We start from the raw sequence: 243,147 nt of genomic DNA on the forward strand, positions 1-243,147 counted from the left end.
TGTGAGACAAAACCGAATATTTTTTCATCAATTTACCGAAATTCATAGGGTATCATGAACGAAGCTGAACAGTGAAACAGTTACATGGCTACGATGCGGTGACTTATCCAGCACGGAATAGTTTATCGATTCCAAGAGAAGTACCCAAATTTAAAGACATTAAATATAACAGTGAATGCAAGCGCCTCTTTTACGAGACGGTTAGGATAGAATTTACATATTTATTCCCAGTGGAGAGGAAACTCGATAAGACGGATTATCCATATGGCGAACCACGGCCTCTCGTCCGGTTACCATTCCAAGTCGGGTATGGGATTAGTTAGTTATTTGTTTTCGGATGCATGGACTTGATGGTCGAGGAAGCCGGAACCGACCAGGGGTTGCGTGAACCACGGCGGCGAGGAGTCCGGCAATCCTCTCGCACATAACTGGGACATGGGATTCGAACCTGCGAACGGACGCAGAGTAATCAAAGGCGCGGGGACGAGCGTACTCCTAACGCTCAGCACGATGAGTCACACCGCGCGAGTATGGGCAACCATATTGGCAAACCAGCACCGCGCAAAAAAAAACTGAAACAAAACAACGTCACCAATGAATTCCTTTGAAAGAAATAACTACCGTACTACCGAAGCATTCGGGAGTTTCATCAAATAGCCGCAATTTTCGACACATGACGTGTTAGAGGCTTCTGTTTTGTGAGACAGATAAACCAGTACACGGATTTTCAAAGTCCTGTGACGATTCCGTTTCAACGTGAATTCGAATACCAACTGATTCAATTTACTGTGGTATCATAACAGCACAGTCTACAATTATATTGAGACCAAGCGAAGAAGTACTCACTGCAGTAGTTTACCTTTAGCATTACCGGTAACCTTAAAAAGCTTCCTAGTTTCGAGTAGCAAGAATTTGTAGAATTACCCGTCACGCTTGGCGTTTTAAAAACCGAGATCCCATATTTAAAAAGTAATACAGCGCAATTCTGGATGAAATATTAGATCTCATAAGATTCATAGAAAATTGAGGAATAAATAAAAGTAATAGCCTTCTGGAAAATAAATCAATCTTCACCGACTGAAAATTTCAAAGCAATTGGTTCAGTATTCCTAGAGGAAAGCGAAAAACAACAAGAACAAGAGAGCTATGCTAAATTTATAGGTACGTTTGAAAAACATAAAAGTGATAGCCTGCTAATGAAAAATTTTATCTTTACCCACTTAAAATTTCAGAGCAATTGGTCCAGTAATCAAAGAGAAAAGCGACTTTTTAAAAACGTGTTAATTAAAGAACAAAAACATGAATAAGAGTGCCAGCATAAAATGCAAAACGATCGTTATGTCCACTGACGTGTCATACATTATAATATTGAAACGATCGTTATTTCCACTAACGTGTTCAACAATGAAAAAAATATTTCAGCGGTAATAACGGTGTTTGATTGTTGTTTCGTGCGGGGCATCTAGGCTCCCGACCCTGTATAATGAGCTCATCATGACATAATATAGTACCAAAGGTGAATGCAAATGAGATCAAATAAAATATAAAAAAGATAAAAAAAAACGAGTAAATGCTCTAATATGCATTAGGGCTTCATTATTGAGGAAGTTGCTATTTACCATACTTCCGCGGCGTCACGATGAAAATGCTAGTGCGTCGAAAATTTATTGCAGGTTTAGAGCAAAATTATACTTCCCGAATGCAATCTAGCTTCCAGGCGGTTTTAAACTGACGATTCGTGTAAATTATAATAGATATATGACTGCGTTTCGAGCTGTTCCCGCTGTCGTAGTCTTCTAGTGTAGTCTGGTGGTGATGCGATTCAAATAGGGTATCTATGGATACTTTTAGCCCGTGAAAAAATATTTGGTAATCGGCATATGTAAGTGATAACTAAGAATAATGGTGATGCTGAACAATAAAATCAAAAACTTGATAACAATTAACGATAATTTTCAGTCTAGCAATCCACAAGATATTACTGAGGCTGAGTAATATTCATTGCATGAATTCTATTGGCTAAGAAAAGCAGGAAATATTTAAGAAATGTGTTCGATAAATGAGCTAAGCAAATCTGGATTTGAATAAAAATATTTAAAACTATGGCAATATAAAATGTGATATTTCCAATATTTGAGATTCTATTTCGAGAAGCGAGGCAAATATTGCAAAAATCATTGTAAATATTTTTTTTTTTTTGTTCATATTATGATAGCTATAATGAAAATGTAATGATTTTACGAAATGTTCTCGACATTCTCTCTGAATAAGGCTACAGAGAGGAAGATATACCCGTATTCATGTTGCGAGCTACCATAATTTGGACGCTTGTCTGCGGGACACCCTAAGTTATTCTCTATTTTTTAACAGATTGTGTCATTATTTATCAGTCAAAAATCGCGATTCGCTGCTGAAATCTAGATTTTATCACAAAAAAAAACGGAATCAAGTATGAACTGCTCAGTGAACAATTCCAACATCTTCGTTGAATCTTTCGAGGATTTACTCAACGGGGAATTTTACGTGGATATAGCTGTCGCAATAATCTTGATTTACATTACGTTCTGTCAGATCTACGTTCTCATTTCAAAAAGATTGTTCAAGCTTCGACTTGATAAATGTACGGACCTTTTGTTGACGTCGAATCTTCGGTCTGTAATGAATTTTACACTTGTTTTCACCGGTATCCTTGCTTTAGCCATGATGGTGGTTAGCTTCATGTTTTATCTAAATTTGAACAGTGCTATCTTCGTAGCTGACGTGATTTTAACACAGTGGGTGTTTACATCGGAGTATCTCATACTGTGGCTCCGTCAGACAATGTTTCACAGCGAACCATCACTGAAGCACCTCTCGTCGAAAGCGTTGCATAATTTCAGTCGGTTTCAAGGATTTTTCATGTTATTCTTCAATGTGTTTCTGAGTACTGCGATTGCATATGAAAGCATTCGGAATAATGTAATTAGATTGACTTGCTTTTCGAAATGGATTACGACTTGTTTCCTTCTTTACCAAATAGAGACTCAAATTTCAACCCTTGCATTATTTATAATTCCGTTACTACGTCACAGAAAAACGTTGGACAAATCTTTTAACGGTCAAAGTTTACAACAGAATTCCATCAAGTTATTAAAAAGATCGACGATAATTACTCCTATAACAATTTTAAGTGACATTGTCGCATTCGTTGTATTATCTATCTCTGGATTATCGGCGATTTACAATGTTAATATAGCTTTTAACTTGTTGTGTCTGCTTTTTTGCTTCGAAGACTGGCAGACGAGAATGCTGCCTTGTTTTTCTTTTTGCAAATGCTTTGGCAAAAGACAACAAGAAATGGATTTAAATTCAAGCAATGCCACTGAATGCAAAACTGCTGAAGAAATCGTTTAGATTTGTCATCTTAACTCTCGTTTTGGCATAAGTTTGTAAAAAAATTTTGCTTTCTCCTTTGCCCTACAAGCTATAAAATGTTGATGAATTGATAAAATGTTCAATTTACTCTGTATATATAATATGCGTGTAATATATGTATGTGAAATATATTTGAAATAAAATATTATACTCGAAACTGAGCTTTACTCATTGATATGTTGATACTTTATTCATTTCATGATCTCCTCGGTAAATATGGGGTATCGTTCGCAATTTGACGAAGCTTATCGCTCAGCAAAGCATATTACGGCGCACCATATGCACCAGAATGGATGTTTGTCGCGTAGTCTCATTTATAGTTTACTGTTTACTCATTAATGCTGAAGATACAACTTTTTCACAATTATTTCTAAAAGTACGTATTCCTTCGTAATACATACGTATTGTATAACAAACTTGTCTTTTAAACTTTCTGACGCTGCCCGACCAAGACCGCGATGAGTTTCCTGCCGGTTTATTATATTTTGGCGTCTAAAATTCTTGCTCCAACACCATCAGGTATGTGGTTCACTATCATCTGGCTGATTTCCAGGTCATATCGACTTGAACTCCATGCCTCGCTTCCACAAATACAATAACCAATAAAATTTACTAGAAAATAAAATTTGAACTTCACAATTTTTGTTGAGACTCAGCTTAGAGTCGCGACACAGAAGGTGGGAAACACTGCTCTAGCACGCAATGTAGCGAAGCCGCAAGTTTTCAGTAGCTCATGGTAGTAGCTAAAACGACTGTAAAACTATGAAGACAATGGAACTGAGAAAGTGGAAACATGACTACTCAACTTGCATATGCTTATAGTGGGAGATCCAGAATGAGTGTGCTAAAGGAAACAAATTCCCCAAAGAATCAAAAGATTCTCAAGGTCGAAACGTGTTGGTCAAACGCAGGAGTAGTCATGAGATTTATGACGTAATAAATACATCACACTAGGCTGTTAATATTGCTAGCAAGCTTATACATTACTGTTGTAATTCCAACTGAAAACAATGTAAACATTACCAACCAACAAACCCTTGTAGCCCATTCAATTCCCACCGTTAGGAATTGTGTCTGGCGATTCGATCGCTGAGTCGTTTCTCATGACATCAAATATTAAGTCAATATAGGTTGACATGAAGGAAACAAGTTAATCATGATATAAGCTGGACCTTCGCTTTGTTCTTATGGAACGAAATGGATGATTTCAATAATGATCGTCTCTATAATGATTGGAGAAACTATTGAGTAATGAATATATATTACTATAGTATAGTAATTTGTATACTCTAATTTCAGATATGAACAATTTTTCAACTTTCTTGGCCAAAAATATTCTTAGTTTGAGTCATCTGGAAGCATTTGCGAATGCGAACTGCAAAAAAAGTGCATTATAGGCTTTGTATCATCTTTGGCAGAAGACCAATGCTTTCCTTGTCCCAATCCAAGCCAGACTAAGTATTTATTTCCAAGTTGCCATATCTCTCAGATGATTAATATTTATGTTTGTAGTCGGTATCTCAGAATGAGCTTAATCCCATCTGTGATTTATTTTCCATCCCACAATGCTTTGTTTCAAACTAACATGAAAGAGAGACTTTAATAGACAATAAATCGATGCTTGAATATATGAGCACGTGTAACCTAGCGAGGTTCGAAGGCGATCGACAGTGTAGAAAAGATCGTCTTACTCGCTAAACGAATATCGAACTGTCTTTGGAATACCGGCGAAATACTCAGCTAATAATATAATGAATAAAGTAACAAATGAAATACGAGACGATGATGTACAAACTCGCAACGTAATGGTATCATACGACACAACGAGAGAACTAACGTATACGCATTAGTAACCAACGTAAGATATACGTATTACGTTACACACGAAGACCAAAGCGAAGTACCGGTACCATCAAAAACCTTTCAACCTTCACCTAGCAAGAGCGTAGCAGAATTTATTTCAACCGGGCTAATAATGAGATCTTAATCGCCTGTCAAATTGGACCAATCGTTTCATTTTTAAAGCTGAGGAACTCTAAGCACATGCTTATTTTGCTCAATGGTTAAATCATCTCTGACTACAACATCGTTGCATTATTATACGCCCAAAGATTCTTCAGTATAATAGAGCATAAGAAAATAGAGTTAGTCTCGCGTTGCAACCCAAGCTAATACCTTCAGTGAAATCGAATATTATATTAACAGTATTAAAGTTACGGTGAAATGTTATTTAAACGTTTGGCGGCTGAAGTGTTTTAACAGTATTACTGTTAAAAAGCGTCGGTCAATAAATGTGTTACGTAGCATTTCATTGTAACTCCAATAAGGTGACTGTGAAATGCTACTTAAAATTCGTTAAATGTTGAAAATTGCATTTTACCGTAACTTCAATACAGTAAAAAAGCGCCAGTCGACACTAAATCCTATATTTGTTTCATACATACAGTATTTAGAATTGTAGTAGTGTACCGTTACTTATTGACGTTCAATATTCCTAATGGATAAATTCCGATATACCGATACCAGGATATCTGTATTGTAGCCGTACCCCACTCAGCCACGCTATGCAGAACAGTGTAGCTGCTTACTAACTCACAAACTGTACTCATAGTCCGGCAGATTAATCGCTTTTTGGCCCAAGTTTGATTTCAGACATAAAGTTTTTTTTATTTGTGATCATTCATCTTGGGGTCATTGCCCATCATTTATACATGGGTGTGGAGTTTGCAGCCTTGAGCAATTTTTTTTTCGGCTCGATATTTGTATTAGTGTTTTTCGTCAAACCTGTGCATCATGATGACGCACAACATGAACCATAACCTGTTACAATACTATGTTCAGGTTGTGCGCAATCTTGCTGCACAAACTACGCAAGCACCAAATTTACTAGGAAATAAAATCATTAACGTTTAGGTATTTGTTGAGCCCAGCTTCGGGTCGCGACCCATATACAGTATATGGAAATACTGTCGAAAGATACGCGTAAAATAAAGAGTACTATTTCAACCCGCTTTTGTTACAACTAACAATTCAAGCCTGCTAATGCAGTCGCCAGTGGTTCAAGTGGATATACACCCGGTGGAGAACAGTTAATTATTTGTTAGCGAGAATTGTTATGCAGCGGGATGATCACGATGCTACATTTTATAGTATATCCCTGGAAAAGAATGTAGTTCATTCTTATGTTCCAAGCCAATGCTTTTCGAACTACCAAAGACTCTCAACACTTTTGCTTCTTCTCTTCTATAAAAATACCTTGTTATTCAATATTCGCATTTCCATCTGTTTGTTCGTGCTCCCAGATGACCGATCAGCGGCCTCCCAAGGTCGGGGTCCCCTTTTAATAAACCCTGTCATAAACTAAAAGATTTTATTAATATTCTCAACAATGAATGATATACGGGTGGTAAAATGCCAAGTTATTCCAACAACGTGATCATGTTTTGCAATTTACAGCCAATATTTTGTATGTAACTTTGTTTGACAGAGCCCCAAGAGCTCTAACTATAAATATCAAAAATGTGAGGCCAAAATAGTCACACTACAACATTGTCAAATGTGCTGTATTTACGATAGATAACAGGTTTACTAAAAAGAATTACACGGAAAATGGTAAAATAAAGATCAATTCAGCAATATTCACTTGGTGACATGCATATGTTGATGATTTTATCTGTTTGTTTCGGAAGTTTAATAACAGAATTAATTTTGGTTGTTGGGGATGTTTTAAAAAAAGGTTGCATGGAAAAACGTTTTCACAAAATGTCAAGGTTTGATGGTATTAGAGAAGTAGAAAAAATACTCCCATGTTTTTTTTTCATTTGATAACCACGCCACATAACTTCCCCGATAAGTATACGCAGAAATTGCGAGAGGCAGAAACGCCAAGATGGGATTTCATCGCATTGCAAACCAATATTAGCAATCAGTGGCGGCGCGTCAATAAGGCCAACCGGGGCAAAGCCCCGGTTGTTTTTTCGGTATAATAAAAAATATTCGAAAAATACCTCAATATCGGTTGCACAGACTGTCTACACTAGCCATATTCTCCCGACATGGTTCATTTTTCGCTCGCAAAGCCTTCGCCGAACGTCGACGGGGCGACGCCGATTTTGCCCCGGTTGCTCATTGTATATCGTATTCTCTCTTTTATCTTCCACTCGCCGCGTTTGAGCTCCTCACTTCTTTCCGGCTTCGCATTTCTTAGCCTTAGACCTCATAATGAATAAGGTTGATGCACTACTTCGCACTCCGTTTTCGCAGCTGCCGCTGGAACAAAAATTAGAGGTGCAACGTCTTGGGCCTTATCAACCAAAAAATTGTTCACTGGAACAATCCCATGACGGAGGAGAGCGTCGGCGTACATTCTGCGCAGAAACTTGGTATAAAAAACACGAATGGTTGTGTTACAGCGAGGACAAAAATGCACTTTTTTGTTTTTATTGCCTACTTTTTGCTACCGCCCGTGACTCACGTTGGTGTAAATTTGGTTTTAGAGATCCTAAACATCTTTCCGAGCGTGCCAGGGATCATCAATCTTCTATGGAGCATCTGAACAATGCAGTAAAATACCGAACATTCGGAAATGTTAATATTGCAGCACAGTTGGATGAAGGACGCGCGGTTTCTATTCGTCGGCACAACCAAAACGTCGAGAAAAACCGCCATGTTCTCGGTCGATTGATAGATGAAGTTCATGAAGTTTTGAAGTTCATTGGTTGTCACGAGCTGTCCCTCCGTGGGCACGATGAACGGGCTGGCTCTTCTAATAGAGGGGTATTTTTGGATATGGTGGAATACACCGCATCCCTAGATACAGTATTGAGAGATCATCTTGATGCCGCAACTGTTTCGGAAGGGACATCTAAGGATATCCAAAATGATTTGCTCGACACAATGTATAAAATTTATTTACAACATTTGGCTCTGGAAATTGAGAATTGCCAGTTCCTTTCGATTCAGTCTGACGAGACAACTGACATCACGTGCGTTTCCCAACTGGCTGTGATTTTTCGGTTTGTGAAAGATGGTAAACCTACCGAGAGATTTCACAGCTTTGTACCAATCGTTGATCGCACGGCTTGCGGGATATCGGCTGTACTGAAAGAAGTGTTACAGCCTTACAACGCGAAGTCAAAATTGATAGCTCAAACTTATGACGGCGCGGCAGTCATGAGTGGGTCGAAACATGGTGTTCAAGTTTATATAAACGAAGATTTTCCTCATGCGCATTTTTTACATTGTTATGCACACCAATTTAACCTCGTTATTAAAAATATTTGTCTTGATACCCCTCTCGTCCGTATATTTTTTGCAAATGTTTCGGGGTTTTCTTCATTTTTTTCCGTTTCGCCGAAGCGCTCTGACCTCCTTCGCCAGATATGTAGCCGCCGTCTCCCAGCTTGTGCACCAACATGTTGGAACTTCCAATCACGCGTGGTGCAGGGCGTGTCCGAAATTAGGTCTGAGCTCATTGAGTGTTTCAATGGCATTCAGAGCTCTCCGGTTTGGGACGAACGCTCTGTGAGGGAGGCGGCAGGTCTAAAGCGTCTGCTAGAAGATGGTGAGTTTTTATTTTTTCTCCACAATATTCTATCACGTGGATGTATTATACGGCGCATTGCAGTCAAGGCTAATGGATGGAGCGTCTGTGCAGTCGTGTATTTCAGACTTCTGCGATGCTGTATCTCGTATCCAGGAAACAATAAAATACGATGACACATGGAGTGCTTCTTTACGCCGCGGGCAAACAACGCAGCGTTTGATTTTATCTGCAAAGGAATGCTGTGACATTCTGGTTAATCAAATAGGCGATCGTCTGCGCACTGAACACCTTGCCGCGTTCTCTTTGATGAACCCCAAAAATTTTTCAAAATTTGCACGTCAATTTCCCATCCATTTGTTGGCTACTGTCTCCAAATTTTACCCCATGATAAACGTGGGTAAATTGGAAAATGAATTGCGATGTATATACACCAATCAAACATTTTTGAACATCACATCAACTTGCGCGCTCTATGGGTACCTCATAGATAACACTCTAGTAACTACCTTTGCGGCGTCTGCAAAATTTCTGGACATCATTTTGACGACGCCTATTTCTTCCGCCGACGCAGAGCGAACATTCAGCACGCTGAAGCGTATTAAAACGTATCTCAGAAACACAATGAAGCAAGATAGATTAAATTCCTTGGCTGTTTTATCCATTCACAGAGACGTTATTTCTGGGATGCATGACTTTAATCAGCGCGTTATTGAGCATTTTGCTTCCAAGAAACCGCGGCGTGTTGCATATATGTTCAAGCAGTAGAAGTCTAGCAGCATATATATCTATGAGTGAGCGACGCATGTCCTTATCTTTGCATAACTTTCCTTTCTTCATAGTAACGTTTTAAACCTTATTTTAGGTTTTGTCTGCTTTCCCGAAGTTTCTGTTAATATGTCATTGTATTTATCTGGGTAAATATTGCCTTTCCTTTTGAAAGAGGTTTCAAAATAAACTATGTCTATATTTATTAATCCCTTGACTTGGACCGGTTTTAAAGACACTTTCTTATCGTTAAAAATTGTCGCTTTTGCCGATTGGTTGTTACCGATGGAATGGTTTTTATACTCATAAAATGATGGGAGAACTTACAGCGCTCATCCTGTGTCCCCGTAGATGGGGGTGACTTGGTCCCGCAGTAGCTTGCCCCGGTTGTCAAAATGACCACGCGCCGCCACTGTTAGCAATTCTTATATATATTCGCGCATTCCCATCTGAACAGCGTGGAAAAGATTATACCCATCTACACACTTTAAGAACTATGTCAGACATATAAGGCGGAACTTTCAGTGGTATGCAATCAAATAATCTTATTGTAGAATATATATTTAAAAACATTTCGTCACGCCAAATGCAGTCCGAAACTTTTTGTCTCTGGCTGAGCTTAGATACCAATTGGCACTCATGTAAACTGGTAAGACTGTAATAGGCACGCGATGGAGCAGATACTAAGAGTATCCATCCCCCAGCTGTCATTTGAGTGGGTCCTGCTGTTTTTATTGCAGATGTTACTGATATTTTTGTATTAAAGATTTACTGGCATCACCGATTAAAGGATGTTGGAAACCAACACGCAATATTACAAAACTTACTTTCAACACGCTGTTTGAATGAATAAAAACGCTGAAACTAGTATTCTTCAGAACAGCATACAAATTCTATGGAATGAAATCATACACAAAAGCTCGTCAAAAACCTATAGCTCAATAATCAAGTGGAATTTGATGCATGTGCGCAAAAATGTGCGCGTTACTACGTACAACCGAAGCACGCAGGAAAATGTGTGTGATGTACTAGTATTCAAAACGTTAGACTCAACCATGGCATAACAGGTGCACATCTCGGTTTCGCATACGCATACCTTCTATCTCCACAAGGATATATTAATTTTTCCAAAGTCAATGCAGCACTGAAAGGTAGCGGTTCTTCTAAAAGAAAACACCTTACACATCTTTAGATACCAGTGAATGGTTTTACATGGCCTTGTTCGGAGTGAAAGACGAGGTCAAATATTCCTATCCAATTCAACTAATAAAATATTTCCCAAGTCCCTAAGCTTAAACTAGGAAAACGAAATACGCGTGGCAACGCAAATGTAGTTTGAAGAGCACAATAGAAAGTGGCTAGATGCTGTCGATGGATCTTGGCTTGTATTAATGAAATAAACTACCCTTTATTCTACAAAAATTGAATTTCTGACATTGTAAGGAGATTCAGTGTTACTATGTATGCAAAACTAAACCATGTAGTTATGAAATAATTGTTTTTAACAAAAAGACGCTCCTGAAGTATTCGTACCAAGATGGCGCACAACCTGAACATCGTATGTTTACCAGGATAGGGTTCAGGATGTGCGTCATCTTGGACCGAATACTTTGAATCCACTTAAAAAAAATTGTTTCCACACCCACATGGGTATCATTATATATGTCATATACAGTATATCTAAACAGTAAAAAAAACTTTATGTCCCAAAACAATGTTAAGGCCCGATTCTGCCGGACTTATTAGTTATCATCTATGTTCCCACTTCAATAATGTTATGAACTTATCAGTATCCATACTAGTATGGTGAAGGTTCCTATAATTCAAAGGTTCAGGGCTGGAGAATACCTTTTACAGTTGTAGAGGTTCTAAGTAGGGGAAAGTGGGGAAGGTTGGGACACTTTTTTTCTCTATGCACATTCATTCCACTTAGTGGGACTAATGCAGTAACAGCCGTTTTTCGTGACCTGGACAACAACGACTGCACACTAGATATTTATTAACAGTTCAATAACGCGGCCTTTCAAGCCCCAAGTTTGTATCCTCAATCCAGAAAATCACACAACTCGAAGTATACAGTTGACACGGTTATCTTAATACAAACGTAAAAACAAATCAATACAAAATACTTGCAATGAATAAATAATCGCACACAATTCGGCCTTTAAAAAGCCTACTCAAATTTATGAACACAATTATCAAACATAGTTAATTAACAATTCGAACCAAATTACTATTAAATAACTTGCAGCCTTCAAATCAGAAAGAATTACAAAGTATAACATACCGAATTTGTCTGCTATCCCAGGCTTAAATTATCATAAGTGGAACAAGAAATCATTCGTCGATGAAATCCGAACAAATCAATTAAATAAACTATAACTGTAAAAACAATCACAAAGGCAATCTAATGCTCATAAAATATCCTTAAACTAGGCTTATGTGGGGCAGCCATAATCTACATTATTTAAGCGTCCAACTGTCAAAACAGAAAGTCAAGGTCGCTAAACAATTTTAACTTATTTCCAAATTACAACAAAACGAGTGCCAAAGTAAAGCGCTATCCAAGGCAAATTATAGAAACTATCCCTGTCTAAGCGAGACATGTCTGGGCAAGCAATTGTCACGAAGACTCTCACAATTGTTTCGTAACAAAGTGTGTGGAAGGAAGCACACTGTCAATCAAGGGAAATTACGGCGTCAACAATAACAAATAAATTACTACACAAGTTAAACGAACGCAATGTTCAAGTCAATACAAAAATCAAGTGAATGCGATTTTCGATGTAACAAATGCAGAGAGGAGTAAATGTAGTTTTGCGACTAAGAAATTTCCTTGCGACACACATCTTACTACCAAAATGCTTCGAAAAACGTCTGTCAAGTGTACCAACTGGTTCGTTTACATTCGAACCCACGTACATTTGAACCCATGACAATTGCACCTGTATGCTATTGCACCTATGGAATTTTTTTGTTTTTCGGATAGTTGAACTCATACTAACCCTAACCCATGGGTTTTAGCACCCGCATATAGATTGAACCCGTGGATATACACATGGGTTCAAATGTACGGTCACCGTACCAACTGTACCCCACTTGTGGGGCACATTCGGACAGACCCTGGGGCATAATGGGTCATGGTGACAAAATTTAACGAAGTATGCCCTTAAAAATAGGCAATTAATCAGCATAATCGTCTAAAGAACAGGGAGGCTTCAAATTTGAAGATTTAATATTTTTAAAATCAATGTTCAACTGAAATAGTTCAGAAATTTTGATAACAAATTTCGCAAACAAATTTGAATATTTCCTTCTCGAATCTAGATCTGGAAATATGATTGATTCTCGAATATATTCCATATTTGGCCATGGGTCGAAAGAAACCATGATATTACACAAAATATAACGCATCTCTAGGTCTCTAAGTACTTATTGTATCAAACACTGTCAAATTGTGCCCTGTGGGGCATGCCCCACTGAACCCCGGTCCATTGTTCCCCATAGGAAACAAATATTTCCAGATCATCCCACGGCGAAATTCGGAGGGCACATCCACTCGCTAACGTTATGAATATTTTAAAGTGGGCTAAAGCTGAAAAATATCAGACGGTGGTTTGTCATGTTGGAAAGTCTAAAGTAGAAAAAGGAAAAAAATGGAAGGGTGAAATTTTAGTTTCAACCTCTCAAAATCAATTTCACCTCATAGCTTGCGCCACTCTACCCGTCCGCTGTCCGTTCGCGGGGACTTTGTAACTCACCGAAGGGCGGATTAAAACATCGAACCGCGGACAGGATTGCGGATATAATATCAGTGTGAGAACTGATTTTCCACTGTGCCCCATGTCCCAACGTGCCCCACCTTTCCCTACTTGAGAACTTGATGCCCTATGTATAAGAAGTAATAATATTAGTATACAAGTATAATAATGAAACTAGTGTTCCATGCTAACTGAAATTAAATGTTCAGTTTCAGAATTCATTTTGATCAATTAAAAATTTGACTTAATTTTCTAGAGAAAGAGAGAGAGATTTATTGCCACAAAAACAAAATCAATACTAATAAAAACATATTATGATAAAGAAAATATTTTTGGAGTAATAACAGTGATTATTGTTTCGTGCGGGTGGATGTGCAAGACCGATTAAGGTCATCTAGGTTCGCGACCCTTGTGTATATGCTGTATACGAGCTCATCATGGCAAAATATAGTACCATAGGTGAATGCAAATGAGATCTAATGAAATATAAAAAAAATGAGTGAATGCTCAAATATGCTTTGGGGCTTCATTATTGAGGAAGTTGCTATTTCTGGCTATACTTTCGCAACGTCACGATGAAAAATATGCAGTTCCAGGGTTCATTACTGCTTGGATGCCAAATTATGATCTATTGATAATTCGACTAAATTTTCACTGATATGCTTTAGGGTTCATTATTGAGGAAGTTGCTATTTGTGACTATACTTCCGCGACGTCACGATGAAAATGCTAATGCGTCTAAAGTTAATAGCAGTTTTAGAGCAAAATTGTACTTCATGAATGCAATCTGGCTTCCCAAAAGTTTTGAACCGACGATTCAGATATATTATACGAGATATAGACTATGCCTTCGTTTACGGCTGTTCCTGCTGTTGTAGTCTTCTAGTGTAGTCTGATGGTGATGCGATTCAGATAGGGTATCTGTGGATACTTTTAGCCTGTTAAAAATATTTGGTAATCTGCATATGGCAATAATAACAAAAAATAACGACGATTCTAAATAATATAATCAAAAACTTAGTTAATAACAATTGACGATAATTTTCAGTCTAGCAATCCACACAATGTAAGGTATTACTGAGGCTGACTAATGTACAGTGCATGAATTCTATCGGCTAAGAAAAGCAGAAATAATTTGAAAAGACAATTTAGACTCAAACTTTATGTGGTTGTTTTGACAGAACTTGTATCGAATCGACAGATTGTATCATTTATTATCAGTCAAAATTGCAATTTGCAGCTGAAATCTAAATTTTATCACAAAAAAACGGAATCAAGTATGAACTGCTCAGTGAACAATTCCAACAGTTACTCTACCTCCTTTGAAGATGTACTCAATGAGAAATACTACGTGGACATTGTTGTTACAATAATTTTAATTTACATAACGTTCTGTCAGATCTACGTTCTTATTTCGAAGAGATTGTTCAAGCTTCGACTTGGAAAATGCACGGACCTTTTGCTGGCTTCGAATCTTCGATCTGTAATGAGTTTGACATTTGTTTTCACTGGCCTAGTTGCCTTATCTAAAATGGTCGCGGTGTTTATGTTTCATCGAAATATCAACAGCTCAACTTATATAGCTGATGTGCTTCTATCACAGTGGGCATTCACGACGGAGTATCTCATATTGTGGCTTCGTCAGACAATGTTTCACAGCGAACCATTTTTGAGGCATCTTTCATCAAAACCGTTGCATAATTTCAGTCGGTTTCAAGGATTTTTCATGTTATTTATTAATTTATTTCTGAGTATTGCGGTGGGATATGAAGGCATACGCAGTAACGTAATAAGACTGACTTGTTTACCAACATGGATATCATTTTGTTTTCTTCTTTATCAAATTGAAACACAAATTTGTACTCTTGCATTGTTTATAATTCCATTATTTCGTCACAGAAAAACGTTGAAAAATTCACTCAAGGGTCAAAGTTTGCAACAGAAGTCTATTACCTTATTAAAAAGATCGATGATAATTACTCCTATAACAATTTTAAGCGACATTCTCGCATTTGTTGTGTTATCTCAATTCGGATTATCAGTGGTCTATAATGTGAATGTAGCTTTTAACTTGTGGTGTCTGCTTTTTTGCTTCGAAGACTGGCAGACAAGAATGTTGCCATGTTTTGCTTTTTGCAAATGTTGTCGCGTAAGACAACAAGAAAGTGATTTAAATACAAGCACTGCGACTAAATGTAAAACTGCTGAAGAAGTTGTTTAAATTTATCATTTAAACTTACGTTTTGGCTTGAGTTTGTAAAACAACTCGAATTTGGCTGTTAGATAGTTTACCAAATTTCATGCGAATTTTCCATATTTCGAAAGCCTAAAGCAGATAAAATGTTTATTTACTATCAATTTTGGTTCAATTTACTCTGTATAATATATGTGTAATATATTGCAAATAAAATATTTTGATTTTAAACTGAGTGTTACTATTTGATTTTTTCATACCTCATTCATTTCATGATTTACCCATTCAAGTGTGAGACAGACGTGTCCAACTTTCCATCGCCAGAAAGGTTGTGGTTTAGCAAAGCACGTTACTGTGCACCATGTACTGTCACCGCACAAAATATAATATGTTTGACGCGTAGTCTCATTTGTAAGTTACTCATTCATGCTGAAGATACAGCTTCCTTAATTTAATCAAATCGGATTTTAAATTATCGTTAAATTAGATTTGTAATACACAAGTTTTATAACGATGTTTGCTCCTGAAGTTGCCACCGTTGAAGATTACCTTAGGCGACGAAATTCGATCGCTTTGTTATTGCTTATGACATCACATAGATAACTAACAAGGTAAACATGACCTAATAACGTGCCCATTTTCGTCCCAGGCGATGGTAGCCTTGCGTACACGAAACTGTAAAGTTATTTATCCGAAATTATTAAATATATCATGTAGAAAATACAAAAGATGAATGCTGGAAAGAACCTATGTTCACGATTGTGCCATTTCAGATTTACGAGAGCGCTTTCAGTAAAGGTAAAGTGTTGAATGCGGTAGACTTGTCGCAGCACAGCGGTCTTTGGTAAACAACATGGCGAGGCAAAGAGTTGAAATTTCGGCTGTTACTAGCTCGAAAGGTGAGTTTGATACTTTCGCCATTCATTGGTGTTTATGTTAATATTAATCTGCGAAAAACCACCAGTAGTGGTTTGCGAGCAGAGGGTCCCGTGATTAAGTCTAACAGTACCTAGGAGAAGAGTACAACAGCCCGAAAGTTCAATAGTCTGCTATCGTGTATTTCGTTTGTTAAGTTTGCCCAAACGTCATTTAATTGGGCTTGTGTTTTTGTGTGCGTGCTGGTGGGCAGGCACATAAGATACTTCTCTTGTTTAAAACTTTTTTATAGGTTTTGCTTGCCCTCCAGAATTCTTCATTTTTAATTTATGTTTGTTGTGGAGTTTTCGAAATAAACTATCTATCTATCTATCTATCTAAGAAAAAAAAAGGGACTGAGACAGACCCGGTTAAGTTTAACCTTCGCATAAATCTGATATCCGTCACGTGGAATTAATTATTGCCGCACCACGTTTGTCGAAAATATAGCGGTATGGTTTGACGGAATACCACGTGACGCCGCACTAATAACAAAATTTAGGGTGAAATATCAAGCTTCATAGGTCTCAGAAATAATTAAGTCAAAATAAAAGTAATAGCTTTATATTGCCATCATCCGTTTATGAGTTAAGTTTTGAAATCGACTGTAGTAGCGGAAAAGGTGATTTATCACAATAGTAATTTGGGAGGGTTCCCGTACATTTGAACCCACGACAATTGCACCTGCATACCATTACACCTATGAATTTTTTTTTATTTTGCGGATATCTGAAACCATACTAAACCTAACCCATGAGTTTTAGAACCCGCATATAGATTCAACCCGCGGATATACACGTGGGTTCAAATGTACGATCACCATTTAGGAGATGTAGGCCCATATTTCAGGTCCAATCATTGATGACCTAACAGTGACAGTTGACACGGCATTCAAAAAATCGTTTCCATCTGTCCAATGTATTAAATCAATGCATAATTTTTTATCTTAATTTCCACCACAAGGCTGTGTTGTTAAGGTATCAATGGTCCAATACATGAGCAATCAAAAATACAATGGAAGATATATATGGGCTTGTAGTTCCGAGTAAATATTAAAAATTAAAGGCAAAAATAAATTTCACTCAATTTTAAATTAAGCCCACGCTGTATTGTATAAATCATTTTTGACGGTATTACCTGGACTCCGGGATTAAATTCCATTCAAAGGTTAGTCTACCCACTCTACTGCGTCTAGTGTTCGCTTACGTTTTAATTAGTAGTCCGAAAGTTTCGAATTAGAAATTAATGTTTGTATGTGTGGAAGTCTCGTATATTAAAGCCATTCTCACATTCACCAAGTATTTTAAATGCCAACGTAACTTGGTATCCATCTGATGCTTGATGTAATCGTTACATGTAACTAATTTTAGATTTTAGTTGACAGAAAGGCGAGTTAATAAATTTATTTCTTCAAAGCTCTCAAATTAAATTGTCTTTGATATTAGTTAACTGTCCTTTGGCTTCCTTAGGGCCATTCAGAATATTTAACCTCTTCCATCATACAAAATGTCATACCATGATGCACACACGTTGAACGTTTTTGGTCAGATTCGACATCATTTGCCGTACTGACAACGTAAACAGGACTGTGGGATCAAGTTTGGCAAGCTTTCACCGGAGCTGTATTTTCAATTTCCACTAATCGAAGTTGTGACCTCGTCGTTGTCGTAATTTCAGACTTCATAATGAGAAAAAGTCCAAACATCCCTGAAAAACATAGAGGGTGGTTACTTTAGTAAGTTCAATACAGTGGTGGGATTCAAATTTTTTGTCAGGCGGTTCCCTCACAAAAGTTCTCTTTTTTATCCGGTTCTATTACAAACAGAACATTGACAGTAACCATTGAGGTGTAGTAACCAGTAATGCTAACCGGTTCCCTGTTCTCAAAAAACAGTAAAATTTCATGAGACGGTTCTATAGAACCGGTGCGAATCGGCTGAATCCCACCACTGGTTCAATATCTTATTATTATTAAACAAGACATACAGCAAAGTTTTTTTTTCATCAGGAAATGTGCGGAAAATGTCAAATGGGTTAAAATGGATGATTTCAATTGTGATTGTCTGTATAATGGTTGGAGCAACTGTTGCGGTAATATATTATGTATCAGGTAAGAAGATATTGCTATAGTTATTTTTAATCTAGGGGAAGCAATTTATTTTTATTATCATTCATAAAATATTTATATTTGTAAATTGTAATAGTAATTGGACATGTTTAGTGGACATAACGATCTTTTCAATATTATGTTGTTATTGTTATTATTCGTCTCCATCATTTTTAAAAAATCGCTTTTCTCTTCGAATACTGGACCAATTGCTTTGAAATTTTCAGTGGTTAAAGATAAATTTTTTTTCTAGAAGGCTATTACTTTTTGTTGTTGCTATGACGTCATCAAAATTATTGCCATTGGGTGGCGCTACGTGTGCATATATTTGAGCATAGCTCCCTTGTTTTATTGTATGGTACTAATGCAAAATGACGTGCAACCTTCGACTTGGTACAACGAGCCAGCTATCTTTAGAATTAAGATTGACAGAATAACAAAGGAATGATACATGCTTAAAATTTTAATAGATGAAAAAGTATTGCTACTAAGTATGTGAAGACATATTCAGTATATTCCACAATTGTAAATTTGGTGTAATACCCATTGTTGCAACATTAATGAATTATCCTTCATATGTCACCATCCTTCATGTGAAAATCATTTATTCCTACAAATAACATTTTCGCCTTGTGGTATTTACATTTCTCAAGTAGTAACATGTCACACAAAGAATTGAATAAAATAATTAGTAACTTTTAATTTTTAAATATCAAAATCATAATTGACCTACTTATTAACAATTTACCAAGGCCACCTGATGATCATCTTTGGCTGTTTTTATAATTAGAGAATTTGTTCTAGATGACGGAATAAAAAGAAATTTTCATCAATATATATTCAATGAGTGTGATAAACAAAAAATAAACAAAGTTAAGATGAATAGTCATTTGATAGGTTTTCTATTTTTACAGTTTTTAGAAATAAAATGAAGGTCATTTTAGTTATACTATGACGCTTTAAAGTTTAAATGCTCTAAATCAGGGATGTGCAACATTTTTTGTTGGTGGACCGTATAACCAACTCCAGACGTCTAGCTTGGCCACACAAATAATTTGTTTATCCATGCTTGGAAGGCAAGAAGAAAAGACATTGCGTATTTTGCTAAAGCTTGCAGCAAAAAGTACGCTGGAAAAAACGGCGAAATATTTAACACAGCGACAAGAACAAAAAACATATGTATTTTTACCCACATGAGCAACTTTTGAAACATAAACTGTCGGATGTTAGCAAGGGCCACACTAGATGGCTTGGCAGGCCGGGTTGTGGCCCGCCTGCCGTCTGTTGCACACCCCTGCTCTAAATAATAATGTTCCAATTAAAACATCCCAAATTGGTCCCAAAATCAAAAAGTTACTATATCGTATATGTAACTGAGTTCAAATCGAATCAATTTCAATTCGGATACAAATGATTCAAATTATTTTCACTCAAAAATCAGAAGATATTTAATTTACCGCAGGCTAGTTTTTTCATGGACTGTGTTTCTGATTAGTTGTACTGATGTCATGAATTTTTCTTACCTCCTATTCTTATTAAAGAATTGTATACTATAATCCATCTTTAAAATCCCAGGTACAGAAGATCCATGTACAAAAATATTGAAGTCGATGAGTGAACGAAAGATAATTCAAGGAGTAGACATGAACCCAATGGCAATGGCAGCTTGTAGATGTACGTAACCAAATAATACGTAATAAAAATAATACAAGGGTGAATTAATTTAATTTGAGAATTCAATGAACAGATGAGCTAAGAATGCAATTTCACCCTGATGAAAATAAAGTAGGCCTACTCGATTTATCCAATTATTTTTTACTACAGGATACTGGGTGTCCAAAAAATTTCGCCTAATTTTTTTGTGGTAACAATTAAAAATTTCTTCGTCTTTGTTTATTAATAGTTCTTTATGTGCTTGTAATTTTCATTTATCATACAATAAAATTTTTTTTTTAACTTACAATTGTTATTACTATAAAATTTGGCGAAATCCCTAATTGTTATTGTTGTGGGGTCAGGACCAATTTTTTTGGGAGCTCTGTATAATGTGTGGAAATTAAGATAAATGTAGATAACTTAATATGGCAGGGAGACTTAGAATTGGTGCATTATAGTAAGCATTAGGAATCAGCTTTACACCTTCGAGAACCCTCTGGGAATAACTATGTTTGAAAGGATTGCTGGACTCCTAGCTAATTCTAGAGTAGTTCATTTAACAGCTAATAGTTGCAGCTTCCTCTATCTTGAAGTCTATGCATCGAAAAGGAATAATTGATGAATATGAAAATCTTATCTTGACATGGATTGGTAACTAAACAAGAAGCCGGGGTTCACCATATGATTAATTCGTCTTATCAATTTACCTCTCTTCGAATAAAAATGAAAAATCTATTCTAAAAACCTACCAATGTTACAGTGAAATTTTGTGAAGTTGACTTATCAGAATGTCCGATTTCTTGTCCATTTTCTTATGAAACTGACGATAAAACACAATGTCCGAAAAGCTGCGAGTGTGCTACAAGTGGAATATACCAAGGGGATATAAGATTTGGAGAAGATGAAGTTGATAGAATGATGACAGTGAGAAATTTTGATATGCAACTTAAAGGTTATAACTATTATTGCCAAACATTTTGACATCTATAAGTATTACAATACAGGTGGCCACACAAAACAACCCCTAAGTTTCTGTTTGTATATGTTTTAATACAGTGTTCTCCAATCACAGACTTCCAAGTGGGCCACAGTTCAGTTGGGATGGGATCCTGTGACAAATTGATTTTAATGTGATTTCATTCGAATATTTTTTATTTCAAAATTAAACACCTTCTTCTCAGTAGTTTCATTTTTGAGAAGGTTATTTGAGGTAGCAGGATGTTTTCACTTTCTTGTCCATGAATTGCATATCAAAGTGGTATTTGATTTCTTATCCCTTGGCTTGCGTTTAAATACCATAGAAAGTGATAAATGCATAATAGTCTCGAGTACGTCTATTTTTTTGAACTGGTGAACAGAAGGAACCAAGGGCAAAAGCTTCCATAAGGGAGCCATGAGCCATAAATGATATATATATGATTAAATAGATTGAAAGCTTTTTATTCACAATAATGTGATCAAAATAAGTGAGTATCGTGTATGGTATTTACAGAGATATGGTCATAGAGAAGAAGAAGAATTCTCTCTCTTTTTTGGAACAGCTTTTGAAATCTGGAATCAAACAATTGTGAATGGAAGAATGAAGGTTCCTTATAAGATGAGCCCTAATGTGTGTAAGATAATTTTTACATTTTGTGAAGAAAAGATTAGCATTGGCAATTTAGAATGTGTATGGCCCGACTCTATATTCGACATAACAAACGATAAAATAGTTGATAAAACAAATGAATATGATAAATGATCTTACCTAACACCTTACAAGTGTTGGGTGGCTAAAAGACCCGAAGTGGGATGACTCAGACTCGTCATTTTTTAACCACCAGTGAAAATTAACTCAGTGATTGGCTTGACTCATATGACCTATGAATAACTCAACTCAACATTCTCGGGCAGAGACATTTACCCTACACAACACCTCACAAAACTTTTATTGGAAGTACATTAAAATAAATTATTAAAAAGGTAAATTTTTTCAAAATTTCAGTGTACTCAACACTCGATGCTTGGAATCTTGTGGTGGAAGATTACGGTAAAAAATCATGCATTGATTTGATACATTGGACAGATGAAAACGATTATTTGAATGTCGTGGAAACTGTCAATTGTGCGTAAGTGAACGTGATATTAATTTGTACAGGGTGGCTTGTGTAGTTCTTATTCAGGTGCCATGATGACAGATGTCTGAAATTTTCATAAATTTTTTTGCATGTAAAACTTTGTAAAGCTATTATAGTATCTGGCAAAAATAAAACTACATTTTGGTTCGTGAGAAAAAATAGAAGCTTCCAAAATCTAGATATCAAAATAAATCCTAAAAGTACTCATTGGTACTGAGTTAGGATGACTGGAGTTGATATTTAGAATTTACCACCCTTGTTGTTTTGTAAAGTTATCACAGTTTGTTGCCACAAGGTGGTTCATGTAACAGAAAGTCTGATAAGGCCAGCCTGCTATCTACCATTCCGAATCTAAACATCAAGATTAAGTAAATGATAAAAGGGAGGTGGAATGTGATATTTATTATGTTACTGTGATTTCCACATCATAAGCATTTAATGTAAATTTAAATATTCATTGATCTACAATGTCATATTCATATTGATCCATAAAAAGTATGTCTCATCTCAGTACTGCCTACCTATTACCTAATTTATTTACAAGTTTTGGAAAGTGAACCTGAGATTTTAAACTTTGATGCAACCTTAGTCAAGGTGAACACTAACTATTGACCACTGTACCCACTCAGTCCATAAAAATTCATCCTCCAATCTTATTTGAATATTTTTCATTTTAGATCAGCAGTGGGTCGTGGTTTTGGCAGTCAAATGTTGGAACTTGGAGTTGGATGTGGAATACGTGCAACAATACAGCATGAACTTATGCATGCTTTCGGATTTGATCACGAACAATCAAGACCTGACAGAGATCTTCATGTTACTATACATCCAGAAAATATTGAGCCATGTAAACAACTCTTGTCTAAAATCACATATGGTGCAATAATCTAGCCAAATGGAATATGAATGATAAAATAATAATAAAGTTTGTTTTGACAAATTTGCATCACTTTAATGCGACCCATTTTTATCGCTCGCCACTTATACATTGAGAACCACTGTGACGTATAATAAGTGAGAAGTATTGGGCTTCATGCTTCCCCTTTTATTGAATCTGCACTTCTTCCAACAACAAAAAGTGCTGTAACCACTTAGATTATTGGGAGCCAGAGCTTCGGGAACAAAGAGTCGCATGCGGCCCCGGATGATGCCCCACACCGTCCTATTTTGAAAATAATATAGTTTTATTTACTTGAACTCAAATATTTCTATTTCAGACTATCTTCACAATTTTGATAAACTGGAAGAACGCAAAGTTTTAGATCTTGGAACAGAATATGAAAAACGATCCGGTTTGCATTATGGTAGTGATGATTTTGGCATAAATGGAGCAACTAGTATGACTTTGTAAGTAAAGTATAAAAATCTTCCCGTAGCATATTGAGATGTATTCGATTTTTTAGATGAAAGATGTTGATATAAGAAACAATAGCAAGAATTATCTGTAACGATTCGTAGTTTATATGATTAGTTAGGACTCCTTCAAAAACAGTTAGAATTTTACTTTCAACATTGCAGATTGGTGAGTGCTTTTTGGGGTGTGCAAAAAGTCAAATAAAATCTTATTCGTTAGTTCTGCTTGTGCATGGTTAAAGTTATTTCATCTGAAAGCATACAATTAAATTGACAAGAAACAGAACAACAGTTCATCTCAAATTTCTTCTTCGGGCTCTGTGGTTGGACTGGGTGGTCAAATGCACTTGTATCTTTGATTTCCCTATGTTTGCAGTTTCAAATCCTGTCGAGTATAATCATGTGAAAGAATTGCTATTCCTCGCTTTCACTGATTAAAAATGCAATACCTATTCTGTTTTGGAAATGTATTTTGACTAATGTGCTAAGCTGATCTTAATTTAACGGCCTCTCGTTCGGTATCCATTCAATGTCGGGTATGGAATTACCGGTAGTTAGTTATTTGTTTTCAGAAGAATGTACTTTATAATGCAGGAAGCCGTAACCAACCAGCGGTAACTGGAATCAGCCTGCTGCGGCGATGCGTCCAGCTGTTCCTGCAAGGGATTCGAACCTGAGAACTCACGCAGGGTAATCAGAAGTGCAATGACTATCATATTCTAAACGCTAAGCACAGTCTGCAAACCAACTAGCAGTTTTGCATTACCGCATCATTGCATCAATTACCGGTCATTGTTTGTAATTATGTATTTGTCGTTTATTGTCAGTAAACCTGGAGAAGAAGTGATTATAACCAGAACAGAAGAGCGCTTACTTACTGAGGAGGATTTCAGAGAATTAAATATATTATATAGATGCAAATTAGAAAGTGATGGACCAGTAGTAGGTAGACTTTGAGTTATAAATATACACGGTGTTCTGAAGTCTTGCTTTGAAATATGTGAAATATCCTTGATGTGATTCGAGGACTAATTATGGCATATACTTGTGCATTAAATGAAGCGAGAAGCCCTGCATAAACACTAATTAAAATAAAAACAGTGCTAAGTAACATATTCATCACAGCATTTGAGATTTTTCATCTCACAGGTTCATGGAAACAATGGGCATCATGGTCAGAGTGCTCTGTGTCTTGTCTGATAGGATATTATCTGAAATTAATTTTTGGGGGAAAATGAAATCAATTGGTTGGTAAAGGGTTAATAATCTTTACTGTTTTGTTTTAGATACAATGATAAGTTAACATAAAAAAAAACCAGAGTGCTAAGTAACGTGTATTCATCACAAGATTTTTTTCAAGTCAAGATTTTACAGGTTCATGGAAACAATGGGCGTCATGGTCAGAGTGCTCTGTTTCATGTCTGAAAGGATATCAAACCAGATCTCGGGACTGTTATGATCCGAGTGGTGTGAAAGTTGGCAATTGTGAGGGCGGTACTTTTGAGTACAGAGACTGTGATTCGGGAGAATGTCCTCCACCAGATGGGATTTACGATGAATGGACTGAATGGGGTACTTGTGGGAGAGAGTGTGGTATTGGGGAAAAACGGAGGTGAGAATTGAATTGTTTTGTAATAATAAGTGTCATCAACTTTTATGACGAATAATAGCATGAAGTTTGATTTTTTTTAAGAGATTTTACTTTGAGGTGGTGATTGTCAAATAAATAAAATTTTAAATATTCTTACAATGGTTTTCAACCTTTTTGGTAGGAAAGGAAACATATCAGAGGCTTTAAATAGATATAAACCAAACCCAATACTGACAAAACTAAATGATCTTTAAAGTTCAACAATATCGAAATATTTAAATACATATTATAATTAGCATATTCATATACATATTATAATATAGACTAAATTTCCCAATTTCAGATTTTTTCTTTTAAGATATCGCAGTTGTCCTTTGAAGTACAAAAATGGCTGTAAAGGTGTTTTTGGCATACACCATATTGAAGAACAGAAGACATGCCAGTTGAAAACATGTGATGGGTCTCGTAAGTATTTAATTGTATTTGAGAGATTTTTAAACTTTTTTACTTATAATCATGTTTGCCTTATCATTTTTAGCCATGCAACCGATACCTACAGAATGGGGAAGTGAGTGGATTCGATCAACGTGTGGCGCTACATGTGGGGGATCACGTGAATCACTCCATTTACGGTGTCACTGTGTGAGTAGTGGATTTTGTGCTGATAGGATAGAGGATGGAATTTACATATTTATCCCGGGTAGAGGAAAGCCGATAAGACGGCTTAATCATATGGCGAACCACGGCCTCTCGTCCGGTTACCAGTTCAGGTCAGGTATGGGATTAGTTAGCCAGTTATTTGTTTTCGGAAGCATGGACTTGATGGTGGAGGAAGCTGTAACCGACCAGCGGTTACGTGAATTACCCTACGGCGGCGAGGAGTCCAGCAATCCTCTCGCACATGATCATCCCCGCCTGGGATTCGAAGCTGCGAACCCACGAAGGGTAATCAGAGATGCGGTGGCGGGCGTATTCCTCATTTGCCAAGTCTAGGCTTGGTGGTGTGGCGAATCGTGTTAAATGTTAGGAATACGCTACCCAGCACACCTCTGATTACCCTGCGTGAGTGAGCGTGGTTCGACATATGATTAAGCCGTCTTATCGGCTTTCCACGCCCCAAGGATAAATATGTAAATCCTATCCTGTCCAAGTGCTTGAGTTTTGTTTTATTAAAGTGTGCCACTGTCAACTTCTAAACTGTAATGTCAAACCTGTAACCTGTAATGTTCAACCTATACTCAGTAGCACATAATTTATTTTCACTGACTAAGATGGGATTTTCATATTTATCCTGGAGAAAAGGAGAGCCAATATGACAACTTAATCATATGGCATACCACGACTGTCGTCTGGTTACCCGTCCATATCAAGTATGGGATTAGTTAGCCAGTTATTTGTTTCAAATGCATGGACTTGAGAGTAGAGGAAGTTGTAGCCGACCAACAGTTACATGAACAACCCTGTGGCACTGTGGAGTCCAAAGGATTCAAACCTGTGAGCCCATGCAGGGTAATCAGAGTTGTAATGGCAAGCTTATTCTCAACGCCTTGCCTTGCATTATGCGCCATTGCCAATCTCATGCATCCAAGGGTTTCTAGTCCCGAGAAGAGAGTTTTGCTGATCTCTGAAGGATTTCATGTTACCTTGTTTGTGTAAGTTCCTGTGAGAGGTATGCCCATGGATGATATTGCAATGATGTGTAAATCACAAAAAATGTACAGAATGTTCCATGTTGCAAATCAAATTGGTGAACAAGACTAAATCTATCTTGTTCAGGGTCCTGGCATTTGTCATATTTATAACTGTGATCCAGAATACTCATTCACTGAGACCGCTGAAGATTGGGACCCTATGTCGCTAATGAAGTGGGTGCCATGCGCCACTGAACCATGTGAGGGAGATAATTCAGAGCAAAGTGAGATTTTATTGTTTTGAAACTTTTAAATATATGAAGAGATTCATTTTTGAATGATTTATGTTTTGTGCTGATATCTGAATGAGAATTTTCATACAGTTATATTGCAATAAGAAATATCAACTCATTTGACTCGTATTTTTGACACGTATTCACGTCTACCACTCTGGGCAAGGCCCTGTACTATCAGCCATTGATAACTAATGATATGTGCTCACCACCGCACCTCTAATAACTCTGCATGGGTTCGCAGGTTCGAATCCCATGCAGGGATGGTTATGTGCGAGAGGATTGCTGGACTCGCCGTCGTTGGGTGGTTCACGTAACCGCTGGTCGGATACGGCTTCCTCCACCACCAAGTCCATGCTTCCGAAAACAAACAATATAGCTAATCCCATACCCGACTTGGAATGGTAACCGGACGAGAGGCGGTAGTTCGCCATATGGATAGGCCGTTTTATCGGCTTACCTCTCCATCGGGATAAATATGTAAATCCTATCCTATGTAAGAAACTATCATTATTTTGTAGGACTGGGTATTTGAATATAGCTGAAACTCAGTTGAGGTTCAAAGAGTGGAATGGATGGTTTTTATTTAGTTGCTATGTTTCTTTTGTGAATACATTTCGATTATATGCTCATCAAATTTGTAAAAATTATTTTGGAGTATCTGATATTTGATCTGTTCATTCAGTCAACACTGAAATAATTTAACAGGATTACATATTTATTGTAAGGGAGAGGATCAAAACTATTTTTTCAGTCGGTTACCAATTTAGGTCAAATATTGTACCGATTCATGTTATTTAAATCCAATGATTGACTTTTTTACCTGATTGAAACATTTAATTTCTTTTATTTTCAATTTATATAGATAGGCTTACCATACGTCCCGCTTTAGGCGGGACAGTCCCGCTTTTCAGCGTTTTGTCCCGCCGTCCCGATAAGTCAGTCAAAAGTCCCGCTTTTTCAGCATAATACACAAACATGTTCTCGTTACTGTTGTTTCTGTGTAGCGCAGCGCTAGCCTACTTACTGAAGGTGAATGCGTTCGTTTCCCGCTGATTCCCATTGATGGCAGACGTATCGCATGTAAAACCAATACTAATTAGTCTAAATTCGAATTATTCGTACCGGTATCGTTAACGTCAATTCCTTCCTATTTTTCGAACTGAACCCGATATTTGGACCGAAAATATGCGCATGAAATTTCGATAACAATATGGTCAATAAAGACAGCCGAGCTTTAGATGTAGGAATGTATGTCGTAAAATCGGAAAATGTGAAGTTATAAAATCACAGCTAAGGGGTCGTTGTATTTCGAGGCGTCCCGATTTGAAGTCACAAAAATATGGTAACCCTATATATAGATGTATTGAAAATGTGGCGGGTTAACAATAATTATTTGTGATCTGCATTTCAGTAGTTGCATGAAGCTTAAAGGTAAATTTTTGACTTTGTTATGTAAGGGGCTTTGCTTTTTTGCATTCACAGGACTTTCTTTAAATTTAATTGTATTTGGAAGTTTATACATATAACAGGGTACATATGTATTGGGAAAAAATGCTATTTTCTTATCATAAAACTTTTCCATTCAGCTTCAGTTACAGAAGCACCAGAAGTTATTCAGCCAACTTTATCAACATTATCCCCTGATCAGTATCCAGAGCCGTCATCATCCAGTCCTGAGTCTGTTAGTATGTGGTCTGAATGGGCGCCATGGAGTGCATGCGATAAATCTTGCGGAGACGGCCACCAGTCCAGGTTTGTTTTCTACGTAGTGTCTTGATGTTAAGATAGGATTTACATATTTATCCGAAGGGGAGGGATGTCGATAAGTCGGCTTTATCATATGGCGAACCACGGCCTCTCTTCCGGTTACCAGTCCAGGTCGGGTATGGGATTAGTTAGCCAGTTATTTTTGTTTTCGAAAGCATGAACTTGATGGTGGAGGAAGCCGTAACTGACCAGCGGTTACGTGAACCACCCTACGGCGGCGAGGAGTCCAGCAATCCTCCCGCACATGATCATCCCCGCATGGGATTCGAACCTGCGAACTCACAAAGGGTAAGCAGAGATGCGGTGGCAAGCGTATTTCTAACGCTTAGCACGATGCGCCACACCGCCGATAGGATTTACATATTTATCCGAAGAAGAGGGATGTCGATAAGCCGGCTTAATCATATGGCGAACCACGGCCTCTGGTCCGGTTACCAGTCTATGTCGGGTATTAGAATCAGAGTTATTTTATTTGTCATTTCAATAAAAAAAAACATTCAGCATTAAAGTGTCTGTAATAAGCACGATATTAAAATGACAGATGATGTGAGGGACGGATTGCTTGGTCATCGAATCAACAACACCTTGCAATTAGTTAACCAGTTATTCGTTTCGGAAGCATGGACTTGATATAAAATGTGCCTGTTTGGATATACTACACAAAAGTTTGATTCATTCATGTAAGGCAAACATGCTTTTGTGCCAAAGTGGATAAAATGGGCGCATCAGATTTGAGGTCTTGATCTTAATGGCGCGGCGGTGTGGCCCATCGTGCTATGCGTTAGGTATACACTCCCCACGACACCTCTGATTTCTATGTGTTGTTTCGAATGTTTGAATCCCATGCGGTGATGGTTATGTGCGAGAGAATTACTGAACTCCTCTTTGCCGTAGGGTGGTTAACGTAACGGGTGGTCGGTTACAGCTTCCTCCACCATCAAGTCCATGATTCTGAAAAACAAATAGGTAACTGATCCCATACCAGACATGGAATCGGACGAGACGCCGTGGTTTGCCATATGGATAGGCCATCTTATGGGCTTTCCTCTCCACCGGGATATATATATGTAAATCCCATCCTATCCTTCCAGCACTGATTTCTTAATTCAGATCGCGACAATGCTCAGATTTCAATTGTGACGGACACGGATATGAAATGATGGTTTGCTTCGTAATGTCATGTCCAGGTTCGCCTTTTGGTAGGTTTTAAAATTTGTTTTAAGCCATTTGTTATATTTGAATTCTGGATAATCAATAACCAGTGTTACAGATGTCATTGCTTGATAACCTGTATTGGTTTTTCGCACCTTGAATTATATAACATGGATAAGATAGTAAGACGTGTTTCTATTTTATGAATATGAAAATTTTTATATTTTAACCCTAGTACCTGAAGTGATTCAGCCGACGTCTTCAACTTTGTCCCCAGATCTCGGGACCCAATACCCAGACCCCTGGCCTTCAGTTCCTGGTCCTCAACCACAATTTCCTGACCCTTGGCCTTCAGTTCCTGGTCCTCAACCTCAATTTCCTGACCCTTGGCCTTCAGTTCCTGGTCCTCAACCTCAATTTCCTGACCCTTGGCCTTCAGTTCCTGGTCCTCAACCACAATTTCCTGACCCTTGGCCTTCAGTTCCTGGTCCTCAACCTCAATTTCCTGACCCTTGGCCTTCAGTTCCTGGTCCTCAACCTCAATTTCCTGACCCTTGGCCTTCAGTTCCTGGTCCTCAACCACAATTTCCTGACCCTTGGCCTTCAGTTTCTGGTCCACAACCTCAATTTCCTGATCCATGGTCTTCAGTTCCTGGTCCTCAACCACAATTTCCTGACCCTTGGCCTTCAGTTCCTGGTCCTCAACCTCAATTTCCTGACCCTTGGCCTTCAGTTCCTGGTCCTCAACCTCAATTTCCTGACCCTTGGCCTTCAGTTCCTGGTCCTCAACCACAATTTCCTGACCCTTGGCCTTCAGTTTCTGGTCCTCAACCTCAATTTCCTGACCCTTGGCCTTCAGTTCCTGGTCCTCAACCACAATTTCCTGACCCTTGGCCTTCAGTTTCTGGTCCACAACCTCAATTTCCTGATCCATGGTCTTCAGTTCCTGGTCCACAACCACAATTTCCTGACCCTTGGCCTTCAGTTCCAGGCCCTCAGTCCCAATTTCCAGACCCGTGGCCTCCAGTTCCTGGTCCTCATCCGCAGTTTCCTAACCCTCGGCCCCCAGGTCCTGTTATACACCCACCACACCCCGGATCTTCGCCATTTGCCCCCAATCCTGGTCTTCCAAATCCTACTATTTGGCCTTCTTTAACTGACTCATCATGGCCCGCAGTTACCGTTGAACCAGTTGGCACATGGTCAGATTGGGGGCCATGGGGTCAATGCGACAAAGTGTGTGGAAATGGACATATGATCAGGTTAGTGATCTTTGTAATAATTTGTGGTTTCCATGATGACTTGGGCATGTTACAGTGAAGAAATACGTGGGATAAGATCAGATAATGTATTCATTAATTGTTCAATATGATACATCTCATTGAACCTAGGAAATAGGGATTTTTCCTATTCATCTTGGGGTAGGGAAGCAAGCATGATGATAAAATAATATGGTGAACACGGACTTTTGTCCCGTCTCCAGTACAATATTCATGATAGATATTGAGATGCCTGAAAGCGATATCTTACTAGCATATGAATCCTGTGTTGTAGTCAAGATCATTCATAGGTATCCTCCTAGTCTGGTGCACTTTCCGATCCGACTTCAAGGTGCTAAAGTTGCGCTAGATCGGCATTTTAGCCTACAACATGTATTACAACGTACCGTTATTTTTTTACGAACGGTGTGACTAGATAACTAGGCTCATTGACTAGATGCGAGCATTGAATGGCCAGCTTATCTGCAGACTATTCAAAAGTACAGGGATTTCTAAAGAAATCGTAAAAAAACGTGAGCTTCTAGATTACCCCTAAAAATTGCCAAATCACCCTTTTGGGGGAATCAACCCCAGTTTGGGAACCACTGTAATCTAGTCTCCGTCAATTCACTTTTATAAGTTAATGCCCTCCTTATCAATTTATTGGCTATTGACTGTATTTTTTCATTACCCTGTTCCTCATAAAGAACACGTAACTGCTTGGAATATATATGCACTGGAGTCTATTATGATTTGCTGCCTTGCCTCATAGAGCCGTGTCCAGGACCACCTGCTGGTAAGTTCGAAGCTTGGTTTACCTATTAAAATACAAGGTGTACATATTCATTCGTACCATTCACCTATGGCTCCTAAAAAGTAAAAATAATTGCGATATTGTGTCAAAACAGCTGTTAAACAAAGAACACATATTACGTCACAATGTAAAAGTGTTGATTACTGATGGTTGATCGTGTTGCGCAATCTGTGACGTCAGTCCCTTTTCTTTTTAGCCACACCTCGTACATGAGTATCTTGAAGTATGTACCAGGTTAGGGTTAGACCATAATTTTAGGTACAATACTACGGGAATCACTTGGCTAGTCCCCGAACTCGTAATAGAACTAGAATGAGGAAAATTGAAATAAAATTATGGCCTAACCCTAACCTGGTACACATATTAGGTTCCGGTGTCTCCCATCTTGGTTCACATACTTCAGAAGTACTCACCTTGCACCAAGGAGAGTTATACTGTTCTATGACTTGCAACCTGGAAACGTATTTTTGAAGATTCCCAATGCTCAGTTATCCTTTGGTCTGCTCGAAAAAGACAGTAATGCAATAAATTTCAGAGAAGATGCAGTTCAAAGGCTTGCAAATCCGATATGCCCAGATGCAGATTCCATTTAATCATTATTAATGATATGCTAATGTTTAGAATGTGTTTTACAACTTGTAGCTGTTATTACTTATCGATTTTAATTTGTCTGTATGTTTGTCTGTCTGTTAGATCTCGCGATATCTCACGAAAGCGAGATTGAATCTGCGCTGATTTTGTTCGTGCATTCATCATATCTCGGACCAGAAGCCTATTGATTTTTGGCGAATTATGTCGTATAATTAGCGAGTTATTAATAAATTAGTGATGGGACACAAGGTGTCACTATGGAGTAAGAGCGCTGTTTTGGGGGATCCCCTAACTTTCGATCGATAAGTCTTCGGTCTCTGACCGATATTCTCGTTTAACTTGTACGATATTATCAAAATTTTACAATGAGTTCAAATAGGCTCTGAATTTATACAGTTAGGGTTGCAATTGGGAAAAGCTTCAATGTTGAGATCAACTCAACTAAATTATTTTGATCCTTTTGTCCTCGTATGTATATTGCAATGGTTTTTCATGAATCATATACTTTTTATCATTTATTTTTATCGAAAACGGTATATTTTATCATGTATGATGCAGCGCACTGGTAAATTACAGCAGATCTGTACCATTATGGAACTGTGTCGTATTTATATATGTTCATTTTTTAGATGATTTCTCTGAATATGGAGATTATGTTTCTGACTACTTCGGAGAGGAAGACCCATCTCCCACTCCTCTGCCTAATAAGGACTTATTCAAAACTACATGGTTGAGATTTAAAAACTTTTGTCCGCATGGGAAATTAATGACTGGCTATTTCAATGATGATAAATTTGAAGATTTTCTTTGCTATTACAAAGATGGAAACATGTGAGTATCCTGCTAATGTGAACCATGCTTGATTATTTAATGTCAGAAATTCCCGTTAACTGTGTGGAAGTGCCTAGAGCAGTGGTTTTCAACCGTTTCTGTGGCCTGATTACATTTCCATGCCAGGTTAAAACTACAAGAATTGACACTTTCAAAACTGAATTTAGCAATAACTCTTGCAATTTCCAATAGATTTGTGGCCCACCTGAAATCGTTACTGTGGCCCAACAGTGAGCCATGGCCCACTGGTTGAGAACCTGTGGCCTAGAGCAGGGTTTCCCAAACTGGGGTCCGTGACAACTGCAGATGTCCGCATGTCAGATCGATATTTAATGATTGATTTCAATTAAAGAGAAATTGCACATTTTTGGTTGGGCGTTGCGTACGAATATCCATTGCTCTCAGAAAATTAAAATCCTTTTGCAACAACCTACATTCGTGAGGCAGCATTTCCACTCGTATGAATATGATGACAAAATACAGGTCGACCCTTGCCGTCCGATCTATAGGTTTGCTTGTCACAAATTGCTCCGAGAATCGAAAAATTGTGCAGTGAAAAGCAACCTAATTCATCACATTAATGTCGTTTGTGTTGTAAATGAAACATTATCTTTGCTCTTTGGCACTGAAATTGATACGGCAAAGCGTACGTGAGGGTTCCGTCAAAATTAGGATTCTCAAATAGGGGTCCGCGGCCCAAAAAGTTTGGGAAACAATGGCCTAGAGGTGAAAGCCTCAGAGCTTAGACTCAACTATGCTGGAATTGCAAGTTACACAACTCTGGTTGAAATCCCATGCCCATGTCACCAAGCCTAAAAATCTGTTCTGTCATTGGAATTTCGCTCAAACAGGAATAGTAGCTTCTTACATATTGTTAGATATTCGAAGCTTCTTGTACAGTGCCTTGTTCGCAGCAAAAGACGTGATAAGCATTGTATAAAAAAGACTGTAAGCAACATCTCTTCACCTATCTCTGTGCTATGTGCAATTCACTGATGTTGATGTTTTGTGCACCTTGTGATGTAATAAACTTAGTTTTCAATTATGTTCCTGCACTAATTTTACAATTACATGAATCACTGAACTTTACTCCTAACGAGTGCTGATATTTGTGTTATTTATATATACATCCCAACATACGAAAACGTATTATTCACCGCTTGTGTTATTGAATCTAACTTCTGTTATTTCTTTAGAGGGCTGTATTTTTCATCCAGAAGTGGAGTTTCTGAAAAACTAGACTGGGCAGGTCATACGAGTGCATGTCTTCATTTTGATGATGTATTTGCTCGAGATGTCACAGGTGATGGTATGGATGACTTAATATGCAGGAATACAAATACAAAGTAAGTTACTAGTGATATTTCCTATGACATAGGAAGTTTAGCGAGTTCTTTGACATAGAGAATGTAATAAATTTCTGACATGCTTGATGGCATAGGATTTATGCTGTCAATAGTGTTAGGAACGCGCTACGCTCCATTCAGTTGTTCAGTTTCATTGAGGTGCTTTCTTATTTTATGAAGTTTTTATATATATACTGCTCCAATTTAACGAATTATATGTTCAGTGTTAGTCGAGCCGGGTTGCAATTTAGCAAGCGCTATCACGGTTTGGGCTTAAACAATTGAATCTCATATTCAACCTTGTCTTGTTCATTTAAGAAATATTGAAATTCTAATAAATCATGGAGGATCATTCAGTAACGCTGCTGACTGGAGGGGACAACGACCGATCTGTCAAAAGTTACATGAAGTACTTAACGTAGAAGATTTAAATGGAGATGGAAAAGCTGATCTAGTTTGTGGGGACCATGGAAGTGCTTTACAGCAAGTCATTTTTCATGAGTAGAAACGAACGGAGTTCAAAAAAAGAACAAGATTCATTATAATTATCGGTAGAGGTTGCACGAGACTAACTCCCAATTCTTCCTGAATGCCTTTGCGCTAGTGCAGTGTTTCCCAACCCGAGTCCGCGGTCTCAAATGAGTCAGCGAAGCTTTTGAATGAGTCTGCAACGAGCCAGAAATTCACTGAGGCCGCAAACGTTTTTGCAAAAGTTAATTATCAGTGAAGTGAAATTTGGTATCGGGTGGCGCGACAGGTCAAAACAATTGGATTTCACAACTCACTTGCGAATTTCCGACGAAAACCCGAGCACACGCGTGGTGTTTCTCGCGAGTTCGAACAACGGGGAATCATTTTTTTTCTAGTATGTGTCAATGGTGGCAACCCAAATTTTCTAAATTGAAAAGCGGCAATACATAATACTAAAAATAAAATGGAGAACACCATAACTTTTGTTTTATGATTGTACGCGACCGATTGAAAACGCTTCTTTGAACATTGCAAATCGCAAAATTTCGGGTGATACTGTAGTACAAGGCTACTCAACTGGCGTACGTGGTCCGAATCCGGACCTTCCGGGTATTCGATTCGGACCGCGCATAATTCTTTATTTTGGGTCATTAGCCCCACTTTTGACATTTCCTTTTATACAATCACTTTTATAGTTTTAAAAATATATATGAAAAGAACTATAACGCCATAACAAACAATCTTGATTAGCTAATAATCATTGGTCGGCAGAGGAATTGCATGTTTAAGGATGCCGAAATATAATTTCTGGAAAGTCCGGATCCGAATATCTTTGAAGTTTTGTATGCGGACCTTCGGTAAAAATAGTTGAGTAGCCCTGGTAGTATATGTACCGGGGCATTTTCCCTTAGGCCTCCACAATGGTACGTGCAGTACTGGAGCGCCGTAAGTTTTGTACGAACAGTTCAGATTTGTTGAATTCACAAAAATACGAATCAAAACAAAATATAATCGGGCACTTTACCATGCATTTTGTGTCCACTGATTGTCATGATATTTTCTGATTAGTATTGCTTTTATTTCGTCAACACAGCCGCAGATTAAAATGATAATCATTAAATTAATAATAAAGCAAGGTGGTGAATATGTATTTTTGATTTACAAATATACTTTAAGTATATTTTTAATAAGTACTAAATCAAATCTTGTACTTTCTAGAAATTTATAGCAGATTGTAGGATTTTTCTAACGACGATAACAAAAAATTTGCAAGATCTCTAAAAGTATGTATCAAACCTAAATATAATCGGGCAATATGTTAGCAGATTGCCGTGGCATTTTAAAGAAGTAATGCTATCATCTTGTCGTAAGACGACGCAACCGCGAGTTACCATGAACGCAATTAAAATAGAAAGACAATTTAAATTCTCGTCGTCGTCACTAAAAAGTCAACTGTTTTAACGGACGCGTAATTGCGGCGAAATTCTGATTTTGAAATTCGTTCAAATTCCGTTGTGTTTGATTTTATTGCTTCTTCACACAGAGTACGGTTACAATAAGCGGCTAAGCGCACCTTGAATCCGCAAAGGTTTTCGCTGGTGAGAAATTGGTCCGCGACCAAAAAAGGTTGGGAAACGCTGCGCTAGTGAATCTGTATGCATATGATGCAAGAATGCTGTAGCAGGAATAAAAATACCATACTATGCAGTTCAAGAGTCCTGCTGCACACTAACACAAATTTATTTCTGTAACATACAACAATGACAACTGCTTGTCTGAGAAAGTCTGATTTTGTTCATACGAATTGTTACAGAAATACATTCGTGTTAGTGTGCAGCAGGACTCTTGAATTGCATAGTTCATTATAATTGGCTGAAATGCTTTCTCGCTTGGGCTTGATAACCAGCTTTGGCTCCCCGCGTATTTCCTTCCCAGTAAAACTGTGTGGTAAATTTTATCTCATAATTCTTTTTTCTATCGTTGATTAATCGGGATTTTGTTTCTATGTGTGTTCGTATCTCTACTTTTTTATGATTCAATGTAGTCGGCTAATGTTGATATTCTGCTTCAATGCTTCTATTATCATTACTGTTTATTGGTTTGTCTGTTTATGTCAAGCATTTTTGGAATATATTCAGACTGATATAGTTGGGTTATTTACACGTAACATTTTACGTGTTAGTAAGTTAGTTAGTTAAGCTTTACGTGATACCAACATCAGAATCGCGTAAGTTTTAACGATTTTATGGGCCATTTGTCAAATACCCTGTGTTTCCTTCTTTAATTTTTGCAGTTGCATATCGGAATCACATTCAGTAGTTTGTAGTTTCTCGAGTTCAAATGCATGTATGTGCTTTAGAAAGCGCTAGACACGTACCGGTGTCATTTTCGATTAAATTTTATTAAGAGCAAATATGTTTTACGCAGGTGAGTGGAAGTAGTATGTATTTACGGTGGAAGCGAATGAAATAATACCGTATCTCGTAGAGCGTCATCAGATCCACCTCTGGGCACCACCTCAGCATGATGCGTGATTTTTCATGTACTTTTCACAAAAATCTTAAGCTGTTCAATATCTGCAATAATTAATTTTTAATGTATGAATTATATAAATTCACCATTTCCTGAAATAAATAACGCAACCATTCACCCGGTCCAAATAATTCCGTTCCGTTAATAAGCACAATCGTTTTCGCGGTATTTATTTTTCCCTTCAAACTGCCAGACGTTATTGAAGTTAATGGCCTTGTGCAGATCAAAGTGAATAAAGTCACTTTGGTGCAGATCAACTAGAACAGGGGTCGGCAACCTTTTGTCGCTCGCGGGCCAAAATTAAGGTTGCAAGTCATTGGCGGGCCGCACTTATTTTTAGAAAGTTTAAAAACCTAACGGATGGTACTTCTTAAAATAAAAATCAAGCAGTGATACATCTCTTGAATAGAATATAGTTTTATTTCCTCATTGCATCTCATAAAATTCCATTTCAATAATTTCAGCGCCATTGAACCCTTTGCACTTAGCATCAACTTTTCTGCGTTTTGTTGCCATTTGCCTAATTATAATTAAATTGTGTGCTCATTAAACGAGTAATTGTGAATTATATAATTGTTAGGTTATAATATAATTTAGTCTAAAGAATATATTCGTCAAAGCGGATGTTTTGTTACTATAATTTAGTGAAGCGTCGCGGGCGGGATCCGGCCCGCGGGCCGTAGGTTACCGACCCCTGGCCTAAGTAGTAAAATCGGAAAATGTGAAGTTACAAAATCACAGCTAAGGGGTCGTTGTCTTTAGAGGCGTCCCACTTTGATGTCACAAAAATATGGTAACCCTAATTATAAACGGATGTTTTGTTACTATAATTTAGTGAAGCGTCGCGGGCCGGATTATAGTGCTCCGCGGGCCGGATCCGGCCCGCGGGCCGTAGGTTGCCGACCCCTGAACTAGAAATAGTTTGTTGTTTTATGGACTTTTTTTGTTATGTCTGCGGGTTCGATGTTAGCATCTACCTGTACCAGTCCATGTCGGGTACCGGTATAGGATTAGTTTGTCTGTTAATTGTTGTTTATTTCGGAAGCATGTAGTTCTACTTCTAGTGCAGTAGCGTTGGGTTTACCGGTATATTAGTCGGTGTCTAGGCAGCAGATCATTAATGTCAGAATGTTGAAAGCATTTTGTCAATTGAGGAATTGTAGTTTAAGTATTTTGACTGTGTAATCAGCACCAGAAATGAAGTATTATGAAATTACCGGTACGGCAGTTACCGGTACCGGTATCTAATATCAGAATATATCGGTATATCACAAATAGTGTATCAATTTTGTAATCAGTGGATGTGTCACAGTGTCAGGGTAAAGGCGCGGCGGTGTGGCTCAATGGGCTAAGCGTTAGGCAGTTAGGAATACGCTCGCCACCGCACCTCTAATTATTCTGCGTGGTTCCGCAGGTCAGCAGGTTCAAATCCCATGTAGGGATGGTTATGTGCGAGAGGATTGCTGGACTCCTCGCCGTCGTTGGGTGGTTCACGTAACCGCTGGTCGGTTACGGCTTCCTCCACCACCAAGCCCATGCTTCCGAAAACAAACAATACAGTAGACTAAAACTAATCCCATTTGGTAAGACTTGGAATGGTAACCGGACGGGAGGCCGTGGTTCGCCATATGGCTGTATGGATAAGCCGGCTTTTCTTTCCCCCAGGATAAATATGTAAATTCTATCCCTCCTATCCTACTGTACGGTACCGTATATTAAGAAGGAGCACTCACTCATGGCTTTCGTTTCTTTCGCTAAAATGCAAAAATATGATTGCGGCTGTACAGCGTACAGGAATAGCATGAATGGTTGAATGGATTATACAAAGAACAGAAGAATTAGGCTTCTAACATCTGAACATGGAACATGCTGTACCAGGGCTCTCTACCAACAGACCAATAATAAAAACTATCCAAGACCATTGGGGCATTTTGATCTCCACTATCTGATGATCTGAACAAGTAGCTTATTAGAAATAACTGAAATTAGATTTTTGTTTTCTATTATGTGTTTCCAGTGTTATATATCTCTATGTGAATTACTTTCAAATTGTTATAATAGTTCCAACTTTCTGCCATCGGCAGAAAAATGTCATTTCCAAGAGCACAAGTAAAACGTTTCAATGAACAGCCAGGTAAGTTTCACAATTACCGGTACTCTGATCGATATTTTATAAATACCACTAAACATTGAAGTCCTATTTTAGTTGTCATGAAAAAGTCTAGACAGGCCTGTGGAGTCGTATGCTTCATTTATCCTTCTGTTTATTTATTATGTTGTTTTATAGTAATAAAGCAAATAGCCATATTTATAGCGGATCGACAAAATTTAAACTGCAGTGGGGAACCACTGTTCTACAACACATAATTTTTATCTGTTTAATGTGAGAATTGTTGCCATATATTGTTTTCTTATATTCTTAATTTCCAGGATGTGCACCTCCCCCTGGTCATTATACTGTGCCTGATATAAAAAAGAGTGGTTCTGGTATCTTGTCTTTTGAAACTGGAGGACAGAGATTCAAAACAGAGAATAAATCGGAGAGAGATGCCATTGATGATGTCACAGAACAACTTTCTACCGCATTAATCAATCACAATACACATTCTTCATCAAAAAAGAAATTAGATTTTGCTGTTCCTGCACCAGTTTCAGTGAGTTTTATGTTATATTTTAGTAGTTTCCAACCCTTTTGCAATATTTTCTACCATTTACCCATCTTCATTCGTTCCTGGCTAAAAACTCATTTTTTGTTTGTTGTTCTCATTAGCTAGTGATATGCACAACTTGTATGCGTCTCTGTTCTCTTTTCTCATACATTGAATAATTTATAAAATGTGCGCATAAACGAGTGTGAGATATTACGGAATAGCTAAAACATGTACTACATGCAATAACAAAGTAAAAATTCCCCCAAGGTTGGGAAACCTGGTTATATTCGATGTTTGCCAGCTATTTCACCTCATCTACATCTTTTTGGGGGTATGAATATTTATTTTCAAAAAACAATTCTGCTTTTTATTCAGACTTGGTTGTTGATGATATTCAAATGTGAAAGATTCTATATTCCTTGAAGTGAACATTCCCTAATATGTAAATTATTCTATCAATGTAGTTATTGTGTATTTTATTTATGTGACATCCATAGATGGCTTTAGAAAAATAAAACCTCTTTGTTTATTTATCTTAAAGTGGAATAAACACTTTCTGGTATTGAAGTGTTCCTTAAATTTTTAATTAGATCGTGATCAATAATATTTTTTCGTTCACATAAATAGTTCTGATTTGTTGATTTAGTATTAGAGTCTTTTTTTAAAGAGCAACATATAGAGCAAATAATTTTGAAATAGTATCTTTCAATTTATTTTGATGATGTACAGCAGTGAATTCGATTAATCCTATCAGATATCCCACTTTATTTTTCATTACGTAAAATCTAATGTCACTAAAAATGTCAATTAACAATGACTAAACCTTTTTTACAATATTTACCAGACGAAATCAAAATCCAATTCAAATAAAACGACACCTCATCCATCTCCATCTATGAATGGCAAAGATAAACAACGATATGAAAAAGAAATCCGAAGCCTGGTTCAACAAATTAGCGAACAAGAGAGAAAATTACAACTCAAAATTCAGGTAAATATTTTTGGTCATATAGGACATAGGTTCTCAAAGTGCTCCGTACGGAGCCCCAGGGCTCCGCGAGAGGAACCCAGGGGCTCCGCGAGCTATTCAATTACTTTTCAAAATACTGACTAATTTTGTAACTGTTTAAAGAAGCAATAACAGCTTTGATAAAATCTGACAACAATATGGCCTCGAATTATGGCAAAGAGGCTGAATTAAAAAATGACATTATTTATAAGCAGGAGCGCAGCCAGGATTCTTAAGAGGGGGGTGGTTCAAAATTGGAATCGGAAATTACCGCGCAACATTCTTCGCGATTAAAAAAAACGTATAACGAGATTTCTGTTGTGTGAAATATTCAATCCATGACCAATGCGAGCATTTAACGTGTCTCGTCGTTATAATGTAATTGTGCTCATCGTTACTCACGTTCGATTCGATATTACTATTAGGATTACTAAAATGGAAGAATATTATTCTGAAATAACATAAAATATGTGATAAACTGCCAACTATCAATAAATTGGAGTCGTATTTTTGCGATATTGGGATTTGTCAAACTTGATTTGTTCTTTCGCACTTGAGATTATTTTTAAGCAAGATATCGCCCTTTAAAAAAACACAATGTCTGGGCAAAATACGAACAATTGAAATTTATTTTATTGCATTCGGCTCCGTCGGTAGTTTCAGAATGAAAAAAGGTACATCGCGGATCCCGCGCACAATTGATTGCGTGCGGCTCCGTCGGTAGTTTCAAAATGGGAAAAAAAGGTAAGCCTTGCTCAGGAATATTAATCCGAAAGTAACAATTTTAACATTTATTTTGGGGCTCCGTGAATAATAGTTAACCTTTTCAAGGGCTCCGCAACATCAAAAGTACCCCTGATATAGGACATTTGCTGCAGAAGTTGTCAATGAGGTATTTAATGGCTTCTGCTCCAGAGTCATAGTTTTAATGTACTATGCAGGCAGTGGAACTGGAGCTTTATTTTTCACTTCTGAGTCCTGAACATGGCTGTGGGACAAAAATACATTTGTCTTAAAAATTTAAAATTAAATTTCAATCAATTTATAAAAAAAATTATACTCTAAAAGGGATAGATTCTATTACTTTTATAAAATTATATAAATAGGAAAAACTAATTTGACTGTTTGCTGCTTGAGCTATTAAACTTCCTGGCAGCTGCGACTACAGCTCTATCAATTATGATAAACTTGACTTTAACAAACGCTAGGGGCCGGCTTCCCAGCCATTGTGCAGAAAACCAATTTCCCAAATACTTATTTAAAAACCAAGAAATACTTTTGGCAATAGGCAGAGTTATCAATAAAGATGTAATGCGATGCCGATGGATTTTCGAATTTTTGTCTCAATGAAATCAACCAGCTCTCCATTACTATTGTTCTTGTCTTGTTGTCTAATATACATTATTCTCTGGAAAACCACATACTGAGTCTACATTTTGTTTCTGAACTAATATTCAACTTACAATATCTGACATTTGGACATATTCAGGAAAATGTCAAACTAGAAGGAAGAATCAATCTGTTGTCGAAAGATAAATCAAGCTTACTTGCTCATGTTGCAACTGCTGAGAAGAAATCTGCAGATTTAGAAAGAATAAATTGTGTGCTGCAATCTCAGGTACAGCATTGGTACTCCTGTAGTATGTGTGCCAGGTTAGGGTTAGGCCATAATTATATTGCTGTTGTCCTTATTTTAGTTCTATTGCTAGTTCGGGGACTGTCTTGTGTCAACCAAGTGAATGTACCTCCTGCCCACTCCTTTTACACAACTGGATGTAAAGTAGGCGAACAAAATTAGTTACCTCCATATTGGTACATACACTTCTGGAGCGCCCAGCATTTTATATAATTGGATACAGAAGTGTATTAGGCTTTGCTAAATTACGGTTGTTATGTTGGGAAAAAATTTTTTTTTTGCAACCAATAGACCCATGGATAGCCATGATTTGTAAATAGTGTGTTACAATCTCAGGTAATCTCAAATCTTCTATGCTCTGATGTGAACTGCTTTGCTAAATTGGTATTGTTGGTCGTTGGGAAAAGTTTTTTCCCCATCTGATGAACCAATCGAATTGGGATTTTAGCACCGAACCCTTTTCAACAAATTGCTCAAGAGTTGAGTTCGTTATGAGTTAGTGACCTTCATTTTTTGCAAATTTCATTTGAGAACCGGTATTTACATTCTTACATCATGTGTATTGCCTGTCTGTGGGTCTTTATGCGACATTCTTGAATTAATTCCTCTACTGTTCTTCTACTGTCTTGTAGACTTGTAGTCCTGAGTCTCCTGACACACTATGCTTTATATCTCTCTCATGGCTATATACAGTATATTTTGTAAATTGCCAGAAATCAGTAGAAAATGAAAAACAGAATAAACGGGAATGTTTAGATGAAGAATTGAAGAAAACGAAACAAAAGTTGGAAACAGCAAAAAAGGTTGGCAATAGTTTTACTCAATTTTTTTGAAATTTCTAGGATTCGACAAAATCACTTTAATTTATGGATCAGGTAAAATGACAGTCTGGTACATGTGCATGGCATAAGTTTTTTGGGCATTCAGCTTTACTTTCGGTACATGTTATGGTGATACCTCGGCTTGGCAGTGACATAGAATTATCCAGTTCATGAAAGGGGACTTCCCTTCCAAGCAGTAACCTTCCCCCATCCACCCTCTTTACATCTATTCCCGTATGCCATCGAACCGTTGCTTAAGAGTAAAGGAAATGATACAGAAAATTTTTATTACCGTTACTCGAACAAATCGGTAGTCGAACACCAATCCTAAACGAATTATGTTCGACTACCAAGGTATCACTGTATATTATACCTTGATTTCTTTATGCAACAATCATTTTCAAATTCCAGAAACCATGGATTGCATATCCCTTGTTATGAAACATTGTTAAAAAAGAATAGGTCACATCTTTTCATCTTGAAAACGGATTTGCGTCACAGATTTAATCAGTTTTCAATCAATAAGAAAACTTCTGTTGTACGGTTATTGTTAGATGGAATTTAGGTCCGTGTTTTTATCACTTCAATGTTTGTACGTTTTTTTTAAAAATAATTTTTACCCTGACAGGTCACCAAAAAACCTGATCGGCCACTTCAGTGACCCGTGGATTGATGGTTTGCCCCCCAGGGTATTACTAGATTAAATTTTGTCTTTCATTTTTTATAGTCTCAATGAGTAACCCAATTTTTGCAGGAATTGGACAAATGTCGTTCATTACTGGTTGCATTACAATCTGACCTGGAAAGTTCAAGATCAACAATATCAGCTCTCAAGCAATCGAATAACGTTTTAAGTATGTAATGAATGAAGTTAATTTCAGTATTTCCATTTATATTAGGAAGCAGTGGGTTAGCAGTTAAAGTTGAAGCGATAGACTCCGGTTTCACATCTTTTGACCAAAGCCCATGCCCGTCATCTCACCCAGTGTGTAATGACTTGGGTAGGCTTAATCCAAACTATAGTAGCTCCTCACAATCATTAGATATAAGCGCTTGCTTGTATGTGTCTTGTTCGGAGCAATGGTGCCAGAATAAGAATCGTATGCAAAATTTGTTTTTGAAAAATCGGAGTTTTAAGCACCTGTTCTGACAAAATATGACTCAATGGGAAATATTGGGAACGAAATTATAAGACTTTTCTTTTACAGCTCAACTAAATAAAGAGGTTCAGGAACACAGTGATGATGTTGCAAGTCAAGTTTCAAAACTCCAAGGTAGGTTTCATTCATTTCTCCCTTCAGTCAGGGCTGTGGATTCAGAGTTTGGAGCCCGAATCATATTATTTAACTAGACATAGTATAGTCGGAGACTCACAGTTTAAATTCTAAATTAATCGAGGCTGGAATTTCAGACTTCCAATGAAGATAAAAGAAGTCAAAAAGATGCACAAAAACCTCAAAAACTGTTAAGAATGTATATAATAAAGTTTTTGTTATCAACTTAACTGTTGTCATAGGCAGTATTTTTGTTACAACACAGAATCCACAGAGTCTTAAGTCTGATGCAAATTTTTTTCAAGCAGTTGTCAGAGTCCATTGTGTTTTTATTGATGATTAATAAAATGGTTGTATTCTAATTTCTAATATCTTTCAGGTCTTGCTGATGTTCTAAGAATGGAGAAATTGACAGCTGAAGAACATCTTGCGGCAGCGAATAATAAACTGCAAAATGTAGAAAAGAATTTTGGTCAACTTCTTCAAGAAAAAGTACAAGAAATTGAACAACATTTGAATGACAAACAACAAGTAATTCTTTTATGTTTACAGGAATTTTCATTTGAGTTGGATATCTATAAGTTATTTGTAATTATTGAGATAATATTCAGTCAGTGATTCTCTGGCCTTCACAACGAAGCATCTGTGAAAACTACATTAATTGATGAAGTGATTTATTCAATTCTTTGATTGAAGGTTCTTTTGCTTTCATTTGTTTTTTTATTGGGTGTAAATTGTAAAAATGGCATTTTTCATAGAAAAGCAGAAGGCCACGGGTTAAAGTCTGAGGTTAAATGAATCTGTGATATTTTATCTTTGTTAGACTATATTAGTTTTATATGTTTTAGTTTTGTATGATTTTTAGACAATTCTTGCCAATTTGAAGAAAGCAGAGGAGATTATAGAAGATTTGAATAAAAGAGAAGAAGATTCAAGGAGTTTAATCACCTCTCTCCAGAATGAAAAGTAGTTGTGTCCATTTCCTAGCATATAAATTCTTTCTCGGGGCTATTTCAGACCGGCCTGTGCCAGTGATATTATGTGTTGAATGCATATATTCATATAGAGGTTAGGAGTCCCATATTATCCCGGGTGAGATTTATTTATCCCTCACAGGGTAATCAGAGATGCGATGGCAAGCATAATCCTAATGCTTAGCATGACCCACTGTACCGACGATATTACTACAATGTGACCTGCTTAAAATTAGATTGATAGCTTTCAGTTTTGAGGGCTATAAGTGAGTGTGCTTAGCCTGTTGCTTTGCGATGTTTTGAAGTCACGACTTGTTTGTATACCTACCTCTTCAAAATCATGTTCTTGTAATGTTTGCGTAGAGGCTTGCGCTGTATAGAGACATGAGAACTCAATTGTATAAACTGAAAATCTCCCGACTGCTTTATATAGCTCCGATGATGTCATCATGAATATATTTACAATTACAGAGCAAGTATGATTCAAGAAAATGATCGTCATGGAGCTGAAATTTCAGAATTGGAGAAGAAGCATAAAGAGTGTGAGCATACAATAAGGTATGTATCATTCTTTAGCTTGAGCAGTAGTTGTTAAAGATCATTTCTTTTTTTTCATCTTGTTGCCAACATAACAAACAGCAGCACAGTGGAGAACTGGTAGGATAGTTGTGCTCGCGAAGCACTACGACTGTAAATAGTAGAACCTTGTTCTACCGAACAAAAATTGTCTCTTCCCATGTCATATTTGTATTCAGGATTTTCAATCCTAATTCTCAAGTAATCGTTTAACAACCTCTAAGACTGTTTGACCATTTAAGTCTAGATAATGCTGTTTTCTGCTTATCTGTCTTTTATTATTTACTAGCGACTTTCACGGCCTTTAATAATTTCAATAATTTCTGAGAATATGATAAAAAAAAACTCTTTTTCAATTCGTTTCTGTCGAAATCCCTATTTATTTTGATTTTAATAGCAACCTCAGAAATGAAATCTTGACCTCTAGACAAAATCTTACACTCAATCAAGAAGAGGCTTCGCAATTGAATGAAAAAATCTGTCAGTTGGAGAGTGATATTCAGAGGTACCTAAAACTTTATCGCAATCACTTTCAAGGCCATCTCTGAATGGAAATATATTTTAGTCAAATCTCAAATATCCATGAGATTTTATTTTGTATGTTTCTATGAAATGTTGTGATTTTTGATTGAGATGTAAAGGGTATTTTGAAAGCAATAGCCAATGTTCAGAAGAATAACTCCATGATACATTTATATGTTCTATAAAGTTTTAATAGTATTCTAACAAATCAATCAAATCATTTTGTTGTTGGTTATAAAAACAGTTAAAAGTAAATGGCTTCGTAGTGAGGTAATACAGGGTCTGATTCAAAAAGAAAAGTCAGTTCAAAATTCAGTAAGCTAAGACGTTCCGCACAAAAGCAATGTTTTTTCCAGAATATCCAAACGGCCTGTTCCCGTTTTTTTTGTTTGCTCGATAACCTTACATACCCGCATATAAGCAGAGTTCAAAACTCAAAAAAAGGGTGACTATATACGGAGGGGGGGGGGCTTATACGCAATAGAACTGATCACACTCAACGGAATGACATATGCTAACTTAATTCCAAAAGTTACAACTCTTACGATTTGTGGAATATTTACTCATATACACTAATTTCACACACAGTAAATATATTTTATACCACAAAAATACTACACTTATCGACTATGAGGAGGATTCTTCTCACACAGTCAAATTATCAACCTCTTGTGCTAACTGTACTCAATATATTGTCAAGCTGAGATTCGCAGGCTTTACAATGCTTGTCTGTCAGTCGTTCAGTTATTGATTCATCTGTAATCCTGCAGTGAAAGTATGTATAAATGATGATGATATTGAATTTGTTTGGTAAGAATTTTACGTATGGGTCGATGAGTTACTAGAAGTTTGCTTTTGAAGTTTTAATACAACCACATAGAACATGTTCAAGTTCTAGGTATATCTTGGGACATACAGCTCTCTTGCAGCTGTCTGATTAGAATTTATTTGTGGCCCATGAATTGCAAAATGACCGATGGCATGAAAGCAATGATAGGTATATAAAGTTCATATAAATGATATGAAATCTTAAAAATTTTTGCGAAGGGAAATTATCAATATTATATATGCGCTTGCGGGTGTATTAATTGAAGTAAAAACTCAACCATGCGGTGATTAAAATAAAACAAACTCGGGTATTAAAATATATGAAAAGATATTTCATAACAAGATGAAACTGTAGTGGGACTACATAAAGAGAGTCATGAAATCTATTGATTTCTAACACAGAAGGTTAAAATTAGACATGACTTATATAAAACAACGTATATAAAATGAGTATGGAAAATAAAAGCGCACTTACGGTCCGACTCCACTGTGATTGGATAACTTCACTGAACTTCTTATGAGATGCATCGAAGCAGACAATTCGTCAATCAAAGCTCTGATTTTCACACCTCTTGTTTCTTCAATTAAGTGGATATTTGCCAGTGCAACCTGAAAAACATTTGACAGGATGGACTTGACTGGAACATAGAAAGGAACTTCGTTGATTAATATCATTTGTTTTAGGTAGGATGGGATAGGATTCGCATATTTATCCCAGGGGGAAGGAAAGACGATAAGATGGCTTAATCATATGGAGAACCACGGCTTTTCGTCCGGTTACCGGTCTATGTCAGGTATGGGATTAGTTAGCCAGTTACTGGTTTTCAGATGCATGGATAAGGAAGACTATTACTTGTGGTTACTGTCCTTAGCGACCTTGGTTAAGGATAATGAATCCAATTGATATATTTTTACCAGCAAGTCATTCATCATGAATTTCAGAATATTTTGTAGATGCAGAGGTTTGACAGCAGCTGCTATTTTGCTGTTCTTCGTGTTTTCTCCTATTCTTAACATCTTTCGTAAGCCTTGTTTACTCGGCATTGTAAAAGCGTCCAGTCCTGCAAAGCTATTAGGATATTATTATTAGATGAATGTGGTTCTGAAACTGTGAAGTTATTCTGAATTTGTGTTGGTATAGGTCTGTGAAATGTCACAATCAGATACTACTACTTAACATATTGATTGTGGTGAGACAAATTATTTGTTGTGTCGTGTAGTAATATGTAGTTTACTTACCATTACCAAAGACCTACAAACAGGGCAGTGTGAATGAGGGAGTTGTATCAAAAATGGTAGATTTATAGGCTAAAAATTCACTGTCTACTGGAGATTACTCGCAAAGAAATACTTGCTGTACTTGACAAGTTAAATTAATGATTGTCCTTACAATTTTTCGTTTAATTTATGCTGCAGGGTAGATCATACCGAGGCAGGTTTTAATGATAATTAAGTTTTATTTGATTAAAGAACATACACTGATGTGTTGGGCTTTTGATAGAGCATTGTTTTACTCACTATCCGACCAGAATGATGTTTTCAATCTCCTTTCTTTGGCTCAACTTATCAGCAAACTGGAGCGATTGTCTCAGAAAATTATTTTTATCAGGCAGTGAGGTCAACAGAATCTCAATTTCAACAGATATGTCATTTTCACCTGTATATTATCAAATTGTCTGTTGTGATTCATTTTTTCATAAATATTGCTATTTTGCTTGTCTACAAATAGAAATATTCATGAATATAGTTTACGGCATTACCGGTAGCTGTTTTTTGTTCCAAATTTACTATTTCAGAAAAGTTGGGTTTGTAATGGGAAGTTCGTGGTAAAAGTAGAATCAACCCCATCAAAATCTTTTTCATCAGCCTTCTGTGTTTGTGAGACTTTTGTAAGCAACAGAATGAGGTTGGATAAAAAATTTAGTAAAGAATATTTGATTTGTCATTAAAGATTTTTAGAATACTAGCTGAAATGGTTTCGAAAAATATATGCGCATAATTTTTGACCATTATTATGGCAAGTGAAGATATATTCTTCTACTGTCAATACCTGTATTGTTAAGTAAATCTATCATATTTTTGTATAGTTGAGGATTCGTTAAACCATCACTTGAGTCGTCATATGCATTCTTTAGTACCAGACCTTGTTCTTGATAAAACATATTCAAATCTTTTGTGAAGCACTGCAGAGTCCACTTGCCATCTATTGCTTTCATTTTGCTCGATTTGTTTGGTCCTAGAATTTTCAATTTCCTGGTGTTAGTATTTTGAAATATGAAGAATTTCCAGCTTTATAAAAATGTAGGCTATAGCACCTAGACTTATTTGCGAGTCTATAGTTCACCTCCCTGATAAGTTGACCATGTATTGGGTTTACTCTACCACTTAGTGGATAATATATTATTGAACTATAATAAACAGTGGGAATAGTATCGACAAGAGGCAGAACTTACGAAGGATCATTTTCTCAGCAACATAACTCACAATGTGACACAACAAAACAACCTTAAGTCATGAGAATGCTTCTCAATCTTAACCAGGAGTCAAGTGGGGGTACATAACCCCCTGTGCCAAACTTGGGATTTAAATTTCACTTGTGGTGCGAATAAAAATTTGCATTCAAATGTACAATGTGAAATCAACACAATCAGTTTTAGCGACCTTCATTCACTTTCCATGTTAAAATTTGGGTCCTTTTTGCTTCTTATAGGGTTTGTATAAAATTTGGGTTTACTTTGTTAGTTGGTAAATTAAGAATAAAGGTTGAGAACCGCTGATCTAGATAAAGTTGTGGCCGATACAAATTGAAGATGTATAGTAATTGGTTCATTTTTGTTTGACCATTAAATCAGCCATCAATTTTTAATGATATGTATGTATGTATGCTATATATATCATGTCGGGGATAATCTGCAAAACTGAAACTTAGATGAACATAGGGTGACGTATCGATATTACTTTACCTCCATTCAAAATGTAGTCCATCCGATACATGTCCATACCTAAGCTGATCTCCTGCTCGCCGTTTTCAACTGAGTGAAGAACAATGCCGCTCCTCTGTCTCATTGCAGCGCATGTCTTGTCTCTTAGATACATTGACGTTTGCCAAGGGATTTCATCGTGTGTTTTAAGCGGCTTGCGTGGGATTTTTGTCGTCTTGCTTGGCGAATCTGTCAAGTCAGGTTTCTCTCTTTTCTCTGAATAAGGATCAAATGAACTGCTTCTCCGCCCCCGTTCGATTGTGTTTTGTCGTTTTTGAATCTTTGTGCGGGAGGAACCCTGTAACTAATGGTTATTTTTGTAATCAGTGTTGTATAGAAGTCCCTAAACTCTAAACGAGTCGCAGCTCATCTGAGTCAGAGTCCTGGATTTGAGTCAATTACTGAATTAAATGTCACTAGCTTGTCGTTGGATTACGAGTCAGTTATTTCGTTTGGAGTCTTTTATAATTCATGGGGAGTCGAGTTAACGACACATGCCTCCCCAGTAATGCATGAAGATACATTGGTGTCTCTTTCATTAGGATTCTTTATCTTGTCATAGTGATGAGCATTAGATCATTTTACATAGTTTTATTCTTGGCTGGAAAGAATTTGAGCCGCACGAGGCGTATGCAGGTGGGCCAAATTGAACTACCCAACATGCCGGATTTGGCCCGCGGGCCGTAGTTTGCCCATGTCTTCTCTAGAGCATATGGTGTTACTTTTGTGTGTTTAAGAGCATATGTATATATACAGTATAGTATTTTCACCTTCTTTAGTTCTTGTTTGAGTTTTTGAACATATATATCATCTGTGTAGTTGGATTTCCTCAATCTTTCTGATACAGTAACACCGTCTACTTCAAATGCTTTGGTCAACATAAACTGTGCTGATGCCAGCATCATTGTGTCAACTTGAATCTTTAAGCCTCGTAGTTTCTGACATGCAATGCTAGCCAAACCTTTTACTTCTCTGTAAAGACACAAAAAATAGAGTAAATGTGTGGCCGACTCTGTCAAAAAACGGTTAGCTGGTCACATTAATTGTTAGGTGCATATAGGACTGCACTGAAGTATCTCGGCTCGGCAGTTGGCGCATCGTAATAAACGTTCGGAATATGCTTGCCATCGTACCTCTGATCACCATGTGCGTGTTCGCAGGTTCGAATCCTGTGAAGGAATAATTATGTACGAAAGAATTGCTGGACTCCTCAATAGCGTAGGGTGGTTCGCGTAACCGCTGGTTGATTACGCCTTCTTCCACCATCAAGTCCATGCATCTGAACCAAATTATTGATCAACTGAAATGTACTGAATATATTTAATTTAGTATGTACTCACGTTATTGCATCCTGTATCGCTTCACTTATAATATCTTCGACTCTGAGCACCGATAGCTTGATACCAGCCCTGTGTAGATTTGTAAGTGCTCGCTGGTTTACATAATGGCACGGATGTGCGTATGATATGTTAAAAATCACGGGGCTTCCCCCTCCTAGTTTTCCTCTTAAAGATCGTAGCACTTGAGCGAAGTGATCGGCGCTGATGATGCTTGGACTCTTGTTAGAAATGACCTGTCAGTTGATATTTGTATGAGTTAGGTATGCTGTATATATATAATTGTGCTTATGTTTTCACCATTATTACTTATCGATCTTAAGATCGGTAAGTATGTTGATAGGTATTTGTCTGTTTGTTTGTCTGTTAGATGAACGCGATATATCACGAAGGCGAGGTTGAATCTGCTCCAAATTTTGCATGTGCATTCATCATATCTCAAACCAGGAGCCTATTGATTTTGGCTGAATTATGTCGTATAATTAGTGATGGGACACGCGGTGTCACTATAAGGTCATGAATCGAAACCGCAGTTTCGATCGATAAGTCTACGGTCTCCGACCGATATTCTCGTTTCTGAGTTTGGGGAAATCGCCGCGTTCATCTTGCAATATGAAAAGTGGAAATCCGTCTATGGAATATTGTTTTGTACATTACTTGGCCGTGAGATGGACATCAGGTTTACAGAAAAAAAATTATAAGAATATTATACATCATGTAATACTAAAGCTGTTATGATGAAGATGATATTAAAATTTATTTCAAACTTCGCTACAGTGCAAAATACCGACAATACACAAGACGAACACAAAGTTTAAACGAGGTTTAAAACTTGAGAAATAAATGGGCGATCTCGCCTTATGGTATAGAATAAATGCGAAAAATACGGGGACATAACGCAGGAGTAGTAGTAATACGAGCAATACAGTGATAAATACCAACACATATTAAAATAATATAAACTTTATAAGAATAGCTGAATCGTGATATCGTCCGCAAAAAAAGTTTTTTTTTGACAGTTATATTACCTGCAGTTCACATGGTCCTCGCGGCCAGTACTTGTCGTCAGCTAGCAATACCCTCAGTTCTTTCGCTAACTGTAATTCTGCATTTTCGCCCTTATTCTCGCCACCACGAAACACTTTGCTGAATCTGGCAAGTATATGTGCGTTATTGAAAATAAAATTAAATTTAAAATGTATGTTCTTTTTACCAAAATTGTACGTAGAAAAGAAAAGCAACTTTGTATACAGTGCTGACCATTCCATCGCGTATTGACGCTTATGTTCGGAGTCCTCGGCCATAGACCTCATTTTTCTTAATTAAACCATTGGAATCACTAATGCGATAATTCTGGTTATGACGTCCACTCCTGGCCGTTCCATTTTTTAGTTAACAGTGAAATTCACCGTGCACTTTTTACTTATCTTCTCATCAAACTATTTCAACTTGTATAATAAAATTCGTACCGTAGGATTCCTGCGTGTACCAGATTGCATTTAACGACAAGCTTTCCGCCCGTTGGTGTTGTTGCGTTTGATTGAGTTTGCAAGAAGAAATCTATGTATTCCTTCAAGCTTATACTTGCCTGTTGGCAATCTTCTTCCAAAACCATGACATTGGCTACGAGTGTTTATGCCACTCTATATTGTACTGAGGAAAGAAAACTTCGGCCAAGACTATATATTTCTGCGATTTCTTACAACGATTATCCCTTATTAACTGCAATGTATATCGTACGAATCGTACGGCACTCCAGAAGTGTATGTACCAATATGGAGGTAACTAATTTTGTTCGCCTACTTTACAACATCAAGTTGTGTAATGGGACTGAAACCTATGGGCAGGGGGTATATTCACTTGGCTAACAGAAACAGTCCCCGAACTCGTAATAAAACTAAAATGAGGAAACTCGGAAAAAAATTATAGCCTAACCTGGTACTTACACTACGGAAGTACCCGAATTTCGATATAATATATATATGCAGTAACAAGTTTTGTTTACGTACGAAGTCTGTATAAGAGCAAGAATGTAATTTATACAATTTTCGTTTTATTAAATATTAATGTCATTTTCACATATCACTATAATGAAGAATCTAATAAAATATTCATTCGGTGTGCAATTGCCTCCGCAGTGACTATTATTATACGTAAATTATATTCTTGAATGCATATTCCAGCCATCATACACTTCATTTATGTGTATATACCATGCATGAACTCGCAATATTGTTTTGTATTAGTTTCGGGCACTGCTATGGTCTGGATTATCTTGTTGTTCTGTGTAAAATTCTTATATTCGTGTGTGCTCCGTTGACGCGATAACTTGTAAATTTTTCGTTGTCCCAATGTCCGAACTGAGTTTGTCTCACGTGTACTTCTCCCCTATGATTGAATGATTTAGAATCTCGCGGTATGCAAGACATTTGCTTCTATCCCTCCATGCTGAGATAATTGCGTTGAATGCAACTGCCAGCATTTTTGCATGCTACTTCGAAAAATTAAACTAGAAAGTTCTCTTAATTTAAATATTCAATATGCTTTGTATTTATATGTCGCATTGGGGTCAAATAAAATACAAGCAATGATGAAATGCTATTTCTATTTCATCGGGATTAACATCGAGTCCGCTAACTATCTAAACGAGTTGTTGCTTCCAAAAACTAAGTGTTAGCTACGTTTCGTTTTATTAATGCTCTCCAAATGGGCGTCTACTGCCGAAAACAATGGCTCTGCTTCTGTGACCCCGTAGTTCTTTTTGACTGTCAGTAATACAATATTAAAAATGGTTTTACACCTTATTACTGAATTGCATCAGATTGGGACGTGATTCATTCTGTGGCTTGATGGATGTTGTTTTCATAATCTTTTAAAATGATAATAATATTTTCAATTTCAATAGTTAGAAATTTATGAATTTATTTCAAAATACAATGTCAAAAGCACTGCTACAGTATCCTACACAAAATATTGTATAATAGATAGACCAGCCATTTTTATTTCATTCAGTTTAAACGATGACCACAATATGTGCTATCCCGTTCTTGCACTCCGAATAAACATGTACTAACACGTAACATTTTTGGAGCCGCTCGAAAACGAAAAGTTCATTTACGACCCAAAACTTCTCCGCATTGGCATGTTCTTAATGTAGCTCAAAGCTTGGCATTATTAATCAACCAGTTTTTAAATTCCCAATGATGTGTCAGACCTCGTTCATTTCATCAGCGTAATCGTCAACAAAGTCTTCATTCATCGAGTATTCTCCATTGCTTGTCTTAATTTTAATAGATTTGTTTAGCAGTCCAATTGCCCTCGTTAGTGCTTCTCTATCTACTGAAAGGTTTGCTCCTCGCTCGTAGTCGAGAGAACTAACATACCGAATGTTGTCTTCCAAGTCCTCCAGCATCTCGAATAATATGTCCTATGAAAAGTAATAGTGTGTAATTAAAAGATTTCTTGTCGCGAAGACTACTCGCATCTATTTTAACAAGGTATCCTAGCTCTTATGGGACAGGTTTTGATTATCGCTTCTAAACTGATAAAAATTGAGGAGTCCATGTTCGAGGTAACATAGATTTAAGCCGCATAATAATTTAGGTTTTCGTTGCTTTTGTGTTGAATATTACCTGCGTCACTTACGGTGTCATCGATGTTATGCAATTTTAATGTATGGCACAAATAAAGCGTTATTTGTTACAAATTTTAGTGTATTTCTAGCAAAAGTAATACGAGTTTGCTGCCGCGCTTCTTAATTTCACCAGCACAATTAAATAGCATAGTATATGCACTACCTAAATATATCTCCGAAAATCTGATTGTATCGGGAACACAAGTAATCATTTTTTACCCGCAAGCCTGTTTTCAAAATCAAATGGCGTTTACTTTATTTTTTCCTATTAATTGTGCCCAAAACGTATTGCAATTTATTTTGAAAAATTAGAACTCGTCGTAATTTTGATAAGTAACGGGTATGAAACTACTGACGATTTAATTTTCTTGCGATTACAGTGATTCCAATGCTAGTTCACCAATTGATTCTGACTAAAACAGGGCGCAACATTATCGCTCGAAAAATATCAAAAATACCTGCACATGAAGACATTCTATTCGCATTCCTTTTGGGAAACCAAAACTTGTCGTGGCATAACCGTTCGTATATCCATTCATTATCTTGTGCTCGTCATTGGTATTTTCTTTTGATTGCATCGGCAAAGCAGGTCCCTCTATACTTTGTGCATATCTGATCCGCGTTTCCACTCTAACCTGAGGGATTGGTTTTGTAGGCTGTTAGAAAAAGTAACGTTGTCTGCTTTCTGTGCGAAATTTGAAGGCCAGTTTTGTGCGAGCAAGAGGCTTGATATCGCAAAATTGTACAATTGACGTATATTCAAACTCCTACGAGATACAGAATCGCCTTATTTCATAATCACTAAAAAATCACAACAGCAGAGAAAAAGGAGCTGTATAGCTGGGAGCGTTATTCTAATAATCAGCCATATACTCTTCACGCAATTGAAAGACAAATTGATAGCATCATAGTTATCATTTTTGCTATAACGCATCAAGCATTTCGTATACTTCACAATACCCAGATGCATTTTTGTTGCTAGCAGTTTCAAGTACCTTATATAATTCACCATCTTCGGTTTTATCTCTCAAAAAATTGTGGAGTTGAGTCACTTCTTCAACCCATCCTGTACGACCGGTGTATTCGCTCAGGAAAACATTCACAGAAATCACGATTTGTTCGCATTCAGTCAAATCTCCCATCGATACTTTGGAACCAACCTTGGTGAATAGAAAATATGTCACATAAAAGGAAATTATTTTCACGGGGAGATTTTCGCAAAGCAAGGCCACGCGCACTTAATCATAACTGATTGAAATTTTGAGCGACCACTAAAAAACCACAGCTACTAAGACTGGAAATCGTTATAGTGTACAATTGCAATTAGTGTATACATTCAACTCGTATAACGAATACATACTCGTATGGCATAAATTTTTTGGTAGCCGGAGGTTTTTCTACAGTTGTTATTTGAAACGACTGAACAACTGAACTGCTTTCTTAACGCCATGTTTCAACTTAAACGAAATCCTATATGTACAATGTTCAACTATTTGTTAGAATATAAAATTTTCAAATGTTAACCGACGTTGAATTTTAGCAGTACCTTTTCCCATATTGAATCCAAATCTAGTTTATTTGGTCTCTCTGGTTGCTTCGGCCCTTTGTTGCCTAAAGATAATTTCTCTAAACTTCCAACAACTTTCTCGTACGCTGATTCTTCCTGTAAAAATTTTATATGACATTTACGCGATATTATTAAGAGATCGTTCATATCTAATCTATTGTGGACTCATATTTGGGGCTGTGATTGGAATTCACTATTTTAGTTCACAAAAAATTATAGATTTACACCATAGTGAAGTTCCGATCCATCAGAAAAGTACTGCACTCATCAATAATATCACCAAATTCGATAATCTATTTAATTTCGGCTCGTCGGAAAAATACCCTATCCATCGATTAGATCACAACAGTACTCTATCTAAGAGACCTCCGGTGAAGTCACGTTGTCGATTCAATATCGTCACAAAAATTACGGTAAAACGCGGCCGCTAAGCATCAGAGTATCGTTACAGAATATAATTATGAAGTAACTCAGTATTATGAGTTAAGTCAGACAAAGAATTCACCTTAGTGATTCCCTTCTTAACTTTCGTCGTTCCGACTTTAATTTTAATCCATTCCACATGAGCATTTTGTAGCAGTATATATTCTCTATATGTCTCTAACGAAAATACCTCTGGTAAATCCGACGTGAAAAATTTTTTGTATTGTGGAATATCGATGCATTTTCCTGCAAAAAAATGAACTGTCGTCTCGATTTTGTTCCTAAAATGTAATATTATATTTCATATTGTATCATATAAAGTCGAGCCAAATTTGTTTCATACATTGCAGTATTTATATTTTTTATTTGTCAGTAACTATATAGTACAAAAGTATTACCACTGGATCATAGACTTATAATACAGCCATGTTTAAATATTAGCTATAGTTATATTTACTTCAAGCTAAAATAGAATAGATTCTCTCACTGACCTAAAATTTCAGCGAGTTGTTCTTGTTGGTCCTGTTGATAAAAATCGCTGCGAATAGTGAGGCTTTGTCGTAATTCGGATATAGCACGATTGACATATGGGCGATCAACGATAATTGTTCCTCTGCATGTTTGTAATTCGTCGAATGATTCGATGTTTTCTTGCAAATCCTCAATCATGTTTTGGATTATTTGCGGAAAACTGAAAAAATACAGATTTATTTTAATATCCGAGCCATACTGAGCTCCATATATTTTAGGTTTTAGTAAAAATTGTATGGAGTCAGAAGGTAAACCGCTGATCCGTGGCTCACAAAGTAACCAATCACGCCTCTGCATGTCAGTGCTTAAAAATTTATAATGATGCTGGCATTTAAGATCTACAAAGAAATCTTAATATCTATACCGACCTATGATTATAATGCAGAAAATATGCAACAATATGCAAGTCTCTGTAATAAAAACATTGATTATAACCACATTGTTCTTATGATGAAAATGTAATTTGCGACCCATTCAGTAAAATAGTTATTCATATTAGATGTGGAGATTTCTTCTTTGTTATTATCTAAGTAACGATAATAACAAAGTAGTTATAATTTCCTTGTAATCACTTCAGTTTTATTGGCGTGGTTACTTGAGCATCAAGGTGTGTACGCCAATCACGTTCTCATTCCCCCAATTTTCTGGTATACAAGTTATACAACTACTTTAACAGCCATGTTTTGCAAACAAATGATAAATACATAATTTGAGATTCCAGGTAAACGTTATTTACATTTCAAATTGCATGCGGAATAACATACTATGTAGTTTCGATTTTAGAATACCATATTTGAAACGCTCAAAAGCGGAATAGCGTTTGATTTCAAATCAAAATTTATTTGAATGAAGTTCTTGAGTTTTGATGATATTTAATGAACTCTTTATGGGCTCTATTCTAGGTTATAAGGACGTATGCTAAAACGAAACTGCTTGATTTTATACAAAACAAATAGCCGTAAATCATTGGTCAAGGGATGATTACTATAAACACTCGGAATTCTGTCACCCTTGGATGTGAGGCGTTGCTACAAAATGTACAGTTACCTTACAGGCGACAGTTTTACTCCTCTGCTATGTAAAGTTTCAAGTCCTTCTCGATTGTATTTATTGTCCCAAGTATAGGAATGTGCAAATCTCAGGTGTATTGTAACTCGTATTGACAATTGTCGACAGTGATCCAGAAGTCCCTGTAAATCAACCAGACAGCAATGCTCAAATTAATGTACTCGAAAATCGAATGAATAATGTGATCGCCGCAATTTCGGCTTCAACTTATCTTATTATCATATGTATCGAATGTCATATGAAAGTGTATCCGTGAATTTACCGAATGTAAACCGGTGTATGAAATATGCCCCCCTACCACCCTGAGAAAAAAATATCAGCATTATTTTAACTTTTTCCATATTAAAGAACTAAGGCCTTGAAATTAATTGGTGCGGAGAAGCGATTTTTAGTACAAAGATAATTTTGAAAAACGATCCATTAGCCTACTTTAGTGTCTGATAATTTTGATGGTAAATTATTTTATATATAATATATATACGCTTTCTAATTACTTACAATCAACTCTGCGCTTCCCAAGTTACTCGGACTTCTGCTTGATGTAAGATTTATTGACACAGTGGTGTTCGGTTGCAAAACTCCTTCTTCGTTTTCTGCATTGCTCATTATACTGCTGATATCGGATATACTCGAACCCCTACTCATTCGTCCATCGAGTATATTGGATGCTGTATAAAAATAGCGTTATTTGTAAGTTGTGTTGCAGCAATGAAAAAAATTGGGATGTCCCAAACGCTATATCAGAGTTATCAAAAATCACACAAAATTTGTTTGATGTTCTACTGAAAAAACTTCAAGCAATATGTTGGGATTAATTAAATGTGTGTGATTAATTAAATTTAGTTTCAGCACGAGGCTTATTGTTTTCCACTTCTGCTTTTGTAACACCGTACGTATTTTTCATAAAATGTAACATATTACGTCACACCTACATGTGCCGCCAACTTATTTGGGCAAAATATTTGGCCCGCCACTGTATTAAAGAATGAGTGAATGCGCCCAAGTTTTTGTTATTAAAGTCCGAGTCAAATTTATTACAACCCGGAGTAAAGAGACGTAGCAAATTGTATATTTTTCTCCCACCCTACGGCGTGTTTGCAATGTCGCCAATCTCAATCATATTTCAATGACTAGGCGCTTTAAATGAAAAGCAATAGACCATTGATCGTTCCAAATTTTGTTAAAACATACCTTTCCTTGCTTTTGTCCCCATCATATCTTGAACGAATATCCCGAATATGTTTTTGTTTTTCTGTCCTGTTATTTTTTTACTGTATAATAAATTGTCTGTTCCATCTTTAGTAACCTGGTTTACATTCGCCAGCATTATTCCATGATTTTGTGGAAAATATGTCATTGTTTTATCCGGTGACGGCTGACGACCATCGGAGAAATTTCTTCCGATTGGCGAAGACGGTTTGACTTTTGCATCGTTGTGACTTGGTAATCTTACTCGATTCGCTTTTGCCAACTGAAGGTCGCGATTTAGAAGAAAATGCTGTAGATAGTCTTGAATTGACAATGTTGCTGCCATGCTAGGAAACGTCGCTCAACGTTAATCGTTAAAAATTACAATTCTGAAAGTGTAACCATATAAAGAATCATATAGGATAGTTATCTTCATTATTGCTACAGAATTCTTGCATTAGTTCGCTTGCCCATCCACTGTCGCAAAGGCACAGAGGAAATGTAGGAGGTTGGTTTCGCGTAACTGCTAATTACAATTTAACATATTTTACAACTAATATTATCAAATAACTTGCAGGAAAGAATCAAAATTAACTACCTGAGTTTGATTAGTCGCACTCGGCCCGGTTTTTAGAACTTAATTTTTCACCTCTAAATAATATGTAATTACATTTATTCTACATTTCTACTAGCGATGTCACACTAAAAATTAATAAACCCGCCCTTAGTGCATAACTCCACATCCGCCAAGTTCCACTAATGAGTGTGTTAAAGTACAATCCTGCCTCATAATCATTAACTAACAATAATGGCAAATATATGTGTCTTTTGACGCATATAAACCTCGTATACTCCGCTATGAAAAAAATAACAATAAAATCGGCGCCGAGAATTGACGATTATAAACCATTGTTTTCATAGCTTTCAATTCAGGTCAACAATACTCAACGAGAACATTTTCACAGCTGGATGGTAGACAGTTTGTGAATCAATTTAATAAGAATTTGAAAAAAATATAAAAGGATTTAGTTTAATAATTCACAGTAGACCCAAGAAAAATTAATTACACGGCCTTGCTGGCTTATGACGCAGTTATGCGACAATGTACAACAAATATAAGGACGGCTACGTTATAATAATGAATAATATAGTAAATATAACTAATAATAAAAATAACGAAATATTTAAAGTACAATATATCTTCAGTTGCCGCTTGCGTTATCCCGAAATAAAATATACTACAGAATGCGCCAATCAAGTTTATCACATGTATATCCCCATTCCCTTCTATCATCTATATTCTATTCTATACGCCGGAAACCAATCCCGTTTCAAAAGAGGTCCTTGAAATGAAGCCGACTAGTTCAATGCAAAATCCAATATCAACGTGTCACTAAATCTGAAGAGTGCTGGCCTGACAAAACGAGGAAATAATTTTGCTTTACATATTCTGTTGCGACGTTATCATAACCGGCAGTTAGATTTCAATGTTCTAATTTTATTCTTCGCCTGCTACTCACTATAATATCAATCGGTGGCAGTTAGTTAAGGGTGGCAATATGCAACTTAACTTTTCTTAATAGCCTGCACATATATATATCTTTCATTTACATTGGTATATTTTCAAGTGTATCTTCTTGCAAATTCTTAGTTTAGCTCTTCAATATCGTTGGTCTCGTAAATTAGCGCTTGAGCTTTCGCGTCTGTGATTATTAAATGTGTTTATTCACGGCGTCGTGGTTAGCATTTCCAAACGAACTGGTATTGTCGAATGTTGATTTTGTCGCACTGAGTAAACTAAATCAGAATGAGGTATTCATCATTTCTCGCCTGTCGGTTGAAAATTCATAATATATGATGGTCAGACGGAATTCATACATGTTGAATGTGAAAGATGATTTCAGTTTGGCCTGCGACATCTCGGGTATAAGTTGGTATCCGCGAATTACGGTATATGCTCATACTGGACAAAACTCGTCGGAATTCCAGGCATTAAATTGTAATGAAAGGAGTTGAAATTTTCAGAATTCAAGAGCGTTTATTTTTTATTAACACTAGGGTTATTTACGCCGAAGTTTTTGTCATTCAAATTTGATTTTCCCTGGAGGCGTAGTTGAATTCAAACTTTTATTACAAACCGGAGTCGAAGCAAACTTTATTTTTTCGAATATTTCTAGGGTTATTGCGCACTATTCTATGTCGGTTATGAAATTCATATCGCGCTTGCATGGGGAGAGTTTGCAACCTTAAAATTATACCGAGTACATGTGTGAACCCGGCCAATACGTGAGTGTCACTTGAAGTGCCAATAAGATTCGTTGTCAACCGCGGAATATATAACATTCCGAATCAGTTTCAGAAACTTGCTTACACCTAATCCAACTGTGGTTGAAATGTTTTCCTCTCGCGCATTTTAGGTTGTTTTTAAAAATATAAGTAAATATACTTGCATTGAAATATGAATCTAACTACTTTCCTAATAGTATATATTATGAAAATAGGAGAAAATTGCGCGCCGTTAAATTCAATTTCACATTTTTAAATTAGTCCAACCGATAATGTCATATCCGTCCCGTAAAGTAGAACACTTACCGTAAAATGTTAGCATATTTACTGTGCTTGTCTAAAAGTGTGCACAAATTTTGGTCGAAATATTTAGGTCATAGTAATGAATAGTTTTCATTCAGTATTTAAGTCAATATTTTTACTTTGGAATCCGACGAGCAAACATACGTTTTCCTCCGTGAAACAATTTTGCCGCTGGTCAATGGAAAACATTTATTCATATTAGAGGATATTGGTTTTTGGACTGGGTGCCAAGAATTTTGCCCATCTAGACTGGCGGGCCATATAAGTTTGACGTAAAAGTTACATTTTATGAACAATATTTACAGTTTTACAAAAGCAAAATTGGGAAACAATAAGCCTCGTGACGAAACTAAATTTAATCGCAATCCCAACAAAATTTCTGGGAAATATATTACTCGCAATACACAATATTCTAGTATCGTATTTATATTAAGTTAAGTTTATTCTATCATTGTCTCGGTGACTGGTGCCAATAATGTTCGATTACATCTTTAATTGCCGTTTTATTGCTTTAGTATTATCTTTGGGATTAGCCATCGTAAAAACACTTACCAAAACTTTTGTACAAAAATCACAAAGGGTTCCGTTTGGATTCCGATATTCAGCGCTGGAATGATCGAAAGCAATGACGCACAATTTGTCATCGTCAATCAAAAGGCGCATTCTTTATTTGCAATTTGTCATTTATGTTTGTTGTTTAGAGTTATGCGCCGTTTTAAATCATACTATGCGACTACTTTAAATATATTACACCAATCGGACAATCTTAGATATACATTGACTTTTTCATTTATATTGTCTTGATTACCGATATAAAAGAATTTCTGACTTATGTTGTTGTAAATCACACTTTTGCGTCAACTGAATGCATCACTAGTGAGTGTATTAGGGTGGCAAACAAAATTGGACTAACCTTAAAAACGTCACGGGGAATCCGTTTGGAATTGTGTTACTGACCTGTCAATTCTTCTATATATTATACGGTTTTTTTAAATGCGAAGGAAATTTATCGATACCATATATTGTTTTGGCCCTCACAGATGTAGTAAATGAAGTAAAAATACGTTACTGATTGAAAAACAACAAACCTGGTAAGATATATTAAGAACTGACTTCATAACAAAATTGAAATTGTATACCGACTTTATGGACACCACTATTAAGAACGCTTCAACCACTTTTTTTTTTCAATTTCTCCGAAAGGGAATTAATTCTTTTCGATTATCACCTATGAAAGTATCAAATTGAGACTCTGACTCTGGGAAGTTTGAAAATACCACTGAGGCTCCAACCCCACAGCTCTGCTTACAATATATCTAACATATATATTGATTTTATAGTTTATTGAATTTTACATATTTATTCTGACTCATTTTGCACAAAATTTTTGATCAAAATTGATTTGGAAAAGTTAATTTTGCAATGATTTGGTGAAAACTAAATGCAGTTGCTTCTGTCTGTAGTCCAATATCAATCAATGAGTATTCATATTCATATAATGTAGAATAAGCTCGGTGGCGTGGCACATCGTGCTAAGCATTAGGAATACAATCTGCATCGCACCTCTGATTGCCCTATGTGGGTTCACAGGTGCAAATCCTGTTGGGGATAATTTTGTGCAAGAGAATTGCTGGACTTCTCTTCGCCGTAGGGGGGTTTCCGTAACCGCTGGTCTGTTACGGCTTCTTCCACCATGAAGTCCATGCATCTGAAACAAAAAACTGACTAACTAAACCCATACCCCACATGGACTGGTAACTGGACCAGAGGTCGTGGTTCATCATATGATTAAGTCGTCTTATTGACTTTCCTCTCCCCCAGGATAAACATGTAAATCCTATACTAATATCGTAATAGATTTAAATACTATATTACATCTTAATAATAACACTAAGTTTGATGCTATGTAGCCCATCTCAGTATCAGATTAATATTATGTATACTTTATACAGTCCTGCTATATATTTAGCACTTAGCATGGAACCTCTTTATTCTCTCTGAAAGCATATCTAAAGGTTCCCTACTTTTTGACCACATACTATTTTCTCATCATATTGAAATATTTGGAATAGCTCAGAACACAAATATTATCTAATGAAGTCATGTTATCATAACTCGTGCTCTCATGCCTACTTCACTCCCCACTTGAGTACTCTCCACCACCACAGTAAAGACTAAATATGAACAAATTCTCATTTTTTATGGAATTTGTACTTTCTGAATTTATGATTATGGTTTGAAAAAATGTAAATTTTATTTTTTATTGTTTTTTCAAAGATGCATAGCAAGTCATTATCATTATCTACGAATTTTTCAATCTGATGTATTGTGTTTTAAAATGTGTTTGTTTTTTTCTGGTATTTCGAGTACCTAATACCTCATTGGTGGGAACATACTTACTAGAACGGGTCACAAAAATTGCGATATTTTAATTAACGGACCTTTCCAGGTTTAGAATTTGAACTACTATATAAAAACATACAAAGTGTGTGGAAATGAAATCTCCTTTGCCCAAAAATGAAAACTAAAATTATCCCAGTATCGTTTCAAAATATATGGAAGATAATTACATATAAAGAATTTGAGATTCTATTGGATGTGCAAATGTACCATAGTTGATTTTCAATGTATTTTTATACACAGATTGAATAATAATCATCGTGAAGAAACTGGAGTCCTGAGAGCAAATATCAAGAAATGTTCTCTGGAATATGGTATGTGGAGATATAAATTTGCTAATTGTGTGTAGGTAGCTGATACTCCCTAGTAAAGGAATCATATCTGTAATATGATTAATAAGCCAGATGTACACCAAGATCACGCACAACCTTAATCGTAACCTGGTACACATACTATGTTCAGGTTGTTCATAATTTTCGAGGTATCATGTATGAAGTTTCTATAATAGAAAATTGCCATAGTCAACATTCATTATTATTCACTGTTACTTACTAACTTGTAATTTATTTAATCAACCATTTATTTATTTGCCTCGTGTAGAACAACTTACTTCTCAGAATGAAGAATTACAAAATAATTTGAACAATTTTGAACAAGAAAAAGATGATTTGCACAAACAAATTGAAGGAAAGTTGAAAAGAGAAGAAGAGAAAACTCAGGAAGTCATGGAGGCAGAAGTCAGTGACTGATTTTATTGGCTATTATCTATAGTTTTCAAATATATCAGTTTTTAGTCTAAAATCTGGCTCCTATGAAGACAGCGTATCAAATTTGATGTTTTTTAAGATTTTTTTTCAAAGATTTTTACATCATTGCTTTTGAAATCCTACATATCTAACTCCTTACTTTGGGGAGATTGAAAATACAACTCTCAATTCTATGAAATTATTCTGAAGGCAGGATTCACATCCTGATATACCTATTCCACAATGTCCTATTTTTATGAATTTGCTACAACGTCATTACAGCGTAAAACAATCATTTCTTATTTGATGATAGAAAACACAATTTTAAATACAAAATGATATACTTTGTCGTTTATTATTTATCTTGGCCATTTAAAAGTACTTTTTTGTCTTTAGGCACAAAGAAAGAAAGCTTATCAAGAATTGTCAAAATTAAAGATTGAATTGAAGAAAATTACTGATGAGAGATCGGGAGAAAAATCTGAAATGAATAAATTGTCCACAAGATTTAAAGATTTGGAAAAAGAAAATGAAAAAATGTTGAAGAAGTACAATCATTCTCAACATGAAACTTTTGAGTAAGTTTCTTCTTTGTTATGCAACATTCTGTTTGAGCTAGATTCTGAGATGTTCACTATTATCCTTGTAATTTGATATATTCTGTATGTGGTGATTGTTGAGTTTGTCTTTAAATGAAGCCAACTGATAAGCGAACTCTTTGTGAAGGTTTCAGGTTTAAATTGTGTGATGAATGTCCGGATTTGTCAATGCTTCATGTAACTAAGATTTGATTATCATATTAATCGGAGATGAGAGGAGAGCCGAAGGGTTATTCAAATGGCAGCCTCTCATCCGGTTACAAGTCCATGTATTATGGGAATGGTTGTTCAGTTATTTTTTTAGATAGGTAGGATGGCGCTCCAAAAGTTTATCTACCACTAATGTGGAAGTAACTAATTAAAACAGTCCCAAACTCGTAATAGAACTAAAATAAGGAAAATCGGAATAAAATTATGGTCTAACGCTAACCTGGTACACATACTACAGGAGTACCAGTGGGGTTTATAGTTTAGGAAGCCATAATTGACCAGTGCCAGTGGATATGTAAATCACACTACAACAATGAGGAGTTCAGCATTCCACTCACACATAATTATTCCCTACAGTATTCGAACCTGCGAACTCGTCAATGGTAATCAGAGTTGCCATGGAAAGAAAGCATGTTATAAATGCTTTGCATAATGTGCCGACCTGTGTTATGCATCTTCATGACCCATGGACAACTAATTTTCCCTGTTTCTGTTCAAAATGCGACAGATTGCCACATCAGGTTGTCTCATCGAGTTTCCTCTGTCTGGGATAAATGAATAAAATTCCTGAGTTTCATAGATAAATGTGTTTTACAGGTTAAAAGAGCAGATGATACTACTGGAAGCAAAAGCAGATCATTTGGAAACTCACTTGATGAAAGCCAATCAAAATAATTCAAAAGTTCAAGAAAATGAAGAATTAGCCAATAAGAAGATAGAACAACTGGAACAAACTCTAAAAAATCGGGATTCACAGTATCAAGCAAAACTTACTGAATTTACAAGGTAGCTTTGGAGTAAATTTCTGAATAAAAAACCATAGATGTGCTAATATTTTTAGTCTAATCTGGAGTATTTCTTGTTATCCCGGGGATGAAAAAAGCTTATGAGGTGGCTTACGTATGCTGAACCACGGCCTCTCGTCTGGTTACCAATCCATGTCGACTATGGAAATAATTAACCAGATATTTGTATCAGGCTAGTGGACTTGACGATGGGGAAGCCGTAACTGGGCAGCGGTTATGTGAACCACCCTTAGATGGTGAGGAATCAATCCTTCCGCCATAATTATCTCCCACAAGACCTGAACCTGCGAACTCACACAGTGTGATAAGAGGTGTCATGGCTGATTGTAGTTTATAGCACGATGCACTAACAGCTGAGTCTAGTTTTCTATTAAGCCCATCTATATTGCTTGCTGACTTGAAAAGTTGGACAATTTTAACTTTCTATCAGAGTTCTACGACTCCTTGTATTCAGCATGTGCTTTTATTCAACTTTTTCAGGCGTCTCCTTGAAACTCAGAAGAAACTGAATCACAAACAAGAAGAACTTCATGAAATTATCAGCACAAAAGAATCAAACATCACCGAGATGAAACAAATGAGAAAATTATTAGAAGAAAAGTCCCTCAAACTACATGATGTTGAAAGGTAATACATAGTTTTTTTCAAATTATAAATTTATTTTTGAGGTGGTAAATTATTCTGAAAAATCATCACCAGAAAAGGATCACAGGCACAAAAATATAATTTTCGGCAGATTCTGTTTCTCTGTGACTATTGTTCGTTGTATGTATATGTTAATCCAAGGCCATTCGACTTATGTCTTGATTTGAGGTTTACTGGTGGGTAATGGGTCAGACTTAAGTATGATGGCATTGCAGGTGAAAATCTTTGGTTCCAATCCCATGTCAACCCGAGGAGTAAAATTGGGTAAAAAATGCTGAATCTGGAAAATGTGCAGAACCATATTTCCGAGCGAAGGCAAATCAATATGTCGTATAAAAAACAATTGTATAATTTGTTGTATAGGGAACAAAAAAGTGAAACAAACTTGTTGCCTAGCAATAGAGCGATAAACGACATAATGATTGTAATTTATTTATGAAATGTTATCTAATAATGTCGTTTCCAGGTTGGAAAAAGAAAATCATGCCATGTCTGATAAAATAAACAAATTACAAAAAGATTTGTCCTTCGTTCAAGAAGAGAAGTCCTCAACAGAAGATCTAGAGAAGTAAGAAGAAATATTACAAAATATTCATAGCTTTTTTTGTGTGTTACTGTAACTATTCCCTTAATTATATTCGAACTCCAGTCAAACATTTATGTAATGACTGACCGAATCACCAAGTGTGATGCTAATGAATTTAAAGTAACACAATATCTTATTTTGCAGGTGGAAAAAATTATATGAAGATCTTAGAGAGAAAGTGGAACCATTTCAGGTATTGTTTTGTTGTAACTGCTATAATGGATGCTTCTCTGCCCTTTGACCTGTGAAAAATTCTCCTTTTTCTTGACAATTCATAAGTTTTTGATGCTTATTTAAAGAGTTAGATATGATTTACATATTTATCCTGAAAGCTGATAAGACATTTTAATCATATGACGAACCATGGTATGGGATTAGTTAGCCAGTTATTTGTTTCAGATGCATGGGTTTGATGGTGCATGGTTATTCTGGGATTCGGTGCTTGCAAATTAGTTAACTCATCAAAATCATCATTTTCTTGGATGACATCAAAGAGTACTTACTGCCAATTCTATCCTAACCTTTTCTGAATGATTTTTTGATTACTGCAGCAAAGCTGAAGCTTACCCGAAACCAACATGGCCACTGAATATATGGAAAGAAAGATGAAGGAAAATTGACTTAAAGTTGATTAAATGACTGAAAATTGGGGACAATATAGGAGTTGAAATAAAGTATAACCAAAAAAACAGTATAATATTTATTTAATTTCATTTTTTTTATAATATAATTCTGATTAAACTACCTGCAGGTTCAAATTGATGCATATTCTGCTGAGAAGTCTATGTTGTTGAGTGAAAATTCTGCAGCTCACGCCGAAATGCAAGCATTGGGAAAGAAATATGCGGAATTGTTGGGTCATCAGAATCAAAAACAAAAGATTCGTCATGTCGTCAAAATTAAGGAAGAAAACTTGGGTTTGAAGCAGGTAAATATGGTTAGAATAAGAAACTTCATTGGGAATGTTTCGTTCAATTTTTCGAAAGTCTGTTCTTTTTTATGTACCAGTTTTTAGAGTTTTACTTTTTTTTATCTGATACCTACATTAATTATGTTTCATTCTTTTCAGGTAAAATATGAAATGAATAATCGAGACATTTTGTTTCGTTTCTATTTATTAAAGATTTTTTTTCATATTATTGCGCTAAAATTTTGAGATCATGTTTCCATATCCAGGAGGTGGCGAAACTTCGCATGCAAATGAGTAAGTTACAGAAGCAAGTACTGGCAAACCGGAACCCAAAATTTAATCCTGCGAAAGCTTTTCAACACAAAAAAGAAAACGCAACACCTTTTGGACCCAAAAATTGAAAAGTATTCTTCAACTCACCATTTTGTCATTGGTCTTCGTGTATTATATGCTAAATGAGGAGCGATTTTCGTTCGAATTTTTACAGAATTTCTCCGAATGCGAATATTTTATTTTTCAAAGCTGCTATTTGTTATCATTCCATGAAACCTCAATAAGGTTTTTTATAATGTTCTTGATTTTATTTGACGTTCCTGATTACTCTTGTACAAATACCTTGAACAGGGCAACATATACCGTGTTTCTCCAAAAATAAGACTAGCCTGAATTTTAAAAATGATTTTAATATAACCCCCTAAAATAATATCTAGTCGATAGCAAGAACTTTTTCCTACACCTTTCAATTGATTGGTTATTTTTGAATAATCTGTTTTTTTTTTCAGTTTTTTTTAAATAAAAATGTGTCATTTATAAGTAAATGGATATCGGTTTTCATATTTTGTTTATTTGAAAATCTCGTAATTCTCTCTTTGTAATTTCGTTTTTGATTAGTTAAAATAAAAGACATCCCCAAACATAGGCCCTAGTATTATTTTTCAAAAGAAAATTGAAATAAGTCAGTCTTATTTTCGGGGAAACATGGTCCTACATTTATACTATATTAATGAGATTGGCAATCTCAGCTTTTCCCGAATAAATATATTTTAGTTTTTGCTTTCTGGTTTTTAAATGAAATTTTCATTACCCAAAAAACACCCTCAAATTTTATACATGTTGCTATATGTGTTTTCTTTACTCATAGTGGCGGCCGTAATTTATCACTCATGTCTCTGAGGCAGTGGTTCTCAAACTTCTTAAGCCGGCCCCCCTTTTTAGAATTTGTCAAGTCTCGCGCCCCACCTCAAAAATAACTAGCTAACAATAAGCTACAAATAATAGATAGTGAGGTGCGATGTTTTATTCAAAAAACATGTTGAAAATACGTGTATGGAATGTAAATAAAGAAATAAATGGAAAGTTATGAAAACAAACCAGGCGTGCAAGAACAAATCTAACAAAATTTTCAATGAGTTTCACGCTCCTGCAAAAAATTGTCTATGTGTATTGTATACAAAATTGTCTAATTGTACGTTTGAGAACCACTGCTCTAAGGCATGAGCGACTATTTTGCTAAACAAAACCCATATGCCAGAAATTGACCCACAGGGAGGGATATGGGAGCTTCTAACCTGTCCGCTGGCTAGAGCATGATAATATACCCCTATCATGGTTGGTCATTTTTTTTACTATCCGCTGATAATCATTAAATCTTCGATTTCGGTGTTATCGGGAGTTTTGTCTTATGTCAGTGAAGCCTCATTATTTTAACATTTTAAAATACTTGCCTTTTTGTAATAGATTGTTTGTTAGTCTTGTTTTTATTTCAAGATATCTAATCATTTCTTTAGCTTGGTTCTCTTACCATAGAAATTAATCTTAGCTGGGACTGAAAGGTCGAATGTTGATTATTTCAAAACATGCAATTCACGAATTGTTGAATGGAGAGAATATCAAATATTCTCCTGGAATTTTTGTGCTAAGAAATAGTTTTACGATTTAAAAAAAGATTGATTTGTATGTTTACTATGCCGTTAATTTGTGAGTTAGACCAGGCAGTTATAATAAGTATTTCCATTGGCGATTTTCTGATTTTAAGTGAAAATACGTCCAAAAATCGGTAATTCCTTCCGGAATACTGGAGTCTAGTTCACGTCAGGAGGGTAAAATGCAGAGAAATCGGCCGCCAATAAATAAAAAGGTAAGAGATGTATAAAAGTATATTTTTCATAACGGTATTTCCAAGTTTCGTCACATTGGGTTAAAGCCCTTGATATCCAATCTACCTCTACGATTACCGCATAGCCGTAATGCACGTGGGCAACTGGTTGCATGTTTAAACTTACCTCAAATGCATCCATTCGAGTTACCACTGATCGCGCACGAGAAACTTGCAAGAATGAGAACAATAATATTAAACGTAGATAGTAAATCATGGAGAGAAACTCTTTTACATGGGAAAGCAAGATAAATTGCGCTACTTATGCTTACTTTGAATTTTACGCAATGAAAGTGTCTAGGGTTAGGGTTTGTTTTTTATCAATTCTAAAAAAACATGTTTTAAAATAAGGGCTTTTTTAAATCACAAATTTTCTGTATTTTTTATTGAAATATCCCTTGCATCGCCGCGAAACTACGCCAAAACGTTGCATTCACGCAGCTGGAAATATAATTTCAAAGATATAAGTAAAAAAATTTGTTTTGACTTTTACTTCTATTGCGTACATTTATCTCCACCAAAGTCATAAGATTTTTCCCGGAATGTTTCTACAGGGGTGGTAGCACAAAAGTCATATTGGGGTGTCAAAATAGGGCTGACGAAATGCGGTCGTTGCGTGTCAAATTAGGGGTGACGAAATAGGGTCGACAAGGGCTTGTTTTAAATCAAATTTTTTCCGTATTTTTTATTGAAATACCCCTTGCATCGCCACGAAACTACGCCAAAACGTTACATTCTGGCAGCTGCACATGCAGCCGGAATTATAATTTCAAAAATGTAAGTAAAATTTTTTATTTTGACTTTTACTTCTATTGCGTACATATATCGCCACGTTTGTATCTCCACCAAAGTCATAGGATTCTACCCGAAATGTTCAGCCGAGATATCAGAGAGACGTTTTGAGCAAGAAAAATCATGAAAATTAGCTCACGAGCCTCCTACAAATGCAATTAGATCAAGTGCAGTGCTTCGGCAAAACGAGTGGCCTGCGATAATGAAGAATATGCTTATATCGGCGGTAATCTACTGATATAAACGATGAGAAAACCAAGCCTAGTTTTTGTTAATTATAAAAGTCCTCTAATGCAAAGACGCCACAACTAATCTTTTATGACGCCATAATATGAATTTCGAGTTCATGTATTGACATTTTTTCATAAAATGATGGCAATATTACGGTCATACTGTTCAGTTTATTTATGCTCGGCATACTTTGTTTTCATGGTCGAAGTGATAAAGTTTTTCAAGGGTATACAAATTCATTTATTCGAGCGCATTTCAATTCTCGAACGGTGGTTTCATTGCAGGGTCATTCACATAATGGCTTATCGGTTGCGTCTTACTGCGCCAACCACTGAACTACAGCTTGAGAAGGTGTGCATGAGCCTCTATCGATATTTGTGGCGTTTTGAAAGATTTATTGCAAATAGGAAGCGCTCGGCGAGTTTTTACATCCATTTTTCTTCGACCTATTTAATACAAAAAAATCAAATAGTACAGCCATTTTGAACAAAACAGGCAAAACAAAAACTCGATTTAAAGCAATTGTTTCAAAACAATTCTTTTTGAACAAATCCCTATCTACGGTTGCAAGTTGTTTTTTGTATGTTTCCAGGTTTAGCTTGAATGTTGAGCGATGGAAGTCCAAATATATCGCGTGCAGACTTATAATGTATCTGTAAATTACCGATAATGAAGACAATAGCGTAGCCAGCCCAAATATTTTTTTTGGGAGGAAGAGGGTCAATTTTATTATCCAATTTGATGCTTACTCGCGCATTTCGCTGAGAGCGAGGCCAAGTACAAAAAGCCACTGATATATGACGAATATTTAAGAAGCTTTTATTTGATTTTTATGACTTTTTATGTTGATTTTGAGTGTATATAGAGGTCTTTTTAGATCCCAAATCCGGTATAAAACATTAGCGAAACGTGGAAAGTCTTCTTGATCCGAGGCTACGATCCATACCGACCACTAATTGCAATGCAAATAGACTAAAAACGATTTAAACAACGGCGAGAACACTCAACATCAAACGGGTCAGTGATCTTAATGTTGAATATATTTGAAATGTAATAGGAGGGAATACTTGTGTCGACATGTTATTTGTTTTTGAAAAAATATTACGTGGGTCGCCGGTTCCCACTGTACTTTACTGCAATAAAATCTCTACAGTATTTTCCTGCACTGGGATTAGTCAGTACCTCCGACGGTAGTCGATATCAGATGTTCTTGTACAAATATCGATCGAACAACATATTGGGGAATTACGCTGTCAATTTGGCATTGACCCGAGGTCATAATTATACGTCACTTGTTAACACAGCGGGCGGTGTACAATGTAACAACCCGAATGTTTCTTGTCTACGAATAATATAATACGCGGTCTAGGTGTTAAAAATATGTTCTCTATGTTTTTGAATGTGATAAAAAATGGACCATGCATGTTTACTGCAAACATCAGCAAAATATTTCACCACCTCGCGTGCCAATGTGTTCACCTTCAAATTATTATTGTCTATTCGTTCTATCGGTTCTATTCAATTTGTAAGCTCACAGCATAATCAACCTACCTTTTGGATTCGTAATTTGGAAGGGTTTTACTCAGAGTCTGAACAACCAATGTCACCCAAACATTTTCAGAAGGCGCGGATGAACTTGACGCCATAACTCTCTCAACTATTCAACAACTTTTTGTAAATGGAATCAATTCATACCACCTGCTTGCAAATTAAGACCAGTTCTTCGATAACCAAAATTGTGGTTGTTTTAATAAGCGCATGCTTTACCTAGGATGGAGGATAGAATTTCCATATTTATCCCGCGGGAAAGGAAAGTCGATAAGACGGCTTAATCATATGGCGAACCACTGCCTTTCGTCCGGGTACCATTCCATGTCGGGTATGGGATTAGTTAGTTAATTGTTTTCGGAAGCATGGACTTGATGTTGGAGGAAGCCGTAACCGACCGGCTGTTACGTGAAGCACCCTACGGCGGCGAGGAGTCCAGCAATCCTCTCGTACATAACTATCCTCGCATGGGATTCGAACCTGCGAACCCACGCAGAGTATGCGGTGGCTAGCGTATTCCTAACGCCTAGCCGATGAGTCACGCCGCCGCGCCTACTGTCTACTAGTGACTCTAGTTATTTTCAAAATTCCCCAGGCTAATTTTCGGAACAGCACGTTCTACGCTGAAATAGGGAATTCCCGTCCATCTGTTGGTCTTATAACTCTTCAATTAATATAACCCGTACTATATAATTTTTCATAAGTGGTGTCAGTCATACCGTACTCGCCGTCAAAATCCAATTTTTTGAATTAGATATTAGAACTTCGGGTGTCGATAACCAGCTTTGGTTCCCCGCGAATTACTTTCGCCAGAAAAACTGTGTAATTATCATTTTCTTGTAATTTGTGCTGGTGCGATATTTTTTTACTGGTTGGAAAAAATACACTCGATCTTGGCTAGCTATAACCAGTTTGGCATCAACAACATCAAGCTAAAACTGACTTGACAAACCTTGAATTAAACACAGAAAGAAGAGCTCAAAATAAACAGTTTCTTTGCAACCTTTATTTACAAATCCACACCGCATTCCTTCAACGACAGTAAATTCCACACAAAACGCAGGTTTAATATAAACAAAAATGCAAAAAACTAATTAAGGGTTAACCACTAATTCAAATAAAAAATAATCTTCATTACGATCATCAATTACTCGTGGACATAATTTGAATGCAAAATGCTCTTTGATTCTGTGGTGCAGAATACCGAGCAAGGAGTCTCGGACATTTTTTCATAATATCAGAAACATGAAGAATCTTCTTCTTATTCATTATACAATGATGGGCAGCCGATTGAGCAGTTTCGATTCAATTTTGAACCTGACAAGTATGTTGCCTGTTGTCAGACATGAGCACAAGATAAGTGGATTATGGACCAGTAAGATGAAATACATTAGTACTAAATTATTTTAGTCAGGGTACTTAATTCTTGAGAATCTAGAATTCATTTTGTCATAGGAAATGATCAAGTTAAAACATAATCATAATTTTCAGATTATATCATATTTTCTTACATGATCGTGCACCCAAGAAATTTCAAAATATGAAGGAAGAATATGCCATAAACTAGCCATAAGCAACAATAAGATTCTGGCCTAAATCTACAGTGCAGCGGTTTTCTGTGGTTGAGAGGGATTTTTGAAAAGCAAGTTTTACTTTTGACAAAATGAAAAGAAATGATTAAAAAAAATTGGTTTCAAATTATCTGTGAAGTATTCAAATAATATTGTTGTTGCATCTTGAACATTTTTATTCATATTATGCCAGGGATTGACCAGAAGATTCGGAACAGAGAACACCAAACAATGTATGGGTAAATACAACTTAAGAAGTCTTGACTCATATTATCAGTCACTTTTCCAATTTGTTATTTAATAAGTCCTGAGATTTTGCGGAACAATATTTAAACATGATTTCCTGTTAGTAAAGCAATGACTAGAAATACGAAAACGTTTTTATAGTTGTATATCGCTTTGCCGCAAAAAAATGTCAGGATTGGGACACATCGTGTATTCCCAATGAAATTAGGAATTTCATTTGCTTAAAATTGCAAAATCAGAAACGTTTGAAAAATTTATCGTCTTCAGAAAAATTAGATACGCATAGGTTGTGGCCTGAATTATCAATGTGAAACAACAGTAACCATATGTAAATAATTTTCTCAATTTGTCGGGAAAATTTTTTTTTTGCAAAACTTTGTGTATGCTCGAAATTAAAAGGCAAATTAATATAATAAACAATCAACAAAAATACAGGATTTTAGAAGAATCAGATCAAGAATATCATTGAAACATAATGAAAGATTTAAATCATTATCTCTAGCAAATTATTTGTTACAATTTGCAAGCAAACTGCATTTAGATGATAAATTGACATCTTTATTAAACCATAATCATCATCGCTCATAATATGTGAAAGGGTACAGTGCAAAAGACGAAATATTTTTTGATAACTGAGTAAAAATATTGTAAAGAGAATTTTTTTCCACAGTTTGTAGTTTCCTGGAACTTATCGCATAGAACAAGCATTGAGATTTACCGTGCCACCTACAGAAATCAATAAAAACATAAAACCTCAACAAAATCACCGACAAGCATGTTGTCTATGCTAAGTCAAAAAAGCGATCGCCATATTTTCCTCCGCTGAATCTCCCATGATCGCCTTCGCTGACAAACCGCTTACGACTTTTTGTTGGCACAGACATCATCAGTTTTGCATCAATAATTTGGAGATCATGACATTTCTTCACAAAATTTTGCAGCTGTGGATATGCCTTCGGAACATCGATACTCAGGTCTGATATTTCTCCATAGACTCTCTTAAATCCATGCACGAGCTGGTCTGCAGTAACAACGACAGTATCAGCGAGTCTTTTGAAAAGGTGGACCATCATATTTGCAGAGCGTTCATTGCTTAACTCAATCAACATAATGATAGCCTCGTAAACGACCTCGTGATTAAAATGAGGGACATCGAGGTCTGTTATGCAACGTATTGCTTCCTCGGAATCACCAGATGACAAATATTCTTTCAACAACAGATTAATTTTCTTTTTGAGTAAAATCATGGGTTGGTTTCCACCTCCGACTCCCCAAATGTGACTCAAATTATAATGCGGAATACTCAAGAGCAAACGCGCTTCTTTTGCGCAAGACTTTCCGTATTCGTCATCATTCAGAGAAGCAGCTTCAATAATTCGGCTCAAAATTTTCTCTTCGATTATCTTTTCTGAAATTGCACGAGCCAGAAATCTTCCAAGTACTTTTGCTGCATCAGGAGTATCGAGTACCAGCTCAGGTAAACTATCACAAAGATCTAAGAAAGCATGACTCAAATCTTCGGCGTTTGCATAATATATTATCTTGGAAGCATTTTCCCCGCTGTCATTTTTTGATGACAATGGTGCGACTAATCTTTTCAACAACAGAGATGCCAGCTCTCGGAATTCATTCTTCTTCTCCATAGCGAGTGTTATCAACACCACAATCACCATGTATTTGCGATCGGATACATTAAGACCTTCAACCGATTCATGGACTTCATCCTGCTGTCCATGTTCAAAATATTCTTTGATAATTGGTTGTAAAGTCTTTATAATTTCATCTTCACTCCACACTGGTGTGACAGGCTTGTACATAATATCGTTGTCTTGCTCTTCTGAATCATAATTTGGATCTTTATTATCCATAACACCGTCAGTTAATAATTCCTCGCCGGGTCGGCCCCATGTTCCTTTTCCCCCTCCACCACCTTTCTTTGGCAATCCCCTGCCATAAATTGTGCGGGATTTACGATCACCTATTTTTCCTGCACGTTTTACTGCGCCGTTTGACACTCCATTACCATTTCCAGACTCAGAGTGTCTGCTGTTCTGGCTATTTGATGAATCTTTGCGCGTACGTCTCTTTTCTTTAGCTTTTGCCGCTTCAGCGTCCATTTTTACTTCCACTTTGGCATCACCACTGCCTTCTTTTTTATCGGTATCCATTCTTCCCTTTGTACTTTACTTTACAATACCAAATACCGACCAAACAAACACAGCCAAGCTTTTAAAGTTTTAATTTGTCCTGCAAACTTGTTTTCATGAATCGTTCGATAACCTCCGTTCACTTTGCACAGCAGATCAACAACTTTGCAGACACTCGCGCTTTGCGTGCACACTCCGTCGTAAACAATGGTTGAGAATAGAAAATGGGTATGACATGCGGAAATTGTCATTTTCTATGAATTTATATTTCTGTTCATTTTGAAATTACACATAAAAATATCTGTACAAAGCTGTATCTGAGGTTATAATGGTTTTAGACGCAATAAATTATAATTTTAGTGACAAAAAATACAGACGAAAAAATAAATTCAACTATACTGCCACTGGAATGAATATAAATACAAGTATAAAATTGAAAATTAGTTTTGCGTAACTACAAATGTCTTTATTATTATCCCCAATTCAAGAATATTGATCAATCTGGAAATATTGGCTTTTCCAGTTTTTTTTAATGTGCTTTAGGTTCGCATTTGTCTAGGGAGAGCCGTATAAATAAAATTGCAATGATCGTATTTGCTCAAAATTGCAATCACTGAATAAATCTAGGATACAATAATAAAAGAGATAGAAAGTCCGATTTATTATTGTTTATACAATAATAATACAATCCATCCTGTCCATACCACAGCAATTTTATTTCTGTTACATTTTTTTCACTGTATGTATTTTGGTTGATAAAATAATAAATATATCTCTCTATCTCTCTCTACTATACTCCATCTTATAATGGGGTTCAAATAATTTCCCGGATTTCATCAATTCTGTTTTTTTACGATTCGTAAACACACACGTAGCCACCATGGCGTGATGTGATGTCATAATCAAAATACCAAACCACGTGTTCTGTGACGCCATTCATAAGGAAGTATACAGATTTAGTTTCTGTGGTTTGCGTAGTTTAAAGAGACTAGTTTCCATTATGCCAAGTGACTAACAAAGCTAAAATAGATTGACTTAGTAATGGCGGGAATCGCTCTCGAGGTTTCGCCAGCAAACGCTCCCCAACCTTTAAAGAAAAAGCGATTGCTCCAACATCACAAAAATGGAGTTTTGAGTCAAAACGCATTGGCCGCTGTTCGTCGTTCACTCCCCATATTTTCTGCCAGAGACAGACTTATTCAAGAGTTGAAAAAGTCTCCAACAGTGATTGTGATCGGTGAAACTGCTAGTGGAAAAACTACACAAATTCCTCAATTTTTGTTAAAATCTGGCTTGGGCAAAACAGGCTGCATCGCATGTACCCAACCAAGAAGGGTAGCAGCGATTACTATTGCTCAAAGGTATATACATTTGGCTCATGTTATTTCAGTATATTCAATAGAAAATATTGTCATAACTTCAAATGTAAAATGAATAACTATAAAACCACAGATTTATGTTTTGATTTGCAATTGTATTTGTGCAATTTGACATACAATGAAATCATATATTTTAGATTACTCCATTTTCTACAATTTATTCATCTATATAAATCATTTTTGCGCAATATTTTATTTTAAATAACTAGACTAAAATTCTTTTGAGAATTTGGAATTTTATGGTCAAGACTTCTAACCTTGTAAATAGAATATCAATCTCCATTAATTTACAATGCTCTAATCATATTTGTTGTTCAGTATGACCCAATTTTAACATAAACTCTGTATTCTATATTTGAAAAATGTTATTCCAGAATGTATTCAAAACTGTAATTTCTATTTTTAAAATTTGACACAATTCAGGATTCAAATTAAAATAAATATACCAATATTACCACATAAATTGGGCATTCTTGCTGTTAGTACGCTTGCCCCTTACTTACCTCAAAGCGGTTCTGAATCTGTTCGTGTATTTTGGAACCTTAGTGTTTGTTCTCTGGGTTTGGCAAAATACTAATCACTCTACAGTTTGAATCAATTGGTTTTATTTTTTTTATGTGACATAAGTACTGGTTATGTATGGCACAACTTTGAACAGGGTGTCCATAAAGTTTTGAGATATTTTAAAGGAAATTTATTGATTTGTAATTTTATTTTTAGAGTATCAGCTGAATTGAATGTTAAGTTGGGTGAAGAAGTCGGTTACTGCGTCAGATTTGAAGATTGTACAAATGAGAAAACAAGAATAAAATACATGACAGACGGTATATTCATTTTCAATTTTTATCTTCCCTGTTGAAACGTTGACTTTCCTGAAATGGTGCTTGAACTTTTGACTTTAATTTTTAAAATGATTTCCAAAATAAAAAATTTTTCAACTATTGCTTACACAGGAATGTTGCTGAGAGAGTCACTTGGAGACAGTTTGTTGTCAAGGTATTCATCCATTCTGTTAGATGAAGCTCATGAAAGAACTGTTCATACTGATGTGTTGTTTGGAATCGTAAAAGATGCACAGAAGTCTAGAAAAGAGAAAGGTTTGCCAGGGTAGGTTATTTTATGTTTTTACTAATTTTTGAATAATTTATGTCTCAACACTAATAAATTGCAAATATTTGCCAAAAATTCAGATATTTATTGTTTATATTATATTTTTGACCCCTGTTTATTTACAAGGGGGTTTAGTTTAGTTAAATTAATAATTTGTGACTACTGACTATCATTCTTTTATTTATCTTTCAATCAAGTATATTTCTGCATTATTTCTTGTAAATGGAAAAACTCAAATTTTCAAGATTTTGTTTCATTTATTTCATGGGAATGTTTTTATAATGAATTCTACATTTTGCAGCATTCCTGTAGTGTGTGTACCAGGTTAGGATTAGGCCATAATTTTATTCCAATTTTCCTAATTTTAGTTCTATTACGAGTCGGCGACTGTGTTAGCCAAGTGAATATACCATACCCCCTGCCCATAGGTTTCAGTCCCTTTATACAACTTCATGTAAAGTAGGTGAACAAAATTAGTTACCTTCATATCGGTACACACACTCTGGAGCGCCAATATTTTCAGTGAAGTTTGCTGAGCTAACCTCGGATCTTACTGGTAGTATAGCTGAGCCTTGCTTTCCTGCATTTCATTATATTATAGTATTTTATTTTCCTTATGTAAATACAGCCTCCGTATCATAATCATGTCTGCTACCATGGACGTAGATCATTTTTCAAAATATTTCAACAAATCACCTGTACTCTACCTCGAAGGACGGTTACATAAAATCGATATTTTATACACAGAAGAAAAACAATCGGACTACCTCGGAGCAACATTAGTTACTATATTTCAGGTGATAATTTTGCGTCATTGACTATTGGTAGACTCTTTTAAATTGCAAATGATAATTTGATCATTTATCTTTTGAGTGATCAAAGAATTGAAATCGCTGTATAGTCTGCAAAATCTGAACGGCATGTAGAAATCTGTAGAACCGCAAAGTATTCAGACCAATTTCCCTTTATCAATGGCAACATAGTCAGAGTCAGGGCTGTGCAGTTCTTACTGGAGATATACGATAAGTAAAAGCCGAAGTCATTATTACAGACTACTCGATATCTGGAGTTGGAGACCAGGGTCGTACTCGTAGCCAGGAATTTTCACATGGGATGGTTCTGAAATTCCAGTTGCCAAGTTAGATCGCATCATCTTAAAAATATGGTTTTTTAAGAGTCTTCAAGGGTCTAGAAAGCTACGAAAATTTGCAGAAAAGTTTTTTTTTTTTACATTTTAGAACTGTAACATTGGCCTTTCTATGAAATTTGATTAGGATGATTTGTAACATTTCTAATAACAGATCCATCAAGAATCAAATCCTCAAGAAGACATTCTGGTGTTTTTAACTGGACAAGAAGAAATTGAGTCGATGTGTCGAACAATAAAAGATTTATCGATTTCCCTTCCTTCAAACCTTCCAAAGTTACTCATCTATCCACTCTATGCATCCCTTCCCAAACACCAACAACTGAAAGCATTTCACGCGACGCCTCAAGGTGCAAGAAAAATTGTTCTTGCCACGAATATTGCTGAAACGTCTGTCACTATAAAAGCAAGTTATATTTACAATTTTTTTATTTTTCTTATCCTGAATTGATGATATAATGATTCAGAATTAGATATAATTAATTACTAATTGTAGTTTATTTGTAATATTATATTATTCGCCGATGCAACAACATAGAAGCCCTCCCATCAACCTAAATTATAGTGATGCTATCAGTTTTAAATTGGGAAACATTTGTAGCACCAATTGATTGACTTTTAGTGACTTTTATTAGTGATTTTAGTGACTTTTATTTTTTTAGTGAATCAAACTTTCTTTTTATATTTATTCATATTTGAAGGATATTTTTAAAATCTGTGTTAATTTATATTGATATTTCAATGTCAAACCTTTCAACAATAATCCTCTATATATATATATATATCCATCTCATATATTGTGGACTATAAATGGAACCGCCATGGTACAAATAAACTACAGTATAGAAGACAAACACAAAGGAAAGAAATTCTGGAAAGTCTGGAAAACCTCAAATGAGGTTTAAAACTATATGACATGAAAGTGAAAGTACTTCACAGGCAATCTCACTTGTCTAATATGTGTCAAACGTTCTCATATACTTTAAACAAATACCATTTTCTTCCAGGGTATCAAATATGTGATTGATACTGGAAGAGTGAAAGCAAAGTCTTTTCTTCCGTCAACGGGATTGGATATTCTTGCAGTTCAGAAAATATCCAAAGCACAAGCTTGGCAAAGGGCAGGTCGGGCTGGAAGGTAAATTATGAATTTGACTTTAGAAATAGTCGACTTTTCCTATAGTAATTGATTGTTTTTTGATATAACCTCTTCCATGGAGCAATAGTTCAAATGCAGTGTACTGCTGAAGTTTCTGGTAGCTTTGGGTTGGCTCCAGCTTCATCTGATATGGTAAGCTTCAGCAAAACATCACTGCTCCAAGCTCTGGATCCCCAGCCCTGCCTGTAATCCATACTGCTGAAATACTATCGAAAAAATTTCAAAAGTTGACAGATATATTAATGTGATTTGTATTTTTTGTAAACATGTATATATGAATACTCCATTGATTATATTTGGGGGTACTCCCATAATATGTGTACCAGGTTAGGGTTAGGCCATAGTTTTATTCCGATTTTCCTAATTTTAGTTCTTTTGCGAGTTCGATGACTGTCTCACACAACTTGATGTAAAGTAGACGAACCAAATTAGTTACCTCCATATTGGTGCACATACTTCTGGAGCACCTATTTGGGATGATAAGCAATAAAAAATCAGAACATCCGTCCTATTTTAGTTTTATATACAAATAATACAACATCCATTCATAACAGAGAATGTCCTGGGACAGTATATAGATTATATACAGAAGAAGAATACTCAGAAATGGATGAAATGACCAAACCAGAAATACTTCGTTGCAATTTATCGAGTGTGATTCTTCAACTTATGGCAATCGGAATTACAGATGTACAGACCTTTGATTTTATGGATCCTCCTCCAAAGGTTTGTCCTTCAAATTTTTAACTGTTATTCAGTAGAAGAAAGCAAGAACACCTAGAATTAAGTGCTTCATTAAAAGCTTGGCTGTTATCGCATCGTTTCAATTCTTTTGCAAAATTTTAGCTTTTATGGTTGGGAATTCCCATTTTCACTATTCAAAGATGAAAGTAGTTTCTGGAAGGCTATTTTAAATTTTTTCTCAAGTCTTATTTGGATCGATATTTCACTTGTTTTGAGTATATCCTGTTGAATTGTGTCACCTCCTCTGCCAATCATTCCTTCAAACTCTTTGCATGTAAAGCTCTTTTGAAACTGACCTACTAATTCTCTTTATGGTTTAACATCAGGAGTCTATTGAGGATGCTTTGAATCAACTTCAAATTTTGGGAGCAATCAGTAAAAAATGCGGATATCAACTCACCGATCTTGGATGGAAAATGTCTGTTTTTCCTCTGGATCCCAAATTATCAAGGATTATTTTAGCTTCAACAGCTGCGGATAGAAGGTAAAATAGATACTTTGATTTATTCAAGCATAATTTCATGCAAATGGTTAAATGCATTACATTTTTCTTATTGTTCATAGTGTTTCCCACATTTTTGAATTTTCTGTGCAACAAGTCGACTAAGAATTGTTTATTTCATATCATATTTAATAACAAATACTATACAATGTTAATTAGTTAAATTTAATTTTTTTCAGGTGTACTGAGGAGGCAATCAGTCTTGTTGCGCTACTTTCTGTTGACAGTATTCTATATGTTCCACATGGTAAACGAGAAGAAGCTCATGCGGCAAAACAAAAATTTGTCTCTAGCGAAGGCGATCATATCATGTTACTCAACATTTATAACTCATTCAAAAAATACAAAGGAGACGCTGGGTGGTGCTATGACAATTTTATTATCACTCGTAATTTAAATATGGCGGGAAACATAAGACGTCAGTTACGAGATCTGTGTGTTAAAGCCGGAATTAAAGATATTAATTCAAACAGGACAGACATGGCACAGCTACGAAAAAGCGTGGCATCTGGGATGTTTGTAAATGCCGCGGAACTACAACATGACGGGACTTATAAGGCGCTGTCCACTGGGCAAACAGTTCAAATCCATCCTTCGTCTTGTCTTTTTCGTTGCAAACCAGCTTACGTGATTTATAATGAATTAATTTATACTTCGAAATGTTATATCAGAGATTTATGTGTTATTGATCCAGAATGGTTGTTTGACGCGGCACCGGAGTATTTTCGTAGAAGATTAAAAATAGAATAGGGATGGCCAACTTTTCGCGTTATCTCAAAAATGCTGTGTCACACGCTCGTCCTTTATCTCCATGTTGCATGAGTTAGGATAGATATATATTATGGTGAAAATGGTTGAAGTTAAGTATGTGGAGTGAAATCATGATATGTTCAGGTATGATATGATACTTGGCGAAAGGTCAAAGCAGGGGTGTACAACCTTCAATACCTGAGGGCCTGATACAAATACCTGGGCTTCATCACGGGCCTCATAGGCTTTCTAGTAGTAAAAAGCATTGTAACATCATAGGCATAGATAATGAATTTGTGACGCAAAGGGATTAGAATTACCCACATGTACCAGATTAAAGTAAATTCATTGCGCGGTCTGCGCATTCAAAACTGCCAAGTGGGCAACATGTTGCACGCTCCCCCAATGTAAAGTATTCATTTGAAGTACGATACACAAAATGTGTACATTTTTGAGACACGCATCTTCTTTTATTAATATTTGCGCTCTTGTTTTGAGCTGTACTTGGATTGTGCTTAATGATAATCATATTTCTTGTTTTTCTATGTTTATTAAAGCCAAGTATGTTTGCAAAGGTACACTAACATTCGACATTGAAAAATATTGATCGAAACATGTATTGTATATAAATAATATTTTTGTTGGATTTGTACAGATTATGTATTTACTTCTTTTACTGATCGAAATAATGCCAATCAATTTTTTATTTTTACTTTTTAAAAAACTCACACACACTCAAATAATATGTCAAACCTTTCCTTAGATTTTTAAAATAATTTATAAATCTATTACATCATAATGGCACAAATAAACAAGAGCCCAGATCCGATTCAAGAAGATGATAATGGTTTGGATGAAGATGACTTCGATAATGTAGGTTTATGTCATAGTTTGATACAATATTTTTGGATTTATCCAATTTTTAGCACCGAAATTTTGGTTAGTACTTATAGCACACCAGTTGTGCTTTATTTATTATCAACTGAATTTCCTTTGTTGTCATTTTTTGTACTATGGTGAGGTCCAAAATAAATTGTCTATTTATCAAATGTATTTTATCTAAATTGTGACCATCTTGATTAGAAACAAATGAAAAAGAATCATAAGTTTATTGTTAGTCATGACCACAGAAATTTGAAATTTTTATTTTCTCTTTATTTTTTTATGAAGTACCTAGCAACACATCCAGCATTTATGGACAAGGATCCAACTCCAGAAATGATTGAAAATAGTCCTTTGCTTCAGGTATGATCAATCAATATTGATGTATTAACGTAATTATTGTTATATATAGGCGCTGTGTACCAATATGAAGGTAACTAATTTTGTTCGCTTAGTTTACATCAAGTTGTCAAGGGACTGAAACCTGTGGGCAGGGGCTATATTCACTTGGCTAACACAGACAGTTCCCGAACTCGTAATAGAACTAAAATAGGAAAATCGAAATAAAATTATGGCCTAACCTGGTAAACAAACTACTGGAGTACCGTTATATATACAGGATGACCTTAAAAAACAAAGCCCAAAGGTCTGTTATTTGTAATAAAATGAAGCAAATTTATTCAACACTTAGAACTGCTGTTTGTGTGTGATTGTACCCAAAAGTTTTAATAATCTATGACGCTTTGCACAAAAGTTATGCTACAAATGATACGAGTTTCGTTTTCAAAGTCCTTAAAATTTATGTCTAATCAATTCATTCAATTGAACTTGTGACTCGCAAGTTGTGACAACTGAGAAGGATAGAAAAAAAATTGGGCATTTTGATATATGTATAATCACTTACTATAAAGGTCTTATATCATTAATTACCGATGCAAACTGGTTAAGTAAATATTACCTGTTCTCGGCTGAACCTTGTCAAATTTGTTAGTTCAGAATAAATTGACTATCTTATATATAACTGCTTTTTCCAGTTGTTCATTGAGATATAACTAATGTTTTATTAATTTTTACCAGGGTTTACAGCAACTAAAATACGAAGATGATGATGACACTCCAGAAACTCAGGCTCTTGCTTATAAAGAAGATGGAAATTGGCATTTCAAGAAAAAATTATATGCCCAAGCAGTCAGGTGAGATGGACCATGAGGGCTGTGGTGGCGCAGTTTGGCATATTTTCATTTTGTTATACATGAATGTAACTCTGATTGAATTGAAGTCGAAATTTTTACGGAAACTCAAAAAAGTAGATCAAGTATTCTCAACAGTCAAAAGAGACTTAGAAACACTTGTTACATGAGAATAAATAAATTAAAAGTCAAGCAAGAGTAAAATGTTTGTAATATTATTATTCGAATTATCAAACTAGGCAACAATCTCATCCCTATAAAGTGCTGTCTCTTTGGCCCCCTGTATACACACCTGTTTAACACATATACATTTTACTTACTGAATACTTGCATAGACCATGCTAAAGATGATGTTATGTAGGATTCCCCATGAATTATCTTTTCTTCCAGGGCTTATACCGTGGCTTTAAGAAAGCAATGTTCTGATAACACTCTGAACTCTACTCTCTATTCTAATCGAGCTGCAGCAAATTATTACTTGAAGAACTATCGGTCATCAATTGCTGATTCAATCAAGTAGGTTATTGTTTTCAATCTCTAAACTGATCATACTATAGTAATGGCTCTGTGTCTAGGATTATGGCAGGATACTAATTTGATATTTAACTCGCGGCTTCATTGCAAAAATTGTGAATTCCATTGACAGTAGGAACTAACTTTGCAATCTTCTATGTGACCAACAGCCACATATATCTTCTTGCAAGCAAATTTATCACTGATGCAGTTTCAATTTACTCCCAGTTGGTACCCCTTGTTCCAACCTTTTTTTTTCAATTACAATCTCAAATTTTGTTTTTGACTTGATACTCATGAGAGTTGTTATTACAATTGGACACCAAATTTTTTGCAGAGCGTTAAATATTGAACCAACAAAAATCAAGTCACTTCTGAGAGGTGCTCTGTGTTGCGAAGCGCTGGAAAAACATGATGAGACTATTCGGTGGGCGAAAAAGATTGTTTCGATTGATGAAGACCACAAACAAGCTAAAGAATTGTTAGAAAGTGCACAAAAGAAATTTAAAATTGCTGAAAGGGATCGCAGAAAACGTGAAACGCAAGAAAGAATGAAACAGAAAAAAATGAAAGCCCTCATTGATGCGATAAAAAACCGCAAAATCAAGTTGGATTTGAGCGACTTAAAACCTGAAAAAAATGAACTGCTATCTGAGGAAGATTCGTTAACATTATCAAGCGTCGATACCAGCAATCCTTCACACGCAAAAGTTCATTTTGAAGACGAATCATTAGATTGTTTAGCGGAAAAAGGCAGGCTAATATGGCCTGTATTGTTTTGTTATCCAGAATACCAAGTTTCTGAAATTGTTGAACAATTTCACGAAGATGCAACATTTGATGATCATTTGGATATTATGTTTGATGACCCACCCCCCTGGGATACGCATAATTGTTATAAAGTCGGAAGCCTGGAAATTTATTATGAGAATAATGAAGGGAAATCGATTCGCAGGGTTTCTTCAAACTGCACTTTGGGTGATGTCTTGACTTCTGAAAATATAATAGTAAAAGCTGGTACTCCAGTGTTCATTATATTGTCAAAGACTTCCACATTTAAAGATGTATTTTTGTCAAAATATCGTACAAGATGAATTTTTATGAAGCTTCTTAGTTTTCTACTGCCCATGCATGCGGTGCTCCAGAAGTGTGTGTATCAATATGGTGGTAACTAATTTTGTTCGCCCACTTCACATCAAGTTGTGTAAAGGGACTGGAACCTATTGGCAGTGGATATATTCACTTGGCTAGCACAAACAGCCCCGAACTCGTAATAGAAATATAAAAAATGATAACAAAAATCGGGATAAAATTATGGCCTAACTTGGTACACATACTACAATAGTTAAGTGGTAGACCGCCAATGCTGCTTCGTCTCATAATATTGTTTGATTGATTTATCAATTTAAAAAAATATCACTGACATAAAATCATCTGAAATGTTTTGTGCAATAATGAAACACCTATTTGCCTAAAATTTGGGAAGATATTAATGTGAAAATAAGACATGCTCATGTTTTGGGACTTTGCTCGCAAGTGCTGCCTTATTATACTGTATGACAACTTAAGCTAAATAAATAAAACAAACCTTTTAACAAAAAGTTTCAAATTTATCCAAATCGTGGTGGAACTAAAAATATTTCTGCATATCTGTTTGTGGATTTGATTGGATGCGGCTAGATTGGTTACACTTGACCAGAGGCGGGCAAGCATTGAGTCCCAAATTTGTAGGTTCAATGAAAATTTAAATGACAATTCTGTCAGATTCATGTCGCTCACGCTGACATTTCTATTTGTACATGTACAAGAACGTTAAGATTTTTGTGGCCCACATTAAGAAAAACTGTGTCCTTGAACGGAAATTTTTACCGTAGGGTCCAAGATGATTTTTGAGCTAAAACACAGCACTGGGGATATAGCCTACAGTTTCAAATTCCACTCAAATATTTTGATGGTAAGTGTGTTGCCTACAGCTGCTGCGTTGAACGTTTTATATTATTTGCCGAGACATTAATGGTTAAACTTATTACAAAAAATTTATTGTGTAACATTGACAACAAACCATCGCGGTTATTTAGAAGTCCGAGATTGGAGATTTGCAAAAAGTTAATTCATATGTGCAACCAATAGTTGAGGGTCCAAGGTTGTCGGCTCCGCGGGCCACAATAGTGCCAAGAATAGGTAAACAGTGCAATACAAAACAAACACTTTTATTGTGCAAACATAGCTATCAGGCATAGCCATTCTAGGCTAATAGAATCTGCATTCAATATTTAGTTTTCTCTGATTTCTATATTGTTAGCAAATATTCCCGACCAGTTAGATAGCCGGATAACAATTAAGACTGCCAAGCACATCATTCAAATTGCAATTTCCCTAGCTGCCTTAACACTATTTAATTGAGTGGTATAGTGATGACAGTATGTCAAAAGATTTTTCTGAATAATTTATGACGAAATGCGATTTTTCGATTACTCTCCGAAAGTGACGCGGGCCACAGATAATGAAGCGGCAGGCCACATGTGGCCCGCGGGCCTGGGTTTGGACCACCCTGGTTTATAACATGAAACAGTACTCTGCATTTATTGTGCCAAGAAACACAAAAGCAGTATTCATGGATCTAGATTTGAATCGACCTCATAGACCAAACAAATAAAATTTAGCTGGAATGAATCTTCGAGGAAAAACGTAAACCACAGGAATGTGCAGCAAACTGAAAAAGCAAGCGAATTATGTTCACGAGGCTGTCATCTATTTGAAGTAGCGCTGCTGGGACCTCCAGAAGTATGTGCACCAAGATGGCATACAGTCTGAACATAGTATGTGTACCCGGTTAGGGTTCAGGTTGTGCGCCATCTTGATGCACATACTTCGGAAGCACCCGCTGCTGATGCAAGTATAATGGTAGCCGACAATATCGCCAAGCGCAATAAGTGTTTCGTACCAAACTCCAAGCGTGAATTAATCAGAATGCTATATCAGTGCTCATTAACAAGTACAGCCTTCTGTTATCTTCTGCGGAGTCAAGGTGGCCCACAAGTCAAACAATTGTCCTGTTCTTCGATAGCCTGGACAAAAGAAGCTCGAGAAATTATTAATTCACTTAAAAGTTTCAAATTTGCAAAGTCTCCCTGTTAAAACTTACTTTATCCGTTTAGAAGATGTTCATAGTAAAGTCGCAATATCAGGGAAATACCGGATATATTGGAAAAAAATCCTTGAAATACAAAGGTGTCCAAGTTTGGAGTTTATATGGAGTTTATACCCAACACTTAGTCGTGAATCAACTCAAAATACCTGTTCGATTAGTTTCGAGTGTGTAAAACTATTCACTGAACTTCCAAATTCATCTTCTTATTAGAGTTCAAAAGTTTGACCAGACCATTCCTAGTTCTGGTACGTAAAACCACAGGCAGACGACACAGGTTCAGATTTCTATCTTAGCGCCAGTTTAGGGATCACAAGCCATACTTACATGATGTACAAACCAGAAGTTCTGCATATGACTATTTTGAATAAAACAATCGCCTATTTGCAAATTGAAAAGCTAGCTATTTTACACAAAAAATATCCCAGTTTCTTCTACATTCATCATACAAGTTTACTTCGTAGAATTTACTTCTGAAACTATACATATGAATAACATAATACTAGAATTAAATTGCACAAAAAATAGACAAATCAAACAAAGCATCACAAATCAAAAAAACAATGCATTGGGGTAAGACAGGGGGTCAGCTCATAGAGCGAAACTATTCCTCATTTTGTTTTTTAGATTTCAACATTTGCAAAAGTTTATTCCTCTCGGTTTCCGCTTCTTCCAGTGAAATTTCTGTTGGTTGAGGCCCCAGGGTCGTGTAACCGGGACCCATTTTTGATTCCTGTGACCCAGATGAAGTGGAATCATTTGCTGTTTCATCTGGTTGTGGCCTCATAGTTTCTGGATCAACTTGCATTGCTTCAGTTTCATTCAAGCTTGGATGGTTTTCATCTTGCAACTAAAAGCAAAAAAAAATGATATTAACCAGACTTTCAGTTCCTATCCATAAACTGGGTGTAAAAGTACATTCCAGCCAGAGAGTAAAAGAGTTATTCAATAACATTCATTTTTACTGCTGTTTCACTTTTATGGCTAAATTTACCCTCGGGCTAATGAGACGCCTTTCATGAACGAGGGAATTCAGAAATAATCCTTGGAAGATCAAAACTTGTATACCCATAAAGTTGTCATAGTCCTGTAGTATTTCAATCGAGGAAAAAAACTATCAGTATTCGGAAAGGTTAAACTTATATGACATCCACAGAAACTTTATCATCACTATATTCTGATAGAGAACATACCACCGAAGCACCAGTAATATCATCCTGACTGTCCATTTGTTCCTCAGCATTTGATGCTTCCGAACGACGTTTTTCTATTATTTCAATAGTTCTGACAATACCAGGACCTACAGCATAGTGACCATCAGGTTCCTTACACAATTCAATCTTGTCAGTTATTTGATTATAACGAAAAACATGACCTGTAATGATACCAACGGTAAATAGTAAGCTTGTAAAAAAGACAAAATCACTAAACTTGCAGGCTTTCGATAGTAATAGGAGACTGTATCCATGACAACCAGTAATTTGCATTATATCCTTTTACCAATTGAATGATGTAAATTTTTGGTACTCCCGTAGTACTACCAGGTTAGGGTTAGGCCATAATTTTGTTCCGATTTTTCTTATTTCAATTTTATTACGAGTTAGGGGACTGTCTGTGTTAGTCAAATGAATATACCATAGGTTTCAGTCCCTTTACACAACTTGATGTAAAATAGGCAAACAAAATTACCTCCATATTGGTACACAGTACACACACTTCTGGAACGCCTAATTTTGCATCAATAAAGTTAGCAGGAAGTCTTAAAAAATACCCTGTACCAAACCCATTCAAATTTACTCCAAAACATCAAAGAAACAAGCTAATCTTAGAAAAAATTCCATGTGAAACAATATGACAATAACTGACATTTTAGCTGAGGTGATATATTTTAATCATACCTGGCAAAAGTGGTAGTTTGCAGTGCTTTTCATGGAAGAGCCCGATATCTCGACCAAACTGTTCATAAAACGCTCCACCAAGTTGAAATAATTCAGGATGATTTACAGAATAATCCCATACACTTTCTTTCCCAGTCATTTCCGCCATTTTGGAAACGGCTGAAAGAGCTGTATCAATACTTGCATTTGTCATAGTTGTATATCTGTGAAATAATGTAGTAACCAGTATTTGGACTGGTGTTGCAAATCATATTACAGAACCTTAATGGTAAATTTTTATCCTAATTTTGCATAATAAATTGTCATATATACCATAAATCCAGAACTCCACCAATATCACAAAATTTCTCTTGAAAAACACAGCAATAATTTGCTTGAAAATAATAATAAAAATTCCACTACCTTGGTGATTGTTGATTTTTTGTTGATTGTAGCAAATGAACAAAAGTATGCAAAGTATCTTGATCTTGTGTGTCATCCCTAGCATCAGTTTTAATGGCATCCCTCAATAACCCTCTACGCCTAGGAATGCTAGGCATTTCATTATTGTCCGTTTCAGAAGTTTTATTTTCTCGTTTTATTTCAACGGTAACTCTGTCTCCGTTTCTCAATCCAAGAGGTACTTTACCCTTCACAGGTTCGAGCAGTTTCGGAGGAAATCCAAGTTTTAATATTTGCCTGTTAAAAGAAATTCACTAAATTGATACCTATGTTAGCATCAAATTTACTTTTATATGAATAGCTTTATATAAATAAAGGGACCCACGTAGTATATATACCAGGTCAGGGCTAGGCCGTAGTTTTATTCCAATTTTCCTTATTTTAGTTTTATCACAAGTTCGGGGACTGTCTGTGTTAGCAAAGTGAATAATCCCCTGTCATATTGGCTTCAGTTCCTTTACATAACTTGATGTAAAGTAGGCGAACAAAATTGGTTACCTCCATATTGGTGCACATACTTCTGGAGCGCCTAAATAAGTATTTGCCAGAAATACATGGAAAATAACTATGCAAGCGACACTTTTTAAGGTTGTATCAATATGCAGTGCAAGTATGAATAAACCATGCGATTCAAGTCAGTATCGCTCATTTACTCCATTATCAGTAGGATCACTGTTTGTTTAAAACCTTCAAAACTGGATTTAAAGCAAAACCTTATTTGAAGCAAAGAAGCAATATATACTTTGTGAAAAAATTTCAACCTTCAAAAATCTAAATCTGGCATTATTATAAAAAGACATTTTAGATTCTCGTAGTTGTCATGGATTGAATATTTCACGTGACATACAAGTCACCACATAACAAACTTTTTTGCCCAATTTCATTCATTTTTATCCTAAATAACTCAGCCAGTGCACGATAGTTTTGGTGAAAAGTAGTCAGATTCAGACACAATTATTATTTCACTAACCTTGACAGAGAAACTCCAAAGTATTTTTGCACAGTGTTTTGCAGGTCAGTATAATCCATGTCAGAATCTATTGCTAGAGTTTCTTGTCTTCCATCAGAAGTTGAAATCCGAATTTTAATTGTTCCATCATCTGTGTGACCTGAAATCAACATGCTATCTTTTACATAAGGAAAAAAACTGGCGGTTTGAATATTCGAAGTATTCAAGAGATATATGTATGTACAATCCAATGGCTAGAATACCGTTTTCAATATTTTAAAAGATACACATTCGAATAAAGTATAATTCATAACTATGTCAGTAATTCTGGAGAAATTCTGAGTAAAAGACGTATCAAAATAACATTGAAAGACTTTTTCCTGACCTGTTGTTTTCTGTTGTGAATCAACATCCGCTACTTTTCCAGATTTTGTGTCAGCTTTTATTTTTACAGTTAATGATGGCTCATCCAGGTGGAATATCTTCGGTGAATTCTCACAAAGTTTTGTTGACGTACTACCTAGCTTTGTTTTATTTTGTTGTATTTTTGTTTTGTTACGACTTGTCTTCAAAAAACTTGATGCTTCATTAGAAGAGGATTGATCAGCAGGAAAAATTCCGTCATTCAGTCCATATTGTGAGAGATTTGTTTCTAAAGATTCTAGAATTCCGTTTGTAATAGCATGGAAGTTTGGCTCATCAATGCTACAATACTTCTCAGCAATATCCTTTGCAATTTTTGTTTTATCAGAATTTAGAGAAGAATCAACCTCACCAAAGAACCATGTAACCTGTAAAGACAAGTAAAATAAAATTCAATCATTATCAAAAGAGTTTAGGTTTATAAATTACAATTATAAATAAGATATTGCTAAATTTTAAATAGCAAACGAATTCACACAATTGTTGGTTTAATAGCGCACAATGACACAAATGTATTGCTGTAACATTTTATCTGACCAGAATACAATCGCTATTTTCATTGTAGTTGAATTACTGTACAATTTTGGTCAAAGATAACAACACAGAAATACATTCGTGCCAGTGCGCAACAGACTCTTGATTATTTAGAGTAGCATCCAATGATATATCCTATGGGAGGTGATTCGCATGGGGTTTGAATCTCGAGATGTGTAATCTGTAACGCCAACATTGATATGACTAACGATCCTTAATAATTTTATCAATATTTGTATGAAAACAAAAGTTTAAACCTTTTCTTCAATAGTTTTTTCTTGTATAGTTAAACGCAGCATAAATTGTCTAGGAATATTTTCATATTCCTTTCCTTCCCAAAAATGTTTGAAGCCACAGCATTGTCCTGGTACTTCAGTTGATGTAGGTGTAGGATCCCCATTCTCAAACATTACATTTCCAAGATTATTCACTCGTCTCAATCTCTTGACTCCACACCAACAACAAGGGAATTGATAAGGTACTAAACTAAAATAGGAAATTTGAAAGGTTAGTTTGATGTTTGGGTATTCTAGATGGGTTAGTATAATACTTATTATATGATGTATTGATACTAGGGTTGGGTATGGTTAACCGGTTAACAGATTTTAGATGGTTAACAGTTATGATTTATTTTAACCGTTTATTGACATCTCATGTATAAATCATCATTATGATGTAAAATTTCTTCAAAAATGATTATGTCATCGCAAATTTATCTCCTGTGACGTTTAATTCAAAAGATTATCCTTGGTAAGGACCCAATAAATGTGAAAAACGAGAATATCGGTTGGAAACCGAAACCTTATCGATCGATAGTTAGGGGATCCCCCAAAACAGAAACTGCAGTTTCGATTCATCCGCTCTTGTAAATTGCGCACTGCGCATCGCACACACACACTCGGCGGGTCTCAAAATTCTCTCGCTTTACAAAAATCTAGATCACTATATCAATAATTGATTGATAACTCGCTAATTATACGACATAATTCGCCCAAAATCAATAGGCTTCTGGTCCGAGATAAGATGAATGCACATGCAAAATCTGGAGCAGATTCAATCTCGCTTTCGTGAGATATGGCGTGCATCTAACAGACATACAGACAAATACCTATCAACATACTTATCGATTAAAATCGATAAGTAATAATTGAAATACCAAGATTGCTGATTATGAAAACTTGACAATGATAAATCCAGTTTTCGGGTCAAAATATATTGTTCACGATTTTATTGCAAAATCATATATTCAATGTCACCCAACAAGTGCGCAGTTGATGCTGTTTTTCATTATAATATATTCCTGAGTAGAATTTGCATGCCGAACACTGAAAATTTGTCACATAAATGACATTTAATAACGGATTCAGGTTTTACTAAAATATGTTCCATATGTCTGAAGCACACTGCATATCTCTTGCAGCAGAGCGATCATGAAACTATCTCCATTTGTGAATAATTTTGAACGATACCAGGATAAGACCACCCGAAAATGCTTTGTAACCATTTGTAACCAGCTAATTCGGTATTGCATACCCAATTTACTACATTCTGGGTGAGATGGTGGTCATGAGATTTTAATTCAGGATTTTAACCTGCAATGCCATCATAGTTAGGTATGATGCAAGTAATGGGTATTCAACAATAACGGATGAGCTTATGTAACTGAGCTTATTAAAATTATAAATCACTTACCAGTCTTTTAAAGCATCATATCTACACAATAGTTCAGCCATTGGAAAATTGTAAGTGACATTCTCACGAGGTTTTCCATGAGTACTTCTCATGACTTCAAATAAATATCCACCCGGTTTCAAACCATCATCGTCTACATTACAGAGACTCAACGCATTACACACCTAAATGAATGAAAACACTTATGTAATAATTTGAGATTTGGAACTCAAGTTGAAGCGCATCAAATCACAAATAAAAAATTGTTTGATGAAATCAAAGTGAAAATGAAAAAAATTATTCAATACTTGTACGTACTTCTGTGCGTACCTACTTCTGTACTTTTTGTGCCTTCAATTACAAGAAAGCCTATGGTAAATTGAGGTGAGGCGCGTCGTTTTACCCAGTTATTAGTACCTGGCCCTCCTGTATTAAAGTTTGCACACCCCTGCTCCAGAATATGCTCCAAACAAATGACATGAGTTATTGTTTTTTGGTCAAACTCTACATGCCAACCATTAAATCAGGGATAAAGGATTACATCTTACCAAGCATTGAAAAATTTTATTATTCTGTGATGCATGTTTCGTTCTTTCAATTGCGACATCAGGATGGAGTCCAACAAATCCAACACGTTTGTAAACATAGAAATGCATATCTGATACTAATTTTGCTGTGATAGAATGACTCTCCAGGAATATTTTTTCCATGGCTGACACCAGACGTAGCAAGTAACTAAATAAAACATGTAATAGAAATTAAAAATAAAGAATTTGGGAACATAATTCGAATTTGAGAAAAGATGATTTATCAAAATAATAGGATCTCCTCACTTGTGTATCAGTGAGAGCTTTTTTCGGAGTGAAGCACCATATATTATGAGGGGGAAATGGCCTTGTGGGTTAGTTCAAAATAAAAACACCTACCCAGTTTGTAGAGGTTTCCCTCCTGCTACTGTTAAACTTCCATCTTCATTGAATGTTAGATACCTTGCACCTTGATTTGTATCGATTCCCCAAATATTGGGCAGTAATGATGAAGGAATAGCCGGTAGCGATCTGCCAGCAACACCAACCAATGGAACAAAGTGATTATGGCTAGCTCCACTCCAAGCTACACATAATGGCAGATTTTCTCGACACTGACTTGGTTCGACTAAAGCAGGCACAAATATTGCAGTATAATCTGCAACATTTTTCATCCCCTGGAAAAAGATAGAATGATAAACAAACGTAGGGCAGGAATTTTGTTGCTCTTAGATAGGAAATACAAAAATACTACATTGTTTTCAGAAAAGTTTTACTAATATTGCTCACCTATATAGTAATATAAACTGTAAATTATAATGTGATCAAACTGCGCTAAAGTGCGAGTTGCCCCCATCGTTTGCTAAACACCACTGCCCAAGTATCTAAAACAGGGGTTCTCAAACAGTGGGCGCGCCCCACAAAAGGAGCGTAGATACTTTTTGAGGAAGCGTGGACCTAAATGAATATAATTGTTAGATTTGATCTTGTTCGCCTCATTTTGGATATTTACGTTTCTTTATTTTTGAAATTTACGTCACATCCACGTGTTTTAATGTATCTTTTGAATAAAACATACTTTCGCCTTACTATCTGTTAACTAAAACATTTCCTACGTTTTGTCATAGTCATACATGACAATGAATCAAAAAACAATAAATCATATTAAACTACCAACCTCCAGTGAGTCAAGCAATACAATAGGTCTTTTTAAAACATTAGCAAGAGCAAATATATGAATATTCCCAAGTCCTATGTTGAAACCTTCAGGAGATGTGTGATATGGATCAGCTTCCTCAATGATCATTCGCCAATCATTCTTATCAATGAAATCTTGAAACATAATCTGATAAAATATGATAAAACACAGTCATTTGATAAGTAAGCATAAAAAAGAACTGTTTATAGCTTGGAAAAAGGGATTTACATTGGTGTGTCTTTATGCTGCAGGAGGGAAAAGTGTTGAGCTGCTTGATGGCGAATTGAATATTAAAATGTTCAAATCATTATTTGAATTACGTTTTTTTGCAAACATTATCCGAAAACACAATAAGATCTGTAGCACACTTGCAAGACGTATAAGCGTACGTTGGACAATTTTGACAGGTGTAGTATAGTCGGGAAAAAGTTTACAATGTTCTCTGACAACATATTCAATGATGGAATAAATTTCAATTCAGACTCCAGCTTTGAAATTCTGGCAAAATCAAAATTTTTTAATAAAAACTTTGAAATGTTCAAGCTTTCTTTAATAAACTGTTTGAAACGCTTGGTCAATTTTTTGTGATAACTGTTGAAAATTTACCCACTATTTAATTACGACTAAGATTCCTGACTCAAAATTTAATAAAAACATGTCACACTAGGACAATCAACTAGATCAGATATCTTGCAGTTCACATAAACATAATATATCAAAGTTAATACACAGCACAAGAAAAAACCTACTTGATAAGTTTGCAAGTTTTTTTCTAGATGATGTACAAGATTATCACGCAATGCATGCCAAAATATTTCCCGTCCTGTCGTAGCTCGAGACAATGCATGAACAAGACAATGCCCATCTCCATCAGCATGAACAGGTATGAGACGTTCCTCTCCTTCGTGATATTCTTTGATAATATCTGGTAAAGTGAAGAATATTTTGCTATCCTATAGCTATATGATAATCAAACTATTAATTTAATTTTCATTATGTAACACAGCGGTTTCCAAATGGGGCCGAGTGTGAACTGAGTGATAAGTGTAACCGTTATGACGTTATGTTGACATTGCCTTTATTCTTTAGGCCTACATGTTTACAAACTTTAAACAGCATAAAATAGAGTGGATTTTACATTTTATCAGATTTATTATGGCGAACCACCGCCTCTTGTCCGGTTACCACTTCACCTCTGGTATGGGGTTAGTTAGTTATTTGTTTCAGATGATGGACTTGATGGTGGAGGAAACCGTAACCAACCAGCGGTTACATGAACAACCCTGCGGTGGCGTGGGAACCGCTGATGTAAACATTTAAAATTCCTGATTTACTGACATTTCATAAAGCAGTGAGAATAAAAATAGGAAAAGGGTCCCTAAATCCTGAATCCAAGCCATGAGCCATTCGATTCAGGTCTGAGTCTCAGCAAATTTTAAATTTCTAGCCCAAGTTAAGTCAAGTCTCTGTTCCAAATCACCAGGTAAAGATTTCATCAAAATGTGAGCCGCATATCAATCGCATAAACATGTATATTTCAGCAACGAATGGTATTTTTTTTTTTTTTTCACGATACATCATTTAATAAATAGTGTGATGTGTGATAAATCGTATTCCACTAAGCGGTCTTACTACTTACTGAATACAGCGCGAAACACCGCAAAGAGCGCAAAACAGAGGGAAACAGCGCAAAACAGTGTGGAAACAGCGCAAAACAGCGCGAAAGAGCGCAAAACAGAGGGAAACAGTGTGAAGCAGAAAAAAATTTTGCAATGAGTTCGGGGCACCTTGTTTTGAGTTGGAGTATCACGGCAGCAAATTAAAAACACAAACCAACGTATGTAGCCAGTAATGCTGTAATGGCAGGTCTGCCCCTGCTGGTGACACATTTTGGGTACCATAATTCAGAACATTTTCCATATGGATATGGTTGGCTTTAGGGTTAGGGTTAGGTAAAAAGGGACCTCCAGAAGTATGTGCACCAAGATGGCACACAACCTGAAAATAGTATGTGTGTGTAGCGGATTCAGGTTGTGCAACATATTGCTGCACATACTTCTGGAGCACCAAAAAGGTGGATAAAATTTCGCATGATGACCTATAATCCGGTACATAACCTTGTAAATATGCCGGAAATAGCGCCATAAAACCATAGCGAGAGGCGCCGTGGTTCTTTCGTGGCAGGAGGTGGTAATGACTGCGTCTCCTGTTTTGCGCTGTTTTGCGCTCTTTGCGGTGTTTCGCGCTGTATTCAGTAAGTAGTAAGACCCCATATACATGTATATTTCAGCAACAAATGGTAATTATTTTTTTTTTTTCACGATACATCATTTAATAAATGGTGTGATGTGTGATAAATCGTATTCCACTAAGACAATTCTTCTATTTTGAAGACTAGCACAATTTTTTTCCAAATCTCGCTAACAAATAATCAAGGTAGAGTCGAGCCATCCTATTCCATGTCAGATTTCAAAATTTCTGATTTATAGTCTTTCAAATTTTAAATTCTATTTTACGAAGAAAATAATACAAAGCAAAAGAGCAAAGATACAGCATGTATTTTACAATCTTACCTAACAGACCATTCAAATACTCGACACTGCCAGATTGATCCTTCCCATAACCAGTTATATTGATATGTTCTGGTGAGATAAGAAATGCACGATGGCTCAATAATCTTCCACAATCTGCAGTTTCTCCGTGACCAAGTTCAAGTAACAGCTTAGGGCTGCACAGGAATAATTAAGGTATTTATGATGTTGAAATCAGCGAAAACGATGCAGCTTTTGCAACTGATTGATGAGAATTGGAAAAATTGACTAAATATCTTTTGATATAAATAGAGTAATTAAAAAATTCATACAGAATCGTTACTTAAAATGAATAAGCTATTAATTTTCTTCTTGTGCATGAGGGAAGCTGAAAAAAAAAGCCGGTAGGCGCCCAGTATCACTGCTGATACATGAAGCGGCATGCACTTCAGTCAACCGCGCAAAATTGCATCTATAGCGACAGCGTAGTACAATGTGACAGTGACCAGGATACCAAAACTGCCAGTTTATTTTGAGTGCTGTAGCTGCAACCCTCATAGGTATCATCCTTGAGTGAGTGGTATACTGCGGCTAATAATAAATATTGTATGATAAAATTCCCATGACTTCCCCAGTTCATGGATTATCAATAAAAAAACATATGGGCTGTTTTGGAACCTGACACAAAACAACATACTACAACCAGAAACCCTTGAAAGATATTTGACAATAACAATAATGCATAATACCGTAAATCATGGTGCAATCATTTCAATTTGGCACTCGAGAAACAAACTTGGCTGAACAAGACAAAATCGAAACATACTTTCCAGCTTTATCCATTCCATATCGGGTGAATAGAGGAGACAACAATTTACAGTGATAATTGGATAAACCTTGAACTTTAATAGAATCACTTCCTTTCTTGGGCAATTTTGCATCCCAGACGATCGATTTCAACTGAAGTATAGAAAATTAAATCAGATATGTTCAAAATGAATAAAATATTACACTATTAAGTTGCAAATAAGCTGAGTTTTAAACTAAAAAAAAGTTGCCAAACTAAGGGGCTTATACGCACATAACTCCAATCGCACTCAAACAAAATGACATCATGGTCTTTTAATTCTAATAGCTCCAACTCGAACCATGCTAAGTGCTGACGATAAAAGTCCGCTTATATGTAAATTTTCATAAATAAACAGTTTTAGGGCCGTTTTTTCGGGGTTGGCTTAAATGTGAGATCAGCTTATATGCGAGGATATACAGTAAGATATATTTAAAATAAGTTATATTTCTGAATTGAAAATTGTTGATTTTAGAAATAGGTTATACAGTATATCTTACTTTCCTGAATATTTGAAATTTTTCAATTTTGAATAGATTTTATGAAATGTTAAAAATCAATTCTGAAAAATTAACATCTGATGTGTAGACTGAAAACAAGTTCATTAATAATGACCATAGAAAAACCAATAAAAACAATGTTTATTTTAACTCATGTTTGAAATTTCCGAAAATATTACTACAGAATGTGTTCGATAAGTAATATATTAATCATTTTATTATTTTTGAATTCACCCATTCATTTTGTGCAGTGATTCAACAAAGATGAACCCTTTGTTATGCACACAATTCAATAATTAAATTCAAAAATTAGTATATTTAATGGGATTTCCATGTAATATGTCAATAAAGCTTTTCAATTAGATATTATCAATAAATAGGCTTTGTGTAGGATGAAAATCACTAAATGTGACTAAGTTAATTTATTAAAATATATTCATCAAAATTAATATAGTCGATAAGTCACTATTCAAATTCCACCTAGCCTGACTTGACTCACCACTTCTGTGAATGCTTCTTCCCCATCTGTGACCTCTATAATGTTGTGAAGGTCAACTTGTGAATGACTTTGGCCACAGTTTGAACATTCTATGACTCTCTTGTGAGCAGGAAAATAAAGTTTGCTCTAAAAAGAAATGAAAAATGGATTTTTGAATTCTGAAATCACTATAATGTTGAGTATTCACTTAATTGATATAGAAACCATTGTGAGTGAAATATTCTTAGGACAATAAAAGAGACTTTTATCGAGAAATATGACCTCTCAGCTATAAGCATTTTCGAATTTTAATTGAATGATTTTCAACTAAGTTGAAGCAACAGCTCGGTTACAGGCAGGGATGGCCAAAACCGAATAGTTCACTATTTCGAATACATTTTCGAATATGAAATTTCGAATACTTCGAAAATAAAATCCATTAATTGAAGCTTATCTAAATGTATGTAGGAATTTCCATACAATAAGCAATGGAATAACTGCATCTACAAGTTACAACCTAGCTATATTACCAGGCATTTCATATTCGCAGATAATTGCAGTATATATTTTATATACCATGAGTCATGTTAACAGAATTAAATTAATACGGCAATAGTGGTATCGATGATGGATTTGAATATTTGCGCAACACAAAATCATCCTAGTGAAACGCCCATACTTTCAGATACCAGCCATTATCCAAATTATTTGCTAAAAAGCGGGATAAAGTATGAGTTATTTTTCCGGCTTGTGACAATTTTTTCGTGAGTACAAAAATACGAATCAAAAATTAATTATATTCGGGAACTTTACCACACATTTTAAGTCCGAAGATCGCCGTTGTATGTTTGAGTAATAATACTTTTATTATTTTATAAATATGAAAATAGGAATCAAAAACTATTTATAATCGGGTAGTTTACCACACATTCTAAGTCCACAGATCACCGTTGTATTTTGTAAATACGAAAATAGGAATCAAAAATTAATATTAATCGCGAGTTTGCCACACAATTTATGTCCACATAGTTTAGTTATTTTATAAATACGAATCCGAAATTATAATTGGGCAGTTTACAACGTATTTCATGTCCGCTAATACCCGTGGTATTTGGTATTAATACTTTCATTATTTTATCAATATAAAAATAGGAATAAATATTTGATAAAATCGGTCAGTTTACCACACATTTATGTCCACAGATTGTCGATGCAACCATGAGTTACATTGAACAGAATTAAATTAATGACATTTTAAATGCTGGTACCAGTCATGGATTGAATTATATTGCGCAATACAAAATCATCCTGGTAAAAGATTGATACTTTTAGCTATCGTTATCAGAATTATTCGCCAGAAATTATTTTCTAATAAATCGACTTGTTTTTCCAACTTGTGACAATTTATTGGATATCGTAACAATGACTGCTATAAATACCGTATTTCCCCGGCTAATAAGTCCACATGGCAAATAGGACGATGTCTATTTTTAGCACTCCAAAAAGGGGTTTTTCCATATAGGCCTCCAATAAGACGGGTAGAAAAATTGTGTCCCTGTTGTTCAGTTATGCTGATATTATGCGCTAATAATTTTAAATGTTTAGAACCAGATCATGTTAGTTTGGTAGAATCATACTCACAGTATTTACTATTTTTAACAATTGAGCGGTAAATTTAAGTTGTAAAGCGGCAATCATTTTGGACAACCTATTAACCCGAATGTTGAAATAATTTTGGAATGTGATAAGTAATACACTGTACGTCCAAGGGTTATTTCACAGCTGTGTTTTCCTGTTGTGTTCTGCTGAATCGGCAAAACGAAAGGGTCACAAATCACTTTATCTCGGTGGCCTAGAAAAGCCACTTATTAGCCTGGAAATACGGTAATTGTCAATTTTTCGACGTAATGGAAATGGATTTGTAAATTAGAAGCCTCCTAGACGAATGTCGGCAATGTCCACCCACGCAAACGTGCAAATGTGTCGCAACACTATGCGACGTACGGTCGCACAGAATATAAACAATCAAAGTGCCGATTCTAATTCACCGTCATTACAATACGTGAGACAGCGTAAAAAGTCGTTTGAAGATTCCCGTAAAACGAAACACCACGTTTACGGCGAAAAGTGGCTACTATTCGGAATTATTCGAAAATCAGCCGAAAAAGTATTCGAATACTTTGATATTCGAATACATTCGAATATTCGATTCGTTTTGGACAACCCTGGTTACAGGTAATGAAGATCATGAATGTTTTTATAAAATAACAATTAGATTTGATAACTGATATTCATAATTTTGAAATAATTCTGGATGAAATGTAACAAATCCAAGATTTAAATTAAATGGTAAATACAATATATGGAGATTTCAAGTAAATACAGCAAAAATGAATGTCCATAACAAAATTTTAACAGCTGTTCTATGACTAAAAATTTGAAACTAACCTGACATTTTTCATCTGGACAAAATCCAGAATAAACTTTGTAATCCAACGACATTGTCACATATTGATACTGGATATAATTATATAACAATTTACACTAAAAAACATGATTGAGTGATGATATGCTTTCAAAACATGAACGAATCAAAGACTTAGCAGAGAGTAAAATGGAAATTGGCACCGAGAAGTATAGAGACAAGTAACAAGAGACATTAGTTAAAACTAAAGTTGTAATTCAGTATGCAATAAATCATTACAAAAAAGGTTCTATTGAGTTATAATTATAATGTTCCAAAAAGAATCAAAAGTTGAAGCATTACTAAATAAGCCTGCTGAAAAAAGATACTGTGTAGCTCTTAATAAAACTTCCGTAATGATCAATCAGATTTTATTACAATCAACTAGTAAGACGTGAGTCAATATTCATAATGACTTGAGTCTATCCATTGAAAGGACTCAACTTGACTCAGTTATAGAAACCGATTTGACTGTGCAGTGGTTGAATTGACTTATCAGTTCCATGACTCCCGATCTTAAATTTTGAAATTCATTGACTCAAATACACAACTACGTCAAAAATTATGATTATTATTCACTAAAAACAATATTGAATCTTTAATTTATTTGGTCCCCATAGCTTATATCCATAATTAACTTCATAACATATAGTCTCCATAACTTGTATCATTACTTACAACCACCAAATCATTCATTCATTATTTTATTTCGTTTATCTCATAGTTTTGCTGATATTAGAGTATCCAATCCCAACACAAGTCATTATAACTTTATCACCGCCCATCCTCCCCCCTTTTTCATCATGATCAAACGTTTTTGTTTCAAGTTTAAACATTACTTGGAAAAAATCTCTTATGTGTCTTAGCAATTCTATTGTGTAGTCCGTTAAAGAACCAACCATCAATTTAGAAACATCTTGCTCGCAAAGAACCATGAATAAAGCTGCTAGTCCTTGATTTACAGAGTCCACACATCCTCCGTTGAATATTTCTTCGAGCAAATCGTTTGCAGTTTTTGTGCCTAATTCTTCAGGAATAACAGGTTCACCCTGCCCTTTGGGATTTGATGAATTTTCCACGGCTAAAACAACACCTGTTGTGGTTTCCGCGGTTAGTACGATTCCAAATCCAGGAGATTTCCCAGCAGCATTTCCTTTCAAATGATCAGCATAAATATAAATATCAGGCAAATAAGTATTTAACACAGACCTTGATGATTCTATAACACGATTTGGAATTTGTGGAGAAACATTTGATGCAAAAGCAGTACCACGTATCCGTTTTATTTTTCCTTGGTCGAAAAACTGAAGGGGTCTTAATTTTCTTGGATTTGGACATTGAAAAAACACCTCACCTCCCCCTTCAGGGGCAAATCCTCGCTTAATAACTTTGAGTTCCAGGTCATCAAGCACTCCGAACATTCGCATGACTGGTAAGCTTGTCAATCTATAAAAATCAACTGTCGGATCAGATGAATCATTGGTTACTCCACGAAGCGTCGCTTTAACCCTTTCTTTACAAAATGGTGCAAGGAAGAATATAACCTCTAATAAGTAACTGATGGAACGCTGAGGGTTACAATCATGATCTATCACCCCACCTATTAACAATCCAGGCCTAAAGATTAAAGTAGTTCCAGTGACATTGATTTTCGTTGTGGTTCCATTTGTAATTTTTTCCAGAAATCTAAGAAGATTAGCTTCGTATTCATTCAAACCAGGACTCTCGCTGTTGTCTCTGATCGAGGAAATACGAACAGGTTTTCCACTAAGAATTGACAGAACCAATCGTTGTCGCAAGTAATTTGCTCCGACATATTCTAACATTTTAAACCAGTTTAGTGAACAGATTAGAAATGTAAATTCTGAGAATAAAAAAAGAGAAAGGTACCCTATTAACCAAGAATACAATGCAGAACTGACACTGCCATACAGGAGTTGTCATATTATATTACTAGTTAAAAATATTCTTGTCTATCAAAGCAATATATCGCCGGATGAGAACAGAACAGGCCTAAGTCACAATTTTGAGTTTTGAGAAAAACGCAAAAAACAATTTGGAATTTTTTTATTTTCGACTTTCTAGATATTCACACTTAGTAAAAACCTGAGCTCTGAGTATTTTGATGTAGATGTCAATATCTTTGTAATCAATATTTTTTGGCACTTCAGCTTTAATTCCTTCCTGCTTTTTTAACCCCATAATGGACTTTGGCCCATTCTGTTCTCAACAACTTCTGAATTTTTTTGTATGGGATGCAAGGTAAAACAAGGTGACTTAGGCCTACGTTGCACTGAAGAAATTTTTAGGGATGCAAGTTTCGGACATTTCATTTCTGATGTTCATGCCCATCATATTGGAACTTGGGACTATCTTTTTTCAGTATTTTGGGGTTTTGAGCCATGCTCTACAAGGTGGTGGTCTTGAAATTCTCAATTTTCATAATATTAAAAATTTTAGCTGGACTTAGGTCCATTCTGTTCTTAACTTCTACAGTCCTAAGTCCAGCTAAAACTTTTATTATTGAGAAATTCAGGATTTCAAGACCACCACCTTGTAGAGCATGGCTCAAAACCCCAAAATATTGAAAAAAGTGAATTTTGCAAAAATGTGACTTAGGAGGCCCCTTCTGTTCTCATCCGGCGATATGTTGTACAGTATGATATATATAACAGAGGCTTGCTCTCAAGGTCAAAATTGACTAGGTACGGTATAGCTGCATAGCGAGCAACTGATTCATGCGTAAAAAGAGCTTGAAACAGAAACAGTGCAAACTGGCAGAACAAAACCAATATTCTACCCATTCCAACACTCAGACTAGTCATATACACACACACCATCTTTCAAACGATGTAAACAGCTAAAATAACCATTTCGGTTTCTTCATAATCATAATCACATTCCCCACGAACTAAAATGTTGTAGCATACGAGACCCGACACACTGACAAAGAGGAACATAATATGAAAGCCCTTGAAAGACGCTGTCCACTACCGCCACCAGCGTGGGAATTTTAGCCAGGCATGTGTGAGAAAGCAAAGCTACTGCCATCCAAATCGTTATTCTTGGGAGTATCTGGCACTGTGGTCGAAGGTTCTAAGTTGAAATTGTATTTTATAATAGTTTAGGATTAAAATAAGGACCTCTGGGTCTAGACCGTGCGCGAAGAGTTGCGCTGGCATTCCAAAAAAATGGCTGGAAACTCCCCATGATGGGAATGATTTCGGGAGTAGATTAGGAATTTTGAAATCGGGGATTATATTCAACAATTCGGTGGATAAATACGGAAAAAAGTGACCGAACTTCGTTCGTTTTATGATCCGACTACGTCTTTTTATTTTTACTTCTGTTTTCTCTGGATTTATTTTTTTTGCCCTATTTTTCTTCTTTATTTCGTATTTTCTATCTACTTACGTGTACTGCGTGTATTTTCTATCTACTTACGTGTACTGCGTGTCTGCGCTCTGGCCCGTCTTGGTTCCATTTTTTACTCACCTTCTTCGCCTGTCGATCGCAATGCCTTCTGGACCGCAGCATCGATCGGTCTTTCCATCCCATCCTTCGATGGATTTGATTTGTTCTTGAGGACCAGGTTGTGTACCAGGTAAGGGAGTTCAGGATATGCGCGACTCTTGGTGCGCTATCTTGTTTTAATTCCTTCCTTCTTATTTTGTCTTAATCCTATCTTACCTCTGAATTTTATTTTATTTATTAATTTGTTACCTTCTTTTTTTCCTTTTCCTGCTGCATCGCATCCTGCTTTTTCTTTCTTCTATCCCTCTTTGGGGGTTACTGAAGGAGTTCCGCCTTCTTGTCCGCACTTTCCAATTCTTCATATTTTTCAGCCTCTAGGTTTTCTTCTAATCCCTCACTCTTTCTTTTTTTTTTTTTACACCCTCACATGCTGCCAACCGTTTTTCCCTACAGTTTTTTTCTCTGCTGCTGCCATCACAGTCTTTCTTTTCACCCTCATCACAGTACACCTTTTTTCCTTGCTGAATTTGCTTTTTCCCTCTTGGGTTCTTCTCTCACAGCCCCTTCGCCGTTTCTGCTGCCCATTCGGTTTTCTTCTCATCCTCATGTTGCCCACCGTTTTCCCCTACAGTTTCTCTAAGTATCCCTGCGGCTGCTCATCGGGGCTTTTTTCCCTTTCTTTGGGATCCTTATTCTTATCAGTCTTTTTCTTTTCACCCTCCTTCCTGCCCCATCGTTGCTTTCTTTCCCCTTTCTTCGATCCCTGTTTGTTCATTTTCTTTTCACCCTCATGCTGCCCACCGTTTTTCCCTACAGTTTCTCTTCTTTCCGTTTCCCTTTCTTTTCACCATCATGCTGCCCACCGTTTTCCCTACAGTTTCTCTGCTGCTGCTCATTGGGCTTTTTCTTCGATCCCTTTCTGATCCTTTCTTTTCACCCTCTCCTGCGCCCGGCCTTCTTGGTCTTGCTCACCTTCTTCGCCTGTTCGTCTCGTCTTTTTGTCCGCGGCCCTTCGTTGCTCCCTGCCTGCCCTCCTTTATTTCTATACCTCTCTTACTGCCATCCGTATTTTTCCTTCTGTTTCTGTTTTTATTTTCTATTTTGTCGTAGGGCCCTGTTCACTTTCTCTATTTTGTTTTGATCTACCTCATCTATTTTTATTCATTCTGGCTTGGGGACTTGTACCTCCTGCAGGGTTCGAACCCAGCCTTGGTGCTTTACCGTACCTACACGCTTCCTTTGCGCCACAGCTTCTGACGAAGATGTGAGGGATCAAAACCTTAATTAATTAGCAACGTCACGCTTGGCAACCCTCTGCTATTTACTTCGACAATTAACAGGCTGCGTTGATCAAGACACGTGCATTCATAAACCATGGTTTTAACTTCACGTCTCACTGTTGGCATCGTCATTGGGAAATACGGTGACCGTACATTTGAACCCATACATTTGCGCCCGTATATCCGCGGGATCAATCTATATGAGGGTTATAAAATCCATAGGTTAGGGTTAGTATGGGTTCAAATATCCGCAAAAAAAACATTTCCATAGGTGCAATAGTATGCAGGTGCAATTGTCGTGGGTTCAAATTACGGGTTCAAATGTACGTGGGTTCAAATGTGAGCGAACCGGAAATACACTTATCTAGAGCAGGGGTTCTCAAACTTTTGGTGTTGCGGAGCCCTTGAAAAGGTTAACTATTATTCACGGAGCCCCGAAATAAATGTTAAAATTGTTTCTTTCGGATTAATATTCCTGAGCAAGTTAAAAGTACTTTACTCAATTTAAATGCTGAACCTTTTTTGAAACGGTTAATACAAGTCATAAAAAAATCTAAATTTCAAACATAAATTATATATACTAAAGCTGTAAATTTGACACTTGACAAACATGGTCGAATCTTTTCCCTTTTGACATGTTTGGAAGACTTAAAAGGCCGCTAATAATGTGCGCGATTGCATTTTGTTACAATCGCCGATTTTTCCTCAGCATGGCGTGTTTTTGAACCTTTAAACATCTTCACGCCGGTGTTTATTCTCCCTGATTCAAATTTCTTTCTGCATATACATGTATTGTTACACAATGACGACGTTAATGGCTTTTGTGTTCTCGTGGGGAATTATGAGTTCAATGTGAAAAACATGTTACCATATTATAGTCATCGGCGACGAAATGCTAAAAATAATAATTAATAAAGAGATAAATCTGCAACTCAAATTTCTTGATTAAAAAGCGGCATTCTGAAATATTAAAACTAAAACTTAAAATGGAAGATCACACGTTTGGTTTCAGCAGACTCACCTAGGATTGAAAACGCTTTTATAGACATTGCAAATCACAGAATTTGGTGTTATGTTAGGTTTTCATTGTAGTAACTGCGAAATCGAAACACAAGTCAATTGTGCGCGCGATGTAGGCCTACCTTTTTTTCCCTTTTTGAAACTACCGACGGAGCCGCACGCAATCAATTGTGCGCGCAATCCGCGATGTACCTTTTTTCATTCTGAAACTACCGACGGAGCCGAATGCAATAAAATAAATTTCAATTGTTCGTATTTTGCCCAGACATTGTGTTTTTTTAAAGGGCGATATCTTGCTTAAAAATAATCTCAAGTGCGAAAGAACAAATCAAGTTTGACAAATCCCAATATCGCAAAAATACGACTCCAATTTATTGATAGTTGGCAGTTTATCACATATTTTATGTTATTTCAGAATAATATTCTTCCATTTTAGTAATCCTAATAGTAATCTCGAATCAAACGTGAGTAACGATGAGCACAATTACATTATAACGACGAGACACGTTAAATGCTCGCATTGGTCATGGATTGAATATTTCACACAACAGAAATCTCGTTATACGTTTTTTTTAATCGCGAAGAATGTTGCGCGGTAATTTCCGATTCCAATTTTGAACCACCTCCCTCTTAAGAATCCTGGCTGCGCTCCTGCTTATAAATAATGTCATTTTTTAATTCAGCCTCTTTGCCATATTTCGAGGCCATATTGTTGTCAGATTTTATCAAAGCTGTTATTGCTTCTTTAAACAGTTACAAAATTAGTCAGTATTTTGAAAAGTAATCGAATAGCTCGCGGAGCCCCCGGGTTCCTCTCGCGGAGCCCTGGGGCTCCGTACGGAGCACTTTGAGAACCTATGATCTAGAGCATAGGTTCTCAAAGTGCTCCGTACGGAGCCCCAGGGCTCCGTGAGAAAAACCTAAGGGCTCCGCGGGCTATTCGATTACCTGGCTACTTTTGTAACTGTCCAAAGACGCAATAACGGCATTAATAAAATGTGACAACATTGGCGTCGAAATATCGCAAGGCCGTAATTCAAATATTACATTATCCACAAGCAGGAGCAAGCCAGGATTTTAAAGAGAGGGAGGTGGGTGTTCAAAATTGGAATCGGAAATTCTTGCGCAACATTCTTCGCGATTAGGCCACTCGTTAAAAAAATACCTTTCCAGCAGATAACGAGTTTTCTGTCGCGTAAAATATCAATCTATGGCCGACGCGAGCACGATAATTTGATTGTGTTCATCGCTACTCGTCTTTGCGTCTATATTACTATTACGATTACTAAAATTAAAGAATATTATTCTAAAATAACAGATTTCAGCAATTCAGAGATTTCGACAAATGTGAGCCGTTCCTATAACGCTGACTCCGCCCTATCGCATGTCTGCCACTCAGATTCTTTCAAAGATATATATCACCCTTTTGGAAAATCACAAGATCTGGACAAAATACGGACGATTAAAATTTATTTTAGTGCAATAAAAAAAATTGATTGATATACTTCACAATAATTATCTTATATATCGTCACATATCGAGAAAAAGTCGCATGCGGCTCAGTCGGTAGTTTCAGAATGGATAAAAGTAACCTATATCGCGCGCACAATTGACTATGTTTCGATTTCTGTTACTACCGTATAGTTCCCAAAGAAAACCTAAAATAACACCAAATTTTGTTATTAACATTGTCTTAAAAAGCTTTTTCAATCTGTCACGAGTCTGCTAAAACAAAACTTATGGTGTTAGCTGTTTTAAGTTTCAGTTTTATTATTATATAATGCCGCTTTTCATTCGAGAAATTTGGGTTGCGAATACACCCCTCTATTAAATATTCTTGGCATATCGTCGCCGATGACATATAATATACTAACTTGTTTTTCACACTGAACTTATAATTCCACACAAAACAAAAAGAAATTATCGTCTTCTTCGTGGAACAATTTATGCATATGCCGAAAAAAATTTTGTGATTAAAGGAGAATAAACACCGACGTGCAAATGTTTACTAAAAAACATATCAAACTGACGAAAATAATCGGTGGTTTTATCAAGATGTGATCGCGAACGTTATTATCGATTTTTCAGTTTTCAAAAATATCAGAAGGGAGGTTCGACCTCGAATTTATTAATATGTTTGTCAAGTGTCAAATTTACAGCCATGATATATAATTTATCTGTGAAATTTAGATTTATTCATGGCTTGTATTAACCCTATTAAAAAAGTTTAGCATTGAAATTGAGTAAAGTAATTTTAACTAACTAAGGAATATTAATTGGTAAGTAACAATTTTAAAATTTATTATGGGGATCCGTGAATAATAGTCATCCTGTTCAGGGGCTCCGTAACACCAAAAGTTTGAGAACCCCTGATCTAGAGTCACTTAGATCAGGGGTTCTCAAACTTTTAGTGTTGCGGAGCCCTTGGAAAGGTTAACTATTATTTACGGAGCCCCAAAAGAAATGTTGAAATTGTTACTTTCCCATTAATATTCCTGAGTAAAGGTGAAAGTACTCAATAACCTTTCTCAATGGACCTTTCCCCGACCTTTGACCCCTGAAAAATTTCTCCCATACTTTACCATTGCAAAATTTTCGGGGTTATTTTAAGAGTGCTTTTGCGAGTTGACGCCTGTAAAATGAGGTATATGTTACAAACCATCAATATGATTCATCGCATACAACAATCTGTTTTTTAAAAGTACCGGTAAAGAATTTTAGCCTAGTCTATCACAGCTATTTCTACATTAATTTTTTATTACTGCAATTAAATTAAAACTCCGAGGAAGACAGATTGATCATTGCAATATCTGATTCATATTTAAGTTTCCGAAACACAACAGAAAACTAACGAATAGAGTTCAAAAACGCGAAAACGAGGTAATGTTTACAACCGCGCTTGAAAATCTGTCTGAGTGAGAATAGTGTCTGAGCGGATGCGAAAAGGGAGCATTGTTACGTCACTTTTTGTATCTTGCTGATTAGCCAATGTCACGAAATAAACAAGGAAGTAAATGCTCGGGGAAAGGTCCATAGAGTTAATACAAGTGATAAATAAATCTAAATTTCGAAGATAAATTATGTATACTAAAGCTGTAAATTTGACACTTGACAAACATATTAATAAATTGAGGATCGAATCTTTTCCCTTTTGACATTTTCGGAAGACTCAAAATGACGCTGATAATGTGCGCGAATGTATTTTGTTACAATCGCTGATTGTTTTCGTCAACATGGCATGTTTTTAAACATCTTTGCGGCGGTGTTTATTCTCCCTAAATCAAAAATTTCTGTCGGCACATAGCCTACTTGTATTGTTCCCCAATGACGACGATAATTGCTTTTTTTTTCTCGTGGGGAATTATGAGTTCAATGTGAAAAATATTATAGTCATCGGCGACGAAATGCTAAAAATAATAATTAATAAAGAAAAACCGCAACTCATTTTTTGATTGAAAAACGACATTCTGAAATATTAAAACTTAAAATGGAAGATCACACTATAAGTTTGGTTTCAGCAGTCTCACGTCAGATTAAAAACGCTTTTATAGGCATTGGAAATCACAAAATTCAGTGTTATGTTAGGTTTTCTTTGGTTATTCATCGTAGTAACTGTGAAATCGAAACACATTAAATTGTGCGTGCGATGCACCTTTTTTTCATTCTGAAACTACCGACGGAGCTGCATGCAATAAATTAATTTCAATCGTTCGTATTTTGCCGACACCTTGTGATTTTTTAAACGGCGATATCTTGCTTGAAAATAATCTCGAGTGCGAAAGAACAAATCAAGTTTGACAAATCCCAAGATCGCAAAAATACGACCCAATTTATTTATAGTTGGCATGTTATCAAGTATTTTATGTTATTTTAGAATAGTAAAACCTTTTATTTTAGTAATCTTAATAGTAATCTCGAATGAAACGGGAGTAACGATGAGCACAATTACATTATAACGACGAGACACGTTAAATGCTCGCATCGGTCATGGATTGAATATTTTACGCAACTTAATCCGTTTTTCTTTTTGATCGTGAAGAATGTTGCGCGAAAATTTCCGATTTCATCCCCATCGTCTCTTAAGAAGCCTGGCTGCGCTCCAGCTCATAAATAATGTCATTTTTTAATTCCGCCTCTTTGCCATATTTCGAGGCTATATTGTGTCGAATATTATCAAAGCTGTTATTGCTTCTTTGAACAGTTACAAAATTAGCCAAGTCAGTATTTTGAAAAGAAATCGAATAGCTCGCGGAGCCCCGGGGCTCCGTACGGAGCACTTTGAGAACCTATGACTTGTCTTAGATCATCTTTACAATCTTTTTTTATTTATTTATTTTATCTTTTACATTATTTATCGTTATCTCGCTTGCTTAATTGCCGCGCATTGTTACATTTGGGTGGTGTCGGATTAGGTCGTATTGTTTGGCATCCTTCTTTTAAATCGGGAAAATGTTATCATTTACTTGGGGATAGCGTAGTGGAAGTACAGAGATAAATGCACAGCAAAAGTTGAACACAACAGTAGTAAAACGGAAAGTTAAATCATATATCAAAAAATAAACCAAATAAAAAATATTCCAAAATCAGCATAACCACCGCAAAAATACCTTATTGAAATACCAGGATTTTCATAAATGGTATTCCCTGATCGGGACTAGAAAAATGGGACAAAATTTATGAATCGTGAATTTTTGGGATCCCGACTCCAAATATGGGGAATAGGTAATACTCTTTATCAGCCTCTCTATCTGCCCAAAACTATAGACCTAAATTTTCTGCGAACTTTGAGCGGGTCCCTTCACCGTGAAATGACATTTTATGTGTGTTTCTAGTTTTTGTTTTGTATTTCCAGTATGGCAAAAAAATAAACAATTGACTGCAGATTTGTTGAACCCATCGAACTCAATCGGATCCGTTTAATTTGAGGTAAATAAAAGCCATCAGAATGTCATTCCTTTTTCACAACAAAAAATTTCTTCATTTTCGCCAATATGACGAGAAGGAAATTGTATCATGGGCTGAATCACCCATTAAGCATGTGCTTAGCCTAATGGCATCAAGAGAAAGGGGACACCAAAGAAATTGCCATAGTCGAACTTTGGCGCCTCGGTGTTTAATGAAATAATTCGAATTGATCTGACGACCGTTTCAGTTTTTAACAGTTTTGAAGTTACGCTGAAATGGTACCTGATTCATTTAACGACCGACGCTTTTAACAAAGATACTGTTAAAAACGTTTATTATTAAATGTTTAAATAGCATTTCACCGTAACTGTAATACTGTTAAACATCGTCAGTCGTTATATGTTTGAATATCATTTCACCGTAACTTCAAATACCTTAAAAGAGCACAATTTGATGCAACCAATATGAAAAGGTGGTTGCGCATAACAGTAATAAAGTTAAATAAACAACTTTTTAAAGTGATCATTATTCCACCATAAAAAATAGCCAGAGCTTTACAGCCCTGTTTAAAAACGAGAAAATCTTTCTACTAAATAGATATTTTATTTGATATCAATAAATTCAATACAATTTCACTAAAAATTACAATTAAGAATATAATTTTCAGTAATTCTTCCTTTATTTAAAAAATCTGCCGCAAAATTTAAATTGCATTTTAAATCCTCGTCTATGTTTTCTTTGTTACAGTTCTTGCAAACGGAAAGGACTCATGAAATAACCTAAATAAATAGAGAATTTGATGTAAAAGTGGATTATTTATTATAAAATACCGTTGATAACTGTATTTTTACTATGACATCACAACGGCTGTTTAATCTGACGCAAAAAGCACATTACGACTGTATTAAACCGGAAAGTGAGCAGACAAAAATTGTAAAAGTATTGTTTAATTGTTTTACGTCAATAAAATTTATAATAGGTGCGGATACGCGTAAGAAATATGTATTACCTTTCCCTGCTTTAGAAGGGCAATCGTCTATTTTATAGTAACGAATGTCTTCTAGAGCCTCCCTGAAACTGACTGCCTTTTTGATCTCGTTGTTTCGACCACTGGAAGGTACAAGAGCAAGACAGGACTTTCCAGGAAAAGCATTGTTTGGTTTGATATATTTCGCCATCTTTGTGATTTCAACATCCTTAAAAAAATATATATTCGTTAACAATTGTCGTTATTAATTTATTGCGAAAGATCTAAAGATGTTAAATCGCCGTGACGCGACAGAGTTTACAGTATTGAATTCCGCGTTTGAGGGGCTTTTTGGTGTCTCGTCCAAACATAGCATTAAACCATCGCTAAGCAGTTTTAAACTATCAGTTAATTCGCCGGTTCAACTTCCAATATATATCTGATATTATATTTTATTTCCAAAAATTTCAGCCATCCACCTCCCTTATAATTCTTGACATGATAAACATATGTGTCGCAATTCACGACCGCAGTATATGCAGTCACAATTGTGCTATACAAATAGTTTCAAATAACAAATATAAATTGAAACATACCTCTGCACTTGGTGAGAGTTCATCATCGCTTGGCAATTCATTCTGGAAATCAAAAATAATGTTTTTGTCGAGTATTATTAATAGTAATACTCTACATTCACTGAATTACATTACACTGACAATATCAGAGAATTGCTAGAAATTTATTTGGAATGAAACAAACAAATATAAACTTACAGATGATTTACTTGATTCGTCAGTATCGCTGTCAAAATCATCCTGGGTTGACAAAAAGTATAGTTATTAAGATTTCATAAATTCAGCTTATATAATATAATATATGGCTTTATAAGTTTTTGGACAAGTACGTATTTCCGTTTATGTGACTTCGAAGCGCAGATATACTTTTTTCGCAGTAGTTGCAACGTTTAAATCTGGAGTTAGAATAACTTTGTCGGGGAATCGTTTGTTTTCAATTTCATTTGATTATGCCAACAGCGCTATTTAGACTCCGATAACTTTTGTAACTTCAAATTTTGTACACTGCGACAGGTTGGTAAAGCAAACGTAATGATTCGCCTGGGTATCCCACATCCTACCATATGTTACATAGAATCATATCCTGATTTTTATGAAAGTGTTAATTCAATATTTACTTCGTAATCATCTTCGCAATCTTCATCGCCCAGTTTTTGACTTTCCTCATTGGACTGAAAACAACAATAAAAATATGTTTATGTGAGCATTTAAAAACTGTAAATTTTTACCTGTGCTATCTGTTGGGTTTCTGTGGGACCAACTATTTATCCCTCATGTGGATCCGTGTGCATATAATGCCAGGATGCTGTAGCAAGAATCAAGATAACTATTCTGAGTTTTCAAAAAGTAAGGGGTTAATTTTCGTCAATTGCTCACTTTTCTCGTCAATTTGTTTATAAAACTTAACAAACATATTACCTTTGATTTCTCATCATCTTGATGAGTGTCGTTAATTTTTTTCTCTTCTACTTTCTCATCGTGAGATTCCTAGAATAATCAAAATGCAATACTCGTACTAAGAAATCCTGCTCAGGCAAAATGTGTTGCGTGCAATTTAGGTTTAAAATTGAAATGTCTACCAAGGCTATACAGTGTTCGGAATTACGAAAATAAACATCACAAAAAACTGAATACTAAGTAATGCAAAGTCAGGCAAAACACAATTTGTGAGTGAGTTTATAGCTGCCGCGCTTATGCTTTTTGTAAAAAATCCCAAATCTGCACTAGTTTTAAGTGCTACAGTTGCCAACAGGGCTCAGTCAAAATGCCAAGAACGCAAAGGCAATTTCGTAATATTTTACCAATTGATATTGGCGGCACGTTTACACATATTGTTGCAGATGCATCTCTATCTGAAACAGGCATAAAATTTAAATTATGGCTTTTGTCTATTGTTATTACTCAATCGCTCTCTTTTTAATAAGTCCAGCATTTCGAATACGGAGAAAAACTCACATTTGTAGCACTGGCAAGCTCATCAGTATCGCCAATTGGAGATGCCGATGGCAATGGAGATTTGTTCTCTTCTACCTGAAAGTAATTCATGAACGAGATTATTGAGATTAAATAAATTAAAAATTAAGCGATTTTGGGACGGTAATGGTTCATTATTGAAAACTTGTACAATTTTACCTCTTTTTCCATTTGTGATATTTCCTTGGAAGACATTTCCACATTGAGGTTGTCTTCGACGTTCTAAAAATACGAGTATGGTTTTGCATAAGGATTTATGTATACCATGCAATAACCATTGGATCTAGTTTATTTTACTACCGTACAAGTACTCCCGTAGTGTGTGTAACAGGTTAAGGTTAGGCCATAATTTTATTCCGATTTTCTTTATTTTAGTTCTATTACGATTTCGGGGGCTGTATCTGTTAGCCAAGTGATTATACCCCTGCCCATAGTAATCAGTCCCTTTACACAACTTGATGTAAAATACGCGAACAAAATTAGTTACCTCCATATTGATACACACATTTCTGGAGCGCTACTGCACCTAATCCCATACTCATCCACGACCAATTGCCGTAGGAAAACCGTAGTTAGCTATATTTCAGTCTTCGTCTTACGGGACCAGTAATGGGTCCTAAACCCCGAGTCAGGTCATCTTCGTCTCGAGTCGACTCAATCACTAAGGTAAATCGTGAATGACTTCAGCCTATTCTACATTATATGAATATGAATTGAAATATCGAGAACAAATTTTACGTTAGCTTTGCCAGTCAGCAAAGTATTGTTAGAATCTTCAATTGGAAATGGAGTTTCTATCGGAGCTTTGTCGTCAGTTATCTAGAGGTAAAATACGATCATGAGTGATAGAAACTTTGTCGGATGATTGCACGATTAAATGACTGGAACGTTACCAAGAATGTAAATGTTTCATAACAATGATACTTGTGTAGTATGTGTACCAGGTTAGGGTTAAGCCATATTTTTTTTCCGATCCTCCTTAGTTTAGTTCTATTACGAGTTCGGGACTTTCTGTGTTAGCCAAGTGAGTATACCCCCTGCGAATAGGTTTCAGTTCTTCTACACAACTTAATGTGAAGTAGGCGAACAAAATTAGTTTCATATTGGTACACATACTTCTGGAGCGCCTTGGATAAATATATCATCATAGGTTACATACTGGGGTATACCAACTTTCTATAATCTATCTATACAGTCTACATTTACCAGCAATAAAAGAATTTTAAACGTTGCGGTAAGTCTCAAAGGTTTTGCATTTTGGCTCGGACTATAGAAGAGGATTCATCGTTATTTAATACCTTGTTGTTGGGTAAAGAACGCGAGTTGCCATTGGAAGAAAATTCTGCTTTGTTGACTTCATTTTTCTTTCCCTGTGTGAAATTACAATCACAAGAATTATAAACTCAGCTATGCTTAAGTTATAGTGAAGAATAACCAGATAATTCTCCTGTGTTTAATTTTGGAATTGTCGTATCATGAATATTCCTTACTTTTAGTCAATGAACGTCTGATCTTACTAATTTCCATTCGCAATATTGTTTCTATTGAGTTAAATGCTGTTAAAATTGCGCCTAACGCAACGTTCGTACGAATGTCTACTTATCATGACCGTCAATCAAGAAACGAAAATTCAAAACACTGAATACCATTGTGTATTGTGGGCGCACTTTGCATATCGGTTCATCGTAAAAAGGATCGTATGCTCTTCTTTTAGTTATTGCATAAGTAACTTGATCATTTTCCGGTAGTTTTACCTCGGTCGTGTGAGATACCTGGAAAACATATTTTTAAAAATAAATAGCAATAATTTGAGCTAGAAAACTATCCCGCGAGGCTTGACAAAATAATCAAAACGGAAAAGCAAGTTACACTATTTTCTAATACGAGTTGCATTTTATATGTTCACTCTAACATATTAACACATAATTTGTCACTCGGGATATGACTTCAAAAATAAAACGTTATTGGACACTCGAATGCGAACCATTTCAAACGCAGACTCTGCCTCAAATACTCGATTCGTGGTTTTAAAATGACTGCGACTTCTGACGTCAAGTTGAAAAAATTAACTTCGATCTCCAAAATAACTAAATTTCGACGACGGAAACTTTGGCAAAATAGTGTGCACTTTATTCACAATTGTTAGATTACCTTCGATCATTTGGTACTTCCGTAGTATGTGAACCAAGATGGCGGACACCGGAACGTAGTATGTGTACCAGGTTGGGGTTAGGCCATAATTTTAGGTACAAATACTACGGGAGTCACTTGGCTAGTCCTACTACGTTCCGGTGTCAGCCATCTTGGTTCAGATACTACGGATGTGCCCATCATTTTGCTAAATTTTACAAATATTGACAGTGCCATTCCATATAATAAGCATGTATATATGTCGTTTCGTAACAAAGAAACAAAATTAATATTGCACTTATGGCCTTTTCTATTGTTACTAATCATCCTCGAATTTAGCATTTTGAAAACAGAGAAAAATCGTACGTTTGCATCGCTGGTAAGCTCAGTATTGGAAGCATCGCCAATTGGAGACGTAGCTTGTAAAGGAGATTTGTTCTCTGCTACCTGAAAGCAAAATATGAATGATTAGTTACATACAGATTTGATGATAATCAGTTATTCAATAATCTATTATTAGATCAATATAGGATACAAGGGTAGTGTCGCGTTAAAGGAATATTATTTTATACGTTGCTGGCAATGATATACCAAAGTGTCAATCCCTGAAGCAAATTGGAATTACTGCGGACTGCGGCACCCAGTCTCATACTTTGTCGGCGTCATCCCCTCCTATAAATATGAATTGACATCGATTAAAACATCTTACATTTGCATTGCTAGTCGACAGAGTACTTGTAGCTTCGATATTTCCAGGTACAGTTACCAAATGAGCACTTTCGTCAATTACCTACAAGTAAAATGTAGTCATGTGTGTTAGGAACGAAATTTTACCGCGTGCGCAAATTCTGGCGGATTCGAATGTGACAATAGATTGATTCATAGAGTCGTTACATTATCATTTAAACCGATGTATTAATTTTCATGATTCTATAGCATTCTATGCTTCTAATTTTTGGAAAGAGATCCTACTTCTTAGCTTTAGCTTTTAGAAGTCACATTCACATAATTTGGCGATAAAAAAAAAATGAAAATCACATTTTTAGAAGAAAAATATACTCACACCTACCTTCTCAACATGCATTCCAATATTTGAGGTTTGATTGTTAGCCAGGCTGTGTGTTTTATACAGGGCTTTTAACTTGGAGTCAACAAATAAAAAATTTTGTTTAAAATGTGATTCAATGTTTTTAACTACGTGAAGGATATTAAGTTCGTCGCAAGATATAAAATACGACTCCGATGAGTTTGAAAAAATTGTGACTTTAGTGTCTCATATTCAAAACAATATTTGATTAAGATTATATTAAAATATATTTTTCGATACCTTGGGTTTGACGTCATCTGCTTTCCCCATCGTCTGCAAAAAATGTTAAATATGACATGCTTAATTACATTCTCCGAGCGACGGCCTAGATAACCTGCCACTGATATGTGATAAGATGGTATGCATTGGAAAAACTGAATGAGTATAGTATTTGCTAAGAAAAATGCCAAGTCACATCTCTTCGTAATAATGTAAAGTTAGCTTAATAAAAGACTCTTGGGTTGACCCTGAAATCGTATTAGAACGTCCCAATGGAAGTGGCAATATTACGAAGTGTAATTAATTGTATTGTGTCTCTTTTCCAACGAGTATGAAAGTAACCTACAGCAACCATATTTTACCGTTTAGCATTTTACTAAATTCTGTAGCTTCTGTAGGTAGGTGTAGATGTAGACTCGGCCGTTAGCAAGATCGTAGAAGGATCCATACATACGGTGAGCAAAATCTCATTTAACTGATACACTGTTGTTAGACGTAGAACGTAGAACAATGTCACAAAGTTGTAATTATAGCTAATACACATGACTTACCCATATTTTTGAAGAGGCTACAAATTGTTCCAATCGATTAGCTGTGTTGATGAGTGATTGTAATTGTTGTTCTGTTTCCGCTATGTTGTCAATTTTGAAGTTGCTCAAGGAGTCTCCAGATTGAGAAACTGCAGTATTTTAACGCAAATTAAGACAATTATTTTATATATTAAATGAACTTGCCTCCTGTGGCTACATATAATATCGCATATATAAAAAAAAAGATTTAGAATTTCACATTACCTTTATTGCAAATATTTTCAGATGATGTTGATCTTCCCGACAAAGCAGAATCTTCATTTATGTTCAAATTCATTTGAGACTGTTTTTCTTTTACAAAATCCAAACTTTTTTCGAACCATAATTTTGCCGAAGCAATTGATTCCAAACCACGAATCAATGATTTCTTCTGATCATCTAATTGTTCCATGAATTTTATCTGCAAAATTAGCAATAAATGAGATAAATAATTCACTTTCCAAATGATTTTTTTTTGGTTGTTTTTAAACCAATGCCCTGAACAAGGCTATATACCCAAGCAGCAGGTTGAAGTGTAGATCTATAAGGGTTAAGAATGATTACAAAGATGGTTATTAGAATCGTCATAACAGAGAAACAACCAAGGCTGTGGAATCAAGGAAAATTTATTCCTCCTAGTTAAAGAAATTTTTACTTCGATTCGGACTCCTTCTCCAACTGAGAACACCCGAAGCAATTAAATTTTGATTAAAAACTTTACGAGTATCTGTAGAAAATTTAGACTTCTATTATCGCTATGAAAACATTCCAAACTCCGACTACATGTCACCGAAATAAACCGTTGCATTTTCGTAGTTTTCAGTCAGAAATGCTAATAGAATAAAACTAGTCTTTCTTAGCACTTCAAACGGAATAAATATTTCTCAGATTATTAGTGGTCTGTTTAGGCAACAATTTCAGGGATTTAGTATCTTCCGACGTACCATGTTGTCGTCTATTTTTTTGCTCATTCCTTGACAAGGAACGTTTCTTCCCATATCGACAGACTTGTCACCAGACTGCGGCAATATTCCAGTCAATACAGGTGGAAAAGACATTGATGTCGCATCATGATCTTGATCTTTTGGACTTTTCGAATCTGAAAGTTCTTTGACAACTTTGACTTTGTCTTTGGTAAGACTTCCCTTCTGCGAATCAGCGTTAGAATGAACTTTCGAAGTTTCTCCGTTTCCTCCGCTGGCGACGTTCCTGGCGAAATATTGAGTGTTTTTAACCTTCCTACAAGAGCCTACATTTATCAAATAATATACGATGGAATTACATATGATATGGCCAATTACGTGATAAATATAAACAAATAAATTTTTAAACTCAAAATGATATTTCTGCATGGATTTTGTAGAATAGCGTACAATAGATATTTTTGCATGTCTCTAATGAGTGGAAGATACCTGAAGCTCAATTATTTACGCAAATACATGTAGAAAACAAAATTAAGGTTATTTAGAAGCAATTATTGATGGAGTCAAAAAATAAGAAATACATTTTGGTCAAAATTCTATCTGCATAGCTAATGTATGAAAATGTCAAAACAGACTCGTGACGGATCTGGTTTAAAGAAACTTTTATAACCTTGGCGATTTAGTGCCAGGAATTCCAAGAGGTGGGAGAGCGTTGCCACGTTTTCCGTCATTGTATCGCTCATGATCGATATAAGAAAGTGTTTCTTTATCATTGATTGTACTAATCTTGTCAAATGCCTTTTTCGGGTCCAGTTGGACACTCGAATTCGATTTATTTCTGCAAATAAAATCTGTTCTCTCAGGAAACATTCAAATCTGGAAACTTACTCCATGTTTGCAGTTGATATAAAAAGCACAAAACTACGTTAACTACCAATCGCGTTTTCAAAGATTAATGTCAACAGTGTTAGGTAGAAATCCCCACCACTCGAGTCGATGCCAATGTCGAGTCAGGCAGTCAATTTAAGTATCATTGGTCGTTAGTTGATATCGCGTCCGAGTCATCCCATTTAGATGGTGTCGAGTCAAAGACCTGGGTTTCCTCTAACACTGCCTAACCCTGACATGAATTTGAAGTTTCGTTTTGTGACGTTGAGTTTTTCATTATAAGGTCGCATTAAATAAGTTTAAACTAAAATATCTCCTTCCTCATTCACGACCTAACCACAAGTAAAGTTTACGCTACCCAATTCCAGAATGATGCTTTTCTACCATCGGAGATCCAATATCGTCATGATTTGCAGACTTTGAAGAAGTCTTTGAAGAAATCTATTAATGTTATTCGAGACAGTAAGATGAATAGAAAGTAGGCAGTAATAAGAGGAAAATTATATGGACTACATTTATCCGCAGAAATCCTAAAATGTCAATATTATTTCAAATAATATAATAAAATAACGAGTTTACCTTTCCACCACTATGAACTTCTCTGGAGCTTTCCTCGTCACCGCCGTTTTCAGTCGAAGTTTTACAGCAGTGAGAGAATGTCTAGCAAAAGAAATGATAGTTTTGAAAGTTACTCTTTTAACGCTAAAAGCTATATACAGGAAGTCACTTAGGTAGAAATATATCGTATTCCGGGAAACATAAATCCGTGGAAGTTTTTGCATAATGGATTAGATAAAGGGTCTGTGATTAACAGCATTCAAGGATCAAACCCGTAATCTTATACTACCGTGTTTCCCCGAAAATAAGACGGGGTCTTATTTCAATTTTCCCCCGAAAAATAACATTAGGACTTATTTTCGGGGGATGTCTTAAATTTCCAGTTATCAAAAACAAAATTACAAAGCAGAGAATTACGAGGTTTTCAAATATACAAAATATGAAAACCTATATCTATTTACTTATAAATAACACGTTTTTATTCAAAATAACTGCATAACATAGTATATCAATCATTCGAAACGTGTAGGAGAGATTACTAGGACTGGGTCAAAAAAAAAATCTTGCATTTTTGACTACGTCTTATTAAGGGTACGCTTATATTAAAATCAAAATCACTTTAAAGTTAATGTCATAATTCTTGTCCGATGTAAGCCATTGTAATCAATTTATTTTAAAACAAAATTAAGAAATATCAAACGTCTCACCAAGATTTTGTTCGTCTTCCTTACTCCCCGACCAAACCATGATGCAAACGCATATAGGCATTGTACTGCAGTCAAATAAGATGAAGCCTCATCCTGCTCCTGGAAACAAGATATCAAATTTAGTACAAAAATAAGTATCCTGCCTTCATTTTTAGATACATACATGAACTCATAGAGGCTGGAAACTGCCGGGGTTTGACATGATTCTCGGTTCGATACAGTTTCGTTCAACATAGGTGAGGCGATGTATGCCAACTCAACTAGTAGACAGAAATCTCCATTTTTTTTATATTTGAGATGCTTACATAAGCATCGCTATTTCCGTGTATGGCCTATGATTGACTCAAAGTCTAACTTTAAATAAAAAAAAAATAGTAAATATAAAGCCCGTACACCTCCGTCGCAAACGTACTTGAATCGATTAAGGCGATTTACAGAGCCGGTCATACCTATTGCGGAACTATATGGAACGAGTTACTTGGTGCCCAGCCTCCCAGTACGGATGGAGATATAGATAATAAACATGTCAACATATTATAACACTATTTCCATTTGTTGCATATGCGGACTCGAAAGAAAAATTTTATTTCTATAAAAATATTATAATAAGTCCCGACATATTGAAGCGAAAAATATCGCAAATGCAGTAGATTCAACCGTGCCATAAAGGCGAATATATGCCTACGCTAGTTTGCTATACCTACACAATAGCTTCTTTTGTTGACCATTTCGAACTATTTCAGACATGGTCATGTTAATTAAGGGTTACGAAACAGTTTTTCTCTTCCCTCTGTTTTTGTAATATATCGAAGAGTTATTTGAATATTCGAAGTGCAGGCTGCCATTGTGAGGAATCCCGAGGGCCGGCCCGCCAAGCTATTTAGTGTGACCCTTGTGTCAACACTCAGGTTTTCCATTATCAGACATAGGCTATAATCTTAATCTTATGTTCACATACATAATATTTTTTGACTTTATCGCTGCGTTAAATTCTAAACCTGTCTTTATTCCTGAAGGGATAAGCGGGAGCCGCCTTTCGCATTATTGTGCCGTTGCCGTTGAGGTTGTATATATGGCCCACCCACAAAAAATGTTGTGCTCCCATGTGCTATAGCGATGGGCCAATTAGGTATTCAGGAATCAGGTGCGATGATACCCTCTCGTATTTATATTTTTAGTAACATATAGGACCATGAATAGGATTATTTATAGGTCTTACATATAAAACTCGGTTTTCTTAGGTGGTTTCACATAGTCCAAACAGAATTGAATCAACACTTGATCATGAAATTATATGGCGATAAATCTCAATAATAAATTTCAATGAGTGACTTACCTGGTGAGAAGATTTCCGAAATCTTCTGCCTCGTCGCTTACGGCCACATGATACCCTGTGTCCCTCGCCGTCATGGTCCGTCGTGAAACCGACTTTATTTTGCCTAATATGCATCTTTGATAGTCAAATCAGCGCATATAGAACAAATCTTAATACGCTAAACTCAAATGCTTTTTCGCGCAAAATGGTATTTAATTCAGTAAAACATCTTCTTTGTTACGTCATAATAGCTCAAAATGTAATTGACCGAACACCAAAGATATCTCGTTCATATTCACGAAATGTATGTAATACGAAATTTGTGGAAAATTTTCAGATTACGCCATGTCATCCGTCACTCATGACGTCATAATACAATTAAGAAGTTTATTCGTTTTGAACCGATTTGTAAGCGGTGTTACTTCCGGTGCGTGCCCGGCCTAACCCCAATCTATTGCATTACATCGGAACATACCACCTTCCTTTGGAAAGGGTGTAATTCATGTTTCACAGACTGTAATTAAGGAAATAAAACCGACAAACCGACGCCAATGCGAATATCTCGGCTACTTGTGTAGGTAAATTGTACGCATAAGCCCACCAACCGACTCTCATAAATTGGAATTAAATGACCGTCAAATGAAATAACTTTGGATGCTTCCCAATTTCGGGTGGAAATGTCAAGCAGGTTATTCACTGACTAGTTTAAAAAGCTGGATGTTTCACTTATTTCCATTTTTAGACTCCATAGCACGCACAAAATGTGAGTGTCATCTGGGCATTTTATAGTCGGATCGTCTTACAAGACAAGTTTTTTTTGCCTGACGTCCATTTGATATATTATATCTTAATATTTTAGATGATATGCTGGGATCGAACTCGCTATGATTATTTTTTCCGTCATTCGTGGGAATACAGAAATTTTGCGACAACAGTTGTTAAGTTGTGATCGAGGAGGTAGGGCTCGGCAATCGCTGGGGTGGTAAAGTTGCTCGCGGCTAGCGAGGTTGTGGTAGGCACAAACAACATAAGGCCCCCATTTTTTTTTCTTTTTTCATAGCTACTTAGTTTCCTCTTTTTATCCGCCACCACTCACTTGTATTTCCTCCGCCACTCTCTGTTTTTATGTACCACGCTTTGTTTTTTTTATCCGAAACTTCTCTTCCTATCTCACATCTGCATTACAACACTCCGTGCGCTCTTTTTTTTATCTATTATGTTTGTCTCCTTCTGACAATTTCCCTTCTTTCTAGGGGGTTCGAACTTTTTCATGTACTCTGTCTCCGTCTTTCCTTCCTCTCCTTTTTATTCGCCACCACTCACTTCTTTTTTATCCGGCCCCACTGACTTCATGCATTCCTTCCACCACCCCTTCATTAACACTCCGTGCCTTATTCTCTTTTTTTTCTCGTTCTATTTACTTTGTCTTACTTTCCTCTCCTTTTTATCAATCAACCTTATCTTTTTCTAACTTCCCTCTCCTGCATTGCTTCTACCACCGCCGCATTACCGCACCTCTACGCTTTCCTTGCGCCACAGATACTGACGAAGATTCCTTGGTCAGCAGATTTTTTTATCAACGTCACGCTTGGCAACCCTTTGGGGTAATTACTTCGACAATTCACGGGCTGCGTTAGTTTTAAACTACGTGCATCAATGACTGCTTGGACCTTTCGTGTGCGCTGCTTAAAACTACTGGTCGAATACTAGCCTTTAAAATCGTATCTTGGTGTAAATCGTGGGATATTCCTTTCTCCAGTGATGAAACCTTTAAAATAAAGCAAATCATATGTAAAACATTCTCCCAACTACAAAAACGTTGGTGAGTCAAAAATGGAATCAAAAATACCTTATTGGAATTCCTGGTCTAAATGTTTTTCCATGATCGGGACTAGAAAAATGGAAATTTATGGATCGTTAATTTTTGGGATCCCAGCCCCACTGGAAAGTCAATTTCTCATACGTATTCCGAAAGCCGATAAGACTCTAGTTCGGATGGTCATTTAGGAATAGGTTTTACACTTTATCAGCCTCTCTATCTGCCCAGAACTATAGACCTAAATTTCCTGCGAACTTTGAGCGGGTCCCTTCACCGTTAAACGCCATCTTTTAGTGTGTTTCCTGTTTTTGTTCTCGTCAAGTGTATTTTCAGTTTGGTGAAAAAATGACTGAGTGACAGAATTGTTGGACCCCTCGGACTCGAACGGATCCGGTCAACCAAAGGTAAATAAAAATCCATCAGAATGTCGTTCATTTTTCACAACAACAAAAATTGGTCTATTTTAGCCAATAAGGCGAGAAGTAAATTGTATCCAGGGCTGGGATCAACCATTATGCAAAATAAGCATGTGCTTGGGGCATCACGAGAAAGGAGACACCACAGAAAATTTCCGTAGTCGAATTTTGGCGCCTCAGTGTTTAAGGAGCTTGTAAATGCTTTTCTTGTGGTAGTTGTTGAGTTCGGAGTTGGTAAGATCCATTGCGTATACAGAAGTCCCTCGAAAAAAAAGCTAATTTTTTGTGGTGCTTGTAGCTTCTTCGTGAGACTTCCATGTTTAATGTAATAATTCTGGTACTTCAAACATTTACTGACGCATTTTACCAGTGATACTGTTAAAAAACTTCAGTCAATAAATGTTCGAATAGCTTTTCACCGTAACTTCAAATCTGTCATAAAAAAAACATAATTTGATGCAACCTATATGAAATGGGAGGTTGCGCGCAACAGTAATAAAGTCAAATAAACAACATTTTTCGTCCTTATTCCATCATAAATATTGGCCAGAGCTTGACAGTCCTGTTTAATAATGAAAAAACTTTCTGCTGAATAGATATTTTATTTCAAAATCGATAAATTCAATAAAAAAATATATTGTTTATTTTTATCAACTTTACTGAATAGCACAAAATTATTAATATGATTTTCCCTTAATTCTTTCTTTATAAAGGAATAAGCCATAAATTTAAACTGCATTCCAAATCCTCGTCTATGTTTTCTTTGTTATAGTTCTTGCAAATGGAAAGGACTCATGAAATAACCTAAATAAAAAGAGAATTTGATGTAAAAGTGGATTATTTATTATAAAACAATGTTGATAACTGTATTTCTACTATGACATCACAACGGCTGTTTAATCTGATGTAAATCGAACATTACGACTGTATTAAACCGGAAAGTGAGCAGACAAAAATTGTAAAATTATTGTTTAATTGTTTTCACGTTAATAAAATTTATAATAGGTGTGGATACGCGTAAGGAATATCCATTACCTTTCCCTGCTTTAGAAGGGCAATCGTCTATTTTATAGTAACGAACGTCTTCTAGAGCCTCCCTGAAACTGACTGACTTTTTGTTCTCGTTGTTTCGACCACTGGAAGGTACAAGAGCAAGACAGGACTTTCCAGGAACAGCATTGGTTGGCCTGGTATAATTCGCCATCTTTGTGATATCAATATCCTGAGAAAAATCTATTTGTTAACAATTGTCGTTATTAATTATTAAAGAAAGATCTAAAGGTGTTAAATCGCCGTGACGCGACAGAGTTGACAGTATTGAACTCCGCGTTTGAGGGGCTTTTTAGTGTCTCGTACAAAAATAGCATTAAACCATCGCTGAGTTGTTTTAAACTATCATTTAATTCGCCGGTTCAACTTCCAATATATATCTGATATTATCGTTCATTTCCAAAAATTTCAGCCATCCACTTTTTTTCTGATTTTTAACATGATAAACATAATATATGTGTCGCAATTCAGCCGCAGTATATGCAGTCATAACTGTGCTGTACAAATAGGTTTAAGTTCACAAATATAAATTGAAACATACCTCTGAACTTGGTGAGAGGTCATCATCGCTTGGCAATTCATTCTGGAAATCAGAAATAATGTTTTTGTCGAGTATTATTAATATTAATACTCTACATTGAATTACACTGACATCAATACACTGAATTACATTGCACTGACAATATCAGAGAATTGCTAAAAATTTATTTGGAATGAAACAAACGAAGATAAACTTACAGATGATTTACTTGATTCGTCAGTATCGCTGTCAAAATCATCCTGGGTAGACAAAAAGTATAGTTATTAAGATTTCATAAATTCAGCATATATAATTTAATATATGGCTTTATAAGTTTTCGGACAAGTACGTATTTCCGTTTATGTGACTTCGAAGCGCAGATATACTTTTTTCGCAGTAGTTGCAACGTTTAAATCTGGAGTTAGAATAACTTTGTCGAGGAATCGTTTGTTTTCAATTTCATTTGATTATGCCTGCCAACAGCGCTATTTAGACTACGATAACTTTTGTAACTTCAAATTTTGTACACTGCGACAGGTTGGTAAAGCAAACGTAATGATTCGCCTGGGTATCCCACATCCTACCATATGGTACATAGAATCATATTCTGATTTTTATGAAAGTGTTAATTCAATATTTACTTCGTAATCATCTTCGCAATCTTCATCGCCCAGTTTTTGACTTTCCTCATTGGACTGAAAACAACAATGAAAATATGTTTATGTGAGCATTTAAAAACTGTAAATTTTTACCTGTGCTATCTGTTGGGTTTCTGTGGGACCAACTATTTATCCCTCATGTGGATCCGTTTGTATATAATGCCAGGATGATGTAGCAAGAATCAAGATAACTATTCTGAGTTTTCAAAAAGTAAGGGGTTAATTTTCGTCAATTGATCACTTTTCTCGTCAATTTGTTTATAAAACTCAAACATTTTACCTTTGATGTCTCATCATCTTGATGAGTGTCGTTAATTTTTTTCTCATCTACTTTCTCATCGTGAGATTCCTAGAATAATCAAAATGCAATACTCGTACTAAGAAATCCTGCTCAGGCAAAATGTGTTGCGTGCAATTTCGGTTTAAAATTGGAATGTCTATCAAGGCTATACAGTGTTCGGAATTACGAAAATAAACATCACAAAAAACTGAATACCAAGTAATGCAAAGTCAGGCAAAACACAGTTTGTGAGTGAGTTTATAGCTGCCGCGCTTATGCTTTTTGTAAAAAATCCTAAATCTGCACTAGTTTTTTAAATGCTACAGTTGCCAACAGGGCTTAGTCAAAATGCCAACAACGCGAAGGCAATTTCGTAATATTTTACCAATTGATATTGGCGGCACGTTTACACATATTGTTGCAGATGCATCTCTATCTGAAACAGGCATAAAATTTAAATTATGGCTTTTGTCTATTGTTATTACTCAATCGCTCTCTTTTTAATAAGTCCAGCTCTTCGAATACGGAGAAAAACTCACATTTGTAGCACTGGCAAGCTCATCAGTATCGCCAATTGGAGATGCCGATGGCAATGGAGATTTGTTCTCTTCTACCTGAAAGTAATTCATGAACGAGATTATTGAGATTAAATAAATTCAAAATTAAGCGATTTTGGGACGGTAATGATTCATTATTGAAACTTGTACAATTTTACCTCTTTTTCCACTTGTGATATTTCCTTGGAAGACATTTCCACATTGAGGTTGTCTTCGACGTTCTGAAAATACGGGTATGGTTTTGCATAAGGATTTATGTATACCATGCAATAACCATTGGATCTAGTTTATCTTACTACCGTACAAGTACTCCCGTAGTGTGTGTAACAGGTTAAGGTTAGGCCATAATTTTATTCCGATTTTCCTTATTTTAGTTCTATTACGATTTCGGGGGCTGTATCTGTTAGCCAAGTGATTATACCCCTGCCCATAGTAATCAGTCCCTTTATAGAAGAGGATTCATCGTTATTTAATACCTTGTTGTTGGGTAAAGAACGCGAGTTGCCATTGGAAGAAAATTCTGCTTCGTTGACTTCATTTTTCTTTCCCTGTGTGAAATTACAATCACAAGAATTATAAACTCAGGTTACTCAGCTATGCTTAAGTTATAGTGAAGAATAATCAGGTAATTCTCCTGTGTTTAATTTTGGAATTGTCGTATCATGAATATTCCTTACTTTTAGTCAATGAACATCTGATCTTACTAATTTCCATTCGCAATATTGTGTCTATTGAGTTAAATGCTGTTAAAATTGCGCCTAACGCAAAGTTCGTACCAATGTCTACTTATCATGACCGTCAAACAAGAAACAAAAATTCAAACACTGAATACCATTGTGTATTGTGGGCGCACTTTGCATATCGGTTCATCGTAAAAAGGATCGTATGCTCTTCTTTTAGTTATTGCATAAGTAACCTGATCATTTTTCGGTAGTTTTACCTCGGTCGTGTGAGATACCTGGAAAACATATTTTTAAAAATAAATAGCAATAATTTGAGCTAGAAAACTATCCCGCGAGGCTTGACAAAATAATCAAAACGGAAAAGCAAGTTACACTATTTTATATGTTCACTCTAACATATTAACACATAATTTGTCACTCGGGATATGACTTCAAAAATAAAACGTTATTGGACACTCGAATGCGAACCATTTCAAACGCAGACTCTGCCTCAAATACTCGATTCGTGGTTTTAAAATGACTGCGACTTCTGACGTCAAGTTGAAAAAATTAACTTCGATCTCCAAAATAACTAAATTTTGACGACGGAAACTTTGGCAAAATAGTGTGCACTTTATTCACAATTGTTAGATTACCTTCGATCATTTGCTACTTCCGTAGTATGTGAACCAAGATGGCGGACACCGGAACGTAGTATGTGTACCAGGTTGGGGTTAGGCCATAATTTCAGGTACAAATACTACGGGAGTCACTGGGCTAATCCTACTACGTTCCGGTGTCAGCCATCTTGATTCAGATACTACGGATGTGCCCATCATTTTGCTAAATTTTACAAATATTGACAGTGCCATTCCATATAATAAGCATGTATTTATGTCGTTTCGTAACAAAGAAACAGATTTAATATTGCATTTATGGCCTTTTCTATTGTTACTAATCATCCTCGAATTTAGCATTCTGAAAACAGAGAAAAATCGTACGTTTGCATCGCTGGTAAGCTCAGTATTGAAAGCATCGCCAATTGGAGACGTAGCTTGTAAAGAAGATTTGTTCTCTGCTACCTGAAAGCAAAACATGATTGATTAGTTAAATACAGATTTGATGATAATCAGTTATTTAATAATCTATTATTAGATCAATATAGGATACAAGGGTAGTGTCGCGTTAAAGTAATATTATTTTATACGTTGCAGGCAATGATATACCAAAGTGTCAATCCCTGAAGCAAATTGGAATTACTGCGGACTGCGGCACCCAGTCTCATACTTTGTCGGCGTCATTCCCTCGTATAAATATGAATTGACATCGATTAAAACATCTTACATTTGCATTGCTAGTCGGCAGAGTACTTGCAGCTTCGATATTTCCAGGTACAGTTACCAAATGAGCACTTTCGTCAATTACCTACAAGTAAAATGAAGTCATGTGTGTTAGGAACGAAATTTTACCGCGTGCGCAAATTCTGGCGGATTCGAATGTGACAATAGATTGATTCATAGAGTCGTTACATTATTATTTAAACCGATGTATTAATTTTCATGATTCTATAGCATTCTATGCTTCTAATTTTTGAAAAGATATCCCACTTCTTAGCTTTAGCTTTTAGAAGTCACATTCACATAATTTGGCGATAAAAAAAAAATCAAAATCACATTTTTAGAAGAAAAATATACTCACACCTACCTTCTCAACTTTTTGTTTGCCAACTGTATGATTGTTAGTCTGAGTTGATTTCTGATCAAGTTTCTGAAAAATAAAGTTTAACATGCATTTCAATATTTGAGGTTTGATTGTTAGCCAGGCTGTGTGTTTTATACAGGGCTCTTAACTTAAAGTCAACAAATGAAAATTTTGTTTAAAATGTGATTCAATGTTTTTAACTACGTGAAAGATATTAAGTTCGTCACAAGATATAAAATACGATTCCGATAAGTTTGAAAAAATTGTGACTTCATTGTCTCATATTCAAAACAATATTTTATTAAGATTATATCAAAATATATTTTTCAATACCTTGGGTTTGACGTCATCTGCTTTCCCCATTGTCTGCAAAAAAATGTTATGACATGCTTCATTACATTCTCCGAGCAACGCCCTAGATAAGCTGCCACCGATATGTCATAAGATTGTAAAACTGAATGAGCATGGTTTCTGCTACGAAAAATGCCAAGTCACATATCTTCGTAATAATGCAAAGTCAGATTAATAAAAGACTCTTGGGTTGATCCTGAAATCGTATTAGAACGTCCCAATGAAAGTGGCAATATTACGAAGTGAAATTAATTGTATTGTGTCTCTTTTTCAACGAGTATGAAAGTAACCTACAGCAACCATATTTTACCGTTTAGCATTTTACTAAATTCTGTAGCTTCTGTAGGTAGGTGTAGATGACTCGGCCGTTAGCAAGATTTTAGTATGATTCATACATAATGTGAGCAAAACCTCATTCAACTCATACACTGTTGTCAGACATAGAACGTAGAACAATGTCGAAAAGATATTATACCTAACATATAGTACTTACCCATATTTTTGAAGATGCTACAAATTGTTCCAATCTTTTAGCTGTGTTGATGAGTGAATGTAATTGTTGTTCTGTTTCCGCCATGTTGTCAATTTTGAAGTTGCTCAACGAGTCTCCCGATTGAGAAACTGCAGTATTTTTACGCAAATTAATTAAGACAATTATCTTATATATATAAATATTGAATGAACTTACTAGCTATGTACATATAACATATATCGCATATAAAAAAAAGATTTAGGATTTCATCTTACCTTTATTGCAAATATTTTCAGATGATGTTGATGTTCCCGACAAAGCAGAATCTTCATTTATGTTCAAATTCATTTGAGACTGTTTTTCTTTTACAAAATCCAAACTTTTTTCGAACCATAATTTTGCCGAAGCAATTGATTCCAAACCACGAATCAATGATTTCTTCTGATCATCTAATTGTTCCATGAATTTCATCTGCAAAATTAGAAATAAATTAGATAAATAATTCGCTTTCCAAATGAAATTTTTATTGTTGTTTTAAACCAATGCCCTGAACAAGGCTATATACCCAAGCAGCAGGTTGAAGTATAGATCTATAGAGTTAAAATGATTACAAAAATGGTTATTAGAATCGTCTTATCCGAGGGACAACCAAGGCTGTGGAATCAGGGAAAATTTACGCCTCCTAGGTAAAGATATTTTTACTCCGATTTCGGACTCCTTCTCCAGCTGTGGACACCAGAGCAAATCAAATTTTGAAAAAAAACTTAGGCATATGAAAGCCTTCTTTGATAGTGTTAGCAACGCTCTGTCAACGTAAATAATTTTTTTCCGAGTATCTGTAGAAAATTTTGACTTCTATTACCGCTATGAAAACATTCCAAACTCCGACTACATGTCACCGAAATAAACCTTTGCATTTTCGTAGTTTTCAGTCATAAATGCTAATAGAATAAAACTAGTCTTTCTTAGCACTTTTAACGGAATAAATATTTCTCAGATTATTAGTGGTCTGTTTAGGCAACAATTTCAGGAATTTAGTATCTGCGACGTACCATGTTGTCGTTTATTTCTTTGCTCATTCCTTGACAAGGAACGTTTCTTTCCATATCGACAGACTTGTCACCAGACTGCGGCAATATTCCAGTCAATACAGGTGGAAAAGACATTGATGCCGCATCATAATCTTGATCTTTCGAACATTTCGAATCTGAAAGTTCTTTGACAACTTTGAATTTGTCTTTGGTAAGACTTCCCTTCTGCGAATCAGCGTTAGAATGAACTTTCGAAATTTCTTCGTTTCCTCCGCTGGCGACGTTCCTGGCAAAATATTGAGTGATTTTTAACCTTCCTACAAGAGACTAAATTTATCAAATAATATACGATGGAATTACATATGATATGGCCAATTACGTGATAAATATATACAAATAAATTTTTAAACTCAAAATGATATTTCTGCATGGATTTTGTAGAATAGCGTACAATAGATATTTTTGCATGTCTCTAATGAGTGGAAGATACCTGAAGCTCAATTATTTTCGCAAATACATGTAGAAAACAAAAGTAAGGGTATTTAGAAGCAAATATTGATGGAGTCAAAAAATAAGAAATATATTTTGGTCGAAATTCTATCTGCATAGCTAATGTATGAAAATGTCAAAACAGACTCGTGACGGATCTGGTTTAAAGAAACTTTTATAACCTTGGCGATTTAGTGCCAGGAATTCCAAGAGGTGGGAGAGTGTTGCCACGTTTTCCGTCATTGTATCGCTCATGATCGATATAAGAAAGTGTTTCTTTATCATTGATCGTACTAATCTTGTCAAATGTCTTTTTCGGGTCCAGTTGGACACTCGAATTCGATTTATTTCTGCAAATAAAATCTGTTCTCTCAGGAAACATTCAGATCTGGAAACTTACTCCATGTTGCAGTTGATATAAAAAGCACAAAACTACGTTAACTACCAATCGCGTTTTCAAAGATTATTGTCAACAGTGTTAGGTAGAAATCCCCACCACTCGAGTCGATGCCAATGTCGAGTCAGGCAGTCAATTTAAGTATCATTGGTCGTTAGTTGATATTGCGTCCGAGTCATCCCATTTAGATGGTGTCGAGTCAAAGACCTGGGTTTCCTCTAACACTGCCTAACCCTGACATGAATTTGAAGTTTCGTTTTGTGACGTTGAGTTTTTCATTATAAGGTCGCATTAAATAAGTTTAAACTAAAATATCTCCTTCCTCATTCACGACCTAACCACAAGTAAAGTTTACGCTACCCAATTCCAGAATGATGCTTTTCTACCATCGGAGATCCAATATCGTCATGATTTGCAGACTTTGAAGAAGTCTTTGAAGAAATCTATTAATGTTATTCGAGACAGTAAGATGAATAGAAAGTAGGCAGTAATAAGAGGAAAATTATATGGACTACATTTATCCGCAGAAATCCTAAAATGTCAATATTATTTCAAATAATATAATAAAATAACGAGTTTACCTTTCCACCACTATGAACTTCTCTGGAGCTTTCTTCGTCACCGCCGTTTTCAGTCGAAGTTTTACAGCAGTGAGAGCATGTCTAGCAAAAGAAATGATAGTTTTGAAAGTTACTCTTTTAACGCTAAAAGCTATATACAGGAAGTCACTTAGGTAGAAATATATCGTATTCCGGGAAACACAAATCCGTGGAAATTTTTGCATAATGGATTAGATAACGGGTCTGGGATTAACAGCATTCAAAGATCAAACCCGTAGTCTTATACTACCGTGTTTCCCCGAAAATAAGACAGGGTCTTATTTCAATTTAAGTCTTATTAAGGGTAGGGCTTATATTAAAATCATATATATTTAAAATTCAGGCCATCGATCTTATTTTCAGGGAAACACGATATAGCGGTGTCAATAGTAAATTAGGTTGTCATAATTCTTGTCCGATAGTAGCCATTGTGATCAATTTATCTGAAAAAAATTATGAAATATCAAACGTCTCACCAAGATTTTGTTCGTCTTCCTTACTCCCCGACCAAACCATGATGCAAACGCATATATGCATTGTACTGCAGTCAAATAAGATGAAGCTTCATTCTGCTGCTGGGAACAAGAGATCAAATTTAGTCCAGAAATAATTATCCTGCCTTCATTTTTAGATACATACAGGAGCTCATAAAGGCTGGAAACTGCCGGGGTTTGACGTGATTACCGGTTCGATACACTTTCGTCCAACATAGGTGAGACGATGTATGCCAACTCAACTAGATGACAGAAATCTCCGATTTTTTTTTATCTGTGATGCTCACATATGCATCGCTATTTTCGAGTATGGCCTATGATTGACTCAAAGTCTAACTTGAAATAATAATAAAAACAGTAACAAGTCCGTACACCTCCGTCGCAAATGTACTTAAATCGATCAAGGCGATTTACAGAGCCGGTCATACCTATTGCGGAACTATATGGAACGAGTTACGCGGGGCCCAGACTCCCAGTATGGGTGGAGATATAGATAATAAACATTTAAACAATCAACATATTATACCACTATTTCCGTTTGTTGCATATGCGGACTTTCATTTTCAAAATTTTCATTTCTGTAAAAATATTATTATAATTCCCGACATATTGAAACGAAAAATATCGCAAATGCAGTAGATTGAACTATGTCATAAAGGCGACTATATTCCTACTCTATTTTACTATACCTACACAATAGCTTCTTCCGTTGACCATTTAGAACTTTTTCCGACATGGTCATGTTAATTAAGGGTTACTAAACAGTTTTTCCCTCCCCTCTTATATCGAAGAGTTATTTGAATATTTGAAGTGCATGCTGCCTCAAGAGCATGAGGTCTGCTGTAGTAGGGGTGTGCAACAGGAGTCCCGGAGGCCGGCCCGCCAAGCCATTTAGTGTGACCCTTGTGTCAACAATCAGGTTTTCCATTATCATACATAGGCTATAATCTTAATCTTATGTTCACATAGGTAAAAATACATAATATTTTTTGACTTTATCGCTGCGTTAAATCCTAAACCTGTTTTTATTCCTGAAGAAGCGGTAGCCGTATTCCGCATTCCCCTGTGCTATAGCGATGGGCCAATTAGGTATTCAGGACTCAAGTGCGATGATACCATCTCATATTTATATTTTTAGTAACATATAGGACCATGAATATAGGATTATTCATAGGTCTTAAATATAAAACTGGATTTTCTAAGGTGGTTTCACAGAGTCCAAACAAAATTGAATCAACACTTGATTATGAAGTTATATGGCGATAAATCTCAATAACAAATCTCAATGAGTGACTTACCTGGTGAGAAGATTTCCGAAATCTTCTGCCTCGTCGCTTACGGCCACATGATACCCTGTGTCCCTCGCCGTCATGGTCCGTCGTGAAGCCGACTTTATTTTGCCTAATAGGCATCTTTGATAGTCAAATCAGCGCATATAGAACAAATCTTAATACGCTAAACTCAAATGATATTTCGCGCAAAATGGTATTCAATTCAGTAAAACATCTTCTTTGTTACGTCATAATGGCTCAAAATCTAATTGACCGAGCAGCAAAGATATCTCGTTCATATTCACGAAACGTATGTAATACGAAATTTGGGGGAAATTCTCAGATTACGCCATGTCATCCGTCACTCATGACGTCATAATACAATCAAGAAGTCTATTCGTTTCGAACCGATTTGTAAGCGGTGTTACTTTCGGTGCGTGCCCGGCCAATCTATTGCATTACATCGGAACATACCACCTTCATTTGGGAAGGGTGTAATTCATGTTTCATAGACTGTAAATAAGGAAATAAAACCGACAAACCGACGCCAAGACGAATATCTCGGCTACTTGTGTGGTAAATTGTAGATTTAAACCCACCAACCGACTCTCATGAATTGGAACTAAATTACCGTCGAATGGAATAACTTCGGATGCTTCCTAACTTGGGTTGGAAATATCAAGCAGGATTCACTGACTAGTTTAAAAAGCTGGATGTTTCGCTTTTTTTCATTTTTAGATTCCATAGCACGCACAAAATGTGAGTGTCGCCTGGACATTTTATAGTCGGATCATCATACAAGACAAGTTTTTTTTTTTCCTGACGTCCATTTGATTATTTTCGATGATATGTTGGGATCGAACTCGCTATGATTATTTTTCCGTCATTCGTGGGAATACAGAAATTTTGCGACAACAGTTGTTAAGTTGTGATCGAGGAGGTAGGGCTCGGCAATCGTTGGGGTGGTAAAGTTGCTCGCGGCTAGCGAGGTTGTGGTAGGCACAAACAACATAAGGCCCCCATTTTTTCATAGCTACTTAGTTTCCTCTTTTTATCCGCCACCACTCACTTGTATTTCCTCCGCCACTCTCTGTTTTTATGTACCACTCTTTGTTTCTTTTATCCGAAACTTCTCTTTCTATCTCACATCTGCATTACAACACTCCGTGCACTCTTTTTTTTATCTATTATGTTTGTCTCCTTCTGACAATTTCCTTCATTCTGTGCTTTCTAGGGGGTTCGAACTTTTTCATGTACTCTGTCTCAGTCTTTCCTTCCAATCCTTTTTATTCGCCACCACTCACTTCTTTTTTATCCGGCACCACTGACTTCATGCATTCCTTCCACCACCCCTTCATTAACACTCCGTGCCTTATTCTCTTTTTTTCCCGTTCTATTTACTTTGTCTTACTTTCCTCTCCTTTTTATCAATCAACCTTATCTTTTTCTAACTTCCCTCTCCTGCATTGCTTCTACCACCGCCGCATTACCGCACCTCTACGCTTTCCTTGCGCCACAGCTACTGACGAAGATTCGTTGGTCAGCAGATTTTTTATCAACGTCACGCTTGACAACCCTTTGGGGTAATTACTTCGACAAGTCACGGGCTGCGTTGGTTTTAAACTACGTGCATCAATGCCTGCTTGGACCTTTCGCGTGCGCTGCTTAAAACTACTGGACGAATACTGGCCTTTAAAATCGTATCTTGGTGTAAATCGTGGGATATTCCTTTCTCCAGTGATAAAACCTTTAAAATAAAGCAAATCATATGTAAAACATTCTCTCAACTACAAAAACGTTGGTGAGTCAAAAATGGAATCAAAAATACCTTATTGAAATTCCTGGTCTAAATGTTTTTTCATGATCGGGACTAGAAAAATGGAAATTTATGGATCGCTAATTTTTGGGATCCCAGCCCCACTGGAAAGTCAATTTCTCATACGTATTCCGAAAGCCGATAAGACTCTAGTTCGGATGGTCATTTAGGAATAGGTTTTACACTTTATCAGCCTCTCTATCTGCCCAGAACTATAGACCTAAATTTCCTGCGAACTTTGAACGGGTCCCTTCACCGTTAAACGCCATCTTTTAGTGTGTTTCCTGTTTTTGTTCGCATCAAGTGTAATTTCAGTTTGGTGAAAAAATGACTGAGTGACAGAATTGTTGGACCCCTCGGACTCGAACGGATCCGGTCAACCAAAGGTAAATAAAAATCCATCAGAATGTCGTTCATTTTTCACAACAACAAAAATTGGTCTATTTTAGCCAATAAGGCGAGAAGTAAATTGTATCCAGGGCTGGGATCAACCATTATGCAAAATAAGCATGTGCTTGGGGCATCACGAGAAAGGAGACACCACAGAAAATTTCCGTAGTCGAATTTTGGCGCCTCAGTGTTTAAGGAGCTTGTAAATGCTTTTCTTGTGGTAGTTGTTGAGTTCGGAGTTGGTAAGATCCATTGCGTATACAGAAGTCCCTCGAAAAAAAGCTAATTTTTTGTGGTGCTTGTAGCTTCTTCGTGAGACTTCCATGTTTAATGTAATAATTCTGGTACTTCAAACATTTACTGACGCATTTTACCAGTGATACTGTTAAAAAACTTCAGTCAATAAATGTTTGAATAGCTTTTCACCGTAACTTCAAATCTGTCATAAAAAACATAATTTGATGCAACCTATATGAAATGGGAGGTTGCGCGCAACAGTAATAAAGTCAAATAAACAACATTTTTCGTCCTTATTCCATCATAAATATTGGCCAGAGCTTGACAGTCCTGTTTAAAAATGAAAAAACTTTCTGCTGAATAGATATTTTATTTCAAAATCGATAAATTCAATAAAAAAATATATTGTTTCTTTTTATCAATTTTACTGAATAGCACAAAACTATTAATATGATTTTCCCTTAATTCTTTCTTTATAAAGGAATAAGCCATAAATTTAAACTGCATTCCAAATCCTCGTCTATGTTTTCTTTGTTATAGTTCTTGCAAATGGAAAGGACTCATGAAATAACCTAAATAAAAAGAGAATTTGATGTAAAAGTGGATTATTTATTATAAAATACCGTTGATAACTGTATTTCTACTATTACATCACAACGGCTGTTTAATCTGACGTAAATCGAACATTACGACTGTATTAAACCGGAAAGTGAGCAGAAAAAAATTGTATCAATAATATTTAATTGTATTACGTTAACAAATTTTTTAATAGGTGTGGATACGCGTAAAAAATATATCTTACCTTTCCCTGCTTTAGAAGGGCAATCGTCTATTTTATAGTAACGAACGTCTTCTAGAGCCTCCCTGAAACTGACTGTCTTTTTCTCCTCGTTGTTTCGACCACTGGAAGGTACAAGAGCAAGACAGGACTTTCCAGGAACAGCATTGGTTGTTTTGGTATATTTCGCCATCTTTGTGATTTCAACATCCTTAAAAAAAATATATTTGTTAACAATTGTCGTTATTAATTTATTACGAAAGATCTAAAGATGTTAAATCGCCGTGACGCGACAGAGTTTACAGTATTGAATTCCGCGTTTGAGGGGCTTTTTGGTGTCTCGTCCAAACATAGCATTAAACCATCGCTAAGCAGTTTTAAACTATCAGTTAATTCGCCGGTTCAACTTCCAATATATATCTGATATTATATTTTATTTCCAAAAATTTCAGCCATTCACCTCCCTTATAATTCTTGACATGATAAACATATGTGTCGCAATTCACGACCGCAGTATATGCAGTCACAATTCTGCTGTACAAATAGTTTCAAATAACAAATATAAATTGAAACATACCTCTGAACTTGGTGAGAGTTCATCATCGCTTGGCAATTCATTCTGGAAATGGTAAATAATGTTTTTGTCGAGTATTATTAATAGTAATACTCTGCATTGAATTACACTGACATTATTACACTGAATTACATTACACTGACAATATCAGAGAATTGCTAGAAATTTATTTGGAATGAAACAAACGAATATAAACTTACAGACGATTTACTTGATTCGTCAGTATCACTGTCAAAATCATCCTGGATTGACAAAAAGTATAGTTATAAATATTTCATAATTTAAATTTATATAATATAAAAAATTTTATAACTTGATTGTCTCTGACAAGTATTTCTGTTTTGGGGAAAGCAAAAGTAACGATTCGCCTGGGTATCCCACATCCTACCTTATTTTATATTTTATTTTAGTTTTTTTGAAAATATTAATTCAATATTCACTTCGTAATCATCTTCGCCATCTTTATCGCCCAGTTTTTGACTTTCCTCATTGGACTGAAAACAACAATAAAAATATGTTTATGTGAGCATTTAAAAAAATGTAAATGTTTATCTGTGCTATCTGTTGGGTTTCTGCGGGACCAAAACGAGAATATCGGACGGAGACCGAAGACTTATCGATCGGAGGTTAGGGGATCCCCAAAAACAGCGCTTTTACTCCATAGGGACACCGTGTGTCCCATCACTAATTAAATAATAACTCGCTAATTATACGACATAATTCATCGAAAATCAATAGGCTTCTGTTCCGAACTATCATGAATGCACATGCATAATTTGAAGCAAATTCAACCTCGCTTTCGTGAGATATCGCGTGTATCTAACAGACAAACAAACAGACAAATACCTATCAACATACTTACCGATCTTAAGATCGATAAGTAATAACTAGTCTAAGTGATTTGAGGGCCTTGTTACACACTAACACAAATAATATGCTTATGTGAGCATTTTAAGAAAGTAAGAGTAAATTTTATTCAATCGATCACTTTCCCCGTCGATTTTCTTTATAAAACTCAAACATCTCACCTTTGACTTCTCATCATCTTGACGAGTGGCGTTAATTTTCTTCTCTTCTACTTTCTCATCGTGAGATTCCTATTATAATCAAAATGCAATACTCGTACTATAGGAAATCCTGATCATGCAAAACATGTGGCGTGCAATTCAAGCACGTTTAAAATTCTAATATCTGTCACGGATACTTATAGTATGGAATCACGAAAATAAATAATGCAGAAAATTGAATGCCGGGAAATGCAAAAGCAGGCAAAATACAATTAGAAAGCTATGTTGGAGCTGCCACACTTTATGTTCTCAGTGAGATGGGGTGTCTGATCGTAAATTTGGACTAGTTTTAAATGCTATCACTGCCAACAGGGCTTAGTCACAAGTATAAGAACGCAAAGGCAATTTTGTACTATTTCACCAATCGATATTGACGGCACGTTTATACATATTGTTGCAGATGCATCTCTATCCGTAACAGACATAACGTATAAATTACGGCTTTGTTCTATTGTTATTACTCGATCACTCTCTCTTTAATGGGTTCAGCATTCCGGATACGAAAAATAAAATCTTACATTTGTAGTGCAGGTGAGCACAGCATTGGAAGTATCGCCAATTGGAGAAGCCGATGGCAAAGGAGATTTGTCCTCTGTTACCTGAAAGCAATTTATTGTAAAGATTATTGAGATCAAATAAATAAAAATTAATCGATAGTGAGATGGTAAGGGTATATTATTGAATGCTTGTACAATTTTACCTCTTTTTCCGCTTGTGAGATTTCCTTGAACGACATTTCCCCCTTGATGTTGTCTTTGATGTTCTGAAAATAAGGGTATGGTTTTGCGTAAGGATTTAAGTATACCGTGCAATAATCCACTGGATCTAGTTTATTTTACTACCGTACCGGTACTCCCGTAGAGTGGGTACCAGGTTTGTGTTAGGTCATAATTTTATTCCGATTTTTACTTATTTTAGTTCTATTACGAGTTCGGGGACTGTCTGTGTTAGCCAAGTGATTATACCCCCTGCCCATAGGTTTCAGTTCCTCTACACAACTTATTGTGAAGTAGGCGAACAAAATTAGTTTCCTAATGGGACACATACTTCTGGAGCGCCTTGAATAAATATATCATCATAGGTTACATACTGGGGTCTATACCAACTTCCTATAATCTATACGGTCTACATTTACCAGCAATAAAAGAATTTTAAACGTTGCGGTAAGTCTCAAAGGTTTTGCATTTTGGCTCGGACCATAGAATAGGATTCATCGTTATTTAATACCTTGTTGTTGGGTAAAGAACGCGAGTTGCCATGGGAAGAAAATTCTGCTTCGTTGACTTCATTTTTCTTTCCCTGTGTGAAATTACAATCACAAGTATTCTAAACTCAGCTATGCTTAAGTTATAGTGAAGAATAACCAGGTAATTCTCCTGTGTTTAATTTTGGAATTGTCGTATCATGAATATTCCTTACTTTTAGTCAATGAACGTCTGATCTTACTAATTTCCATTCGCAATATTGTTTCTATTGAGTTAAATGCTGTTAAAATTGCGCCTAACGCAACGTTCGTACGAATGTCTACTTATCATGACCGTCAAACAAGAAACAAAAATTCAAAACACTGAATACCATTGTGTATTGTGGGCGCACTTTGCATATCGGTTCATCGTAAAAAGGATCGTATGCTCTTCTTTTAGTTATTGCATAAGTAACTTGATCATTTTCCGGTAGTTTTACCTCGGTCGTCTGAGATACCTGGAAAACATATTTTTAAAAATAAATAGCAATAATTTGAGCTAGAAAACTATCCCGCGAGGCTTGACAAAATAATCAAAACGGAAAAGCAAGTTACACTATTTTCTAATACGAGTTGCATTTTATATGTTCACTCTAATATATTAACACATAATTTGTCACTCGGGATTTGACTTCAAAAATAAAACGTTATTGGACAATCGAATGCGAACCATTTCAAACGCAGACTCTGCCTCAAATACTCGATTCGTGGTTTTAAAATGACTGCGACTTCTGACGTCAAGTTGAAAAAATTAACTTCGATCTCCAAAATAACTAAATTTCGACGACGGAAACTTTGGCAAAATAGTGTGCACTTTATTCACAATTGTTAGATTACCTTCGATCATTTGGTACTTCCCTAGTATGTGAACCAAGATGGCGGACACCGGAACGTAGTATGTGTACCAGGTTGGGGTTAGGCCATAATTTCAGGTACAAATACTACGGGAGTCACTGGGCTAATCCTACTACGTTCCGGTGTCAGCCATCTTGGTTCAGATACTACGGATGTGCCCATCATTTTGCTAAATTTTACAAATATTGACAGTGCCATTCCTTATAATAAGCATGTATTTATGTCGTTTCGTAACAAAGAAACAGATTTAATATTGCATTTATGGCTTTTTCTATTGTTACTAATCATCCTCGAATTTAGCATTCTGAAAACAGAGAAAAATCGTACGTTTGCATCGCTGGTAAGCTCAGTATTGAAAGCATCGCCAATTGGAGACGTAGCTTGTAAAGGAGATTTGTTCTCTGCTACCTGAAAGCAAAATATGATTGATTAGTTAAATACAGATTTGATGATAATCAGTTATTCAATAATCTATTATTAGATCAATATGGAATACAATGATAGTGTCGCGTTAAAGTAATATTATTTTATACGTTGCAGGCAATGATATACCAAAGTGTCAATCCCTGAAGCAAATTGGAATTACTGCGGACTGCGGCACCCAGTTTCATAGTTTGTCGGCGTCATCCCCTCGTATAAATATGAATTGACATCGATTAAAACATCTTACATTTGCATTGCTAGTAGGCAGAGTACTTGCAGCTTCGATATTTCCAGGTACAGTTACCAAACGAGCACTTTCGTCAATTACCTACAAGTAAAATGTAGTCATGTGTGTTAGGAACCAAATTTTACCGCGTGCGCAAATTCTGGCGGATTCGAATGTGACAATAGACTGATTCATAGAGTCGTTACATTATTATTTAAACCGATGTATTAATTTTCATGATTCTATAGCATTCTATGCTTCTAATTTTTGGAAAGAGATCCCACTTCTTAGCTTTAGCTTTTACAAGTCACATTCACATAATTTGGCGATAAAAAAAATGAAAATCACATTTTTAGAAGAAAAATATACTCACACCTACCTTCTCAACTTTTTGTTTGCCAACTGTATGATTGTTAGTCTGAGTTGATTTCTGATCAAGTTTCTGAAAAATAAAGTTCAACATGCATTCCAATATTTGAGGTTTGATTGTTAGCCAGGCTGTGTGTTTTATACAGGGCTCTTCACTTAAAGTGGACAAATGAAAATTTTGTTTAAAATGTGATTCAATGTTTTTAACTGCGTGAAAGATATTAAGTTCCTCGCGAGATATCAAATACGACTCCGATGAGTTTGAAAGAATTGTGACTTCAGTGTCTTATATTCAAAACAATATTTGATTGACATTATATCAAAATTTATTTTTCGATACCTTGGGTTTGAGGTCATCTGCTTTCCCCATTGTCTGCAAAAAAATGTTATGACATGCTTCATTACACTCTCCGAGCAACGCCCTAGATAAGCTGCCACCGATATGTGATAGGATGGTAAAACTGAATGAGCATGGTATTTGCTACGAAAAATGCCAAGTCACATCTCTTCGTAATAATGCAAAGTTAGGTTAATAAAAGACTCTTGGGTTGACCCTGAAATCGTATTAGAACGTCCTAATGGAAGTGGCAATATTACGAAGTGAAATTAATTGTATTGTGTCTCTTTTTCAACGAGTATGAAAGTAACCTACAACAACCATATTTTAACGTTTAGCATTTTAACAAATTCTGTAGCTTCTGTAGGTAGGTGTAGATGACTCGGTCGTTGGCAAGATCGTAGTAGGATCCATACATACTGTGAGCAAAATCTCATTTAACTGATACACTGTTGTTAGACGTAGAACGTAGAACAATGTCATAAAGTTGTAATTATAGCTAATACACATGACTTACCCATATTTTTGAGGATGCTACAAATTGTTCCAATCTTTTAGCTGTGTTGATGAGTGATTGTAATTGTTGTTCTGTTTCCGCCATGTTGTCAATTTTGAAGTTGCTCAACGAGTCTCCCGATTGAGAAACTGCAGTATTTTAACGCAAATTAAGACAATTATCTTATATATTAAATGAACTTGCTTGCTGTGACTACATATAATATCGCATATAAAAAAAAGATTTAGAATTTCATCTTACCTTTATTGCAAATATTTTCAGATGATGTTGATCTTCCCGACAAAGCAGAATCTTCATTTATGTTCAAATTCATTTGAGACTGTTTTTCGTTTACAAAATCCAAACATTTTTTGAACCATAATTTTGCCGAAGCAATTGATTCCAAACCACGAATCAATGATTTCTTCTGATCATCTAATTGTTCCATGAATTTTATCTGCAAAATTAGCAGTGAATGAGATAAATAATTCACTTTCCAAATGAAATTTTTATTGTTGTTTTAAACCAATGCCCTGAACAAGGCTATATACCCAAGCAGCAGGTTGAAGTATAGATCTATAGAGTTGAGAATGATTACAAAAATGGTTATTAGAATCGTCATAACCGAGGGACAACCAAGGCTGTGGAATCAGGGAAAATTGACGCCTCCTAGTTAAAGAAATTTTTACTCCGATTTTGGACTCCTTCTCCAGCTGTGGACACCAGAGGAAATCAAATTTTGATTAAAAACTTTGGCATATGAAAGCCTTCTTTGATAGTGTTAGCAACGATTTGTCAACGTAAATTTTTTTTTCGAGTATCTGTAGAAAATTTTGACTTCTATTACCGCTATGAAAACATTCCAAACTCCGACTACATGTCACCAAAATAAACCTTTGCATTTTCGTAGTTTTCAGTCAGAAATGCTAATAGAATAAAAGTAGTCTTTCTTAGCAATTTTAACGGAATAAATAATTCTCAGGTTATTCGTGGTCTGTTTAGGCAACAATTTCAGGGATTTAGTATCTTCGACGTACCCTGTTGTCGTCTATTTCTTTGCTCATTCTTTGACAAGGAACGTTTTTTCCCATATCGACAGACTTGTCACCAGACTGCGGCAATATTCCAGTCAATACAGGTGGAAGAGACATTGATGTCGCATCATGATCTTGATCTTTCGAACTTTTCGAATCTGAAAGTTCTTTGACAACTTTGTCTTTGGTAAGACTTCCCTTCTGCGAATCAGCGTTAGAATGAACTTTCGAAATTTCTCCGTTTCCTCCGCTGGCGACGTTCCTGGCGAAATATTGAGTGTTTTTAACCTTACTACAAGAGCCTACATTTATCAAATAATATACGACGGAATTACATATGATACGACTGATGACGGGATGAATATATATACAAATAAATCTTTAAACTCAAAATGATATTTTTGCGTACAATAGACATTTTTGCATGCCTCTAACTAATGAGTGAAAAATACTTGAAGCTCAATTATTTTTGCGAATACATGGTGAAAAAAAAGTAAGGTTATTTAGAAGCAAAAATCGATGAAGTCAGAAAAAAAGAAATACATTTTGGTCGAAATTCTATCTGCATAGCTAATGTATGAAAATGTCAAAACAGACTCGTGACGGATCTGGTTTAAAGAAACTTATATAACCTTGGCGATTTAGTGCCAGGAATTCCAAGAGGTGGGAGAGTGTTGCCACGTTTTCCGTCATTGTATCGCTCATGATCGATATAAGAAAGTGTTTCTTTATCATTAATTGTACTAATCTTGTCAGATGTCTTTTTCGGGTCCAGTTGGGAACTCGAATTCGATTTATTTCTGCAAATAATAACTTTCAATTATTCTCTTCTACGGATCCATTTATTGCTGATGTGGTAAATATCTCAAAATAATTACAACTACCAATCGTGATTTCAAAGAATAATTTTGACAATGCTGGGTTGAAGTTTTTACCATACGAGTATCGAGTCGCGTCCGATATCGAAGAAGCCAGTCTCGGTCAGTCTCACTGGCGGTTATTTGATGAGGCCCCCGTGCCATTCCATTTAGATGGGGTGACTCGAGGCTATCCAACATTGAATAAGAACCTAAAGCTTTGTATTATGGTATTTTCACTTTCGGGATCCCATTGATATATTCTTAAATAAACTTTCTCTCTCATTCACTAGCTAGCCAAGCAGTAAGGTTTACGTTACCCGTTTCCATAATGATGATCCTCGACCATCAGAGATCCAATATCGTCCTGATTTGCAGACTCTGAAGAAGTCTTTGAAGAAATATATGAACGTTATTTAATAAGGTAGAATGAACAGAAAGTAGAATGAGAATCCTCGTGTCAATATTAAGATAAAAATGATATGGACTACATTTAGTCGCAGAAATCCTAAGATTTCAATATTATTTCAAATAATATTATAATAAAATAACGTGTTTACCTTTCCATCACTATGAACTCTGGAGCTTTCTTCGTTACCGCCGTTTTCAGTCGAAGTTTTACAGCAGTGAGAGAATGTCTAGCAAAAGAAATGGATTTTTGAAAGTTACCCTTTAACGCTAAAAAGCTGTATACAGGAAGTCAATTAGGTAGAAAAATATCGTATTCCGGGAAACACAAATCCGTGGAAATTTTTGCATAATGGATTAGATAACGGGTCTGGGATTAACAGCATTCAAGGATCAAATACGTAATCTTATACTATACCGTGTTTCTCCCGACAATAAAACGGGATCTTATTTCAATTTTTTCCCGAAAAATAACACTAGGTCTTATTTTCGGGGGATGTTCTAAATTTTCAGTTATCAAAAACAAAATTACATAGCAGAGAATTACGAGATTTTCAAATATATATACAAAATATGAAAACCTATATCTATTTGCTTATAAATAACACGTTTTTATTCAAAATAACTGCATAACATAGTTTATCAATCATTCAAACCGTGTAGGAGAGATTTCTTGCTATCGACTGGGACTAGGTCAAAAAAAAATTTTTGCATTTTCGACTACGTCTTATTAAGGGTAGGGCTTATATTGAAATCATATTAAGGTTGAAGTCATATTTCTTGTCTAATGGAAGCCATTGTAATCAATTTATTTAAAAAAAAATTAAGAAATATCAAACATCTCACCAAGATTTTGTTCGTCTTCCTTACTCCCCGACCAAACCATGATGCAAACGCATATATGCATTGTACTGCAGTCAAATAAGATGAAGCTTCATCCTGCTGCTGGAAACAAGAGATCAAATTTAGTCCAGAAATAAATATCCTGCCTTCATTTTTAGATACATACACGAGCTCATAGAGGTTGGAAACTGCTGGGGTTTGACATGATTCTCGGTTCGATACAGTTTCTTCCAACATAGGTGAGGCGATGTATGCCAACTTAACTAGTGGACAGAACTCTCCATTTCTTTTAATCTAAGATGCTTAAACATAAGCATCGCTATTTCCAAGTATGATCTATGATTAACTCAAAGTCTAACTTTAATTTAAAAAAAACAGTAACAAAACCGTACACCTCCGTCGCGAATGTACTTGAATCGATTAATAAGGCGATTTACAGAGCCGGTCATACTTATTGCGGAATTATATATATGGAACGAGTTACGCGGGGCCCAGTCTCCCGGTAGGGCGGGGAACCTACACAATAGTTTCTTCGGTTGACCATTTAGAACTATTTCAGACATGGTTATGTTAATTAAGGGTTACTAAACAGTTTTCCTTTCCCCTCTGTTTTTGTAATAAATCGAAGAGTTTTTTGGATATTTCAAATGGATGCTGCCATTGTGCATACCTCAAGAGCATGAGGTCTGCTGTAGTAGGGGTGTGCAACAGGAGTCCCGGAGGCCGGCCCGCCAAGCCATTTAGTGTGACCCTTGTGTCAACACTCAGGTTTTCCATTATCATACATAGGCTACAATCTTAATCTTATGTTCACATAGGTAAAAATACATAATATTTTTTGACTTTATCGCTGCGTTAAATCCTAAACCTGTTTTTATTCCCGAAGAAGCGGTAGCCGTATTCCGCATTCTCCTGCGCTATAGCGATGGGCCAATTAGGTATTCAGGACTCAGGTGCGATGATACCATCTCATATTTATATTTTTAGTAACATATAGGACCATGAATATAGGATTATTCATAGGTCTTACATATAAAACTGGATTTTCTAAGGTGTTTCCACAGAGTCCAAACAAAATTGAATCAACACTTGATTATGAAATTATATGGCGATAAATCTCAATAATGAGTGACTTACCTGGTGAGAAGATTTCCGAAATCTTCTGCCTCGTCGCTTACGGCCACATGATACCCTGTGTCCCTCGTCGTCATGGTCCGTCGTGAAGCCGACTTTATTTTGCCTAATAGGCATCTTTGATAGTCAAATCAGCGCATATAGAACAAATCTTAATACGCTAAACTCAAAAGATATTTCGCGCAAAATGGTATTTAAATTCAGTAAAACATCTTCTTTGTTACGTCATAATGGCTCAAAATCTAATTGACCGAGCAGCAAAGATATCTCGTTCATATTCACGAAATGTATGTAATACGAAATTTGGGGGAAATTTTCAGATTACGCCATGTCATCCGTCACTCATGACGTCATAATACAATTAAGAAGTCTATTCGTTTCGAACCGTTTTGTAAGCGGTGTTACTTTCGGTGCGTGCCCGGCCTATCTATTGCATTACATCGGAACATACCACCTTCATTTGGAAATGGTGTGATTCATGTTTTATAGACTGTGAATAAGGAAATAAAACCGACAAACCGACGCCAAGACGAATATCTCGGCTACTTGTGTGGTAAATTGTAGATTTAAACCCACCAACCGACTCTCATAAATTGGAACTAAATTACCGTCGAATGGAATAACTTCGGATGCTTCCTAACTTGGGTTGGAAATATCAAGCAGGTTATTCACTGACTACTTTAAAAAGCTGGATGTTTCACTTATTTCCATTTTTAGATTCCATAGCAAGCACAAAATGTGAGTGTCGCCTGGACATTTTATAGTCAGTGTTTAAGGAGCTTGTAGATGCTTTTCTTGTAGTAGTTGTTGAGTTCGGAGTTGGTAAGATCCATTGCGTATACAGAAGTCCATCGGAAAGAAGCCAATTTTTTGTGGTGCTTGTAGCTTCTTCGTGAGACTTCAGTGTTTAAATAATAATTCTGGTACTTCAAACATTTAACGACTGACGCATTTTATCAGTTATACTGTTGAAAAACTTCAGTCAATAAATGTTCGAGTAGCTTTTCACCGTCTTCAAATCTGTCATAAGAAACATACTTTGATGCAACCTATATGAAATGGGAGGTTGCGCGCAACAGTAATAAAGTCAAATAAACAACATTTTTCGTCCTTATTTCATCATAAATATTGGCCAGAGCTTGACAGTCCTGTTTAAAAATGAAAAAAAATTTCTGCTGAATAGATATTTTATTTCAAAATCGATAAATTCAAAAAAAAATATAGATATTGTTTATTTTTATCAATTTTACTGACTAACACAAAATTAATAATATGATTTTCCCGTAATTCTTCCTTTAAAAAGGAATAAGCCATAAATTTAAACTGCATTCCAAATCCTCGTCTATGTTTTCTTTGTTATAGTTCTTGCAAATGGAAAGGACTCATGAAATAACCTAAATAAATAGAGAATTTGATGTAAAAGTGGATTATTTATTATAAAACAATGTTGATAACTGTATTTCTACTATTACATCACAACGGCTGTTTAATCTGATGCAAATCGCACATTACGACTGTATTAAATCGGAAAGTGAGCAGACAAAAATTGTAAAATTATTGTTCAATTGTTTTACGTAAATAAATTTTATAATAGGTGTGGATAAGCGTAAGAAATATATCTTACCTTTCTCTGCTTTAGAAGGGCAATCGTCTATTTTATAGTAACGAACGTCTTCTAGAGCCTCCCTGAAACTGACTGCCTTTTTCTCCTCGTTGTTTCGACCACTGGAAGGTACAAGAGCAAGACAGGACTTTCCAGGACTTTTCTTGGTATAATTCGCCATCTTTGCAATTTCAACATCCTGAGAATAAATCGATTTTTTGAATGAGGTTGTTAATATATTAGGAGATTTCAATGGATGCTAAATTTCCGAAATCCGACACAGTTTACAGCACGGGTGTGTATAATTTTTAACAAGATAAACATATGTGTCGCAATTCACGACCGCAGTATATGCAGTCATGATTGTGTTATAGTTTCAAATAACAAATATAAATTGAAACATACTTCTGAACTTGGTGAGAGGTCATCATCGCCTGGCAATTCATTCTGGAAATCAAAAATAATGTTTTTGTCGAGTATTATTAATGGTAATACTCTGCATTGAATTACACTGACATTAATACACTGAATTACATTACACTGACAATATCAGAGAATTGCTAGAAATTTATTTGGAATGAAACAAACGAATATAAACTTACAGATGATTTACTTGATTCGTCAGTATCGCTGTCAAAATCATCCTGGGTAGACAAAAAGTATAGTTATTAAGATTTCATAAATTCAGCTTATATAATATAATATATGGCTTTATAAGTTTTTGGACAAGTACGTATTTCCGTTTATGTGACTTCAAAGCGCAGATATACTTTTTTCGCAGTAGTTGCAACGTTTAAATCTGGAGTTAGAATAACTTTGTCGGGTAATCGTTTGTTTTTAATTTCATTTGATTATGCCAACAGCGCTATTTAGACTCCGATAACTTTTGTAACTTCAAATTTTGTACACTGCGACAGGTTGGTAAAGCAAACGTAATGATTCGCCTGGGTATCCCACATCCTACCATATGTTACATAGAATCATATCCTGATTTTTATGAAAGTGTTAATTCAACATTTACTTCGTAATCATCTTTGCAATCTTCATCGCCCAGTTTTTGACTTTCCTCATTGGACTGAAAACAACAATAAAAATATGTTTATGTGAGCATTTAAAAACTGTAAATGTTTACCTGTGCTATCTGTTGGGTTTCTGTGGGACCAACTATTTATCCCTCATGTGGATCCGTGTGCATATAATGCCAGGATGCTGTAGCAAGAATCAAGATAACTATTCTGAGTTTTCAAAAAGTAAGGGGTTAATTTTCGTCAATTGATCCCTTTTCTCGTCAATTTGTTTATAAAACTCAAACATTTTACCTTTGATGTCTCATCCTCTTGATGAGTGTCGTTAATTTTTTTCCCTTCTACTTTCTCATCGTGAGATTCCTAGAATAATCAAAATGCAATACTCGTACTAAGAAATCCTGCTCAGGCAAAATGTGTTGCGTGCAATTTCGGTTTAAAATCGAAATGTCTACCAAGGCTATACTGTGTTCGGAATTACGAAAATAAACATCACAAACAATTGAATACCAAGTAATGCAAAGTCAGGCAAAACACAATTTGTGAGTGAGTTTATAGCTGCCGCGCTTATGCTTTTTGTAAAAAATCCTAAATCTGCACTAGTTTTAAATGCTACAGTTGCCAACAGGGCTTAGTCAAAATGCCAAGAACGCAAAGGCAATTTCGTAATATTTTACCAATTGATATTGGCGGCACGTTTACACATATTGTTGCAGATGCATCTCTATCTGAAACAGGCATAAAATTTAAATTATGGCTTTTGTCTATTGTTATTACTCAACAATCGCTCTCTTTTTAATAAGTCCAGCATTTCGAATACGGAGAAAAACTCACATTTGTAGCACTGGCAAGCTCATCAGTATCGCCAATTGGAGATGCCGATGGCAATGGAGATTTGTTCTCTTCTACCTGAAAGTAATTCATGAACGAGATTATTGAGATTAAATAAATTAAATATTAAACGATTTTGGGACGGTAATGGTTCATTATTGAAAACTTGTACAATTTTACCTCTTTTTCCACTTGTGATATTTCCTTGGAAGACATTTCCACATTGAGGTTGTCTTCGACGTTCTGAAAATACGGGTATGGTTTTGCATAAGGATTTATGTATACCATGCAATAACCATTGGATCTAGTTTATTTTACTACCGTACAAGTACTCCCGTAGTGTGTGTAACAGGTTAAGGTTAGGCCATAATTTTATTCCGATTTTCCTTATTTTAGTTCTATTACGATTTCGGGGGGTGTATCTGTTAGCCAAGGGATTATACCCCTGCCCATAGTAATCAGTCCCTTTACACAACTTGATGTAAAATAGGCGAACAAAATTAGTTACCTCCATATTGATACACACACTTCTGGAGCGCTATCGCACCTAATCCCATACTCATCCACGACCAATTGCCGTATGAATAACGTAGTTAGCTATATGTCAGCCTTCGTCTTACTACGGGATCAGTAATGAGTCCTAAACCCCAAGTCAAGTCATCTTCGTCTTCAGTCGAGTCAATCACTAAGGTAAATCGTGAATGACTTCAGCCTATTCTACATTATATGAATATGAATTGAAATATCGAGAACAAATTTTACGTTAGCTTTGCCAGTCAGCAAAGTATTGTTAGAATCTTCAATTGGAAATGGAGTTTCTATCGGAGCTTTGTCGTCAGTTATCTAGAGGTAAAATACGATCATGAGTGATAGAAACTTTGTCGGATGATTGCACGATTAAATGACTGGAACGTTACCAAGAATGTAAATGTTTCATAACAATGATACTTGTGTAGTATGTGTACCAGGTTAGGGTTAAGCCATATTTTTTTTCCGATCCTCCTTAGTTTAGTTCTATTACGAGTTCGGGACTTTCTGTGTTAGCCAAGTGAGTATACCCCCTGCGCATAGGTTTCAGTTCTTCTACACAACTTAATGTGAAGTAGGCGAACAAAATTAGTTCCATATTGGTACACATACTTCTGGAGCGCCTTGGATAAATATATCATCATAGGTTACATACTGGGGTCTATACCAACTTTCTTTAATCTAAATATACGGTCTACATTTACCAGCAATAACAGAATTTTAAACGTTGCGGTAAGTCTCAAAGGTTTTGCATTTTGGCTCGGACTATAGAAGAGGATTCATCGTTATTTAATACCTTGTTGTTGGGTAAAGAACGCGAGTTGCCATTGGAAGAAAATTCTGCTTCGTTGACTTCATTTTTCTTTCCCTGTGTGAAATTACAATCACAAGAATTATAAACTCAGCTATGCTTAAGTTATAGTGAAGAAAAACCAGGGAATTCTCCTGTGTTTAATTTTGGAATTGTCGTATCATGAATATTCCTTACTTTTAGTCAATGAACGTCTGATCTTACTAATTTCCATTCGCAATATTGTTTCTATTGAGTTAAATGCTGTTAAAATTGCGCCTAACGCAACGTTCGTACGAATGTCTACTTATCATGACCGTCAAACAAGAAATAAAAATTCAAAAAACTGAATACCATTGTGTACTGTGGGCGCACTTTGCATATCGGTTCATCGTAAAAAGGATCGTATGCTCTTCTTTTAGTTATTGCATAAGTAACTTGATCATTTTCCGGTAGTTTTACCTCGGTCTTGTGAGATACCTGGAAAACATATTTTTAAAAATAAATAGCAATAATTTGAGCTAGAAAACTATCCCGCGAGGCTTGACAAAATAATCAAAACGGAAAAGCAAGTTACACTATTTTCTAATACGAGTTGCATTTTATATGTTCACTCTAATATATTAACACATAATTTGTCACTCGGGATATGACTTCAAAAATAAAACGTTATTGGACAATCGAATGCGAACCATTTCAAACGCAGACTCTGCCTCAAATACTCGATTCGTGGTTTTAAAATGACTGCGACTTCTGACGTCAAGTTGAAAAAATTAACTTCGATCTCCAAAATAACTAAATTTCGACGACGGAAACTTTGGCAAAATAGTGTGCACTTTATTCACAATTGTTAGATTACCTTCGATCATTTGGTACTTCCCTAGTATGTGAACCAAGATGGCGGACACCGGAACGTAGTATGTGTACCAGGTTGGGGTTAGGCCAGGGGTGGCCAACCTATGGCGCATGCGCCAAACGTGGCGCATTGTATGATTAGAAGTGGCGCATTGCATCTTTAACCCTTTTCATGCCAAAATTGTTAATTGCACTTGGCTTCTCCACGCCAAGCCGTTTTTTTGCGATTTACATGGTGACTTTTGATTGTACCTAAAGTCTATTCTCCTTACTCCACGTCGCCCACTTACGGCTTGTTGGAATTAGAAACAACAGGCGATTATCGACGTTAGCTTTTGGACGGACTTTTTCTAGACTTTTAGCAAAAATTAGTAAAATTTACTATTTTTTCCCTACTGAAGTAAAGAGTTCAGAACTTTTGGAAAAATAGAAAATCGTCATTTATCAGCTTGAAACATGGATTTCCATTGCCCAGACTTCCCTAATATCACTCAATAACCATTGAACAACCAGTTGAATTTACCAAGCCTAAAACATTTATTATAAATCAACCCACAACATGCTGAAAATGACCCCTAAATACCACCTTTTTCATCCAAACTTCAAATGACCGTTGTCAACAAAAGCGAAGCGTAAAATCGTTGCTGTGACGCAAGTACTAATCTCGAAGAAGCCTGGAGTAAAATCACGCGACGCTAGGCCAAACAGCTGATTAGCAAAGGCCAATTAAAATCGAGGGTAGAGTAGAGTAGAGTAGATATTGATACAGAAGAACTGAGAAAATTTGCCCAGGGTTTTATATGTCGTTTCGGAACGACATAAAGATGTGAACAAACATTTTCTGCCATAAAACTAATTAAAAGCAAAGCGAGGTCAAGACTTACAGATTTAAATTTGAAGAATGCACTGCTCCTCTCAGTAACAAACTTAACTCCAAGAATAAAAAAACTGGCGAAAGTAAAACAGCAGCAAAAGTCTCATAAAGGCGGTACTTAAATACAATTGATCAGTTTCATTTATTATACTTCCTTGCTTAATTTCTATTCATGTGAAGTTGTAAATTGTAAAAACTACATATACGTGTGTATATATGTGTGTGTACTATAAATTTATATAATTTCAACAAGAAGCGGACATTAGGCGTGGGAATACCCGTACAAGAGATTTACGGCGCATCTGAAACATCATGTTTAAAACGTGGCGCATGGTATGTGAAAGGTTGGCCACCCCTGGGTTAGGCCATAATTTCAGGTACAAATACTACGGGAGTCACTGGGCTAATCCTACTACGTTCCGGTGTCAGCCATCTTGGTTCAGATAATACGGATGTGCCCATCATTTTGCTAAATTTTACAAATATCGACAGTGCCATTCCATATAATAAGCATGTATTTATGTCGTTTCGTAACAAAGAAACATATTTAATATTGCATTTATGGCCTTTTCTATTGTTACTAATCATCCTCGAATTTAGCATTCTTAAAACAGAGAAAAATCGTACGTTTGCATCGCTGGTAAGATCAGTATTGAAAGCATCGCCAATTGGAGACGTAGCTTGTAAAGGAGATTTGTTCTCTGCTACCTGAAAGCAAAATATGATTGATTAGTTAAATACAGATTTGATGATAATCAGTTATTTAATAATCTATTATTAGATCAATATAGTTTACAAGGGTAGTGTCGCGTTAAAGGAATATTATTTTATACGTTGCTGGCAATGATATACCAAAGTGTCAATCCCTGAAGCAAATTGGAATTACTGCGGACTGCGGCACCCAGTCTCATACTTTGTCGGCGTCATCCCCTCGTATAAATATGAATTGACATCGATTAAAACATCTTACATTTGCATTGCTAGTAGGCAGAGTACTTGCAGCTTCGTTAGTTCCAGGTACAGTTACCAAATGAGCACTTTCGTCAATTACCTACAAGTAAAATGTAGTCATGTGTGTTAGGAACCAAATATTACCGCGTGCGTAAATTCTGGCGGATTCGAATGTGACAATAGATTGATTCATAGAGTCGTTACATTATTATTTAAACCGATGTATTAATTTTCATGATTCTATAGCATTCTATGCTTCTAATTTTTGGAAAGAGATTATTCTTTTCAGCTTTAGCTTTTACAAGTCATATTCACATAATTTGGCGATAAAAAAAAATGAAAATCACATTTTTAGAAGAAAAATATACTCACACCTACCTTCTCAACTTTTTGTTTGCCAACTGTATGATTGTTAGTCTGAGTTGATTTCTGATCAAGTTTCTGAAAAAACAAAGTTTAACATGCATTCCAATATTTGAGGTTTGGTTGTTAGCCAGGCTGTGTGTTTTATACAGGGCTCTTTACTTAAAGTCAACAAATAAAAACTTGTTTGAAATGTGATTCAATGTTTTAACTGCGTGAAAGATATTAAGTTCGTCGCAAGATATAAAATACGACTCCGATGAGTTTGAAAAAATTGTGACTTCAGTGTCTTATAATCAAAACAATATTTGATTGACATTATATCAAAATTTATTTTTCGATACCTTGGGTTTGACGTCATCTGCTTTCCCCATTGTCTGCAAAAAAATGTTATGACATGCTTCATTACACTCTCCGAGCAACGCCCTAGATAAGCTGCCACCGATATGTGATAAGGTGGTAAAACTGAATGAGCATGGTTTCTGCTACGAAAAATGCCAAGTCACATATCTTTGTAATAATGCAAAGTCAGATTAATAAAAGACTCTTGGGTTGATCCTGAAATCGTATAAGAACGTCCCAATGAAAGTGGCAATATTACGAAGTGAAATTAATTGTATTGTGTCTCTTTTTCAACGAGTATGAAAGTAACCTACAGCAACCATATTTTACCGTTTAGCATTTTACTAAATTCTGTAGCTTCTGTAGGTAGGTGTAGATGACTCGGCCGTTAGCAAGATTTTAGTATGATTCATACATAATGTGAGCAAAACCTCATTCAACTCATACACTGTTGTCAGACATAGAACGTAGAACAATGTCGAAAAGATATTATATCTAACATACAGTACTTACCCATATTTTTGAAGATGCTACAAATTGTTCCAATCTTTTAGCTGTGTTGATGAGTGAATGTAATTGTTGTTCTGTTTCCGCCATGTTGTCAATTTTGAAGTTGCCCAACGAGTCTCCCGATTGAGAAACTGCAGTATTTTTACGCAAATTAAGACAATTATCTTATATATATATATATATATTGAATGAACTTGCTAGCAGTGTACATATAACATATATCGCATATAAAAAAAAGATTTAGGATTTCATCTTACCTTTATTGCAAATATTTTCAGATGATGTTGATGTTCCCGACAAAGCAGAATCTTCATTTATGTTCAAATTCATTTGAGACTGTTTTTCGTTTACAAAATCCAAACTTTTTTCGAACCATAATTTTGCCGAAGCAATTGATTCCAAACCACGAATCAATGATTTCTTCTGATCATCTAATTGTTCCATGAATTTTATCTGCAGAATTAGCAATAAATGAGATAAATAATTCACTTTCCAAATAAAATTTTTTATTGTTGTTTTAAACCAATGCCCTGAACAAGGCTATATACCCAAGCAGCAGGTTGAAGTATAGATATATAGAATTAAGAATGATTACAAAGATGGTTATTAGAATCGTCATAACCGAGGGACAACCAAGGCTGTGGAATCAGGGAGAATTTACGCTTCCTAGTTGAAGAAATTTTTACTCCGATTTCGGACTCCTTCCGCAGCTGTGGACAACAGAGGAAATCAAATTACGATTAAAAACTTTAGCATTCTTTGATAGTGTTAGCAACGCTTTGTCAACGTAAATTTTTTTTCGAGTATCTGTAGAAAATTTTGACTTCGATTATCGCTATGAAAACATTCCAAACTTCGACTACATGTCACCGAAATAAACCGTTGCATTTTCGTAGTTTTCAGTCAGAAATGCTAATAGAATAAAACTAGTCTTTCTTAGCACTTTTAACAGAATAAATAATTCTCAGGTTATTAGTGGTCTGTTTAGGCAACAATTTCAGGAATTTAGTATCTTCGACGTACCCTGTTGTCGTCTATTTCTTTGCTCATTCCTTCACAAGGAACGTTTCTTCCCATAGCGACAGACTTGTCACCAGACTGCGGCAATATTCCAGTCAATACAGGTGGAAAAGACATTGATGTCGCATCATGATCTTGATCTTTTGGACTTTTCGAATCTGAAAGTTCTTTGACAACTTTGACTTTGTCTTTGGTAAGACTTCCCCTCTGCGAATCAGCGTTAGAATGAAGTTTCGAAATTTCTTCGTTTCCTCCGCTGGCGACGTTCCTGGTGAAATATTGAGTGTTTTTTAACCTTACTACAAGAGCCTACATTTATCAAATAATATACGATGGAATTACATATGATATGACCGATGACGTGATGAATATATATACAAATAAATCTTTAAACTCAAAATGATATTTTTGTGTACAATAGACATTTTTGCATGCCTCTAACTAATGAGTGAAAAATACTTGAAGATCAACTATTTTTGCAAATACATGTAGAAAAAAAAAGTAAGGTTATTTAGAAGCAAATATCGAAGAAGTCAGAAAATAAGAAATACATTTTGTTCGGAATTTTATCTGCTTAGCTAATGTATGAAAACTTCAAAATAGACTCGTGACGGATCTGGCTTAAAAAAACTTTTCTAACCTTGGCGATTTAGTGCCAGGAATTCCAAGAGGTGGGAGAGTGTTGCCACGTTTTCCGTCATTGTATCGCTCGTGATCAATATAAGAAAGTGTTTCTTTATCATTGATTGTACTATTCTTGTCAGATGTCTTTTTCGGGTCCAGTTGAGCACTCGAATTCGATTTATTTCTGCAAATAATAACTTTTAATTATTCTCTTCTACGAATCCATTTATTGCTGATGTGGTGAATATCTCAAAATAATTACAACTACCAATCGTGATTTCAAAGAATAATTTTGACAATGCTGGGTTGAAGTTTTTACCATACGCGTATCGAGTCGCTTCCGATATCGAAGAAGCCAGTCTCGGTCAGTCTCACTGGCGGTTATTTGATGAGGCCCCCGTGCCATTCCATTTATATGGGGTGACTCGAGGCTATCCAACACTGAATAAGAACCTAAAGCTTTGTATTATGGTATTTTCACTTTCGGGATCCCATTGATATATTCTGAAATAAACTTTCTCTCTCATTCACTAGCTAGCCAAGCAGTAAGGTTTACGTTACCCGTTTCCATAATGATGATCCTCGACCATCAGAGATCCAATATCGTCCTGATTTGCAGACTCTGAAGAAGTCTTTAAAAAAATATATGAACGTTATTTAATAAGGTAGAATGAACAGAAAGTAGAATGAGAAACCCCGTGTCAGTACTAAGATAAAAATGATGTGGACTACATTTAGTCGCAGAAATCCTAAGATTTCAATATTATTTCAAATAATATTATAATAAAATAACGTGTTTACCTTTCCATCACTATGAGCTCTGGAGCTTTCCTCGTCACCGCCGTTTTCAGTCGAAGTTTTACAGCAGTGAGAGAATGTCTAGCAAAAGGAATGGATTTTTGAAAGTTACCCTTTAACTCTAAAAAGCTGTATACAGGAAGTCAATTAGGTAGAAATATATCGTACTCCGGGAAACACAAATCCGTGGAAATTTTTGCATAATGGATTAGATAACGGGTCTGGGATTAACAGCATTCAAGGATCAAATACGTAATCTTATACTACCGTGTTTTCCCGACAATAAAACGGGATCTTATTTCAATTTTTTCCCGAAAAATAACACTAGGTCTTATTTTAGGGGGATGTTCTAAATTTTCAGTTATCAAAAACAAAATTACATAGCAGAGAATTACGAGATTTTCAAATATATATATATATATACAAAATATGAAAACCTATATCTATTTGCTTATAAATAACACGTTTTTATTCAAAATAACTGCATAACATAGTTTATCAATCATTCAAACCGTGTAGGAGAGATTTCTTGCTATCGACTGGGACTAGGTCAAAAAAAAATTTTTGCATTTTCGACTAGTCTTATTAAGGGTAGGGCTTATATTGAAATCATATTAAGGTTGAAGTCATATTTCTTGTCTAATGGAAGCCATTGTAATCAATTTATTTAAAAAAAAATTAAGAAATATCAAACATCTCACCAAGATTTTGTTCGTCTTCCTTACTCCCCGACGAAACCATGATGCAAACGCATATACGCATTGTACTGCAGTCAAATAAGATAAAGCTTCATCCTGCTCCTGGAAACAAGAGATCAAGATTTAGTCCAGAAATAAATATCCTGCCAGCATTTTTAGATACATACACGAGCTCATAGAGGTTGGAAACTGCTGGGGTTTGACATGATTACCGGTTCGATACAGTTTCTTCCAACATAGGTGAGGCGATGTATGCCAACTTAACTAGCGGACAGAAATCTCCATTTCTTTTAATCTAAGATGCTTAAACATAAGCATCGCTATTTCCAAGTATGATCTATGATTAACTCAAAGTCTAACTTTAATTTTAAAAAAACAGTAACAAATCCGTACACCTCCGTCGCGAATGTACTTGAATCGATTAAGGCGATTTACAGAGCCGGTCATACCTATTGCGGAATTATATGGAACGAGTTAGGCGGGGCCCAGTCTACCGGTATGGCGGGGAAACCTACACAATAGTTTCTTCGGTTGACCATTTAGAACTATTTCAGACATGGTTATGTTTATTAAGGGTTACTAAACAGTTTTCCTTTCCCCTCTGTTTTTGTAATATATTGAAGAGTTATTTGGATATTTTAAATGGATGCTGCCATTGTGCATACCTCAAGAGCATGAGGTCTGCTGTAGTAGGGGTGTGCAACAGGAGTCCAGGGGGCCGGCCCGCCAAGCTATTTAGTGTGACCCTTGTGTCAACACTCAGGTTTTCCATTATCATACATAGGCTATAATCTTAATCTTATGTTCACATAGGTAAAAATACATAATATTTTTTGACTTTATCGCTGCGTTAAATCCTAAACCTGTTTTTATTCCTGAAGAAGCGGTAGCCGTATTCCGCATTCCCCTGTGCTATAGCGATGGGCCAATTAGGTATTCAGGACTCAAGTGCGTTGATACCATCTCATATTTATATTTTTAGTAACATATAGGACCATGAATATAGGATTATTCATAGGTCCTAAATATAAAACTGGATTTTCTAAGGTGGTTTCACAGAGTCCAATAAAAAATTGAATCAACACTTGATTATGAAGTTATATGGCGATAAATCTCAATAATAAATCTCAATGAGTGACTTACCTGGTGAGAAGATTTCCGAAATCTTCTGCCTCGTCGCTTACGGCCACATGATACCCTGCGTCCCTCGTCGTCATGGTCCGTAGTGAAGCCGACTTTATTTTGCCTAATAGGCATCTTTGATAGTCAAATCAGCGCATATAGAACAAATCTTAATACGCTAAACTCAAATGATATTTCGCGCAAAATGGTATTCAATTTAGTAAAACATCTTCTTTGTTACGTCATAATAGCTCTTAATGTAATTGACCAAGCAGCAAAGATATCTCGTTCATATTCACGAAATGTATGTAATACTAAATTTGTGGAAAATTTTCAGATTACGTCATGTCATCCGTTCCTCATGACGTCATAATAAATAAAGAAGTTTATTCGTTTTGAACCGATTTGTAAGCGGTATTATTTTTGGTGCGTGCCCGGCCTAACCCAAATCTATTGCATTACATATGAACTTATCCCCTTCATTTGGGAAGGGTGTAATTCATGTTTTATAGACTGTGAATAAGGAAATAAAACCGACAAACCGATGCCAAGACGAATATCTCGGCTACCTGTGAGGTAAATTGTACGTATGAACCCACCAACCGATTCTCATAAATTGGCCTTCACTTACCGTCGAATGGAATAACTTCGGATGCTTCCTAACTTGGGTTGGAAATGTCAAGCAGGTTATTCACTGACATAGCACACACAAAATGTGAGTGTCGCTTGGACATTTTATAGTCGGATCATCGTAAAAGACAAATTTTTTTTTTCCTGACGTCCATTTGATATATTATATCTTATTATTTTCGATGATATGCTGGGATCAAACTCGCTATGATTATTTTTTCCGTCATTCGTGGGAATACAGAAATTTTGCGACAACAGTTGTTAAGTTGTGATCGAGGCGGTAGAGCCCGGCAATCGTTGAGGTGGTAAAGTTGCTCGCGGCTAGCGAGGTTGTGGTAGGCACAAACAACATAAGGCCCCCATTTTTTATAGCTACTCCGTTTCCCTCTTTTTATCCGCCACCACTCACTCACTTGTATTTCCTCCGCCACTCTCTGTTTTTATGTACCACTCTTTGTTTCTTTTATTCGAAACTTTTCTTCCTATCTCACATCTACATTACAACACTCCGTGCTCTCTTTTTTTATCTATTATTTTTGTCTCCTTCTGACAATTTCCTTCTTTCTGTGCTTTCTAAGGGGTTCGAACTTTTTCATGTACTCTGTCTCAGTCTTTCCTTTCTCTCCTTTTTATTCGCCACCACTCACTTCTTTTTTTATCCAGCACCACTGACTTCATGCATTCCTTTCACCACCCCTTCATTAACACTCCGTGCCTAATTCTCTTTTTTTATCGTTCTATTTTAGCCAATAGGGCGAGAAGTATTGTATCCAGGGCTGGAATAACCATTAATCAAAATAAGCATGTGCTTGGGGCATCAAGAGAAAGGAGACACCACCGAAAATGTCCGTAGTCGAATTTTGGCGCTTCAGTGTTTAAGGAGCTTGTAGTAGTTGTTGAGTTCGGAGTTGGTAAGATCCATTGCGTATACAGAAATCCATCGGAAAGAAGCTAATTTTTTGTGGTGCTTGTAGCTTCTTCGTGAGACTTCAGTGTTTAAATAATAATTCTGGTACTTCAAACATTTAACGACTGACGCATTTTATCAGTTATACTGTTGAAAAACTTCAGTCAATAAATAATTGAGTAGCTTTTCGCCGTCTTCAAATCTGTCATAAGAAACATACTTTGATGCAACCTATATGAAATGGGAGGTTGCGCGCAACAGTAATAAAGTCAAATAAACAACATTTTCAATTCGTCCTTATTTCATCATAAATATTGGCCAGAGCTTGACAGTCCTGTTTAAAAATGAAAAAAAACTTTCTGCTGAATAGATATTTTATTTCAAAATCGATAAATTCAATAAAAAAATATATTGTTTATTTTTATCAATTTTACTGACTAGCACAAAATTATTAATATGATTTTCTCGTAATTCTTCCTTTATTTAAAAAATCTGCTGCAAAATTTAAACTGCATTTCAAATCCTCGTCTATGTTTTCTTTGTTATAGTTCTTGCAAATGGAAAGGACTCATGAAATAACCTAAAGAAATAGAGAATTTGATGTAAAAGTGGATTATTTATTATAAAACAATGTTGATAACTGTATTTCTACTATTACATAACAACGGCTGTTTAATCTGATGTAAATCGAACATTACGACTGTATTAAACCGGAAAGTGAGCAGAAAAAAATTGTATCAATAATATTTAATTGTATTACGTTGATAAATTTAAACAGGAGCGGATAAGCGTAAGAAATTACCATTACCTTTCCCTGCTTTAGAAGGGCAATCGTCTATTTTATAGTAACGAACGTCTTCTAGAGCCTCCCTGAAACTGACTGTCTTTTTCTCCTCGTTGTTTCGACCACTGGAAGGTACAAGAGCAAGACAGGACTTTCCAGGAACAGCAGTGGTTGGCTTGGTATAATTCGCCATCTTTGTGATTTCAATATCCTGAGAAAAATCTATTTGTTAACAATTGTCGTTATTAATTATTAAAGAAAGATCTAAAGGTGTTAAATCGCCGTGACGCGACAGAGTTGACAGTATTGAACTCCGCGTTTGAGGGGCTTTTTAGTGTCTCGTACAAAAATAGCATTAAACCATCGCTGAGTTGTTTTAAACTATCATTTAATTCGCCGGTTCAACTTCCAATATATATCTGATATTATCGTTCATTTCCAAAAATTTCAGCCATCCACTTTTTTTCTGATTTTTAACATGATAAACATAATATATGTGTCGCAATTCAGCCGCAGTATATGCAGTCATAATTGTGCTGTACAAATAGGTTTAAGTTCACAAATATAAATTGAAACATACCTCTGAACTTGGTGAGAGGTCATCATCGCTTGGCAATTCATTCTGGAAATCAAAAATAATGTTTTTGTCGAGTATTATTAATATTAATACTCTACATTGAATTACACTGACATCAATACACTGAATTACATTGCACTGACAATATCAGAGAATTGCTAGAAATTTATTTGGAATGAAACAAACGAATATAAACTTACAGATGATTTACTTGATTCGTCAGTATCGCTGTCAAAATCATCCTGGGTAGACAAAAAGTATAGTTATTAAGATTTCATAAATTCAGCTTATATAATATATTATATATGGCTTTATAAGTTTTTGGACAAGTACGTATTTCCGTTTATGTGACTTCGAAGCGCAGATATACTATTTTCGCAGTAGTTGCAACGTTTAAATCTGGAGTTAGAATAACTTTGTCGGGTAATCGTTTGTTTTTAATTTCATTTGATTATGCCAACAGCGCTATTTAGACTCCGATAACTTTTGTAACTTCAAATTTTGTACACTGCGGCAGGTTGGTAAAGCAAACGTAATGATTCGCCTGGGTATCCCACATCCTACCATATGTTACATAGAATCATATCCTGATTTTTATGAAAGTGTTAATTCAATATTTACTTCGTAATCATCTTCGCAATCTTCATCGCCCAGTTTTTGACTTTCCTCATTGGACTGAAAACAACAATAAAAATATGTTTATGTGAGCATTTAAAAACTGTAAATGTTTACCTGTAATATATGTTGGGTTTCTGTGGGACCAACTATTTATCCCTCATGTGGATCCGTGTGCATATAATGCCAGGATGCTGTAGCAAGAATCAAGATAACTATTCTGAGTTTTCAAAAAGTAAGGGGTTAATTTTCGTCAATTGATCACTTTTCTCGTCAATTTGTTTATAAAACTCAAACATTTTACCTTTGATGTCTCATCATCTTGATGAGTGTCGTTAATTTTTTTCCCTTCTACTTTCTCATCGTGAAATTCCTAGAATATTCAAAATGCAATAGCCGTACTAAGAAATCCTGCTCAGGCAAAATGTGTTGCGTGCAATTTAGGTTTAAAATTGAAATGTCTACCAAGGCTATACAGTGTTCGGAATTACGAAAATAAACATCACAAAAAACTGAATACCAAGTAATGCAAAGTCAGGCAAAACACAATTTGTGAGTGAGTTTATAACTGCCGCGCTTATGCTTTTTGTAAAAAATCCCAAATCTGCATTAGTTTTGAATGCTACAGTTGCCAACAGGGCTTAGTCAAAATGCCAAGAACACAAAGGCAATTTCGTAATATTTTACCAATTGATATTGGCGGCACGTTTACACATATTGTTGCAGATGCATCTCTATCTGAAACAGGCATAAAATTTAAATTATGGCTTTTATCTATTGTTATTACTCAATCGCTCTCTTTTTAATAAGTCCAGCATTTCGAATACGGAGAAAAACTCACATTTGTAGCACTGGCAAGCTCATCAGTATCGCCAATTGGAGATGCCGAAGGCAATGGAGATTTGTTCTCTTCTACCTGAAAGTAATTCATGAACGAGATTATTGAGATTAAATAAATTAAAAATTAAGCGATTTTGGGATGGTAATGGTTCATTATTGAAAACTTGTACAATTTTACCTCTTTTTCCACTTGTGATAATTCCTTGGAAGACATTTCCACATTGAGGTTGTCCTCGACGTTCTGAAAACACGGGTATGGTTTTGCATAAGGATTTATCGTAAACCATGCAATAACCATTGGATCTAGTTTATTTTACTACCGTACAAGTACTCCCGTAGTGTGTGTAACAGGTTAAGGTTAGGCCATAATTTTATTCCGATTTTCCTTATTTTAGTTCTATTACGATTTCGGGGGATGTATCTGTTAGCCAAGTGATTATACCCCCTGTCCATAGTAATCAGTCCCGTTACATAACTTGATGTAAAGTAGGCGAACAAAATTAGTTACCTCCATATTGGTACCCATACTTCTGGCGCTACCGTACCTAATCCCATACTCAGCCACGACCAATTGCCGTATGAATACCGTAGTTAGCTATATGTCAGCCTTCGTCTTACTACGGGATCAGTAATGAGTCCTAAACCCCAAGTCAAGTCATCTTCGTCTTCAGTCGAGTCAATCACTAAGGTAAATCGTGAATGACTTCAGCCTATTCTACATTCTATGAATATGAATTGAAATATCGGGAACACATTTTACGTTCGCTTTGCGAGTCAGCAAAGTATTGTTAGAATCTTCAATTGGAAATGGAGTTTCTATCGGAGCTTTGTCGTCAGCTACCTAGAGGTAAAATACGATGATGAGTGATAGAAACTTTGCCGGATAATTGCACGATTAAATGACTGGAACGTTGCACCAAGAATGTAAATGTTTCATAACAATGGTACTTGTGTAGTATGTGTACCAGGTTAGGGTTAAGCCATATTTTTTTCCGATTTTCCTTAGTTTAGTTCTATTACGAATTCGGGACTTTCTGTGTTAGCCAAGTGAGTATACCCCCTGTGCATAGGTTTCAGTTCTTGTACACAACTCAATGTGAAGTAGGCGAACAAAATTAGTTCCATATTGGTACACATACTTCTGGAGCGCCTTGGATAAATATACCAGCATAGGTTACATACTGGGGTCTATACCAACTTTCTTTAATCTATACGGTCTACATTTACCAGCACTAAAAGAATTTTAAACGTTGCGGTAAGTCTCAAAGGTTTTGCATTTTGGCTCGGACTATAGAAGAGGATTCATCGTTATTTAATACCTTGTTGTTGGGTAAAGAACGCGAGTTGCCATTGGAAGAAAATTCTGCTTTGTTGACTTCATTTTTCTTTCCCTGTGTGAAATTACAATCACAAGAATTATAAACTCAGCTATGCTTAAGTTATAGTGAAGAATAACCAGGTAATTCTCCTGTGTTTAATTTTGGAATTGTCGTATCATGAATATTCCTTACTTTTAGTCAATGAACGTCTGATCTTACTAATTTCCATTCGCAATATTGTTTCTATTGAGTTAAATGCTGTTAAAATTGCGCCTAACGCAACGTTCGTACGAATGTCTACTTCTCATGACCGTCAAACAAGAAACGAAAATTCAAAACACTGAATACCATTGTGTATTGTGGGCGCACTTTGCATATCGGTTCATCGTAAAAAGGATCGTATGCTCTTCTTTTAGTTATTGCATAAGTAACTTGATCATTTTCCGGTAGTTTTACCTCGGTCGTGTGAGATACCTGGAAAACATATTTTTAAAAATAAATAGCAATAATTTGAGCTAGAAAACTATCCCGCGAGGCTTAACAAAATAATCAAAACGGAAAAGCAAGTTATACTATTTTCTAATACGAGTTGCATTTTATATGTTCACTCTAACATATTAACACATAATTTGTCACTCGGGATATGACTTCAAAAATAAAACGTTATTTGACACTCGAATGCGAACCATTTCAAACGCAGACTCTGCCTCAAATACTCGATTCGTGGTTTTAAAATGACTGCGACTTCTGACGTCAAGTTGAAAAAATTAACTTCGATCTCCAAAATAACTAAATTTTAAGACGGAAACTTTGGCAAAATAGTGTGCACTTTATTCACAATTGTTAGATTACCTTCGATCATTTGGTACTTCCGTAGTATGTGAACCAAGATGGCGGACACCGGAACGTAGTATGTGTTCCAGGTTGGGGTTAGGCCAAAATTTCAGGTACAAATACTACGGGAGTCACTGGGCTAATCCTACTACGTTCCGGTGTCAGCCATCTTGGTTCAGATACTACGGAGGTGCCCATCATTTTGCTAAATTTTACAAATATTGACAGTGCCATTCCATATAATAAGCATGTATTTATGTCGTTTCGTACCGAAGAAACAGATTTAATATTGCATTTATGGCCTTTTCTATTGTTACTAATCATCCTCGAATTTAGTATTCTGAAAACAGAGAAAAATCGTACGTTTGCATCGCTGGTAAGCTCAGTATTGAAAGCATCGCCAATTGGAGACGTAGCTTGTAAAGGAAATTTGTTCTCTGCTACCTGAAAGCAAAATATGATCGATTAGTTAAATACAGATTTGATGATAATCAGTTATTCAATAATCTACTATTAGATCAATATGGAATACAAGGGTAGTGTCGCGTTAAAGTAATATTATTTTATACGTTGCAGGCAATATTATACCAAAGTGTCAATCCCTGAAGCAAATTGGAATTACTGCGGACTGCGGCACCCAGTCTCATACTTTGTCGGCGTCATCCGTTCGTGCAAATATGAATTGATATCGATTAAAACATCTTACATTTGCATTGCTAGTCGGCAGAGTACTTGCAGCTTCGTTTGTTCCAGGTACAGTTTCCAAATGAGCACTTTCGTCAATTACCTACAAGTGAAATGTAGTCATGTGTGTTCAGAACGAAATTTTACCGCGTGCGCAAATTCTGGCGGATTCGAATGTGACAATAGATTGATTCATAGAGTCGTTACATTATTATTTAAACCGATGTATTAATTTTCATGATTCTATAGCATTCTATGCTTCTAATTTTTGGAAAGAGATCCCACTTCTTAGCTTTAGCTTTTACAAGTCACATTCACATAATTTGGCGATAAAAAAAAAATGAAAATCACATTTTTAGAAGAAAAATATACTCACACCTACCTTCTCAACTTTTTGTTTGCCAACTGTATGATTGTTAGTCTGAGTTGATTTCTGATCAAGTTTCTGAAAATTAAAGTTTAACATGCATTCCAATATTTGAGGTTTGATTGTTAGCCAGGCTGTGTGTTTTATACAGGGCTCTTAACTTAAAGTCAACAAATTCAAATTTTGTTTAAAATGTGATTCAATGTTTTTAACTACGTGAAAGATATTAAGTTCGTCGCAAGATATAAAATACGACTCCGATGAGTTTAAAACAATTGTGCCTTTAGTGTCTCATATTCAAAACAATATTTGATTAAGATTATATGAAAATATATTTTTTGATACCTTGGGTTTGACGTCATCTGCTTTCCCCATTGTCTGCAAAAAAATGTTAAATATGACATGCTTCATTACATTCTCCGAGCGACGCCCTAGATATGCTGCCACTGATATGTGATAAGATGGTATGCATTGGAAAAACTGAATGAGCATGGTATTTGCTACGAAAAATGCCAAGTCACATCTCTTCGTAATAATGCAAAGTTAATAAAAGACTATACTACTAAAGGCAATATTACGAAGTGTAATTAATTGTATTGTGTCTCTTTTTCAACGAGTATCAAAGTAACCTACAGCAACCATATTTTACCGTTTAGCATTTTACTAAATTCTGTAGCTTCTGTAGGTAGGTGTAGATGTAGACTCGGCCGTTAGCAAGATCGTAGAAGGATCCATACATATGGTGAGCAAAATCTCATTTAACTGATACACTGTTGTTAGACGTAGAACGTAGACCAATGTCATAAAGTTGTAATTATAGCTAATACACATGACTTACCCATATTTTTGAAGAGGCTACAAATTGTTCCAATCGTTTAGCTGTGTTGATGAGTGATTGTAATTGTTGTTCTGTTTCCTCTATATTGTCAATTTTGAACTTGCTCAAGGAGTCTCCCGATTGAGAAACTGCAGTATTTTCGCAATTATCTTATATAAAAAATGAACTTGCTTGCTGTGTACATATAATATATATCGCATATAAAAAAAAGATTTAGGATTTCATCTTACCTTCATTGCAAATATTTTCAGATGATGTTGATTTTCCCGACAAAGCAGAATCTTCATTTATGTTCAAATTCATTTGAGACTGTTTTTCTTTTACGAAATCCAAACATTTTTCGAACCATAATTTTGCCGAAGCAATTGATTCCAAACCACGAATCAATGACTTCTTCTGATCATCTAATTGTTCCATGAATTTTATCTGCAAAATTAGCAGTGAATGAGATAAATAATTCACTTTCCAAATGAAATTTTTATTGTTGTTTTAAACCAATGCCCTGAACAAGGCTATATACCCAAGCAGCAGGTTGAAGTATAGATCTATAGAGTTGAGAATGATTACAAAAATGGTTATTAGAATCTTCATAACCGAGGGACAACCAAGGCTGTGGAATCAGGGAAAATTGACGCCTCCTAGTTAAAGAAAGTTTTACTCCGATTTTGGACTCCTTCTCCAGCTGTGGACACCAGAGGAAATCAAATTTTGATTCAAAACTTTGGCATATGAAAGCCTTCTTTGATAGTGTTAGCAACGATTTGTCAACGTAAATTTTTTTTTCGAGTATCTGTAGAAAATTTTGACTTCTATTACCGCTATGAAAACATTCCAAACTCCGACTACATGTCACCAAAATAAACCTTTGCATTTTCGTAGTTTTCAGTCAGAAATGCTAATAGAATAAAAGTAGTCTTTCTTAGCAATTTTAACGGAATAAATAATTCTCAGGTTATTCGTGGTCTGTTTAGGCAACAATTTCAGGGATTTAGTATCTTCGACGTACCCTGTTGTCGTCTATTTCTTTGCTCATTCTTTGACAAGGAACGTTTTTTCCCATATCGACAGACTTGTCACCAGACTGCGGCAATATTCCAGTCAATACAGGTGGAAGAGACATTGATGTCGCATCATGATCTTGATCTTTCGAACTTTTCGAATCTGAAAGTTCTTTGACAACTTTGTCTTTGGTAAGACTTCCCTTCTGCGAATCAACGTTAGAATGAACTTTCGAAATTTCTCCGTTTCCTCCGCTGGCGACGTTCCTGGCAAAATATTGAATGTTTTTTGACCTTCCTCCAAGAGACTAAATTTATCAAATAATATACGATGGAATTACATATGATATGGCCAATTACGTGATAAATATATACAAATAAATTTTTAAACTCAAAATGATATTTCTGCATGGATTTTGTAGAATAGCGTACAATAGATATTTTTGCATGTCTCTAATGAGTGGAAGATACCTGAAGCTCAATTATTTACGCAAATACATGTAGAAAACAAAATTAAGGGTATTTAAAAGCAAATATTGATGGAGTCAAAAAATAAGAAATATATTTTGGTCGAAATTTTATCTGCTTAGCTAATGTATGAAAACGTCAAAATAGACTCGTGACGGATCTGGTTTAAAAAAACTTTTCCAACCTTGGCGATTTAGTGCAAGGAATTCCAAGAGGTGGGAGAGTGTTGCCACGTTTTCCGTCATTGTATCGCTCATGATCGATATAAGAAAGTGTTTCTTTATCATTGATCGTACTAATCTTGTCAAATGTCTTTTTCGGGTCCAGTTGGACACTCGAATTCGATTTATTTCTGCAAATAAAATCTGTTCTCTCAGGAAACATTCAAATCTGGAAACTTACTCCATGTTGCATTTGAAGTAAAAAGCACAAAACTATGTTAACTACCAATCGCGTTTTCAAAGATTAATGTCAACAGTGTGAGGTAGAAATCCCCACCACTCGAGTCGATGCCAATGTCGAGTCAGGCAGTCGATTTAAGTATCATTGGTCGTTAGTTGATATCGCGTCCGAGTCATCCCATTTAAATGGTGTCGAGTCAAAGACCTGGGTTTCCTCTAACACTGCCTAACCCTGATATGGATTTGAAGTTTCGTTTTGTGACGTTGAGTTGTTCCTTATAAGGTCGCATTAAATAAGTTTAAACTAAAATATCTCCTCCCTCATTCACGACCTAACCACAAGTAAAGTTTACGCTACCCAATTCCAGAATGATGCTTTTCTACCATCGGAGATCCAATATCGTCATGATTTGCAGACTTTGAAGAAGTCTTTGAAGAAATCTATTAATGTTATTCGAGACAGTAAGATGAATAGAAAGTAGAATAAAAAAAACGTGGCAGTAATAAGAGGAAAATTATATGGACTACATTTATCCGCAGAAATCCTAAAATGTCAATATTATTTCAAATAATATAATAAAATAACAAGTTTACCTTTCCATCACTATGAACTTCTCTGGAGCTTTCCTCGTCACCGCCGTTTTCAGTCGAAGTTTTACAGCAGTGAGAGAATGTCTAGCAAAAGGAATGGATTTTTGAAAGTTACTCATTAACGCTAAAAAGCTGTATACAGGAAGTCAATTAGGTAGAAAAATATCGTATTCCGGGAAACACAAATCCGTGGAAATTTTTGCATAATGGATTAGATAACGGGTCTGGGATTAACAGCATTCAAGGATCAAATACGTAATCTTATACTATACCGTGTTTCTCCGACAATGAAACGGGATCTTATTTCAATTTTTTCCCGAAAAATAACACTAGGTCTTATTTTAGGGGGATGTTCTAAATTTTCAGTTATCAAAAACAAAATTACATAGCAGAGAATTACGAGATTTTCAAATATATATACAAAATATGAAAACCTATATCTATTTGCTTATAAATAACACGTTTTTATTCAAAATAACTGCATAACATAGTATATCAATCATTCAAACCGTGTAGGAGAGATTTCTTGCTATCGACTGGGACTAGGTCAAAAAAAAAATTTTGCATTTTCGACTACGTCTTATTAAGGGTAGGGCTTATATTGAAATCATATTAAGGTTGAAGTCATATTTCTTGTCTAATGGAAGCCATTGTAATCAATTTATTTAAAAAAAAATTAAGAAATATCAAACATCTCACCAAGATTTTGTTCGTCTTCCTTACTCCCCGACCAAACCAGGATGCAAACGCATATATGCATTGTACTGCAGTCAAATAAGATGAAGCTTCATCCTGCTGCTGGAAACAAGAGATCAAATTTAGTCCAGAAATAAATATCCTGCCTTCATTTTTAGATACATACACGAGCTCATAGAGGTTGGAAACTGCTGGGGTTTGACATGATTCTCGGTTCAATACAGTTTCTTCCAACATAGGTGAGGCGATGTATGCCAACTTAACTAGTGGACAGAAATCTCCATTTCTTTTAATCTAAGATGCTTAAACATAAGCATCGCTATTTCCAAGTATGATCTATGATTAACTCAAAGTCTAACTTTAATTTAAAAAAAACAGTAACAAATCCGTACACCTCCGTCGCGAATGTACTTGAATCGATTAATAAGGCGATTTACAGAGCCGGTCATACTTATTGCGGAATTATATATATGGAACGAGTTACGCGGGGCCCAGTCTCCCGGTAGGGCGGGGAAACCTACACAATAGTTTCTTCGGTTGACCATTTAGAACTATTTCAGACATGGTTATGTTAATTAAGGGTTACTAAACAGTTTTCCTTTCCCCTCTGTTTTTGTAATAAATCGAAGAGTTTTTTGGATATTTTAAATGGATGCTGCCATTGTGCATACCTCAAGAGCATGAGGTCTGCTGTAGTAGGGGTGTGCAACAGGAGTCCCGGAGGCCGGCCCGCCAAGCCATTTAGTGTGACCCTTGTGTCAACACTCAGGTTTTCCATTATCATACATAGGCTATAATCTTAATCTTATGTTCATATAGGTAAAAATACATAATATTTTTTGACTTTATCGCTGCGTTATATCCTAAACCTGTTTTTATTCCTGAAGAAGCGGTAGCCGTATTCCGCATTCCCCTGTGCTATAGCGATGGGCCAATTAGGTATTCAGGACTCAGGTGCGATGATACCATCTCATATTTATATTTTTAGTAACATATAGGACCATGAATATAGGATTATTCATAGGTCTTAAATATAAAACTGGATTTTCTAAGGTGTTTCCACAGAGTCCAAACAAAATTGAATCAACACTTGATTATGAAATTATATGGCGATAAATCTCAATAATAAATCTCAATGAGTGACTTACCTGGTGAGAAGATTTCCGAAATCTTCTGCCTCGTCGCTTACGTCCACATGATACCCTGTGTCCCTCGTCGTCATGGTCCGTCGTGAAGCCGACTTTATTTTGCCTAATAGGCATCTTTGATAGTCAAATCAGCGCATATAGAACAAATCTTAATACGCTAAACTCAAATGATATATCGCGCAAAATGGTATTTAATTCAGTAAAACATCTTCTTTGTTACGTCATAATAGCTCAAAATGTAATTGACCGAGCAGCAAAGATATCTCGTTCATATTCATGAAATGTATGTATTACGAAATTTGTGGAAAATTTTCAGATTACGTCATGTCATCCGTCACTCATGACGTTATAATACAATTAAGAAGTCTATTCGTTTTGAACCGATTTGTAAGCGGTATTACTTTCGATGCGTGCCCGGCCTAACCCAAATCTATTGCATTACATATGAACATACCCCCTTCATTTGGGAAGGGTGTAATTCGTGTTTTATAGACTGTGAATAAGGAAATAAAACCGACAAACCGACGCCAAGACGAATATCTCGGCTACTTGTGTGGTAAATTGTAGATTTAAACCCATCAACCGATTCTCATAAATTTGAACTAAATTACCGTCAAATGGAATAACTTCGGATGCTTCCTAACTTGGGTTGGAAATGTCAAGCAGGTTATTCACTGACTAGTTTAAAAAGCTGGATGTTTCACTTATTTCCATTTTAGATTCCATAGCACGCACAAAATGTGAGTGTCGCCTGGACATTTTATAGTCGGATCATCGTACAAGACAAGTTTTCTTTCCTGACGTCCATTTGGTTATTTTCGATGATATGCTGGAGCGAACTCGCTCTGATTATTTTTCCGTCATTCGTGGGAATACAGAAATTTTGCGACAACAGTTGTTAAGTTGTGATCGAGGCGGTAGAGCCCGGCAATCGTTGAGGTGATAAAGTTGCTCGCGGCTAGCGAGGTTGTGGTAGGCACAAACAACATAAGGCCCCCATTTTTTTTATAGCTACTCCGTTTCCCCTTTTTATCCGCCACCACTCACTTGTATTTCCTCCACCACTCTCTGTTTTTATGTACCACTCTTTGTTTCTTTTATTCGAAACTTTTCTTTCTATCTCACATCTGCATTACAACACTCCGTGCGCTCTTTTTTATCTATTATGTTTGTCTCTTTCTGACAATTTCCCTTCTTTCTGTGCTTTCTAACGGGTTCGAACTTTTTCATGTACTCTGTCTCAGTCTTTCCTTCCTCTCCTTTTTATTTGCCACCCTTGACTTCATGCATTCCTTCCACCACCCCTTCATTAACACTCCGTGCCTTATTCTCTTTTTTTCCCGTTCTATTTACTTTGTCTTACTTTCCTCTCCTTTTTATCAATCAACCTTATCTCTTTCTAACTTCCCTCTCCTGCATTGCTTCTACCACCGCCGCATTACCGCACCTCTACGCTTTCCTTGCGCCACAGCTACTGACGAAGATTCGTTGGTCAGCAGATTTTTTATCAACGTCACGCTTGACAACCCTTTGGGGTAATTACTTCGACAATTCACGGGCTGCGTTATTTTAAACTACGTGCACCAATGCCTGCTTGGACCTTTCGTGTGCGCTGCTTAAAACCACTTAACGAATACTGGCCTTTAAAATCGTATCTTGGTGTAAATCGTGGGATATTCCGCAGTGATGAAACCTTTAAAATAAAGCAAATCATATGTAAAACATTCTCTCAACTACAAAAACGTTGGTGAGTCAAAAATGGAATCAAAAATACCTTATTGAAATTCCTGGTCTAAATGTTTTTTCATGATCGGGACTAGAAAAATGGAAATTTATGGATCGTTAATTTTTGGGATCCCAGCCCCACTGGAAAGTCAATTTCTCATACGTATTCCGAAAGCCGATAAGACTCTAGTTCGGATGGTAATTTAGGAATAGGTTTTACACTTTATCAGCTTCTCTATCTGCCCAGAACTATAGACCTAAATTTCCTGCGAACTTTGAGCGGGTCCCTTCACCGTTAAACGCCATCTTTTAGTGTGTTTCCTGTTTTTGTTCTCGTCAAGTGTATTTTCAGTTTGGTGAAAAAATGACTGAGTGACAGAATTGTTGGACCCCTCGGACTCGAACGGATCCGGTCAACCAAAGGTAAATAAAAATCCATCAGAATGTCGTTCATTTTTCACAACAACAAAAATTGGTCTATTTTAGCCAATAAGGCGAGAAGTAAATTGTATCTAGGGCTGGGATCAACCATTATGCAAAATAAGCATGTGCTTGGGGCATCACGAGAAAGGAGACACCACAGAAAATTTCCGTAGTCGAATTTTGGCGCCTCAGTGTTTAAGGAGCTTGTAGATGCTTTTCTTGTAGTAGCTGTTGAGTTCGGAGTTGGTAAGATCTATTGCGTATACAGAAGTCCCTCGGAAAGAAGCCAATTTTTTGTGGTGCTTGTAGCTTCTTCGTGAGACTTCAGTGTTTAATGTAATAATGCTGGTACTTCAAACATTAACTGACGCATTTTACCAGTGATACTGTTGTAAAACTTCAGTCAATAAATGTTTGAGTAGCTTTTCACCGTCTTCAAATCTGTCATAAGAAACATACTTTGATGCAACCTATATGAAATGGGAGGTTGCGCGCAACAGTAATAAAGTCAAATAAACAACATTTTTCGTCCTTATTCCATCATAAATATTGGCCAGAGCTTGACAGTCCTGTTTAAAAATGAAAAAAATTTCTGCTGAATAGATATTTTATTTCCAAATCGATAAATTCAAAAAAAAATATAGATATTGTTTATTTTTATCAATTTTACTGACTAGCACAAAATTATTAATATGATTTTCCCGTAATTCTTCCTTTAAAAAGGAATAAGCCATAAATTTAAACTGCATTCCAAATCCTCGTCTATGTTTTCTTTGTTATAGTTCTTGCAAATGGAAAGGACTCATGAAATAACCTAAATAAATAGAGAATTTGATGTAAAAGTGGATTATTTATTATAAAACAATGTTGATAACTGTATTTCTACTATTACATCACAACGGCTGTTTAATCTGATGTAAATCGAACATTACGACTGTATTAAACCGGAAAGTGAGCAGACAAAAATTGTAAAATTATTGTTTAATTGTTTTACGTTAATAAAATTTATAATAGGTGTGGATACGCGTATGGAATATCCATTACCTTTTCCTGCTTTAGAAGGGCAATCGTCTATTTTATAGTAACGAACGTCTTCTAGAGCCTCCCTGAAACTGACTGCCTTTTTGTTCTCGTTGTTTCGACCACTGGAAGGTACAAGAGCAAGACAGGACTTTCCAGGAACAGCATTGGTTGGCTTGGTATAATTCGCCATCTTTGTGATTTCAATATTCTGAGAAAAAATCTGTTTGTTAACAATTGTCGTTATTAATTTATTAAGAAAGATCTAAAGATGTTAAATCGCTTTGACGTTGCAGAATTCACAGTATTGAATTCCGCGTTTGAGGGGCTTTGTGGTGTCTCGTCCAAACATAGCATTAAACCATCGCTAAGCAGTTTTAAACTATCAGTTAATTTGCCGGTTTCAACTTCCAATATATATCCGATATTATATTTTATTTCCAAAAAATTCAGCCATCCACTTTCATTATGATTCTTGACATGATAAACATATGTATATGCAGTCACAATTGTGCTATACAAATAGTTTCAAATAACAAATATAAATTGAAACATACCTCCGAACTTGGTGAGAGGTCATCATCGCTTGGCAATTCATTCTGGAAATCAAAAATAATGTTTTTGTCGAGTATTATTAATAGTAATACTCTACATTGAATTACACTGGCATTTCACTGAATTACATTACACTGACAATATCAGAGAATTGCTAGAAATTTATTTGGAATGAAACAAACGAAGATAAACTTACAGATGATTTACTTGATTCGTCAGTATCGCTGTCAAAATCATCCTGGGTAGACAAAAAGTATAGTTATTAAGATTTCATAAATTCAGCTTATATAATATAATATATGGCTTTATAAGTTTTTGGACAAGTACGTATTTCCGTTTATGTGACTTCGAAGCGCAGATATACTTTTTTCGCAGTAGTTGCAACGTTTAAATCTGGAGTTAGAATAACTTTGTCGGGGAATCGTTTGTTTTCAATTTCATTTGATTATGCCAACAGCGCTTTTTAGACTCCGATAACTTTTGTAACTTCAAATTTTGTACACTGCGACAGGTTGGTAAAGCAAACGTAATGATTCGCCTGGGTATCCCACATCCTACCATATGTTACATAGAATCATATTCTGATTTTTATGAAAGTGTTAATTCAATATTTACTTCGTAATCATCTTCGCAATCTTCATCGCCCAGTTTTTGACTTTCCTCATTGGACTGAAAACAACAATGAAAATATGTTTATGTGAGCATTTAAAAACTGTAAATTTTTACCTGTAATATATGTTGGGTTTCTGTGGGACCAACTATTTATCCCTCATGTGGATCCGTGTGCATATAATGCCAGGATGCTGTAGCAAGAATCAAGATAACTATTCTGAGTTTTCAAAAAGTAAGGGGTTAATTTTCGTCAATTGATCACTTTTCTCGTCAATTTGTTTATAAAACTCAAACATTTTACCTTTGATGTCTCATCATCTTGATGAGTGTCGTTAATTTTTTTCTTTTCTACTTTCTCATCGTGAGATTCCTAGAATAATCAAAATGCAATACTCGTACTAAGAAATCCTGCTCAGGCAAAATGTGTTGCGTGCAATTTAGGTTTAAAATTGAAATGTCTACCAAGGCTATACAGTGTTCGGAATTACGAAAATAAACATCACAAAAAACTGAATACCAAGTAATGCAAAGTCAGGCAAAACACAATTTGTGAGTGAGTTTATAGCTGCCGCGCTTATGCTTATTGTAAAAAATCCTAAGTCTGCACTAGTTTTAAATGCTACAGTTGCCAACAGGGCTTAGTCAAAATGCCAAGAACGCAAAGGCAATTTCGTAATATTTTACCAATTGATATTGGCGGCACGTTTACACATATTGTTGCAGATGCATCTCTATCTGAAACAGGCATAAAATTTAAATTATGGCTTTTGTCTATTGTTATTACTCAATCGCTCTCTTTTTAATAAGTCCAGCATTTCAAATACGGAGAAAAACTCACATTTGTAGCACTGGCAAGCTCATCAGTATCGCCAATTGGAGATGCCGATGGCAATGGAGATTTGTTCTCTTCTACCTGAAAGTAATTCATGAACGAGATTATTGAGATTAAATAAATTAAAAATTAAGCGATTTTGGGACGGTAATGGTTCATTATTGAAAACTTGTACAATTTTACCTCTTTTTCCATTTGTGATATTTCCTTGGAAGACATTTCCACATTGAGGTTGTCTTCGACGTTCTGAAAATACGGGTATGGTTTTGCATAAGGATTTATGTATACCATGCAATAACCATTGGATCTAGTTTATTTTACTACCGTACAAGTACTCCCGTAGTGTGTGTAACAGGTTAAGGTTAGGCCATAATTTTATTCCGATTTTCCTTATTTTAGTTCTATTACGATTTCGGGGGGTGTATCTGTTAGCCAAGGGATTATACCCCTGCCCATAGTAATCAGTCCCTTTACACAACTTGATGTAAAATAGGCGAACAAAATTAGTTACCTCCATATTGATACACACACTTCTGGAGCGCTACCGCACCTAATCCCATACTCATCCACGACCACTTGCCGTATGAATACCGTAGTTAGCTATATGTCAGCCTTCGTCTTACTACGGGATCAGTAATGAGTCCTAAACCCCAAGTCAAGTCATCTTCGTCTTCAGTCGAGTCAATCACTGAGGTAAATCGTGAATGACTTCAGCCTATTCTACATTATATGAATATGAATTGAAATATCGAGAACACTTTTTACTTCCGCTTTGCCAGTCAGCAAAGTATTGTTAGAATCTTCAATTGGAAATGGAGTTTCTATCGGAGCTTTGTCGTCAGCTACCTAGAGGTAAAATACGATGATGAGTGATAGAAACTTTGCCGGATAATTGCACGATTAAATGACTGGAACGTTGCACCAAGAATGTAAATGTTTCATAACAATGGTACTTGTGTAGTATGTGTACCAGGTTAGGGTTGAGCCATATTTTTTTCCGATATTCCTTAGTTTAGTTCTATTACGAGTTCGGGACTTTCTGTGTTAGCCAAGTGAGTATACCCCCTGCGCATAGGTTTCAGTTCTTCTACACAACTTAATGTGAAGTAGGCGAACAAAATTAGTTCCATATTGGTACACATACTTCTGGAGCGCCTTGGATAAATATATCATCATAGGTTACATACTGGGGTCTATACCAACTTTCTATAATCTATACGGTCTACATTTACCAGCAATAAAAGAATTTTAAACGTTGCGGTAAGTCTCAAAGTTTTTGCATTTTGGCTCGGACTATAGAAGAGGATTCATCGTTATTTAATACCTTGTTGTTGGGTAAAGAACGCGAGTTGCCATTGGAAGAAAATTCTGCTTCGTTGACTTCATTTTTCTTTCCCTGTGTGAAATTACAATCACAAGTATTATAAACTCAGCTATGCTTAAGTTATAGTGAAGAATAACCAGGTAATTCTCCTGTGTTTAATTTTGGAATTGTCGTATCATGAATATTCCTTACTTTTAGTCAATGAACGTCTGATCTTACTAATTTCCATTCGCAATATTGTTTCTATTGAGTTAAATGCTTTTAAAATTGCGCCTAACGCAACGTTCGTACGAATGTCTACTTATCGTGACCGTCAAACAAGAAACAAAAATTCAAAACACTGAATACCATTGTGTATTGTGGGCGCACTTTGCATATCGGTTCATCGTAAAAAGGATCGTATGCTCTTCTTTTAGTTATTGCATAAGTAACTTGATCATTTTCCGGTAGTTTTACCTCGGTCGTCTTAGATACCTGGAAAACATATTTTTAAAAATAAATAGCAATAATTTGAGCTAGAAAACTATCCCGCGAGGCTTGACAAAATAATCAAAACGGAAAAGCAAGTTACACTATTTTCAAATAAGAGTTGCATTTTATATGTTCACTCTAACATATTAACACATAATTTGTCACTCGGGATATGACTTCAAAAATAAAACGTTATTGGACACTCGAATGCGAACCATTTCAAACGCAGACTCTGCCTCAAATACTCGATTCGTGGTTTTAAGATTCTGCGACTTCTGACGTCAGGTTGAGAAAATTAACTTCGATCTCCAAAATAATTAAATTTTGACGACGAAAACTTTGGCAAAATACTGTGCACTTTTAAATTTTATTCACAAATGTTAGATTACCTTCGAACATTCGGTACTCCCGTAGTATGTGAATCAAGATGACGGAGACCGGAACGTAGTATGTGTATCAGGTTGGGGTTGGGCCATAATTTCAGGTACAAATACTACAGGAGTCACTTGGCTAGTCCTACTACGTTCCGATGCCTGCTATCTTGGTTCAGATACTACGGATGTACACATCATTTTGCTAAATTTTACAAATATTGACGGTGCCATTTCATAATGGGCATGTATGTATTTTCGTAACATAGAAACAGATTTAATATTGCATTTATGGTTTTTTCTTTTGTTACTAATCATTCTAACTCGAATTCTGAAAACAGAGAAAAAATCGTACGTTTGCATCGCTGGTAAGCTCAGTATTGAAAGCATCGCCAATTGGAGACGTAGCTTGTAAAGGAGATTTGTTCTCTGCTACCTGAAAGGAAAATATGATTGATTAGTTAAATACAGATTTGATGATAATCAGTTATTTAATAATCTATTATTAGATCAATATAGGATACAAGGGTAGTGTCGCGTTTAAGTAATATTATTTTATACGTTGCAGGCAATGATATACCAAAGTGTCAATCCCTGAAGCAAATTGGAATTACTGCGGACTGCGGCACCCAGTCTCATACTTTGTCGGCGTCATCCCCTCGTATAAATATGAATTGATATCGATTAAAACATCTTACATTTGCATTGCTTGTCGGCAGAGTACTTGCAGCTTCGATATTTCCAGGTACAGTTACCAAATGAGCACTTTCGTCAATTACCTACAAGTGAAATGTAGTCATGTGTGTTAGGAACCAAATATTACCGCGTGCGCAAATTCTGGCGGATTCGAATGTGACAATAGATTGATTCATAGAGTCGTTACATTATTATTTAAACCGATGTATTAATTTTCACGATTCTATGCTTCTATCCTACTTCTTAGCTTTAGCTTTTAGAAGTCACATTCACATAATTTGGCGATAAAAAAATAATAAAAATCACATTTTTAGAAGAAAAATATACTCACACCTACCTTCTCAACTTTTTGTTTGCCAACTGTATGATTGTTAGTCTGAGTTGATTTCTGATCAAGTTTCTGAAAAAAAAAGGTTCAACATGCATTTCAATATATGAGGTTTGATTGTCAACCAGGTTGTGTGTTTTATACAGGGCTCTTTACTTAAAGTCAACAAATTCAAATTTGTTTAAAATGTGATTCAATGTTTTTAACTACGTGCAAGATATTAAGTTCGTCGCAAGATATAAAATACGACTCCGATGAGTTTGAAAAAATTGTGACTTCAGTGTCTCATATTCAAAACAATATTTGATTGACATTATATCAAAATTTATTTTTCGATACCTTGGGTTTGACGTCATCTGCTTTCCCCATTGTCTGCAAAAAAATGTTATGACATGCTTCATTACACTCTCCGAGCAACGCCCTAGATAAGCTGCCACCGATATGTGATAAGATTGTAAAACTGAATGAGCATGGTTTCTGCTACGAAAAATGCCAAGTCACATATCTTCGTAATAATGCAAAGTCAGATTAATAAAAGACTCTTGGGTTGATCCTGAAATCGTATTAGAACGTCCCAATGAAAGTGGCAATATTACGAAGTGAAATTAATTGTATTGTGTCTCTTTTTCAACGAGTATGAAAGTAACCTACAGCAACCATATTTTACCGTTTAGCATTTTACTAAATTCTGTAGCTTCTGTAGGTAGGTGTAGATGACTCGGCCGTTAGCAAGATTTTAGTATGATTCATACATAATGTGATCAAAACCTCATTCAACTCATACACTGTTGTCAGACATAGAACGTAGAACAATGTCGAAAAGATATTATATCTAACATACAGTACTTACCCATATTTTTGAAGATGCTACAAATTGTTCCAATCTTTTAGCTGTGTTGATGAGTGAATGTAATTGTTGTTCTGTTTCCGCCATGTTGTCAATTTTGAAGTTGCTCAACGAGTCTCCAGATTGAGAAACTGCAGTATTTTAACGCAAATTAAGACAATTATCTTATATATTAAATAAACTTGCCTCCTGAGTCTACATATAATATCGCATATATAAAAAAAGATTTAGGATTTCATCTTACCTTTATTGCAAATATTTTCAGACGATGTTGTTCTTCCCAACAAGGCAGAATCTTCATTTATGTTCAAATTCATTTGAGACTGTTTTTCGTTTACAAAATCCAAACTTTTTTCGAACCATAATTTTGCCGAAGCAATTGATTCCAAATCACGAATCAATGATTTCTTCTGATCATCTAATTGTTCCATGAATTTTATCTGCAAAATTAGAAATAAATGAGATAAATAATTCACTTTCCAAATGAAATTTTTATTGTTGTTTTAAACCAATGCCCTGAACAAGGCTATATAACCAAGCAGCAGGTTGAAGTATAGATCTATAGAGTTAAGAATGATTACAATAATGGTGATTAGAATCGTCATAACCGAGAAACAACCAAGGCTGTGGAATCAGGGAAAATTAACGCCTCCTAGTTAAAGAAATTTATACTCCGATTTCGGAATTCTTGTTCAGCTGTGGACACCAGAGGAAATCAAATTTTGATTACAAATCTTGGCATATGAAAGCCTTCTTTGATACTGTTAGCAACGCTTTGTCAACGTAAATTTTTTTTTCGAGTATCTGTAAAAAACTTTGACTTCTATTACCGCTATGAAAACATTCCAAACTCCGACTACATGTCACCAAAATAAACCTTTGCATTTTCGTAGTTTTCAGTCATAAATGCTAATAGAATAAAACTAGTCTTTCTTAGCACTTTTAACAGAATAAATATTTCTCAGGTTATTAGTGGTCTGTTTAGGCAACAATTTCATGAATTTAGTATCTTCCGACGTACCATGTTGTCGTCTATTTTTTTGCTCATTCCTTGACAAGGAACGTTTCTTCCCATATTGACAGACTCGTCCCCAGACGACGGCAATATTCTAGTCAATACAGGTGGAAGAGACATTGATGTCGCATCATGATCTTGATCTTTTGAACTTTTCGAATCTGAAAGTTCTTTGACAACTTTGTCTTTGGTAAAACTTCTCTTTTGCGAATCAGCGTTAGAATGAAGTTTTGAAATTTCTCCGTCTCCTCCACTGGCGAAGTCCCTGGCGAAATATTAAGAAATTTTTGATATATTTTTTGTACAAACAATAAATATATATATATATATATATAGCATTTAGGATGAAATTGCATACGATCGATTACTCACTAATTATATATGAAAAAAATTATCAAACTCAAAATGATATTTTTGCGTGGAATTTGTAGAATAGCGTATATATATTATATATTTTTTCTTGCTTTGAATGAGTGAAGGATACTTGCAGCTCAATCATTTTTGCAAATATCTTTAGAAAAGGAAGTCAAGTAATGAGCACGCACAGGGTTATTTGGAAGCAAATATAGATGGATTTAGAAAATAAGAAATACAATTTTGTCGAAATTCTATCTAAATATGGAAATGTCAGAAAAGATACGTAATGTCTCTGATTCAAAGAATCTTTTTTAACCTTGGCGATTTAGTGCCAGGAATTCCAAGAGGTGGGAGCGTATTTCCACGTTTTCCGTCATTGTATCGCTCATGATCAATATAAGAAAGTGTTTCTTTATCATCAATTGTACTAATCTTGTCAGATGACTTTTTCGAGTGCTGTTGGTCACCCAAATTCGATTTATTTCTGCAAATAATAACTTTTATTTATTCTCTTCTATGAACCCATTTATTGCTAATGTGGTAAATATAACAAAATACCTAGAACTACCGATCGTGATTTCGAAGAATAATACGAACAATGCTGGGTTAAAGTTTTTACCATAAGGGTATCGAGTCGCGTCCGATATTGAAAAAGCCAGTCTGGGTCAGTCTTACTGGCGGTTATTTGATGAGGCCCCCGTGCCATTCCGTTTAGATAAGCGGGGCTCGAGGCTATCCAACACCGAATAAGAACCTAAGGCTTTGTATTATGGTATTTTCACTTTCGGGATCCCATTGATATGTTCTGAAATAAACTTCCCCCTTTATTCACGAGCTAACCAAGCAACCAAGCAGTAAGGTTTAAGTTACCCGTTTCCAGAATAAAGCTTCTCGGCCATTTCAGATCCGATATCGTCCTGATTTGCAGACTGTGAAGAAGTCTTTGAAGAAATCTATCAACGTTATTTAAGAATGAAGAATAAACAGAAAGTAGAATAAGAAACCCCGTGGCAGTAATAAGATGAAACAAGTGATATGGACTGAATTTAGCCACAGAAATCCTAAAATGTCAATATTATTTCAAATAATTCAATATAACGTTTTTACCTTTCCATCACTATGAATTTCTCTGGAGATTTCCTCGTCACCGCCGTTTCCAGTCGAAGTTTTACAGCAGCGAGCGAATGTCTAGCAAAAGAAATGGTCTTTTTGTTAGTTTTTCCTTACCGCTAAAAAAGCTGTATACAAGAAGTCACTTAGGTAGAAGAATAACGTATTCAGGAAACAAAAATCCTTACAACTTCTTGTATCCTGGATTAGATTACGGGTCTGAGTTTAATAGCCAGCTCAAGGCTCAAATCCCAAATCTCATACCAGCGGTGTCAATAGTAATTAGATAACCATACGAGGCAAATGTAATCAAGTTATTTAAAAAAGATGTTTACAAACGTCTCACCAAGATTTTGATCGTCTTCCTTACTCCCCGACCAAACCATGATGCAAACGCATATACGCATTGTACTGCAGTCAAATAAGATGAAGCCTCATCTTGTTCCTGGAAATAAGAGATCAAGATTTAGTCCAGAAATAAATATCCTGCCTTCATTTTTAGATACATACACGAACTCATAGAGGCTGGGAACTGCTGGGGTTTAACATGATTACCGGTTCGATATAGTTTCTTTCAACATAGGTGAGGCGATGTATGCCAGGGTCGTCCAACCTTTTTGGCCGACGGCCACATGAAATTTACTAATAAGTGGCCACTTATCATTGTAGTTTTGTTTTAGTCTTGATACACTGACTACAGGTAAATAAAAAAACAATAAAACTGTTGTTTCCCAACCATTGATGGGGCGCTATCAGTGGTTATTCCCAAAAGTTTTGCAAAAAACAAGCCAAGACGCTTGATCATTTTCATCACAGCTCTCAACATATCAATGCCCATAGTCGTGCCCCTAATTGGGACAATGGCTGCGAACTCTTCGGTAATTTCAAAATCATCATTAATTAACTCCACGCATAAAGAGCAGCAGACTTAATGCCAGTATTTTCGTCAAGCGTCAAGGAATACGATGAAAACTTTCCTGCTTTTGCAATTGAAGCTTCTGCTATAGAATTCCCAAGCTCTTCAACCCGACGAGAATCGTCTGTCTTGACAGGCTTATATTTGCAAACGCCTCTTATGGCCCGCGGGCGACTGGTTGGACGACCCTGATGTATGCCAAATTAACTAGTGGACAGGAATCTCCGATTTTATTATTATCTGTGATGCTTACATAAGCATCGCTATTTTCGAGTATGGCCCATGAGGCCATGATAGACTCTAAGTCTGATTGAAAAAAAACGCTCCGTACACCTCCGTCGCAAATGTACTTAAATCGATTCAGACAGGCGATGTATCGCGATTTACAGAGCCGGTCATAACTATTGCGGCACCCTATGGGAAAGGAATTGCGAGTGTAGGGATATATAGCAAACATGCCGACATATTACAACGCTATTTCCGTTTGGTGCATATGCTGCACTGAATTTTTAAAACTATAATTAACCCCTATACATATGAAAGAGAAAGCGAGACTTTTTCGAAAATGCCCTAGATTAGATCATACCAGAAAGACGAAATCATTTATATTTCACTTATTACCTACGTCCTACGCAATAGTTAACCCTTCTTCCGTTGACCATTAGAAACTATTTTGAACATGGCCATGTTAATTAAGGGTTACTAAAAAGTTTTCCTCTTCCATCTGTTTTTTGTAATATATCGAAGTGTTATTTAGATATATGAAGTGCATGCTGTCTTTGTGCATAACTCAATGGCTTGAGGTCGGAAGGATCAAACTGTTATTAGAATTAAATTCCGGTGTAGAACTCTCTCGACCCCTTATCAACCCACTGCAATGTTACCATCTCATATTGGTACTTATAGTAACCTGTATGAATAAGATTAAATATCGGTCTTAAATATTGAACTATTTAAAATAAATTTATATTAAAAATATTCAACGGATTTTTGAAATTGGCTCCACGGGGCCTGATCATAACTTAATCAACACTTTATTAGAATTTATGGCGATAAATTCCAATGATATCTCAACAAGTCACTCACTTGGTGAGGCAATTTCCGAAATTTTCTGCCTCGTCGCTTGCGGCCACATGATACCCTGTGTCCCTCGCCGTCATGGTCCGTCGTGAAACCGACTTTATTTCGCCTAATAGGCATCTTTGATAGTCAAATCAGCGCATATAGAACAAGTCTTAATACGCTAAACTCAAATGATATTTCGCGCAAAATGGTATTTAATTCAGTAAAACATCTTCTTTGTTGCGTCATAAAAGCTCAAAATGTAATTGACCCCGAGCAGCAAAGATAAATCTCGTTTATATTCGTGAAATGTATGTAAATTTTTAAATAACGTCACGTCGTTCGTCACTCATGACGTCATTAAACAATTAGGATTTTTATTCTATATTTTAAACCGATTTGTAAGCGGTATTACTTTCGGTGCGTGGCCGACCTAACCCCCATTAATTGCATTATCTATTATGGATCATCGTTGAAGACGCCTATTCTATCCAAATATGCGCTTTGATCACACTTATAATGAAGAGTTTGTTTTCTTTTCTTGACTTCTAGTTAGTATATTCGATGATTTGCCGGGATCGAATTCACTATGATTATTTTTTCCGTGATTAGTCATGCGTGGGAATAGCTGACTGATAATTCAGAAATTTTGCGACAGCAGTTGTTAGTTGTTTTGTTGTTGTTGGGGCGGTGGGGTCTGCCAGTCGTTGAGCTGGTGAAGATGATCCTTTTGGTGCGTCCGTGACGTTTTGATGCGAGGGTATGGTTATTGGAGATAGCCCGGATTTTTAGTACGATGTAAGAATGACTATACTGGATTGATTTTAAAAATTCAGTGATGGCATAGATACCCGCACAATTTTCTCACTTTCAGACTTTCCGTACTGACTCAGGCGTAATTTCTGGAAAAGTAAATGTTTTGTAAAAAGGATTGTGTTTGTTCATTTCATTTTGCGCCATAAAAGTCTGAAAGTACCACACACACCGGTTAGTCTGTTAGTATTTGAGCATATCCTTAGGTCTTGAGATTTTACGGTACATGTTTTACAATCTTTTTTTTTTTTATTTGAGTTGCTTGAAAAAGGTTCAGAACCACTGGTCGGGTCTCGTGTAGTTTCTTACCTAACATACTTTCAGTGGGCGTAGCATCACAATTTTTCGACATGTCAATCCTAACCCCCACCAGACTATGCCATCCAAAAATTACATCACTACAACATCACAATCACGTCATAGAGCTTGTTAAATATACGTACTATCGCCCGAAATGGCATCGGCGCCGACGATAAAGAACTTACTAACGTCAGCGATCTCTCTTATATTGGAATCGTCGCGATGTAAAAACGAGAGAAATAGCCGCTCGATTTCGGGTGCGCAGACGTGCGCGTCTTGGATGACAGTTCGTATAGTTTGAAGGTCTCTATTACGTCACTGTGACGTCCTATGGACGTAATATTTGGATGGCGTAATCAGGTGGGGGTTAGGATTGACACATGAAAAAATTGTTGTACTACGCCCGCTAGAAGTATGTTAGGTAGGAAACTACATGACACCCCACTGGTCTATGTCTTAATAAAAATAAAATAATAGAAATAACGAATAGTTCCTATTTAATTTAATACTGAACTAGGTATTTCAAAATAACCACACTGTTAGGAATTAGGATATTATTTTAAAGTATTTCTGTATTTGGTTGGCTGACTGTCGGACTGTATATGGTATTGTGATATTCCAGTATTTAAAAGATACCCCTGATTTGCAGAATTTGAGCATTTTATATTGATGAAATTTGTTTAAAAACATTCAAATTCTTTGATTTTCATAAAACTTTAGATTTATAATATTATGGCTCTTTATTTTGACCGGGCATTAAACACACCTTCTGGAAATGTAACTGTTCATTCGGCTTGGCAGAAAGTATCAGGTCATTTTGCAGTATGTTCTGCATCTCCTGGGGCCGGTGCTGGCTTCGTGGATATATTCAATGCAGAGGTGAGAGTTTTTGATGCCTATCTTTGAGACAATATATATCAATGTATAGCATAATTTTAATCTTTTCAAATTTTCACATTTTTTTTACCCAGGTTCATAATCCAAAATGGAATTGATATGTGCATTTCCAATCTTGATATTCTTGTATATTTTGATAACGAGGGATGCGATCAACTTCGTCCCTCAGGTTAAAAAAAATTTGGCTCAGACATAAAATATTCTAACTCTCAACTCTTTTTTAGAAAAAATAGAAAATCCAATTCTGATATCAAAAACTCTGGTTATGCAAGCTGTTAATAGACTGATAAGAAAAGGAAACTGGCTCCAATTTTGGTGAAACATACTAAAGCCAGTCTCCAGGCTCTGAATCCATATCTCTGACGGTAACTTTGACTGAGTCTGGACTTCATTATATATTAACTGAATCCATCTCCTTTTAACCATATATTCCACAATATATTGAGATATATTGTTTCAAAATCCACCCTACCCAAATATAAAAAGTTTTTATTTCAATATTTTGTTCAAATTATAGGGAGAAAAGAAAACATCAAAAGAGCACGCAATTCAAAGATCGTGTCAACCAACTATATGTTCCTGGCATCCAATTAAAAATATACTTGCAGTTGGTTGGGAAAATGGTAATATTATTCATATTTTTATATCCTTTCTTAAAATAACTTAATATATTTGTATAAAACAGTGAAGAAAAAGTGCTGGCAGTCGAAGTCATTTTTAAATCATCATATCGATGGAGATAAAACTGTTAAATATTCAAAAATGTAGATGCTGAGAAAGTATTTTTGACCAAATTTTTGATGATAAAAACATTGATTTTTGCAATCATCAGGTGAACTTGTGATTTATAATGGACACAATGATGAGACGCATGAAGTACCTACACTGCATACTCAAGCTATCACTTCAATATGCTGGTCAACTAATGGTTCAAGACTGGCATCTGGTGACAAGGTAGCTTGACAATATATAAAGAGTTGTGTATATTACTGAATGTAATAGTTGATTTTTTCTTCAAAAACAACAAGTTGTTTTTATTTCTTATAATATACCAATAATAATTTGTTTTCTTATAGTACGACACATATAAGAAAATATTACTAAACTTAAAATATATGTGTTCAAAAATTCATATATTTTCTTATTAAGTTACTTGAAAACATGAGAGGTATAATGTTCAACATTGTGGAAATTTGGGAAATTGCTTTATTACTTCCTTTATTGGCTTGTTGGTTGAAAGCAGTAATAAGAAATTGGTCAATTGATTTCCCTCTTCAGTCCATCTTTCAATTTGATCATTTAATGTAGACTTTTCACAGCATCTATTTTGTATTGTATAATTCAGAATCTTTGGAATTACATTAGTCATATTCTTAGGCAAAACTGTTAAATTGAGTTGCATTTTAGTGACAAGATTATATGTATGTAATGTGCCAATATGTATATCCCTATCACATATTGAATTTTATCGTATTATCGATTTAAGTTCAAAGTCTGTTGATAGTAATGATTGAAAATTGAAAAACTCTCCTACAGGCGAAATTCCAGTCAAAACGGTGCTAGCAAATGATGGGACAATGTTGCTTGCATACTTTCTTCATTGTCATCGATCTTTTATAATATTGTACTTGCAAAAAAAAGTTAGTACCGTAGGTATGTGTATATTCAATTTTAGGTTGGTGTAGCAGCTGTGTGGCGAGCTGATGATCGTGGAAGAATTCAACACAATCCTGTTTGTAGGTTTGAAATTGGAGCTGAAGTCACTCAATGTATAACACCAACATCATCTAGCAATGAAAACATCATGAGGTGGACAGTGGGATTGAATTTTGTTATTTTACAGTTTGCCTAAATACTGCAGTAGTTTCATTTCTAATTTTAAAGATATTTGGATTAATTCAATGCTTTTTTAAACCATGAGTAGTAATTTTCACGCTATAGTAGCACCAAGTGAAGTAAAATGATATAATGTTATCTTGTGGGACAATAGTATACTAAATTTTTTAGTTGGAAAGTGGTAGAAATTGTCCGGTGTTCGATCGGAGATATTGGTGTGGTATAAAAAGGATACTCGATTTGAACCTACCGGTACTTAGTTAAACGAGTATTCAACCCAAGTCTTCCACATCACCCAATATGAAAGACATGCCGAACTGGGAAGTTCTGCCCATTTTACACCTCTTGTAACTTATAGGTCCAAGTGGCTACTGATATAGTACTTTGTTTTGAGTAAAATTGTGAATTATTTCATCTGTTATTTTTGTATTCTTATAAAATACTACTGGAATACTGACAAAAGTCATGAGGTATGGTAGCTAAATGCTCCCCTATATTCATATACTTCATTGAATGAGATATCAATCATACAAACTATTGTATTATCTATTTTAATAGCAAAATTGCAAGTCTTGCTCGTGCGGCTGTAAGTGGTGATGAGAAAGCACTCGACCTTTTTGCAACTTTGGATACGAAGAAAGGTTCAAAACTACAAATGCCAAGTGTTGCCGACGGACTTTCTTTTTACTTTGGAGCAAAAAATGGTGAATATTGAATACATTTTTAGCAAATTTTCAATACAGGATATCTATTATTGAGTCGAGTAACTTATATATATACTCGTTATATAGATTGTAGGCCTCTATAGATAATGAAGTAAAAAATTGGAATAAACAACGATTAAAATAAAACAAATCGCCTGTCACAAAACTAAAATTTTGTCCAGGTGAAATTTTTTATATCGACGGGAAAGGACATGAACACCAATGCATGAAAATGGAAAATTCTGTTCATAAACTCATGTATTTCAGTGCAAAAGAAGCACTCGTCTCTATTTCATCAGACCTACAGGTAGGAATATCTTACGAGTCTAATAATCAAAAAGTAAAAAATTTAGCAGTAAAGAAAAGAAAAATCTTATTTTATTTGAGAATTTGAAATGATAGAAATGCTTTTTTCGACAAATAAGTTCTAATTAGGTGCTGATTTATCCATGTTTCTTGCAAAATACCACCAATTAAACGGTGAAAGATTTAGAATTGTTAGGACGTTGATATAAACTGTTTGATCTATGTTTAAGATGATGGAATGATTATTCCTCATATAATATATCTAATTTGGAAAGATCAATTAAGTAAGTACTAAAGCCGAACCATACACATTGGCTATTTGTGCGGAAGTTGTCTGCTTTATTTCAATTTTAAATCGTTCAGTCGCTCAGGAGAGTATTGAAAGCCTTCAATGGAGAAATTGTCCTTTTATGACGTGAAGCCTGATTTGACCATTTAAAGTGTGAAAACTGGCTTTCTACTTTATTATTTATGAAAATATAAATTTTTAGGTTGTTTTGAGTCGAGTTCATGGTGATGGCAAAACGGAAGAATTATATCGAGCAAAACTTAGTGGTCAAGGAAATAAATCAGACATGACTTGGGCAAGTGAAGGACTACTCGCTTCTGCTACTTCGGACCATTCATTGAGGTAATAAAAGGGCAATGCTTAAATATATGGACACGAAAGTTCAAAGATTAAAGCCTATGTGACTTACACTGAAACCTGTTATCTCATCATTCCAAAACTTAAAATCAATAATTCAATCTCAAATCAAGTCCCACAGTCGCAACAATTCACATTAGTATGGTAAACCGTACAATCATCAAGTTTGCTTTTCTGAAAAGAGTGGTGGAGGTGGTTAAGCTTGAGTCAATAAGAAGTGTGCACGATGGAATAGAAAGTGTTCCTCTTCAATTACAATAAAATAGCTTACATTTTGAAGGAATGTTGTGTCCCATAAAACTTGAGGAAATTTGGAAAAAATAAAAATAATACCCTTTCGGAGACATCTCTGGATACTGTGAAACTGAATTCATGACTTGTGAAAAAAAAAAAAATTCGATAGAAAGTCTAATATTATACCCAAAATTTTAATATGTTATCCTAATTATTCTTATTAATTATATCAGAAACTAATCTCAGTCATGTGATCCAACCAGATTCAATCATGTTAATTTCTTCAACTTTCTTCTGCACCTTATTCGTCTGAAATAGTGAAATACTATTATAATATTTTTCAGAATGTGGAATTTAAACTCCGATGATAATTATACTTTATCGTTGGATACTGCCCTTGGTTTTGACTCTGACGAACGTATTACTTCTGTGGCATATTCTGATCAAAAACGTAAGTTTTGAATTTAAATCATTTTTTGACAGCACAGAATTTTAAGCAAAGCTGTAGAGCAGTGGTTCTCAAACAGACAGTTATTTTTTTGGGGGGGGGGAGCGTGAAGATAATTAATAATAAAAATATTTGTTAGATTTGATCTTGCCCGTCGTTTTTTGGATATTTGCGTTCCATCCACATATTTTCAACGTATTTTTGAATGAAACATACTTTCGCCTTACTATCTGTTATTTGTAGCCTGTTTTCAGCTAGTTATTGTTGAGGCAGGTGCGAGACTTGACAAATTCTAATTATGAGTCACTGCCTAAAATGTTTGGGAACGACTGCTGTAAAGTCAGAGTTTGGTGTTTTGTCTTATTCTCAACCCTTGCCAGAGTCCAGAATTCCGAAGGCAAAATTTCAGACTTTCAACTAAAACTGAAAGAAATTTAAATTGCATTCGTAACAGTTTATTTAATAAGGCTTGCATACATCATAAGTTCTTATTATTTTTATTCAAGGATTCGGAACTGAGAGTTTGAGTGGTAAAACTAATATCAAATATATCCAATTTGATAGGAAAAATTTGACCAAAGCGATATTTTATTCATACGTTTCAGGTATTCTGGCAGCTAGTACCAACAAATGTAAAATAGCAATGTGGAATTTTTCTCCAATGTTTGATTCCAAAACAATACAGGATGCAGAAAGTCAATGGCTTCTACAGCAAGCTACAACAATTGAAACAGAAGCATTACATATTGAGGTATTATTGTTGAATTTTGTTATTTTATAGGATTAGGTATTTTATTTTTATCTGACATTATAATTTTCTAATGCTGCAAAGATATTGATAAATAAATTTTACTTGTTTCATAATCTTCTGTAAAAACGAAATTCAGTCATGTTTGATTTTTAAGAGTAGTCATGTCTGTTATATTGTATCACGACCTTTTTCGAGCAATGAAATCATTTTTAAGTTGAATCAATAGTTTTTCAGTTTTTGAAACATTATAAATACAAATTTCTTTATTATGTACGATGTATCAGAAATCAGTTCTGTGGACGTAATTCAGGCGAAAAAATTTTGACTCTGACATCAATTTGATAGAAATTTTGATTTCTGGCTTAAAACTCTGGAAAAAAGTCACATTTTCTTCACTGAAACTTTGGTGTATGTAAGCTACAATTACAAACACTTAGCATTAATCAAATCCGCTTTTTTTGAGTTTTTTTATAAGAAAATTTATCTTTGATTATCACCATTAAAGGTTTTAAATTCCAACTCCCAGGAATTCAAAACCCCTACTTTAATGAAAACAAACAAAACTCAGACGAGTCCACAACCCTGGTAAAAACTGTAAATTGATAATTTCTCATTTGCAGTGGTGCAACAGGAAAGCAGTGTTAGCTGTGAACCATGACAGCGGAGTTACTTTCTTGACAGAGCAAAGATTAAATTGGGCGATATCGAATCGGATTCTTGCTGTTCAAACTGCACCAAAACAAGCTTTTGTTGAAATAAGCCCAGAGCAATCTACACAGTCTATGGGTAATAACTCGATTTTTTTTCTGTGAGACACAAAGTTTGTTATTATTGTTGGAATCGTTTCTTTTGTAAAAAATCACTTTTCTCGCAACTAATGGGCAAAACGATTTAAAAGTATCAAAATTTATGAATGGTTGAATTGGTAAAAGACATACCGTAATATGCTCGTTTTACCGCCCGATCTTGATTAAGGGCCCTTTTGAAAAGCCGCCCGTATGAACAGAACATAAAAATAAATAAGGGCCGGTGCTTGAATACCCGCCCGATGTAAAAGCTGATTTTTCAGTGGTAGAGAACGATAGGAAATAAGAAGCACTTTTGTCACAACGCTGTTGAATTTCAAGCACCGGTAGATAACACTCACGCCTTAGGCGTCCAAGTACATAACAGATATCATTGATTACGTAACACCATGGTTCTCAAACTGGGCATCGCAACGCCCAAGTGCGTTGTTTCAATATTGATAGGGCGTCGCAAAACTTTTCTTCTTTTGCGGATTTGTACATGCGGTGCGCAGAAAAAGTCAAAATTTTTGTTATTCTCGTTAGAATCATACTTGAGAACTGGAAATACCAATATAATAATTATTGTAACAATCGAAAATAACAAGCGCCCGCGCTTGAATAAGGGCCGGTTTGAATAAGAGCCCGGTTAGAGTTGGTTGAAAAAAATATGGGCCCGGGTTATCAAACAAGCAAATACGGTATATCTTTAAGTTGTATGGTGCTCAATATTTCTGTAAAAAAATTGTATTTTTGTGTATATTGGCTGCGGTTGACGTATTGTCAGACGAGTCACTTCAGCAAACCCAACACTCACCTGAAGCATTTCAAGCAATTGATGAAAATTTTGGGGAAGCTTTTAAATTTTGTGTAGATCACGCATGATACTACTTTACTGTGGTTAGTCATTTGACCTCCATAGCCATATATTTGAGCATTGCAAATTATACCCTATTCCCATCCTTTCACATTGGAACCTGGAACATGAACGTGCCATATACTGACCATTGTACATCTCGTCGTAGTTCGTACCTCTTTGTCCTCTGTATTGTACAAGAGTTTTATTTGTATATTTCATGTCTGTTGTCATACTATAACACAGCAGTCCTGAACTGCAGTTATACTTGTTGGGGTGCATGTCGCACCGTGTCTTAGGCCAGTAAGGTCTTGAACATGTATCCCATCTCTGTTATATTGTTTAAATATTATTCAGATACTGTTACATTTTTGAGGCAAATAAACATACATACATTGCTCTGTTGTGAGCATTTTAATTATTCAGCATGAAAAAGAAGACTGAAGATGTCTAGCTCGTTTTCTAGTATATTTACCTTCTGTTATATATTTGTCAGGTGTTCCAACATTGTCTCCAACTCGTTCAATGGATCAATGGAAGAGCCCGACCCATTCTCAAAAACCTGTTCAAACCGAACTTAACACAGAAATATTTTTTACTGGTATTGCTGTCAGCAAAGTAAGTTTGAAAACGTGGGATGGGTCGTGGCCCGTGGGACAGTTTATGTTAAAATATTAGAATGTTGATATATTACATGATTATTGAGTGAGCCAAACAAGGCATATGGACAATAAGTTGGAATTAACGGTATTCCTGTAGTGCGTGTACCAGGTTAGGGTTAGGCCATAATTTTATTCCGATTTTCCTTATTTTTAATCTATTATTTCCGGAACTGTCTGTGTTAGCCAAGTGAATATACCCCCTGTCCATAGATTTCAGTCCCTTTACACAACTTGATGTAAAGTAGGCGAACAAAATTAGTTATCTTCATATTGGTACACACACTTCTGGAGCGCAAATTTACCAAGTTTGCGTTGCTGTAAACTGATTCCCCCACACCCAATACCCCACCCAAGGGGTAATAAATTGAATATCAGTAATTAATCGGGAAGGTCCAGACATTTTAAAGTCATGCAGCGATCAAAATAGGGGAAGATGCAGAAAGAATATGTCATATGATTAAACTATTTTCAGCCCTGGCCTCATTATTCATAATTGGTGAACTTCAGGTAAATCGTCACAGGGAATTCTTTCATATGTTTCATAGATTGAATATTACGCCACAGAAAAAGTATGCTGAAAAAGTTCTTTTAATGAACGTGTAGTCACGACGACCGTTTCAGAAGCCGCTATATCAGATCATGATCTCGAAATTCCCATTTTTGAAAATCCTGGCTGCGACCACAGTTATATGTATTTTTGTGATTTCGGTTATAACCACAATTTTTACAATTGAAATCTTTTATAAATTTAGGATGCTTTGGCTGTTTGGAATGGGAGTCAAGTTGTTGTGTATGATGTTGTCAACAATACATTGATACTAGCAGGTAACTATTTCGATATTTAGGAAATCGGTAATTAAGAGTCTCATAATAGAGAGTTTGATTCGATTTCTTTGGTTATATTTGTCTCAAACAAGTCTATAAGCAAGCTGCGCTCCAACACACAGTTTAATAACTGAGATAGGCAAACTACGGCCCAGGGGCCAAATTCAGCCTGTTGGATGATTTAATCAGGCCTGCCTGATGTTGCCACAACCAAACTAAAACCAAATGTTTTAGCTAAAAAATAGCTCAAGGAATCTGTTGAGATTGCAATTAAAGTTAGTACTGGCATGGGGCTTATTGTTTTCCAATTTTGTCTTTGTAACACTATAAATATTGTTTATAAAATGTAACTATTTATGTCAGGCTTACATGGCCCGCCAGTTTAGAATAGGGAATTTTTTGGCCCTTCGTCCAAAAACCCTGCCCACCCCTAGTTTATACTATTGCAGTTTCACGAGTCATAAGTTTGAACTGAAGTCGGTAATCTGCAATACAACTAATAATACCCAATGTGCGAAATTACATTTTTAATGTGATTGCTTTACTAAAAAGTTGTTTTTACTTGTCATTTGATGTTATTTGTAGAATCGCCCGTTTACTTATATAAATGTAATATTAGTGAATGCCCATAGCCAAACTTACTCCCATAACCGACCAACAGAACTCGTGAGAGAATATGGTCATATCATCGTCACAGATGATTAGTCATGATCAGTCATCTGTAACTGCTGACATCTTTGATAATGCTCAAAACATCTTGCAAAACACTTGTTGCCAGAAATACAATAAGAATGCAACATCATTTGCGTCAATCTTACAAATTACAATTCTTTTTATTCCAGGGAATTTTTTTATTGAATCTACTGTCAATGCTCTTCACGATCAAAGTTTCTTCACTGTTGAATCTGGTAATAACAAGGAAAATAATAAAGTGCAAGTCAGAAATTTTAAGGTTGGTATTGTATTGATGGAATAGTTAGAATGCTTTAGAAAGGTCATTTTGTTGTAAAATAAATTGTGGACTTCAAACTTTGTCTTTTTTAGATAGGTCTTCAGCAAACATTTTGAGTATTCAAGCCTTCTTTAATAATCACTTTCAGAAGACTAAGCAAACTTAATTCCTTTTTTTATCATCATTGAAAGTCTGAAATTCAGACTCAAAATTGAGAATTTCAACTTCTGGACTTTGGGGTGTTCGAAAATAATGTTCTGACAGCCCTGTGATATACATCCATAAATATCTATGTATTTGAATAATATGAATGAATATCATCTTTTTTATAAACCAGGGCACAGTCAAACAAGTTCTTCAATTTCAAGACAAAGAAGGTGAAGTCGTTCATCTTGATGTCTGCGGAAATTTCTTGGTTGCTGCAACAAATCAAGGAGTTCTGAGAATTTATGATTTGAGTCGAAGGTCAGAATTTTTTATTTTTATATTTCGAGAGTAAGTGAAAAAGACAAATGTTGATATTTTGAAAACATTAGTATTTAGAAATATTACAAAGAAGCGATTGCTCTTCAAGCTGGTATCTAATCAAAATTTGAATCTGTATTCACCAAAGTATTCCAAGAAAAAGTTTGAAAATTAGAAATTATCCTTTTTCGTCATTTTCTCAAGTTTTGCCTTTCTTTTAATTGTTAATCAGTAGAAATTCGATTTTGGAATATGCCATTTTTAGTTCTTGTGACATTGAAGCATATTATATTTTTGTATTCAGGGATGCAAAACCACACTGTAACTCTAAAAACATGGCAGAACTCATTCCATACTTTGGTTTGTTCAAAAGCATCAAATGCAATAGTGCAGGAACCAGGGTTGCAATGGTTATCAAGCAGGTAAACAATTTAGGATGTATACTGTTGTCTTGTCTCTTTTCAACTTTCATTTAAATTTTCAATCTGTCACTTTTAATTACTTTTATGCTTTTATTCTTCTTTTTCTCTCTTATTCTTCTTTTATATTTGAATTGTCTTTTCATTCTCTCACTTCTGGATTAATTTTAGTTCCCTCTTTTATGATATCTTTTTATTCTCTCGACTCCCACTCCTAAAATCTGTTTTATTCTCTCACACTTATAAATTTCTGTGTCATCCTGTCACTTTTGATTCCTTTTCATTGTTTCACACAAGAATCACCTTTCATCTCTTACTTATAACTGCTTTTCATGTCTCACCTTGAAGTTAGTTTTCAATTTTATACTTTTAATACCTATTTTATCTGCTTTTGAAGTACTCTTCTTTCCTTCACTTATAAATACTTTTCCTTTTTCCATTATTAATTTCTTTCTATTCTCTCACATTTGAATTACATTTCTATTCTCTCACTTTTAAATCTTTTTATTCTCTCACATTTAAACCATATCTCATTCTCTCACTTTTGTAACTTGTTTATATTACTTTGCCAGGATAATCAAGTCACCAGTCCTAAATTATACATTTACAATGTTGAAAAAGATCGAGTTGATTTGTTTGATTTTGCATCCGGAAAAAGTGGAGATGGAGATCTGATGAGATCAACAGAGGCAGAAGAGTAGGTTTTGTTGCACAGTTTGCTGTAATTGTTATTATCTTTTGCTTCAGGATGCGAGACAATATCACATCTTGACTGTGGACTAGTTAGTGTTGGTGTTTATGTGATTATAGTTGTTGTTGAGAAACATCACTTTGATCCGCAGCTAATGAACCAATTGTTTCAGATTTTCAGAACTTGAAAGATGGAAGTAATTTAAGATTTCTAATTAATATGGCGTTTTTCAAAATCGTGATAGTGTAGAAATAAAATTTAATTTAAATAAAATAGCTCAAATTTGGTTATGATAATTTATTTCCATTTTCAAATCCTTAATTAATGTAATATCTGTTTGATTCATAGACTCAGCCAGTCAATATTCTAATTTTAATTAACTTCGTTTTCCACTTATTTATTTCACAAATTTCATCACAGAAACAGAATACAAAATGCATTAGATGTGGCAGGAAGATATCCATTGTCTATCCACTGGGACACAGAAGAACCATGTTTGTTAGTTTGTGAAGCACAACTCTCAGATAATGCAAGAAGAACACCGGTACAAGCTGTTACGTCAAGCTCATCGATTGGAAGTGATACACATGAAATACCGGTACGTTGAACTGTTTATTAGTATAGAATTTTAATTTATGTCACGAGGAGCAGAAAGATGATAAAATGGCTTAATCGAATGACGAACCTTGGCTTCTTGTATGGTTACCAGTCCCTGTTAGGTATGGGGTTAGTTAAAATTGTTTCTGGCGCATGGATAAGAACTAGATGGTTGAAGAAGCTGTAACTGTTCCTCCCCTTCGGCAGTGAAGATTACAGCAACAGATGTCTTTGTAATTAAAGTGTTAGGCTCAACTTTTGTTGTTATCGCTGGTTGAAAATCGGGGGTTCAAATTCAATGCTCTTCCCCTAATAAGTTAAGTAGTCGGTGCTGAAATATATTTCATAAGAGGAAATGCTGGAAGAGCAAGCGACATTAATAATTTATTTTGTTATTAAGCTTTTTAAAATCACTTGTTATTTCTTTTTCTCAATATTTTAGATCGAACAGTTGATAGTACTTCTGTACAGCACAACAGATGAAGGAGTTCTCGTGCAAGATTCATTTAAAAAATCAATTGAGCAATCTGCTATTATTGGTTTGCGAGTTCCCAATTTTTATTTTACAAAAGCTGTAAGTATCAAATTTTAGCTAAGTCTTGTGCAGTATTTTAATATGCAAGTGTTTCATATATGATAAAGCTAAATTTTTTGTCTTTTTACATAGTTTTTTATTACTTCCAGGTGATTAGCAAAGCAGAAAAAGAACTTTCGAAGGAAAATGGTGAAAGTGTAACTTTTAGTTCGGTAAGTACTTTTGGTTTGTAATTGTTTTAACGAGTATTTGCCACAAACTAATGTTATTTTAATAAAATTGTATAACTGGCCCTTATTCGGTTGCCATGTGTTACAACATGCGAATATATTGTATCTATTGCAAAGCAAGTTAGGTGTCTTTATCGTGCTCATAAATATATGGTACCCAAATATATTATATTTGCATATTGCTTTCCAATTTGGGCTGGGCTGGCTGTATTCTTTCATCGAACTGGAACAAGTAACGTATAGGATTGGCCAAAATTGTCTATGTCAGGGTTTCTCAATCAGGGGGTGAATTTGTACTGCATTGGGGGTAAATTTTGCATCCAAGCAAAGCACATGACCAAATTTCAATGTTGACCTTTGAAAGATTTCAAGTACTCCTATTCATAAATGATGTTTGTTATGCTTTGGATGTGATCGTTCTGTCCAGTGTCCCAATTTCATAGTTTAATCCACAGTTATGGTTATAGCAAATTTTTACAATATATTTGATACTATGAGTACTATATCTTCCTCTATGATGCCAGGGGATGCGTATCTTGCAAGGATGTTGTAGCTGAAATAAACATGAATATTCTATGCAATTCAAAAGTTCTGCTGCACACTAACACAAATGTATTTCTGTAACGTTTCTTCTGACCAAAATCAGACTTCCTCAGACAAGCATTTACAACAATGTTGTTGCTAGTGTGCAGCATGACTCTTGAATTGCACATAATATTTGATACTAATTTCATTTTTCAGAAACCATTTTCTAACGTACCAATGAGAGATTTTGTCGGTTTGGAAGATTGTGATCCAACAACAAGGCGGGCAATGTTGGATTTTAGTTTCAATTTGACTTTAGGAAATATGGATGAAGCTTTTAAAGCTATTAAATTAATAAAAAGGTGAAAATTTTTGTTTTAATATAAATATTATAAGTCACAATTTTAGTTCTCAAAATTTAAATGTTAGAATATAATATTGGTTGTTTGTACGAAGATTGGTTTTAGCAAAAAAAAACATAAAAGGTTCTATATTTGGTAAACTTTTGTATAGGTATGCAAACTTCATAATACTTAGGTTAAAATAATTTTTATTTGAAGCCAAATTTAATATTGAGGACAACAAGGACATCCAAAAGTTTTATATTAACAAAAACGTACATTTTTGAACATTTATCAGTCCTACGAATCGTTTTGTGACAATTTGTTGTTGTTGCTGGATTGATTATGGTTGTTGTTGTGAAAAATCGTTTCTTTTGCAACTTATGCACCAATTGATTTCAGATTTTCAGTATTTAGAAATGGAAAAAGTCGCTGGAAGACTGTTACTGTTTTTTAAATTAATTCATCAGTTTTTGGTACGCAATGTTTCACTCAAATGTTTTCTGATCTTCATAATTAATTTATAGGTACACTTCCATATGAAATTCAGTGTCATTTTTCAAACATTTGGCTATAATTTCATGTTTTGCGCTAAAGTTCGATGTTTTTTATAATTCATGGACGCACCTCCATAAGACATTTAGCGAAATTCTTCAAACATTTGAATGCTGATTTGCCGATACTCCCGTAGTGTGTGTACCATAAGTGTGTGTAGGTTAGGGTTAGGCCGTAATTTTATTCTGATTTTCCTTATTTTAGTTCTATTACGAGTTCGGAGACTGTCTGTGTTAGCCAAGTGAATATACCCCCTGCCCATAGGTTTCAGTCTCTTTACACAACTTGATGTAAAGTAGGCAAACAAAATTAGTTACCCCCATATTGATATACATACTTCTGGAGCGCCGTTCTGCCTATCTTGCTGTGGCCATGTTAGTTACTTAACCTTTTTCCATATATTTGATCATTGTTCTCTCCATTTTATATAGTGAAGCAGTTTGGGAAAGTATGGCTAAAATGTGTGTGAAGACAAGAAGAGTTGATGTTGCTAAAGTTTGCCTTGGAAGGATGGGTCATGTCAGAGGAGCACAGGCATTAAGACTTGCTGATAAGGAACCAGAGGTTGATGCAAGGATTGCTATGCTTGCTCTTCAACTTGGAATGAATGTAAGATTTTATTAATTGTTCGATGTTTGGTATTAAATTCAAAAGCTTGTTTGGGGGAGGCTTAGAAATGACTCTCTGTTGAGTTTATGGAATGAATGTTATTCCACTATCAACCATTTTCAATTGGTTTGAAAAAATTTTATACAATGTTCACATAGGCTTTTCACTCTGGACAAGAATTCACTTTGTGGGAGTATCCACATTCAATTAGCTCCCTGCACTTTTTTTTCTTTAACATTTTGTCCCATTTGTTGAATTTTATGTCATGCTCAATCGTCAGCTGCCAACATTATTCAGATGTATTATTCCTTTAATATTATTCTGTAAACATTGAAACTGTGAGATGAAGGGTTTATCCATCACAAATAATATTTTAAATCAATAATTATAGCAACATAATAACATTAGTTAAAAATATTCATGATGTGGGGTTGGTCAGTGAGACCAATAAGGCCATTGAGGCGCCTGACCCTTTTGTATGTTCTGTATGGGAGTATTAATTCGGTTACTTTAGTAATGATAAAAACAAATTGAAAGAGTGAAGCCGTGGGCAATCTTGCTTAAAGGATTCTTTTGATCCTCACCATGTCATAATTTGTCTTAGGATGAAGCTGAACGTCTGTACAGAAAATGTCAAAGATTCGACTTGCTGAATGAATTTTATCAAGCAACTGGAAAATGGGCAAAAGTAAGCAGTTGATAATATAATATGTTCTTATTTATTTGATAGGAAAAAGCATAGAGCACTCAGACTACCATTGCTAGTAAACTTAAAATAGTCTTTTCACCCCTCAGACCCCAGTCTGATTGCCCACACACATTTCACACATGATTTGTGATGTGAACAGAATGTTATGTGGAACCATTTTACACATGATTTATTGTGTGATCAGAATGTTATGTGTAATTCTCTACCACTTAGCGGTTTCCTTGACAATATTGACTTGAACTTTGAAGCTGACATCGACCTGTATTTATCATAATTCTATGGAATTGTAACAATTTTGTACTACCGTCTGGTCTGTACTATTGCTAAATCTAATGTTTTTCTTTCTTGTTTCATTTCAGGCACTTGAAATAGCAGAGCAATTTGATAGAGTACATTTGAGAACAACATTTCATAATTATGCAAAACATCTTGAACAATCTGAGGAAATTGCTGGTGCAATACCAATGTAAGTTCTTCAAATCACTGAAAAACTGAGATGATCAGAATTTACTGTTCTGGTTAGACTTCGAAAATATCAAAATCTTTATATAATGTTTTCTAAGTTTAAATGTATCCAAGAAGACAAATTCCTAGTCTTTATAGTAAGATTAAAATAATGCAAATATGAAAAATTTCATCAATTATAAAGAATGATTGAAAGTACATTTTATGCAGAAGAAAATTCAAATGAATTCTGACTCGTAATAAAACCCAAATCATGTAATAAAACCTCCGGATTTTTGACAATTTGTTATAAAATTTTGACTTTATATTTGGTGTGTGCGAGACTTCTTAATTCATTGTTAAGAAGCCTTAGAGAACCCTGTGTTCCTACAGAAAATAAAAATTCGGAATTCTGAGTCTGACTCTCGACTTTGATCAGTTTGAAAATACCAGTGAAAACACGCCATACTCAATTTTTGTGACTCAAAAGGATAGTTTTTAGATTATTTTCAAGTTATTTCTAAAATTAAGGACTTGCCATATTGTGTATAAACTGTTTTGCATTTAAATTATCTATCCGTTTTAATTTGCATAAAATTTCAGATAAATTGGAGAATTATATTAAAATTTTTTTTAAAAATGATCAATTGTATAAACGAGAATATCGGTCAGAGACCGAAGACTTATCGATGGAAAGTTAGGGGATCCCCCAAAACAGCGCTCTTACTCAATAGTGACACCTTGTGTCCCATCACTAATTAATTAATAAATCGCTAATTATACGACATAGTTCAATATGCTTCTGGTCTGAGATAAGATGAATGCACATGCAAAATCTGGAGCAGATTCAATCTCGCTTTCGTGAGATATCGCGTGCATCTAACAGACAAACAGACAGACAGACAAAACCTATCAACATACTCACCGATTAAAATCGATAAGTAATAATAGTGTAAAAGTTTGAAAGTAAATTAATCTTTTTTTTTTCCAGGTTTGAAAAAGCAGGAACTCATTCATTTGAAGTCCCGAGAATGTTATTTGATGACATTGACATGCTGGAAACATATGTTCTCAAATCAAAGAACAAGTAAGTTCAATTTTACTTTGATGGAAGATTTGACCTAACTCAGGATTTTATTTCTGGTCTCAGGTTGAAAGACATTTTGATCTCAGCTCCAAAACCAGATTTTAAACAAAAACAAAAGTTTTCTCTAATCGCATATTGACAATGATTTTTAGTTTTTGTTGTAATTTCTGAATTTGATTATCACAATGAAAAATCTTACACATCATCTCTGAAAAATTCTTCGACATCGTTCTGACTTCTAAACCTGGAGTGTTTGAAAATACGTCTTCAGCTCCAGCAACTTTTTCAGTATAATCATTTCATCGACTCCAGAATACTTTGAATCTACTTTAAATGCCTAAGCTAGAATATTTTTTTACTTTTCTTTCCAAGGACTTTTCTTCGATGGTGGGCCCAATACATGGAATCAACAGGAGAAATGGAGACAGCACTCAAATATTATGATCAAGCTGGCGATATTTTTTCACTCGTTCGTGTTTATTGTTATTGCGGCAAAGTGGAAAAGGTAAAACAGAATAAATTTTTTCAGTAAGACTTTTGAACTAAAAGTCTGATTACCGAAATTTTGAATAAATAAAATGAGGAATAATAAAACGAGAATATTGGTCAGAGACCGAAGACTTATCGATCGAAAGTTATGAGATCCCCCAAAACAGCGCTCTTACTCCATAGTGACACCTTGTGTCCCATCACTAATTAGTTAATAACTCGCTAATTATCCAACATAATTCGCCCAAAATCAATAGGCTTCTGGTCCGAGATGAGATGAATGCACATGCAAACTCTGGAGCAGATTCATTCTCGCTTTCGTGAGATATCGCGGGCAGCTAACAGACGTACAGACAGACAAATACCTATCAACATACTTACCGATTAAAATCGATAAGTAATAAACGGCCACCAGAATCTTTTAATACTTTTTTTTTGTTATTATAATATGAAGTTATCCAATTATTGATCATTAATCATGAAAGTCACCCTCTCCTCTAACATTAGCAGCTATCAATTTTATATTTTCAATTTAATTCCTTAGATTTAGAATGTCTTTGGGGTACCCTTGTAGTATGTGCACCCTAATTTTATTCTGATTTTCCTTATTTTAGTTCTATTACGAGATTGGGGACTGTCTGTGTTAGCCAAGTGAATGTACCCCCTGCCCATATGCTTCAGTCCCTTTACACAACTTGATGTAAAATAGGCGAACGAATTAGGTTACCTCCATATTGGTACACATACTTCTGGAGTATCGTTCATGGGGGGTAAACTAACTCACTCAATATTATGTATTACTTACTATGTACATTTTGTTAAATATTTTTAGGCTGCAGGAATCGCTAACGAGACAAAGAATCGTGCAGCATGTTATCATCTCGCTCGTCATTTTGAAAACAGTGATGATATAAAACAAGCAATACATTTTTATACTTGTGCTGCAACATATGGGAATGCTATCAGGATTTGTAAAGTAGGATTTGAATGTTTTAATTTTTACAAAATTCTGTTTCTGTTTATTCCAATTTCCAAAGCTCAAACTGCAGTATTGATAGCCTAAGCACCTCAGGTAAGAACACAGCTTAGCAGTGAGCACAGACATTGTTAGGACCTAATCTGATGTAATGCCACATGGTGGCGCAACATTCATATAACATCTTCCTGGAGAATTTAACCATCTCTAACTGCTAAAAAATTAATTTGATCACCTTTGACCTGTACGTAAAAATGGCAGAATAAAGAACATTGAATTTTTTCCCATTTAGCAATAATAGTAAAACTCTGACTAAAATACGATTACTTCAACAGGAACATGGATTTGAAGACCAACTGATGAATCTAGCGTTATTGAGTTCACCAACGGACATGGTAGAAGCCGCAACGTATTACGAGACTCGACCAGACTTGGTTGAAAAAGCTGTTCTGCTCTACCATAAGGCAGGACATTTCTCGAAAGCGTTGAAATTGGCATTTGATACCCAGCAATTTGGAGCTCTTGAATCTATCGCACAGGTTTGTCTGGTGTTCATTTTTAAATTGTTTAGAAAAGTGGTTCTCAGACTTTAAGTCTGGCGTCCCACTTCAACAATAACTAGGTAACAATAAGCTACAAATAACAGATAGTAAAGCGAAAGTATGTTTTAATCAAAAATCATGTTGAAAATACGTCGATGGAACGTAAATATCCAAAATAAAAAAATTCAAGTATTCAAAACAAGGCGAGCAAGATCAAATCTAACAAGTATTTTTATTTTAAATTAGCTCCACGCCCTCTCGAAAAATTGTCTACACCTCACTTCGCGCGTTTCATCGTTTGAGAACCACTGGTTTAGTATATTAGTATTAATTTGCATATACTGTAACGCTGAAACCGAGCCATTGTGATTCCAAGTCAGCTCTCCACTCCTTTCCTGTAGTAAGTAGAGTGGATGACTGATACAGATATATTTAAAACTTATTGCTTTTAATGTTGAAGGATTTGGACGAACGAGCTGATCCTGTGTTGTTGGAAAGATGTGCAAACTTCTTCATGGAACATCAACAATATGATAAAGCTGTCAGCCTGCTTGTTATTGCAAAGAAGGTTTGTTAACAATGGTTATTATTATTTTTTTTTTTCACACTCTGAGCAGGGATACGATTCTTCTTGTTGAGACTTATTCGTTAGTTTTTGAGTTGAAGCAGGAGACATAATTTTTCCCCAGTCACACTCATAATTTTGTATTTTCCATGATTGAAACTTGAGTGGATAGATTCTATAACTTGAGACTTGTATTACTCAAGATTCCCTGATACTGAGGCTGTCTAAAATTATAACAAATGCTGATTTTCATGATGCAAATTTGTTTCTCGCACAACGTGTGTCTGGAGTCGTAATTGGTTTTACAGTACTCTCAAAAAAGCCACTTTTCGAAACAGCACAAATTTAGAATACCTTGTATTGTAGGCCGAAAGCTATGGAAATCCTATGAAAGCACAGACCATTTAAATTACTAATAATCAAAATTCGACGTTGTGGTGCATTGTGCTGAGCGTTAGGATAAGCACGTCACCGCACCTCTGATTACCTTATGCGGGTTCACAGGTCCGAATCCCATGCGTTGTAATTATGCGCGAGGGAATTGCCTTAACGAGAGGCTGTGTTAAGCCGTCTTATCACTTTCCCCCCTCCTGGGATAAATATTCAAATCCTATCCTGTTCTATCCAGTGACAAATACCTACCATGTATACACTATTCTACCTTTATATCTCACAAACCCCATTTTTCATTTTTCCAGTATCCCGAAGCTGTTGATTTATGTCTGCAAAACAGTGTCAAACTAGATGAATCGTTGGTGGAAAGATTGACACCAGACAAAGATATGACGCCGTCTTCAGGAACTCGTGAACAACTTCTTATCAAGCTGGGAGATTGCTGTATGAAACAAGGATCTTATCATTTGGCTTGTAAGAAGTATACTCAAGCTGGAGATAGAGAAAAGGTAAGATGTTGGGCGCTCCAAAAGTGTGTGTACCAACTACCAACATGGAGGTAACTAGTTTTGTTCGCCTACTTTACATCAAGTTGTGTAATGGGACTGAAACCTATAGGCAGTGGTGTTCTAGAATATTTGCAATATCCTGACTTCCCCCAAAATTAGATTGAGTCACATTTTGTTAAAGATTTTTTGAGTTTTCAATTTTTGAAAGAAATATGTCGCACTTTTTGGAACAATTTTTAAAGACTCTTTTTGTGTCTTGCTTTTTGTGAGGCTTGATTTGAGCCACCCATTTTTGAAGGCTCAAATTGAGTTGCAGATTTCAAAGACTCAACTTGAGTACCACTCAATGATACAGTTGCACTGTCTTTAAAGACTGCGCTTGATTACATTATTTCTTATTTATTTTAATTTATTGCCTTATGAATATCTTGATGTTCGCTTAACTGAGATCATAGTGACTTGATACTACTAACCATTGAATTCTATGTGTTTTTTGAGTGAGATTCAACTTGAAATCTGGGAAGCATGACTTTTTATATGATGCTTATTCACGTGTTCAGTTCAGAACAAGGCCCGTCCTTGAAGTGAAAGTATTCAGATAATTTACAGAGTTCAAAAATATTTTTAATATGAAATTGATTGCTTTTACACATACGCTGTTCTCGTTTCAGGCGATGAGAGCTTTGCTAAAATCTGGTGATACAGAGAAGATTATATTTTTTGCTGGAGTATCAAGATCAAGAAACATTTACGTGATGGCTGCAAATTATCTTCAATCGTTAGATTGGAGAAAAGATCCTGAAATTATGAAACATATCATCAATTATTATACGAAAGGAAGAGCTCTTGATTCTTTAGCTGGGTTTTATGATGCGTGCGCTCAGGTGAGACATGTTCGAATAGCTATCGGTTATTTCATTATAACTTACCTGGAGGTGGCGCATCATGCTAAGCATTGGGAATACGCTTCTCTGATTATCATGCATGGGTTCACAGGTTCGAATACCATGCAAGCTTAGTTATATGCGATAGAATTGCTGGACTCGGCACCGCAGGGTGGTTCCCGTAGCCGCTGGTCGATTACAAGCTTCCTTCACCGAATCCATGTTTCCGAAAACAAATAACTAGCTAACTAATCCCATACTCAACATGGACTGGTAACTGGACGAGAGGCTGTGGTTAAGCCGTCTTATCGTCTTTTCTCCCCCCCCCCCCCGAATAAATATGTAAATCCCATCCAATACTACCAATATACAATTGTTGTAGATAGTATATGCATGCATGGTCATGCATTTATTGGTAAAATAGGGATAAGAAGCATTTTGAATAAAATTGGTAAAAAAGTTGTTTCATATTCATTAATTTAGGTTGAAATTGATGAATATCAGAATTACGATAAAGCTCTTGGTGCGATGACAGAAGCTTTCAAATGTTTATCAAAAGCTAAAATGGCAAACAAGCAACAACAAGAAGATAAAGTTACAGAATTAAAAACCAGAATCGCTCTTGTCAAGAAGTTCATTCAGGCTAAAAGGTGGGAATCATAATTGTGGAATTTGCTTATCATAGGAACATGCTTGCTACTGCACCTCTAATAACTCTGTGTGGGTTTGCTTGAATCCTCACTGTCGTAGGGTGGTTCATGTTCCTCTCGTAAATGTCATGGACCCACCACCATAAGGTCCCATGCATCAGAAAACTAATTTCTGGTTTACTAAACCCGTACCCAGCATGGACTAATAAGCGGATTAAAATCTGTGTTTTTCTCTAATGATTGAGCTCTATTGTAGTTTTTGCAATTCATATCCCGTATTCTTAACCAAATCTGGTGAAAGAGTAAGAAGGTTGTTGCTATATTTTTACTCTGAATCAGATGTTACCAAATTTTTGTTCATATGCGCCAACTTATCAGTGAGAAAAAAAAATCATGGCGCACTTACACAGAAAAAATGCTGCTTTCAAATAAAACTCAACGCTGTGATCGTTAATGTTTACTTTATGCCTATTCCAGTTGTTCAACACAGTTCTGTTCATTTTCTGCTCGCTGCTCTAAATCATATTATAGTTCCTAAGCATGTAACAAAATAGGTTTTGATACATTAGGATTCTGAGGGAAAGGGTACGTACACATTGGTGATCGATTTTCAATAGCAAGACTTAGTTTGAATTGACATGGTTTGCCAGCAAGAGTATAATGTTACCAGATAAATAGCTTGGTTGACTTCCAAACTTCATAACTAAAATATCTTTGTTAGGTTGTTTGATAGCGATTCATTGGAAGCTACAAAACAGTGTCAAGTTCTTCTGGCTGAAAATGATTTGGATTCTGCTGTGAGAATTGGAGATGTTTATGGAGTTTTGATTGAAAATTATGCTCATACCCAAGATTATGAAAAGGTAATTTGAATTTTTTATGTGATTTATTTAAGATTTTGAGATATAAATAGCAGTGTTTATTCTGAGGTGCTTGGAAGTATTTTTTCTAGTGCATTTAATTAGTACACGCTGCATACTGATTAGTAACTCGTCGAAGTGAGGAAGTTGTAAGGCGCTTGCTAAAGTACTGGACAGTTGTTAAGTTACATCTTGCTCCATCATCAAGTCCAAGGATATTTAACAAATAAACAATAGACTGGTAACAGTATGACATAACGGTTTGACATATGTTTTATTGATTTTCCTCTTCTCAAGATAACCTATAATTTTTCTTTGTATTTTCGATCATTTCCAAAATCCAGGCTTATCAAATGATGCAAGAGATGCAAAGACGAATCCCAACAGTCAACATGGCGTATTACGTCAACATGAGAACGATTGAAACAGTTCATCAGGCTCTCGGTGTTAGTCAAGGACGAAGCAACAACACAGCAGTTGTCGGAAAAACTATCAATTCTGGTTTTGATAGCGACGATGAAGATCTCGACAAAAATGATATTTCTGAGGAGATTTATGATAACGGAGATTCCAGTGTTGATATGTATAGATTTAGATGAATTCAGGAATTAGAAATATCACGACCGCGCATAACAAAAAAGTTATAGTTACGGGTAATAATAAAGCATTGTAAAAAAAATATCATTGAAGTTAGGGTGCAGTGTTTCATATTTACTAACAAAAGAATCCATTTGAATAATTAAAACATAGATTTAGATGAATTATTGCTCTATAAATCAGGGGTCGGCAATCTTTTGTCACTTGCGGGCCAAAATTAAGAGTTACAAATTTAAGTGGGCCACACGTGATGAATCACATTTTTTACACAGATCAGAAGTTGAAATTTTAGACTTTAAATAGCGAGCAAACACTGCGACAACGCGTGGACTCAAGTTGTCTCACTAGGCAAAAATTTTACAAATGACATTTGAATTACGGTTATCGCTGTTTGGTTGCTAAATTTCAGTGAAGCGACACGTGCCGGAGTATTTAACTCAGTGGGCTGTAGGTTGCCGGCCTTTGCTATAAATTATCAAGTTCGTAGATTAGAAGTATCGCAAACACGTTAGAAGTAGTTTTCACTCAATTCTGTAAACAGAAAATCATTTTGTAGTAGTGTAGTAAAATCACAACATTGGTGGCATATGGAAATTAAAAAAAGACGGTTTTGTATGAATGCACCATTAGAGTAAACTCGTACCTAATTATTAGAAAAAATTTTTGTATTTATAAATTGTTATATTAATGGTTTTAAAACGCAAATTTTTTTTTTGACCTAATTATTTATAAGGCTCGGAGGAAGCAACACCCTAGGCAGAACAAAACTTAAAGTGAAGGGACTTCTCTGTTTGGCGTATTACTATTCCGAATTCAGTACTTTTTGCGGGTTTACTCCTGACCTTGACTCGAATCAGCAGATTAACAGTCTTAAACTCAAGGTCCCTAACACCCATTCATTCCTTTATGAAGCGCCAATTTTAGCAAAGTCAACATTCCTGTTTTATTTGGCTGATTTCTGCTATTAGGTTTAGTGGTTAGGTGCAGAATTCTCATTGTTTGTATTAACTTTAATTTTTATTATTTATAAGAAGTTAGTTGGTGTTATTATTTTCGTGGAACACTGTGTTGTATATTTTGTTTTGCACTCCACGCTTCTATAAAAGTGTCAAACATGTGAAATTTTGATAAAAAATGTTAATTCTTGTTCTATTATGGCTATTCAGACGGAAAAACTAATCTTAAATTGGTATTCCTTTAGTTACATCGGTTTTTGATTTATGGCTTCAAATTTTGTTCTGTTAGCTAAATTTATGTATACTTTAGTTCTTCATATATTAATGTTTTGATTTTAAAATAGACCAACTTGTGACATTGTGGTACAAAATTCATTTTTTTTACAACTGTATTTTTATATGTAGAAAATATATTTACTAAAAATGTTGCACATTGAGTCAAATCATTTTTTTTTTGTTCTGTATCTTTCTGGATTGCACGAGGTCTTCACAAAGCGCTTGTTTTAACTGAACCTTTCCGCGGAGGCATGGTAGTGTGAAATGCAATGCCTCATTTGGTTATATGCGGGGTTCATGTTCGGTAGATTATCAGCTGCGCTCGTAGCAATATCAGGGACCATGATAACATAATGACGCAAGTACTTCTAGTTGGCGTGGCACAACCATTTTGCATATGTTATTTCTAACCCCCACCTGACTGTCATTCAAAAATTACATCACAGTAACATAATAAGGCCCCCCCCAAACGAAGATGCCATTTCGGGCGATCGTAGCTATTCATTAGCAAGCTCTTTGACATGATCGTGAGGTCCTAGTGACGTAATCTTTGGATGACTAAGTCGGGTGGGGGTTAGGAATAACATATGCAAAAACAGTTGTGCCACGCCAAATAGAATAACTTATGGCGTTTAGTGAGCATGTACCAATATCGCCATCCAGTGACCTATTCACCTCACTGATTGATAGCGACTTATTTTAAACTCGTCTTTCATCAACTGATGGAATCATAAAGGGTAATGGTGTTTGCAAAGAGGCAGTTTCAAACAGGAAATTTCAACAAAAAAGCAGGTCTGGAGCCGAGACTACCATAATGGCTGGAGCTGCGAGACTATCAAAAATTTTAGTTTTTAAAGCTTCTTTCAATCTAATTATTTTCCTCTAATCATACTAATAATGAAATATAATAATATGTATTCATGTAAGATTTTTTTTCCAAGGTCGTTTATACTAATTTAAAAGTTTTAAGTGAATTTTGACACCCCACTATCAAAGTTTTCTGTCCTGCTAGAGCAAGACTGCATTTGGTACGATAATCCACGGTAGCCGACATGTGCGGTCACACCAAAGAGGCGAGCTTCATTGAATGCAATTCCTCAACACTGCTCACCAAATGCTTCTGAAGCCTTGAGACAATTTCTGTCTCAAACTCCATAACCTTAATGCTGAGTGCGCTCTATAAACAGTTTATGATACAAACCAAAATTTTAGATTGAATACATCTCATGCTTGAGAACATTCCCTACACAACAAAAGCAATCCAGTCTTTAGTTGTCCAATATCCTAACGCATAATAAAAACCAACATACCTTCCTCAGAAATTTTTTTTACAACAAAATCTTAATGCCTGATACCAAACAGTCTAGGAACTTCAAGAATAAAAAAAGGAATTTATGAACGTACATTCTATTATAAGGAGATATTTCCCAATTTCTAAAAAAATTTGACCAAATCATGATAGAGAAAAATGAATTGTAACATGTTCAATTCCATCAAGCATTTACCAGTTCACACTCATGATCTGGCAAATTGCTTCAAATCAAGGGTCCGACTATCTGTATTATGAGAAAATACACGAGAAACGCTTTAGAAAATTATAGGAGAAAAATTTCATTCAATGTAAAAAGCAGTATTTTTTATTACAACATTCAAAACGCAGCATGGCGTTCATCAATCACGCAAAAGCAGGGGACACTGACCCCGTTCTCCGATGTTCATTCCCTTTTAAGTGCAAATCTTTCCACGTCTCATTCCGCTAAGCAGTCTTGTTGCCGGACTCATGTCCGTATATCCGCTTTTTTCTTATCGCTGTACCTATCGTTAGTTCACCAGATTGGTTATCGTTATTTGAGGTATGATTTGTACAGAAGTTTTGACCTGCTCGTGTCCTTTTCTTGTTCCAAAACAAAAATTAAGTCTTTAACATTGACTCTCTTGATCCTCGGCCTTAGCGACTGAAATAAATAAAGTTGCAAATATAAAAAAACTTCCACGGCTGTTGAGTTTGAAGGTGAAAATTTACAATATACTCCAGACTACGTATTTCCGAAAAAATGTCTGGAGTACGCAAGCATGCTTTGATACACTATTACAAAAGTATGATAAATTTGATGCTTTTTAAGTTTTTGCAGAAACTTTTAACTTCTTTCATCATTGAAGGTCTGAAATTCAGACTTTAGAATATTCAGAATTTGGACTTTGAAGAGCTTAAAAGCATGACTAAAATAGTAAGTATTGTATGATCACAAGCATTGGTAACAAAATACATCTTGATGAACCTAATGATGTGCCAAAAGTATTCAAGGTCTTTGTGATCTGTCATAGATGTATCTTAATACAACCAAATATCCAGCAACTTTACAGTAAATAATATTTAAGAACTGTTTTAGCCAAATACACAATGAAAAATCACTTGATTTAAAAAAAAATGCCTATACATACCGACGAGCGAAGTGGCGATGAAACATCTTTGGACTAAAAAAACAAAGTAAAAAGTGAGCACAAATGAAAAAACTATAAGAGAGTTCATTAATCAAGTAACTGGGTGACAATAGTGAGGGCTTATAAAAAAATTTGATAATGCGACTCAGGACAAATATCGCGATGTTTCATCGGAGTTGTAGCCAAGCTTACTGTAATAGATGAGAGCTGGAGGTGTACCTACAAGAAATTTTAGAGGCTTCATCTCTGAAGCAGATGATAATTTTAGTTCACATTTACAATTTAAATACTTAATTTTATATGCGCAAGTGAAAGATGAAAATACCTAGGACTTGGAGACATTGGCATTTAAAATCAAATCCCCAGTTTTGATTTTACCTTAGATATGCATATTGAAGTATATAATATCTGGCAATTATCAAATTGGAAAAATACCTCTGACAACCCGCTGTGTAAAGTAGATTCAATTTTCGCTTTCTTTTTCCTTGGCCCAATTGCATTTAAAGCCGTTTCATCTGCGTTCCTAATTTGCATTCGTTCCATTTCCAATTGTTGCATTTCTTTTGCACGCTGCTTTAATCTTAATTGTTCTGGATCTTCATTTTTTGACCGACTCTAATTGTGAATAAAATTTAAAATTGGATTACTTTTACTGAAACGCTACCTTCCTGAATATGTATACATTCTTGAAATAGTAATTTTAACTTCAGAAAAAAAAAACAGTACAGTATAGTTGACAAAAGAGTAGAAACTGTAGAATTGTGATGAAAAATAAAAACTCGATAACATTTATATTATATTCAACTATAATCTCTTGACGCAGTATTATTCAAGAATCTTTGCTGAATAAAATAAAAAGCTGTACCTCTATTTTTTTTTTCTCAAAATGGAATCCCGATTCGAAAAATAAAAAGTTGTGATTCATAGTAATAAGATAAGAAATAATAAGCAAACGGGAAACCTTCATAGCTCTCATTAAAACTTCTCTCTCGGACTGCGCATGTCGTTTCTTTTCTAACTGATCAAGTTGCAAAACAAATTTCAGTTGGGATTTGACGTCTTGTGCTGCTTCATAATGATCGGTCTCCTGTAAAAAATATAACTGATTATGATTGCTGCAATATTGACTGAAATATAAGATAAACAAGAGAGGGATTTTGGGATGCAGCAGCTCAAAGAAGTGTGTAACACTGCTAGAATGTACAGGATGCATCTAGAATGGAAATGGATGATGTATGCCAGCAGGGATGTGGGGTCAGCATTTGGTATATCTTGAGTCAAAATTATGAATTACCCATAGTTGAAAAGAAGTTGGAATTCCATAGTGATAATGAAGTTAAATTTTTTGTACAAAATTTCAAAAAAAAAAGTTGCGGAGATTCCTAATGAAGTTTGGCACATATCAAAGTTTATATTATGAAAAATTGACTTTCTCTAGAGTTCAGAACTGGTGTCACAGTCAATCTTTTTTTTCAAGTTTTACTCAAGAGTCGATTGTTAATTTTCTGGGCTGCATAACCCTGGGTGCCAGTGGGTTGGAGGTGCACATATCCGAAACATGAACAAGGTTAATACACATGACAGTGAGATAAAAACAACTTGACTCATTTGCAGATAAAAAGTCTCCGCTTGGGCCATGTACAATATACTTACCTGATTTTTAATAAGCAGTAATAACATAATTGTTAAATGGAATAAACCATCAAATAACTGACCCTAAAGTTTGATATTCGATGAGAGGCTGCTAACGACACCTTTTCTATCAAATCTTTAATTCTGGTTTCCACTGCACGCGCTGTAAAATTTATCACATCGGGATGGATCTGATGAACGTGTGGGTTTTTCGAAACTGAAAAAAATAGATATTATTGCATCATAGTGGTTCGACGGTTCACCATGTAGCTATCACATTGCTAATTGCCAGTTTATAGGTTTGAATCCCGCTGAGGATAACTATGTGCAAGAGAAATGCAGGACTCCTCAACTTCATAGTGGTTCAAGTAACCGCTGATCAGTTATGGCTTCATCCATGATCAAGATCTGGTTAACTAACCCATACCCAACATGGACTGGTAATCGGATGAGAGGCCATGGTTCACCAATGTTCAGGTCCTCCTATAGGTCTTCCCTGAGACAAATATAAAAATCCTATTGTGTATAAAATTTGTTTTCAAAAGTTATTCTCCATGAAATCAAATTTTCTACCTATTGCAGTAAGCTTTCTTCTTAAAGCTTGTGAATTAACGATTGTCGTATCAGAACAAGATCGAATTTGCGATCCAACCAGTCCGGAATTCGTTGCTAGGATACGAGCACTTTCCTCTGAAAGATTGACACCCGCCATCGAAGCAACGTCATTGATGTCATCATCATCTCTACAATAAAAACAAGGATAGGCAAACCTCATCTTGAAATTCCCAATTATGCAGGTCTAGAAGAAGTGTGTGTACCAATATGGAGGTAACTAATTTTGTTCGCCAACTTTACATTGAGTTGTGTAAAGGGACTGAAACCTATGGGCAGAGGTTATTATATTCACTTGGCTAACACAGACAGTCCCCAAACTCGTAATAGAACTAAACTAAGAAAAGCGGAATAAAATTATGCTCTAACACTAACCTGGTACACACACTACTGGAGTAACAGTCTAAAATTAGAATCATACACAAATTCAAAAACAAAAATCGGACCAAATGTACATCAGTATATACCGTATCTGGTAACATGACACTGATGATTTTAACTGATGCAAAAAAAGAGAAAACACATTTAAGGAGGGAGAGTGATTCATTATCACAAAAACAAAGTGAACACTATCATCAACATAAGCCAAAAAAGGGTAATCCTGAACTGATATTCCAATAAGTTGCAAATTTCCTGCTTCTCAAACCAAAAGCTTACATTGCTCAATTAAAGAACTAAAATATCAGGTAATTATTAACACACACAACTGTGTATATTAAAAAAAATATGGAGTATAATGTATCCACCAGATTAAAAATAGCAAAAATAACAGAATTTGTAAACAAATAATTACTTGAATGTGCCTCCCCCACCACCGCCCCCTGCTGATGAAGGCGACGCCCACTTTTGCGAGGAAGTACGAGGTGATGATGTTACGGCAGATGGAGGCGGCATTGAAAGTGATGCTCGACACACAACTGCGTTAGGACTGGCAGTGAGCCTTTGATACTGAAAAGAAATCAGAAGGTTGTTATTTGCGGTAAGCACAATATGATCAAAGCAACATATTTCTAAGGTTAGAACAGCCATGAGCAAACTACGGCCCGCGGGCCAAATCCGTCCTGTTGGGTAGTTCAATCTGGCCCGCCTGATGCTGCGACAATCAAACTAAAACCAAATTTTGATCTTTCAGCTGAAAAATTTCTCATTTCTCCTCCACATAAAGCTACTGGGCTGCCATATTGTCAAAAAAATTAATTTTTACGAAAGCTATGCTTGCCAATAAATTGTCTTCTTACATTACACTTGCTATTATACAGTTACGAGACAAATTATTATTTCATAATCTTAGAAGTCTGATTTTTGTATTATAGATTTCTTTCAAAACAGATACTTACGGAAATTTGATTGGGTGAAGTAGATACTCTCGGAAGTCTGATATCGGGCACAGAATTCTGAAACAACCAAGCAATCATTTTAGCCAATATTTAGACACAAAGTTTACATATGGATCGGTTTGCTAAATGGTTGTTGTTGTTTGTCTCGCTGAGCAATTTTCTCGGTACAGAAATTAATTTCTATCGTAACTAATAAACCAATTAATTTCAAAATTTCGTTACCTAATTAATAAAGATGGAGATACTCCACAGAAGGCTATTACTTTTATTTTTTCTCAAATTTCCGTCAGAGTCCTATGAGATCTGACTTTTACCGAAATTTTCGTTGTTTTATTTTGAATTCACAGAAACACTGAATTCATTTTGTCAAGCAGGACCGCCTACAGATGCGGCGGTCCTTCATTTTATTCTTCCAAACTCAGTCCTCGGCAACAGTTCACAAGCTTCTGTTACTGCCTGTGAATCGTTGTTGGAACTTTCTTGTTTATGCAGCAATAAGTAAGCTAAGAATTTCAATTTTAATCCAGATAATAAAGACACATAAGAAAAATCATCAAGACCTTTTTTCCAACAACTTTAGTCTTTGGTGGTGGTCGTTTAGGTGCTGTTGTTACTGGTTTCGGAGAATTAGCTGCTGCATTCGTGGGTGACGGTGATGACGTCGCGGCAGAAGACGCCCTCAAAGCCGCCACCGCGATTGCCGATGGGACTTGTCCTGAACCACCACCGCTCTGTTGCATCATAGTAAGTCGCAACAAAGGGAGACTTCGCTAAAAAAAAAATTGAAAATAAAATCAGGATCTCAATTAATTTAAAATTAGGAAATTCTAATTAAAATTGGTGATAGCCTAGCGGTAAAAGTGTTAAGATTAAACTGTATTTGCTGTATCGCAGACTACCAATGTCGGGTTCAAATCCCACGCCCTCCACCTCACCCAGGATATAATAACAAATCAGAAAGAATCTAATCCTTTCAAAACACAGCAGCTACTTACATATTGTCGGATATCAGTTTCTACATGTACCGGGCCTTATTCGGGGCAGAAAGACGTGAATAAGGGCCATGTATGAAAATATATCAGACAACTATGATTAAAGCAATGTTAGTTTTAGTTACCTTTAAAAATGGAACAAGGTAAGGTTGTGGTGCAGAATGCAATTCAATTTGAAGTTGTTGAGTAAAAAATTCCGGCTCAATTTTATCATCGATTAAGTTTTGAACGAGTTTCTTAACGTTACTGACAGTTTCCATTGATTGACCACCGGCCGAAGCCAGTTTTATTAATGTTGTTAAAAAGTTCCGACATTTTGATACATTGACTACATCTTCCTGTAAAGTAGAATAATATGATCAATAAACGACATTTATAGTTTAATCGTGTCGAGGAAATGTTGGGGTTATTATTAACATTTACCCCGTGGTAAGTTTCAAAAGTAAAACTGGTTTTCTACCTTTTTGCTTTTGTGGCTCATTTTTGTTGCACAAAAATTCCGCGGCCGATTAACATGTTTATGAAAGGAAAAATTCTTCCCGCAAAAATAGACACTTCCACTATAATAATTAGTAATGGATAATAGGAATGAAAATTATCAAAAACAGCATTATTATTCATTGCTACTGAATCAAAATTCAACTACAGTGACACAAATGAAGGTGCTCCTGAAGTATGCGCAGTAAGATGTCGCACAACCTGAACCCTAACCTGGTACAACTCAGGTTGTGCGCCATCTTGGTGCGCAGACTTCAGGAGATCCCAAATGAAACTTTAAAAAGATTCTGTGGCTCAGCAGTAAGCCATGGCCCCCTGGTTGAGGGCCGGTTGTGTGGACCGTCTATTCAAGTATACAACGAGTAAAATATGATAAGGTGCTATGCAAGAAGTCTATTGCTATTATGTCTATCCCGTTTGAGCAATCACATAGTAATACAATAACACCTCATTCACTGCCAAAGGCTTTCGGATTTAATTGATTGGGAACAGTATTTGGTTGTATAAAGATATGATTTCAACAGTTACAAATAAATGATATTAGCCTTGTTATTTGTTACGCTGCATTCGTAGATAATGAATTTACAAGAAGATGTTAATCAGTGAAGAACATCAGACTTCTTATACCTGAGATAGCGTTATAGATTGAGAATTCTGTGGTGTTGTCGCTGGACTTGTGGTAGATACTTTACTGACAGCAACCGTCTGAAAAGTAATGTTTTGGTGAAAAAAAGATTCAGATCAAAATATTTATGATCAGTACATGATAAGAAAAATATAAAACAAAGTCTTGCAGACAAAGACAGTAGATAATGCTGTATATTGGTAACTATTAGAGACTCATTATGGCAGAATCCACTCTAAGTGCAAATTGCTAAGAAACAATTGAAGTTTCATGCAATAAGTGGTGAATTCTGTGAGATCAGGGGTGTCCGAAAACAAATGGAGTATTAGAATGCATTTGAACTTGGTAGGACACAGATGAGCTAATTAACAAATTTAACTTCTATTAACAGTCTGAGTGATTTTCACTGTAGACATGGCCCATTTCAGAACGTATTCGGTATTCCATATTTGGAAATATTATTTCAGAATGGTAAATTATTGGGTTTTAGACAACATATTATATCATCTGGGCATAAAATCACAAATAATTAATAAATCTTATTAATATAATCAATCAAAAAAGAAAAATCATTATTATTATTAATAAACAAAGATATGCCATGATTTCACAATGTATTAATGGAAAGGAAGATATTACAGACGAGTTACTGATACTGGGCATAAAATAAATATAACTTGAAAAACTTTGTGAAAAATACATTCCATACTTACTTGCTTAGCAGCAACAGCTTTAAGGTTAATTGAATTTGTAACTGGAACCACTGTTCTTGCTACCACCTGACCAGCTGTTGTTGCAGTTATCTTAATAGAAAAATGGAATCAATAGATTTTTTCATCCTTTATTCTGTTGAGCCTGGCTTTGACTTTTTTTGTAAGAAGACGATATGAAACAAATTGTCAAAAGAATGGAATGGAAATTAGCAATAAAAAGTTGCTCGATTGTGTTTCATACGATAAAAGCAAATTTACATAATCGTGGTAAGATTTTGATTTGTGCAAAACATTTGCAGAATAAAACATACAGAAATGTTTACAAAAAATTTGAGGCAGGTGTTTTCAAAATTCCCTTATTGGGTAGAAAGAGTACATGTACCATTTTGCTAACTATTGTAATTGTTGTTTTCTTGCAACTAATAGACCTAATAAAATCATATTTCAGTACTTCAATGTGGAATAAGTCCCTAGGAGGCTATTACTTCTATTTTGCTCAAATTTTGTCCTACTCAAAATTTTGCTGTTTTTTTTCCAATTCACAGAAATACTGTTATATGACATCTGTGAAACACCTACAATTACTAAAAAAAAATGTCAGAAATTTTGCTAAAATTCCAGTATTCATTTAAAATCTGGGCACTTATAATTGATCTTTGCTTTGTTATCAACTTTAATACTTACTGCGGGTTGAGGTGATGATGTCCCAACACCTGCTGTTGTCGAATTTTTCAACGTTGTTACGGTCCCAGATGTTGCGGTCTGAGTTACAGGAACTGTGGATGTATTTGTAGTAGATGACGATGACAACGAATTACTACTCACAAGCAGCAACTGTCCATTCTGATGTCTTGCTAGAACCATACCTGTATACGGTTGGAATCAAAAGTAATATGGGAAATCAGCGAAAAGCACAGATCATTCATCATACAGGAAGTAAATCAAGAAAAAAGCTCCATCAAACCATATAACCAGCGTGTAGATAGGCTCAGCATGTTCACTAACAGCCCTGTATCGATGCTCAACAACTTTCAATCAGTTCCACATTCGAGGGCTTATGATATTGTGTGGAACATAACTCTTTATATAGGAATGTAATGCTTGATAGTAAAATACAGTTCACTTAATTGAAAAAATAAGAAAAGGGGACATATTAACTTTCAGTATATATAGCTAAGCCTGTTCCAGGGGGTTTTGATCCCTTTTGCCACATCCAACTTGTATTAGACTGGTTTTCTGTCGCTGTAATATTCAAGCTTGAATAATGATGGAAAATTATCGTGGTGAAACAGTACAGCTAAGGACATGTGCATGAAAACAAGCTTCATGTATCGTAATAGTTAAGTTTGAATATATTTTAAAACTTTTAATTTTATTATTTAAGTTTGAAAAAAATAAATTCTTCATCCACTGCATTGTCGTATTAAAAACTTAGGAACCTTTGACCCAATAACAATAGTCCATGAGAGTTTCCAGTACATAATTATGTACCATTGTGACTGCATAGCGTATGAAAAAGGAATTAGATAAAAAGTAGAAATCAAATTAACCTGGAGGAATAGTTATCCCAGATGCTAGTTGCACTGCACCACCTTGTTGAGGACGCGCAGTCACCATTGGCTGAGTCGTAGAAACTTGAGCCTTCGATGTAGGATTCAATAAATTATTTTGCAAACCAGTATTTGATTGCTGCATTCCTGGTTGTGGAATTTTATTTACTGTGGTCAGAGTCGTTAATTGTTTTGCCACAGGTGTGGATGCTTTAGGCAACTGTGAATTTAAAACTAGGGTCGGCTGTTGTGGGGTTGGGGCCCCATAGCCCTCATTTAGACCTGTTGACCAGTCATTAAGCATCCCTTGCTGCTGAGAGGTGACCGGGCTAGCAGTCCTGACCTGCTGTACTCCGTTTTTTGCTGCAGAAAATGGAGGTAAACTATTCATTCCAGAATTATAGCTGTTCAACGTGTTTGGGGTACTTGATGAAGATGTGAGAACTGTGTCCGTCGATCCAGGTGGGCTAACCCTCATTGCATTGAACAAAACAGCTTAGATCTATACATCACCTTGAAAAAATATATTTAGAATTAATTTTTGACTACGATTGCAAGTTCTTAAAATAAATCTTTGCATTGAGATCTGGATTAGAATCTCTCGAAAAAGACCTTAGTCATTTAATCGCAATCCCACAGAGAGAAATAAAAAAGTTGCATTTATTTGTGGAATTGTAAAGGTGCAATAAACTTGATATATACATGAGTAAATGACTGAGCGATGCGGTGTTTGGCGCAGCGGTGTGGCTCAACGAGCTAAGCGTTAGGAATACGCTAGCCACCGCACCTCTAATTACTCTGCGTGGGTTCGCAGGTTCGAATCCCATGCAGGGATGGTTATGTGCGAGAGGATTGCTGGACTCCTCGCCGTCGTTGGGTAGTTCACGTAACCGCTGGTCGGTTACGGCTTCCTCCACCACCAGGTCCATGCTTCCGAAAACAAACAATATAACTAATTCCATACCCGACTTTGAATGGTAACCGGACGAGAGGCCGTGGTTCGACATATGGATAAGCCGTCTTTCCTCTCCCCCGGGATAAATATATAAATTCTATCCTATCTATTACTTGTGTGGGTCTGGTATAGCTTAGTACCACATGCACTTCTAGTTGGTCTGGCTCAACAATTTTTGAATGTCATTCCCAATCCCCGCCTGACTGCGTCACCAAAAAAATCTGTCACAGTGGCTTAAAAGTCCCTACAAAGTATGCGGAACGCGCAGACGATCACTCAAAATCAAGCAAGCTATCCATCATGTTTTCTCGCCACAACGATCACGCTATGAGAGAGATCGCGGGCGTTAGTGAGTTCATTATGGGCGGCGCAGATGACATTTCGGGTGATTGTAACTGTACTTTGGCAAGCTCCATTATGTGATTGTGACGTCGTAGTGATGTAATTTTTGGATGGTATAGTCAGGTGGGGATTAGGAATAACATACGCAAATTTCGTTATGTTACGCCCACTGGAAGTTCTTGTGGTACTAAACTATACTAGACCCGTTAAGTGCAATGCTACCACATGCTATGCTCGATCCAAACCTGAGGGGTTTGACAGACAGATCGGGCAAATTAAAAATACCCCAATAGAGCAATATGATATGAAAAATTAACAATATTAACAAGTCTAAAAGTGGTTTTAGACAATACCATATCGGTATGACTGCACTGCTATACATAACCATTATACTAGATAGGCTACACCCTTACATAAAAGTATTCTTCATACTGCAGTACTGTCATAATTGAACAGATATTTCCTGATTTCTGTAGTTTCATATGCCTATCTGTATATTCAGATATTAAATACTGGTCGTGCAATAGGTCACTATCACCCAGATATGTTACCCAATACTTGTATTATCTTGTACCTTGGTACTTGATTGTTGTGCTCTGTCAAACAACAACATGTCAAGAATCCTATATCACAAGACACTTCTTTTGCATTACACAGTTACAGGATTATTAAAAGAAATGCTGAAAGTTGATGTATAAACGACTGACAATAATATTCGAAACAGGTCAAGCACCCTTTACAACTATAAACATATCAGTAAAAAAATGTATTTAGCAACTAACTATATGATCGTTCAGTGGGCCATTAGCTCCACCAACTCACAACTCCCAAATGCACACCTCGAAACCTCGGGCGCGAATGAAGCGCAGCGACCCGTTGGGCGCCATCACTACTCCACGGCCTTCACAACAAGAATGAAGTGCGCATGCGTCATCATTTTCCGATTCAAGGGAATGGATCGTGTTTTAAAATGAAGTACGGTCATATGAAAAATTAAAAACATTGTATTATGAATTTTTTTTTTAATTTTTATTGTATTGCAAATGTAAATTTATGTTATACAACAATCTTTTTAATCGAATAAACAAATATCAGTGTATTTACGTTATAAAACAAGTCTCCGCTGACACCCCCTTCATATATAACAAGTGGTTCACACCGCGGTCCTCAAATTTTGCTTTTTTCTTTTTCTCTCATTTTCATTTTTCATTATATCACAGAAAAAAGAAAAAATGGATTTTCAGACGAACACTAGAGCGCGATTAAGAGCAACGCGTCATACAATCTGAACGCGGGTCATGAAGTGTTTTCATGCCTTATCCGTTGTCGCTATTTCAAATTGGTAGGAAATCAAACTGTTAGTTATCGTTTCTTTCTTGTTAATTTACACGAGGCAGGACTTTTCTCTGAGATTTAATATACTCGGAATAGTATCAATGGTAATACAGCTTTAATGAAAACAAGCTCTGAAGTTATTTGGCTATCCGTGTCAGGTGGTGTCACATTGGTTATTTGCTTTTTAAATACCGTAGTGGGATGTGATATTTGCTGTTCAGCAGTGCAAATTGGGAAATCATTGTTTATCTCAAACTTAGTTTGTTAGTTCTTAATGGACTGCAGCACATATGTAGACTGGATTTGTAAATAAAAAAATGTACCATAATGACAGAGTTTGGAAATAAAAACCTGTCTCTCTCGTTCTCTTGGAAATCTTTTATGTCTGTATGTGCAGATACTGAGATGTGTTTGGTAACTCTTAAAAACTATAAAAATATTTCATAATTTTTACCTCCTAGTTTTTTGGCGATATGAGTTGTGGAACTCCATATATCGGCAGTAGGATTAGTTTGATATCAAAGGCAAAAATCCGTTATGAAGGAATTTTGTTCACGATTGATGCTGAAAATGCTACAGTTGCTCTGGCAAAAGGTATATTTTACGTTTCCTTATAAATTTGTCAATTTATGATGTTCGTTACACAATTTATTTATTCGAGTTTTATTATAAATTTTACTTGAGGAATATTGATTATATGTAGCAAAAATTTATATATTGTATAAATTAAACTGCAAAATATTATACTTCCTGACTTCATAATAATATACATTATATTATTGAATTGATAATAAGGATGATTAATATTATATTTTTGAAGTCTTGAAAATCTGGTCTAGGTATTGCAGACAAAATGCTGATGCCAAAAACTGAAATATACCATGCTTTCCATTGTGGTAATAGGCTTTACCACAGATTTCACTTAAATTTATGGAAGATACAAAGCAAAATATACCTGCATTCCGGCTACCAGCTGCCTCATTCTAACTTGAAAAAACAAGCCTAATTATTATATTCGCTATTCCAGATAAAAGGAATATTAATGCTGTGATATATCAGTCAATTCATCAATTTTAGTTAAAATGAAGCATAATCATAGTTTCCCAATTTTGCACCATTTTTTATTATCTTGTATTATGCATATGTCAGTTAATTGAGTATTATTATTAGAGTTTTTACCGATATATAATGCTTGGCACAATTTTCCAAGAAAAAACTTATTTTATTCCATTTACAGTTCGATCATTTGGCACAGAAGATCGGCAGACCGAATGTGTAGTCCCTCCACGAGATGATTTATATGAATATATTATATTTCGTGGAAGCGACATAGAAGATCTGACAGTATGTGAACCTCCGAAGCCACAGCAGCCACCAACGACTTCTTTGCCACAAGATCCTGCTATTGTACAGGTGAAATGAATTTTATCTGCTTCAAAGTAAATACAAGTTTCAGAGTGGAACGAGTCTTTAACTCGAAACAAGTTGGATATAATATAATTTGATAATGCAGATTAGTTGGAAATGTTCTTTTTCAAATTTTTTATTTTTATAGTACAAGAACTTTAATGGAATTTATTTTTTGTCTGAACATCAGATGGCAAATACTTGAAAATGTCAAATTTTCAAGTGAAACTATCCTAAATCATTTATTATATCAAATAGAACTAATTTAGTATATATTTCATTTATTTTGGACCCTGTTCTTATAATTCTAACATGAAACAATTTTGACTTCCTGTCTCTTTCCAGCCAAGTGTATTGTATATTACCACCACTATCATGTCACTGCACTAGATAAAAATTTAGCACATGGAATTACACCCAAAAGTTATTGTTTCTAGATATATTTATTTTTTAGTCTTGTATAATAGAGCAAATCAAATTTTTTGCTGTAATGACATTTTCAATCAAATGACGACTTATTTTTGTGAATTTATGGTAATTATATATTGTTCCTCGACTTGAAGTCTACGTAATAGATATATGATATAGGCCTATCCTATATATAATTTATAGCTTTTCTTTGCATTTACCTTTGTTTCCTCTTACAGTCTGTTGTGACATCTCAGCATTCTGGAATGCCTCCTAATGCACCAACTCATATGCCGCCACCATACATGCCACCGTATGGATATGGAATGCCTCCGTACAACATGGTCCCACCCCCAAACCAACCACCGCATATGCCATCCGGTCCACCACCACCTGTTGGCCTACCTAGATCTGCACATCCACAGCCTGGTGCTGCCCAACAGAAGCCTCTCCTACAAGGTAACCATTGTTTATTTTTTTAAATAAGATAACTTCCTCACAAGGGTGTCGCACATGTGCGCTCAGGTGTAATGTAGACACATCTCAGAGCGAATTTATGGGCACAAAAACTCTTAAGATCTGCTATTACTATTTAGAATTAGGATAGCACATTACTCCAGGTCTATGAAATATGGCACGTTTCCATTTTCAAGCCGGAGTCTGTGTCATATTTTCAAACTCTCTCCGCTAGTCGACAGATAGGAACTGAAATTTTAAATTTTTGTGATACTCACAAATTTTGGTGGCAGTAATCGAGGTCAAGCAAGATATGTGATGAAACCCAAAAGCATTGAGTGGACTGATAATTAAAGAAGGCTTGCATATGCCAAACTTTTGTAATCAAAATTTGATTTTCTTTTACTTTAATTCTAAAGAATACTTAGTTTTATCTCCGGCAGTTTGAGATAACAAGTTGTGTTTTATTTTAGGCCTCTCATTAATCATTCTACTTTTTTTTAACAAAATCCAGGTGCTAAATCTGCTTCACCTGTATCACTTGGTAGAATTTCTCCGACATCAGATCAGGGAATTCAAACTGGAAGTCCACTAGCTCAGAATAATGCAGACAGGTGTGTGATTACTAAAATATGATTGCACTATTCGTTTTATTACATAGAGCAGGGGTGGACAAGGTTTTCGAACCAGGTGCCAAAAATTTTGCCCACTTAGACTTGCCGACCATGTAAGTGTGATGTAAGAAGTTACATTTTATGAACAATATTTACAGTGTCTTATGAAGCAAAGGTGGAAAACAATCAGCTTCGTGCCAAAACTTAATTTAACCGCAATCTCAACAAATTCCTTGATCTATTTTAGCTGAAACATCAAAATTTGGTTTTAGTTTGGTTGTGGCAGCATCAGGTGGGCCAGATTGAATTACCCAACGTGCCGGATTTGGCCTGTGGGCCGTACTTGGTCAGTGAAGGTCCACTTTCTAGTTATTTTGGTTTAACAAACTTTTTGTTTTACGTAGCCGTTCGTATGAGAAGCGTAGAGATTTTTATGATCAAGATAATTCGCGTAATAACGAGGGATCAAGAAATTCATACGATAATCGGAACAGGAACCAACAAAGAAATAACAACTGGAGAGGAAAAAATGATTTTCATCGAGGTTTGTGAAATCATACCCCCACGAATATTTGAGTACTGATTGGTGTTGTCAATTTCTGCTGATTTGATAAATATTCTTCTCTCTTCTATTGTTTCTGATGTTTTGTTCAAAATTGATTTGGATTTATTCTACCTTATATCACATCAACTTTATATATGTGTTATGCAAATTCTTGTGAAATGTCGGCAAGATTTCTGTATTTTTGTCTGCTTCATTTCAACACGATACATATTACTAGTAAAAGCCCGAAACCCACCTGATTAACTAAATCTCATACCAGCCTAAAGACAATGAATTCGCTTATCAATGTTTCAGTCAGCCATTGTTTATTTTTTCTTTCAATTTCAACATGTTATATGTGCAACAGAAACAGTTCAGCTCAGCTTTTTCACAGATTTCATCATGAATTTATAAATATTTATTCATCCAGGTAATAGAAGAGGAGGACGCTCGCGACCAAATAATAGAGGTCGATATAATGGACCACGTAAAGATGTTTTGTCTTTCCAAGGCGACTTTGATTTTGAAACCTCCAATGCTCAGTTTAACAAGGAGGATATTGCTAAGGAGCTCATGGATAAACTTAAAATAACAGGTAGGGGGACGTTTTTGATCTCACAATTTGTGAGTGGAGGATAATTTGGATTGCTGGACACTTGGCCATCTAGAGGTGGTCGACACAACGCGATCACTAGTCCTCACTAGATCACAAAGTCGATGCATCTGGCAAATTAAATTCTCATATCCAATGTGAATTTGAGGTTACGTTTCGCTATATGCCTTGCAGTCTTATTGACTTTCCGCTCCCTAGAATAAATATGAAAAAATTTCGACTTTGACTCTCGGTAGTTCAAAAATGTTGAGTGGGTCTAAAAACCTCAAAACTTGGCGAAAATGCACTAGATGCAGGCTTTCAAAATCTGACATAAACTCACATTTCTAAATTATGTAAACTGCTCAAAATTTGACCATGAAATATCTATTCTACACAATTCGGTGTTCGCTTTTTGTCAAAACTTTACTAAATCACCCAATTGACTACAGGAAAGAAAGAGCCTGAGAAACCGAAACCCGAGGATGCAGTTGATAAAGTAGACAGTGGAATTGATTCAGCACACACCAATGAAACTGCAGAGGAATCTGATGACAGTGACAACCCAATTTATTATGATAAAACCAAGAGCTTTTTCGACAACATTACATGCGAGACCAATAACCCTCGAGGGTGAGTGTTTAAATATTGTTGATAGTTTCTGTTTGAGAGCAATGGACAGCGAAGTTAGAGAGGCTCGATTCTTCTAAATAATATAACTCGAACCATCTACCCAGACTCAAAGAAAATTTGGAGCTAGTCTTTAAAATGGCAAAAAAATAGTTTTGGTGCAATATGATTATCATGTGAATTAATACTTTGTGAACAAATTGTGAATTCAATAGATTGTTGCAATAATATTTCAAGATAGAGCGCTAAGGTAAGTGTTGGTAACGGTAACGCTTGACCTAGTTTTAGATTGATTTTCAAGATAGTGTTGTTTTAATGCGAGATGGGAGTTACCAGTCCTAAAAATGATCAATGGGATGTGGCCTAATGTGACTTATTTTACTGCTATTTACGGAATCTAGTATGACTCTGATTGGCTTATGACGCGGAAGTGCAGTAACTTAATTTTGATCATAACTCTTACCTGAAACCAGAATGATCTTGGTCTAATTCACTCCTTGGGGTTTAGTACCGACTTGTACCCAACACTTATGATTGGTCGCCTTAGATTCAGGAATGGCCAATTCAGAATGTCGTATCCCGAGGATTAGAATCCCAAAGTATTTCCAATCCAATGCACTGGACGTTTTAACTAAATACAAAGACAGTACTACATTCACAATTTTGCTTTTTTTAAATTTTGCGAAAGCAATATGGAGAGGAATACCCACTATTTAAATAACTATAAAGATAGAATAGGATTCGGTATTCTGGATTCGATTTAAGTATTCTAGAATAGTAAATTATTCTACAATGCCCATCCCTACTTATTTTAATGGAAAAGCTATTGGCTATGGGTAAATTTTCTCGTAAGCCAAACAACTTCTAATATATTCTTATAATGATCTTTATATTTTGTTTTAATTAGTGAACGTATATCGTGGTCAGAGGAAAGAAAACTTAACACTGAAACATTTGGGACTACTTGGCGTGGACGTGGCCGAGGATATCGAGGGGGACGAGGCGGCTATCGTGGCAGAGGAGGGGGATACAGAGGCGGTTACAGAAATTACAATAATTACGGAGGATACAATCAGAATTACCGTAGCAACAGAGGGTATTATGGAGGTGGAGGACATAACAATCAGAGATACACCAATAGATGTAAGATTTTATTACCGTATATTTCATCAGCTTTTAGATGGGCAGCACCGCACATGTCTTAACAATTCGCGAAAATTTTTAGGTGGTCCAAACCCAGGCCCGCGGGCCACATGTGGCGCATTAGGAGAGGAATCAAAAAGTCGCATTTTGTGTTGTTTCGTCATAAAATTAACCAAAAAATCTTTTGACATATTGTTGCATCACTAATGTCACTGAATTGACTAGTGTTATGGCATGCTGAGGCAACTAGCGAAGTTAAACAAGCGAAGTTCTTGGCACTATTGTGGCCCGCGAACAATGCAAAAGTAATTTTGTGGCCCGCGGAGCTGCTAATCTTGGACCACCCTGCTCTAGGTCATTGACTTAACCGGGTCGCTTTCCTAGAAAGTGTAGTGAACTGAAACTGTTAAGTTTATAAAGTTTTCTGGGGCTCTCGACTCTAAGATGACCCATCACATGCGACTCAGGGTTTAGCGATTTGTACCCAACACTGGTTGTTCGAAGATTCAACTCCTGAAAACCACCAAAGAACAACTCGTTAAAAATAGCCGAAGAAATTGTACTAACTTATTCTTCTACATGAATTGACAATTTGGTTCTCACTGCCCTTCTCTAATGTTAACCTCAGACGGTGATTCATATCTGAACGGAGTCAAAAATGACAACTAATGAAGTGATGAGCTACTGAATCTGTATAGAATTATGGGAGTAAACTATAATTCTAACAGTAAATATTGTTAAATACTGTTAAAAACACGGTTCTTGTAACCGCCCAAGGGAAACAACTAAGGCATAGTACATCCAAAATGGGGCATCAACTTTTCACTTTGAACCCATTGATCAAAATCGATTGTTTGTCAACAAGAAAAGATGATTGTCATTTATTTCCATATGCCTCGTTTAAACTAGTGTTTTCATTTAAATGAGCTACTCGAGATGCCTGATTTCCAAAATACATTAATTTGAAATAATCTTTTCTTAGCCTGGAATAACGATGGATCTGGTGAAGGAGGTCGTGATAACTGGCGACAATACAATAACAGAGGTGGGCGTCGCCAATGGGATAATCAAAAACCACAGGAATCTGAAAACAAGCAGTCTAATCCTTCGGTAAGACAAAATATGATATTATATGTTGATAATTCAAGTTGCCGCTTTTTTGTAGACTCGATGGCCTACTGGTGAATGTGGTATACTAAGCTGTGTTAGATTTACAGGTTGGGTTCTAATCCCATGCCCACCACATATGGTTTGGGCAGTGCTTTGTTCGGAGAGTTCGGAGCGTCAAACAAACAATATTGATTGCTTATTTTAATTTTTTTTTTATTTCAGAGATCATCGAAGCCAGTTGAAGCTTCTTCCTAATGACCTAGCTAGAAGAAACCAAACTGGAGTGGTTCATAATATGTTTATGTTCCTTGGACCTGCTCGTTTGAATTTAAATGACACATGAATGATATTTGTTCCTGAAGCGCTATTTGGAATTGAATGATCGAATAAAGAAGAAAATTCACTCTACCCATTCATCTATGTGCAAAAGTTCCAAATGCGCTCTTTAGTTTCATTACTACTTTCGAAGTAAAAGCCGTTCTTCTCTTATAAACATTTCCTATTTGAAAGAAAAACGAAACTACATGAGTCCTTATTTAGTATTGTTACTTTTGCAAAACTTTTGTCGTTGGTCGATTGCTGATGCATTATTCCACCAAATGGACTGCGTTCCATGGATTATTTTCGCTTCAATGCAGATGACGTTTATTATTTGTGGATTGATCATTTGTACATCATCCATTGCACATTGTGGTGTAAAACTTTTTGTTGATACTTTGCCACGTTTGTTTAGTTTGTGAAGCACGCTAGTAAGTTGCTGCTGATATGAACTTTTGAAGTTCATTTCGAGGTTTATTATACAGGCATGGCTATTTTGGTGGAAATGCTTCTCTTTCCGTACTTTGTCAGTTAACAACAAATACCTGAAATTGATTGTTTTCTTTTTGATTCAAGAGTTTAGGACTTTAAGGGACTGGTTAGATTAAATTAGCAAATTGCTTTCTTCTGATGTATGAAATTGCTTTCTTCTGATGTATGAAGTTGATATACCCATGAATAGTTTGTTAAACGTGTATTTTACCAGCATTTGTTTAAATACTCTGCTGTGCAGTGGGGTTTGAATCATTAGTGATAAGTTTACTATATACTGCAAGTAGTAAAGTCTTTCAAATACAGCATCAAATTCTACATTATAATGAGTAAACTTGATAGTTTACACCTGAAAAGGTATTGGCACCTTTTCATTGGTATCACTGAAAAAGTGGATTCAGTTTCTTTTTGTATTGAGGAAATCTCTCAAAGCATGGTCATGTGCTATTCCTGAGAAGGAGAGGAGCCTGAACTCCAGCGAAGTTATTACGACCACTAAAATATATGATGTGACTGTAAAGAATCTGTGTAGAAGTAAATATAGTTGCCAAAAGATCAGTGATTTATTTTTCCACCATACTAAAGTACACATTGTGAATACACAGTACAAGAAGAAGTAATATGGTCCTTCAGTGTGAAGTGAGGCGCGAGACACCAAGACTGGTTATTGAACAGCGACACCCTTGAAGATCAGAAAAACAAACCAATTTGGGTGATAAATCTTGATGAAAATGCATATGCATTTATTTCTACTTCATATTGAGCATAACGTGGCAAAAGGAATTTTTCGATACTACTACTCTGGTGTATACATATTTAATAATAAAGGAACACAAATATTATTGGTTTCAACGTGACCCTGAGTGTAAATGTGCGTGTTTGCAAATGTCAGTAGTGCAAACGTTTATGGACGTACATGTAGCCTACGTGGGTGGATATGTTCATAGGTGCAGATTTTATTCGGTCCCTAATATCTGTGGGTGTAAGTCCACTTATTTGAAATGAATAACTATTCCAATACACCATGTCATTCAACATAAATTAGTGATCAGATTATAGGCATGTCTCATCATGTGATTTAGTCATCTTGTCTCCTTTCCTGTCCCCGGAACAAATATAAAAAATCCATATCTGTCCCAGGCGCTCGGTATAAGATGTCTCATGGAAACGCATCGGAAATCGACGGGCAGGGTCTTGTGTCACCACCAGAGGGTAGTGTAGTACTTGAGGGCGGCATTATAAGTTAAATGGCGGAATAATTCCCAACTTAACCGCAGAAACGAGGCGTTGTGACCTGAGTACCGGTATTTTGTCATCTCCTCGTTTACGGACTTATTAGTGTCGCACGGTTGCTAAGGTACACGCATCGGTAAAATAATACTAAGTTTAGTTCAACTCCATAATCAGCATAACAGGCAATAAAAAGATTTATAATATCGAATGTATAAAAAGTGATTATGAAATCAGGAGAGCAAACAAGAAACAATACAATGTACCGGTCCCGTACCGGTACTGGTTTAACGGAAGAATTTGACCGGTACCGGTACCGTATTGTGTGAAATCCGAGGATTCTGAACAATTATATAAGTTAAGAGGGAATCATTTAGGCACAAGCACCTAATGTTACCAGTACGCCGGGTTTGTTTGCATACATGTATAGTTACCCGATTTTTGTGTAGTTTGCCCAATTTTGCCTCTATTACAGTATTAGATAGGTATATTTATTTCGATTTTCCCGCAAAAAAATCATACACAAAACATAAACAATGAATACACAGAAGATTGGGGAAACTGGCAGAACCTTTATAAAGGTTTAATACATATTGGCTATCTGACCTATTGCTGTATTGTAAGTGAGGCATGGCTTTGATCTTTTCATATAACTGTATAATATATATTGAAAAATGCATTGAGGTATCTGTCTACTTGCTGACCTGCGATTGATTTATATTATTATCATGACAAAAATTATGCATTCTTACGCAATTGTCATTATACCAAAATCACTTGTTTCTGCGTCAAATTGAGTGTTTGTTTTATAGATCTAAATACGATACGCACACTTCACTGATTTCAAGAAGTACCCTCATATTTAAAGATATCAATTAAAACAATGAATGCAAACCCCTCCTTCACGAAGCGGTCTGGGGCTCCATGGGGGCACAAATCAACAAAACGGAACTGCACAATAAACTAAATTAAAACGCAATCTGAAAACGTTATCATTGGATTTCTCGCGAAAAATATCATGATTTGCCAGAAGAAATGATTTTACCGCAGCGTTCAGGAGTTTTTAACAAGAAAATGTTGGCTAGCGAGAATGTTGGTCATGTGACGGATTATTCTCAGGATAAACATGGCACAATCTTATGCATATTCTGTCGTGCCAGGCGCCACCATTCCTGCTTTGCATTTTACTCCTACACAATTCACTCTATAATTATTCCAAAAGTTATGGAGTATTCAGCTGAACAACAAATCATACTGGTTCATTTTTGCGTAATGAATGAATGGCAGAATATTGCATTTATAACGTTGATGTGCCTATTTCGCTATTACACACTCAATTTTCTTCAGTAGATAGGATATTATTAAATTATATTAAATACTGGAACCCAAGGTGATAAGATTTGATCCATATTCAAGTGAATAAGACTTAGTATGCATGATTGTGATTACGTCTCTGTCATTGCCTTTGTATGTTGTATTTTTCCCTGTTTATAGGTTGAAAATCCAGATTGTTATCTCTGGGATTTTCGATCATAAAAATATCCGACTTTCCGTAACTATTGTGAGATCCTATGTGAATCTGAATAGGGATATGTCATCTACATATTATATATCATTTTAATATCATTTAAGTATAAAATCATGATTAATAAAGTAACCTTATGTAATCAAATTAATGCTTTATATCAGGGGTGTGCAACCTGTGGCTCGCGGCCCA

At 35.6% G+C, this 243,147-nt stretch overlaps 17 protein-coding genes and 2 long non-coding RNA genes across 22 annotated transcripts; 6 read left to right on the forward strand and 13 right to left on the reverse strand.

The window, feature by feature from the left end:
• The first annotated feature begins 16,330 nt into the window (after positions 1-16,330).
• Positions 16,331-35,805, forward strand: LOC120333286 (uncharacterized). 3 transcript variants are annotated; one of them, XM_039400681.2, is made up of 20 exons: positions 16,331-16,578; positions 18,603-18,704; positions 20,277-20,375; positions 21,118-21,281; positions 21,850-21,970; positions 22,342-22,465; positions 23,152-23,321; positions 23,692-23,821; positions 24,655-24,773; positions 25,202-25,439; positions 25,777-25,883; positions 25,957-26,060; positions 27,195-27,333; positions 28,932-29,097; positions 30,223-30,311; positions 30,500-31,526; positions 32,231-32,319; positions 33,558-33,759; positions 34,956-35,105; positions 35,424-35,805. In XM_039400681.2, exons 1-20 carry the CDS (start codon positions 16,533-16,535, stop codon positions 35,608-35,610), a joined length of 3,573 nt encoding a protein of 1,190 aa, XP_039256615.2. In that variant the 5' UTR covers positions 16,331-16,532; the 3' UTR covers positions 35,611-35,805. The 3 variants fall into 3 exon arrangements, with proteins under 3 accessions (XP_039256615.2, XP_039256616.2, XP_077975658.1); XM_039400682.2 differs by having other exon boundaries at positions 30,223-30,299; XM_078119532.1 differs by lacking the exons at positions 16,331-16,578; positions 18,603-18,704; positions 20,277-20,375 and having other exon boundaries at positions 21,170-21,309.
• A 4,292-nt stretch (positions 35,806-40,097) lies between these two features.
• LOC120332374 (uncharacterized) lies at positions 40,098-72,581 on the forward strand. Its single transcript, XM_078119240.1, has 20 exons — positions 40,098-40,242; positions 40,539-40,762; positions 41,604-41,750; positions 43,258-43,386; positions 44,118-44,207; positions 44,980-45,079; positions 45,434-45,499; positions 45,879-46,030; positions 46,365-46,465; positions 46,945-47,031; positions 47,447-47,554; positions 66,361-66,431; positions 66,718-66,854; positions 67,260-67,441; positions 68,270-68,458; positions 68,959-69,105; positions 69,590-69,691; positions 69,854-69,902; positions 70,461-70,637; positions 70,886-72,581. Exons 1-20 carry the CDS (start codon positions 40,197-40,199, stop codon positions 71,018-71,020), a joined length of 2,439 nt encoding a protein of 812 aa, XP_077975366.1. The 5' UTR covers positions 40,098-40,196; the 3' UTR covers positions 71,021-72,581.
• Positions 48,119-54,332, reverse strand: LOC144431345 (uncharacterized). The gene is made up of 10 exons (XM_078119367.1): positions 54,187-54,332; positions 53,746-53,869; positions 52,721-52,953; positions 52,151-52,352; positions 51,363-51,684; positions 50,450-50,635; positions 49,918-50,056; positions 49,315-49,468; positions 48,875-49,008; positions 48,119-48,335 (listed from the first exon to the last, which is right to left on the reverse strand). The coding sequence occupies exons 1-10, from the start codon at positions 54,330-54,332 to the stop codon at positions 48,233-48,235; spliced, it is 1,743 nt and encodes a 580-aa protein (XP_077975493.1). The 3' UTR covers positions 48,119-48,232.
• On the reverse strand, positions 55,516-61,599 carry LOC120332373 (uncharacterized). Of its 2 annotated transcripts, none has more exons than XM_039399606.2 (9): positions 61,132-61,599; positions 60,439-60,608; positions 59,920-60,062; positions 58,833-59,032; positions 58,424-58,587; positions 57,898-58,014; positions 57,347-57,511; positions 56,810-57,007; positions 55,516-56,144 (listed from the first exon to the last, which is right to left on the reverse strand). In XM_039399606.2, the coding sequence occupies exons 1-9, from the start codon at positions 61,472-61,474 to the stop codon at positions 55,926-55,928; spliced, it is 1,719 nt and encodes a 572-aa protein (XP_039255540.2). In that variant the 5' UTR covers positions 61,475-61,599; the 3' UTR covers positions 55,516-55,925. The 2 variants fall into 2 exon arrangements, with proteins under 2 accessions (XP_039255540.2, XP_039255541.2); XM_039399607.2 differs by having other exon boundaries at positions 55,518-56,144; positions 56,810-56,986; positions 61,132-61,597.
• A 3,750-nt stretch (positions 72,582-76,331) lies between the features above and the next one.
• LOC120332443 (programmed cell death protein 4-like) lies at positions 76,332-79,509 on the reverse strand. Its single transcript, XM_039399686.2, has one exon. It carries the CDS (start codon positions 79,328-79,330, stop codon positions 77,945-77,947), a length of 1,386 nt encoding a protein of 461 aa, XP_039255620.1. The 5' UTR covers positions 79,331-79,509; the 3' UTR covers positions 76,332-77,944.
• A 686-nt stretch (positions 79,510-80,195) lies between these two features.
• Positions 80,196-86,864, forward strand: LOC120332371 (ATP-dependent RNA helicase DHX33-like). The gene is made up of 9 exons (XM_078119144.1): positions 80,196-80,670; positions 81,409-81,512; positions 81,642-81,795; positions 82,427-82,595; positions 83,100-83,351; positions 83,953-84,083; positions 84,659-84,830; positions 85,175-85,332; positions 85,530-86,864. Exons 1-9 carry the CDS (start codon positions 80,351-80,353, stop codon positions 86,098-86,100), a joined length of 2,031 nt encoding a protein of 676 aa, XP_077975270.1. The 5' UTR covers positions 80,196-80,350; the 3' UTR covers positions 86,101-86,864.
• LOC120332372 (tetratricopeptide repeat protein 4-like) lies at positions 86,836-90,746 on the forward strand. Its single transcript, XM_039399605.2, has 5 exons — positions 86,836-86,973; positions 87,271-87,345; positions 88,060-88,175; positions 88,563-88,688; positions 89,023-90,746. Exons 1-5 carry the CDS (start codon positions 86,899-86,901, stop codon positions 89,777-89,779), a joined length of 1,149 nt encoding a protein of 382 aa, XP_039255539.2. The 5' UTR covers positions 86,836-86,898; the 3' UTR covers positions 89,780-90,746.
• Positions 90,747-92,172: 1,426 nt separating this feature from the next.
• On the reverse strand, positions 92,173-106,395 carry LOC120332431 (deubiquitinating protein VCPIP1-like). The gene is made up of 16 exons (XM_039399673.2): positions 106,279-106,395; positions 103,852-103,977; positions 102,832-102,965; positions 102,048-102,202; positions 100,224-100,399; positions 99,454-99,621; positions 98,676-98,953; positions 98,298-98,484; positions 97,771-97,934; positions 96,336-96,564; positions 95,507-95,912; positions 95,143-95,281; positions 94,134-94,409; positions 93,732-93,934; positions 93,027-93,208; positions 92,173-92,683 (listed from the first exon to the last, which is right to left on the reverse strand). Exons 1-16 carry the CDS (start codon positions 106,330-106,332, stop codon positions 92,438-92,440), a joined length of 3,123 nt encoding a protein of 1,040 aa, XP_039255607.2. The 5' UTR covers positions 106,333-106,395; the 3' UTR covers positions 92,173-92,437.
• A 612-nt stretch (positions 106,396-107,007) lies between these two features.
• On the reverse strand, positions 107,008-108,179 carry LOC120332432 (RNA 3'-terminal phosphate cyclase-like protein). The gene has a single exon (XM_039399674.2). It carries the CDS (start codon positions 108,118-108,120, stop codon positions 107,008-107,010), a length of 1,113 nt encoding a protein of 370 aa, XP_039255608.2. The 5' UTR covers positions 108,121-108,179.
• A 9,460-nt stretch (positions 108,180-117,639) lies between these two features.
• LOC120332205 (uncharacterized) lies at positions 117,640-138,038 on the reverse strand. The gene is made up of 17 exons (XM_078119405.1): positions 137,924-138,038; positions 137,147-137,342; positions 136,893-137,020; positions 136,382-136,414; positions 136,052-136,114; positions 135,692-135,772; positions 135,349-135,429; positions 134,518-134,643; positions 134,162-134,233; positions 133,844-133,906; positions 133,668-133,742; positions 133,129-133,197; positions 132,831-132,884; positions 132,408-132,449; positions 132,211-132,252; positions 117,983-118,169; positions 117,640-117,752 (listed from the first exon to the last, which is right to left on the reverse strand). Exons 1-17 carry the CDS (start codon positions 138,035-138,037, stop codon positions 117,715-117,717), a joined length of 1,464 nt encoding a protein of 487 aa, XP_077975531.1. The 5' UTR covers position 138,038; the 3' UTR covers positions 117,640-117,714.
• Positions 118,349-128,519, reverse strand: LOC120332662 (uncharacterized). Its single transcript, XM_078119368.1, has 21 exons — positions 128,406-128,519; positions 127,070-127,168; positions 126,384-126,464; positions 126,163-126,245; positions 125,587-125,754; positions 124,938-125,202; positions 124,219-124,414; positions 123,976-124,103; positions 123,446-123,478; positions 122,828-122,908; positions 122,485-122,565; positions 121,635-121,760; positions 121,287-121,358; positions 120,727-120,807; positions 120,148-120,210; positions 119,971-120,045; positions 119,434-119,502; positions 119,133-119,186; positions 118,714-118,755; positions 118,537-118,578; positions 118,349-118,432 (listed from the first exon to the last, which is right to left on the reverse strand). The coding sequence occupies exons 1-21, from the start codon at positions 128,517-128,519 to the stop codon at positions 118,349-118,351; spliced, it is 2,037 nt and encodes a 678-aa protein (XP_077975494.1).
• On the reverse strand, positions 131,308-131,823 carry LOC144431346 (uncharacterized). Its single transcript, XR_013479954.1, has 2 exons — positions 131,655-131,823; positions 131,308-131,423 (listed from the first exon to the last, which is right to left on the reverse strand). It is a non-coding gene; the product is annotated as an uncharacterized LOC144431346 (long non-coding RNA).
• A 6,013-nt stretch (positions 138,039-144,051) lies between the features above and the next one.
• Positions 144,052-144,578, reverse strand: LOC144431269 (uncharacterized). The gene is made up of 2 exons (XR_013479900.1): positions 144,398-144,578; positions 144,052-144,167 (listed from the first exon to the last, which is right to left on the reverse strand). It is a non-coding gene; the product is annotated as an uncharacterized LOC144431269 (long non-coding RNA).
• A 318-nt stretch (positions 144,579-144,896) lies between these two features.
• Positions 144,897-193,717, reverse strand: LOC144431367 (uncharacterized). Its single transcript, XM_078119406.1, has 19 exons — positions 193,559-193,717; positions 191,903-192,001; positions 191,554-191,634; positions 191,317-191,399; positions 151,630-151,797; positions 151,001-151,259; positions 150,225-150,420; positions 149,985-150,112; positions 149,141-149,203; positions 148,783-148,863; positions 148,440-148,520; positions 147,590-147,715; positions 147,242-147,313; positions 146,715-146,777; positions 146,533-146,613; positions 145,976-146,044; positions 145,388-145,441; positions 145,148-145,189; positions 144,897-144,992 (listed from the first exon to the last, which is right to left on the reverse strand). The coding sequence occupies exons 1-19, from the start codon at positions 193,670-193,672 to the stop codon at positions 144,897-144,899; spliced, it is 1,956 nt and encodes a 651-aa protein (XP_077975532.1). The 5' UTR covers positions 193,673-193,717.
• On the reverse strand, positions 158,726-163,338 carry LOC144431192 (uncharacterized). The gene is made up of 8 exons (XM_078119017.1): positions 163,169-163,338; positions 162,915-163,042; positions 162,404-162,436; positions 162,075-162,137; positions 161,716-161,796; positions 161,373-161,453; positions 159,371-159,496; positions 158,726-159,094 (listed from the first exon to the last, which is right to left on the reverse strand). The coding sequence occupies exons 1-8, from the start codon at positions 163,239-163,241 to the stop codon at positions 158,966-158,968; spliced, it is 714 nt and encodes a 237-aa protein (XP_077975143.1). The 5' UTR covers positions 163,242-163,338; the 3' UTR covers positions 158,726-158,965.
• LOC120332204 (uncharacterized) lies at positions 182,704-191,242 on the reverse strand. The gene is made up of 19 exons (XM_078119370.1): positions 191,229-191,242; positions 190,763-190,930; positions 190,096-190,354; positions 189,319-189,514; positions 189,078-189,205; positions 188,567-188,599; positions 188,237-188,299; positions 187,902-187,982; positions 187,559-187,639; positions 186,710-186,835; positions 186,362-186,433; positions 185,221-185,283; positions 185,044-185,118; positions 184,507-184,575; positions 184,209-184,262; positions 183,790-183,831; positions 183,596-183,637; positions 183,063-183,249; positions 182,704-182,832 (listed from the first exon to the last, which is right to left on the reverse strand). Exons 1-19 carry the CDS (start codon positions 191,240-191,242, stop codon positions 182,795-182,797), a joined length of 1,791 nt encoding a protein of 596 aa, XP_077975496.1. The 3' UTR covers positions 182,704-182,794.
• Positions 193,718-195,368: 1,651 nt separating the features above from the next.
• Positions 195,369-219,606, forward strand: LOC120332502 (intraflagellar transport protein 140 homolog). Its single transcript, XM_039399757.2, has 33 exons — positions 195,369-195,526; positions 196,062-196,167; positions 196,377-196,498; positions 197,220-197,353; positions 197,939-198,084; positions 198,267-198,391; positions 198,882-199,021; positions 199,615-199,721; positions 200,324-200,469; positions 201,090-201,255; positions 202,607-202,728; positions 203,525-203,597; positions 204,440-204,549; positions 204,887-205,014; positions 205,319-205,436; positions 206,006-206,130; positions 206,545-206,722; positions 207,164-207,295; positions 207,406-207,468; positions 208,228-208,373; positions 209,339-209,516; positions 210,121-210,204; positions 210,585-210,691; positions 211,661-211,756; positions 212,129-212,261; positions 213,078-213,221; positions 213,557-213,760; positions 214,224-214,331; positions 215,027-215,230; positions 215,902-216,114; positions 216,598-216,764; positions 217,486-217,627; positions 217,969-219,606. Exons 1-33 carry the CDS (start codon positions 195,380-195,382, stop codon positions 218,221-218,223), a joined length of 4,569 nt encoding a protein of 1,522 aa, XP_039255691.2. The 5' UTR covers positions 195,369-195,379; the 3' UTR covers positions 218,224-219,606.
• Positions 219,607-220,760: 1,154 nt separating this feature from the next.
• LOC120332770 (transcription initiation factor TFIID subunit 4-like) lies at positions 220,761-230,367 on the reverse strand. Its single transcript, XM_039400084.2, has 14 exons — positions 229,855-230,367; positions 228,989-229,170; positions 228,305-228,394; positions 227,594-227,671; positions 226,594-226,806; positions 226,037-226,246; positions 225,477-225,533; positions 224,933-225,087; positions 224,101-224,270; positions 223,611-223,744; positions 222,857-222,982; positions 222,331-222,510; positions 221,896-221,928; positions 220,761-221,408 (listed from the first exon to the last, which is right to left on the reverse strand). Exons 1-14 carry the CDS (start codon positions 230,330-230,332, stop codon positions 221,298-221,300), a joined length of 2,217 nt encoding a protein of 738 aa, XP_039256018.1. The 5' UTR covers positions 230,333-230,367; the 3' UTR covers positions 220,761-221,297.
• Positions 230,368-232,947: 2,580 nt separating this feature from the next.
• LOC120332656 (protein LSM14 homolog B-like) lies at positions 232,948-240,263 on the forward strand. Its single transcript, XM_039399951.2, has 10 exons — positions 232,948-233,080; positions 233,724-233,899; positions 234,541-234,760; positions 235,272-235,371; positions 235,776-235,915; positions 236,346-236,510; positions 236,960-237,140; positions 238,045-238,280; positions 239,263-239,390; positions 239,613-240,263. The coding sequence occupies exons 1-10, from the start codon at positions 232,960-232,962 to the stop codon at positions 239,643-239,645; spliced, it is 1,500 nt and encodes a 499-aa protein (XP_039255885.2). The 5' UTR covers positions 232,948-232,959; the 3' UTR covers positions 239,646-240,263.
• The last annotated feature ends 2,884 nt before the right edge of the window (positions 240,264-243,147 follow it).

Source organism: Styela clava, chromosome 13, assembly GCF_964204865.1.
Source record: "Styela clava chromosome 13, kaStyClav1.hap1.2, whole genome shotgun sequence".
Classification (NCBI taxonomy): Eukaryota; Metazoa; Chordata; class Ascidiacea; order Stolidobranchia; family Styelidae; genus Styela; species Styela clava.

Bases quoted from the DNA above. Each gene is read 5' to 3' on its own strand.
- LOC120332443 (XM_039399686.2), bottom strand. From the start codon at position 79,330: ATGGATACCGATAAAAAAGAAGGCAGTGGTGATGCCAAAGTGGAAGTA.
- LOC120332372 (XM_039399605.2), top strand. From the start codon at position 86,899: ATGGCACAAATAAACAAGAGCCCAGATCCGATTCAAGAAGATGATAAT. The intron at 88,176-88,562 runs GTGAGATGGACC...CTTTTCTTCCAG, and splicing joins TTATATGCCCAAGCAGTCAG to GGCTTATACCGTGGCTTTAA. The intron at 88,689-89,022 runs GTAGGTTATTGT...AATTTTTTGCAG, and splicing joins TCAATTGCTGATTCAATCAA to AGCGTTAAATATTGAACCAA.
- LOC120332204 (XM_078119370.1), bottom strand. The intron at 188,600-189,077 runs GTAAGTACTGTA...ATTTTTTTGCAG, and splicing joins TAGCATCTTCAAAAATATGG to ACAATGGGGAAAGCAGATGA. The intron at 183,250-183,595 runs GTATGTTTCAAT...ATTTTTTCTCAG, and splicing joins ACCTCTCACCAAGTTCGGAG to AATATTGAAATCACAAAGAT.
- LOC120332502 (XM_039399757.2), top strand. From the start codon at position 195,380: ATGGCTCTTTATTTTGACCGGGCATTAAACACACCTTCTGGAAATGTA. The intron at 207,469-208,227 runs GTAAGTACTTTT...TTCATTTTTCAG, and splicing joins AAAGTGTAACTTTTAGTTCG to AAACCATTTTCTAACGTACC. The intron at 215,231-215,901 runs GTAAGATGTTGG...TTCTCGTTTCAG, and splicing joins AAGCTGGAGATAGAGAAAAG to GCGATGAGAGCTTTGCTAAA.
- LOC120332371 (XM_078119144.1), top strand. From the start codon at position 80,351: ATGGCGGGAATCGCTCTCGAGGTTTCGCCAGCAAACGCTCCCCAACCT. The intron at 81,513-81,641 runs GTATATTCATTT...TTGCTTACACAG, and splicing joins AATAAAATACATGACAGACG to GAATGTTGCTGAGAGAGTCA. The intron at 82,596-83,099 runs GTGATAATTTTG...TTCTAATAACAG, and splicing joins CATTAGTTACTATATTTCAG to ATCCATCAAGAATCAAATCC.
- LOC120332431 (XM_039399673.2), bottom strand. From the start codon at position 106,332: ATGTCGTTGGATTACAAAGTTTATTCTGGATTTTGTCCAGATGAAAAA. The intron at 97,935-98,297 runs GTAAGATGTAAT...TCATTCATTTAG, and splicing joins ATAAAATTTTTCAATGCTTG to GTGTGTAATGCGTTGAGTCT. The intron at 94,410-95,142 runs GTTAGTGAAATA...TTCTTTTAACAG, and splicing joins TTTGGAGTTTCTCTGTCAAG to GCAAATATTAAAACTTGGAT.
- LOC120333286 (XM_039400681.2), top strand. From the start codon at position 16,533: ATGGCGAGGCAAAGAGTTGAAATTTCGGCTGTTACTAGCTCGAAAG. The intron at 21,971-22,341 runs GTAAGATAATTT...TCAAAATTTCAG, and splicing joins TAAGATGAGCCCTAATGTGT to TGTACTCAACACTCGATGCT. The intron at 25,884-25,956 runs GTAAGTATTTAA...TATCATTTTTAG, and splicing joins GAAAACATGTGATGGGTCTC to CCATGCAACCGATACCTACA.
- LOC120332374 (XM_078119240.1), top strand. From the start codon at position 40,197: ATGTCATTTCCAAGAGCACAAGTAAAACGTTTCAATGAACAGCCAG. The intron at 40,243-40,538 runs GTAAGTTTCACA...CTTAATTTCCAG, and splicing joins ACGTTTCAATGAACAGCCAG to GATGTGCACCTCCCCCTGGT. The intron at 45,080-45,433 runs GTATGTAATGAA...TTTCTTTTACAG, and splicing joins GCAATCGAATAACGTTTTAA to CTCAACTAAATAAAGAGGTT.
- LOC120332770 (XM_039400084.2), bottom strand. From the start codon at position 230,332: ATGAGGGTTAGCCCACCTGGATCGACGGACACAGTTCTCACATCTTCA. The intron at 229,171-229,854 runs GTTAATTTGATT...AACCGTATACAG, and splicing joins TGGGATAACTATTCCTCCAG to GTATGGTTCTAGCAAGACAT. The intron at 221,929-222,330 runs GTATTTTTCCAA...TTGTTTTTTTAG, and splicing joins TACACAGCGGGTTGTCAGAG to TCCAAAGATGTTTCATCGCC.
- LOC120332432 (XM_039399674.2), bottom strand. From the start codon at position 108,120: ATGTTAGAATATGTCGGAGCAAATTACTTGCGACAACGATTGGTTCTG.
- LOC120332662 (XM_078119368.1), bottom strand. From the start codon at position 128,519: ATGCATATTAGGCAAAATAAAGTCGGTTTCACGACGGACCATGACGGC. The intron at 119,503-119,970 runs GTGAGTTTTTCT...TGATTATTCTAG, and splicing joins AGCTTGCCAGTGCTACAAAT to GAATCTCACGATGAGAAAGT. The intron at 118,433-118,536 runs GTATGTTTCAAT...TATCATGTCAAG, and splicing joins AACTCTCACCAAGTGCAGAG to AATTATAAGGGAGGTGGATG.
- LOC120332205 (XM_078119405.1), bottom strand. From the start codon at position 138,037: ATGTCTTTTCCACCTGTATTGACTGGAATATTGCCGCAGTCTGGTGAC. The intron at 133,907-134,161 runs GTATTAAATAAC...CCGTATTTTCAG, and splicing joins GTTCTTTACCCAACAACAAG to AACGTCGAAGACAACCTCAA. The intron at 132,885-133,128 runs GTAAAATGTTTG...TGTTGTTTTCAG, and splicing joins AAGATGATGAGACATCAAAG to TCCAATGAGGAAAGTCAAAA.
- LOC144431345 (XM_078119367.1), bottom strand. From the start codon at position 54,332: ATGGTTTTGGAAGAAGATTGCCAACAGGCAAGTATAAGCTTGAAGGAA. The intron at 52,954-53,745 runs GTAATATAACTG...ATCAACTGACAG, and splicing joins GAGGACCATGTGAACTGCAG to GTCATTTCTAACAAGAGTCC. The intron at 50,636-51,362 runs GTAAAGTAATAT...TGAAAATTCTAG, and splicing joins GGACTACATTTTGAATGGAG to GACCAAACAAATCGAGCAAA.
- LOC120332656 (XM_039399951.2), top strand. From the start codon at position 232,960: ATGAGTTGTGGAACTCCATATATCGGCAGTAGGATTAGTTTGATATCA. The intron at 233,900-234,540 runs GTGAAATGAATT...TTCCTCTTACAG, and splicing joins AAGATCCTGCTATTGTACAG to TCTGTTGTGACATCTCAGCA. The intron at 239,391-239,612 runs GTAAGACAAAAT...TTTTTATTTCAG, and splicing joins ACAAGCAGTCTAATCCTTCG to AGATCATCGAAGCCAGTTGA.
- LOC144431192 (XM_078119017.1), bottom strand. From the start codon at position 163,241: ATGAATTTGAACATAAATGAAGATTCTGCTTTGTCGGGAACATCAACA. The intron at 162,437-162,914 runs GTAAGTACTGTA...ATTTTTTTGCAG, and splicing joins TAGCATCTTCAAAAATATGG to ACAATGGGGAAAGCAGATGA. The intron at 161,454-161,715 runs GTAAGATGTTTT...TTTTGCTTTCAG, and splicing joins TGCCTACTAGCAATGCAAAT to GTAGCAGAGAACAAATCTCC.
- LOC144431367 (XM_078119406.1), bottom strand. From the start codon at position 193,672: ATGCCTATTAGGCGAAATAAAGTCGGTTTCACGACGGACCATGACGGC. The intron at 148,521-148,782 runs GTAAGATGTTTT...TTTTGCTTTCAG, and splicing joins TGCCTACTAGCAATGCAAAT to GTAGCAGAGAACAAATCTCC. The intron at 144,993-145,147 runs GTAAGTTTATAT...TACCATTTCCAG, and splicing joins ACGAATCAAGTAAATCGTCT to AATGAATTGCCAAGCGATGA.
- LOC120332373 (XM_039399606.2), bottom strand. From the start codon at position 61,474: ATGGCAGCAACATTGTCAATTCAAGACTATCTACAGCATTTTCTTCTA. The intron at 60,609-61,131 runs GTATGTTTTAAC...ATTTTTATACAG, and splicing joins GGGGACAAAAGCAAGGAAAG to CATCCAATATACTCGATGGA. The intron at 58,588-58,832 runs GTCAGTGAGAGA...ATTTTTTTGCAG, and splicing joins ACAACTCGCTGAAATTTTAG to GAAAATGCATCGATATTCCA.